Source organism: Bos mutus, chromosome 7 (genome assembly GCF_027580195.1).
Source record: "Bos mutus isolate GX-2022 chromosome 7, NWIPB_WYAK_1.1, whole genome shotgun sequence".
NCBI classification, from domain to species: domain Eukaryota; kingdom Metazoa; phylum Chordata; class Mammalia; order Artiodactyla; family Bovidae; genus Bos; species Bos mutus.
The window spans coordinates 51,087,581-51,370,238 of record NC_091623.1 but is presented as its reverse complement, the minus strand read 5'-3'; the positions used below and the strand labels follow the sequence as shown (position 1 = coordinate 51,370,238).

At 47.2% G+C, this 282,658-nt stretch overlaps 9 protein-coding genes, 1 long non-coding RNA gene and 3 pseudogenes across 34 annotated transcripts in view; 4 read left to right on the top strand and 9 right to left on the bottom strand.

Moving 5' to 3' along the window:
* PKN1 (protein kinase N1) overlaps positions 1–24,425 on the top strand; it is a 28,761-nt gene extending 4,336 nt beyond the window's left edge. Inside the window, exons 2-22 of the mRNA XM_070373522.1 lie at positions 521–824; positions 3,384–3,535; positions 5,656–5,791; positions 9,906–10,051; positions 10,240–10,453; positions 11,452–11,646; positions 13,970–14,079; positions 14,168–14,311; positions 18,170–18,245; positions 18,336–18,477; positions 18,571–18,664; positions 20,262–20,341; positions 20,417–20,492; positions 20,594–20,685; positions 22,078–22,254; positions 22,393–22,455; positions 22,599–22,675; positions 22,869–23,011; positions 23,498–23,605; positions 23,696–23,776; positions 24,153–24,425. Of these exons, the coding sequence (XP_070229623.1) occupies positions 521–824; positions 3,384–3,535; positions 5,656–5,791; positions 9,906–10,051; positions 10,240–10,453; positions 11,452–11,646; positions 13,970–14,079; positions 14,168–14,311; positions 18,170–18,245; positions 18,336–18,477; positions 18,571–18,664; positions 20,262–20,341; positions 20,417–20,492; positions 20,594–20,685; positions 22,078–22,254; positions 22,393–22,455; positions 22,599–22,675; positions 22,869–23,011; positions 23,498–23,605; positions 23,696–23,776; positions 24,153–24,356 (2,814 nt within the window). The 3' untranslated portion in view covers positions 24,357–24,425. The remainder of the gene's footprint in view (positions 1–520; positions 825–3,383; positions 3,536–5,655; positions 5,792–9,905; positions 10,052–10,239; positions 10,454–11,451; positions 11,647–13,969; positions 14,080–14,167; positions 14,312–18,169; positions 18,246–18,335; positions 18,478–18,570; positions 18,665–20,261; positions 20,342–20,416; positions 20,493–20,593; positions 20,686–22,077; positions 22,255–22,392; positions 22,456–22,598; positions 22,676–22,868; positions 23,012–23,497; positions 23,606–23,695; positions 23,777–24,152) is intronic.
* A 109-nt stretch (positions 24,426–24,534) lies between these two features.
* On the bottom strand, positions 24,535–29,424 carry PTGER1 (prostaglandin E receptor 1). Of its 2 annotated transcripts, XM_070373524.1 has the most exons (3): positions 28,213–29,424; positions 26,243–27,219; positions 24,535–25,344 (listed from the first exon to the last, which is right to left on the bottom strand). In XM_070373524.1, the coding sequence occupies exons 2-3, from the start codon at positions 27,197–27,199 to the stop codon at positions 25,078–25,080; spliced, it is 1,224 nt and encodes a 407-aa protein (XP_070229625.1). In that variant the 5' UTR covers positions 27,200–27,219; positions 28,213–29,424; the 3' UTR covers positions 24,535–25,077. The 2 variants fall into 2 exon arrangements, with proteins under 2 accessions (XP_070229625.1, XP_070229624.1); XM_070373523.1 differs by lacking the exon at positions 28,213–29,424 and having other exon boundaries at positions 26,243–27,317.
* A 1,590-nt stretch (positions 29,425–31,014) lies between these two features.
* On the bottom strand, positions 31,015–44,114 carry GIPC1 (GIPC PDZ domain containing family member 1). 7 transcript variants are annotated; one of them, XM_070373517.1, is made up of 11 exons: positions 43,967–44,114; positions 43,354–43,467; positions 40,954–41,087; positions 40,143–40,197; positions 38,516–38,600; positions 34,644–34,964; positions 33,609–33,794; positions 33,325–33,505; positions 32,445–32,557; positions 32,015–32,096; positions 31,015–31,871 (listed from the first exon to the last, which is right to left on the bottom strand). In XM_070373517.1, the coding sequence occupies exons 6-11, from the start codon at positions 34,929–34,931 to the stop codon at positions 31,720–31,722; spliced, it is 1,002 nt and encodes a 333-aa protein (XP_070229618.1). In that variant the 5' UTR covers positions 34,932–34,964; positions 38,516–38,600; positions 40,143–40,197; positions 40,954–41,087; positions 43,354–43,467; positions 43,967–44,114; the 3' UTR covers positions 31,015–31,719. The 7 variants fall into 7 exon arrangements, with proteins under 7 accessions (XP_070229618.1, XP_070229617.1, XP_070229622.1 ...); XM_070373516.1 differs by having other exon boundaries at positions 43,354–43,408; positions 43,967–44,076; XM_070373521.1 differs by lacking the exon at positions 40,954–41,087 and having other exon boundaries at positions 43,284–43,467.
* A 12,024-nt stretch (positions 44,115–56,138) lies between these two features.
* DNAJB1 (DnaJ heat shock protein family (Hsp40) member B1) lies at positions 56,139–59,845 on the bottom strand. The gene is made up of 3 exons (XM_005888000.2): positions 59,574–59,845; positions 57,848–58,428; positions 56,139–57,548 (listed from the first exon to the last, which is right to left on the bottom strand). Exons 1-3 carry the CDS (start codon positions 59,782–59,784, stop codon positions 57,318–57,320), a joined length of 1,023 nt encoding a protein of 340 aa, XP_005888062.1. The 5' UTR covers positions 59,785–59,845; the 3' UTR covers positions 56,139–57,317.
* A 787-nt stretch (positions 59,846–60,632) lies between these two features.
* Positions 60,633–62,191, bottom strand: LOC138988464 (small EDRK-rich factor 1 pseudogene; annotated as a pseudogene).
* A 4,949-nt stretch (positions 62,192–67,140) lies between these two features.
* Positions 67,141–93,546, bottom strand: LOC138988500 (uncharacterized). Of its 11 annotated transcripts, XR_011464752.1 has the most exons (7): positions 91,378–93,546; positions 84,279–84,436; positions 82,641–82,702; positions 81,665–81,747; positions 76,642–76,836; positions 71,010–71,271; positions 68,124–69,432 (listed from the first exon to the last, which is right to left on the bottom strand). It is a non-coding gene; the product is annotated as an uncharacterized lncRNA (long non-coding RNA). The 11 variants fall into 11 exon arrangements; XR_011464754.1 differs by lacking the exon at positions 82,641–82,702; XR_011464757.1 differs by lacking the exon at positions 76,642–76,836 and having other exon boundaries at positions 91,378–93,544.
* TECR (trans-2,3-enoyl-CoA reductase) lies at positions 69,302–96,831 on the top strand. Of its 2 annotated transcripts, XM_070373515.1 has the most exons (13): positions 69,302–69,439; positions 93,784–93,834; positions 94,523–94,574; positions 94,878–94,922; positions 95,017–95,120; positions 95,195–95,310; positions 95,392–95,497; positions 95,607–95,679; positions 95,783–95,826; positions 95,922–95,979; positions 96,059–96,147; positions 96,446–96,491; positions 96,582–96,831. In XM_070373515.1, the coding sequence occupies exons 1-13, from the start codon at positions 69,425–69,427 to the stop codon at positions 96,707–96,709; spliced, it is 927 nt and encodes a 308-aa protein (XP_070229616.1). In that variant the 5' UTR covers positions 69,302–69,424; the 3' UTR covers positions 96,710–96,831. The 2 variants fall into 2 exon arrangements, with proteins under 2 accessions (XP_070229616.1, XP_070229614.1); XM_070373513.1 differs by lacking the exon at positions 69,302–69,439 and having other exon boundaries at positions 93,587–93,834.
* A 66-nt stretch (positions 96,832–96,897) lies between these two features.
* NDUFB7 (NADH:ubiquinone oxidoreductase subunit B7) lies at positions 96,898–101,345 on the bottom strand. Its single transcript, XM_005887999.3, has 3 exons — positions 101,157–101,345; positions 97,450–97,618; positions 96,898–97,093 (listed from the first exon to the last, which is right to left on the bottom strand). Exons 1-3 carry the CDS (start codon positions 101,266–101,268, stop codon positions 96,961–96,963), a joined length of 414 nt encoding a protein of 137 aa, XP_005888061.1. The 5' UTR covers positions 101,269–101,345; the 3' UTR covers positions 96,898–96,960.
* An 11,668-nt stretch (positions 101,346–113,013) lies between these two features.
* On the top strand, positions 113,014–135,337 carry CLEC17A (C-type lectin domain containing 17A). Its single transcript, XM_070374709.1, has 13 exons — positions 113,014–113,132; positions 113,257–113,334; positions 116,237–116,269; positions 116,352–116,402; positions 116,486–116,527; positions 117,081–117,169; positions 117,242–117,305; positions 118,335–118,472; positions 118,654–118,716; positions 120,952–121,047; positions 121,273–121,424; positions 127,425–127,534; positions 132,790–135,337. Exons 1-13 carry the CDS (start codon positions 113,090–113,092, stop codon positions 132,923–132,925), a joined length of 1,095 nt encoding a protein of 364 aa, XP_070230810.1. The 5' UTR covers positions 113,014–113,089; the 3' UTR covers positions 132,926–135,337.
* Positions 135,338–143,333: 7,996 nt separating this feature from the next.
* Positions 143,334–144,958, bottom strand: LOC102285384 (thyroid receptor-interacting protein 6 pseudogene; annotated as a pseudogene).
* A 2,877-nt stretch (positions 144,959–147,835) lies between these two features.
* Positions 147,836–209,969, bottom strand: ADGRE3 (adhesion G protein-coupled receptor E3). Of its 2 annotated transcripts, XM_070374807.1 has the most exons (16): positions 209,778–209,968; positions 200,810–200,860; positions 198,658–198,780; positions 195,267–195,422; positions 191,177–191,214; positions 182,560–182,737; positions 177,548–177,664; positions 166,163–166,347; positions 161,255–161,422; positions 159,646–159,843; positions 159,142–159,377; positions 158,364–158,430; positions 157,857–157,948; positions 155,074–155,242; positions 152,948–153,043; positions 147,836–148,029 (listed from the first exon to the last, which is right to left on the bottom strand). In XM_070374807.1, exons 1-16 carry the CDS (start codon positions 209,800–209,802, stop codon positions 148,021–148,023), a joined length of 1,908 nt encoding a protein of 635 aa, XP_070230908.1. In that variant the 5' UTR covers positions 209,803–209,968; the 3' UTR covers positions 147,836–148,020. The 2 variants fall into 2 exon arrangements, with proteins under 2 accessions (XP_070230908.1, XP_070230909.1); XM_070374808.1 differs by lacking the exon at positions 195,267–195,422 and having other exon boundaries at positions 209,778–209,969.
* A 17,835-nt stretch (positions 209,970–227,804) lies between these two features.
* Positions 227,805–259,573, top strand: ZNF333 (zinc finger protein 333). Of its 6 annotated transcripts, none has more exons than XM_070373508.1 (12): positions 227,805–227,860; positions 236,263–236,306; positions 237,341–237,464; positions 238,436–238,537; positions 243,899–243,981; positions 245,139–245,318; positions 246,744–246,831; positions 251,549–251,637; positions 252,386–252,512; positions 252,934–253,029; positions 253,728–253,804; positions 254,955–259,573. In XM_070373508.1, exons 2-12 carry the CDS (start codon positions 236,304–236,306, stop codon positions 256,071–256,073), a joined length of 2,088 nt encoding a protein of 695 aa, XP_070229609.1. In that variant the 5' UTR covers positions 227,805–227,860; positions 236,263–236,303; the 3' UTR covers positions 256,074–259,573. The 6 variants fall into 6 exon arrangements, with proteins under 6 accessions (XP_070229609.1, XP_070229611.1, XP_070229608.1 ...); XM_070373507.1 differs by lacking the exon at positions 227,805–227,860 and adding an exon at positions 228,343–229,003; XM_070373509.1 differs by lacking the exon at positions 227,805–227,860 and adding an exon at positions 228,344–229,003 and having other exon boundaries at positions 238,439–238,537.
* Positions 250,793–251,230, bottom strand: LOC102284555 (large ribosomal subunit protein uL15-like; annotated as a pseudogene).
* Positions 259,574–282,658: the final 23,085 nt, after the last annotated feature.

Genomic DNA, 282,658 nt, shown 5'->3' with positions numbered 1-282,658 from the left:
CATAAGGGAGCAGAGATGGGGCGTGCCTTTGGGACCTCCTAGTTTAGGGGGGCAGCAAAGGGGAGAGGGGGTCTCCCCTCAGGACCTGGTCATTTGCGGGCAACAAAGGGAGACAGAGCCTGTTCTTGGGCCCCCCTAATTTGGGAGGACAGTGGAAGGAGAGATAGGGCCTGACCTTGGGGACCCCGAGCGGTGGGGACCCAGTGATGGGGCAGTGCAATCTGCCCTGCAGGATCCCACTGCATGAGGACAGGGGGCGAGACTGAACTGTACCTATGGTCTTCTTGTCTGAGGGGACGGCAAGGAGAAGGCCCTGCCCTTGAGACCTCACAGTTTGGAGGTGTCAGGAAGCAGGCACAGGGCCTTGTCTCACCTCCCAGTTTTAGGGGACTGTCGGAGGCCATGGACCAGGCCCTGTGTCAGGAGTGCCCCCCAGGAGGAGGCCGGGCCAGGCCGGCTGAACGTGGTCTGCACCCCCAGAGCTGCCCTGGCCCCACTGACCCTGCTTCGTCCCCCGCAGAGTGAGCCGCGCAGCTGGTCCCTGCTGGAGCAGCTGGGCCTGGCGGGTGCTGACCTGGCAGCCCCTGGGGTACAGCAGCAGCTGGAGCTGGAGCGGGAGCGTCTGCGGCGGGAGATCCGCAAGGAGCTGAAGCTGAAAGAGGGTGCAGAGAACCTGCGGCGAGCCACCACCGACCTGGGCCGTAACCTGGGCCCTGTGGAGCTGGTGCTGCGCGGCTCCTCACGCAGGCTTGACCTGCTGCACCAGCAGCTGCAGGAGCTGCATGCCCACGTGGTGCTGCCCGACCCTGCGGTGGGCGTGCATGGTAAGCCAGGCTTCCCTGGGGTAGGGGGTGGGGGATGCGGGATTGGGGGCCTCCACTGCCCAGGGCTCACCCACTGTGTCCCAGAGTGAGGCCAGCCAGCCCATTGCCACTGACCCTCAGGGAGACACACTCGGTCACGGCAGCTTCCAACCTGAAAATGCAGGCGGCTGCTATTACTGCTGCAAGTGCTCAGTCGTGTCCAACTCTGTGTGACCCCATGGACTGTAGCCCGCCAGGCTCCTCTGTCCAGTGGAATTCCCCAGGCAAGAATACTGGAGTGGATTGCCATTTCCTTCTCCAGGGGATCTTCACCACCCAGGGATTGAACCTGCATCTCTTGCGTCTGCTGCATTGGCAGGCGGATTCTTTACAGTGGTGCCACCTGGGAGGCCCAAATACAGGCAGACCAAAGGCCAAAACCAACACCCAGAGAAGGGTACACATACTCACACCCACACCCGGACAACACCAAAGGGCTTACATGGTATCACACAAATATCCAGACTCACAGTCACACCCACACCTGGACAACACCAAAGGGCTTACATGGTATCACACAAATATCCAGACTCACAGTCACACCCACACCTGGACAACACCTAAAGGCTCCAGCTGATTAAAAAAAATGTTTAATTGTGATTAAAAAACACATAACAGCACCTGAAAGTATAACAGCATTGTTAGCTGGCTATTGTTATTGCTTCTGTTTAGACCCCATGTTTGTGACCCCATGGACTGCAGCCTGCTAGGCCCCGCTGTCCATGGGATTTTTCAGCAAGAATAGTGGAATAGGTTGCCATTTCTTTCTCCAGTGTATCTTCCCAACCCAGGGATTGAACCTGCATCTCCTGCTTAAGAGGCATATTCTTTACCACTGAGCCATCAGGGAAGTCCCTTAATCACCTATATTCTAATATAAAATAAAATGTTTTGGAAAAAAACATGTTACAGAAAATTTATCATTTTTGAGCATACAGCTCAGTGGTATTGAGTATTTTCACATTTTTGTGCAAGGAATATGCAGAACTTTTTCATCTTACAACTAAAAACAAAGATGTAACACACATCACATCAGTAGCCAGAGACCCTCACACACAGTTGCGCCAGCACCCAGACAACTCCAAGGGCCTACCCTGTGGCTCAGCGGTAAAGAATCTGCCTGCAGTGCAGGAGATGTGGGTTCGATCCCTGAGTCGAGAAGATCCCCTGGAGAAGGGAATGGCAACCCACTCCAGTATTCTTGGCCTGGGAAATCTCATGGACAGAGGAGCCTTGGCCGTCTACACTCCATGGGTTGCTAAAGAGTCAGACATGACTGAGTGACTAAATAGCAGCATTATTCTGTGAATACCCAGAGACTTCCATACTGCCAACCAGGACCCAGTTAAATGCACACTCCATCACACCAACACATACACAAAACCTAAGGACTCGCACATGCTCACACCAACCCCCAGATATTCAGACACACAGAGCTGCTGTCACAGGTGTTTACCAACCCATAAACAGCCTGAGACTTACACACACAACTGGACAAGACCTGAGACTCAGCACCACTTAGCCCAACACCCACACACCTCTTTGTTGTGTCAATAGCTGGAGGCTAACAGACGGAGAAGGCAATGGCACCCCACTTCAGTACTCTTGCCTGGAAAATCCCATGGACGGAGGAGCCTGGTGGGCTGCAGTCCATGGGGTTGCGAAGAGTTGGACACGACTTCACTTTTCACTTTTCACTTTCTACTTTCATGCATTGGAGAAGGAAATGGCAACCCACTCCAGTGTTCTTGCCTGGAGAATCCCAGGGACGGGGAAGCCTGGTGGGCTGCCATCTGTGGGGTCGCACAGAGTCGGACACGACTGAAGCGACTTAGCAGCAGCAGCAGCAGCAGCAACACTATCAGATCAACACTTGCAGATGATGAAAAAGAGTTCAGCCAATGCTCAAAAACCTCGTCCCGTCACAGCTGTACCTAGAGTCCCTCTGATGGTCATACCACTCTCTGGAGATTCACACAGAGCTGTGCCAACCTCCAGAGACACACATGTCCAGCTGTTCCAACACTCGGACGCTGTCACACCAGTGCCAGGAGATCTGATTGCACAGTTGTGCTGACAGTCGCAAACATGTGCACAGAGTCATCCCCATCACCCAGAATCTCACAAAGTCATTCTAACACCTCACATCTCGCAGTTAAACTAGCACCTGGGGAGACACACACTCAGTTATGCCAACACCCTGAAGGTCACAGACTTAACCACAGCCACACCCGCTGACGCCTACACAACCGTGTACATCGTTGGGGTGTATATACCTTCTCTACAAAGGTATATACGGTCACACCAAGGACTCATATACACCTGTGTTCATTCACACTGGTCCCGCCCCAGCCCTGAAAGGGTTTCCCTATGAGGGCTGGTGGGGAGTGGGCCCTGTGGCCCCTGGCCCCCAGCTCTTCCTCCTCCCAGGCCCAGGGGTGGATCCTCTCAGCTGGCGCAAAAGCACCTGGGCAGTTGGAGAGGAGGGCTGTGGTGACTCTGTCCCATCTACCCCTCCAGATGCCCCCCAGTCCCCTGGCACAGGCGACTCTGCCTGCTCAGCCACCAACCTGAGCCGCGTGGCCGGTCTGGAGAAGCAGCTGGCCATCGAGCTGAAGGTGAAGCAGGGGGCAGAGAACATGATCCAGACATACAGCAACGGCAGCACCAAGGTGGGAGCAGCGTGCGTGCACACCCCCCGTGTGCATGTACACCTGTGGGTGCATCACAGGCTGGAGCCTGCAGTGGGGCCAGGGTGGTACCTCCATCTGCCTCCCAGGAGGCTGGGGTGCTCTGGGTTGGGGACAGAGGGCTGTTGAGTGACTCTGCAGCAGGATTGGAGTGTGGGCAGCTTGGGTGGGGGCAGAGAGGAAACTGGATGACTGTGGGTGATGTCAGGTCGACACACGGCAGAGACTCCCCCCCATACTCAGTTACCCCCAGAGACGGGGCAACATGCAGCCTCTCACTGCTGGTGGCATCTCTGCCATGTACACACAGATCAACGCCTAGATGCACACGTGACTGTTTAGTGGCTCAGTCGTGTCCGACTCTTTGCACCCCTGTGGACTGTAGCCCACCAGGCTCCTCTGTCCATAGGGTTTTTTAGGCAAGAATACTGGAGTGGGTTGTCATTTCCTCCTCCAGGGGATCTTCCCAACCCAGGGATTGAACTCATGTCTCTTGCATTGATAGGCAGGTTCTTTACCACTGAGCCACCAGAGAAGCCCAGATGTATATAGTATCATCATAATATGTAGAGACACACCCATGGTCATAACAGCATCTAGAGACACACAGTGGCATATCACCACTGTGACACACACATATACCGTCATAACATCTAGATTCACAGCAGTAACAACTCTCAGAAGCACGTGGACAAAAACCACAACAGTCACCTCTAGACACACAGAGACACATACCATCATAGAACACCCAGGACACACAGCTCAGGCCAACAGGACACCTAGACGCACAGACACACACATCATCAGTTTTTCACACCCAGAGATCAGAGTTGTCACACAGACGTACCCCCCGTTGTACCAACATCAAGTACACAGTAACAGGTTGGCAGCAACACCCAGAGACAGTTACACCCACGGGCAGAGTTAGACCTACAGCTAGAGACCCAGAGAGCATCCATGCCTGTGAGTGCACACACAAACGTGAATATTGCACAGGAGGACACAGACTGTGCAGCATTTTTCTTAACCTTTTATTGAGGTGTAACAGATGGACGTCAAGTGCAGAAAACCTAAGTGTACAGCCAGTGAATCTTTATCTAGGTACCCACCGCCCTTACTGAACCTTTCCTGTCACCCAGAAGTGCCCTCCTGCCCCCTTCAGTCAATACCCAGTCTTCTTTCATCACAGATTGGCAGTGCCTGGCTTTTTAAAAATTTATTTTATTTATTTTTATTTTTGGCTGCTCTGGGACTTCATTGCTGTGCTCAGGCTTTCTGTAGTTGTGGAGCGTAGGGGGCCACTCTCTAGTTGCAGGGCATGGGCTTCTCTTGTCATGGAGCACAGGCTCTAGGGTGCGCATGCTCAGTAGTTGTGGCACATGGGCTTAGTTGCCCTGCTGCATGTGGAATCTTCCTGGACCAGGGATCGAACCTGTGTCCCTTGCATTGGCAGGTGGATTCTTAACCACTGGACCACTAGGGAAGTCTGTCAGTGCCTGGTTTTGAACATAGCACCAAGTCAATGGAAAAATCCACTACCAGTTCCTGGCACTTGTACCCACATAGGGTCCTTGGCTATGTCCAGTCAACCCTGTAGCTTGAATTGCACACACCACCATCAGGATCCTGCTCCCTGCAACTGTCTACAACTGTCTCACACCCAGTCACCCCTGGACTCACCCATGTGGCTACAGGCAAGGCTATGCCCACCATGGGGAACACACACACATACGCCATTCTAACAGCTGACACAAATAGAGTGCCTGCTGGTGCCAGGTACAGTTGTGAGCCCTACACACAGATTACCTCCTTTAATCCTCAGCCCAGTGGTGGTTGGTGCTGTTAGTACACTCCCCTTCCCGCAGATGAGCAGACAGACCCAGAGCGGTTGAGCAGCTTGTCCAAAGTCACACAGCTGTTAGGTGGCAGCTGTCAGGATTCACATGCCAAGGCTCCATCTCCCTTCAACACCCAGGAACACAGTCTTTCACACCCACACATGAATGCTCTGTCACCCAGAGCCTGCCTGGGGTAGACACCAGGACGGGTGGTCAGGCCCCCACCTGCCCAGTTTTCCCCTCACGGCCTGTCTCTGCCATCAGGACCGGAAGCTGCTGCTGACAGCCCAGCAGATGCTGCAAGACAGTAAGACCAAGATAGATATCATCCGCATGCAACTGCGCCGGGCACTGCAGGCCTGCCAGCTGGAGAGCCAGGCGGCCCCAGACGAGGCTCAAGGTGAGTCCATCACCCTGAGACAGCCTGCCCTGCATTCCACCTTGCAGAGTTCAGCTCCCAGCCCCACAAGGGGTCCCTTTCTAAGGCAGGGAGGTGGGTGCTGTGACTCACCATGCTAGAATGCGTTCCTGACCCTCTCTGGGCCCCAGTTTCCCATTCTGTCCCACTCGAGATTTGCACGTGATGTTATTGGCAAACTACAGCTCTTGGACCAAATCTGCTACTGCCTCTTTTTGTTTGTTTTGGAAATACTGAAGACCCAGCCATGCCTGTTGGTTTACTGTCGCCTACGACTGCTTGTGCACTGTGACAGTGGGGCCAAGTAGTGGCAACAGAGCTTGTGGTCCACAAAGACAAAAATATTTACCCTTTGGCTCTTTAAAAAAATAGTTAATTCAGTTTTGGCTGTGCTGGGTCTTCGTTGTTGTGTGAAGGCCTCTCATTGCAGTGGCTCCTTTTATTGTCGAGCATGGGCTCTTGGGCTTCGGTAGCTGCAGCTCACGGGCTCTGGATCGCAGGCTCAGTAGTTGTGCAGCAGGCGTGTAGTTTGCCCTGCGGCATATGGATTCTCCCTGGACCAGGGTTGAATCCACGTCCCCTGTATTGGCAGGCAGCCTCTTAACCACTAGACCACCAGGGAGGTCCTACCCTTTGGCTCTTGATGGAGAAAATGTGTGGACCCCTGGGCTCGGCAGTTGCCTTGCTGTGTTGGTCCCTGTAATATGAAACTGTGGGTGTCCACAGCGTGTGTGTGTGTTTCCTATGTATCTCAGTGTCTGAATGCCTGAGGCCGTCTCAACCCAATTGTCATCCTGAATTTGAGACGGACTGTACTGTACGCATCAGCTCTCCAGGTTTCACCTGCAGGGGTGACTGCACTAGTGACGTTCGTCAGTGTTAAGGTGGTATTTGCCCTGGGGACCAGAGTTTGTACACGTGCCCCATAACTATGAGAGTTCCTGTATCACCATGAGAGTGTGTCAGCTGTTGGTGGGTGTTAGTGTGTTCGGGCTGCTCCACCACAATACCACGGACTGGGGATGAGGGGGCATGTAAACAACAGACATTTATCTCTCACTGTGCTGGGGGCTGAAAGTCCAAGATCAAGGCGCTGGCGGATACAGCGTCTGGTGAGAGCCCTCTTCCAGATTCATAGATGGCTGCCTCCTTACTGTGTCCTCGCATTGTAACTTTTGGTGACAGCCTAATCTTGCCCCTGTAAGTGTAAAAGTCTTGACAACCACCTGGGCACATGTGACAAAAGTCTTGGTGGGTGCCACACAGCTGTGGGCGAGTGTGACTGTAGGAATGCTTGAGTGTGAGTCTAGGTCATCATGTGGGACAGCAAGACTGTCCTTGAAATCTACAGCCGTGGATAAGCACGACTGTGACCTTATGCCTGTGGGTGACAGGTTTCCTGCACCTAGGTGACAGTGTGTCCTTGCGCCTACTCCCTGTTCCATTGGGCGACTGTGGCTGTGTCCTCTGTTGGGCTGTGGCTGCATCCCTGGGACTTCATTCTGAGTGTGAAGCCAGCCTGTTTCCCTGTGACATTGGGTCTGTGTGTCTATGATTATTGCTCATGCTGCCCTGACTGTATGACATCATGACAGCATTTCTTTTAAAGATTTTTTTTCAATGTGGACCATTTTTTTTGTTCTTCAAAAAAAAAATATTTTTAATTGGAGGATAATTGCTTTACAATATTGTGTTGGTTTCTGCCATACATCAGCATGAATCAGCCATAAGTATATACATATGTCTTCTCCCTCTTGAACCTTCCCTCCTACCCCATCCCACCCCTCTAGGTTGTCATAGAGCACTGGTTTGAGCTGCCTGCGCCATACAGCAAATTCCCACTGGCTGGCTGTGCTACACGTGCTGGTGTATATACGTCAGTGCTACTCTCTCTATCCGTCCCACCCTCTCCTTCCCCCACTGTGTCCACAAGTCCTCACTGAATTTGCTACCACACTGCCTCCATTCCATGCCTTGATTCCCCGGCTGTGAGGCATGTGGGAACTTCACCCCCCAACCAGGGATCAAATCTGTACTGCCTGCACCGGAAGGCGAAGTCCTAACCACTGGACTGCCAGACAAGTCCCGTGCTGGCATTTCTTTGCCTGTCCCTGTGCCTTATCTGTGTGGCAGTGTGCCTGTATTGCCGTGATCCTCCCTGGGCTGGAGTTAGAGCCCTGGGAGTTTTGCCATTGTGTGACTCTGTCCCGACTCAGTGGACATGAGTTTGGGTGAACTCCAGGAGTTGGTGATGGACAGGGAGGCCTGGCACGCTGCGGTTCATGAGGTCGCAAAGAGTCGGACACGACTGAGTGACTGAACTGACTGATTCTGTCCCATTAGGGTGTTTATGTTTTGTGACTTTCCCTCTGTCCCTGTGACACTGTCCTTTTGCTGGGAGTTGACAAGGTGTATAGGGCTTCCCGGAGAAGGCAGGGGCACCCCACTCCAGTACTCTTGGCTGAAAAATCCCATGGATGGAGGAGCCTGGTAGGCTGCAGTCCATGGGGTCACTAAGAGTCGGACACGACTGAGTGACTTCACTTTTCACTTTCATGCATTGGAGAAGGAAATGGCAACCCACTCAAGTGTTCTTGCCTGGAGAATCCCAGGGACGGGGGAGTCTGGCTGCTGTCTATGGGGTCTCACAGAGTTGGACACAACTGAAGCGACTTAGCAGCAGCAGCAGCAGCATAGGGCTTCCCAGGTGGCGCTAGTGGTAAAGAACCCACCTGCCAGTGCGGGAGACATAAGAACTACAGGTTCGATTCCTAGGTTGGGAAGATCCCCTGGAGAAGGGAATGGCACCCCACTCTAGTATTCTTGCCTGGAGAATCCCATGGACAGAGGAACCTGGTGGGCTACAGTCCATGGGGTTGCAAAGAGTCAGACACGACTGAAATGGTAGCACGTAGCACAGCACAGACAAGGTATATATCTGTGTCTGTAATATCGGTCTTACCCATGTGTGGCAGTGTGATGGCATCTTTGTAAGAGTGTGTGGGTATGTGTGTGCTTAGGCCTACACTAGTGACAAAGTGACAATGCCATTGTCACCCTCTGACAGTCTGATGACATCTATCTGACACCATTCCTGTTCCTCCAACTACGTTATATTTCACGGTGTGGGTGGTCACCATTCATTTACTCAGACCCCTACTAGAGGAAATGAGGTATCTTCCAATCTTTTGCTCTTAAAAAAAAAGGCTATGAATAACCACGTATAATACATGTATCAAGGGAAATTTCCTGGCAGTCCAGTGGTTAGGATGCTGTACTTCCACTGCAGGGGAGAGAGGGTGCAATTCAATTCCTAGTCAGGGAGCTAAGATCCCACATGCTGCATGGTATGGCCAAACAAAAACAACATATATCAAGTGCAAAGTTGTTTCTATGGGATAAAGTACCTGAACTGGGATTGCTAAATCAAAAGGTAGATACATTTATAATTCTGACAGAAATCGCCAAACTGCCTCCATTGGAAAGCAACTTGTGTTCCCATCAGCAACGTATCTGTTCTGAAGTGTGTGTTTTATTTTTATTTATTTGGCTGCATCGAGTCTTAGTTGTGGCACCCAGGATCTTCATTGCATCATGCGGGATCTTTCCTTGCGGTGCACAGACTCTCCAGTTGTGGTGCGCAGGCTTGGTAGTTGCAGGGACATGGGCTTAGTTGCTCCGGAGCATGTGGGATCTTAGTTCCCTCACCAGGGATTGAACCTTCATCCACTGCAGTGGAAGGCAGATTCTTAACTGCTGGGCCACCAGGGAAGTTCTCTAAGTATGTGTTAATTGTGTGTCTGTATATAAGTCTGCCCCTGGGTGGCAGCTTAACTACATCCCTGGGACTGGCTCTGTGGGTGATGGTGTCTGGATAAAAGAGTGACAGTATCCGGGTCCATGTGTGGCTGTCTGCCCGTGGGTGACAGTGTGACTGTCCCCATGACCCCCTACCTTGGGAGGGAGTGATGCTTGTTGACGGCTATCTGTCCCTGGCCAGTGCCTGTTTCCTACAGATGGGTGCATGTCTCTAGAACCAGGATGGTTGGAGCCGGGGCTCAAGCTGGCCTCACTGCCTCGTGTCTCACGCCCACAGGGAGTCCGGACTTGGGGGCAGTGGAGCTGCGCATCGAGGAGCTGCGTCACCACTTCCGAGTGGAGCACGCGGTGGCCGAGGGCGCCAAGAATGTGCTGCGCCTGCTCAGCGCCGCCAAGGCTCCGGACCGCAAAGCCGTCAGCGAGGTGAGGGGCGGGGCATCGACCCGGAGAGGTGGGGCTTCAGCATGGGATGGGGACTCATGTGTCAAGTCGGACCCAGATGATTTGAGGGCTCGGGCTTCTGAGGAGGAGCTCCAGGTGGGACTTAGCCAGCCTGGGGGAGGGGCGTGCCGGATCCCGCCCCCAGCCCGGCCAGGCTTCTCCCACCTCAGGCCCAGGAAAAGCTGACCGAGTCCAACCAGAAGCTGGGGCTGCTTCGGGAGGCGCTGGAGCGGCGGCTTGGGGAGCTCCCCGCTGACCACCCGAAGGGGCGGCTGCTGCGCGAAGAGCTCGCCGCGGCTTCGTCCGCAGCCTTTAGCGCCCGCCTGGCCGGGCCGTTCCCCGCCACGCACTACAGCACCCTGAGCAAGCCTGCACCACTCACAGGTGGGTCCCGACACCTCTCCTGTCCTCCCCTGCTTCCGCCCCAAATCAGGACCCCACCCTCCTGGCTCTAGACTCCTGCCCCTCTGAGCCCCCAAGCCCCAAACCTGCAACTGGGATCTTCATTCTCCCCAGTCCTGGACTCCCATCCCACTGTCCTCTCCCTTCTCCATTCACCCCAACCCTGTAGCCCTGCGCCCCATTTCCCCACGCCAGACAGACCCATGGACCCTAGACTTCCCACCCCACCTTGCCCTCCCAGAGACTCTTGCCCTCGTCTCCCCATCCTTGATCCCTGGGTGGGGAAGATTCCCTGGAGATGGAAATGGCAACCCACTCTAGTATTCTTGCCTGGGAAATTCCATGGACAGAGGAGCCTGGTAGTCTGTAGTCCATGAGGTCGCAAAAAAGAGTCAGACACAACTGAGAGACTAAACAACAGCAGCAATAACAGTCTCATCCTCACTTTCCCCACCCCTCCCTGAAGGGCCCTGTCTTCTCTCTCCAGCCAGAGTCCCCGATTTCAGTCTCATAGTCCCTCACTCTCAGAATCCTCAGTCCTGAACCTCTGACCCTCCACCCCCAGACTAGCCAGCCCCTCCCTTCTTAGATCCGTCAGCCACTACCTCCCCAGACCAGTCCTACCATAGACCGCAGCCCCAGTGTCAGACCTCAGACTAGCCTACCAAATCCTACCCTGGACCCCCCCAGTCCTACCTGGCTCACCCCCGCCTGGACCTCTGGCCTGCACTCTGAACTGCTCTTCTGTCACTGAACCTCAGCATCTAGAGCCCTTCCCCAGACTGCCCCACCCTTCCACCTTGTCCCCTGTTTTCTCTCTTCTGGGCACAGCCATCTCTGCAGCAGACCCCCTGCCTCACCCCGATTGTCCCTCACCAACTCCCATTTGCACGCTGGCCACTTCTGCACATGCCCACTTCACCTGCAGCCCTTGTCCTGCCCCAGATGTAACCCACCCCATGAGCCTGACCCTCTCTCAGGGACCCTGGAGGTGCGTGTGGTGGGCTGCAGAGACCTTCCAGAGACCATCCCTTGGAACCCTTCACCTTCGGTGGGGGGACCTGGGACCCCTGACAGCCGCACCCCCTTCCTGAGCCGCCCAGCCCGAGGTCTTTACAGCCGAACTGGAAGTCTCAGTGGCAGGAGCAGCCTCAAAGCGGAAGCCGAGAACACCAGTGAGTGGCACTAATGTCCAGGAGGAATGAGGTGGGGTAGGCTGGGGGTGGTCCCTGATTTCCCACATTGGTAACATTCTGAAAAAGTCGTTCATCACACTCATTAGGATGGATACTGTAAAATAGAACAAGATAAACTGACAGGTGTTAGGGAGGATGTGGAGAAGCTGGAAGGCTTCTACACTGTTGGTGGGAATGTAAAATTGTGTGGCCACCATGGAAAGCAGCATGGCAGGTCCTCAAATAATGAAACATAGAACTACCATAGATCCAGTGTCCTGCTTCTGGATGAATACTCAAAAGAGTTGGAAGCCGGATCTCAAAGAAATTTTGGTATACACCCATGTTCATAGCAGCGTTATTCACAGTGATCAAAAGGCAGAAGCAGCCCAGTGTCTGTTGATGGATGAACGGATAAAAAAATTGTGGTCCATCCACACAGTGGATTCCAGAGAAGTCTATTCTATAGAAATGGATTCTATTCTGTACAAATACATCTATAACAAGGGTAAATTTTATGTTACGAGTTTTACCACAATGTGAAAAGAAGCGAATACACACATTTAAAAATATGAGTAGAAGAATAACACTAAAGTAACTGCCTATGTTACCACCACCAAGGTCAAGGAATAGAATTCTCTGGATTTTTCAGCCTTAAAAAAGGACATTCTGAAACATGCTACAACATGGATGAACTTGAGTACATAAGTGAAATAAACCAGTTGTAAAATGACAGGTGGGCTTCCCTGGTGGCTCAGTGGTAAAGAATCCGCCTGCCAGTGCAGGAGACACGAGTTTGATCCCGGAGTCGGGAAGATTCCCCTGAGAAGAAAATGACAACCCACTCCAGTATCCTTGGCTGGGAAATCCCATGGACAGAGAAGCCTGGTGGGCTACAGTCCATGGGGTCACAAGAGTCAGATATGACTTAGCAGCTGAACATGAGGGATACTTCTTGTCTTTTTGTTGTTTAGTCACTAAGTTGTGTCCGACTCTCTTGTGACCCCGTGAACTGTAACCCTCCAGACTCCTCGGTCCGTGGGATTTCCCAGGCAAGAAAACTGGAGCGAGTTGCTATTTCCTTCTCCGAGGGATCTTCCCCACCCAGGGATTGAATCCCTGTGTTCAACCCATGTGCCTGCGCCTCCTGCATTGGCAGGCAAATCCTTTACCACTGAGCCACCTGGGAAGCCAACAAGTAGTATAGGATTCTACTTATACGAAGTATCTACGTTGGTTACATTCATAGAGATGGAAAGAATAGTGGTTGCTAGTGGTTGGGGGCGCGGATGGAAATGGAGAGTTATTGTTTACCTGGGGGGACAGAGTTTCAGTTGGGAAAGATGAAGAGTTCTGGAGATGACGGTGGTGATGATTACACAACAGTATCAACGTACTTGGTACCACTGAGCTGTATACTTGAAAATTATAATGATGGTAAATTTTATGTGAATTTTGCCACAATGTGAAAAGAAACGAATGCACATGTATAAAAGTATGGATACAAGAAGAATATGACAATAGAGTAACCGCCTATGTTACCACCACCCAGGTCAAGAAATAGAATTCTCTGGAAGCCCTCTCATGCCCCCTCCTCAATTCCAGCCCCTTCCTCTGTCCTAGAGGTAGCTACTCTCCTCACTCTTACCGCTATCATTTCCTCGCTTTTCTTTGTAGTTTTAGCGCCCATGTACCATCTCAAAGCAATGCAGTTTAATTTGCCTGTGTTTGAACTGCACATATGTGGAATCATACAGAATGTATTCCATGGTAACGGCTTCTTTTCTTCAACATTGTGTGGGAGATTTATTCATACCGTTGCATGAAATTATACTTCATTCATTTTTAGCCTGGTTTAATTGTCTTAGACTGAGCCATATCAAATTGCTGTCTTTTTTTTTTTTTAGATAAAAAATAGTTGACTATAAGAGATTTCATGGTTTAGCTAATAACCCTATATTACCATGTATATGTTAATTCATAGGCAGATGTTTCTAGTTTCGAGCTGTTACGTAAGCATTATATTTATGCATCTCCCAATGTATACTTGCTGGCATTTTTTTAGATTGAATACTTAGGAATATATTGCTGGAATTTATATATATATAGAATAAAAGTGAATTTGGATCCCTGCCTCACACCACACACCAAAATCAACTGGAGATGGATTGAAGGGCTTAATGTGAAAGGCAGGACTGTAGAGCTTGGTCAGATAGCATAGCAGAATATTATAGGGGAAGAGAGGATTTCTTTATTAATAAGATATGAGAGATTACCCTCCTCCCCAGAATCTCCTGACACCCTCCCTCCACCCCTGTTCCAGATGAGGTGAGCACTGTGCTCAAGCTGGATAACACAGTGGTGGGACAGACATCCTGGAAGCCGTGTGGCCCCAACGCCTGGGACCAGAGCTTTACCCTGGAACTGGAGAGGGTGAGTTAGGTGGGCGAGTGAGAGGGCTGGGAGGAGGAGGGGCCTGGGGCCTCAGGCACCCCAAGTGACAGCCCTCTTCTTCCCTGAGGCACGGGAATTGGAGTTGGCTGTGTTCTGGCGGGACCAGCGGGGCCTGTGTGCCCTCAAATTCCTGAAGTTGGAGGATTTCTTGGACAACGAGAGGCATGAGGTGCAGCTGGACATGGAACCTCAGGGCTGCCTGGTGGCTGAGGTACATACAGCCTGACCCCCACCCTGAGAAAATGCTTTTTTTTTTTTGGATGTGCCCGGTCTTCGTTGCTGCTCAGGCTAGTCTTGCGTTGCGGCACGTGTGGATTTCTAATTGCGTTGGCTTTTCTTGTGGAACACGGGTTCTAGGGTGCATGGGCTTCAGTAATTGCGGGATATGGGCTCAATAGTTATAGCTCCTGGGCTCCAGAGCTCAGGCTTAGCAGTTGTGGCACATGGGCTTGGTTGCTCTGCAGCACGTGGGATCTTCCCGGACCAGGGATCAAACACCTGTCTCCTGCCTTGGCAGGCGGATTCTTCACCGCCAAGCCACCAGGAAAGCCCAGAAAAATGCTTTTTGTGTCTCTTTCTCCTGGTTTTCTAGAAGGGGAAGATGTGTTTTCCCCTTAGTCTCTGAACCTTGATAGGAAAGTACATTTAATTAGTCCCATGATGTATGACTAAAGCTGGGATTGGTTTCATTCTAAAACAAGATATTAAAAAAGAAGAAGAAATAGCAAAATGTTGTCAAGCCAGAAAAGAAAAGCAAAACCAAGCAACATATTATGGGGATTGCTATGAGAGCCACAGTTGAGCAGAGAGATTCCTTCCCCAGTGCTGTCGGGTGAGGGTCCTCATCAGGGGAGCCCACCCACGACCCTCGGCACTATGGACATTTGGGCTGGGCAAGTCTTGGTTGCAGGACTGTCCTATGTACTGTAGGGTGCTGAGTCACATCCCTGGCCCCCACCCACGGGATGCCAGTAGCAACCCCGCACCAGTTATGACAACTAAAAATGCCTCCAGACATGGCCAGCGGCCCCTGATTGAGAGCCCATAGTCTAAATGACATTCCTAGCTGACCCCTTGTCGCATGGCCAAGCCCTGTCCAAAGTGCTCTGCTGGCACTGACTTATAAATCCTCACAAGAACCCATGCAAGAGGGACCGTTACTAGTTACGTTTGACAGAGGAGGAAACTGAGACACAGAGAAAGTCACTGGCCCCCTCGTTTAGCCAGAATTATTCTCAGAAATTCTTTAAATTTGCCCCTAAAATACTAATGTACCCTGTTTTATGTATTGGGCTGAACAGGAAGTTCGTTTGGGTTTTGTCATAAGATCTTATAGAAACTCATAAAAACTTTTTGGCCAATCCAGTACACAGACACACACACACGTATATAAATTGCTTCCCTGGTAGCTCTGATGGTAAAGAATCCGCCTGCAATGCAGGAGACCTGGGTTCAATCCCTGGGTTGGAAAGATCCCCTGGGGGAAAAAATGGCAACCCATTCCAGTATTCTTGCCTGGAGAGTTCTATGGGCAGAGGAGCCTTGTGGGTTACAGTCCATGGGGTCACAAAGAGTTAGACACAACTGAGTGACTAACACTTTCATTTCACATGTGTGTGTGTGTATACATATATGTATGTATGTATGTATAGATATATCTCCCCATGTCCTTAACCCTAGGGGAAAATTCTTTTTTTTCATTTTGCTACTTGCTTAGATTTTTTTTTTTTTAATTTATTATTTATTTTGGCTGTGCTGGGTCTTCATTGCAGCTCTCGGGCTTCTCTAGTTGTGACGCCTGGGCTCTAGAGTGCTTGGGTTCAGTTGTAATTTGTAGACTTGATTGCTGTATGTGGGATCTTTGTTTCCTGACCAGGGCTCAAACCTGGGCCCCCTGCATTGAGAGTGTGGAGTCTTATCCACTGGACCACCAGGAAAGTCCCCACCACTTGCTTAGATTTTTAAATACCAGTTTTCTTTGCAAAAAGATCAGACCATGTGACAAAGATCAGAAATGTGAAAAAGAAACAGAATTCCCAGTGTATGCATGCTAAGTCACTTCAATCATATCCTACTCTTTGCAATGCTATGGACTCTAGCCCACCAGACTCCTCTGTCCATTGGATTCTCCAGGCAAGAATATTGGAGTGTATTGCCATGCCCTCCTCCAGAGAATCTTCCTGACCCAGGGATCAAACCTGCATCTCTTATGTCTCTGGCATTGGCAGACGGGTTCTTTACCACTAGCTCAACCTGGGAAACCCTAGTATAAAAAATTCCCAGTGCACAGTATTAAAAAAAAAAAACAAACAGCTGTATAATTAACTCTGTTTTCAGGAATGGGATAAATATCAAGAGAGTCATTGGGTTCAAGTGAGTTTAAAGATTAACCTGAAAGAAGCTTTTCCTTGGCTGTGAAAGTTGTTCACTTGTGTCTCTCTGCGACCCCATGGACTATGCAGTCCATGGAATTCTCCAGGCCAGAATACTGGAGTGGGTAGCCGATCCCTTCTCCAGTGACTCTTCCCCACCCAAGGTCTCCTGCATTACAGGTGGATTCTTTAGCAGCTGAGCTACCAGGGAAGCCTATACAGACCAAAAATCTATATTACTCTTAAGTTTTCACTAGAAAATGCTTTCAGAATTTCACAACATTAGTCACTTTTCACTAATTTCTAACTAATTTACTAATTCCTAAAAATATCTAGAAAAATTCTTGAAATAGTCAAGGGCTATCTTACTATCTGGGTAAAAATTCTTACATGATCTCGTAATCCAGGACCACAGAAGGAAAGGAGCAGAGAAGAGCTGACTTCACACGGCAGGGCCATGAAATTATTCTTCTGTTAGGAAGACTGTCCAAAACCCAAGTGGACAGTAGTGGTGGGTGGCCAGGGGTGAGAGTGCTGAGGCAGTCCTGCTTGTCTTCAAGATTTACTTACTATTTTCTTTTAAGAAAGATTGTTTCTTTTTTAAAAAATGTTACTTATTTTTATTTTTGTCTTGGCTGAGTCTTTGTTGCTGCTGGGGCTCTTCTCTAGTTGTGGTGGGCGGGCTTCTCATTGCTGTGGCTTCTCTAGTGATGGAGCATGGGCTCTGGAGCACAGGCTCAGAAGTTGTGGCTCACGGACTTAGCTGCTCGGCGGCATGTGGGATCTGCCTGGATCAGCTGTGTCTCCTGCATTGGCAGGCGGACTCTTTACCACCAGAGAAGTCCCCAGGGTTTACTTATAACATTCTATTTTGTTCTCCCCAAAGCACCATCCTGTAGAACCTTCTGCAGTTCTGTTGTCGATGAACCTACAATAGTTGAGTTCTATCGTAGATGGAATTGTTCCGTGTCTGCGTCCTCCTATATAGTAGCCGCTAGCCACTTGAAGTCTGGCTAGTGTGACTGGGGGACTGATGTTTTCAGTCAGCTTACATTTTACTTTATTTCAGTAGCCACACGTGGCTAGAGGTGACCAGATCGGGGACACCCATAAAGTCACACAGTTCTATGACTTCAGCACCTTCCAGAAGATGTGATGCAGTTGGGAGAATTCCACGAAACCAGTGATTTCCCCACATGAGTGGATACCAGCATCATCACCTGGAAGGCTTGCTGGAACACACACTGCTGGGCTCCACCCCCAGGGTTTCTTATTTAGTGGGTCCGGGGTGGGTGGAGGTGCTGAGAATCTCCCTTTCCAGCAGGTTCCCAGGTGATGCTGGTGATGCTGGTCTGTGAGCACAGGTGGGGAGGCAGGACACCAGAGGAAGGGTAGTTCCCATTTGTTGGAGTCGTCCGTAGGTCTTGTTGGATCAGAGCTGCTCCCCACCCCTAGAAGAGGGCCTGCTTGCCTGCCTGCTTCTTGCTTTTCCAGGGTGGCTTTCAAGAGGTGGTCCTGTCAAAGGATGGATTGGCTTTGTGACCCCTTAGTACGCTGCATGGTACTCTGTGGTTGGATGCGATGCCACAGTGACTGGAACCCTGGAAATGTACGGGTGTGCACACTATGACCCTGAGGCTTCCCCCAGCAAGATGCTAGAGGAGGGCCAGGGTCCTCACGCCAGCCCCTCCCCTCAGGTCACCTTCCGCAACCCTGTCATTGAGAGGATCCCCCGGCTCCGACGACAGAAGAAGATCTTCTCCAAGCAGCAAGGTGAGGAGGTGAACCGGGGCAGGGCAGAGACCAGGGGTGCCGCGCGTGTCATGGAGGCTAATGTCCACCCCCTCCCTCGCCCCTCCCCAGGGAAGGCATTTCAGCGCGCTAGGCAGATGAACATTGACGTCGCCACCTGGGTACGGCTGCTCCGCAGGCTCATCCCCAACGCCACAGCCACTGGTACCTTCAGCCCGGGGGCTTCACCAGGACCTGAGGCTCGGTCCACAGGGTAAGCGGGGGGCAGGGCCCTGGGAGGCCCGCTGCCCCTGGCTGCTTTCCCGGGTGCCAGGTCTTAGATGTGCCCTCCTTCTTTGTGCCGCAGTGACATATCTGTGGAGAAGCTGAACCTTGGGACTGAGACAGACAGCTCACCCCAGAAGAGCCCTCTGGGTCCTCCTTCCAGCCCATCCAGTCTGGTGAGCACCCCACCTTGGCCCAGCTCAAGTTCCAAGCTCTCACCAGGAACTTCCTTGGTCACACAGCTCATCTCTGCCAGAGCTGGGGTCTCATTTTCTATCCCAGACAAACGCATGAGCTCGGGAACCAGGCCACTTGGGCCCCACTCCTGCTCTGTTGCCTATCTGTGTGACCCACGCCAAGCCGCTTCACCTCTTGGCGGTTAGCACACCACCCTGTAAAATGATCAAGTTTAAAACTCATGTCGATGACAGGAGTCAAGTTAGTGGTTTCCTCCAGGCAGTTTATTGACAGGAGGGTGGACTCAGGAGAGCCTGCCAGCATGATGAAAATGTTCTGAAGCTTGATCTAGGTCAGAGGGCAAGTACACTTTTTCTGGAAAGGACTATATCGTCAGTATCTTCAGCTTTGTGGGTCAGACGGGTCACAGTGATGTCTCATCAATACCACTCTCATAGAAAGCAGCAAAATGTGATATAGACACCAAGGGGTGTGGCTATGCACTGGGAAAGCCTTACTGAGTGTCACATCCCTTTCAGGAATCATAAACTATTTTTCTTCTTTTGATTTTTCTCCTCAACCCTTTAAAAACATAAAAATGATTCTTAGCTTACAGACTGTACAAAATACGGAGTTTACCAACCCCTGGTATAGCTTACAGGCATCTGGGTAGACACATGTGTAAGAGCTGGTCCCATTACCCACCCCACTGAATGCATTTTATACCTTATTTTCTAAAAAATGGCAGCAATAATATTATATGCTTCATGGCATTAAATGATATCATTAAATAGATGAATTTGGCAAAAAAAAAAAAGAAAAAAATCCAGAAGTTGAATAACACTGAATGCTGGAGAGGATGCGGGAGAACAGGCAGGCAGTCAGTGGGAGGCATGTGAATCACTACATCTTCTTGGGAGGGCAAGCTGGTTGAGATAAAAATGGGTGTTATCTTGACCTAGATGTTCCACTCCTGGACATCTGTGATGGCCGTGCACACACATGCACACAAAAATGCTTGAATGAGTATAAAATACATCTAGAAAGGTACTCACGATATCATTAACAGCAGCTGGCTCTGGGGAGAGCAGCTGGGGCAGGAGAAACTGTATTTCCTATTGTTTACCTGTTTGCACTGGTTGAGCTTTTAAAACTATCTCTATAGTGGGAATGATGGACTAGTAGGTAAATTTTCTCCAACTTAAATTTTTAATTTTGATTCTTCATTATATATTCATATGGTGTAAAGAATTAGGTTGTTCCATAAGGCTGTTACCAATAAAGGCAATAGGTTAGAAGTATTAGAGCTTCAGCAACAGTCCTCCCAATGACTGTTCAGGGTTGGTTTCCTTTAGGATTGACTGGTTTGATCTCCTTGCTGTCCAAGGGACTCTCAAGAGTCTTTTCTAGCACCACAATTCAAAGGCATCAGTTATTCAGCGCTCAGCCTTCCTTATGGTCCAGCTCTCACATCTGTACATGACTCTTGGAAAACACATAGCTTTGACTTTACGGAGATGAGAGGTCAGACTGGAGATGGGTCATATCCATTGTGGTTATGGGTTATTGTACTCTGACCTCCTCTCTCTGTCACAGAGTTCTCCGATCCAGGCAACTACTACCACTCCCGAGCTGCCTTCGGAGACCCAGGAGACACCAGGCCCCACGCTGTGCAGGTGACACCCCTCCCTTGGCCACCACCCACCACCCCTGCCCACTGTCCCTTCCCCACCAGTCCTGTCTTTCTGCAGCCCTCTGAGGAAGTCACCCCTGACCCTCGAGGATTTCAAGTTCCTGGCAGTGCTGGGCCGGGGTCACTTTGGGAAGGTGAGGTATGGGGTGGGGTAAGGAGTTGGGGGGCTGGGGGTCCACACCCCAGGTCCTTAGACTGGCCACTAAGGCCACCCCTGTGACCACTGTGGTTTCAGGTGCTGCTCTCTGAATTCCGGCCCAGTGGGGAGCTGTTCGCCATCAAGGCTTTGAAGAAAGGGGACATTGTGGCCCGAGACGAGGTGGAGAGGTGGGGACCCTGCTCATGCCCTCTGAGAACGTCAGTCTTCTCTTCTGGGAAGTGGGAGACAGAGCACTCCCTTCCTGGGAGTTCTGTGAGAATGATTCATAACAATCATTCCTACTTACTAAGCTAGTTGTCATTGAGTTGCTAAGTTGTATCTGACTCTTTTGCAACCCCGTGTAGCCCACCAGGCTCCTCTGTCCATGGGATTTCCCAGGCAAGAATACTGGAGTGGGTTGCCACTTCCTTCTCCAGGGGATCTTCCCGACCCAGGGATCGAACCCGGGTCTCCTGCATTGCAGGTAGTCTCTTGCATTGCAGGCATATTCTTTTACCGACTGAGCCACCAGTATTTAATGACTCTTAGCAAGCACCCATCATGTCCTTTACATTCAGTAACTCCTTCCTCACAACAGCTCTAAGAGGTCAACACTGTTATGGTCCCAGTTCTGATGGCACAGAGAAATTGAGCCAGTTGCCCAAGGTCACATAGCCAGTAAGCAGTAGGTCTGGGATTTGAACTTAGGGACTTGGGTTCTGAAGCCTGTGCTATTAATGGTGCCATGTACTGACTCTGCTTTGGGGTCAGGACCCTGAGCTCAAATCCTGCCTCTGCTACAGATGTGCATAGAAACCTTAGAGTGTTCACTTTACCCTCTGAACCTCAGCCTCCCCATCTATAAAAGGGGAGTAATCCTTTCTTGCAGGGTTGCTGGGTGGATTGAATGGGAGGATGCCTCTAGATCATTCTGCAGAGTGCCTTGCGCCCTGTAAATGCCCAGTAGAGGCACTGAAATAGTCCCAGTCTTCTTGACATCCCTTTATTAACCAGGAATCCGACTTAGACAGGCTTAAGCAAATAGAGGAATTTATTGCTCTGGATCAGAAAAGTCCAGGGGTGGACTACCTTCAGGCATGGCTGTATCCAGGTGCTCAGTTGACGTCTCTCACGTCTGCTTTTATCTGTGTGGGCTTTGCTTGTACTCCCCTCATAGGGTCAGAGATACCTCCTGCTTTAGCACTTTAGGGCTCATCTGCCAGCTTTGGCTCTTCTCCCTTGTTCATTCCAGCAGAAATCTTGAGTTTGAACCCATTGGCTTGGCTTGCCCATTCATGAACCAATTCCTGGCCTGGGAGATGGGGTGCTCTGAAGGGAAGTAACAGTTCCCCTGGTGGTTTCCCAAAAGGAAGTTAGGGGACTGTTACTAGGACAATGGATGGATTCTGGGTGCCTCTTGAGCAGGTTCAGACGCATTAAGCAACTTGCCCAAGTGTGCACAGCCATTCAAGGCCCTTGAGCAAACATCTGATGATTGAAGACTAGGGAATGACGGGAGTCAGGGGTAGTGAACTGCTGTGTTCTCTGACCCCCATCCCCCTCCCCCCTGCCCTGCCCAGCCTGATGTGTGAGAAGCGGATCTTGGCAGCTGTGACCAATGCGGGACACCCCTTTCTGGTGAACCTGTTTGGCTGTTTCCAGACACCAGAGCATGTATGCTTCGTGATGGAGTACTCAGCTGGCGGGGACCTGATGCTGCACATCCACAGTGATGTGTTCTCGGAGCCCCGTGCTGTGTGAGCCTGGCACCCTGCCTCCCCACACCTCCTGGAGTTACGGGGGACTGCGGGGGGCTTTTGACGATGTGGGAGCCTTCTGTGACCCTCCTACCTTGCCTAGAGACCTGGGTCCCTCATACCAGCCTCTCTCTGCAGCTTTTATTCGGCCTGTGTGGTGCTGGGGCTGCAGTTTCTCCACGAACACAAGATTGTCTACAGGTGTGTGTGCGTGTGCAGGTTCACGCCTGTGGGCTCGTGCATACATGCACATACCCGCTTTGTCCACTGGGGGGCCCTCAGGCTTCAGGCAGAACCCACTTCCCCACTCATCCCTCTTTACATTCTTCCACCCCCTCTCACAGGGACCTGAAGTTGGACAATTTGCTTCTGGACACCGAGGGCTATGTCAAGATTGCAGACTTTGGCCTCTGCAAGGAGGGTGAGGGGCGGGGTTCGGATCTGCGGGGCTGACTTCTGGGGTTCAGACAGAGTGGGGAGGTAATGGAGCCCCCCAGCCCCACCTGGCTTACCTTACTGGGTTCCTAGGGCTGGCTGTCTAGACCACCCCATGCTGGGCTGGGCTAGAGCTGTGACCTCCCCCATAACCTCACGTGGCCTTGCCACCCCCCCAGGGATGGGCTATGGAGACCGGACCAGCACTTTCTGTGGGACCCCAGAGTTCCTGGCACCTGAGGTGCTGACGGACACGTCGTACACTCGTGCGGTGGACTGGTGGGGACTGGGCGTGTTGCTCTATGAAATGCTGGTTGGTGAGGTGAGATCCCATGCGCTCCACCCTGCCTGTCCCTGGTAACCTGCGTGTGTGCTGGTGAGGTGGGAGGGTTGTTTAATCACTAAGTCATGCCCAACTCTGTGACACTGTGGACTGTACCCTGCCAAGCTCCTCTGCCCATGGGATTTTCCAGGCAAGAACACCGGAGTGGGTTGCCATTTCCTTCTCCAGGGAATCTTCTGACCTAGAGATCAAAAACTTGCATCTCCTGCATTGGCAGGCGGGTTCTTTGCTGCTGATCCAGCAGGGGGGCCAGTAGGAGGAGGGTGTCAGATTCACCCTCCACTATGGGCTAGCTGATTGAGGACAAGTAGCTCTGCCTCCTTGGCCTCAGTTTCTGCATCTGTAAATTGGGGTCCTTCCCCTCTCAAGTGAGCCATGTCAAAGTACAGCTGGACCCCTGGGTGAATGGAACCAGGTGTGGTATGGTCAGAGGGGCCTAATTCATCCAAGCTCTCCTTGTCCCAGTCCCCATTCCCAGGGGATGATGAGGAGGAGGTATTTGACAGCATCGTCAACGATGAGGTTCGCTACCCCCGCTTCCTGTCAGCTGAAGCCATTGGCATCATGCGCAGGGTAAGGACCCCCGCCCAACTTGGGGTGAGCCAGGGGAAGTGACCCTGGGGCTGGGAAGGGAAACACTGACATGGAACTCCCTCCACCCAGCTCCTGCGGAGGAATCCAGAGCGGAGGTTGGGATCCAGCGAGAGGGATGCTGAGGATGTGAAAAAACAGCCTTTCTTCAGGGTGAAGTCTCCCACCCCCAGGACCCATTCCCCCATGCCCAAGACCTAGTGGCTTCACTTCCAGCCTTGTTACCTCCCCTCAACACCCACCTGCCTTTGCTTCCTCCCATTTACCTCCACTGACCTTCCTACACCCACCCAAGTTAACTGCAGGCTGGCCTGTTGGGAGCACTGCTGTGTAGGAGCCCAGCTGCCGGCCCTCCCCATTCACTCATGCTGTAACCCTTCCTGAGCTCCTAGCATGACCCCCGCCCCCACCTCTGTCGTGTGACTCTATGTTGATTCTCAAAGACCCAGACTTAGGTCGCAAGGAGCAGACCCTCCTGTGGTCTGCCCCGAGCCTCCCCTGGTGACCTTTCCCCCTCCTCGCCCCGCAGACCCTGGGCTGGGATGCCCTGCTGGCCCGGCGCCTGCCGCCGCCTTTCGTACCCACGCTGGCCGGCCGCACTGATGTCAGCAACTTTGACGAGGAATTCACAGGGGAGGCCCCCACGCTGAGCCCACCCCGCGACGCACGGCCCCTCACAGCCACCGAACAGGCGGCCTTCCGGGACTTCGACTTTGTGGCTGGGAGCTGCTAGCCCCCTCCCCCACCCCTGCCCGCACCGAGCTGTTAGTAGTTTTTAAAAAGGCCTTTGGGGTTTGCCCCATCCATGCATCCTGTTTTTTTGTGCACAGTGATGATGGGGGCGGGGAGGAGTGCTTGGAGGTGGGAAGAGTTGGGAAGGGAAGCAATGGGTGGCTGGCGGTGTAGGGAGTGATGGGGAGATGCACTGGTGGGGGGTCATATGAAGAGGGGTCAAGGGATGGTGGAGATTCAGGCCTGTAACTGGTGGAGAGCCTAGGTGGGCTGCGATGGGAGAAGCTTCAGAGTTGTGTAGAGAGTCCCGTGATGGGGCGTGGCTTGTGGCTAGGGACTTGGGGTGTGTTGGGGGACCTCAGGGCTACGATGAGCGAATGGTTGTGGGAGTCATTCCTGATGGCGACAGGGGCGACTAGCGTCCCCAGACCCTCTTGCTCTGCTCCCAGCGGAGCTCCCCCCAGGACTGCGACCATGGCGTTTCGCGCATGCTCCCGCGACTCCCGCTCTGCATCTCTATGCCCCCGCGTGGCAAGTTCAAGAACTGCACACCCGGAGACGTACACAGCGCCTCTGCCGCCTCCGCGCGGCCACCAGGGTGCCGCAGCCCAGACAGGACCCACCGCCCTGGGCTTGTCGGCAAAAAGATTTCATTCCCCGAAGTCTTTGCCCTGCGGACCTGAGGCCGGTCCCGGATGGTCTGGCTTAGACGCCGGGTGTGCCTAAAAAGAACTGAGGCCACTGTGCCGAGAACTGCGCAGCGAGCTGGCCTCCCAAGTGCTCTTGTTTAGGCCTAGCCCTCCATGGCTGCCCTTGGCGCCTGCCCTTGAAGGCAGCAGGCGAAGCAGTTGGCGAAGCACTGCTTGGCGCAGCAAGATGTACACCCAGGGGTCCAGAATCTGGTTCCACGAGGCGAGGCGCACGGCCAAAAACAGCGGCCGCTGCAGGGAGCTGGAGCCCCAGCCTGCTACAGCCAGCACCACCACCACCTGCGGGAAAAGGTGGTGTGAGCGGTGGGGCGGTGTAAGAAAAGGGGTCTGGGGAAGGGTAGGGTTGGGATGGGTGGGAGTGTGCCTGGGAAGTAAGGGGGCTGTGAGGAGGGACGCAATGTAAAAGTAAGTGGGAGTCTAATTGGGAAGGAGCTGTGGAGAGCGGGGGTGGTGGCAAGCAGGGCCTTACAGAGCATGGCAGAAGCAAAGGCCTTCATTGGGTGTGCGCTCAGGCGAGAAAGAAGTCCCAGATACCCCAAAGGACAGAGGATGGAAGAAAAGGCTTCCCTGGTGCCTCAGTGGTAAAGAATCTGCTTGCCAATGCAGGAGACACGGGTTCAATCCCTGGTCTGGAAAGATTTCCCACATGCCAGCTGGGAGGCTAAGCCAGAGCACCACAACCCCTGAGCCTGTGCTCTGGAGCCTGGAAGCTGCAACTGTTGAGCCCACATGCCTCTTCTACTGAAGCCCATGCATCCTAGAGCCCGCACCAGGCAATAAGACACTGGGCAAAAGAGAAGCCCGCGCACCACGAGAGAAAAAGCCCGAGAAGCAGCTAACAGCCAGCACGGCCAAAAATAAAATAGGGGAAAAAAAGGAAAGAGGTGGTGATGCTAGAAGGGAGCTAGGGAATGAAGGCACTTAGGAGGGTGGGGTTGGAAGGGGAGGCTTGCCTGGATCTGGTGACCTATACAGACCCCAGGAAGGAGAAAGACAAGGGGCCTGGAAAGAGTGGGACGTCAGAGGGAGAGAGCAAAGGGTGGACTCCGGCAGGTGGGGGCAAAAGGGCAGAGCCCTGGCTGGGTCAGGGAGAAAGGACACAGAATGGAAAAGGGTGGGAGGGGTCACGGAGGGCGTGGGAAGGAGCAGGGTTGGAGTGGACCTGTGCGCCCCTCACCAGCAAGGGACTCCAGCAGATGCACGACACCACCATGATGCCTACGAGCTGGCCGACCATTTCCACGTCGTGGGCGCGGGCTTTGCGTGAGGAGCCACGGCTCGGAGAGCCGCCCGGGGCGGCGGAGGCCGAAGCGACGGACGAGGCGGACGAAGCGGAGGCCGAGCGGGGTCCACGCCCTCCCCAGTGACGGCGGCTGTCGGGGCCTCCTCCGGCTGGGAAGTGTCGTCGAGAGCGGCGGCGCCGCCAACGGGCGCGCAGCAGGGCCAGGCCGCTGAGCGTGTTGCACAGGAGCGCGGCAAGCAAAGAAGCCAAGCCAAGGCCGGCGAAGAGGCCGGCGAGCAGCGCCTGGCGCCAGCCTCCCGCCGGGCCCAGTCCGATGAAGCACCACGTGCCGGGGTACTGCAGCTCATAGCGGCCTACGCGCGCCAGCGGCAGCAGCGCCACGGCCAAGGCCACGGCGGCCAGCGCTGCCAGAGCCAGCCGCGCACGGGCCACCGAAACGCGGGCTGCGTGCAACAGCGGCCGCGTGACGCCCACGCAGCGCTCCACGGCCATGCCGCAGCCCAGCAGCAGCGGGCACAGGCCGAAGAAGACCATGCAGCCGCCCAGGAAGTGGCAGGCGCCGCCGGCAGGCGCGCGCCCCGCCGCGTACAGGCGCAGCACCAGCGCACCCGGGATCACGTGGCCCGCCAGGTCGGTGGCCAGCAGGCTGGCGACGAACAGCAGGAAGGTGGCTGCTGAGCGGCGGCGCCGCAGACGGCCCGCGGCCTGCGCCAGAAGCCCCAGCGCCAGCACGTTGGACACGGCGCCCAGCGTCATGGAGAAGATGGGCAGCGCGGGCGATGCGCCCGCCAGGCCCAACGGTGGTCCGGCGGACGTGTTGGGGGCCCCGGGTGCCGTGCACGTGGTCGCCTCGCCCGCCAGGCTCAGGTTGAGGGGCCCGCAAGGGCTCATGTCAGGTGCTGGGGGTGGGGCTGGGAAGAGGAGAGGAGAAGAAGGTGAAGTCCTGCCGTTGGCCTGGACCAGCTGGTTTTCCCCTCCCAGATCATCCCGACCCATTTGACTTTATAAGAGTTCTCTTAGGGACCCTGTACCCATGGCAACTCTAAATGACTCTGGCTGCCCCACGCCTGATCCAGTTCTCCTCCGCTGCCCCGAATCGGCCGATCTCTCGCTCCCGGCCCCAGTCGGCCCCCACTGCACCCCTTCTCTGATCATCAGGGCTCACCTGGCTTCAATCCACCTGTCTCCAACCCCACTTCTGAGCCTTACCCACACACCTGACACCCACCTTCCATTCTGACACCACCACAAATTCCTGGGACCCCAGCCCTCTCTGGTAACCATTAACCCATTTCTGAACCCAGGGCCCCACCTGACCTCACTGCCCCATCTCTGACCATCACCCTTTACTCTGGCCCCACCCTACATGCTCACAGCCCACCTCTCCCACCATGGGCACATCGCTTCCCCCCACACTTCCCCCCGGGCCAATTCCCTGTCCCTTCAGCCCCCATCTTTGTCCCCATCGCTCCATCTCTGTCCTCAAGGCCCCATCTCTGTGCCCACAGACCTGCCCCTTCGGCACCTCTGGCCTGTCCTCAGAGCCCCAGCCCTGCGCCCCACACTCCCACCTCTGAGCTCCCCTGCTGTCTCCCACCCAGGCCCTACCTCTGACCACTGCTGCCACCCCTTGGCTGCCCAGTTTCCTCCTGCTGGCTCCCCACCCCCTGCCCCAGAGGCCTCAAGGCTGACCCATCACCATCCCTTCCTTGATACCCCCTGGTGAGGGCTGAGAGGGCAGAACTGCTAGGTCTTCTGGAAAGAGAGGCCGGACAGAGGATAAGATCAACTGGGACAGACAGATGGGCTGAGAGTCAAAGAACACAGGAAGCACAGGCTGGGGGTACCCCATCCTTCCATGCCTGCCTCCCCCACTAACGGTCCTCAGGCCCAAGCCTTCTTACCCAGTGCTGCCTCCGACGCAGGGTCCCCATCGCCTGCCGTTTGGCCCCTGCTGCCCCGCTGCTCTGCTGCCCAGCTGCACCCCAGCCTGCTGCGCCCGAGCTCTCCGGCAGGCCGCTCCCTCCCCCCTCCCTCCCTCCTGGGGCGGCTCCTCCGCTCCCTGCCTCCTCCCGCTGCCCACTCCAGCCTCCAGGGGCCGTTCCACTCGGTGTATGCCTTCAGGGGACCTGGGTTGGCAGGGACCACCACCCCCCCGCACTCCTGGCAATGGTCAGGGACCACTCCCAGACCTTAGCTCCCCTCCTGAGGAAGTGGGGGCCTCCAGGAAGTTGGCCTGTCCTCCCTGCCCCGTGACCCTCTTCCCCTGGTGGGACGGGAGCAGCCCCCTTCCCCGCCCCCCAGGCGTGGGCCTCTTGCCTGCCTCATTAATAAAGCGGATAAAATCTAAACACTGGAAAATGTGAGTGTCGCCCAGGGCAGGCGGGAGCGGCTTAGGGGGGCTGCCGCTACCCCCAGCAGGGCTGTGAGGTGGGAGAGCGAGCCCTGAGTGGGGCCAGTGGCAGCCCCTTGCCCTGCCAGAGCCTTCCTGGATGCTGGGTGGGTGGTGGTGGGCAGAGCCTTGGGTGGACCAGTTTGGATCAGGTCCAGCCAGCCTAGGAGATCCGCCCATTATTTACACAGGGGCTTAAAGCCCAGGCGTGCAGCCAGTCATCCCCCAGGAAGGGAGAGGGAGGAGGAGGCCGAAGCGGGGCAGGGGGACCAGGAGGTGTGGTGACTGGTAGGCGGTCTCCTAGATCCTGCTCTAGGACGTGGTCCCAAGTCACACACAGCCACACCTGTGGGCACACAGCTGCATCCTCACCTCCTGCCCCAAGAATTAGAATCACATCCTGCAGGGGCATGTGTGTGCATGCATGCGCGCGCGCACACACAATGGTCTCACACTCAAACATACACAATTGTATCCCTTAACATTCCAAGATCCCGCCACCATCATGGCCTGTTTCCAGCCCAGCAGCAGCCACATTCCTCAGACCCTTGGCGTCAGCCTCTGTCACCCTGAGACAGTGTCACCCCCAACACCAGATACACCCATAGTTACAGACTCCCAACAGCCTGAAATACAGGCCCCTGAGAAAGGGACCATTACACCCCTTGTTCCTGAGTCACTAAGTTGTGTCTGACTCTTTTGCAACCCTATGGACTGTAGCCCTCCAGGCTCCTCTGTCCATGGGATTTCCCAGGCAAGAATACTAGAGTGGGTTGCCATTTCTTTCTCCATGGCATCTTCTGGACCCAGGGATCGAACCCCCGACTCCTATATTGGAGGTGGTTTCTTTACTGAGCCACCTGGGAAGTCCAAGTCTGACCCAGCACCTTGAGCAGTGCTCACAACCGCTAACACTGACAGAGCCCCCCAGCCACACCCCAAATCATCCAGAGATGCCCCCTAACAGTCCAAGACAGGCCCCACAGGTTACACACTGTATATGCCTGAGACATAAGGATGGTAACCGCCTAGATACTCCGAGATCTAGCCGGTCACACCCCTAGTAACAGCAACACCCAGAGAAGCCTGCTTACGGCACTGGATACCCCAAGATGCAGTCACACAGCCACACTCCACACACAAGCCCTGCCAGTTACAAACACCCTGGAACGTAAAGACAGCTGTCACACCCTATTCCCTCAACGCAGTACAAACCACCACCACCGAGAGACAGTCCTACCCCTCTCAACACCCAGACTCAGAGCCTCACCCCTTCACAACCTGAGCAATTAACACAGACATGCAAAGTGCGCACAGGTGCCCGGGGAATCCTGGAGTAACCTCCGTCCCCGTGCCCCCCTCCCAGGACCCATTGCCTGCATGTTGGAAGTGGGGAGCAGGCAGGCTCACACCTTGCCTCTCAGCTCGCCTCCAGACATTCCTGTGGGGACCTCTGGCTGGGTTCCCTTTGCTTCAATCCTTGCTCTTCCCTCCAGGTCTGGTGAGGGTCCCACCCACCCCTGCCCTGGTCCCCCCTCAATCCTCAAGGATGAAGTAGGTTGTCAAAACAAGCACTCCAGGTTTATTACATCCAGCACAGAAGTATGGTGTGCCCTGGACGCTGGCAGACCCCACACATCCAGTCAGCCTAGGCGGAGCAGGGGGCGTGGGGTGAGTGAAGGTGCATCGTGACTGCTACCCTCCAACGCCGAGCCTTGGGGTGGGCTCCTCCCATCAGCACTGACTGGGGCAGGCTGAGACCCCATCTGAAGCCCACCTCATCTTTCTTTCTCCATACCTTCTGGCCCAGACAGCAAAGAATCTGCCTGCAATGCAGAAGACTGGGGTTCGATCCCTGGGTCGGCAACCCACTCCAGTATTCCTGCCCGGGAATTCCATGGACAGAGGAGTCTGGCGGGCTATACAGTCCACGGGGTCACAATGAGTCGGACAGGACTGAGCGAGTAACACTTTCACTTTCTGGCCTGGGGGCTCTCCGGGCCACTGGGTCGGAACAGACAAGGGCCCACTGCCTCTTGCCCACTGTTTACATCAGGCCAGAGGGTGGCGGGAAGCTTTGTCCAAAAGGGAGCAAGATTTGCACCCTGAGTAGGAGAAGAAGCTCCGGCCTTGCCTGGAAGCCTGGTGGCTTGCAGCCAAGAGCCTCATCAGGCGGAACGGGTGGGAGGGGGTGGGTGGCTGGGGCCAGCTCTTAATTCAATTTGGAGCCCGAAGAAGATGGATTTCAGCTGCTACATTCTTTCCCAGCCCCGACCCACCCTCCTCTCCCACCCCGAAGCCACCACACAGATCCAACAGCAGATAGATTCTTTATGTTCCAGACAGCAAATTCAGGTACAAAAGCCCACCACCATCATCCCTCCCTCCTGCCCCTTCAGTCTGGGGCTGAGCTGAGGGAGACATGAGGTGGGCTGGGGAGGGAGGGAGTTTGGGGGGGTTTCACAGCAGACTAGTGTTTCAAATGCGGAGGTAACAGACTCCACAGTGAGGGGGCTCCTCTGGGGAGATGGGGGTGGGGGGTGGGGAGTGGAAGAGGAGGGTATTATTGCATTTGCTGAGGGGGGACACACCCCCTCCTGCATTCCCTGCATCAGGAAACTAGGGAGGTCATGACCCCCAAACAGAACCCGAGGCCCCAGGGAGATAGGAGGGACCAGTTTGGCAGCTGAGGCGGAAAGTATTGGGGGCGGGGAGGTGGGGGTGGCCACCCAATCTGGCTGGTCCCTCTCCGCCGCTGTGCCTGACCCTGGCTGAGGTAGGTGGGGAGAAGGGCGGGGGCAGAGGGCTGGGCGCCCCAGCCAGGCTGGGAACTGACGAGGGGGTGGTACCGATTGGAGGAGAGGCAGAGGCCCGGCCCCACCTCCGCTCCGCATCATCTCCAGGCTACTGAGCTGGGCCCAAGCCAGACGCTGGGGTCCGGGCTATGGTGTCTCCGCCCCAGAGGCTCCCACCGGGCCTGGCCCACTGGCCCAAGTCATCTTGAGGTCCAGCGGAAGGCCTAGTAGCGGCCAACCTTGGCGTCCCCGATGGCCCCCCAGACGTCAAAGACAAACTCATCCGGGAAGGCGAAGTCACCCAGCCGTTCATCCAGGGCCTCAGCCAGCTCGTCCGGGTTCCTTTTGTCCTTTCCAAGCTCCACCATAGTGGCCGCTGGAGGGGGAAGGACGGGGGAGCAGAATGGAGGCACAGATGACAGAGGGGCTCAGGGCAGACTCGGCCCCACAGGACCTACAAGCCCCTTTCTTCCACACTCCCACCCATCCCCAGACCCTGATGACCCCCTCCTCACTTACCCAACTCTGTGTCCCTGATACCCATGTAACTCTCCAACAGGTCATCCACCTTCTCAATGGCCTTCTCCTCAAAGGCTGAAGGCTGGGGGTGGGAAGAGGGACGATGACATTATGATAATGTGAATATACCTGTAATTATACTGAGCGCTGGGCGCAGTTTTTTTTTTTTAACACCACTTTTGGTATAGAAACCCATGGTTCTTCCTCATGACAAACCCAAAAGTGGCAGTATAATTAGCCCCATTTCACAGATTAGGAAACTGAGGTCCACTTGCTCAAGGAAGGTCCCAGAGCTGGGAGGTGGCAGAGGTGGACGGACATCCAGTGCCCAGAGGCCCTCAGCTAAGAGTGATGCTGCCACCTATTTCACAGGAAAGTGGTGGTTGCGGGGGGGAGTGGGGAGGGACTCAGGCTCAGCTCGAACACTCACCAGATCCTCTACTGTGGCTGGACCCCGGGATCGGAGCCGGAGGGTCCCTCGGCCGGTGCCCAGCTGGGGACCGGAGCCAGGGCGGCCACCCCCTGAACGCACACTGATCATGTCTGTGGGAGATAGGGGGAAGGGGTGAGGACTGGAGGAGCCCAGTTCCAGCATGTTCTGGGCAGAAACCCAGACATCCCGGCCTCAGACCGCCCTCCACCTTCTCCAAGCTTCTGTAGGCTTTGGGGGCGCTGGGGACTGAGGTGACCCCAGGAGGCAGGTATCCTGACTCTGGCTTGGCCGGGGTGTAGGAGGCACAGCCAGGAGCTAGGAATGGAAAAGGGCTGGGAGGCTGGAGGGGACCACTCCTGTCCCCGAGGCCGGAGGGACGGGAAGGGAATGGGTCCTGTGTCTCTAGCTACTTTCCCCAAGGCCAAGGGGGTTTAGCTGCTGGGCAGCAGACCAACCCCATCTGCCTGGGGAAGTGTTTTAGAGTCCCCCACCCCCACGCCAGGGACCTTGAGCCCATTCCTGAGAGTTAATGAAGCTGGACAGAAAAGTAGAGGGGCAGGCATAGGGCAGCCAAGCCTGGCTTCTTGGGGCTAAGGGGTTGGCCAGGTTGGGGGCGCTTGGCTAGGCTAATGGTTCCTGGAAGCTAGGTGTGGGGGCAACTTCCTCCTTGCCTCCATCCTCCTCCTGAGCTGGGCAGAAAGCCAACACCCTCTCCCTGTCTCCCCACAGAAAGGGTGGGGCTGCCCCACCCCCTTTCTCACGGTTACCACCAGCTGGGCTTTGGGCACCACCTGCTGGTGGCCTTTGGTACTGCGTGCGGGAGCAGGCATGGGGTGGGGGGTGGCGGCTGGCAAGGGGGTAGGCAGCAGCCCCTCACCAAAGGCTTTTCGAGGCTCTGTGAGCTTCAGTGTGAAGGTGCGGCCTCGGGGTAGCTCCTTGAGCAGCCGGGCCACCTCGTAGTGCCGGCAGCCCAGCAGGCTCTGTCCGTTGATGGCCTCGATCATGTCACCCACACTGATGAGCTGGATGTGGTCGATCACGCTGCCCTCCTTAATGCGCTGTGGGGAAAGGAGCTGTCAGCCCCTGTGGCGCCACCCTTGGGTCCTACCATCATAGGCTAGGCCTTACCCTCCAGACTCTGGGTGCCCCACCCCCAGGTACCTTGATGAAGGCATAGCCAGCCCCATTGTCTGTGATGGTGAGCCCCAAGGCCTCCTCCGACTTGAACACCTCCACTTCCTTGCGCTGCCCCTTGACGTGGGCAAAGATGAAGTCCTCCAGCCCGATCTGCCCCCCCAGGAGCTTGTCCATGTCCACTTTGTGGGTGTTGAGGGTGCAGAACATCACCTGCAGGAGTGGGAAACGTTAAACCCTCACCTTTCTCCCATGCCCTTTGCCAACTGCTACCTGAGGGGGAAGGAAGGGGTGCTGAGAAGGGCTTGGAGGTATCCCCCCAGTGCCTGACCACCCCGAGCTCAGTCAAGGTCCCCACTAGGATGTCAGCTCTGCTAGGGCTGGGTTTCTGTCCTAGAAAAAACTCCCTACTGGTTCCAGGGCATAGAGCCTGGCATGCAGTGGGTGATCAGAAAATGCTTTTGGAATGAATGAAGGGGCACAGATACCCATCCTGCCTACTGAGACCCCTGGATCTACTTCCTGCAAGATCTCACTGTCACCTTCCTTGCTTCCTCCATTCCTTTGGCCCCTGAAATCCTCAGGGTCGGACCTCCCAAAGAATCACAGCAGGGTGAATCTTACATCTGACCTCCAGCTCCCACAATCCGCTGGGCTACAAACCCCTCAATGTAAGGTGGGAATGTAGCATCCACCCCTGGCTGTCCATTCCCACAATCCACTGGGGCTGAGGCCTCCCAGTGCTGACGGGAACTCAGCACCCAGTTCTGGTCTCCAGTTACCCACAATACATTGGGCTGCAGGTCTCCTAATGCATGCCTGACTGGAACTCAGTATCCAGCTGTGGCCACCAGCCCCCATAATCCACTGGGGCACAGGCCTCCCAATGCCTGATGAAACTCAGCATCCAGCCCTGCCTCCAGTTCCCCATAATTCACTGGGGTAAAGCCTCAGTATTTGCAGCTTCAGCACCTAAGCCACAGCTCACAAACAGGATGCACATTCCGGCCTCTCTCTAGCTCACCATCAGGGAACCCCAGTGCCCAGCTCCCCAGTAGGTACCTCAGCAGCTGGCAGCCGGAAGGCTTCAGCAATCTTGCCATACAACTCCTTGACGTTGGTGAATCCCTCGATGCGGCCAGTGGGACTGCCATGGGCCAGCTGGGTGTGGAAAACGAGGCGGGGCCGCAGGGCGGGGGGAGGGGGGGGCAAGCCCATTTGGGGGCCCCCCGCCCCACCTCCGCCCAGGGGCCCCGGCTCCCCCACGCCCAGCCCACCACGGCCTGGCTCAGCCTCCTCATTTTCCACCAGAGGTGGCGCCTTTTTCCGCCGCCCCAGTCCTAGTGGCATGAGCAGTGAGAGGAGGGGGCGTGCCCAGGAAATCTGCAGGACAGGAAAAGGTGTTCAGGGCCTGCGTTGAAGCCTCACGCCGCCTTGCCCCTACAGGCCCAATGAAATTATTCAGAGAACAGGCTGGCCTCAGTTCAAAATCGGGTGCCAGCTCAGAGCCAGGCAATCACCCAGCCAGATGACTGGCCAAAGGGAACCTGGGAAAAATGCCTCATATAAGTGATTCAAACTACCACGAGGGCATGACACTCTAAGTCCCTCATGTGTGCCTATTCACACTCTTTTCCCTCCTAATAAACACTTTGTTTCACTTAAAAAAAAAAACACAAAAAACCTGGTCCTAGCACTTACACAACTGCACAGAAATAATATCAGCTAATATCTACCATAACTGCTAACTGCTCTGTGATCTTACTTTATCCCTACATCAATCATGGGGACCATATTATTGTCCTGATGTGATTACATGATATACCATAATATGTGATTATGCCCATTTAATAGATGAGAAAATGGAGGCTCACGGCCTCCGTTTCTCTATTTTTCTATTGGTTGCAATCATTAGTGCTGTGCACAAAAAAATTTCTGACTCTTCCCTTTCCAAGCATGTAAGCAGATGGCATTCCTGGCCTCTTTATGACTGGGTAAGCATACGACCAGTTCTGGACAATGAGTTGTGAGAGGAAGTGACACGTGACATTTCTGGGCTGAAGCATTTAATTACTGGAGCAAGAACCTCCACAGATCTAATTTTCCCGGTAGGGTGACCAGCCACATTTGATGTGGTGGCAGCCCCACCAGGCCAGGCTCTGAGTGACTACAATGAATGAAACCCCCCTGCTAAGCTGCACTGGACATGTAGCAGGAACAAAAAATAAACCATTGTAGAGTATGACTGCTAAGATTCTGGGGGATGCTTGTTACTGCAGCAAAACTTATCCTGACTGATACACGTTTTTTCTTTCCTCTCCCTCCACTCTATTTTTCTATCTCTCTTCCTCCCTCCCTCCCTTCAAACAAATATGTTTTGGGCACTAACTATATTCCATGCACCACTGTAGATATTGCTTTCAATAAGATAAGCAAGGTCCCACATTTCCTGACCCAGAGTAAATAAGGAGCCTGTGATGAAGGGTTAATGGATGAAGAAAACAATCTTATATGGGTAAATTCTAAGAGTTTACAAATACACACACATATGTATGTGTGTGTGTGTGTGTGTATACACCATGGGTGTATGTGTTTAAGTGGATACATGCATGTGTGTGTGTGTGTGTGTGTGTGTTTTTAAAAGCTTTAGTTAGGGAATTCCCTGGCAGTCCAGTGGTTAAGACCCAGCATGGGTTCAATCCCTGGTTGGGTAACTAAGATCCCACAAGCATGTGGTGCAGTCAAAAAAAAAAATGCTTTATTTAATAATTCAAAGCTGTAATTAATAATTTCATAAAAGTTTGCTAAACAGTATACCTGTGAAGGTAAGAGAAAATCTCTGTGAATGACTCAAGCACATTACTGAACCACTGAGCAAAATGTATGCTGCAAATATTAAAATAACTTCAATTCTTTAAAAAAAAAAAGACAAGCAGTAAGGTCCCTGACTAGGGTCATCAAGAGCAGTTACACAGGTTGTTCACTGTGCCAAAGCACCAGACCCGGGGTTGCATTTTTCGAATTCACTCCTAGTTGCTGCAGAGGTGAGCTAGCTGGGGCTCCGTCCATGCTGTCCAGAAGCATACAGTTCAGAGAAGCTGTACAGTGAGCAAGCAAATGTGTAAATATTCAATATAATTTCTAAGAGTGCTATAAAGACAATAAAACAAGTTTTACAGACAAGGTCACAGAGGACCTGCCTCTCTGGGCAGGCGAAGCTGAGACTTGAAAGACAGCAGGAAATATCCATAGGAGGATATGAGGCAAGAACATCAGGCAGTGAGAACAGCTAGCGCAAAGGCCCTGAGGTGGGGATTTGCTTGACATGTTTGAGGATCAGCAAGGAGGCCTGTGTGGTTGGATCCCCAAGTAAGAGGGACAGTGGGAAAAGGTGAGGGCAGAGATGTAAAAAGAAAAGACATTACTTTGCTGACAAAGGTCCGTCTAGTCAAAGCTATGGTTTTTCCAGTAGTCATGTACGGATGTGAGAGTTGGATCATAAAGAAAGCTGAGCACCAAAAAACTGATGCTTTTGAACTGTGGTGTTGGTGAAGACTCTTGAGAGTCCGTTGGACTGCAAGGAGATCAAACCTGTCAATCCTAAAGGGAATCAGTCCTGAATATTCACTGGAAGGACTGATGCTTAAGCTGAAACTCCAATACTTTGGCCACCTGATGCAAAGAAATGACTCACTGGAAAAGACCCTGATGCTGGGAAAGACTGAAGGCAGGGGAAGAGGGGGACGACAGAGGATGAGATGGTTAGATGGCATCACCGACTCGATGGACATGCGTTTCAGTAAGCTCTGGGAGCTGGTGATGGACAGGGAAGCCTGCCATGCTGCAGTCCATGGGGTGGCAAAGAGTCAGATACAACTGAGCGACTGAACTGAACTGAACTGAGAGAGGTAACAGGCAGCCTGTGCAGGACCCTGTTGGCCAGAGGCTGAACTTGGGCTTTTTATCTGAGTGAAATGGCAGTCATGGGAGATTCTGAGCAGATTCACAATTAAGCGAGCGACCAGTGCGGCTAGAGTGGAGTGAGCCATGGAAGAACACGAAGAGGGCAGGCAAAAGAGGTGATGAAGAGGGGCTTCCCTGGTGGTCCAGTGGCTAAGACTTCACGCTCCCAACGCAGGGGCCCAGGTTCGATCCCCAGTCAGGCAAATAGATCCCACAGGCTGCAACTAAGAGTTTGCATGCCCAACTAAGACCTGGTGCAGCCAAATGAATAAATATTAAAAAAGAAAAAAAAAAAGAAGCAATGGAGGTCAACTGTATAGGCCTTTATAGACAAGCAAAGAGTTCATGTTTAAGTCCAAAGTCACAGAAACTGGCCCCAACCCTCAGGTCTGACTCCCAAGCCCAAGTTCATCACAGTGATGCTGTCCCCTAGATGATTCAGTCTCCCTGGGCCTCAGATGCCTCACCTGTAAATGGGGACATTCCATCCACCTGGCCAGGTTGTGGTAAGGATCAGATTATGCCAAATTATATTTTTCTATGTAAGGGGGACTTCTTGCTCCCTCCTTTCAGATCACCTCTTCCCTAGGGCTTTCCTGGATTCAGTAGAGCCCCTGAGCTGTACCCATTTTCATTCATCCATCTGTTCTCCAACACCTCCTCTAACATCACCTGGTCCAGTCCTATCAACACTCACCTAGAGCTTCTCAGGTGGCTCAGTGGTAAAGAAGTCCCCTGCCAATGCAGGATACATGGGTTTGATCCCTGGGCTCAGAAGATCCCACATGCCATGGAGCAACTCAGCCCATGCGTCACAACTACCGAAGCCCAAATGTCCTAGAGCCCATGCTCCACAACAGAAAACATTGCGATGAGAAGCCTGTACACTACAACTAGAGAAGGCCCCAGTGCAGCAACGAAGACCCAGAGCAACCATAAATAAATAAATCTTAAAAGCAAAAACAACTCACCTAGACCACTGCAGCTGCCTTCTCTGAGTCTCCCAGCTTCTGCCCTTGCCCTCAATGGTCTCTCAAGACAGCAGCCAGAGTGATCCTGTAAAACATAAGTCAGGTCACATTTGTCCTCGTTCCAACCCCTCCCAGGGCTTCTACCTCACTTGGAATAAAAGTCAATGTCCTCCCCTTGGCCTATGGGCCCCAAATGACCAGCCCACATCAGCCATATGCCCTCACTCCCTGCCTCTGTCCCCCCTTGCTCATTCCCTGCAGACACAAGGGCCTCCTCCCTGGTCTTTCAACACACTGGATGAAGTTCAACCTCAGGGCCTTTGCACTGGCTGTGCCCTCTGGTAGCCACCCAACTCACTCTCTTACCTCTTTCAGGTGGAAGCCATACTTCATTCATTTAGCTTGTTCATTGTCTGTTTTCCAAAAAGGGCAGGGAACTTTGCCTGTCTTACTCATTCCTCTATTAGCTCAGAGAACACAGGGCCTGGCACAGGGCAGCTGCTTACTAAATACTTGGGGAATTCATCAGTGGATGGATTAATGAATCTAATAGTCACCAGCCCACCGGTCTCTATGCCCAGTTCTGGGGAGACAAGAAAGCACAGGCCGTAGCATCTGCCCTCAGTAGGATCTTGTCTCCCCAGCAACAGCATAAGTCCTACCTCTGGGGTCCCTTATTCCTTGCTTCCCAGCATAATTCTGGACACAAAGTAGGTGCTTCATCTAACCATGAAGACAGTGAGATTTTGTTTTTTACTCCCCTTCTAATCAGTGATACTAAACAACCTTTAAAACATTTGAAACCATTTGGATTTGCCCTTTTGTAAACTACTTAAGTCTTTGCCCATTTTTAAAAACCACAATTTTTTTTCTTGCTATGCCATGTGGCTCATGGGATCTTAGTTCCCTGACCAGAGATTGAATCCTGGCCCTCAACAGTGAATGAGCAGAGTCCTAATCACTGAACCACCAGGGAATTCTCTAAAACTGCATAGTCTGTTTTTAACTGCAATGCCTAGTCTTTTTCCTTATTGATTTGTGGGAACTCTTTATATATTCTAGATACTAGAAATAAAATACATTCTGAATGAATAAACTGGTACTGCTCTGTCAAGTTATTTCACTTGACTCCCTTAATGATGCTACCAAAAACAACAAAACCCCCCACATCATCACCTCCCCTGGCTCCCCTCCTACCACTCCCTGTACATCTTAGCAGAATGCAAAGAACATAAATATTAAACCTGGATTCGCCACTTATTAGTTGTGCAACCTTGAGCAAATGTCTTAACCTTTCTGAGTTCCAAAGAAATCATACATGTGTTTGGAACAGTTCCTGGGACTCAGTAAGAGCTCCACAAATGCTGGTGACAATTACTACTATTTCTGTCTGTATCATCTTTAGTCAGCTGCCAAGATTCAAACCCCCTCTTTTTCTAGGGCCCCTACATCCTGCTCACCAACTCCCAACTTCCTTACTCTGCCTACACTTGATGCCCTGGTTCAGGCTGGCTTCATGTCTTACCCAGGACAGGGAAATAATGGTGGTAAGTGGGTGGTTTATGAATTTGTTTTCCAGGCCAGAAGAGGCAGAGTGGCCTGGGTTCAAATCCCACCCGTCACTTACCAGCTGAGTGGCTGTGGGCAAGTCACTTCACTTGATGGGGCTTCAGTTTCCTCATCTGAAAAATGGGCAGAATTACTGTCTCTCAGAGTGCTTATGGGAATCCAAAGAGTTTATGCAAGTAACTCAATTAGCACTTTGCCTGAAATTTGATTTAAGAAAATTATTACTCTCACTGTTATTACTGCCTCTTCCCTTGCCCTGCCCAGGAACATCCCAGTCCTCTCTGCCTGTCAAGGCTTACTCCTGGCCACCTCCTCCAAGCAGCCTCCTCCGCTTGTCCCTGCCTGTTACAACCACCCCTGTGGTCCAGACAACTCAGGACCATGGACTTAATTACATGCTGTTCTGGCAGAATTCTTGTCTTCCAGTCTTAGGCTGTTATTTAAATTCATGTCTCTATTTTAAAACATAAACCAGATTGTGCTGCTCCCCAGCCTCAAGTCTTACATCGGTTTCCCACATGATAGAAGAAAAGCTCTAAACTCCTTAATGTGACCCACAGATCCCCACAGAATCACATTCTGGGTTCTCTCCTGCCCCAGCCATACCATGCCAAGCTTGGCCCAGCCTCAGAGCCTTTGCCTTGGCTGTGCCCCCTACCTGATCCTTAGAAAGCTGGCTTCTTTTTGTCATTTAGATCTTGGCTCCAAAGTTACCTCTTCTGAGATCCCCCTTCTTACAGATTCTACCATGCCACTCCCTCATATTTTATTCATAGCATTTATCAACCTCTGTAAGTGTTTTCTTTATTTACTTGTTATTAACAATGCCAAAGAATGCTCAAACTACCGCACAATTGCACTCATCTCACATGCTAGTAAAGTAATGCTCAAAATTCTTCAAGCCAGGCTTCAGCAATATGTGAACCGTGAACTTCCTGATGTTCAAGCTGGTTTTAGAAAACGCAGAGGAACCAGAGATCAAATTGCCAACATCTGCTGGATCCTGGAAAAAGCAAGAGAGTTCCAAAAAAACATATATTTCTGCTTTATTGACTATGCCAAAGCCTTTGACTGTGTAGATCACAATAAACTGTGGAAAATTCTGAAAGAGATGGGAATACCAGAACACCTGACCTGCCTCTTGAGAAATTTGTATGCAGGTCAGGAAGCAACAGTTAGAACTGGACATGGAGCAACAGACTGGCTCCAAATAGGAAAAGGAGTACGTCAAGGCTGTATATTGTCACCCTGCTTATTTAACTTCTATGCAGAGTACATCATGAGAAATGCTGGACTGGAAGAAACATAAGCTGGAATCAAGATTGCCGGGAGAAATATCAATAACCTCAGATATGCAGATGACACCACCCTTATGACAGAAAGTGAAGAGGAACTAAAAAGCCTCTTGATGAAAGTGAAAGTGCAGAGTGAAAAGGTTGGCTTAAAGCTCAATACTCAGAAAACGAAGATCATGACATCTGGTCCCATCACTTCATGGGAAATAGATGGGGAAACAGTGTCAGACTTTATTTTTTGGGGCTCCAAAATCACTGCAGTTGGTGACTGCAGCCATGAAATTAAAAGACGCTTACTTCTTGGAAGGAAAGTTATGACCAACCTAGATAGCATATTCAAAAGCAGAGACATTACTTTGCTGACAAAGGTCCGTCTAGTCAAGGCTATGGTTTTTCCTGTGGTCATGTATGGATGTGAGAGTTGGACTGTGAAGAAGGCTGAGCGCCAAAGAATTGATGCTTTTGAACTGCAGTGCTGGAGAAGACTCTTGAGAGTCCCTTGGACTGCAAGGAGATCCAACCAGTCCATTCTGAAGGAGATCAGCCCTGGGATTTCTTTGGAGGGAATGATGCTGAAGCTGAAACTCCAGTACTTTGGCCACCTCATACTCATTGGAAAAGACTCTGATGCTGGGAGGGATTGGGGGCAGGAGGAGAAGAGGACGACAGAGGATGAGATGGCTGGATGGCATCACTGACTCGATGGACTTGAGTCTGAGTGAACTCCAGGAGTTTGTGATGGACAGGGAGGCCTGGTGGGCTGCGATTCATGGGGTCAGAAAGAGTCGGACACGACTGAGCGACTGAACTGAACTGAACTGAACAACTTGTTTGTTGCCTGTTCACCCCCCAATAGAATGGCAGCTGCCCAAGAGCAGGGATTTCTCTTGTGGTCACTACTGTACCCTCTATGCCAGGAACAGTACCTGGCCTGTGGTGGTGGTGGTGGTGGTGGTGGTGGTTTAGTTGCTAAGTTGTGTCCAACTCTTGCGACGGCCACCAGGCTCCTCTGTCCATGGGATTTCCAGGCAAGAATACTGGAGTGGGTTGCCATTTCCTTCTCCAGGGGATCTTCTCGACCCAGGGATCAAACCTGTGTCTCCTGCACTGGCGGGAGGATTCTTTACCACTGAACCACCAGGGAAGCCCACCTGGCACATAGTAGATACTTAATAAATATGTACAGAACGAATGAATAATGTGTCTTATGCCCTCATTCTGACTACTCTCTGAGCCCCTCATCCTCAGAACATGCCTACTGTACAGTTTCAAACTGCCACCTCCCTACCACACTTCCAGTCTCCTCTTAAACTTGAACATAGGTATGGAGGAAATGAGCTTCAAGTCAGCTAGTGGCACTGAGCAGGTTGGCTGGAATCCCACATCCCTACCCTCTCTTCACTGGGAAGGGCCTGGAACTTAACAAGCCTACAGCCACACAGAGTTGCAATGGGAGGAGCAGGAAATGGAGAAGGGGGTTCCTGAGAGCTCACGCAAGATAGGGAAGGGGACACCACGCCCATGCTCCCCTTTTCGGCAGTGTATTGCTTGGAAGAGGAGGGCGGGAGGCCTCTGAATCAGTCTTGAAAAACCGGCTCATGGGTGTTTCCAAGGAGAACGCCTACTGTCCGGGGCCCAGGCCTCCCCAGGGGCCCAGCAGCCACAGGACCCCAGTGGTCCCCACCACCCACCTATCTCTCCCACAGATGTCACTCTCTTCTCAGGACCCAGTATTCTGGTCTTGCTTTTCCAGCTTTGGGGAAAAGGGACATGGGGGCAGCTTCCTGTCTGAGCAGCTGGTGAAAGCAAAGACCAGCAGGTGTGCCCCAGATGGCTGTCTGGTTGGAGGGAATGGAGTGGGAGGAGCTGGTCAGAAACACCTGAGCCCTGAAGCCACTGGATACCTAGTCTAGTGGCGGAGATTCCAGTTCTGGACTCTGAGGCATGGGTTTGAGTCCCAGATCTGCCACTTACTCGCTGTGTGACCTTAGGCAAGACACTCCACCTCTCTGGGTCTGCTGCTTCACCTCTGAAAGAAGTAACAGCAACTTCCATGAGGGGTGATTCAATGATCCGCATGGTAAATACCTGACACGGAAGTGTTCAATGAATGCTAGCCCGGGTGATTTTTTTCATTATTACAATCGGGACCTCGATCCTCCCAAGGCGCACCTCACCCCCTCCCCAGGCCCTGGACGACTGGGACAAGGCCAGCTTCTGGGACAAGGCCAGCTTCGGGGACTTGCCCGAAATACCGACTCTGCGCCTGTCCCCACCGGGACGGGTACTCTCCAGAGGTGCAGGGGGCTGGGGTGCGGCTGGAGACGCCATCCCGGCGCCGGGAGGCGTTCACCCCTGACCCTAGAGGGAAGGCAGGCGGCCCTCCCGGAATGGGACTCGGACGTTTCCCCGCGTCCCGCCCCTCCACCCCACTCAGCCTAGACCTCCAGCTGCGTCCATGGGGCCGGCCCCACCCCGCAGGATAGGCCGAATCCCCGCGGGTCCGCGATCTCGCGGGTCTGCTCCGGGGTCCCCGCGAGCGGCCGCGATGGACTCTCCTCCCCGCCGCCTTGCAGGGTATACTCACCTGAGCTTCCTTAGCCGCCGCCCAGCTCGCCCAGCTCTTCTCTCCGCAAACTCTGGCCCGGGCCTCTCCCGCAGCCACCGCCAGCGGGCGGGGCTGGCGCCCACATCTGGCCAATCAGAAGCGGCCGCCCGGCGCTCGCGGCCAATCCACTCCACGCCGCCCCCTTCGGGTGGAACCCGAAGGAAACATTCCAGAGGGATCCCTGCGCTTCACTCGATTCTTCACGACACCTCCCCCGCGCCGCGAAGCGTTGGACCTTCCCGCCCCTCCTAAGCCGCGGCGGGCTGTACCACCGCGAGGCTGCGGAAGGGGGAGCTGAGGCCGAGCCCGAGCCAATCTCTGGGAGGAAGGAGACCAGCGGCCAATGGGAAGCTGGGGGCCCCGGACCACGTGTTCTTGGCTAAGTGTCCGTGTGGGGTGCTGTGGGTGCTAAGAGGCGGGGGACCAGTCGTGGAAGTCAGGTGACCGATACTGAGTTTGGGGGTGGGCGGGGGGGGGGGGGAGGATACAAACTTCCAAAGTCCAGAAAATGGAACCCTTTCGGATACCCGGAGGAAGCCAAGGGCTGTCCCTAATCCAATCCTCCACTCGGCCTGCCCATGCCCCAGCTCGGCCATCCTCAGGGCGGATAAAAAGATGTATTCATTCTGGGCGGGAGGGCGGGGGACTGAGATGAATAGGGAGGGTCCCGCGTGTCCGGCGTCCTGGATGGACAATGGACAAGGGCATTCATTCATTCATTCATTTACTCATCAAATATTTAAGGCGCTCCTGCTCCGTGCCAGGCTCTGTCCTATCTCAACAGATACGTCTACGAGTAAGCTGAATGAATGTGCTCTTGGTAAAGGAAACAGGGCATGCAAAGGCTTGGAGGGCGGACAGAGAGATACAGCACACTTTAGAAGAGGGCAATAGCGAAGGAGCTTGCAAAGCAGCTACCAAAGCATCTTTAGGTTGCAGTGGTACGAAAGACAAGGGCAAAACGGTCTGTTCGCTTGCTGGTTGACCAGCGAATATTTATTGAGCACATATTTTGTGCTAGATTGCAAAGGATAGCCAGCCAACCCAAGTCTCAGCCCTCAGGGAGCTGACATTCACGAGTCTGTCTCCTTCATCTCTGTTGGCCCTCCGTCCCCCACCCTCCAGTCCTGAGAATGGCACAGAGCGGGATTTCAGTATACATATGTGGATGAAAGAACTAGGTAATCTCACCATCTCCAGGTTTGGCTTGTAACTGGAATTTCTTAGGCAGAAGCAGGTACAAGAAACAAAGACACAAATGCACCCTTCCCAGGCCAGGACAAACCTAGACAGCATATTTAAAAAAAGCAAGGACATCACTTTGCCAACAAAGGTCTGTATAGTCAAAGCTGTGGTTTTTCCAGTTGTCATGTAGAGATGTGAAAGTTGGGCCATAAAGAAGGCTGAGCACCGAATAAGTGATGCTTTCGAACTGTGGTCCTGGAGAAGACTCTTGAGAGTCCATTGGACAGCAAGGAGATTGAACCAGTCAATTCTAAAGGAAATCAACCCTGAATACTCATTGCAAGGACTGATACTGAAGCTCCACCTTTGGCCACCTGATGCAAACAGCCGATTCACTGGAAAAGACCCTGATGCTGGGGAAGACTGAGGGCAGGAGGAGAAGGGAGCAACAGAACATGAGATGGTTAGATGGCATCACCGACTTAGTGGACATGATTTTGAGCAAATCATGATTTTGATTATCTCACTATTGGGAGAGAGTGAAGGACAGGGAAGCCTGGCGTGCTGCAGTTCATGGGGTTGCAAGGAGTCAGCTACTATTTAGTGACTGAACAACAATAGGCCAGGACTGTCAGTTCCCAGGACAGATGACATTTCCTTGTTCTAGGAACAACAGCCACTCGGACAGCTGGGGCCAGATCAAGGATTCACTGTGTGTTCTGGGAGTTGTAGTTCTTGGAGACTTCAACTGTTCAAGCCTCATGGAATGAGTCTTTGCAGTTCCCTGGGTGAGCTGCTGCACATTCCAGCTGGGCTAGGGCCTGCAGAGTGGTAAAATGAAGGGGAGAGTGGGCCCTGGGCTGTTGCTGAGGGCTGCCTGGCCAGCCCCACCCAGCTGGCAAATACTGAAACTGCTGTGGCAGCGGGCACAGCTATTGTCCTTCTCTTCCTGTTCTGCTGACCTCTGCCACCCCCACTGAGCTATCAATTGCCTCTGGCTAGGCCAGTGCCCTCTGTGGGACTGTCTCCATTGTGCTGCTTGTGCCTGACATCTGAGCTGCTTCCTTCTACACATCTGGAGAGACGGTATGTGAGACATGGGGATAACAGAGTCCTGAGCAGAATCCACCTGAAGCCACCTGTTGACTGATGAGGAAGTGCCCAGGGGAGGGGTGAGCAGGTTGCCCAAGGGCACAGAGCAATACTGGGTATCTCCTTCCTTCTTGATTTTATAGCTCAAGAGGTTGGGAGGCCCAGCTGGCGAGGAGCTCAGATTTTTTTTTTTTAATATTTATTTTTAAATTGGAAGATAATTGCTTTACAATGTTGTGTTGGTTTCTGCTGTCCAACAATCAGCTGTAAGTATACATATATTATCCCCCTCTGAGCCTCCCTCCCACCCACCCCCATCCCACCCATCGAGGTCATCACAGAGCACTGAGCTGAGCTCCCTGTACTATATAGCTGCTTCCCACTGGCCATCTGTTTTACACATGATACTGTATATGTTTCCGTGTTTCTCTCTCAATTCGTCCCCCAGACCCTTGTCAGGAGCTCAGATTTGAATGCTACCTCTACCCTTGTGTGTGGGGAGTTGGGGGTGGAGTTCTGGAATGCCAACTAATAGATGCAGAAGGAAAGATCAGGTTAGAAAAACACCATTTTTCATCTACCAGAGGAATGATTGATTCAGACAGTTCTTTGTTAAATGGGGCAGTAGATATTCACTGTCAAAGAACCAGCCCGCATATCACTTGTTAATTTCAGTGGTGAAAAAGTTACGTTGGAAAAGGTGCAGTGGAGAAAGCTGGCAGTCACCACTGTAACCAAGTGATAAAAAGATATGACCTCTGATAGAATAGGCTGTCTCACTATTACTGCTGTGATGTATTACTCAGAAAGACACATCACCTTCGAAGAACTTGGTCCTGCCCAAAGTGTTTAATCTGAATCTGATTGTTGTTCAGTCACTCAGTTGTGTCCGACTCTTTGCAACTCCCTGGATTGCAGCATGCCAGGCTTCCCTGTCCTTCACCTTCTCCCGGAGTTTGCTCAAATTAATTACTAGGGAAAAAAACAACAACAACAGACACAACCTGATGGAGGGACATTCTTTAAAAAACAAAAACAAAATGGTCTGGACTCTTCAAACAGATTCATGTCATGAAAGGCAAAATCAATCCATTAATTAAATGAATAAATGACTGGTAAATGGTTCTAGATTGAAGGAGATAAAAGATAGAAGACAACAAAAATCAGTCTTTGATTCTTGATTGGATCCTTGATAAGAATTTCAAAGAATGGTAAAAGAGTTATGATGGATATTCTTGGGATAATCCAGGATATTTGAATGTTGCCTGAATATCAGACAATAATACCATATCCACGTTATATTTCCTAAGTGTGAGTGTTGTGTTGTGGTTGCACAAGCTGCTGCTGCTGCTAAGTCGCTTCAGTCGTGTCCGACTCTGTGCGACCCCATAGACGGCAGCCCACCAGGCTCCGCCATCCTTGGGATTCTCCAGGCAAGAACACTGGAGTGGGTTGCCATTTCCTTCTCCAATGCATGAAAGTGAAAAGTGAAAGTGAAGTTGCTCAGTCGTGTCCGACTCTTAGTGACCACATGGACTGCAGCCCACCAGGCTCCTCCATCCATGGGATTTTCCAGGCAAGAGTACTGCAGTGGGGTCCCATTGCCTTCTCTGGGTTACACAAGAGAATATTCTTACTCTTAGGACATACACACTGATTTGCTTGTGTGCTAAGTCGCTTCAGTCGTGTCCAACTCTTTGCAACCCCATGAACTGTGGCCCGCCAGGCTGCTCTGTCCATGGGATTCTCCAGGCAAGAATAGTAGAGTGAATTTCCATGCCCTCCTCCAGGGGATCTTCCCAACCCAGGGATTGAAACTGGGACTCTTACATCTCCTTCATCGGCAGGCAGATTTTGTACTGCTAGCACCACCTGGGAAGTCCAAACACTGAATTACTAAGTGTTAAAGTCACGATGCCCGCAACTGTCACGTGGTTCAGAAAAAATTATACACGTATAAAACATTTTATATACCATATTATAATATTGTATACATCCCTATGAACATATAGGGAGATAGAGAAAACAAATGTAACAAAATAATAACAATTGCTGCTGAATCCAGGAGAGTGGAATATGGGTATCACTTTACTATTCCTGTAAGTTTTCTAAGCTTTGAAATAAAAAAAAATATATATATATATATATATTTATTTTTGGCTGCACTGGGTCTTGTTGCTGTGCACGGGCTTTCTCTAGTTGTGGCAAGTGGGGGCTACTCTATTTGTGATACTCAGGCTTCAGTCCATGGGGTTGCAAAGAGTCAGACACGACTGAGTGAATAAGCACAGCACAGGCTTCTCATTGCAGTGGCCTCTCTTGTTGCGGAGCATCGGCTGTAGGGCACGTGGGCTTCAGTAATTGTGGCTCGAGGGCTCTAGAGTGCAGGCTTAGTAGTTATGGTCCACGAGCTTAGTTTCCCGTCAGCATTTGGGATCTTTCTGGATCAGGGATCAAACTGTGTCATCCCTTGCGTTGCAAGGCAGATTCTTAACCACTAGACCACTGGGAAGCCCTAGCTTTGAAATTTTAAAAATAAATACCTGAAACGAATACTTCTACTCCCCTCCCATCCCCAAAGGCAAACTTCCAATGGGTTTATAAATAAATAAATATTTTAGAAATAAACGACAACTCCTAAAACAGTAGGGCTACTTTCTGGAGGGACAACGAGCAGGTCTCCTTTCAAAATACATATTCAGTCACTACCCATCTCTTCCTTGACCCCCACCTGGTCCAGCCCCAACCAATTTCTCCCTGATCTCCCAGCTCCACCCTGGATCACCGCCGCCCTGCCCCCTGCCCCCCGCCCCAATCTATTCCCCCCACTGGCAGCCAGGGGGCACCTGTGAGCACCCAAGTCTGCTCCCATTCTTTCGCTGCTGATGACCCCCACACCAAGAGGCCATGTGCCCTTGAAATACTTCAGTGAAATATTTCATCTGGAGTCAGGCCCAGCCACACTGATGTCCAGCATTATTTTCCCAAGGAAAGTTGGGCCCGCATTGAGACAAACCACCCAGACCTCAACTCAAATTTCTGGGTAAAAGCAGATCATGTCATGTCCCTCCTGACTCAAACTCTTTCAACTGGCTTCTCTTCTGCCTCAGGCATGTGGGCCTGTCTCAGCAGGGCCCTGACTCTGGGCCTGTCTCATTCCTGGGCACACCCCACGTTACTCTCTTCTGCTGTCTCTGCTCCACCCACACCAGGCCTCCAGGGCCTCATGTTCTTCAGCTCAGAACTGCTTTATGCATGCCCCTGGTCTTCCTTGGAGCTTTATCCATGGGGCTGCTGCTCCAATGGCCTGTCTCTGAGCCCTGACAAGTTCCTGTACCTTGGATGGTATGCCCAGGACCTGCCACGTATGCGTCCTCTCTCCAAGCTCTCTGGTGATGGGAAGTACCATACTTTGCCCACTACAGGTTGCATAGTGGACCCTTAGAAGACATGCCCGTGTGCCTGAATCTGCGACTATAACCTTATTTGGCATCAGGGTCTTGCAGAAGTAATTAAATAAATTGAGGATCTCAAGATGAGATCATCCTGGATTTAAATGGGCCCTGAATGCAATGTGTCCTTTTAAAGAGACAGAAAAGAAGATACAGAGGACTTTCCTGGTGGTCCAGTGGTTAGGAGTCTGCCTGCCAATGCAGGGGACACGGGTTCGATCCCTCGTTTGGGAAGATTCCACATACCAAGGAGCAACTAAGCCTGCATGTCCCAAAGTTTGAGCTCCACAACAAGAGAAGCCACTGCAATGGAAAGCCCATGCTTGCTGCAACTAGAGAGTAGCCCCCTCTTGCTGCAACTAGAGAAAGCCCATGAGCAGCAATGAAGACTCAGAGCAGCCATAAATAAATAAATAAAATTAAAAAAAAAAAGAAAACACAGAGACAGGAAGGGGAGATGGCTTCTTGTGAAGATAGAGGCAGAGATTGGAGTGAGGTAGCTACAAGCTAAGGAAGGCCAAGGATTGTTGGCAGCCCCCAGAAACTGGGAGAGGTGTGTGGAACTCACTTTAGGCTCTGAAGGAGCCTACCTACTGAGCCTACAGAAGCCAACCCTACTGAGACCTTAGTTTTGGCCCTGTGGTTGCCTGAACTGCAAGAGAATAAATCCTGTTGATTTAGGCCTCCCAGTTCGTTGTACTTTGTCACAGCAGCCGCAGGAAACTAAAACAGAAGTCTCTGTTTCCTGGAAGACTATGAGCTCCACGAGTTCCTCCCCAACTGCTTTGTTTGCCTCTAGCTGGATCTCCTGGGGCTAGTGAGCTGGCCCTCAGGAACTGTGCCCAATGACTGATGCATGAATTGTGTTGTAGGAACAGAATCCTAGGAAAGAGGGCCTTTCCTGGAGCCAGACAGAATATCCATTTCTCCCAGGTGGGAGTTGGAGGCAGTGGGGTGTGGGGGACCCCTTTCTTGGGGGAACCACCAGCAGACCTCAAGGCTGGGTTGTTCTTCCTTGGCACACTCCCTGACATGAGCGGTGACAGGGCAAATGTTGCAGGTCCTCTTGTCTGAATCACTTTGTCACTCAATTACTCTTTCAACAAACATTCAGAGGGGCAGCTCTGGGTCAAGTGCTACCCTGGATGCCAGTGATGCGACAATTATTAGGGCATGGTAGGTGACCTTGGACTCTCCAGGTGGCTCAGTGGTAAAGAATCCACCTGTAAATGCAGGAGACATGGGTTCGATCCCTGCGTAGGGATGATGTTCTGGAGAAGGAAATGGCAACCCACTTCAGTATTCTTTCCTAGAAAACCCCTAGAGGAGCCTGGCAGTCACAAAGAGTGACCTCTTTGGGGTCACAAAGAGTCAGACCCAGTAACCTCAAGGAAACTGGGGTTGCTCAGGAGGAGAATCTTCTGAAGTGTTCCTGAGGCTCTCTCCTCTCTTCATGACAAAGAGGAAATCATCTGAGTAATCAAGAGAGTTTCAGAACTCAGAAGAAATCAGACACCACCACACTCCTCTCCGCCACCAAGCATGGAATCAGCAGACTGTGAAAGAATTCTCAGGTTGTGTGGGGGGAACATGTACTTTAAGGAGTAGATTTTAATAGAAAATAGATGCTTATTGCTTGTGTTATGCTAGTTGGAAATAGGTTGGTGCATTGAAATTTCAAGAGACTGATCATATATATAGCTCAGGTACTTTTAGTTGTTATATAATCAAATGACTCTCTCCCCTTCCCACCCCCACCTCCGGAAAGAATATTAAGACAGAACAAAACCCCAAATCTTTGCAAGCTCCTGCCTCACTCAGGGAAAGTCAAAAGTCTCCAGTGGCCCATGGGCCCTGTACTGTCTGCTTTTGCCTCCCACTTGAAGGCAATGGCACCCCACTCCAGTACTCTTGCCTGGAAAATCCCATGGACAGAGGAGTCTGGTGGGCTTCAGTCCATGGGGTTGCAAAGAGTCAGACTTGACTGAGCGACTTCCCTTTCACTTTTCACTTTTTACTTTCATGCATTGGAGAAGGAAATGGCAACCCACTCCAGTGTTCTTGCCTGGAGAATCCCAGGGACAGGGGAGCCTGGTGGGCTGCCGTCTATGGGGTCACACAGAGTCGGACACGACTGAAGTGACTTAGCAGCAGCAGCAGCACCCCTCATTTACTCTGGTCCAGCCTCATTGGACTCCCAGCTGTTCCTTAAAAAAAAATTATTTGGCTGTGCAGGATCTTAGTTGCAGCATGTGGGATCTTTTGTTGCTGTTATCGTGGTATGTGGGATCTAATTCCCTCACCAGGGGTGGAACCCAGACCCCCTGCATTAGAAGTCCCCTGGCTGTTCCTTAAACTCAGGCTCCTGCTTCAGCGCCTTTGCACAGGCTGTTTCCTCTGCCTGAAAAGTCCTTCCCTCAGTATTCACGTGGCTCTCCTCTTATTTCCTTCAACTCTTTGTTCAAATGTTGCCTTGAGGGTGAGGCATTCACTGACCGTGTCACTTAAAACTGCACCCAATACCCATGGACAGAGGAGCCTAGTGGGCTGCAGTCCATGGGGTCACAAAGAGTCGGACACAACTGAGCAACTAAGCACACAGCACAACACTCTCTACCTACTTGTTCCATATTTCTCCATCACTCTCTGCCGCTGCTGCTGCTGCTCAGTCATGTCCAACTCTTCGAGACCCCATGGATAGCCCACTAGGCTCCTCTGTCCATGGGATTACCCAGGCAAGAATACTGGAGTATGTTGCCGTTTCCTCCTAGAGGGGATCTTCCTGACCCAGTGATCGAACCCCGGTCTCCCACACTGCAGGCGCATTCTTTACTGTCTGAGCCACCAGGGAAGCCCTCTTTACCACTAGCACCACCATTTATTTTTGGTTTTATTCTTTCTCACCCCACATGACTGTCAGCTCTGCAAAGGCAGGAATTTTTGCCAGTTTTGTCTAATACTGTCTCCTCAGCATCAGGAGCAGTACTGAACAGGGGACTTCCCTAAGTGGTCCAGTGGTTGGGAATCCACCTCCCATTTCAGGGGGTGCAGGTTCAATCCCCAGTCGGGGTAATAAAGTCCCACATGCCTCAGGGTATGGCCAAAAAAGAAAAAAATAATAAAAAAAGAACAGGACTGGACACACTGGAGGCATTCAATAAATGTTTATTGAATGGACAATGCTTATCAGGCATTATACTGTGTTTTTCAATAATTAACAGCTAATGAGAATAACCAATATTTAAGGAGACCTGGGGCAAATTTTTCCCCAAGTTCCTTAGTATTTCTTTCCTCATGTTAATTCACAATTGTCCTGTGCTGGGCCTGTGTCAAATTCTCAGGCAGGGGTTAGCTTTCTGAGTTGTGGCCCTGGGGTTGTGAGAAGGTGGGAGTGGCTATGCTTAGTCTTGTTTCACATAAGAGGAAACAGTGGCTGAGAGGTTTCTCATTTGTCCAGGGGAATGCAGTGAGCAGAACTTGAACTCAGCACGGTCACTGTTCAGAAGCCAAGTTCTTTGTTTAAATATTTGTCTGCACCTGGTCTTGTCACATATGGGATCTAGTTCCCTGACCAGGGATGGAACCCAGGCCCCCTCAGTTGGGAGTTCAGAGTCTTAGCCACTGGACTACCAGGAAGTCTTGGGAAACCAAGTTCTTAATGCCATGTTCTTTTGCCTCCTCAGTGCCCTACCTTGCCCAGTTTTCACAATACCTCTATGAAGTCTGTAACTTCAGTCCCCCTGTTTTCAAAGGTGGCCACTGAGACTCACAGAAGCGAAGTCACTTGCCCGAGAACACACACAGCAGCTGAGTGACAGAGCTGGGACTCCACTGCTGGTGTCAAGTGAGCAGGTTGTGACCAAACAGCATGGGAGTGAGCCTGCTTTTTCTTTTTGGCTGCATTGCATGGCTTGTGGGATTTTAGTTCCGACCAGGTATTGAACCCAGGTCCTTGGCAGTGAGAGCACAGAGCCCAAACCACTGGACCAGCAGAGAATTCCCGGAGTGAGCCTTCTCAAGTGGGGTGAAGGCCAGGGTGGAGTTGTGGGTCTCAGGGGCTTGCCTGGGGGTTTGGTTCCTGGAGCTTAGCCAGGAACACAGACCCGAAAGACCGTGGACACAACTCAGAGGTTTCTTTGGAGTGGGCTGAGGGATGTTTTCACATTAGGGTACAGTAACTGACACACAGCACTTGTTCTGTGTCAGGCTCTGCTGTGTGCCTCTATGTATCTATACCTGAAAATCCTCACGACCGTAGAAGTACAATTTTTGTGCTTATTCTACAGTTGAAAAAACTGAGGTACAGATTAGTCAAGTCACTTGCTCAAGATCACACAGCTACAAAGTGGTTGAGATTCAAACCTGGAAGCAGGAGCAATGATAGAGGAGAGATAGAAGCCACCAAACATGAAACTAGATTTTCACATCCACCTGCACGTGTCTGGTAGAATCAACATATGGAAAAACAGAAGAGGAGAAGCTATTTCCATATGTGAGAAGAGAAAAAGGGGGCGGGCAGAGCATACAGTATGTACCACTTGTGTAAAAAAAGAAAAATGTCTTCATGCAACATCGCAGAAGGAAAGGCACAGGAGAAAACTGGGAAAATTTTCCTGGCGGTGGACCCAAAAGCAGCATGGGAAGGAGAATTTTTAACTCTATATGCCCTTACAAATTCAGTACTGTGATAATATAGCCAAAAATCGAAACTGAAAATTTAGAAATTATGTTTATGCTTATATAAGCAGATTGTCTCTAGGAGGCTGCACAAAAAAACATTTTTAAAAGAGGAAAAAAAAATTTCTAATGCCATGGCTTGTCTACAGTGGTCCTGAGGAAACTACTCACCACAGGCTGAATGTGAATTTTTGTTTTCTATTGTTTGAATCAGGGAAAAATGCAGCGCTCCTGGTGTGATGGATAAAGATACTGTGCTTAGTTGCTCAGTCGTGTCCAACTCTTTGCGACCCCATGAGGTGGGTGCTAAACAGAGGCAGCTCCCCTCACACTGTTGTGGAAGGAGCAAACTACGAAATGTGCTCAGATAGGCATCGTGGGAAAATAAATTCATTAAGAGGGGAGCTAAGGGAGCGAGGGGAGAAGCCAGCTTGCAGACAAACCAAACACGTGACACCCATGTGCAGCAAAGTTGTGTCGGCAAAGGCTGTGCATCCGAGGGACAGGCCTCTGTTTACTAGGGTCCTTGTCATTTTCCTCAAGAGTGACACTGTCCCATCCACCACCACAGGAAGGTTATTTCTCCAACTTACCAGGATTGCGTGTGACACACTGAAGCTTTGTGCTCATCTGTGCCCACAGCCCTTGGATAAGAACCCCATACAGACCAGCTATGTTAATGAGGGAGGCTGGGGCAGGCGGATCGCAGCTCAAGGAGGTCTGTGACCCCAGTTGAGGCCAGGGCCAATTCTGCAGTAAATATCATTCCTCATCCTGGAAGTGGTGATAGGGTCCCTTTTGGCTCTAATACTCCAGGGGTCACCTCCGAACGAGGATGGCCTCTCTGGGCTTGAAGCAGCTACTCCTCTAAGAGACCCATGGCTTAGGTTTGGGTGAAAAGCCGTCTAAGATCTGTGCTGTCCAATAGTCACTGCTAGCCACCAGGGGTGGGTGCTGAGCACTTGAAATGTGCCTGTAGCTACTAAGCAACTTGTGTTCTGTTGAATCTTAAAGAATTTGTTTTAAAAAGAACATTTCCATCCCTGAAGAAGGTTCTCTGGGACAGCACTGGACTTAGATTGCTTCCAGTGGTTAAACTGTTTCAGTGGGAAGGGAAAGCCCTCCAAGGTTATGTTAAATATAGTTATTTAAGTTTCTACACCCAGATTATCTTGTAGCAAAATAGCAATGCGGTTTTTGGCCTGTGTAATTACTTACCTTATAATAAAACCAGTTCCTTAAAAAAAAGTTACAAAGTAAAAGCAGTTTCAGTGGCCTGTAAATAAAGGGAGGGCAGGAAATAGGTCCTAACCAGGGTGGGGTGGCCCTGGGCTGGAATTCTAATCTGGTTTGGCCAGGGCCTGCCTGACACCAGCTTGTTCTAGCAAGAAAGCAGGGTTGGGGGGTGGGTGGAGATTAAGAGAGTAGGGCACACACATTTCCTTGGCCCTAGCAACCAGATCTTACAAGACTGGGAAGGGATCTGTTTAACTTTGGCCCCAACCTTCACCAAAAAACAAGCTCTGAATCCACTGGGCTCTTCTGATGCCCAGATCCAGTCCGGCGGGTTTCTCTTGTTCACCCCACATTTAGCTCAGGAGGGCAACTTCTCTTTCCATTGCAGAGGACTCCTACCTCCTGCCTGCCCCTCCCTCCCACCCACCCTGGCAGCCTCTGGAGGGCTGCCCGGACCCCACCCCATCCCGTCAGCAGAACCCTCAAACAGAGTCGCAGGACTGCTCCCCTGAGGTTTAGCATCAGTCTTTAATGCTGTCACGCTGCACATTGACAAGTCACACACTTTGGTCTTGTGTTGGCAGTGGCAACTTACAATGAGTCTAAAAGTCTGAGCACCAGACTGACTTGCAAGGAACAAACACTTGTTCCAACATCCCCCGCCACCCCCCCGCCCCCAGGTTCTTTCTCAGTTCCATCATGGCCCTATACAGAGAGCAGCAGCTGCTGTGGACCGGTTTCGTCTGACTGCACACCAACTTTACACAGAATTATAAAAACATATTTACAGACGTTCCACAGTGCTCCTGTAATCAGAAGCAAAGACCCTTTTATCAAAAGGGATTATAGCTAGGGCTGTGCAAAATTCAAAAGGATCAGATCCTTTTGAGAGTCCAGAGTCCATTGAACAAAAAAAAAATGACCTGGGTCATGGGGAAATCCCAGGTGTGCCAAAAGATTGCCTCACAGCAAAGGAAGGCGAAGATCTCTGTCTGGGAGCCCGGGGTCAGGACTCCAGCCAAGGTCCCCGACCCTTGAGGGAGAGGCAGTTGCACAAGTTACTCACTCACTGAAGGCCGGCTCCCTTGGTCCTGCTGGAACAAGGGAGGTATTGCTTGTGGGAGCTGGCCAGGCAGTTCAGCAACCAGAGTTGAGATTCTCAATTTGAGATGGCAAAAGAGAAGACAGGGTTTCTTAGGAGAAGGGCAAGATGGGGGAGACAAATACAAAATAAAACACAAACTGATCACACAATAGAAACTGAGGAGTGTACAGGGTCTGGTAACCATGAAGGCAGGTCCACACCACAGGACGTCTACAAGCGGAGGGACTACAACACGGGGATCAAGTCCAACTGTGGGTCTGCGGTCTGCCTCTCCCTCTGGGCAGGGCCTGGAGAGGGAGGAGGCGGGTGCTGCCCACCCAGGAGGGCTGCAAGGACCCAGTGGGGCAGACTGCATTGCCTTTGCTTGCTGTCCCCACCACCTGCCGCCCTACCGCTCGAAAAACAACTTTAGTCTAGTGCACGACTTTGAAAGATTGTAATATATTCTCTGGAAAACATTCAGCAGTATGAAAGCCCTCCCTGGGCCCTCCCGCCCTCTCGCGGGTCCACAGTTGGTGGAACGGTCCGGAAATCCTTGAGCTCTGGAAAGGTCCCTGGTCAGTCCTTGGGGAACACGGGTTGACTATATTGGAAGAACCTGCTCAAGAACGGTTCTTGACGTCTGGGGAATCCTTTCAGGGAAGATCACTTCAAACTCAATAATGAGGTCCCCGCGTTTCTCGGGTGTTTTGGGGAGAGGAAGGCCTTCTCCAGGAACTTTTCGCCGCATGCCAGGCCTGATGACATCTTTGAACACAACGGGTATGGTCCTGCCGTCCAGAGTGGGGACATTCACTGTACAGCCACACAGAGCCTTGGAAAGCAAAGGGACAGCATTAGAAAGAGTAGCTTAGGAAGCTCACATCTTGCCCAGAGGCTGCTGACTGGAGGGTAAGCGCCATCAGGCCTCTGCAGCTAAGACCCTGCCTTAAGATCTACCCAGGTCACCAGCACAGAAGCTCCGTAAAAACAGAGCCCTGGACGGTCTTGTCGCCATTGCACTGTCCAAGCCTGGCCGCACCAAGTGCCCAGAAACATCTGTCAAGCAAACACTGAACGGCCATCACAAAACAGCTTCTCCCTCCCCAGACGCTGCCCTGCCTAGTGCCTTACCTCCCGAAGGCTGATCCTGGCTGGATAAATGACATCAGAGCCATCTCTCTTAAAGATATTGTGTGGCTTGTCCTTTAAAACAAAGACAATATCGGCTGGAATGTTGTTGGAAGTCTGGTCTCCTTCCTTGGGGAAGGTGATTTTGGTCCCTTCTTTCCACCCCCGCTTCACTTCGATGGTCAAGATTTTGTCTTCATTGCGAATGCTCTTTCCGTCAGGGTTCAGCCGCTTATGAGAGATTTTCATCTTCTTGGTACAGCCGCTGTAGATCTCTTCAAGTGAGACCCTAAGGTCATGGGTGACGGGGGGATCTTGTTTCTTTCGGGTGGGCTCTTGGGCAGGGCGGGAGCGGCCAAAGTTCATGTTGGTGAAGCCACCCATGCCCATGGGGAAGCCAGAGAACGGGTCATCGATGTCCATGCCTTCCTCCCCGTTGCGCTGCCCAAAAAAGTTGTCAAAGGGATTTCGGCCACCGAAGAACTCAGCAAACATGGCATGAGGGTCTCCATGGAATGTGTAGCTGAAGGAGGTACCGTTAGTACCGCCGCTGCTCCCACCGCTGGGGCCACTGCCCTTCAGGCCTGAAGAGCAAAAGCAGAAGAAATCAGATGGCGGGCTGGGAACTTAACTCTCCAGGAACTTTCCTTCAAGGAAAAAAGCTCAGGAGCCATTGGGGGAGAAACTTTTTTTAGCCTGTCAGGGAAGAACAAGGAAGAACTCCAAGCTTTTACCTCCCACTTGCAGCAGCACAAACAGAACCCCCAGCCACTTATGGCAGGTAGTCCACTGTGGCAAGACAGCGGTGAAGGGTTCAAGCTCTGAGACGGGCACCTCTTGGGGCCACTCAGGTCCTCACATCTGAGTAACTCATTCCCCTTGCACTGTTACAATGAGTACGAAAAACTCACTAAGAGATCCAATGAAAAAAATGCTTAACCCCCGATCAGTTTTCACTAAATGCTTACTCTTAAATCCCCTACTGCTAGAGACGTGTGGGAGAGTAAAAGGAACGTTAAACTGCAAAATGCAGCCTTTCAAATTCTCGCACCCTGGCACTAACTGCCCCCATTCTCATATAAAAAGCCGCTTCTTCCTGAGGACTAAGCCCAGCAACCTGCCTGAGTCATCAATGGGAGACAGGACAAGAAAGCTTCTTTCTTTTACCCTGAAGAGGGCTGGCCCCACTGTTCCTTGCACCTGGACAGCCGACTAGGTAAGCACTTTACAAGGATTACCTCACTCCACCCTCGGAGAGGCGCGGAAGGTCGCTCGGCGCTAATTGGCACCTCATTTGCAGGCTCACTACTCGCAGCCTGTGCCCAGGGTTCAGCCAGAGGCCCTGCCCTGAACCCCGGGGTGGCAGAGCCTCCCACCTCGCCCAGGTGAGCCCAGGCCCGCAACGCCAGCTTCAAGCTAGGCCTCCGAATCCTCTCCTTCCGCACCCGCACCCCCGGACCGATCTCGGACGTGGGTGGAGGCGAGCGCCCAGGGAGGGGCAGCCCCAGACATACTAGAAGCTTCTGAACAAGCAGCGCGGCCAGGGCCCCTCCTCCCATCGGGCGGCCGCCAATCCGAGGGCGGAGGCCCTTGTGGCCAGAGGCCGGGGGCTGCTTCAACCCCTGCGACCGAAGCGCCCCCCGGAGATGCTGCAGCGAGGCCGCCCTGCCTCGGTTTCTCCGCCTGTCAAACGGCGAGGGCGCGCCCCCGGCTGCGCGCGCGCACGCACCTTCCTCCCCGTAGCGGTCGAAGATCTCGCGCTTGCGCGGGTCGCTGAGCACGTCGTAGGCCTCGGCGATCTCCTTGAACTTCTCCTCAGCGCCGGGCTCCTTGTTCTTGTCCGGGTGGTAACGCAGCGCCTGACGGCGGTAGGCCCTCTTGATCTCCTCGTCCGACGCACCGCGGGCCAGGCCCAGCGTCTGGTAATAGTCCTTTCCCATTGCCCCCGCCTGCGGCCCGCCACCCAGCTGTCGCCGTCCCCCGGCTCCGCCACCGCCCCGTCCCGGACTCTATATACCCGTCCGGCGGAAGCTTCCAGAGCCCGCCAGCCCCCTCCAGAACCTTCCGCCCCGCCCCCCACGCGGCTTTGGCCAATCCCCGTCGTCCAGGCTGCGACGCGCGACATCCGGGGCGGGGTCGTGCCGCCAACGGCCGCCTGCGCGCGGCCCCGCCCCCTCCCGGGCAACGCTTCTCAGCGGCGCGCACCCCGGGCGACGGAGGCCCCGCCCACCCTCAGCGGGCACCAATAGCGACCATGTTTTATTGCTTCCTGCAACCAGGCCGGCCTTGCGGCCCGCCTCCTGTTTGGGTCAATAGGTTACGACGCGCTACTCCAGGAAGGGGCGGGTCTGGGGAAGACACCGCCCCTTCACTGTTCAGTTCAGCCGCTCATTCGTGTCCCATTCTGTGCGACCTCACTGCAGCGCGCCAGGCTTCCCTGTCCATCACCAACTCCCGAAGCTTGCTCTGACTCATGTCCCATCGAGTGGTTGATGCCATCCAACCATCTCATTCTCCGTTGTCCCCTTCTCCTCCTGCCTTCAATCGTTCCCAGCATCAGGGTCTTTTCCAGTGGTCAGTTCTTCGCATCAGGTGGCCAAAGTATTGGAGCCTCAGCTTCAGCATCAGTCCTTCCAATGAATATTCAGGACCAATTTTCTTTAGGATTGACTGGTTTGATCTTCTTGCACTCCAAGGGACTCTCGAGTTTTCTCCAACACGACAGTTCAAAAGCATCAGTTCTTCCGTGCTCAACTTCTTTATGGTCCAACTCTCACATCCATACATGACTACTGGAAAAACCATAGTTTTGACTAGATGCACGTTTGTGTGCAAAGTAATGTGTCTGCTTTTTAATGTGCTGTCTAGGTAGGTAATAGCTCTTCTTCCAAGGAGCAAGCATCTTTTAATTTCATGGCTGCAGTCACCATTTGTAGTGATTTTTAGAGCCCAAGAAAATAAAGTCTCTCACTGTTTCCATTGTTTCCCCATCTATTAGCCCCTTCACTAGCAGATGCAAATATGCCCGCCCCTATCTCACAGGGCCAGGAATGAGTTATTGCCAGGTGTCTCCAGGAGTTGCCTAATTTTCCCCAGCCCCAGATACCCGCTTCCTTCTGGAAATAAAAATAGTCACCCGCCCTGTTCTACCAGCTGTGTGTGTATGCTCAGTCATATCCAACTCTTTGCGAGCAGAATGCAGGTGGGAGCTCCAGTATTATCTGCGTCCTCAGTCATAAAGGACCCTGCAAAGTGAGGTGAGCACCGGGAGCCAAAGCTCACCTCCCTGCAGAGGTCTTCTCAGTCCAGCCCTTCAAGCCTCTCACTTTACCGTTTTCTCAAGAACACCTGCCACTGAAATCTGAAATTGTTCCTTGGTTTTCATGTTAAATGTCTCCCCCACTCCTAGCCTGGAATCACCATAAGGTCAGGGACTGGGTCCTGTCACTGCTGAGTCTCCAGTGCCAGGAAGTGTCTGGAACCAAAGCTTCATAAATATTCCTGGCTGTTTTTATTTTTTTTCAAATGTATGGTTAGTGTTTTATTCTTTGAAGAATGGTTCTGAAACATCAGACTAAGTCAGGTTGAAAGGAAAAGTTTAAAATAGTTTTATAAGGTATAACATCGGAGAAGGCAATGGCACCCCACTCCAGTACTCTTGCTTGGAAAATCCCATGGACGGAGGAGCCTGTTAGGCTGAAATCCATGGGGTCGCTAAGAGTCAGTCACGACTGAGCGACTTCACTTTCACTTTTCACTTTCATGCATTGAAGAAGGAAATGGCAACCCACTCCAGTGATCTTGCCTGGAGAGTCCCAGGGATGGGGGAGCCTGGTGGGCTGCCGTCTATGGGGTCGCACAGAGTCGGACACGACTGAAGTGACTTAGCATAGCAAGTACTGACTGTTCACTCTACAAAATCTTGATCATAGAGCTTATGATACAACTAGTTTGCAGTAGCACCCAGGTTTTCCACATAGTCATTATTTCTCTCTTGTTTGCATAGACTTCTTATCATTGGCTGCCTTCTGCTTTTCTTGCATGATCTCAGAGTCCCGCTGCTTCCTCTGAGAGGTAGTCAGGCTATCCTCTTTTCTTTTTCCCTTACTAATTTCCTGGGATTTCTTCATGTTTTTCTGGCAGGCAAGTTCTCGTTGATTTCCACCTGCCCGACCTTTCAGGCCAGGCCAGACTCAATTGCCCCTCTCCCTCCGCAGACTAAAAAGTCCTGGCTGTTTTTAATGCACCTGGTTCTTTACCCCCGCCCCACTATGTTCATGATGTGGGGGAGACATGGGCATGCAATACACCTCTCAGGGCCTCAGTATCTTCATCTCTGGGCAACATGATCCCTTTTGGCTCCTATAGTCTGGTGTGTCTGTGGTCAAGGACAGGGCTGACGTGGAAAGGAGGCTCAGAAAGAGGTACCATCTGAGAAGGGAAGAGGGGAGTAGGTGGTGGCGGCCTACAGTGGGGAAAGGTTCTTGGAAGAACTGCTTGGGAAGTCTGGGCGGTGTGACACTGGTGCTGGAGCCAAATAGTCACGTTTCATTCTTGGTTCTAGCACTTTGTGGCTGTGTGATCTTGGGCTGGTTACTGAGCCTTCTAGGGCCTTTAGCGTCCTCATCTGTACAATGGGGGTAGTAGTTGTACCAGCCTCATAGGGCTTTGAAGTTGGCATTGAGTCAACATTTGTAAAGTGCCTGGGACAGACCTAGCTTAGAGGAAGTTCTGTCAAAGGGGTGACTAACCATCCAGTTGAATGGTGGGCTGCTGAGGATCCCCCTTCCTGGCAGGACACAGCAAAACATTTCTGGTAACCACTGTCCTTGTGCAAACTGGAACTCTTGAGAAAGACACCATGGCCTTCCGGCCATCCCTGGCCACTCCCTGACCCCAGTGTAACCGTGTCAGGAAGGGATTCCGTGGTAGCTCAGTTGGAAAGAATCTGCCTGCAGTGTAGGAGAACCGGGTTCGATCCTTGGGTCAGGAAGATCTCCTGGAGAAGGGAATGGCAACCCACTCCAGTACTCTTGCCTGGAAAATCCTATGGACAGAGGATCCTGGTGGGCTACAGTCCATGGGGTCAAAAAGAGTCAGACAGAACTTAGTGACTAAACCACCACCATCAAAGGACTCTGGACTAAGCCACACACACCAGCCAACCTGGGAGGATGAGTCTAGGCTGGATACCCAGGGGCACAGCACTGAAGGGGTCCTGAACTAATCATGGAGGGGAGGGAGTTTGATTTTTTTTTTTTATATAAAGTTACATAAAGAGATAGTGGGGGAGTCATAATGGGGGAAAAAACCCAGAGCTTGTGGATTTCTTCACACTTATAAATTTAAGGGTTACAGATGTGGGGACTTCCTTGGCAGTCCAGTGGTTAGGATTCTGCTTCTAATGCAGGGGGTATGGGTTCAGTACTTGGTCAGGGAACTAAGATCCCACATGCTGTGTGGCCAAAAATTTAAAAAAAAAAAAAAAAAAAAGGGAGTTACAGATGTGGGGACTTTTCTGGTGGTCCAGTGGTTAAGGCTCCCTGCTTCCACTTCAGGGGGCGTGGGTTTGATCCCTAGTCGGGGAACTAAGATCCCACATGCCACTAATAAACCCACCCTAAAAAAAAAAGTTAACAGATGTGGAGGCCTCTAAAGGTCTTCACATAGCTCTGGTGGACCAAAAACATCATGCAAGGGGTGTCCTTGTATTTGGGGGCAACCTTAGGGCTGGGAAATCTCTCTTCCTTGAGTAAGCCTGGATCATACTCAGAAGTTTTAATTGTTTAACCCCCAACCCCCACCAAAAAAAAAGAAAAAAAAAGAGCCCAAACTCAACTTCTCTTATTATGCTCTTTGACCTGGACACATACTCACTGGGCACTGTTGTTTTACTTTTTCCAGCCAGGCTGAGTGGCTTGTGGAATCTTAGTTCCCTGACCAGGGATTGCGCCTGAGCAATGGAAGTGCAGAGTCCTAGCCACTGGACTTCCAGGGAATTCCCTCACCAGGCACGTTGGAATGTTACTGGAAAAGTGACTTTCACAGAAACTTGGCAGAGGTTTGAGCTATCAACTCAGAGAAGAGGAGACGATGTGATGGGTAGTTGTATGCACAGACTTGGCTAGGCAATAGTACCCAGTTATTCAATTAAACACTAATCTAACTGCTGCTGTGAAGGTGTTTTGCAGATGTGGTTAGGTTAACATCTATAATCAGTTGGGTTTAAGTACAGGAGATGACCCTTGATTTTGTGGGTAGACCTCATTCAGTCACTTGAAAGGCTTTAAAAGCAAACACTGAAAGACCTTAAAAGCAAATATGGAGGTCTGCCTGAGAATGAAGCATTAGTTCCTGGCCAAGACCTGCTGGTCTGCCCTACAGATTTCACACTTGTCTTGCCAGCCCTCACAACTGTGAGAGCCAATGCCTGAAACAAGTCTCTTAATACACAGACACACTCACAAACACATATATCCTATTGCTTCCGTTTCATTGGTAGAACTAAGAACTAAGAATATAAGAATATAAGAACTAAGCAGGTCAGTCTGGAGTCAGTCAGCCTTAGTTGAAAACCTGGACCTGCTGTTTGCTTATTTACTGCCCATGTGCTCTTGCACAACTTGTTCTCTGTAATTGCTAAGTATGTCTTCCATAAAATTGGGATAAGAGTAGATCTTACCTCCCAGGGTTGCTATGTGAATTTGAGAGGGCCCAGGCAATAAACCTTATAATAATAGCTAACACTGATAAGGTCCTACTCTGTGTCAAATCGGTTCCAGACATTCAATGTGTATGAACTCATTTAATCCTGACAATAATTCTGTGACGGGCTTCACTGGTAGTCCAGTGGTTAAGAATCTGCTTGCCAGTGCAGGGAATATGGGTTCCATCCTTGGTCCGGGAAGATCTCACGTGCATGGGGCAACTAAGCCTGAGAGCCATAACTACTGAAGCCTTTGTGCCTAAAGCCCATGCTTTGCAACAAGAAAAGCCACCACAATGAGAAGCCAAAGCTCTGCAACTAGAGACAGCCCAAGTGCAGCAATGAAGACCCAGCATAGCCAAAAAGAACTTCATTTAAAAAAATAATCCTATGAGGTTGGCCTGTCATTACCTCGTTTTACAGGTAGGGAAACCAAGGCTCTGAGAGGTTATGTGACTTGCCTGAGGCCACTTAGTGAAAAAAATGCTGAGGTGTAAACTGTTTAGCATATTGAGTGTTTATGGTAATCTTGTGTAAGATGTGATTCAGATGATGATAAAGCCTTAATTTTTTTTTTTTTAAAGCATCACCACTCTTTTCAACTCTTCTTCTCTTCATCAAAAAGAACTTCAAAAGCATTACAGTCATATAAGCTAACAATCTGCCCTGGTAGAATGCCCATGTGAAATAAAAACCTATGTTCACATAAAAACCAGTGAGCAAATACTTATCAAGGCTTTATTTGTCATTACCAACAGCCATTAAAACCTGAATGTCCCTCCATGGGTGAAATGTAAACAAACTGAATACTATTCAGTCATAAAAAAGGATTGAGCTATTGACATAGGAAGCAATGCAGAGGAACCTCAAATGCATTATATTAAGAAGCCAGTTTCAAAAGTCTGTGCACTGTGTGATTCCATTTTAAGGTACTTCTGGGAAAGGTAAAAGTATTGATGCAGAAACTGGATCAGTGGTTGCCAGGGGCTGGGATCTTTGACAAAGGGAGACAGGGGAATTTGGGGGGATGATAGAAATGTTCCATATCTTGACTGCGATGGTGGTTACATGTCTGTATTTATTCAGAATTGTATAGCAGAAAAGGTGATTTTTACTGGATGTAAACTATATCTTAATAAAAAGAAAGAAAATCCATCCCATGAATTTAAAAATTCAAAAGGCAGAAAGGTTGGGAAACTTCTCTCCGGGGCTCCTGACACAGGGGAAAGTTGCAAATCAGCCCTGGCTTGTCTACTGTAGGCTCTACCTTCCCTCACACAGCTCTGAACCAGTTTGATCACAAACCCCAAAACAAGCCAAGCCAGGTTTCTGGAAGAATCAAGATCCTATCTTACTTGCACCTGGGAAATAGAAAAAAGAGCTTGTCTTGGTGCTCTGTGATGACTTAGAGGGCTGGGATGGGGGTTATGGGGAAGGTTCAAGAGGGAGGAGATACATGTATACTTTTAGCTGATTCACATTGTTGTACAGTAGAAACCTGCACAACATTGTAAAGCAGTTACTCTGGAATTAAAAAAAAGAAAAAGAATTTGTGAGACTGACACAACCAAACACACCAGATCTTCCAGCTCCAAACGATCATGGGTTCGCCTGAATCTGAGACCTAAGGAGGCCCTGCTCACTCTTCAACAGTGCCACAGCATAAGACCTTTCTGGAATTCCCCCTTTGGAAACTGCTTTAAGGGGCCTGTTACATTTGGCTCAGCAAATACCAAACGTATTTACTTGTCACCATTAGGAATCAGCCAGTGTGCTGGGGAAACTAGCTGTCCCTATCAACAGGTACAGACAGAGCCATGGTATGGTGTCAACAAAGTGGTCAGGCTTTGTTCCGAGGATGAATTCTGTTCGTGCTGGCAGCCTGATTACTGGAAGCCAGATGAGGCCAACAAGGGGTCCTCACACTTGTGTGTGTTCAGTAACTCAGTCATGTCTGACTCTTTATGACGCCATGGACTGTAGCCCACCAGGCTCCTCTGTCCATGGGATTTCCCAGGTAAGAATACTGGAGTGGGTTGCAATTTCCTCCTCTGGGGATTTTCCCAACCCAAGGATTGAACCTGAGTCTCCTACGTCTCCTGCACTGACAGGCAGATTCTTTACCACTGAGCCACCTGGGAAATCCACCCCTCCACCTGTAATACCCATCAAAACCAAAGAGGACTTCCCCTCTGCAGGCTGGATCATGCCTTTCCATCAGTTTCTTGTAGGTGAGGAGGCGGGTGGAAACTACTCATATGCCCCAGCTGGCACACAGTTCACAAAATTATTTGGTGCCTGTTGAGTGAGTTCAGGGCTCAGGAAAGCAGCCTCCAAAGGGAAATTCCAGAATGTCCCAAGCCTGTAGGAATGTGTGTGGAATCTCCAAAAATGACGTCCTTTTGGACACCATATGCCTTACCTAGCTGGAACCCAGCCGTAGGGAAGACATACCTACTCAGACCACACTAGAGAACCTGGAAATTGCTAGCAAAACGTGGCTAGATTTTAGGGGTTCAACCCTCCCCCCTCAACATCTCAGAAGTAGATGCTTCAAGTAACTCAACCTGGTAGGATTTTAACTTGTGGCTTGTTCTTTTTTTTTTTTTTTTTTTAACATTTATTTATTTGGCTTCACTGGGCCTCAGTTGCAGTATGTAAGATCTAGTTTCCTGACCAGGGATTGGAACCCAGGTCCCCTGCATTGGAAGCATGGAGTCTTAGCCACTGGACCACCAGGGAAGTCGCTAAACTTGTGGCTTCTGAGTGAGTAATCTCCTACCCTTCTCCATGAAGCCAGGAAACAAGGCCTGTTGGTACACAAAGGCTCTCCTGATACTATGAGCTCCACAATTGCCAACAGGAAAAGATCTGTGCTTTGGAAAGTACATGTATAAAACACTTCCCGCAGTGGATAAGAATCCAACTGCCAATGCAGGGGACACGGATTTGATCCCTGATCAGGGAAGATCCTACATGCTTCAGGGCAACTAAGTCCGTGCATCACAACTACTGAGCCTGTGTGCCACAACTACTGAAGCCCATGCACCTAGAGCCCATGCCCCACAACAAGAGAAGCCATCACAGTGAGAAGCCTGAGCACTACAACAAAGAGTAGCCCCGACTCACTGCAACTGGAGAGAGCCCGCACAAAGCAACGAAGACCCACGCAGCCAAGACAAAAAAAATCCTTCTGTTTTGCCCAGATAGGCCCGAGGAAAAAGGTAATTAATTTCTTGGGGTCTTATTTCAGTAACCAGGGATTGAACCCTGGGCCTGCTGCAGTGGAAGCAGAGTGTCTTAATTACTGGACCACCAAGGAAGTCCAGAAAAAGGTAATGACCTAGCTTCCTTTATTCTGAGACAGGGGTCCCCAAAAGTTGTAGCTTCAGAAATTTCTAGAGCCTAACCTGGATGAGTAAGTGCTGAGCACTGACTCACCTTCTCCCCGCCCTGCTCTCCTGTGAACCAACAATCTGTCTTTGAGGACTTCTCACCATGTCTCTGATGCCAGGCCTCTGAGTTCTGGAGCGCTCAACAGTTGAAGAAGGCTCAGGGGTGGGGTCTGGAACCAGGAGAAAGGAGATAAGATAAGGAGGGGTGCCAAGTCCTGTTTTAAGTGTCTGCTTGAGTCTGTATGTGTGTAGTGGCAACCAACCTCCCCAGCCTGCTTATAACAATCAATGGAACAAAAGCACGACATGACCCCAAACCAGCACTGTCCAGTGTGAGACACACAACTGCCAGGCCAGCCACATCCAAGCTGTGTCTGATTTTAAATGTTCCAATAGGCATATCAAAGAAGTAAAAAGAAACAGGAATTTAATTTTAATAATGTATTTTTACCTAATATATGCAAAATAATATTTCAGCATACCATTAGTTACATAACTAATAATATTATTGTTGATAATATCATCAGTAATAATAGCACTAATCAACATAAAAGTTGATTAATGAGGTTTTTTTTTTTTACATCTTCCTTTTTATACTAAGTCTCTGTGTGTTTCACCTTTACAGCACATCTCAATTTTGATCAGCCACGTTTCAAGGACTCAGTAGCCACATGTGGCCAGAGGTGACCATACCGGGCAGTACAGGTAGAGACAAAAGTGGGCTCCCTGCCTATGGGGTCTAGCAAGGTGGGGCGGGGGCGTGCATTAGAAAGGGCAGTGAAGACACCCCCAGAATAATGAGAGCTCAGGTTACATGTAAGTCGCGGGGTGTGTGCCTGAGAGCTTTCCCCACCTCTTTCCCCTTTACTTTCCTCCCATTCGTGACAGGGGTTCCCTCGTCGGAGCAGCCTCTCCATCCAGGTGCCCCAGCCCATGCCCCCAACCCCTTGCTATCTCCGGTTGCTCCCCGGTACTCCCCGGGGGCCGCCCACCTCCGAATTCACCCAGTCGAGCTGCGGGCCCTGTTGATGTTGCCTTCCCTGTCACTCAACTGCTAGCTCCCTCCCCCAGTCTTGCAATAACCGTCGCTTCCCTTGGTTTCCACAGAGACGCCACTAAGGGGCGGGGCAACGGGCTCGTGCGACCGGAGGCCCTCTTTGATTGGTGGATAGCCAAGACCCTTCTTTTTCCTCTATCCTCCTCCCTCTTGCCCGTGCTCCGCCCCCAACGGTGGGTCCCGGAAGCTGATTGGCTAGCCCCGTGGCGAGAGCGGCTAGTTCCTGCGCAGACCGGCTCTGCGGGGCGGGGACGAAGGTGGGCGCCTTGCGCACTGATTGGCTGGAGGGGCGCGAGCGGCAGGGAGGGGCGGGGCGGATGCGGGTCCGCGGTTAGTCTCGCGCGGCGGTCGTCACCGCGTGAGGTACTCTGTGGTGTAGCGTGCGCAGGTAGCAGGAGAAGCAGCTGCCGTGCGGGGGAGCCATGAAGCACTATGAGGTAAGAAAAGAGAAAACGGGGATTGAGCGACTGCCGCAGACCTTATTTTTCGATTTCGTGAGACAATCGGCTCCCTGTTTTACGTCCTGTGCCCAGAAAAGGAGCCGGACGGCGCAGGCGCAGTAGGCACGCGTTGTGCCCAGGACCACTCGTAAATTTCAGTGCGCATGTGCGGGGGAGGTATTTATAATTCTGCAACCCTGGCTGTTTTGGGGGTGCCTTTTCTTGGGGTCTCTGCAGGACCTGGGAAGCTTGCAGGTTCCTCGCAGCTCCCCATGCAGGATGAATTGTAGGTAGGGGAGGAACGAGGGTGTGGAACCCTTGCTCTCACTCTTGAGGGTGTCTTGCACAAACCTTGCACCGTGCCTCCGCCTCGGGCTTAGAAAGGGGCTTTGCAGTCTGTCCTCTCTGGCATGACCTTTGGACCCCTTCCCTCGCCCGGGACGGCTCCCTGAGCGGCTTAGGCGGTGAAGGAGGTGTAGCTGCAATGCTGGCTCCTGCTGAACAGCAAAGCTGATCTTTGCTTTCTGTTAATCTAAGAGATCATCTCCGTCAAGTCCTGCGTGTCACCGAGGAGGAATCTCACACCCACAGCCACTTTTGAGGTTCAGGGCTTCTGACTCCTAACTGGGGCCTCTTTTACCCTTAAAACGAAGTGTTCTGATGAACTTATCAACCTAGCTGATAATATAATATTAATAATTTCATTATTGCTGGCTTATAAGTAGCATTAAATGATTAATTTATTATTAAAGTTCATAATAATAATTTAGAGAGTGTTACGTTTCTGCCAGTGAGTGTCTGTTACCTTGTTTTCTTAGCCTCACAGCCTTGTGAGATAGGAGACTTATTATTGTTTCTGTATATGAAGAAACAGTCTCAGAGATGTCAAATGACTTGCTCAAAGGTCCCCAGCTAGTTAGTAAATGCAGGACAGAGAAAAACTCAGGACTCCAGAGTGTCAGTTGCTAACCACTTTGCCATACTGGTCCCCAAATGAAAATTAGCCAGGTGAGAAACTTTTTTTTCCCCTTCCCGGGTTTAAAAAAGTGTGTTAAAATACACATAAAATTTACCGTCTTAATCATTTTAAAGGGTGCAGTTCAATGGCATTAAGTACATTCACACTGTTGTGCCACCATAACCACCATCCACATCCACCTCCAGAACTCTGTTGTTTTCATCTTGCGTAACAGAAATCCTACCCATTAAACACTAACCCCCTTCTCTCCTCTGCCCAGCCCCTGGCAACTGTCATCCTACTTTCTGTCTCTTTGAATTTAATCATGTTAGGTGGTTCATATAAGTGTAAGGAGACAGTCTGATTTTTGTTTGCTAGTGAAATACCACTGCTTCTGCCCACTCCCTTTACTACTGCTACTATTACTGTTATTACTTTCTGTGGTAATTTACCCAGAATCTTTTGAAACCTTTAACCCAGAAGTTGTTAATGATTTTTTGACGTGGCACAAAAATGAGGAGGTAGAATTTAGTAATCTCTTATGCCTCTTTCAACTTTATGATTGTAGAGTGAAATTCTTCTAATACAGTTCTTCTAATACAGTTTTACCTTTCAAAGCCTCTCTGTAACCCTGGAGAAAAAACCACATTCAGTTTGAAAGACGGAGGATGGGAGATACATGTGGCCTTTGACAAAATGGAGTTAGTTTTAGTAGTTGGCAGGCAGATAAGGTAGGCCCCTAAGGATCCTTGGGGTGGACACTTTTGTTCTGCAAGCTTGTCACAGCCTTAGGGTCATGGCTTGATCAGGAGGACACTCAAACCCTGTCCCTCCTGGAAGTAGAAGCTTCAAACCCACTGTTCAAAGTGACCTTGGAGGAAAAAAATAAAGTTGTTATATTTCCATGTTCTGTGTTATCATTCTCTGCTGACATTTGACACATAAGCACTGAGGTGGTAGCTCCAGGGTTGCTGTACAAGGGTAAAATATCTCTCAGCCCAGTTTGCACAGCAGGCTGATCAACTCTATTACAGGTGTTGGTTGCAGATCAATAAAAATAGCAGAGATTCTTTCCTTCACATTTAACACCTTGAGAAAGACTGTATTTCTATTTGGGACTAAGTGTGTTCTTCCACATCCCTCCACCTGCCCAACGCCCCCCCAACAAAGCAACCCCTAAACCACTGGGTGATTAACACCCACCAGAAAGACCTTTTTGACTGGGATAGAGACCTTGGAGACTATGGAGTGTAATTTACAAGAGAGAGAGTTGATGCTCAGAAAGGTTCGGGACTCGCTCAGTGACACAGTGAAGTGAATGAGGGTTGATATCTGATGTTTGAGGCAGCTAGGATTCCGGCTGGAGGGGCGATTTTTGCCACTCACTAAATAACTAGCCTAGGGCAGATTACTTAATCTCTCTGAGCTCTTCGGAGCAAAATAATTGTGACAGAAAAGGCCAATAATAACATTATGAAATTGCTGGAACTATATCATAAGGGGTGTTTATAAAAGAGGAGTGCTGCACACAGCACTGGTTCATTTATTTTAACTGTTGTGCATGATTTCTTCACATGAAAAGCAATTTAGTTTGATTTACTTGGTCCTTTAAGCTTCCCTGATGGCTCAGGTGGTAAAGTGTCTGCCTGCAATGTGGGAGACCTGGGTTCTATCCCTGGGTTGGGAAGATCTCCTGGAGAAGGAAATGGCAACCCACTCCAGTACTCCTGCCTGGAGAATCCCACGGACTCAGGAGCCTGGTGGGCCACAGTCCATGGGGTCGAAAAGAGTCGGACACTACTGAGCGACTTCACTTCACTTTTAATAAATCTCCAGACATCATGTTGAGTAGAAAAAAGCAAATAGCAAAAGGTTTTTTAAATTTAAAAAAACATACCAAATGAGATTTATATGTGTTTTTTTTGTGGATAGACACCTAATTAAAGGATAAATTGTAATATGAGGTTAGAAATGTATGGGAATTACACAGTAAGAGGAACCATTGCTTGGGGAGGGATGGAACGGGAGGAAAAGGCATAGTGAGGGCTTCAGATATGTCTTTTTCTTTTTTTAAGGAATTTGTTGTAATAAATAGAGTGAAATATAAATCTGTTTAACCTGGGAGGTGGGATCTTAAGTGTCTGCTGTCTCATGTACTTTTTTCCTTCTGAATCCTTGGGTCCCTTTGAAGTAGAAGGTGAGGGATAATTTGGGTTTTTGTAGCCATCAAGCGCTGTGTTAACATGCAGGTTTCTGACTTCTGCACATTAAATTTGGTGCCTGTTTGTAGGAAGGTATTGTGTTTTGACGGAGAAGGCAGTGGCGACCCACTCCAGTACTCTTGCCTGGAGAATCCCACGGACGGAGGAGCCTGGTGGGCTGCCGTCTATGGGACACAACTGAAGCGACTTAGCAGCAGCAGCAGCAGCATTGTGTTCTGAGATGGGGCCTGCTTGATCTCTTCACTCACACCCTGCTGTGTGCTGCATCCAGCAGGCCTTCCGAAAACGCTTTTGGGATTGATTGTTTAATTACAGACGGGGTGGGAGCCTGGTTATGATCCGCCTCTTTCTGGGTCACTTTTTTTTTTCCTTTTTATTTGGCTGTGCTGGGTCTTCATTGCTGCTCACAGACTTTCTCAAGTTGTGGCACACAGGCTTCTCATTGCAGTGGCTTCTCTTGTGGCAGACCAGAGGCTCTGCCTGTGCTTAAGTAGTTGCAGCATGCGGGCTCAATGGGTGCTCCAGCGCATGTGAAATCTTCGCAGATCAGGGATCAAACTTGTGTTCCCTGCGTTGGCAGGTGGATTCTTTACCACGGAGCCACCAGGGAAGCCCCTGGGCTCCTTTTTGTTGCTGGATACCAGGGGCAGGTCACATTTCTTGTGTCCTTGCAAAAACCCTGAGAGTTGGATACTCCTCCTTCCTCCGTTTTGTGGATAAAGAACCTGAGGCTTGGAAAGGTGAAGGAGCTTGTCCAAGGTCACATCGTGGTGGAGACAGGATCCAGACCTAGGTTTGTCTGTAGAAGAGCCAGAGCCATGGTAATGTTGGGGATGCTGGCAGTGCTGGTAGTAAGAGCCACCGGTGGTTGCTGAGGCCTGTGAGCACCTGATCAGGTGGGCATTAGTGTTACTTCTACTTAACAGGGAAGGAAACTGAGGTCCAGAGAAGTCAGTTAAGTTGCTCAAGGTCACGGAACCAGCAAGCAGTGGTGCTGGGCCTTGGTCTCTTGTTTGCCTGACTCCAGTTTCTGTCCCTGTGACGATTCCCTGCTGATGCTAGTTGGGTTGGTGGCTGTGCTGTGCTGTTCTGAGTACCCAGCATCCCTGGAGGGCGGATGGGAGGGCCCCTGTGGGGTCCTCTGACAGACAGAGCCCCTCTGCCCTCACGTTGGATGGGCTGCCCCTTGGAGTTCCGGAGGTGAATTAGATTCAGATGGGGTAGCTTCAGATCATGGTGAGCTTTTGGGACCTTTCTTGTGTTAGCGTGTGTCAGACCAGGAGCCTGTGGGGTTGGGGTGGTTTTTAGGCTTTTCTATGCCCTGCAGGCTCTGAGCAGGTGGAGGCTTACACTGGCGATTCTCCTGGTGAGCCCCTTTCTCTGACCATTAGAATTGTGGCTCTACACTTCAGCTACTCACCCCCTTGCTTCTTGGAATCTCATTGCCCCCAGGCCTCAGTGAGTTCTAGAACTCTCAGATAAGGGGTGCTTTCCCAGAGCCACACAGTCGGGGCCGCTTTGGGTGGGGTGGTATCCTCCCTGGGAAGACAGAAAAGCCTACCAAGCTTTGGGTCAGGGCTAGGTTCAGATCCATAACTGCCCGGCACGAAGTATGGAGCCTGTAGGTTCTGTAGCCTCTCGAGCCAATTTTCTCATCTATAAAATGGGGATCCTGGTGGTGGTGTGCCCTCAGTGGCTGACTTTGGCTCCATTCTTCCCAACCTTGCCTTCAGGGACATCAGGTTGCTAAGCTTGAAATCAGCAGAGGGCGTGGGTAGGGGTTGTATTTACACCATGGACTGAGGCAGATGCTACAGGCAGACCCTCCCTCTTCTCCAGTCCCAAGTTACTCATGACCTGCACACCGCGGGGCACCATGGGCCCTACCTCACAGGTTATCCCTTCAAGGAATTACTGCTCTGGTGAGCATTAGATGGGTGCAGCGCAGCAGCTAACATTTAACTAGTTCTACTGAACTACACCGGAGAAGGCAATGGCACCCCACTCGCAGTACTCTTGTCTGGAAAATCCCATGGATGGAGGAGCCTAGTAGGCTGCAGTCCATGGGGCCGCTAAGAGTCGGACACGACTGAGCGACTTCACTTTCACTTTTCACTTTCGTGCATTGGAGAAGGAAATGGCAACCTGCTCCAGTGTTCTTGCCTGGAGAATCCCAGGGACGGGGAAGCCTGGTGGGCTGCTGTCTATGGGGTCGCACAGAGTCAGACATGACTGAAGCAACTTAGCAGCAGCTGAACTACACCGTGGTCCTAAGGCCTGAGAGAGGGAGAGGACGCGCGGCCTGGGGGAAGGAGGCGGGGCCTGGGGAAGGAGGCGGGGCTGAGGTGAGGAGGTGGGTGGGAAGAACCAAAGTGGTAAGGGTGGCAGTACGGGTGGCAGGTGGTGGTGGGTGGGCAGCTGGGCGCAGGGTGGGACAGCTGTTGGAGAGAATGGTGAGGGGCTCGAGTGGGGATGGGGAACCCTGAGCCTGGCAGAGCCTCTTGAGTAACTGGTTCCTGAGCAGTGAGAAAGGTGGAGAGTTGACAGCTGTGCGTGTGGTAACATTGTTAATGCAATTGAGTTTGGTGGGGAGCCCTGTACTTTGATTGACAGGCTTGGCCAGATGAGAAAGGCCCGGAGACCTTGGGCTGGTTGGTCAAGTTCAAGCTAGATCTTAACACCCTCCTGCTGATATTGACAGTGGCAGCTGAGAATGTTTTAATACCTGGCCACAGCCAGAGCATTGTGAGGAAAGTCACTACTGATACAGTGCTTACTCTAAGTGCTTTTTATCTATCGACTCCTCAAAATGAACCTGTGAAGCTGGTACTCTTACCCTTATTTGAGAGATGGGGAAACTGGGACCCAGAGTAGGGAAGCAGTGTGAATTCACAGCTGGTGAATGGCAGGGCCTGGATTCTACTAGACCCAAAGTGGGCTTTGCTGTGGGTGGGCCCAAGCGACCACGCGTTGCGGAAGGAATGAAGTGTGGCTCAGTGGCCGTGCCCTTTAAAGGCAGGCCACCAGCTCTACCCTCAGGACAGTTACTTGACTGTCTTGGAACATTTCAGTTGTCTCATCCGTGAAGCCAGGGTAAAGACACCTGTCTTGGGACATCCCTGGTGGTCCAGTGGGTAAGACTCTATGCTTCCAATGCAGGGGGCCCGGGTTCCATCCCTGGTCTGGAACTAGATCCTACCTGCTATAACCAAAGATCCTGCATGCCGCAACAAAGATCATCAATCCCGTGTACTGCAGCTAAGACCCAGAATGGCTAAATAAATAAATATTTTTTTTCCCCCACTAAAAAGACACCTGTCTCATGGAGCCCCTGGGCCATCTGAAGTGTCAGCACACTGGTCCGGGGTCAAGGTCCAGATCATTAGGTGGTCAAGGACAGAGCTGTATCAGTGAGGCTTCCTGGAATACTTTCTGCATGCGTTCTTTCTAGAACATCTCCAGATGTGTTAATGAACAAGACCCAGCGGGCTCCTGGAGATGGAGTTGTGCCAAACAGTATGCCCAGAGATGGAGGAAGAAGCCCAGAAGCCCATGATGGTTCTGATGTCACACACCTTGAAGCCACGTTTTGGAATGAGCTGTTCTGTCCTTCTCTGTGGGAGGACTGTCAGTGAAGTCACAGCACAGTCAGAACCCACTTTCTAACATCGAGAGAAAGAACCATTCCAGGAAACAGGTGCCCAGAGTGGGCCTGGTCCCCTCTGATGCCTGTCACAACCTCCTTCCTTACAGGCGCACCACTGTGTCTGTTCTTGGCCCTCGCCCAGCAGCAGCCAGAGGGTCTCTGGGGCAGGGAGGATCGTAGCACTCTGCACCTCAGAACACCACCCTCAGAGCTTCTTGTCCTCTGCCCTCTGCTGACCTCACTCATTGCTGGGCTGGTTTCATCTCGAACATATACCGCCACATTCCTGCCTTGCACATAAGCCCTTCTCCCGGCCAGAAATGCTCTTCCCTCTGTTTTTCCTGTGCCTGCTTTCTTCTCATTGAGAGCTTACCTTCATTGTCATCATAGAGGCCTTCCTTGACTGTCCTGCTGGAGAGGGACCGCTGCAGCCTGTTCCTCTCCTCTGGCCCTCCCTGGGCTGTGGTTGTGGTTTCATTTGGGAACTTGATGGCCTTCCTACCTGGACAGAGTGAGCTCCGTGAGGGGAGGGGCTGTTGGTGTCTTGTTCCTGCAGCTTCCCTGGCACCTGGACGATTGAGGGAGGTTTGTGAACGGGTGGGTGAATGTATCTTCTGCCTGGGGTCAGGCCCACCGGGTGTAGAAGGGCGAGTGGGTTCTTGCTGCACTGGATGAGTCCAGTGTCGTGTGTGTTGGGCTGAGGTGGCCCCGTGTGACCCATTCTTAATGGTTCCTACCAAGGGAAGTTGGCTTTACAGGTGGTTTTAAGCCCTGGGTCCACCCTGGCCACTGTTTCCTGTTGTCCCCCTCCTCCTGGAACCTGGGCATGACGAGCCCAGGACCTGCCAAGCCGGCCTGTGGGCCTGCTCCTCGTCTTGGCACAGGTTGCTAGCAGCTCCTGCTGGTCTGGACACTTTGCCGTGCAGGCTCCAATCACCTGTTCTCCAGCCCATCTCCCTTTTCTTTCCCCCTTGGCTGTCCTGGGTCTTTGTTGTGTCACCCGGGCTCTGTAGATGCAGTGAGTGGGCTTGGTTGCCCCGAGCCATGTGGGGCTTATTTTCTGAACCCAGGTCCCCGGCATTGGAAAGTGGATTCTTAACCACTGGACCACAAGAGAAGTCCTCCATTGTCTATTTACTAGTTCATTCCTTCTGACATTTTTTTTTTTTTCTCTCTGTACGTATTGTATGCCAGGAAAGTGGACTCTACCTTCAGGGTCTCTTCGTCTAAGCCGAAGCCTGAAAGAAGTCTTCCGGGAAGGGAGGAGCTCAGCTTGGGCAGAGGTCTGGAGGCCAGGCTAAGTGGTTGTATGATGAGTGATGGGGCTGATCAGGCCAGGCTTTGCAACGATATCTGTGGACTCACTGGTGATGGAGGTCCTTTTTCCTGTTGATGTTGCCCAAAAGCTTAACTTTCAGAGAGCAGTTTATTGAGTCCTTGGAGAGTGCTCCCACTGTGGTGTGTGTTATATAAACGTGTGAGAGTAGTTGTTCCTTATTACTGACAACTGTGTTGTGGGTGGTATTCAGCACTCCCTGCTCCCACCCCCAGTCCAGTGGTTAGAGATGGGCCACGAGCCTCTCAGTCCTCTGGGGGATAAAGGGCCTCTCAGTAGCCTGTGGTGACTGGCAGGCTGGCATAGCCCTCTCCCTGCCCTGTCCCTGCTCGAACCAGTCTCTTATGTAAGCAGAGCTCATGGGCCATTCAGGTACCCCGGGAGACTGCAGAGTTCTTGGTCTCAGGGCCTTCTGAATTCTTGTTTTCCTCTTTAAAAGGACCAGGGAGCAATGGCTGGGGACCATGCCCATTGTGTGAGGGGCCTGAGGGAACGTTACCTGGCCTTTGGGTGTGAGTGGGCCTTTCAAGCTGGTGGGGAGGGCAGTGGTAAACAATCTGCTTGCCAATCACACGGGAGACGCAGATTTGATCCCTGAATTGGGAAGATCTCCTGGAGGAGGAAATGGCAACCCCCTCTGGTGTTCTTGCCTGGAAAATCTCATGGACTGAGGAGCCTGGCAGGCTGCAGTCCATGGGGTTGAAGAGTCAGACTGAGCACACACACAGTTTAACACTAGCATCTGGGGCTTCATAGAGTAACCGGAGGCAGGCTGAACTGGAGCGGGTCCGAGAGCTGTAGCTTCTGGTCTTCTTGTTAGGAGAAGCTGTCTCCCAGGACACCTCAGGAAGCTAATCTAGAAGAAGAGGGGTGGGTTGGGGGAGTTGCCGAATTGATGCTTCTCAGGAGGTGCGGTTGGCAGAGCGTGTCTCTGGTGGGGGGTGGTGAGGGTAACAGCAGAATTCTCGGGAAGATACGTATAGCCTGGAACAGTGTGTTGTTGAGTCCACTCTGGAGAATCAGATCTCCTGCAGTCTCCTGGCTGGAGGTGGCATCCACAGAGGGACAGGCTGGGGTTGAGCCGGGAAATCCCAGTGCTGGGCCAGATTCCAGAGAGGTAGCTCTGCTCGTCCCATCCTCGCATCCCATCATTCAGGTCTCAACTTGAATGTCACTTCCTCCGAAAGGCTCCCTCTGAGCCACCCAGGCCACACTTGTCACCTTCTCACCGCTCCTGTTTTGGTTCTCCGAGTGGCACTTAGCACCTTCAGAGAGCTGTTAGTGTGAGGCTGTCCTCTGTCACACCCGCTGTGGATCAAGTGATTGTGTCCCTGCCTATTAGAGACCCACGGGAACAGGCTGGGCGGGCTCAGGCAGTTAGCTGCATCGTCCATGCCTCCCCCCAAACTGTCCCACATCCAGCGATCAGGAGGACCCTCCAGCTTTCGGGGTGCCTGGCAGTTCCCTGGAACTGGTGGATTTAACTGAGGGCACTTGTAGCTCCGGTGCGTTAGCGTGGGCGCCTGCTTATCTTTTGGTACTTTGGAACTTGGCCATTTCTGCCCCCCTGTTTTTGACTCCAAGTTGCTTGAACTCTGAATGTTCATGTAGGGATGACATGGAAATTCTACAGGAAGCACTAACCATGACGGGCAGGCCCCAGTAATGTTTCCTGCCAGGCTCCTCCAGGCGCCATCTGAGAAGTGGGCCCCGAGACTACGCATTCTGAGCACTGCATCCGGCTCCCCGGGGGCCTCGGTGGATGGCAGCATTTCCCGTCTCTCCAGCTGGGCCTGCGAACCTGCACCATCTGGGGAGAAAGCGTGGGGAGCGGTGTCTGAAGACTCTGGGGCTCATTTCCTCTTGCTTCATTTCACTCTCTCTGCTGGAGCCGAGCTGGCCGAGCCCTGTGGGGTTGGGGGAGGCTCTGAGGGTCTTGACCTGTGACGCTGCTCAGAGGCAGCACTGGACGGGGGCAGGCAACCAAGGGCAGCTTCCAGCGCCCCTCCTGCAATAGCTGTAGCTGAGTATTTTCTGTTAAACTACCTTTCCCTTTATGGACGTGGCTAGGCCTGTTCAGTATTCCAGAAACCCTGCCCTCCTCCGTCAGAGTCTTCTTTCACTTGGTAGTTACTCTCCTCTCTTTGTCCCACGATGTACATCTTTCCCCTCAGCATTTTCATGTTCCTGAAGTTGGGATGCATCTTATGATTTGTATCTGTCCACCCATTTATCTAATGTTGGCATATGTGTCCCCCCTCAAAAAAAAAAAAAAAGCAGCTTGTTTTGAGTCAGTGACACTTAAGGATCCAGGAATTAGGGCGTTTTTCTCAGTGCTTGCCACCTTCATGCTCTCATCAAAGCCGCCAGGGTCTCTGGCCTGGGTTGTCTGCAAGATGGTCACTGCTTCCACGCTTGTCCCGAGCAGCAAGAGGGTTCCTTCTCAAACCAAACCGGGTTGTGGCACTTGAGCCACTGCCGCTCCCGGGACTCACACCTGGAGGACTCGTCTCGGCCTCCACTCCAAGGCTGCTCCGCAGCTGCGTGCCTTTGAGCACACTGGGCTGCATCCAGTCTTTGGATGTTCCCGAGCCTTGCCGACCTGTGTGCTGCCCCAGGGCCTTTGCAGTTTCCTCCGGGAGCCTCATGCTGGCCATCACTTTGGCTCAAGTCTCACATCCTTAGAGAAGCCTTTCCTGACCGCCTCCTGTGGTCCTCTGGGCTCCCTGCCCAGCTCTTTTCTTCCCAGCAGCTGGTTCATCCTGACCTCGTGTTATGTAATAGATTCTTTGCCCATATTCCCCTTGAGCCTGAGCAGACCCAGTGGGCTGGGGCGGGGGGTGGGGGGGCACTTGGCCATGGTATCCGAGCATCTGGGCCAGTGCCTGGCATGCTGCACACAGGTCTTTCTGTTCATCATCGAGCTTAGCACCCTGCACAGGCCTGGCGCAGTGAGGGTCTCAGTCAGTGTTGCCTGAGCAGATGAAGAACGGGAACTTCTCAGCCAGCAGAAGGGGTTCTTGGGGGTTTGAGATGCCCTCCATATGTGGCTGAGCCCTTCGCAGGTCTCTGTGTAGGAACCCCTTCCTGCTCTGCTTGGGCACTGGACACAGGGTCCAGGGCTCTGTGGGCTCCCTGGCCTGGGCCAGGCGTCTGCAAGGAGCACAGGGAGCGGGATCGCTGTGGGGCAGAGCCCTCTGGCTTATGTATGGGAAGGTTTGATGGGCTTGCTCGGAGCTCCTCTGGGCCACGTGTTGCCTGGGAGCTGGGCAGCCCCTGGGGCTGAGACTGGACTGGGATACGGACTCTTTCTTTCACACCCTGACTGGGCAGTGGCTGCCGTACTGTGTGTTCTTGGGGACCTGCGCGGGGCTGAGAAAGTGAGCAACGCCAGGCCCTGGGACCAGGTCACGAGTCACTGCTTTCAGAAAAACAGTGGAGTGGTGCCTAACGGTAGCTGGAAGACCTTACAGATATTTCTGAGACTAGGTCACCGTGAGACTTTGGGCCAGTAACTCAGAAGGAGTTCACAGAATTGGGGACTTTTTTGCTTTAACAAGACCCTGTCTATACTCATCTGCTTATTTATGTGAATATGGCTTCTTAGTGTTTACTTGAATAAAGAAATGTCAGAATAAAAGCTCTATCTCATTCTAGCAATAAGAAATAGTCACCTTGGCTACATGACCTGATTGGGAAAATGGTACATCCATGCCATCTAGAGATGCAGTGCTGATAACCTGCTGTTTATGGTTAATGTTTAGTGATGGTTGTTGATTCATAGTTTATGTTTAGCTGATAATGTAATGATAACTCATCCTGAAGGATTTTCTCTTTACACTTAGAACCTTAGGTCATGAAAATGTTTTTAAGAAATTTCAATTTGAGCAGTAGATATGATGCTCAGTAATAACCTTCAATCAGGGACTTCCCTGGTGGTCCAGTGGTTAAGAATCAGCCTGCCATGCAGGGGACACAGATTCCATCGCTGGTCTGGGAATATCCCACATGCCTTGGGGGCAAGGAAGCGCATGTGCTGCAACTCCTGAAGCCCACGTACTTTAGAGCCCGTGCTCCGAAACAGGAGAAGCCGCTGCAGTGAGAAGCCCGAGCACCACGAAGCGTAGCTGCTGTGCTCTGCAACTGGAGATAACTAGTGAGTCACAATGAAGACCCAGCACAGCCAAAAAAAAAACACCCCACAAACCTTCAATCACGATCCTGTATTTGAATAAAATTCAATGCAGGAGGGTAGCGAATAGAATTCAACTTCAAGGCAAAAAAGGAGCAAATATTAAGGAGCTTGTTTATAGCCTTTTTTTTTTAAGTGGAATGATGGTAGATAGGAAGCTACTTAGGTATTTAGACCCTGGTGAGATTTAACAGAGCCCCATAAATTTTATATAGAATTTGCAATATCTGCAGTAGGCCAGAAATGACATCTTTTGCAACTGTTCAAGCTCAGGTGAAAAAGTATTGTCAACTTAAATATGTGTTGGGGGATACATTCAATCAGCAAAATTATTTTAGGGATATGTGTGCGTGCTCATTTACTCAGTCATAGTCTCTTTTTCGACCCCATGAACTGTAGCCTGCCAGGCTCCTCTGTCCATGAAATTTTCCCAGGCAAGAATACTGGAATGGGTTGCCATTTCCTCCTTCAGGGGATCTTCCCAACCCAGTGATTCACCCACGTCTCCTGGGACTCCTGCATTGGCAGGCGGGTTCCTTACCACTGAGCTACCTGGGAAGCCACATACATGACCCGTGTTCATAGAGCACCCAGATTGCTCACAGATGCTTCCATGTGATTACAGGAAGGAGGAGTGGTGTTTCTCAGTGAGCTGAATCTCTTTGGGGTGTTCAGTGAGCATTTCAGACTTAACATGTCCAAAACTGAGCCTGGATTCCCCCCCACCCCCCACCCCAACCTCAGCCTGCATGATCTGCGTGACTCCCACTTCCCCACACCCACGCCTGCCAGTTAATGGCAGTTCCAGTCTTCTCATCACCAGGCCCCAGGCTGTTTGACTCACCTCTTTCCCTCACGCCTCATGTCCAGGAATTGGCAAATCATGTACCTCTGCCTTGGGAATACCTGTGGAATATAACTGCTTCTCATCAACCCTGCTGCCATCATGAGGCCCAGGCCAGGGATTGGCAGACTCTACCTGGGAAGGGCCAGATGGTAAAGCCCAAGGCTTTTCTGGCCATACAGCCTCTTGACGGCTTCTCAACCCTGCGGCTGTCACAGAAGCAGCCCTGGACGATCTGTCAACCCGGGAGCATGGCTGCGTTCCAGTGAACTTTGTGGATACTGAAATTTGAATTTCATATAATTCCCATGTGCCATGCAATAGGCTTCTGATTTTTTTCTTAACCACTTAAAAGTGTAGAAATCATCTTAGCTTGTACAAAAACAGGTGGTGGGCCAGAATTAACCTGTGGGCCATAGTTTGCTGGCCTCTTGGTTTAAGCCATCCTTTATCTTGATTTTTTTTTTAATCTTGATAACTTCTTATTGGTCTTCCGGGTTCCATCCTTATTCTCCCATATATAGTCCAGAGGGGTCCTTTAAGAACTCGTCATGTCACATCCCTCTGGTGCCCAGAACCCCCATGGCTCCCACTTCAGTCAGAGTAGAAGCCATAGTCCTCACCGGGCTTGGGAGACCCTGCATGACCCATCAGCTCCCTGTCCTCACCTCCTCTCCTCCCCCGACTACCCTGATCCCCAGCCACAGAAGCCTTGGCTCTGTTGCTTAAGCACACCGAGCAGGCGGCACCTCAGGACCCTTGCACAGGGCATTCCTCTGCGTGGATGCTCTCCTCCGATCTCTCAACTGCCCTTTCCTTAATCACCTTCAGGGCTTGGCTCAACATCCTTTCGGGGGAGATCTTTCTTGACCACTTTATGTGAAACTGCCGGCTCCCTTCACCTGCCACTCCCTGTCCCGTTTTATTTATTTATTGACATGCTACAGAGCATGTAGGATCTTAGTTCCCTTGCTGCTGCTGCTGCTAAGTCGCGTCAGTCGTGTCCGACTCTGTGCGACCCCATAGACAGCAGCCCACCAGGCTCCCCCATCCCTGGGATTCTCCAGGCAAGAACACTGGAGTGGGTTGCCCTTTCCTTCTCCAATGCATGAGAGTGAAAAGTGAAAGTGAAGTTGCTCTGTCGTGTCTGACTCCCAGTGACCCCGTGGGCTGCGTCCGTCCATGGGATTTTCCAGGCAAGAGTACTGGAGTGGGATGCCATTGCCTTACCAGGGATCAAGCCCATGTCTCCTACAGTGTATGCATGGAGTCTAAACCTCTGGAGGTCAAGGAAGTCCCTATAACTATTTTATGGTCTGTGTTCCCTGCTAAAGTGGCAGTTCCACACGGGCAAGGATTCCGGGCTGTCCTTCCAGGGCTGAACTCCCCAGAGTCCCTAACAGTGCCTGGCGTGTAGTAGGTATTTAGTCACTATTCAGTCACTGCTTTTACAGTGGAATGAGTCTCAGTGTCCTCACCTGGAAGAGGGGAGTAATAGTAAAGGAGATAATGTGTGTCAGGACCTGCCTCCCCGCCTGCACGTTGGGAGTATACAGGAGGTGTTAGCTGTTGTTGCTGCTGTGGGCATTAAGGCCGGCCACATGGGTCTCAGACTGGGCTGTCGCGCGCAAAACTGACCTTCCTGCTGCACGTGGAGCTGGGCGTGCTGTGCGCGGGTCGGGAGTCAGCCTGGACGAGCGCCCCCTGCTGGTCAGCCTGTTGTCAGCGTGTTGTCAGCCTGTGTCCACAGGGCTCCAGCGTCCCTTCTTCCAGCTCCCTGGCCCGACAGCGCTTTCCTGCCAGAGATGCAGAGAGACCAGATGTGATCACCAACCTTGACCTGGCCAGGGTGTGCAGGGTTGCAGGTCTGGGCCGTCCTCCCAGAGTCTGGGGTCAGGGACGGTTCTGGAGGACGAGCATTCAGTTCTACGGAGCAAAAACAGGTGGGGCCCTGCCCCTGGAGCCTGTGACTCCTGAGCCTCCGCTGCCTTGTTTGTAAAGTGGGGTGACAAGGCCAGCTCGAGCTGGTGGAGGCTGGGTGCTGGCACCCTGCTTGACGGCTGAGGGAGGGGGCAGGGACTGGGTAGGGAGCGACTGGGGCAGGGGGGTTGGCTGAGAGTTTCAACGAGGGCATGTCAGTCAGTCAGGCAGTCTGTCTGTCATGATAAGGATTTGGAGCATTGTCCAAAGGGCAAGAGCCTATTTGAGGACGGCAGCCCAGGGTGAGTTGGCCACCTCCATCTGTCGCTGGGAACTTCGAAGCTGTGGGTGCCTGACTCCATCAGAGGTCCCTATTTTCTCATCTGCATTGTCCAGGTCAGGGCTCTTGAGGTGGGCTTTGTAGGTGGGCAGGATTCAGGGTCATTGGGCGGGGCCCTTTGCCACACCTCCCACGGGGATGCGCTCTGTCAGGCCCTCTTGCGAGCATTCCCGTGTCAGGGCGCAGGCAGGAACAGAGGCTGGTCTGGCTGTGGTCTCTGCAGCTCTCTGCCCCCATGGCACTGGTTTTCCAAGCTCATTGGTGGCTTTAGCCTGTGGCAGAAAACAGCAAAACAGCTGCTGACCCTGCCTGCGCCCCTCTGGGTGGTGTTGGGGTGACAGGCCCTTTGCCCTTGGCATGGCCTGGTTCAACGGGGGCCCGGAGTTGAACAGATAAGCCTCCCAAGGACACTCCCTGGGGAGGTGACTTGTTATGCAGAATCCAAACCTCTGGAACTTAACATCAGCAAGGAGCAAGGTGCTTTCCAGATAATCAGGTCCAGGCTTTGTTCCCCCTTTCTTTATTTAGCGTTTAGTCCTGTTCTCCAGAATGCAAGTGGTTTTTGTGTGTGTGTGTGAGGGTGGGCAGTGGGATTCTTTCGGCCCAAGTTGGCTGGCTCTGACCTAGTTCTGTGCCTCAGGCAAGAGCAACCTCTTTTCCCAGCCCTGGTTTTCTGGGCTGCTTAGCTGGGGTTGCAGTCTTTAGTGTACAGGCCCAGGTGACTGTGCAGGTAAAGATCTCAGCACAAGGTAAGCATGCATTTGATAAACCATACTAGAGGCGGCACTGCCAATGAAATGGGCCTTCACGGTGCAGCTGTGTCCAGGACAGCGCCCTCTGGAGGCCCCGGAGGCCTGTAACTGCCCAGGGAGGGGTCTGAGCCATGGGAACCAGTGGGCTGCTGGTCAAAGAGTGTGGTGGCCCTCTTGGGCCCCAGACCCAGAGTCTTGCTGTGTTGCTCCAGCTCCTTCATCTTGGGCCTTCCGTGGTCATAGCAACCAGCCAGGGCACCTGGGTGCCCAGAGAATGCCCTGCAAGGCTGGCTACTACTGGCCTGTGGGGGGGCTCCACCAGCTTCTGGCCTTGGATCCCAGAGCCCAGGGACATTGGCATTCAGACCCTGCCATTAATCGTCTGGCCAGCAGGGGTGGGACATCTGGCCGCTTGAGGCCCTAGGAGTGGGTGGTCAGTCTCTGCCTTTCCTACCCTGGGTGACATTCCCCGCCTCCCCACTGCAGCACTTCAGGGAGGCTGTGCAGTGCCCCCAGGCACCTTGGAGAAATGGGGTCAAGAGCTGAAGCCACCGGGGAAGGAGGTATTTCTGGCCCAGCAGGTGCGGCCTGTGCTGGCTTCCTGGCAGCTGAGCCCAAGGTTTTCTCAGCTGCCCTGGCAGGAGTAGTGTGACTTCGACATTTCTGGAAAGTGGAAGGGAGAGGGAGCCGAAAGCGCTGAGCTGCCGAGTCTAGGTGAACGTGCTGAAGACTCTGCATTAGTGAATGGGGTGAGCTGGTTGGGCCCGCACTGCTCAGGGCCAGGCCTCCATCCATCCTGTGAGTGTGGCTGCCCTTGTGCCCTGTGTGGGGCCTGTAGGGGCCGGGAGAGCCCAGGTCAGTGGCTGAGGGACCCATGGGGCCCTCTGCCCCTTTATCCGGAGTTGAGGTTGCACTGAGCAGGGCTTGCGCCCACCACAGGCCTCTTGCACCCCAGCCTCAGGAGCCCTCCACCGCCAACCCCGACAGTCCTGCCTGGTGCAGGCACTGGCACCGGCTGCGATGTGCCAGGCTGCCCAGCACAAGGCAGCCTGGTCGAAGGGCCCTTCTCTGGCAGGCAGCCCCTGTGGGGTCCCCGAGAGCCTGCTCTAGACAGGGGGCCTGTGCCATTGCTGCCTGGGGGTCTCCCCAGGGCATGTGCCTGCTGGGGGCACAGCTCTAGAAGTCTGTGTGGTGGGCAGTCTGGGGTCAGTTTACTGCTGCATGAGCTGGGAGCACCCCTCGGAACTCGGCTTCCCCATCTGTGAGATGGAGTTAATGGCGCCTGCTCCCTCGGCCGCCTTGGGGACTATAAAGGGGGGTGAGGAGAGGTGTCTGGGTAACAGCTGCAGTTCTTACCCTCTCCTGTTGGGAGGGTTCCCTTGTAGGACACACAGAACTGGGTGGTGATAAAGGTGACCTGGAGTCCACGCTGACTCTCAGGCCTGGGCCTGGGATGTAGACTGCCCTGGGGCCCCTGGGTCTTGTTTACATCCAGGAGGGGCCAGAGGGACACTGGGCCCGGCTGTGTGAGTGAAAATGGGGAAATGGAAGCTGGAGTGGGGTCTGGCTTCTGGCTCGGGAGCCCTCCTGGGAACTGGCGCCTGGGCCCTGTGTGGCAGCTCCCACGGGGTAAAGCAGCAGTTGCAGACTCGTCCAGCCCGGGCTTAGGTGGTGCCTCCCCTTCCTGCCACCCTCCTGCTTGGTGCTTCTCCCTTCTGAGGCCCAGGTCAGAACCTCAGAGTCCCTCCCTTCTCACCTCCACATCCAGACCCTCAGCACATCTGGTCACTTCCGTCTTCGCAGTCTGTCCACTTCTTACTCCCTCCATGGTCACCTCCCTGCTCCTGCCCCCACTGGTGCCTCTGCCCTGGTCTTTCACTTTGCAGGGGGTGCCTCTGAACAACTGAATCAGGTCACACCCCTCCCCTGCTCAAGAACCCTCCGTGGCTCCCACCTGCATCAGTAATAGCCAGAGTCCCTCCTGTGGCACACAGTGCCTGCGCCTTCCCTCCCCCGCTGTGATCAGCCCCCTCACTCCCCATTTGTGCCTTCCTGCTCTCCCCCTCCACACACTGCTTCCGCCACACCGGGTCTGCTGCTTGCATTATATTGGTCAGGGACATATTAATACGGCTTTTGTTGCCTGTTATTGATCAGACACAGATGAGTATCACTTACATAACAGGTCACCAGCCACAGGCGTTAGTTTCTGCAAAACCCCCTCGGTCAGCAATGAGTTAAACATGCTGGTGCAGTCTCAGGGCCTTTGCACTTGCTGCTCCCGCTGCCTGGAACGCTTGTCTACGTGGCCATGTGCATGGTGTGTTCCCACTTCCACTGGCCGGCCTCCTGACAACTCTGAAGTGGCCATCCTCCCCGCTCCTGACTCCCTCACCCCGCCTCCTTTCTGTTTTTCTCCACAACTCTTGGTTTAAAACATGCCACTATTGACCATCTGTCTCCCTGTCCCCTGCCCTCGCCAGAACGCATGCAGGTCATGGCAGTGCCCGCGGGAAGTGGGGAGGCGGGAAAGAATACGCAAATGAAGGAATGAGCGTGAGATAGTGGCTCCCCAAGGCCGCCTGGCTGGTGAGTGGAACAGTTAGTGCACATTCTCCTGATCTCATCCTGCCGTGGACGGAGGTACGCTGGTCATTCACCTGGAGCGCCGGCCGCTGTGCGCACCCTTCGGGCCGTGGCCGCAAGGGGGCAGTGGAGAGCGCGGCAGCGTCCGCGGCTGCTGACTCGAGCGCTGGTGCTGAGCTAGAGCAGGGACGCTTGGTGCCGCCCCGCCTCCGCCATCAGCACGTGTCTTGCTATTGTTAGGTTCGGGCTCAATGTCACCAGCTCCTCGCACCACCCCTCTGACCTTGGTGTGGTCGGGCCCCTTCAGGGTCATCGTCAGGTTTTGCAGGAAAGAGACCTGGCACCTCGTGTGTCTGCCACTTGTATTTTGGTAGTATCGGTCTGATAACATTTACTTTTCTGTGAGAGTTATTCTAGACCGGACATGTTTGTGTGCTTTCTCAGGGAGGCCTTCCCTGACCGCTCTGTCTAAAATGGCTGTCCTCCCCACTCCTGATCCCCGGTTCTCTGTTTTCCCCTTATCTCTTGTTATAAACTTTGCCACTGTTGTCCGTCCCCCCCCCCCCTCACCGCCCCCCCCACAAGCACATACAGACTAGAATGGTGGTGCTGATTATCTGTAAGTCTTAAAGTAATCCTGTGAGATAGCAGGTGAGGGCGGCCCACTTGGTAGCTGAGAAAATGGAGGCTCAGAGAGGTTGGGTAACTTGCCCAGCGCCACACAGCCCGAAAATAGGTGAGTCTTTTTGACCTCAGCGCCTCCTTGTCAGGGGCTGCTGGGCCTGTGGTGCTGCCTGCAGGCAGGGTGTGTGGAGCCTGTCAGCGGGGAACCCCTTCTGTGTTGGGGGTGCTGGTGAAGAAAAATAGAGGGTTCCCTTGGAGCCAAAGCAGGCTCATTGCTGACCCTTTGCTTCAGTCAGTGGTGCCCCAGGGCCTGGGAGGAGGGTCTGGCGGCCAGAATGCTGGGCCCCGCAGGGTTGCCGGAGCTGGGCCGTGGCCTGCAGGCCTCACAGAGGCCTCCTTGGAACGAGGCTGGGGAAAGCTCCCCGCAGCAGCTCCTGCTCTGGGGTCTGGCGTGGTGGGCAGGCCCCCCCGCCCCCCAGTATGGTGACGGAGGGGTGAGGGAAAGGCCTTGGCTCAGAGGCTGGTGGGGAAGGGGCTTTATGCCCCAGCTCCGTGGCCTTGGGCAGGGGGCCTCCCGCAGGTGTTTCTGGAGCACGGCTCTTCCCGGGCTGTGTTCTAGGTGCCAGGGAAGGGCCGAGGACAGGACAGTCTCCGCCCCCTGGAGCTGACCATCCAGTGGGAGGCAGACGGTAAATGTCTGCGTTGCTATTTTAAGGTGATGGTCAGGAGGGACCTTGCTGAGGTGGCGACGGAGAGCCCTGTGGGGTCTGGGGGAGAGCAGCGCTGGTACTGAGAGCTGCATGTGCAAAGGCCCCGAGTCTGTCCTGCTCTCAAGCCCGGTTCCCTCATCTGCCACGTGGGGATCACCCCGGGAGCCTTGCCTCCCTGAGGCTATGGTCCTCGAGCTAGCTTGAAACAGGTGCTCAAGGAGTGGGTGCCCCTTTCTACAATGGAGCCTTGATCAGCGGCATCTGCCCATTTCCACGAAGGCGGGGAAAATGGCGGGCCCCACTGCCTGGCAGTGTCTCTGGGTACTCCCCTGGGGTGGGGCAAGTCTGCAGCCTGCCCCCCCCACCCCTCCTGCAGGGTGGGCAGCACCCTGCCCCTTGTCCGACCCTGCCCTCCCACCAGCCCTGACCTTGTGCTCCCATGAGTTGCTGTTGGCTGGAGCCCAGAGCCTGGGGCCTCCGAGTGAGAAATCCTCCTGGGCTGGGTGACGCCATCGCTGAGCTGTCCCCTGTGCCCCAGGCCAGACTCCTGCCCTGCCCTTGTCCTCTGCCTGGCCATGGTGCCCGAGGCTTTGGGGCCACACCCTCCGCCTCACCAGTGCCCAGACTTCAGGTCAGCCTGATGGGCTTTGTTTCATTCATCCTCCAAGCTCTTGCCCTGCTCCACGTCCCCCCAGTCCCTTCCCTCCATGGGGACAGAAGGAGACGCCACCCCTTCAGGAACTTCTGCCACTCACTCCTCCCTGTCCCTAGCCTGCCTTCTCCCTTGGCGGGGAACGTCCTGAGCCTGCAGCCTTCTCTTCCGTGCTCAGGATCTCTGCTCGGCAGCCGCCCGGGTCACCTCACCCCAGTCCTGGGCCCCCACCCAGGCTGGCTTCAGGCCCGGGCACTGGGGTGTGTATGTGACAAGCATGGGGGTGAGTGCGTGCTTGGCACAGAGCAGAGGGTGGGGAGGGGTGCAGTGGGGGGTAACTCAGGGGCTGAAGATTGGAAGTGCATGGTGGGGTTCACCACATTTAGGCCCTCAGTCTGGGTGAGGCGGGGTCGTGGGGAGCCTTTGCTGCTCCTTGTCTCTTACCTTTTCTTTTTCTGGGTAATTAGAACTGGTTTATACACCCACCCCCCAAAAAAACCCTACTTTATTGAGGTGAATTTCGCATAATATGCAGTAAACCATTAAAAAGTAAGTGGTTTGGCAGCATTCAGTACATTCACAGTGTTGGGCAGCCTCTGTCTCATTCCACAGCTTTCTCGTCACCCGAGAAAGAGACAGGTCCCCATCAGCTGACGTTCCCCTCCCCCTCCCACCGTTCTGTTGTGTGTCTGCTTCCGTTTACCTGTTCTGGACATTTCCCAGGACAGGCGACCCCTTTGTATCTGGCTTTTTTCACCTGGCGTGTGTGTGTGTGTATTCTACCTGGCACACGTGTGTGTGCGTGTGTGTGTGCGCATGCGTGTGTGTATGTGTCTGTATTCTACCTGGCATACGTGTGTGTGCATGTGTGTGTGTGTGTATTCTCCTACCTGGCTTTTAAACTTTAAAAATTTACCTATCTTGAAGTAATTGCAGAGGCACAGACAGTTGCAAAATAGGTACCCACCCCTCCAGCCCCCGCCCACCCTCCCAGAGCCTTGCAGACCTCTCTGGGGTGGAGGTTTGGGGACAGGACATGAGAAAGGAGGACACAACCAGCCACAGTGGCCCTGAGCTGGGGCCACCCCCTCCCCAGCAGGCCGGGGGCCTTGCTTGCTGCCCCCCCGCCACCCCCCGTCCCGGGCGGGCTTACCTCCGCGAGGGCGCCGCTGCTCCTTGCAGCCCGGGTGCGGTCGCTGCGGTGGCAGTGGTGGCGGCAGCTGCAGCGGCGGCCGCTGGGAGGGGTGGCCCCTGTCCCCGCTGCCCCCTCCTGCTGCCCTGCTTCCTTTCCCAGCAGCCAGTTGGGGCTTCTACAGCCCACTGTCTCCTCCTGGGTCCTGGTCTGGTGCCCGGGTTTGGGGAGAGGGTAGGATTTCAGCCCTCCCCCAGCAGCTGGCCGGCCGGGAGAGGGGCTGGTTGTATTTTAAGCTGTTGAGTGGTTCAGCAGGAACTTGGAGGCCTGCTCTCCCAGGAGACGTGGTGCAGCCGTCCTGCAGACCACACGGGTCCCGAAGACATGTGGGTGTTGCCCGCCGGGGACCCGGCAACTATTAATATGCCTGCAGCCCCGGGGCTGCGGGCCCTCTGCCCGCCCGGGGACCTGCTGTCAGTGCCCTTTCTGGCACATTTCGCCTGTGCCCCTCCCCTTTGCCGGGAGTCCCCTGGGTGGGGCTAGATGCTTGGGGGGCACAACCAGCCCCCTCCTCCTGGCCCTTCTGTCTGATTGTGTCATCTGTGTGACTCCAAGGCATTCAGTAATGTGCCCCAGGTGATGGCAGGCTCCTGCTCTAGCATGGTAACAAGAATGTTGGCCAGCACTTCTTGGGCTCTGATCTGGACTCTCCTGCCCTGGCTCCGTGACGAGGGACAGGTGGAGCATGGATGGCTCACAGGCCTACAGCCACCCCTGGCTGGCACGGGGAGCTGGGACCTGAACCCAGGCCCATCCCCTTTCCCTCTTTGCAGGCCCTCGGGGTCTCCTCACGTCCTGAGGTTCTGGGGTATGTCTGGTCTGTCAGGCACCACGCCAGCCCCTCAAGGCACACACCTTCCTACCAGCCCCCAGGCTGGGACCGAGAGAGAAGCCTGGGATCAGCCCTGTGTGCCGCCTGCTGTGCCCCCTGCCTCTCCTACTGGCAGTGGGGGGTGTCAGAGAGAAACCCTTTCCCTGGGTGGGGGTCTCTGGGTGGGTGAGTGTGCCCTCAGAGAGCCTCGTCCAGGGCCCTGCCCTGGGTTCCACGTCCTACTCCTTTTCTCCATGCTGCCTCCGACGAGGGCCTACCAGGTGGGAAGGGCTGACGGGGTCAGACCCAGTCCTGCCTGCCGCATCCGGTGCCTGATGAAGATCCGCACCAAGCCCTGCCCTGGGGCCCTCAGACCTTTCATGACGGGCTGGGGCCACTAGGCCTCACTCCAGCTCCCCCAAGTTTGCACCCTTCACTGCTGGCTGGCATGCCTTCTCCTGCCTGCCTGCTTAGGATGGCTGGGTCAGACCCCCTCGGAGCCCTGCCCCTCCCAGCATTGCCCCCATGCACCCCTGCCTGGGGCTCAGAGACTGGGGGGTGCCTGGGATGTCTGCTCTGGGCTCTGGGGGCTCAGAGCCTGGACAAAGATGCCGTGTTGGGCTGGCGTGGTGGAAGGACTGCCCTGGTGGTGGCTTTGAATGAGGCCTGGGTGGACCTAATGAGAAGTAGGTGGAGAGGGGGGCCAGGGAGGTGGGGGTCAAGGTCTCAGTATTGGCTGGGGGTGCTTGCTGGAAGCTTCTGCATTTCCAGACCCTTGCCACACTTAGAGCGAGGCTCTCTGCACCGGGAACCCTGGAATCTGTCACCTTCCCTGGGAACACGAACGCACGAGGAAACTAATCCATAGTGTCCCTTGCAGCTCAGAAGGGGAAATGGATGATCTATCTCACAGATTCTCAGAATAGCTGGGATTTCTCCAAGCCCAGGGAGCGCTGAGGGCTGTGCTGGGCCCTGGGCTGCCCGCTGACCTCTCCCCCTCCTCCTGGTGGACTGGCCCTTGCTCTGCACTGGGCTGGGACCCGCCTTGGTGCCCATCCTGGGCATCTCCCCACCGTGCTGTTGGGGGTCCATGTCCACTGGGAAGTCTTACAGTTGGAGCCCCCCAGGCCTGGGGGGGGGGCTGCTCCCAGGTCCCTCCTCCCCAGGAGGTCTGCGGCGTGGCTCCTGGGGGACTCCGTGTGGGGCAGTTTTATATTTAGCTGGGCCGTGGCTGCTGGGCCACTCAGGTTACATCTGCACAGAAGCTGGCAGTGCCAGGGCAGGCACGGGCTTCCTTCCAGCACCGCGGCAGAATTTGATCGCGCTAGCCCGGCCCAGAGCGCCTCGCGTGGGGAGGTCTGTGGTGGGGGCTGACGGCCGGCAGCTGGGGACTCTGGCTGCTGCGGGCAGAGCGGGGCAGCATGGACCTGAGCGTGAGCCTGGCGGCCAGGGACAGCAGCCAGGGCCTCAGCCCCGGCTTTGGCCTCAACGGCCTCCCCCGGCCTGCGCCCCCCAAAGCGACCAAGAAACCTAAAAAGGCCGTTCTCTTCTTTGAGGTGGAGATTCTGGACGCCAAGACCCGGGAGAAGCTGTGCTTCCTGGACAAGGTAGGACCAGCCATGGCGCCAGCTTCGTGGGCCCGAGGGTGCTGGGCCTGGGACCCCTCCTTTCCTGAGCTCTTGGCCCCCAGGGAGATGGATATGCCCCTCCATCTGTGTCCTGACACCCACCCCCTGCCCTTCAGGGTGTGCAGGACGGGTGTGTCCCTGTGCCTGGGCCTGCCCCTGCCGCCTGGCCCTTGGGGGCAGGAGCGCCCTGTTCCCTGGGTGTGGTCTGGAGCTCATGGTGCATGAGGAGGCCGTGCAGCTTCAGTGGACCCTGCAGGGCTCTGGGGCCTGGGAAGGAGGTGGGGTCCTGAGACCTGCCCCTTTCTGAGGCCAGGCCAGGGGAGGGGGGTGGTCCCATCCCAGGGAGGGCTGGAACAGACTGAGGGCCTTCACTCTGGGAGGAGCTGTGGGTGGGGTGGAGAGGAGGGGCAAAGCAGGCTTGGCTTCCATGCTCACACCATCCCCCGGCTGGTCCAGAGGCATCCTGGCTGCCTGGTTAAAATGGCCTTCCGGCCCATGGCTGTGGTGTCCGCTGGATGGGTTGGGGGGCCTGGTCTCCAACCCTCCCCCTCCCATAGCAGTTGCCTAGGACCCCAGTCCATCCCACCTCACCAAGAGAGATCCTGGGCCCCTGGCCCTCCAAACTCCCTGCCACAGCTGACTTGTCTCCGGCCTGTGCTTCCCCCAGGTGGAGCCCCAAGCCACCATTGCCGAGATCAAGAACCTTTTCACCAAGACCCGTAAGTCCAGGGCCCAGACACACGGCCCCCTGTGACCCCTCTGGGCAGGGGCCTCCAGGTGGGACCCCATCCTGCCTGCCTCTCCCTCAAGGCCCTGCAGAGATGCCCCTGGTGTGGCCCAAGCCTCTCGGGGCTGGCCTGGGGCCGCCGCCCCCCTGTGGCCACCCGCAGGAACGCCCTTGCAGGGCTTCCGGAAGGACAACATCCCGCTATTCCTGCGCTTCCGGTCCGTGTCCCGGAGCCACACCAGGGCCCAGAGGAGCCCACCAGGCTGTGTGCCATGACACCCCACTCTCCCTACAGACCCACAGTGGTACCCCGCCCGCCAGTCCCTCCGCCTGGACCCCAGTGAGTACAGCTGTCTGCTGGGCTGCCCCCGGGCTCCAGGGTGGCTGTGGGTGAAGGCCCAGCAGCCCCTGAGCTCTGGCCCAACTCTCCTCAGAGGGCAAGTCCCTGAAGGATGAGGATGTCCTGCAGAAGCTGCCCGTGGGCACCACGGCCACACTCTACTTCCGGGACCTGGGGGCCCAGATCAGCTGGGTGACGGTGAGTGCCGAGCCCTCCTCCCCTGCAGTCTTGCCTCCCGGTGCCCCGCGGGTGACTCGCCCTCCCCTCTCCAGGTCTTCCTGACAGAGTACGCCGGGCCCCTCTTTATCTACCTGCTCTTCTACTTCCGGGTGCCCTTCATCTACGGCCGCAAATACGACTTCACGTCCAGTCGGCACACGGTGGTGCAGTGAGTGGGGCCGGCTGGGAGGAGGTGTGGGGTGGGGGGCCCGCCGGACCCGCCTGCGCTGAGCTGGCTCCCCGCCCCCAGCCTCGCCTGCATCTGCCACTCATTCCACTACATCAAGCGCCTGCTGGAGACGCTCTTCGTGCACCGCTTCTCCCACGGCACCATGCCCTTGCGAAACATCTTCAAGGTGAGCCCCCAGCTGCACATCGGCCCAGGCCCTTCCGCCCCGCCCTCCCTGGTGCCCCTCGCCTGGGTCCTGCCCTCCACGGGGCCTCCATCCCGCCCCACTTTTTCAGAACTGCACCTACTACTGGGGCTTCGCTGCGTGGATGGCCTATTACATCAACCACCCTCTCTACACACCCCCCAGTAAGTGGCCGGGGACCCTGCTCCCGCTGTGAACACCGCCCCCCCCCCACACCCCCCCCCAGGCTCTCCCCTCACGGGCCTCTCCTCTCGGCTTCCTCTTCAGCGTACGGAGCTCAGCAGGTTAAACTGGCGCTCGCCATCTTTGTGGTAAGTAGGCCAGGATGGACAGCGGGGTTGGGGGGAGTCGCGGGGCAGGGGGGCAGGGTGGGGGGTGCTCTGAGCTGACCCGGTCTCTCTCTCAGATCTGCCAGCTTGGCAACTTCTCCATCCACATGGCTCTGCGGGACCTTCGGCCGGCTGGTGAGTGGCCGGCGCGGGCAGGGGTGTGGCCCCCGGAGCAGGCCCTCGGGGGCTCATTGCTCCTGCCTTGTCTTCCCAGGGTCTAAGACCAGGAAGATCCCGTACCCCACCAGGAACCCCTTCACCTGGCTCTTCCTGCTGGTGTCCTGCCCCAACTACACCTATGAGGTGAGGGTCTGTGCTGGGCTTGGGGTCCCCTGGGGAGGGCTAGCTTTGGTGGGGGGCACGCTGCCTGGCTCTGTAGCTGCTTTTGCAGTTTGAACTTTAACATTTGGCGAGGGAGACTGTGGCCTTTTGGGGCCTAGGGTGGGCGGCTGTCAGGCTGGGCAGCTTCACCGTGCAGCCCCCACTTCACTGCTGGCTGCTCCAGCACTGGAGGTCGGTTGCCATCCCCAGTGGCCCCGAGGGTGGGCGAGGCCTCAACAGAACACCCTTGCCCGCCCTCACCTGGCCGTTCTGCCCACAGGTGGGGTCCTGGATTGGCTTTGCCATCATGACCCAGTGTCTCCCAGGTGAGCCCCTGGCCCCGTCCTTCTCTGGGGTCCCCCTGGTCCCTTCCGTGTGCAGCCCGCTCTTCCTGACTTCCCGGTTCCGCCCCACAGTGGCCCTCTTCTCCCTGGTGGGCTTCACCCAGATGACCATCTGGGCTAAAGGCAAGCACCGCAGCTACCTGAAGGAGTTCCGGGACTACCCGCCCCTGCGCATGCCCATTATCCCCTTCCTGCTCTGAACAGCGGCTCCCCACACCTGGGCCCAGCCAGGTCCGGCTCCCGTCCCACCCCCCACTCCTGGAGGAAGAGTGGGGACCACTGCTCTCCAGGGTCTGGAATAAAAGCTGCCTGCCCGGCTGGACTCGGACTCGGCCGTGTTTCTTTGGGGGGTTGGTTCAGGGACCAGCACACCACAGGCAGGCGGAACTTGGGCCGAGGGGCCTGGAGGCTTTTATTTCTTGACTGGTCCACAGAGTGGTGGGCAGGTTCGCTACAGGGCCACCTCGGGGGCCACCTCGCCGGGCCCCAGGCCTTTGGCCATGTCCGCCTCCCTCTGCTCGCGTCTCTTCTTCCGCTGGAGCAGCCGCCGCTCGCGCTCAAACTCCTTCATGCGCTTCACATAGCTGCAGGCACAGCACAAGGAGGGATGTCAGGACACAACCGTCCTGTGGTCCGGGAGCTGATGGGCCTGGCCGGGGGCGGGTACTCTCCCAAGTAGGGAAGACCCATGTGCCTGCGGTTTAGGTCTGGGGTTCACCCCCCACCTTGACACCACTGAGCCAAGAGCAAGGACTGGGCTCCCACCTGGAACCGGGCTGGGCCACTCCTCCAGGCCCGCCCACCCAACAGCCCCCTCCGCCTCCTCTTTCTACTAAGGGGGGCATGGCTAGAAACTCAGTGTGAGCTCATGGTCCTCTGCCTCCGGAGTCGTGGGCCCAGGGCCCCGCCGGGTGGGGGTGTGGGGCTGGCTGGGGCTCACTCGAGGTGCTCGCAGTAGTCCCAGTCGTGCCGCTCGTGCTTGCAGGCCAGGAAGTTGGGGAAGCTGTCGCGCTTGCACTTGAGAAACCGGATGAGGTAGTGGGCGCAGTAGTCGCGTTGCTGGAGCACCAGCTGGGCGTCGTTCATCTCCTGCTGAGTGGCCACCATCTCTGCGGGTGGAGGGGGAACCAGGGAGGCTCAGCCAGGGTGGGAGGATCCTTCTGATGTGCACAAAAGCAACAAGGGCAGAGTCCCTCTCCTGCCCTCAACACCCACACGAGATTCTTGCTGCTCCACCCCCAGGGTCACTCTGCAGACAGTCCTACCAGCAAAGCCTGCACTCCCCTCTGCTGGGCACAACCCGGTGTGTGTGGGGAGGGTGGCGGGCAGGCTGCCTGTGGGACTGGAATCCCAGCTCTGCCCTTGTTGGAGCTGTAACTTCTCAGAGCCTCAGCTTCTTCCCCTACTGCATAGACTTGGCTCCGAAGTGAGCTGAGCAACTACATGTAAAGTGCTGAAGTGCCCGCCTCTTGGAGAGCTGAACTAATAACCCTCAGGTCCTGCTGCCCCACCCACCCGGAAAACCTGACCTGGATGAAATAAACCTTCATTCAACTGGGGCTGGTTTGGGCCCTAAGAAACAGTAGGCGCACACCCCTGCCTGTGCCCGCTGTGCGGGTGATCCTGAGCTGCGCCCTCTGGCAGGGGGCGCTCAGGACCAGCCTTCCTGCATCAAGGGAACCACTCTCCCAGCTTACACCAGCATCTTTCTTGTCTCAGAAGGTCTCCTCACAAGTAGCATCACTACAAGCTGTAGTGTCCACTGCTTACCTGCAATCCACTTCCACTGGCTCCTCTCCCCTCTGCTTCCCAGCCGAGTTTCTGTCTCACTCTGGCCCAGAGTCTGTAACCCACCAGCGTCCACACTCTACCCCAGCAATGCCCACACGCTGGTTCTTTCCAGAGCCACTCGGGACCCCAGGGCACCGTGCTTCCTCAGCCTCTTGCTTCTTTCTCGAACATTCTTTTCCCGTGGCCCTCATCTCCACCATATTCTCCCCAGGTTTCCTCCCATCTCTATGGCTGTCCATACATTTTATGCCCAAACCTGAAGCGATGGCTTCTGGTGGTTCCTGCTAAGATCTCTCTGCTCATTCTAATTCATGGCTTTGGTCTCCAATCTGTAACCTAGACCCCATCTTGGGCCCTCCACCCTCAACTTGTCTGAGCCCCAGGCCTCGTGTCCATCTGCAGCCCTGGATGGTTTCCACGTCAGTGTGCTGGCACTCATACCAGATGCTTCAGCATAATCGGTCAGCAGCCAGAATTTCTGGGGCACCCACTGGGTGCTAGGTGCTGGGGACCCACAGGGGAACATGCTATGCAAGAATGGATCCTGCTCTGGGAGGGAGACACTGAACAAACAGGTAGAAATGCTGTAAGATGCTTGGCAATGCTCAGTACTGCACGTGGGCATGCATGCTCAGCTGTGCCTGACTGTGACCCCAAGGACTCCTCTGTCCGTGGGATTCTCCACGCAAGAACACCAGATTCGGCTGCCATGTCCTTTTCCAGGGGATCTTCCCAGGGATTGGGAATAACCCATTTCTCATGTCTCCTGCGTCGGCAGGCAGGTTCTTTACCACCAGTGCCACCTGGGTAGCCTGGACATATGTACGCTTATGGCCGATTCACGTTGTACAGCAGAAACCAACACTGTACAGCAATTATCCTCCAATTAAAAACAAAGCAAAAACTCCAGCCCTCACAAAAGCCCTTTGAAACCAGGGGATGAGCAGAGACCCCCAGGGAGGGGTGAGAGTGAGTGGAGACAGAAGGCAGTGTGGATTTATATTGGGCATTTACAAGGCAGGGAGTTGGGACGGAGTTGTTGGGTCTTGGAACCATGTGAAGAGAGCCCCCAGGAAGGGCTGTGTCTGCTGCCGCTGTAATGGAGTTAAAACTAAGAATCTGACAATGGGTTTTGGCAATACAGTAGAGTGGTGGTGGGGAGGAAGCCTGACCAGAGCCCGGTCATTGAAGTGGGGGGAGACAGCTGGATGGGGAGGCGGGGCAGGAGAATATTTTAAAAACAGCAGAAATAACAGTGTATTTGCATGCTGATGGGAAAACCAATGTCCAATGAGGAGAGACTGGTTGGGACAGTGCTTGGGTGGGTGAGAGGACGGGATGAAGGGCATCAGAGTTCAACTGGAGCAGAGGTTTAGCTGAAGCTGGGGCAGACTGAGTAACGGGAGAGAAGGTGGAGTCCAGCAGGAAGCAGGGATGAAGGGAGCCCAAGAGAGTTTTGGCTGCATCTGTTTTCTTAAAATTTTTAGATCCCCAACCAGGGATTGAACCTTTGTTCCCTGCATTAGAAGTGCAGAGTCTTAACTGCTGGCATGTCAGAGAAGTCCCTGCATCTGTTTTCTTAAGAGGATGCCAAGTGACAAGCTGAAAGGAGATGCTGGAGTCTGAGAGAGACGGCCTGACACTGTGGTCGAGGGGGGAGCAAGAGAGAACAGAGGCCAGGGAATGTGACAAGAAAACCAGTAGCATTAGGGAACAAGTAGGGGAGCAATCAGGAGACGTCAGGGAGGCTGAGTGTTTTTCTCCCGTGATGTTCAGCTGCAGAGGGACAGGAGCCAAGGAGGAGAGCTGGCCTTAACCAGGGCTCTTGTTAAGCCAGAGAGAGCAGAGTGGGGGTGGCTCTGGGTGTCTGCAAAACATCAAAGGAAAGAAGGGTGTATGGAGCAGTGGGAAAGACTGACATGGAGGTGGGCGTACTGATGGACTACAGGTTCTGGTGGGGCTGAAGGGACTACCAGGAATCGAGAGGAGTGTACCCTTCAACGTTGTCCTAAATCCCAACTTCTCTGCACCACGCACGTTCCCTTAGGGGTCTCCCTGTCTCCAAGTCATCATCGCCCACCAGGCAGCCAACAACGTGACCTTTTGACAAAACAAATCAGGTCTCATGGCTCCTCAGCTTAGAAGCACGAAGCACTAAGGGGAGAGCCTCTCTCCTTAGTCTCGGTGTGGTCAGCTCTTTTGCAACTCCCTCACGTCTAGCTTCCAGTTATAGCTCCCCACCCTGGAAGCCCGCCATGATACTCCCAGGCACCATCATGAAGACCCCCCAGGTTCCACGGTCTCCCCTACAGAACAGTGAGTTCTCTTCAGTCGGTGCCTGCTGTGTCTTCTGTGCCCAAACTGGCTTGGTCCAGGATTGGCGCCCGATATGTCTGTGATATTAACTCATTAAAAAAAAGCAAAGTGCAGGACAGCTTGTGCGACCTGAGTACCCCCGCCGCTCGCCCGCCACCCCCCTTCTGTTTTCCCGGGCATACCTAAAAAGAGCAGTGACATCTACCCAGAGGTACAGTGAGCACATCTCTTCCGTGTTAAATTCTCCCATGGCTCCCCACTCACTCCAGGACTAAGCCCAGGTTCGATCGCCTCATTAGCCCCGCATCTCTGCTCTCTTGCCCCCTAGGCTTTTTGTTCAAACAAAAAGCCCCCTCTGCTTGCAATGCCTCCACACTCCGGCAAGGTCACGAACGTCCTCTGAATTTCTCCGGGCCGAAGTCAGGGCTGAACCCAGACACAGCGCACGATGCTCGAGCCCAGCAGTGGAGACTCCGAGTTTCAGGGGTTCCCACACCCGTGCCCCACTCCCGCCGGCCGCTTCTGCGCACTGGGCCTCACCGCGTTCCTTGCGCTCGGGGAAGCCGTAGTCGGGCGGGAAAGTGGGCATCCGCAGGGGATCGGGCTCCACCGATGCATCGCCCAGGTATCTCCGGGCCAGGTGAGCCCCCATGGCTGCTGTCACCGCAGGTTCCAGCGGCAGCCGGGGTCACCTAATTCCTACCCGGAAGCATTCCCCCTAGGCCAGCTACGGCTTCCGGGTTGCTTGCGCCGCCGCAGGGATAATAGAGATGAATGACTCCAGAGGGGTTCATGTAACTCTGACGCCGCCTAGCGGCCAGGAGAGGACAGCAAGGCGCGTACCCCCTACTCTGGCTACCGCCAGAGGGAGCCTCCCTGCCTCGGAAAATATATCTTGGCTCGGGAAGGGTGGACGACAGGAGCCTGGGGTCTCCTCTCACCCTCCCTGGGCTCCACTGGTCTACTGAAGCTAGAGTACGAAGGAAAAATATATTTTATATCATAATTTTAAAAAGTTTTATTCTAAAACATTCAAAGTTTTCATAAGCGCTTGCACAGTTGCTGATATTAGTGAATATAAAAGGTTTAAATAAAATTACTTAAATATTTTAATTTAAATAAGCAAATAAAAGTTATTTATCAATACACTATTTATAAACTGAGTTTTTTTTTTAATACTTTTATTTATTTGGCTGTGCCAGGTCCTAATTGCAGCATGTGGGATCTAGTTCCCTGACCAGGAAACAAACCCAGGGCCCCTGCATTGGGAACACAGAATCTTAGCCACTGGATCATCAGGGAAGTTCCTATTAAACTGAGCTTTTAAATAAATCCTACTGAATACTTTGTAAAAATGAAGCAAGTTGTGATTCTAGGATTCCTCTACTTGCCACTGTAAAGAATTGGTATTACATTTCACATCTGTTACGTTAGCACATATAGAAGTGTTAACCTAACAGATTAAAAGTACTTTAAATATACACACATATATTTTTTGTATATATATATATATATATGCTGCTGCTGCTAAGTCGCTTCAGTCGTGTCCGACTCTGTGCGACCCCAGAGACGGCAGCCCACCAGGCTTCCCCGTCCCTGGGATTCTCCAGGCAAGAACACTGGAGTGGGTTGCCATTTCCTTCTCCAATATACACACACACATATATATTGCTTAATACTTCTCGGCCAAATCCTGCCTCCATGTGCAGCAGTAACAAATGCAAATGATGTGTTAATTTGTTACTATCTCTGGAATCTCAGCACAGGATTGGAACACAAAAGAAAAAATTTTCACTGGATGCTTGTCAGTGTTGGGAAATGATACTTGGCTGTGCAAGATTAGATTTCATTTGACAAGGTGCTGTGGGTTGAACTATCTTCCACCCTCTGATCCCCCACCTCCTGTCAAATACACGTTGAAGTCTTAACCACCAAGAAGCTGCGAATGTGATCTTACTTGAAAACAGGGTTTTGCAGATGTAATCAAGTTAAGATGTGGTCATGGCAGACTCGGGTGGGTCCCAATCTAATGACTGTTGCCCTTCTTATAAGAGGGAAATATTTTAAATTGTAATTTTGTGTATTTATTTCTGGCTGTGCAGGGTCTTCCTTGCTGTGGGCTTTTTCTCTAGTTGCAGCAGTTGTGGTGCACCGACTTCTCATTGCAGTGGCTTCTCTTGTTTCAGAGCACAGGCTGTAGGGGGCACGGGCTTCAATAGTTGCAGCCCTAAGCCTCTAGAGCACAGGTTCAGTAGTTGTGGCATATGGGCTTAGTTGTTCCTCAGCATGTGGGATCTTCCTGGACCAGGGATCGAACCCACGTCTCCTGCTTGACAGGGGGATTCTTTACTACTGAGCCACCAGGGAAGCCCTGAAAGTGAAATGTGGAAGCAGACATACACCCAGAACATCATGTGACGCTGGAGGCAGAGGCTGGAGTGATGCATCTACAAGCCTAGGACACCAAGGATCCCACGCCAGGAAGGCTCTTCCCCCAGAGCCTTGGGAGTGAGCACGGCCCTGCTCACACCTTGTTTTGGACTTTCAGCCTCCAGAACTGTGAGACTGTAATTTTTTCTTGTTTTAAGTCACCTGCTTTGTGGTACCCTGTTATGGCAGCCTTAGAACATGGAGACACACAATCATTTGTCTTTTCTCTTACCTAAACTTGGTTTGTTGGTTTAGTTGCTAAATCATATCTGACTCTTGCGACCCCATGGACTGTAGCCCACCAGGTGCCTCTGGTCCTGGGATTCTCCAGGCAAGAATACTAGAGTGGGTTGCCATTTCCTTCGCCAGGGGATCTTCCTGACCTGGGGATCGAACCCACGGCTCTTGCATTGCAGGCAGATTCTCTACCAACTGAGCCATCAGAGAAACTTAACACCTAAACTTGTCTAGTGCCTAAATCCTCCTCACATTCCTAAGCAGCCTGTTTCCAGCATTGGCAGATGCAGAACCACACTCACACCCAGGAGGGCCCTCCTGGGGCCTGAGTGACATTGATACCAAGACACGTCATGTGTTTTTTATTTGTTTGTTTTGTTTTTTGGCCACACCGAGGCATGCAGGGTCTTAGTTCCCTGACCAGGGATCAAACCTGTGTCCCATGCAGTGGAAGCACAGAGTCTTAACTACTGGACCATCAGGGAATTCCCATAGATGTCATGTTTAGACTTATGGTTGTTCTATGCAGGTTCCTTTGCAAGATCTCAGGTGACAGCAGCATCATGCATCCTTCAGTAAGTTTACTTTGTGTTTGTAATATGTGTGGTTCTCTAACGCAAGCCAGATCCCTCCACTTGGCCAAGGGGCTTTCCTCTATTTGAGAGAACAGGTGTCCTGGATTAGAATGCTAGTTGTGTGGCCTGGTTGAGTTTATTTAGCTTTTTTGTAAGATGAAATATCAATTTTTATGTTGCAACATTGAATGTTAATTATGTGAAGTACTTACAGCAGTTCTTGGCATGTTGTTTAGTCACTCAGTTGTGTCCGACTCTTTTTCAATCCCACGGACTGTAGCCTGCCAGACTCCTCTGTCCATGGGATTTCCCAGGCAAGAATACTGGAGTGGGTTGCCTTTCCTTCTCCAGGGGATCTTCCCCTCCCAGGGATCAAACCTGTGTCTCCTGCATTGGCAGGCAGATTCTTTACCATTGAGCCATGAGGGAAGCCCAGTTCTTGGCAAAGCATTAGATAAGTGTTACTTATTACTACTACATCTTTCTTTTATGAACAGCTGCATCAGACCTTGAGGACACAGAGGTGAACAAGAAGATCAGAGTGGGGCTGGATGGCGTCTATCTCCATGCACACTCAGTCCTATGTGGGGCTTTAAATACGACCTTCAGCAGGTTGAATCATGGTGCCCCAAAAGGTATGTCCATACCCTAATCTTGGAAACCTGTGAATGTGATCTTATCTGGAAAACATTCCTTTGCAAATGTAATTAAGGATCTTGAGATGAGATTGTCTTGGATTAATTTAATTTAATTCTTTGGCTCCAGGGACTTCCCTGGTGGTCCAGTGGCTAAGAGTCTGTGCTCCCAATGCAGGGGGCCTGGGTTCCATCTCTGGTCAAGCAACTAGATCCCACATGCCACAAGTAAGGATTCACATGGTCTCAACTAAGACCAAGTGCAACCAAATAAATAAATAAATATGAAAAAAATCTCAGATCACTTTTCCCTCGCTCCCCAAGCCTCAGCTGTTTCTTATAAATATCCTGAGCCCCTCACCTTCAGGGAGGTGGGTTTGAGATTTGCTCCCCCTTCTCCTTGCTTAGCTGCCTTGTGAGCAAACCCTTTCTCTGCTACAGATCTTGGTGTTTCAGGCTTGGCTTGCTGTGTGTCAGGCCGACAAACCTAGTACAGAACACAAACTATAGAGGACAGTCCAGTGGGTGACTGAGACTTCCTTTCCAGGGCCACCTGTGCCCTGTCTTCAGAACATGGCATAGATTTGTGATTCCGTGCACTTCCTGACGCCAGGGGGCAGCATTCCCACTCCGGTCTTCGTGAATGGCACTCCTGGAGTTGTGCAGTGCACAGCCTCCACAGCTGTACCAGGCCGTCCGGTTCCATGTGTCTCCTCTGACTCCCTTTCTCTGCTCATTCAGCGGCCAGAGCAGGAAGGAGACCCAGAGGGGCAAATCACATGCCCAGCTCACTCTCCCTGTGTGATCTTGGGAAGTGACTTCCCTTTCAAAGATGCAGTTTACTCTCCTGAAAAATGGGTCCCTACTAAACAGCTCCTCCCCACTTCATGATTATTTTCCTTGTTAGCACTTAGCACCCTCTAACCTGAGATCCATTTGACTTATTTATCTCGTTTCCTGTTGTTCTCTTCTCTTGAATATCGGCTCTGAGGAGCAGGGAATTTCATCTGATTTGTTCACTGCTATATTCCTGGAACACAGGAATGGAACAGACACACAGTAGGTGCTTAGTAAGTAGTTGTCAAAACCAACACAGGAATACATGAACAGGGTCGTATGGAGGAGTCAGTTTGATGGCCGTGTGGAAAGTTTCCTGTCAGGCATCTAGGATGTGCCCCAAACACGCTCACTACTATTATCTATCAAAGTGTTTATTAACTTTTTCTATTTAAAACATTTTTTTTTTTTTTGGTTGTTCTAAGCGCACCCCCCGCCTCCCCGCGTTGGAAGTGCGGAGTCTTAACCACTGGACCTCCAGGGAAGTTCTGTCATTCTTATTATTTTAATTTGGCGCTCACTCTCTAACTAAGCCACTAGGCTTCCCTGGTGGCTCAGAGGTTAAAGCGTCTGCCTGCAATGCGGGAGACCCGGGTTTGATCCCTGAATCGGGACGATCCCCTGGAGAAGGAAATGGCAACCCATTCCAGTACTCTTGCCTGGAGAATCCCACGGACGGAGGAGCCTGGTAGGCTACAGTCCACGGAGTCGCAAAGAGTCGGACACGACTGAGAGACTTCACACGACCAGTCGTCTCACTAGAGAATGAGGAGGTCCTAGTGAGGCGGTGGGGGAGGTGGGGGGGCGGTGACTCTGGACCATTCTGTCCTGCAGGCCCAGGACTCAAATGTTTCAGCCCGGTCTGTCTATACGCAGAGTTGGAGACCTGGGGGGGATCATATTAGAGTGACTGCGGTATTAAGGGGTGAGGGAGGGGCCGAGCCTCAGTCACCCGTGCCTTCCTGTTATTTTTTCTCTACCAGCCATCTGACGAGGAGAGTTTCCGGTGTTCCTCGCCCGTGTTCCCTGCATCAGAGCGCACAGCTTCCCCGCCCCTCCTGCCTCCTCCCCGGCGGCGCTAGCCACCCCGCCCACTCGGCACCAGGCAGGGCTGCATTAGAACTGTGGGCAGGTCGGCCTCAGAGGCCCCAGGTGGGGCCAAGGATGGGGAGAAAATTCTGGGTGGAGTCTGAGCCTCGCCTCGGTCCGCTGGATGGGAGTTCGGAAGCTCTGGGTAATTCAGTTCCGGAGGAGGAGGAGAAATAAGTCAGCGTGTCCCAGACAGTCCCTGGGGAAGACCTCGCCTCAGTTTGATGGGTGCGTGAAAAGCGCTTCCTGCCAGTCACCGAGGAGACGCCCAAGACCGACCAGATGGGCGCCTGTAATTGTAGCCAAATAAGGGCAGAGCATCCGGTCCCATCGCTCCCCATCACTTCATGGCAAATAGACGGGGGAAAAGTGGAAACAGTGACAGATTTTACTTTCTTGGGCTCCAAAATCACTGTGGATGGTGACTGCAACCACAAAATTAAAAGACACTTGCTCCTTGGAAGAAAAGCTATGACAAACCTAGACAGCGTATTTAATGCAGGGACATCACTTTGTTGACAAAAATCCGTGTAGTCAAAGCTATTGTTTTTCCAGTAGTCATGTATGGATGTGAGAATTGGACAATAAAGAAGGCTGAATGCTGAAAAATTGATGCTTTCGAACTGTGGTGCTGGAGAAGACTCTTGAGGGTAACTTGGACAGCAAGGAAATCCAACCAGCCAGTCCTAAAGGAAATTAACCCTGAATATTCATTGGAAGGACTCATGCTGAAGCTGAAACTCCAATACTTAGGCCACCTGATTAGAAGAGCCAACTCAGTGGAAAAGACCCTGATGCTGGGAAAGATTGAGGGAAGGAGGAGAAGAGGGCGATGGAGGATGAGATGGTTGGATGGCATCACTGACTCAATGAGCATGGATTTGAGCAAACTCCGGAAGACAGTGGAGGGACAGAGGAGCCTGGCGTGCTACAGTGCATGGGGTTGTAAAGAGTCAGACCCGACTTAGGGACTGAACATCAACAACAGTTGTAGCATGAGCTGCCCTGGAATTCTGTTGCCTACGTGGAAGGAGGCTGGCTGGTAGTGGAGGAATCAGTGAGCCCGGAGGGGCCTGACTTTAGTCAGGGTTTGGTAGGCTGGACGGTCACTCATTCATTCAACAGTCATCTTATTGGACACCTAATGTGTGACAAGATGGTGATACCTGTTGAGGAAAAACATAATGAGTGGAGTGTATGGAAAAGGGCAGTCTTGCAACTTGAGTTTTATAAAGTCTCACTGAGAGGGAGACATTGGATCTCAGACTTCCAGTTTCTGCAGGACACCAGAAGCTTGCTGTCCTCAGGGCCTTTGCACAGACTTGAATGCTTTTTCTCCACATATTTACAGGGCCTTCCCCCCACCTCCTTCTGTGGATTTCAATTGTCAGGTGTTTCCTGATCAGCTTCTCTTCCCCTCCTTCTCACCACTTCCTCCTCCTCTTTCTCCTCCCCTCCTCCCTTCTTCTTCTTTATAAACTGAGATATAATTGACATGGGCTTCCCAGGTGGTGAAGTGGTGAAGAATCTGCCTGCCATTGCTGGAGACACAGGAGACAGGGATTCGATCCCTGGCTTGGGAAGCTCACCTATAGAAGGAAATGGCAACCCACTCCAGTATTCTTGCCTGGGATAATCCCATGGACAGAGGAGCCTGGTGGGCTATAGTCCGTAGGGTCTTAAAGAGTCCAACACAAATGAGCCATTGAGCATGCACATGTAATTGACATATGATAGTATATTAGTTTTTTGTATAAACATAATGATGTGATATACGTATATACTGTGAAATGATCACTGCATAAAGTCTAATTAACATCCATCCATAACAGCACATAGCTACACTTCTTATTTTCTTGTAATGAGAACTTTCTTGTTCTCAATACTTGTACATTTCTTGTAATAAGAACTGCTTACTCAATGAAAGTGATATTATTTCAAGGCATGGATGTGCTATACTGTAATACACATATAGACACGTAAAAAATGTGGTTCTTAGAGTGCTAATTGTTCAGCAAGATTAGAAGGGCGTTACATCAGTAAATGATGTGCTGACCATTTTTTATTGCATGGAGAAATACAGTGAAAAAAAAAAGTCACTCATCATGCTTGACTCTTTGAGACCCCATGGACTGTAGCCCACCAGGCTCCTCTGTCCATGGAATTTTCCAGGCAAGAATACTGGAGTGGGTAGCCATTCCCTTCTGCAGTGGATCTTCCTGTCACAGGAATCAAACCCAGGTCTCCTGCATTGCAGATGGATTCTTTATCTTCTGAGCCACCAGGGAAGCCCATTGCTTGTAGAAGTATATTTAAAAACTCATGTATAAAAATGTATTTGGGGGGGACTTTCCTGGTGGACCAGTGGTTAAGACTGCAAACTTCCAATGCGGGAGGCACAAGTTCGATCCCTGATGAGGGAACTAAGATCCCACATGCCATATGGTGTGTCCAAAAACAAAGAATCAAAAACCATGTTTTTTTGAGTGTTCCTTGCTCATCCAGTTGTGAACAGTTTTACTTTAGTGAATGGATATGTAGATAATTCTGTAACGCATGTAGAGAAATGTCTAGAAATGCAGGTGAAAAAAAAAGATGTTCCTATGAGTGTTACTTGAGGAAAAAAAGAAAAGAAAAAACATCTACTCTTTTACCAACTTTCAGATATACCCAGTCACCACCTTCTACTTCTTTCTTCTTCTCCTTTTTTCTGTGCCATGCACCTGTGCCATGGCAGTTGGAGTCCTAACCACTGGACTGCCAGGGAACGCCCCTGATTAAGAAGGAACACCTTAAACGTGTATAATTCCCTACCTTTCCCTTAGCACTGCTTTCGTTACACCCCACATATTTTTGTATGGTATGTTTTCACTTTTATTTAATTAAAGATATTTTCAAGTTTTGACTTTCTGTTTGACTCTGTGGGTGAGATTTAATTTCCACCTACTTGTGGATTTTCCAGTTCTTGTTCTGTGATTTCTAGTGTAGTTTGGTTGTGGTCCAAGACCATGTTTTGTGTGATCTATATTCTGTGATCTTCCTTACTATTGCCATGCACGCCACCACTATGCACACTCGATTCCTCTTGCGTGCTTTATTTTTCTTCTTTTTTCTGCTTATGCCTATCTAACAACATTTCTAAGATATATTTTTTATTGAAGTATAGATGGTTCACAATATTATACTAACTTCAAGTGTGCAACATAGTGACTCAACATTTTTATAGATTATACTCCATTTAAACTTATAACGAACTTCCCTGGTGGTCCAGTGGCCAAGAATTCGCCTACCAATGCCGGGGACATAGGTTCGATCCCTGGTCTGGTAAGATCTCACATGCCTCGGGGCCACTAAGCCCGTGTGCCACACTACTGAGCCTGAGCTCTAGAGCCCTTGAGCTGCCGCTCCTGAGCCCAGGCTCCGCAGCTACTGAAGTCCGTGCGTCTAGAGCCTGTGCGTCACAAGAGAAGTCACCGCAATGAGAAGCCTGCGAACCACAAGGAAGAGTAGCCCCTGCTCGCTGTCATTAGAGAAAAGTTCAAGCAACAACAAAGATTCAGTGCAGCCAAAAAAAAAAAAAAAAAAAAAGGCAAAATACTGGCTGTATTTCCTGTTGCTGTACAATATATACTTGTTGCTTATTTATTTTATTCATAGTAGTTTCTATTTCTTAATCGCCTATCCCTATCTTGACCCTCTTCTCTTCCTTCTCCCTGCTGGTGACCACTAGTTTGTTCTTGATACAAGATATCTTATTAATTTATTTTATTCATTATCTCTACTCCCAAGACTCTTGAGAGTCCCTTGGACTGCAAGGAGATCAAACCAATCAGTCCCCTAAGAAATCAACCCTGAATATTCATTGGAAGGACTGATGCTGAAGCTGAAACTCCAATACTTTGGCCACATGATTCGAAGAGATGACTCACTGATTTATGACTCCCAGCTTAAGTCAGTGAGCTGACTCACTGACATGCTGGGAAAGGTTGAAGGCAGGAAGAGAAGGGGGTGGCAGAGGATGAGATGGTTGGATGGCATCACTGAAGGGAAGTTACATGGCTCGAAATAGCCTGGAGCTGAAACTCCCCTCCAGGTCCTCCCCACCATTCTAAGCAAAACAAAGACCTCTCTCACCCGAAGGAAGAAAAAAAAAAAGGACTTTAAGGTTGATTACACCCAGCTCCCAGCCAGTCCAGCCTCTGGCCGGTGTCCAGAATTCCTTGCCCCAGCCCTTTAAGAGATAACTACTCCGAACAACCTTGGAGAAGAACAGGCTCCCTTAAGACAGTAGCTTTCCACGTATATGCCTATATATACTTACTCTTTTCTTGGGTTAGTGCAACAGCTCACTAATCTGACTGCTGCCCCTTCTCGCCTCATTAAAGGTGATCTGTTCCTGTAAAGTGCCGGTCTCGTTCTTTTTCCGAACCTTGTCTTCTCTAACTCCCTTACCCTACATTTACCAACTCAATGGACATGAGTTTGAGCAAACTCTGGGAGATAGAGAAGGACAGGGAAGCCTGGCGTCCCACAGTCCATGGGGTCACAAAGAGTCAGAACAACAACAACTACTCCCAAGCGTAGGGATTTTTGTTGTTATTGTTGTTCACCAATGTCTCCCTAGTTCCTAGAACAGAGCCTAACATGTAGTCGGTGGTCAATACACATCTGTTGAACGGATAAATGAATGGATAAAAGCTGAATGGATAAATGTTCCCAATTTCCATTGGACATATCAGGAGACCTTTGCTCAGAGATGTTGTTCTACTCCCCTGAAGTCACACAGCAAGAGGGACAGAGCTGGGTCAGCCTGAGCCCATGGCTTTATATTATACCCAGTTGATAGGACTGGATTTCACTACCAGTTCCTGCATATCTGCTGTGTGTCAAGTCTCAAGGTAGGACCTTGGCTGTGTGGACATCACCCTCGCATAGTGAGACCATCTGGCCTTCACCTTATTTACCTTCCCCAGGCTCACACTCCTTAAAGGATGCTCTTGATGGCCAGAGATCCTCGCTGTCCTCTTGGCTGGTGCCTCCAGCCCATCCCTTCCTTACCCCTCCACCCTGACCCCCCATATCCATCTGGAATCTGATACTCATTGCTCAGTGGGTATTTGCTGGGCAGACAGGGTCTTCCTTCTCAGGTGAACCTCCATTTCCCCATCCGTAGAATGGGAACAGCCCACCTACACCTCAGGTAGATGGGAGAGGTTCTGTGTGTGACATCATGGAAACGGGAAAGTCCAGCCCCTGGGGTGAGCTTTCTTTGGAGAGGGGGTCCGGTCGGCTGCCGCCTTCCCACCTCAAGTAGGGCTGGGGCCATCCCCCTGGGCATGTGCCGGTGAAGAGTTTCCGCTGGCGGAGACTGTGAATTGCTTATTCTGAGACCGTGAGGTGAGAAGTAAATTCCACCTCATTTAAGTCACCTTTTTGTTCTGAATCTCTGTTATGACCACCCAGCCCAATATCCTAACATGTACAAGGATGTGACTGACGGGGTTTCCTTATTGTTTAAGCCAATCTGAGTTGCATTTCCTTTAACTTTTAGTGGAAAGCCCCTCAAAAGAGGAATTGGGGTCTTGCCCTCTGGGGTATGTAATATGCTATGCCTACTGAAACAAATCATCACAAATGTAGTGGTTTAAAACAATGAAAATGAATTCTTTTATAGTTCTGGAGGTCAGAAGTTCAAAATTGGTTCATGTGGCTGAGACCAAGGGCTCAGCAGGACCACTGTCTGTCTGAGGCTTCAGTGGGGACATCTTTTTCTTTTTCTTTTTTTTTGCTTTTCAAAAAAAATTATTTATTTTTGGCTGTGTTGGGTCTTCATTGCTGAGCTGGGCTTTCTCTAGTTGTGGCAAATGGGGGGTACCCTAGTTGCTGTTTAAGGGTTTCTCTTGTTGCGGAGCATGGGCTCTAGGGCATGCGGGCTCAGTAGCTGTGGTACATGGGCTTAGTTGCTCCACATCATGTAGGATCTTCTCAGACCAGGGATCGAACCTGTGTCTCCTGCATTGGCAGGTGGATTCCATTGAGTCACCAGGGAAGCCCAGTCATGAAGTTTTGGGGTTATGTCTTTTGTAGCAATAGGGAGCCTAGAACTTCACTGTGGAATGTGGGAGTACTTAGCACCGATCACTTTAACATCTTGTTGCAAATGTCACTGCTTCCGGGAGGCCTTCCCTGATCACCTCTCTACTTTAGCCCCCATCCCATCCCTTAACCCTATTTTATCTTATGTTAAAATAATACTTTATTACTACTGGAAATAAAATGAAAAAACAAACTGTATCGCTTATTTCTGTATTTCTTTACAGGTGTATCGTCTTTCCTGTCTCAACTGATGGTTCCATGTAGAAAGGAGCGTCTCCATCTTTTTCACCCAGGGCTTGGTGCTCTGTGGGAACTCAAATGCAGGGGCTGTTGTCGTTGTTACTTCTATGCATGAATTCAAACTGGGGGGAAATACAAGTGTGTGTGTGTGTGTGTGTGTGTGTGTGTGTGTGGTCTGGGGTGTTTCCCTCCAGATGGATTTGCATGTTCTTGACTATTAAAGAAAAAGAAAAAAGGAACTGAGAAAAGCCCCAGACACCTGATCTGGGGACACAAGGAGCAGAAGCTGTCAGGCTTTGCCTGCTCCGTCAGGCTCCTGGCGCTAGCTGCAGCCATGTGCGCCCTGTATACTAACGCCGGGTGCCGGGACCTGCCGGGTAGGGCCCTGGCCAGGCGTGGAGTGGGGGCCGGGGGTGGTCAGGACACAGGCTTGGGGCTGGAGACCAGGGTGTGAGGGACAGAGGAGAGGGTGGGCTGGGCTCTCACGTGCCTTTCCTCTAGAAGGGTCCAGGGAAGAAGATGATGACGATGACTATGAGAACATGACGCCACCCTACAAGGACCTTCCTCCCAAGCCAGGTAAGAGGACCTCTCTGAGGCCGGCTGAAGAGATTTGCAGCCTGAGGGATGAAGCGCGGGGAGCAGACTCTCCAGGGGAAGTTAGCTGGGCATAGCAGACACACACAGTCAGCCTGTTCACGCTGGGCACCGCAATGGTGGGAGCGTCCATGCCTCCATCTTGAGGGTCTCTCAGTCTGACAGGGGAAGCAGTTCTGTGCACAGGGGTCTCCCTGGTGGCTCAGATGGTAAAGAATCTGCCTGCAGTGCGGGAGACCTGGGTTCTATGCCTGGGCGAGGAAGATCCCCTGAAGAAGGGAATGGCAACCCTCTCCAGTATTCTTGCCTGGAGAATTCCATGGACAGAGGAGCCTGGTGGGCTACAGTCCATGGGGTCGCTGAGAGTCAGACACGACTGAGCAACTAACACACACACACTCAGTTCTGTGTACAGTCTTCGGTGAGCAAGTCAGAGAGGGGAGGGAGTAGGAAATTGGGGGAATCCTGAGGGTAACTGAGGGCTCTGCCTGCATTAGTGGGAGGATTGGGGGTCAGACGAGGGTCACTGGAGTGAGACTTGAGGAGTGAATAGGAGTTTGTTAAGGAAAGAAGCTCCCAAAAGAACTGGTGGATGCAAAGCCCTGAGACATGAGTGCCAGGGTTTTAGAAGCTGTGCAGGGACCAGTATTTTTCCAATCTCTTTGCATTCACACCCAGGACCCAAATTAGACTTGAGTGATCCACGCCCGGCTGGGGATTCAACAAGAGTCTGATAAGTGTATATAAAAGTGGAGGCTTTAGGCCCTGGCAGTGTGGTGGTAAGGACTTGGTGCTTTGGCCTGGGTTCAATTCCTGGTTGGGAAACTAAGATCCTGAAAGCTACGCGTACGTGTGCTCAGTCGCTTAGTCGTGTCTGACTCTGTGTGACCCCACAGACTGTAGCCTGCCAGGCTCCTCTGTCCATGTATTTTCCCAGGCAAGAATACTGAGGAGGGTTGCCATTTCCTTCTCTAAGGTATCTTCTCAACTCAGGGATTGAACCTGCATCTCCTGCATTGGCAGATGAATTCTTTACCGATGAGCCACCAGGGAAGCCCTGAAGGCTACGTGGTGCAGTCAAAAAAAAAAAAAAAAATGAAGTGGAGGCTTTGAGGTTTCCCTGAAGCAACTCCCACCAGGGCCCCTGAATGTTCTTGGATGGGGTGGGGGTCGGCTGGCATTCCAGGTGGATCCACGTCCCCCACTTATGAGTCCAGAGGGCAGTCAGCCTGGGAGGTCCCAGAGCACCATGGGCTCAGTAGGAGTTGGGAGGTGCCCTGGGCTTGGCTCTTTACTGTCCGTCTTCAACTCCAGCCTGGTCCCAAGATGATCTCCAAGCCCAACTCCATGCCCCCCAACCCATACCTGTCTTTTTTTTAATTAAAAAATGCATTTATTTGTTTTGGCTGTGCCATGTGGCATAGGGGGGTCTTAGTTCCCTGACCAGGGATTGAACCCTCACCCCCTGCAGTGGAAGTGCAGAATCACAGTCAATGGACTGCCAGGGAAGTCCCCCATCCTTGTCTTCAGGGTCACCTCTTCCCCAGATTTAGACCCCATCATCTCCAAAATCAGGCCTGGCTCCGTCCCATCTCTATGTCCAGATCCAAAGCTGTCACCAGGCCCCACACAACTACAAACCAGCTTCAGCTTCTCCCCTACCCAAATGCAGCTACAACTGCATTCTTCCCCCCAACCACATCCTGAATCATCATCACCCTACTCCCATGAGCCTTCTTTCAGCCCCATCCTCATTTCAATCCAAACCCTCATCTCAATCCTAACCTTTTTTTTTTTTTAATTAATTTATTTGGCCAAGTTGGGTCTTAGTTGAGGCATGCGGGTCTCTTCCTTGTGGTGCTCAGGCTCTAGAGTCTGTGGGCTTAGCTGCCCCATGTGGGATCTCAGTTCCCTGACCAGGGATCTAACCTGTATCCCCTGCATTGGGAGGCAGATTCTCAATCACTGGACCTCCAGGGAAGTCCCCTAACCTTAAAAAAAAATTATTTATCTATTTGGCTGCAGTAGGTCTTAGTTGCAGCACATGGGATCTTTAGTTCCGGCATGTGACAGTTAGCTGTGGCATGCAGGATCTAGTTCCCGGACCAAGGATTGAACCTTGGCCCCCTGCATTGGCAGCATGGAGTCTTAGCTGTTGGACCACCAAGGAAGACCCCCAACCTTAACCTTACTCTATTCCCATATTCAACCTCACCTGTGTCTTTAACTTAGAGTAATCAACTGTCCCAGTTTATCCAGGGATGAAAGATTTCCTGGAATCTGGGACTTCCAGCTTTAAAATTAGGAACATCCTAGTAATTCAGAATGGCTGGTCATTGTATCTTTTTCTTTTTTTTTGGCTCCACCAGGTGTTAATTGTGGCACAGGGGATCTTTCTTTAGTTTCATCAAGCCAAATCTTTGTGGGTTCCCCTGGTGCCTCAGACAGTAAAGAATTCGCCTTCAATGTAGGAGACTCGAGTTCAATCCCTTGGTCAGGAAGATCCCCTGGGGAAGGGGATGGCTACCCACTCCAGTATTCTTGCCTGGAGAATTCCATGGATAGAAGAGCCTGGTGGGCTACAGTCCATGGGGTCTCAAGAGTCAGACATGACTGATCAACTAACACTTTCACCTTTTTCTTTCTTTTATGGGATCTAGTTTCCTGACCAGGAATCGAACCCGGGCCCCCTGCATTGGGAGGACCACAAAGGAAGTCCCTGGTCACTGCATCTTAACCCTGTCCCCATCCCTAAGTCCAGAGCCATTCTCATGCACAACCCCATCCCTAACCCTCCACTGCAATCTCACTCCTGTTTGCATCACTGACTTCCACCCCATTCCCATCCTTGGACCAGCCCTGACTCTGAGCTTCTCTTCTCCAGGTTGGATGGCTCCACCAAGACCTCCCAGGGCAGGTGAGCTGGGGCTGGGGGTATCAGAGACCCAGTGCTGGCTTGGTCCTGCTCTGAGCCTGAGCAACCGTTCCTCCCTCCTCAGGAAAGAAATCGGAGAGACCCCCACTTCCCTGTAAGCTCCCGAAGAACACGGGTGAGGATCCAGGGCCGGGAGCATCCTGTTCCCTTGGCTGAGGTCCTGATATGCCTGACTGCTGTCTTTCTGATCCCTTCCAGGCCTGAACGTCACCCCTGTCACCAGCTTGACTCCTCATCTGGGTAAGCCATAGGAATACCCATTACGATGTCCTAGAGGGGCACTTGGAAGTCCTTACTCCAGCCCCCAATTCTGACCAGAGAACAGATCAGAGGGCTTGGGGGAGGCTGTTGATCTTGGAAGACAAAGTCTTTCAGCTGGGTCTTCTTTGCTGCCCAGGCTTTTCTCTAGTTGTGGCGAGCGGGCGCTACTCTCTAGTTGAGATGGGTGGGCTTCCCTTGTTGCCCTGGAGCATGGGCTCCAGGGTGCGTGGGCTTCAGGAGCTGGCACACTCGGACTCAATAGTTGTGGCTCCTGGGCTCTAGAGATGGGCTCAGTAGTTGTGGTGCACGGGCTTAGTTGTTCCGAGGCATGTGGGATCTTCCCAGACCAGGGATAGAACCGATGTCCCCTGCGTTGGCAGCCGGATTCTCAACCACTGTGCCACCAGGGAAGTCCCCTCCATTCCCCAATTCTAACCAAAGAGCAAATCAGAGGGCTTGGGGGAGGTTGTTAATCTTGGAAGACAAAGTCTTTCAGTAACTTCTGAATAAACATCTCTTGCCTTTCTCCTAGGCACTGATCTGATGCATCCTGCATCCCAGCCGCCCGTAGCCAGTAAGTCCTTTGGGTGTGCCTCTGTCTCCCCTCCCACGGTGGCCAGTGTGTGTGAGCTCTGGAGTTAGACCCTGGGAGAGAAACATTTCCTCTCTGAAGCTCCGCCTTTTTAAGTCTAGACCAGACCCATAGGGACCCAGGATGGCTACCAGTTACTCCTCGAGCCCTACCTCCTGTTTGCATGTAAGTTAGGGGATGCAAGTGTCCATAGTTTGGGCCCCTGCAGAGCAACTTGGGTGGGGGGCTGCTGGAGCATAAAAGACGATACATCCTAAATGTTAAAGAGAAGAGCTGGGTACTATTTACAATAGCCAGGACATGGAAACAACCTAAATGTCCATCAACAGATGAATGGATAATGCAGGTGTGGTACATATATATCCTGGAATATTACTTAGCCATAAAAAGGAATGAAACTGGGTCATCTGTAGTGATGTGGGTGGAGCTAGGGTCTGTCATACAGAGTGAAGTAAATCAGAAAGAGAAGGACAAATACTGCATATTAACACATATACATGGAATCTAGAAAAATGGTACAGATATATGCAGGGCAGGAATAAAGATGCAGGCGTAGAAGATGGACACGTGGACACAGTGGAGGAAGGAGAGGGTGGGATGAATTGAGCGATAGCACTGCCGTGTATACACTACCCTGTGTAAATAGACAGCTAGTGGGAAGCTGCTGTATAGCACTGGATTCTCGGCCCGGTGCTCTGTGATGACCTAGAGGGGTGGGGATGGGGGGTGGGGGTGCTCAAGAGAAGGGAGATGTATATACTGTACATATACTGATCTGTGTGTATAGCCGATTCACTTCACTGTACAGCAGAAAACTAACACAACATTGTAAAGCAGTTATACCCCAATTTAAAAAAAGGATGAAAAAGAGAACTGGGTCCAGGTTATGCACAACCTCTCTAAGCCTTCAGTTTACTGGGAGCAATTAAAGCTCTGTCATAAGGGTGAGGATTCAAGAAGATAGTAAGGGTGTGACAGAATGCTGGGCCCATAGACTGTATTCCACAAACGTTCCGGGCTTCTTCAGGGTTTGCTGTGTTTGACATTCTCTTGCTGACCCCACCTGATGATATAGCCACGACCCTAATCTTTTGCCCCCTTCCACCCCATCCCCACTCTTGGAGAAAAGTTCAAGGGTCCTTTCCTCACTGAAGTATCAGCGTCAGTGTCCCTGTCCCCGTCTCCACCCCACAGCAACTCCAGTGCCCTGGATCAGTCAGAAGTTCGGAGGTCTTAGGTGTTACCAGGAGAGACTGATGGTGTGCCTGTGTCTGCTGGTGGTGGTGTCACTGCTCATGGGCTGCACCGGTCTGGTTGTGACCCTGATCAAGTGTGAGTAAGGCGAGAAAGGGGCTTGCAGAGAAACCGGGAAAGGGGTATGGGAGGACCTGGGGGCCACAGTCCATGGGGTCGCAAAAGAGTCGGACATGATTTAGTGACTAAACAAGAACAACAACAACAAACGGGAGGATATGTAGTCCAACTTGGGCTCAAGCTGGACTCCTTCTCATAGACCAGGAGGTGGTGGAAGAGCTGAGGATGTTGACCTTTCAGCAGATGGCATGGCGAGCGAATGGTGAGTGGTGTCAATCATCCCTTCAAGCCACGTTGAGCACCAACATGACTGTCAAATCCAGCTTCATCACCAACCCCAACCCCATGTTTGCCAGGCACTGTGCTAGGTCCCAGGGTGGGGGATGGGTACATAGGGGGGTGAACACAACAGACAGAGTCCCTGTCCCTGTGGAGTGTGTGTGTGTGCGTGTACATGCGTGTATCTAGACCTCCATTGTTTTCCAATATGGTGGCCAGGAGTCACTGTGGTTGTCAAGTGCTGGAAATGTGGTCATTTTTCTGGGGGGTGGTTGCAAAGAAACTTGGATTTTATTTCCTCCCAGCGTTGTCACTTATAGTCCCAGCAAATCTACAAGGAAGGAATTCAGAACAGCTCAGCATGGTACATCCACTCTTTGTGGGGTGAGCTGGGGTCACTGGGTAGCTGGGCTGGGCTGGAAGGTCCCAGAAAGCTTAACTCATGTGGCTGGTGCCTGGGTGTGCCTCTACCCACATGTGTAACTTGAGCTTCCTTATAGCATGGTGGTGTTAGGGCTCAGCTTCAGAAATTACACAGCCACAGGTCCACTGCACTCTGTTGGTCAGAATTAGTCACAGGACCAGCCTAGATTCAGAAGGAGGGTAGGTAATCCTGTCACTCCTTGGGGGAAGGGCAAAGAATTTGCAGCCGTCTTTAACCTACCATAGCGAGGGCAGCCTTTCCACACCTCCAGTTGAGGCTCAGACCCTGTTACGGTCTCTCCTTCCTCTTGAATTTCTGTTTCATGACATTTATCATAAGTCAGTTATGTGATGAACTGTCTGCTTCATCAGGAACCTTATGGCCAATGAGGGCAGGGAATGCAGTGAATCCGTTAGACTCAGGAAATACGGAATTAACTAGGTAAGGAGTTGAGAATCTCAGGCATATGCAGAGGTCCTGTAGTAGGAGGCAACATTTAAGTACAGGGAGGAGGGTGGGTAGTTGAGAGAGAATGGTTGCTTAGCTGAGGGTTGTGGTTGTGGGGTTGAAGAGAAGTAGGTAGAGTAGAAAGGTTTAGGAGGTAAAATTGACTGACCCTGGGGATGGGTGAGTGGGAATGGTGGTGGGTGCGAGGAAAGAGTGTCAAGGATAACATATATGTTATCTGTCTGTCTGTCTACTATTATCTATCTGTCAATCATCTATCTATTATCTATTTATCAATTGTCTATCATCTACTTATCTAGTTTTCTATTGTCAATTATCTATTTCTTCATCAATCATCTATCTATTGATGATGAAGAAATAGATAATTGATGATAGAAAACTAGATAAGTAGATGATAGACAATTGATAAATAGATAATAGATAGGTGATTGACAGATAGATTATTGGAGAAGGAAATGGCACCCCACTCCAGTGTTCCTGCCTGGAGAATCCCAGGGACGGGGAAGCCTGGTGGGCTGCCGTCTATTGGGTCGCACAGAGTCGGACACGACTGAAGCGACTTAGCAGCAGCAGCAGCATCTATCTATTACCTATCAATCAATCATCTATAGATCATCTATCTACCTACCTATTGAGTTATCTATCTAATATTTCTATTTTGTCTAATTGAAGCATTATCTGTTGATGGCCCTGGGGAGTATTGGCGGAGGGCCAATTTGTTGAGAGTAGTGGGAACACAGTAGTTGTAGAAGAGGCCTTCACTATGATTGGTGATGTCTGAAAATTGCTCCATTCCACACTCCCTCACCCCACACTTCAGACCAAGCCACTCTTACACTCAGAAACCATCAGCTTCTCACTGCCCAGAGTCCAATGCAAAACTTTTGGCTTGGCATTAAAGGACCCAGATGCCAGACCTCGTTGCACTTGGAGCTCAAGCTCCTGTGAGATTCTCCTTGACTTTTACTGTACGAGCCTGTCTCAACATGCTTGCCTCTGGATCTTTGCTTCCAAGGTGGCAAGGTGACCCCTGACTATTGAGCCTCCTCACTAATACAGAACCACCATTTCCCTTTAAAACCCATCTGCTCCAGGAAGTCCACCATCTCTACTCTCCCTCAAGCCTCAGGAATTAATCTCTCCTCTGAGTAACTCTAGGACTCCTCTTGGGCACTGACCATGTTGTTTTTGAGTTTCACCCACTAGAACATGGGTGTGGTGGGGAGCACAACTCTTGCCTCTGTCTGGTGTGTCTGCAGTCAGTGATTGGTAGGTGGGTAGATGGGGGTTTGGGTCTCTAACCGTTCAGCCCGTTCCTGCTAACAGTGACTGGCATGATGGGGTTAGCTGGCCTGAAGAAGGACATTGAGCGCATAAGAGCTGACACCAACCAGTCCCTGCTAGAACTTCGGGGCTTATTAGGTAAGTGGGACTTGGGGAACTTCCCTGAGTTGGGGGGGGGAGCATGGTGGAGCCGGTACAGAGCACAAATCCTTGGGAGTGATTCTCAGTGCAATCTATGTGAATGGTTCCTTCCCAACCCCCGCTAGAGTTGAGCAGTGCCCAGCCTGAACACCTGTACATGGCGTACCATGTACATTACTCTGGTTCTGGGGCCACTCTGACAGAATCCTATCCTGTCCCCAGACTGTACCAGGGTCACCTGTCCTGAAGGCTGGCTCCCTTTTCAGGGTAAGTGTTACTACTTCTCTCCAAGCACCAAGTCATGGGATGAAGCCCGGAAGTTCTGCCAGGAGAATTACTCTCACTTGGTCATCATCAGTAACTCTGATGAACAGGTGAGCTGTCCCCTCCACACCCTTGAGAACCAGCAGGGCCAGCCTGCCTCTCTCCTAGGATTTACACATCCTTCCCTGGCCTGAATGTAAAGAAACTGGAATTGCTTTTGAATCACTAGAACTTTTAGTATTGAGGTTACTGCTTGAGTTCAAATCCCGATTGTATTGACTTATCCAATCTGAGCCTCAGTTTCCTCTCTTACATGGAGGTATAATAATGGCTATCTCTTTGGTAGCACTTTCTATTCTCTAGGCTGTATTCCAGATATTTTACACGCATTAACATAATTCTAACAACAGACCTATAAATTAGGTGAGGGTCAGGAGAGGCTATGTTACGTTAAAATGACAGCCAGTCCCTATAGCTCAATGGTGGAAGTGTATGAGGCAAAATTTCTACCTACATGCACTCACAAAGAAAGTCAGATGGGCACTGTTATGTTTTAAAGTTATAGAAAGAGACAGTTTCATCTGTGTGTATGTACGAGGAGAATTGAAATAAGTGTAGATAACTTTAATGACTTAATACTACCAAAGCTGTGCATATCATTACCTATCAGCACTTCACAGAGAACAAAGCTGAGGCTTGTTTCACTCAAGCAGCTTGCTTGTTACAACTAGTAAATGTCAGAGCTGGGGTTGGAGCCCAGGAAGCTAGTTTTGTTCTTTACCATAAAACTCACAGCACTATTTGATTATTAGTGTTTGCCAGGTTTATTTTCCCCTATCCTTTTATTTCAACCTATGTCATTATTTTAAGATTTCTTGTTGACAGCATATAGTGGGGTCTTTTTTTTTTTAATTCAATCTTTGAATCTCTGGCTTTTAATTGGTATTATAAGATCATTTACAGATATTAAAAAATTTGTTAATTAGAAGATAATTGCCTTACAATGTTGTGTTGGTTCTGTTAGGGACTGAACCCAGGTCTCCGGCATTGCAGGCGTATTCTTTACCGACTGAGCTATCAGGGCAGCCCAGATCAGTCATAACTATGTGAATATATCCCTCCCTCTTGGGCCTCGATCTCCCTTCCCATCCTACCCCTCTCGGTTGTCACAGAGCTCTAGGTTGGGCTCCCTGTGTTACACAGCAACTTCTCACTGTCTTACGTGCGATAGTGTATATATGTCAATGCTACCTTCTCTGTTTGTCCTACCCTCTGCTCCCCAGCTGTGTCCACAGTCCATTCTCTACATTTATGTCTCCATTCCTTCCTTGCAAATACATTCATCAGTACCATTTTTCTAGAGTCCATATATATGCATTAATATATGATATTTGTTTTTCTCTTTCTGACTTACTTCACTCTTTGTTCATCCACCTCACTGCAACTGACTCAAATTCATTCTTTTTATGGCTGAGTAATATTCTATTGTACATATGTACCACATTGTCTTTATCCATTTATCTACAATATTGATGCGAGTGTAAACTGATACAACCACTATGGAGAATAGTATGGCAATTCCCAGGTGGCTCAGTGGGAATTTTAAATTAACATTTAAATTAAATTTAAATTAATTTAATTTAATTTAAATTAAATTTAAATTAAAAAAAAATCCGCCTGCCAATGCAGGAGGCATAGGAGACGCAGGTTTGATCCATGGGTCGGGAAGATCCCCTGGAGTAGGAAACGGCAACCTGTTCCAATATTCTTGCCTGGGAAATCCCATGGGCAGAGGAGCCTGGCAGTCTATAGTCCATGGGGTTGCAAAGAGTTGGACATGCCTGAGCATTCACACACGTGGCAATTCCTTAAAAAACTAGGACTAAAACTACCATATGAGAACTTCTACCCACTCCAGTATTCTTGGGCTTCCCAGGTGGCTCAGCTGGTAAAGAATCTGACTGCAAAGAGGGAGACCTGGGTTTGATCTCTGGGTTGGGAAGATCCCCTGGAGAAGGGAAAGGCTACCACTCCAGTATTCTGGCCTGGAGAATTCCACGGACTGTATAGTCCATGGGGTCGCAAAGAGTCAGACATGACTGAGCGACTTTCACTTTCCTGGTGGTACCTCCATGCTATCAATGCAACGGGCCTGGGTTCAAGCCCTGGTTTGGGAACTGAATCCTACATGCTGCAACTGGAGATTCCCACATGCCACAACTGTGATCTGGCACAGCCAAATAAATAAATAAAAATATTAAATATTAAAAAAAGAGAAAAAAAGGAAAAACTGCCATCAGTCAGTTCAGTTCAGTCGCTCAGTCGTGTCCGACTCTTTGCGACCCCATGAATCGCAGCATGCCAGGCCTACCTGTCCATCACCAACTCCTGGAGTTCACTCAGACTCACGTCCATGGAGTCACTGATGCCATCCAGCCATCTCATCCTCTGTCATCCCCTTCTCCTCCTACCCCCAATCCCTCCCAGTATCAGAGTCTTTTCCAATGAGTCAACTCTTCGCATGAGGTGGCCAAAGTACTGGAGCTTCAGCTTTAGCATCATTCCTTCCAAAGAAATCCCAGGGCTGATCTCCTTCAGAATGGACTGGTTGGATCTCCTTGCAGTCCAAGGGACTCTCAAGAGTCTTCTCCAACACCACAGTTCAAAAGCATCAATTCTTCGGCACTCAGCCTTCTTCACAGTCCAACTCTCTATGACCCAGCAAAAGATCATTTACATTTAATGTAATTATTGATTTGGTTGGATTTAGGCTACCATCTTATTTTTTCCCTCTGTATCTTCTCTGTTTTAAAAAAATCCTTCTGTTTCATAGCATCATTTGTATTGAATAAATACAGGGTTTTTTTTTGGAGATTAGATTAGATGATGTGAATGGGGCAGGTGTAAGTCATATTCCAACTAAACAACAACTAAACTCAGGTAGTTAAGAAATATAACTTTGCTTTAAATAACTCATTTCCTTCCTCTTTGAGCTCCTATTATACCAAGGTGGTGGAGATTTCATCTCAATCAGTTGGGATTATCTGTTTTTCTTCTGAGTAGGGATGGCTTATATGGGGTCAAGGTGGAGGGGAGTGCATATCTGGTCCTCAACATCTTTGTTCCAAGCTGGTATCCACTGGGACATCCACTGGGTGAATGATCCTGGACAAATTACTTAACTGCTCTGTGCCTCAATTTTCCCATCTGTAAAATGGGGTTAACAATCCTTGCTTCAGTGGGTTACCATGAAGATCAAATGAGATGACCTGTACAAAGTGTGTAGCTCATTTTTTAGTCATTAAGTCATGTCCGACTCTTTTGTGACCCCATGGATTGTAGCCCACCAGGTTCCTTTGTCTATGGGATTTTCCAGGCAAGAATACTGGAGAGAGTTGCCATTTCCTTTTCCAGGGTATCTTCTTGACTTAGGGATTGAATCTGTGTTTCCTGCATTTGCAGGTGGATTCTTTACTGCTGAGCCACCTGGGGAGCCTGTGTAGGTCACTTATTAACTTGTTATTTCAATCAACATTTCTTGAACACCTCCTATGTGCTAGTTGTCATTGTTATCTTGTCACTAAGTCACGTCCGACTCTTTGTGACCTCATGGACTGCAGCACGCCAGGCTCCTCTGTCCTCCACTACCTCCCGGAGTTTACTCAAACTCATGTGCATTGAGTCAGTGATGCCATCCAACCATCTCATCTCCTGCTGCCTGCTTCTCCCCTTGCCCTCAATCCTTCCTAGCATCAGGGTCTTTTTCAAAGAGCTGGCTCTTCACATCAGGTGGCCAAAGTATTGGAGTTTCAGCTTCAGGGCACTATGATGACTTGATGGGCTGAGCAGCACTTTGCTCTTTCTGATTTCCTGATACTTCTCTGGGGTTTTACCCAAGAAACAAGGTCCAGAGTCCCTCTACTTTTTAGAGTTTTCATATCCATCTGGGGTTTTGGCCATCACCTCGGGCTCTACCAGAGAATGAAATGCAGAGCCCTCTTCCTGGCACCCACCACGTCTACATCTCCATAGCTTCTTTCCCATTGCCATCTTTTGTCTTTACCTTTTAGGAAATCTTGGTCTTGAATAAGATTGAGTGAGTGAGATATGATTTGCATGGAGTAAAATGCACAGATCTTAAGTGTCCATTCACTGAGTTTTGGCATATGTAGGCATCTGTGTAACTGTCAACCCAGCCAAGATTTAGAATGTTTCCACAGCCCAGGGAGTTCTCTCATGCCATCTTCCAGTCACCCCCGCCTATCCCAGGAAACGACACATCTGGTTTCCTTACCATAGATCAGTTTGCCTGGAGAGGAGTTGCTTTATTTTTCAACTTTTATTTATCTATTTTTGGCTATGTTGGTTCTTTTCAAAAAATTTATGGATTTATTTCAAACTTTTAATTTTTTATTTTGTATTGGGGTATAACCGATTAGCAATGGCATGATAATTTCAGGTGCAGGGAACAGTGAGAGGACTCAGCCATACGTATACATGTGTCCATTCTCCCCCAAGCCCCTCTTCCATCCAGGCTGGCACATGACATCGAGTAGAGTTCCCTGTGCTATACAGTAGGTCCTTGTTGATTATCCACTTTAAATATAGCAGGGTATACATCACCTTCCGAAACTCCTGAACTGTCACTTCCCTTTGGCAGCCATAAGTTCCTTTTCTAAGTCTGTGAGTCTCTAGTTTTGTAAGTTCATTTGTATCATTTCTTTACGGATTCCATGTATAAGAGATGTCATACGATCTTGCTCCTTTTCTGTCTGACTTCACTCAGTATGACACTCTCTAGGTCCATTCATGTTCCTGCAAATGGCAGCATGTGGGGTTTCTCTGGTTTCAGCGAGCAGGGGCCACTCTTCGTTGTGACGTTTGGGCTTCTCATCGCGGGAGCGTCTAGTTGTGGAGCACCGGCTCTGTGTGCGCGGGGGCTTCTCATCGCGGGAGCTTCTCTTGTTGTGGAGCACGGGCTCTGTGTGCGCGGGTTTCTGTAGTTGCAGTATGCAGGCTCAGTAGTTGTGGCACATGGACTTTAGCTGCTCTGCGGCAGGTGGGGGTCTTCCTGGACCGGGGATCGAACTATGTCCCTTATGTTGGCAGGCGGGTTCTTACCCACTGTACCATCAGGGAACTCCAGGAGTTGCTTTAAATCATGATGTTTTCTTCTCGTCTTTGATCCAAGTCCTTTCTTTCTTCCCAAAGGCCTGGGCTTATGAAATACAAAAGCTGGGAATCTCCTATTTCTCCCCTCCTCCACGTTCTTTTTCTGAAGCAATGAATTCCTTTTCTGCCTGGATGTCGCTTAGGACTGCAGGGGTTGGGAGTGTGAAAGTACCAGGAAATCCAAGATATCAGTTATTATTATTAGAATTGTTCCTTAAATATATGTTAAATGTTAAGATGTTGCAGTACTGTATGGAATACAGAAAAATAGTAGTGACAAACCTATTTGCAGGGCAAGAATAGAGATGCAGACATAGAGAACGGACTTGCGGTCACAGGGTGGGGAGGAGAGGGTGCAATGAACTGAGAACGTAGCATTGACATATATACACCCCCGTGTGTAAAACAGCTAGCTAGTGGGAAGCTGCTGTACAGCACAGGGAGCCCAGGGGGCTCAGCTCACTGCTCTGTGAAGGGTGGGATGGAGGTGGTGGGAGGGAGGCTCAAGAGGGAAGGGATATATGTATACATATAGCTGATTCACTGTTGTACAGGAGAAACTAACACAACGTTGAAAATCTACTATACTCCTATGAAATAAGATGTCACAGGACTTGCAGCATGTCAGACACTGTTTTGAATTCTTTATGCATATTAATCCATTCAATCCTCTCAATAACTCTATAAGGAGGTAGCTACTATTATCCCATTTTACCGAGGCGGAAACTGAGGCACAGAGTGGCTCATAGGTTTTTCAAGAAAGCAGCATGATTATTCCCACTGCAGGTGCTCAAGTGGGAGGAAGGTTTTGATCTTGTTCTGTATGCCATGGGGATTTGGGATGGGTACTGGGGTGGCATTCACAAGCCCTGAATATATGTGAGACAAGCAGGGTATACGTAGAAGAACTGATGGCTGAATGATATTTGTACTTGCAGGACTTTGTGGCCAAGGCTCACGGATCTCCACGGGTGTACTGGCTGGGGCTGAATGACAGAAATGTCGAAGGGGACTGGAGGTGGCTGGATGGGTCACCTGTCACACTGAGGCAAGTATCCAGGGCTTATTGGGTCTCTCTTCCTTGTAGGTCTTTGTGAAGTCTAAACCAGCAGATTCTTTAGAATCCCAGGTTGAATAAAAAGGAACGAAATTGGGTCATTTGTAGAGATGTGGATGGACCTAGAGACTGTCATACAGAGTGAAGTAAATCAGAAAGAGAAAAACAAATTCATATGTTAACGCATTTATGTGGAATCTGAAAAACTTAATATAGATGATCTTATTTTACAGGGCAGAAATAGAGACACAAATGTAGAGAACAAATGTACAGATACCAAGGGGGAAAGGGGTCGTGGGATGAACTGGGAGATTGGGATTGATATTATGTATAACATCGATAACTAATGAGAACCTACTTCATAGTACAGGGAACTCAGTGCTCTGTGGTGACCTCATGGGAAAGAAATCCAAAAAAGTGGGGATATATGTATATGTATAGCTGATTTATTTTGCTGTACAGTAGAAATTAACACATTGTAAAGTAACTACACTCAATAAAAATTGTGGTACATATACACAGTGGAATATTACTCAGCCATAAGAAAGGACACATCTGAGCCAGTCCTAATGAGGTGGATGAACCTAGAGTCTGTTATACCTAGTGAAGTAAGTCAGAAAGAGAAAACCAAATTTCATGTATCAATGCATATATATGGAATCTAGAGAGATGGAACTGATGAACCTATCTGCAGGGCGGCAATGGAGATGCAGACATAGGGAACAGACTTGAGGAGGCAGTGGGGGATGGAGAGGGTGGGATGAACTGAGAGAGCAGCGTAGAAACATATACATTACCGTATGTAAGATAGCTAGCCAGTGGGAATTTGCTCTGTGACTCAGGGAACTCAGACCTGGTGCCCTGTGACAACCTAGAGGAGTGGGATGGGGCGGGAGGTGGGAGGGAGGTTCAAGAGGGAGGGGACATATGTATGCTTGTGGCTTATTCATGCTGATATATGGCAGAGACCAACACAATATTGTAAAGCAATTATCCTCCAATTAAAAATAAATTTAAAAATTAAAACAGTAAACAAAAGCAATCACACACACACACACACACACACACAAATCTCAGGCACAGCTGGACAAGGGAAGCACAAGGGTGCTTTTTTTCTGATAGGGTTTCTGGTGCCTGAACATTTTTTCCTCCTTAAAACATCTCAGCCTTTTGGCACAACTGCTCAAACATATCGAGTCCCCAGACCAATGGTTGAGGGGAAAAAAAGAGAGAAAAGATGCCATGGCTATAGGACAAGAGGAAGAGGAAGATTATTTTTTTTAAAGATGCATGCTTTTTAATTTTATTTTAAAGATCTTTCATTTATTTATTTTTGGCTATGCCACATGGCATTTGGAGTCTTAGTTCCCTGGCCAAGGACCAAACCCATGCTCCCTGCAGTGGAAGCTCAGAGTCTTGACCACTGGAGAAGTCCCAAGAGGAAGATTTTTGATTTGCCAAAAGAATGAGCAGGATCTCATTTGTGGAAGCATTCTTTATATTAACTGATTTATTTAATTTTCTTAGTAATTCTATAAGGAAAGTACTGTTATCCTCTCCATTTAAAGACATGGAAACAGAGGCACAGACAGGTTACGTGATCGTCCCAAGGTCAGACACCTGGCAGGTGGTAGTGCCACGCACCCGGGCTTCAGAGTCCATGCTGTCAGCCATCATGCTTTATCTTCTTAAGGAGAATATGTATTTGTACTTAATTTTATTTATTAAAATAATTTAATTGATTAACAAATTAATTTTTGGCTGTGCTGGGTCTTTGTTGCTGCCTGCGGGATTTCTCTAGTTGTGGCAAGTGGGGGCTATTCTCTAGTTGCAGTCCGCCTGCTTCTTATTGTGCTGGCTTCTTTCGTTTCGGAGCACAGGCTCTGGGGGTGAGGGCTTCAGTAGTTGTGGCTCCTGGGCTCTAGAACACAGGCTCAGTAGGCGTGGTGCACGGGCTTAGCTGCTCCCCAACATATGGGATCTTTCTAGACCAGGGACCGAACCCATGTGTCCTTCACTGGCAAGCAGATTCTTTACCACTGAGCCACCAGGGAAAATTTGTATTTATTTATACTGTATGTATTAAATTTGTATTTATTTAAAATATAAATACAGCCATGTCTGTATTTGTATTTTAAGTAAATATTAACAAATTGTCCCCCATATGATTATACCAATTTATTCTCTCACCAGCTTGACTTACATTTTTTTTTTTTCCCCACACGCTCATCAAACTTTTGGAATTTTGTTGTTTTAATCATAGGTGAAAAATGGAATACTAATGCAGTATTTTTTAAAATTAATTTTTATTGGAGTATAGTTGATTTACAATGTTGTGTTAGTTTCTGCTGTACAGCAAGTGAATCAGTTATACATTTATGTATATTAACTCTTTTTAAGATTCTTTTCCCATATTGGTCATTACAGGGTACTGAGAGGCCAATGTAGTATTAATTTGCATTTCTGTTATGCTTGAGGTTGAGTGTCTTTTCATATGTTTGATAGCCATATGTATTAACTTTTCTGTGAATTATCTATTCATATCTTTTGTGTATTTTAAATAAATATTTATTTATTGGTCTTTGTTGAGTCTTAGTTGTGGCACATGGGATCTTTCCTTGCAGCACATGGAAAGATTTTTGTGTGTTTTTTATATTGGAGTTTTGGTCTTTTTCTTATTGATTTCGGGGAACTCTTTATATATTAGAGATATTAGTGTTTTGTCTGCGGGTTTTATTTTTTTATTGAAGATTCCTGGAGCGGGGTAGAATTCTGTAAATAGAGATGGCATGGGATGGTGTGTCACTGCAGGTCCTCAGCTCAGATCCCTTTTGGGGGCTGGTACAGGCACCCCCCAGCAGGGGGCATTGGCTGCTAAAGGCTCACAGTTACACTTTCTCCAGAGAGGTGACCTCAGCTGAATGGAAGCCTGTTCAGCTAGAAGGTTACTCCACTCCCACTGAAGTCATGCCACAGACAATGACAGGCTAAGAGCTGCCTGGACCCCTTGTTTCAAGTTGGAAAAACTCTGTTGTGCTATTTAAATTCCAGAGCTCCCTGTGGGTTCAGGCGGAGTCTAGACCAGGCTAAACCCATACCCTTGCTCACTTCTATCCCCTGCCTCATCCTTCTTCTTTCCATCCCCCTCTCCTGAGAACACCCTTTAATAAATCCCATGCACCTGAATTGCCAAATTTGGCTCTGTGGACACAGTGGTGGTTGAGGGGAAGGGGAGGGTGGAACAAATTGTGAGATAAAAGCAGAACAAAACAAACCAAACAAATGACATGTATACACTGGCACGTGTAAAACAGATAGCTAGTGGGAACTTGCTATAAAGCACAGGAAGCTCTGCTGTGTGCCCTCTGATGACCTGAACGAGTGGGACGGGGGATAGGGTGGGAGGAAGGTCCAAGAGGGAGGGGATATATGTGTACATATAACTGATTGACTTCACTGTACAGCAGAAACAACACAGCACTGTAAAGCAATCATACTCCAATTAAAAAAAAAAAAGGGAACATGACCTAAAACACTACATTACTTGGAAGGTTGAGAGGGACGTGGTTTAACAAAAATGTTTTTTGGAAGAGAACAGAAACTGACCAGATGCAGGAAACTGATTCAGGAACCTGGAGAATTCCTGGTGAACAGGGAGATGGGGCTGAGTTAGCACAGATAAGCTGCTGGGGTGACGGGGACAACACAGCATTTTCATGTAATTCTGAAAGGCTGAAGGAATGATTCGGGTGGAAGAAAGAGCCCTGAGCCATTAAGGCTTTTCTTGTTCTTTTTTCTGATATATTTTTTTAAATTAATAGACTTTATTTTTCCTTTTATCGTTATTTTTAAGTTGAAGTATAGTTGATAAACAGTATTATATGTCACAGGCGTACAACATAGTGATTTGCAATTATTAAAGTTATACTCCATTTAAAGTTATAAAATATTGGATATATTCCTATGTTGTACAATATATCCTTAAAGCTATTTTTAAATTTTATTATTTTAAAAATTGTTTACTTTTAAAAAGTAATTATTATTTAATTTTAAAGATTTTTTTTTTTTGGTGTGGATCATTTTTGAAGTCTTTATTGAACTTGTTACAATATTGCTTCTGATTTGTGTTTTGGCCACTGAGGCATGTGGTGTCTTAGCTTCCTGACCAGGGATCGAACCCACACTCCCTGAATTGGAAGGTGAAGTCTTAACCACTGGACTGCCAGGGAAGTCCCCAATAACTTTTATTTTATATTGGAGTATAGTTGCTTTACATTTGCTTTCCAGGTGTATCACAAAGTGGTTCAGTTATACATATAAGTATACCTATTCTTTTTTAAATTCTTTTCTCATTTAGATTATGACAGAATATTGAGGAGAGGTCCCTGTGCTACCAACAAGGACCTTGTACCTTATTTTATACTTAATACTTTCTACCACTTTCTCGCCTAATCCTATATCGCCCTCTCTCCTTTCCTCTCCCCACTGGTAACCGCTAGTTTGTGCTTTACAGCTGTGAGTCTGCCTCTTTGTTGCTGTAGTCACTATTTTGTTGTATTTTTCAGATTCCACATTAAGTGATATCGTATAGTCTTTGTCTTTCTCTGACTTACTTCACTTAGCATAATATCCTCCAAGTCCACCTGTGTGGTTGCCAATGGCAAAATTTCATTCTTTTTATGGCTGAGTAGTGCGTTATTTTTTAGAAAAATTGAGCAGAAGGTGCAGAGCGCTGTTTCCCACATCCCTTTTCTCCTGCACACATTTTCCCCCCATTATTAACATCTTGCATTAGCATAGTTTTGTTACAATTGGTGAACCAATATAGACACATTATTATGAACCTAAGTCCATAGGTCAGATTAAGGTTCACACTTAGTGCTGTAAAATGCTATGCTTGCTTAGTAGTGTCCGACTCTTTGGAACCCTCTGGACTGTAGCCCACCAGTCCCCTCTGTCCATGGCATTTTTCAGGCAAGAATACTGGAGTGGGTTGCCCATACCCCTCCAAGGAATTTTCCTGACTCAGGGATCGAACCCATGTCTCCTGCAGCTCCTGCACTGCAGGTGGATTCTTTACCTGCTGAGCCATCGGACCTTCCCAAAATTCTATGGGTTTTGACAAACTCATGATGTCATGTATCTACCATCACAGTATTATATAGAACTGTAGTTTCACTGCCTTGAAAAATCCGCTGTGCTCCATTTATTCACCTCACCCTATATCCACTTTCTCCTTTATCCAGCTTTTGGGACCCACAGGAACCCAACAACCTCTATAATAATGAGAACTGTGCCAGCATGAACAAAGGTGGCACCTGGAATGACCTCTCCTGTGACAAAACTACGTATTGGATTTGTGAGCGGAAATGTTCCTGTTGAACCCCAGAGTTGAGGCTGGGTGGAGGTCCATCCGTACCCCATGCCCCTCGGCTCTTGGAGGTGAGAACCTCCTGCCCTTCTGATGCGAACAGTGGGAACTGACAGCACCAAAGGTGGAACCAGCAGCCTGGATGCAGCAAGGTCTCTGGGGTGCAAGTCAGATCATTTCTGGGGTGAGGACTTGGGGGCGTGTTCAGTCACATTGTGTTAGTCTGTTCAGGCTGCTGTTACAAAATATTGTACACTGGAGGGCTTATACATAACAGATATTTTTTTTCTCAAAGTTTTGGAAGCTGACAAGCCCAGGATCAAGGCTCAGGGAGATACAGTGTTTAGTGATGACCTGCTTCCTGGCTCATGGATGTCATCTTCTCACTGTGTCCTCACATGCTGGGAGGGGTGAGAACTCTCTGGGGTCCATTTTTATTTTTTAAAGACTTTTTACTTTGTATTGGGGTATAGCCGATTAACAATGCTGTGATAGTTTCAGGTGAACAGCGAAGGGACTCAGCCATACATACACTTGTATCCATTCTCCCCCAAACTCCCCTCCCATCCAGGCTGCCACATAACATTGAGCAGAGTTCCCTGTGCTCTACAGTAGGTCCTTGTTGGTTATCCATTTTAAATAGAGCAGAGTGTACACATCCATCCCAAACTCCCTAACTCTCCCTCCCCTGCATCCTTCTCCCGGGCAGCCTTAAGGTCATTCTCTAAGTCTGTGAGTCTCTTCCTGTTCTGTAAGTTCATTTGCATCATTTCTTATTAGATTCTGCATACAAGGGCTGTCATAATCATATTGAGGTCCCTTTTTTAAAGACACTAATCCCTTTCATGAAGGCTCCACCCACCCCAAGACCTAATCACCCCTAAGGCCCTACCTCCTAATAGCATCACATTGGGGTTTGGGATTTAACATGGAAGTTTTTTTTTGGGGGGGGCGGGGTTGGTGGGACACAACTCAGTCCAGAGTAGATGAGCAGGAGCGACGCCAGGTCTTAGTAATGGTCTCTCAGTTCTGGGGTCTGGAGGGAACTCACTGGGTCCCTGATCATGGCTCTTAGGAAACCGTATGGACTTCAGGAGCTCCAGGTCTGACATTATTTGAGCTGGGACTGAAAGCACTATGGCTCCTTTGGACCATGATCATAATGTGATGGGACTCGGACCCTTTGCTGTCTACCTGATGTGAACCAACTTCTGGGAAGCTGTGCCGTGCTCAATGCTCAGTCGTGTTTGACTCTGCAGAATCCCCTGTCCATGGGATTCTCCAGGCAAGAGTACTGGACTGGTTTACCATTTCCCTCTAGGAAGCATAAGGGCAATAATTCCTGACATGCAGCTGTTTCCATGTCCTGAGTGAGGTTTGCCCAACCTAGTTGGTGGAATCAGACCTCTGCCAAGACTTGAGCTGTGGAACTTCTAGAAAGGCAGACCAGCTGAAAGTCAAAATTCCTCACCCAGGCCAGGCCATGACTTTGTGAGATCCTCAGGACAATAATGGAGACATCTTCCTACCCTCTTGTGCCTTTAGGTGGTTTGTGAAGCTCTTTGATGAAGTAATTCATTTTACTATGGATGGATCTTCTTGGACTATTATCTCTTTAAAAAAATTATTTATTTTTAATTGAAGGATAATTGCTTTATAATATTGTATTGGTTTCTGCCATATATCAACATGAATCAGCCATAGGCATATATATTTCCCCTCCTTCATGGCCCTCCCTTCCACCTCCTACCTCATCCCACCCCTCTGTCGTCACAGAGCACCAGCATCATACAGCAAATTTCCGCTGACATATTTTACATATGGGAATATATATGTTTCCATGCTACTGTCTCCAATAGCTCTTGCAAAGTTTTTGTTTAGTTGCTAAGTCATCTCTGACTCTTTGTGACCCTATGGATTGTAGGCCGCCAGGCTCCTCTGTCCGTGGAATTTCCCAGGCAAGAATACTGGAGTGGGTTGCCATTTCCTTCTCCAGGGAATCTTCCCTATCCAGGGATTGAACCCGAATCTTCTGCATTGGCAGGTGGACTCTTTCCCACTGAGTCACCAGGGAAGCCCTCTTGCAGTGTTAGATCTTTTCAAACTATCAGTTCATTGTGAGGTCCTTGCCTACTGTGTCAGTTTGCTGGGACTGTCATAATAAAGTGTCATAAACTGACTTAAACAACAGAAATGTATTTTTATTTTTAAAAATCTTTGGCTGCACTGGGTCTTCGTTGCTGAACGTGGGCATCTCTCTTGTTGCAATGTACCAGCTCTAGAGTGTGCAGGCTCTGTAGCTGCAGTCAGACTTAGTAGCCCAGAGGCACGTGGGATCTTAGTTCCCTGACCAGGGACTGAACCCGAGTCTCCTGCATTGGAAGGTGGATTCTTAACCACTGGACCACCAGGGAAGTTCCACAGTTGTGGAGGCTGGAAGTCTGAGATCAAGGTGTTGGCATGGTTGATTTCTGGTGAGCCCTCTCTCCATGGCTGGTCTGTGGCTGTCTTTTATGTCTTCAGGAGTTCTTCCCTTTATAAATTCTGTGTCATAATCTCTTCTTCCTTTAAGGACCCCAGTCATACTGGATTAGAACACACCCTGATGACTTCTTTTAATTTAATTATCTCTTTGAACACTATCTCCAATGTCTTAACATTCTGAGATGTCGGGGGTTGGGACTTTAACAAGTGAATTCGGGGTGACCCAATTCAGCCTGTGACACCCATTAAATTCCAGAAGTGCCCCTCCTAGTCACTGTGGCAATCAGCCCCCCTCCCCCAGAGAGCTGGTACTACCCCTAGCTGAGCACAGCTCAATACATCAATCTCTTCAGATAGTCCCTGTATCGGGGTGGGTATAAACCAATCAATGTATTGATCAACAAGTGCCCTGAGTTAGCACAATCATTCCTGTTATGACTCAGAGCAAGTGATTAAGGCAAGCAGATTCTGAGCAGGGGAAGTAGCGGGTAGGGGACTGGCATTCACTTCGCTTCCTATTCCCTCTGTACTTGTCTCCTCCCATTTCCACACCTGCCCCTAGCTCATCAGTATCAAAATTAATGCTCTACACGGCCCTTAGAGTTGGACCATTAAAAAGGCTGAGCGCCAAAGAATTGATACTTTCGAACTCTGATGCTGGAGAAGACTCTTGAGAGTCCCTTGGACTGCAAGGAGATCAAACCAGTCAATCCTAAAGGAAATCAACCCTGAATATTCTTTGGAAGGACTGTTGCTGAAGCTGAAGCTCCAATACGTTGGCCACCTGATACGAAAAGTGACTTATTGGAAAAGACCCCGATGTAGGGAAAGACTGAAGACAAAAGGAAAAGAGGGTGGGAGAGGATGAGATGGTTAGATAGCATCACCAACTCAGTGGACATGAACTTGAACTCCAGGAGACAGTGGAGGACAGGGAAGGCTGGCGTGCTGTAGTCCATGGGGTTGTAAAGAGTCGGACACACCTTAGCGACTGAACAACAACAGCCCAGAGACTTCAGAGTGGGTGGGCATCCTGTTCTAAGCTCTCCACCCAGGGGACCATTGGCCCAAGCAACTGTTTACCTGGGGTCAGGGAAAGTTCGCCCATCTCAGAAGAGGAAGGTCCAGTTTCTTCCAAAACGTGTGTTGAGAAATGGGGAAACAAGGGGGCTGTGGTCACTTTTCTGAGTCACACTGTTGGGGAGTGGTTCACAGTGGAACTATCTCCCTTCTGCATCTCTCACCATTGTCCAATTTCAGGTAGTGAGGACAACATGAAGGAGGTCTTCTTTAACACTTTGGGTCCAGGGGACCAAAGGTTGGGCATTCTTGGTGGTTAAAAAAAAGCCACAATTAAAATAAAATTATTTATTTTAAAATTGAAGGATAATTGCTTTACAGAATTTTGTTGTTTTCTGCCAAACATCAACATGAATAAGCCATAGGTTTTAATTGGAGGCAAATTGCTTCATAGTATTGTGTTGGTTTCTGCCACACAAAAATGCAAACCAGCCATAAAAAAGCAAACCAGCCATAAAAAAGCCATGATTTATCAAGCATATATTGTGCACTAGATAGATGGAGTAGCTTTCATTTAATCTTCATGATGGTTCTTTGAGTTTGGAATAATCACCAGCCCTATTTTATAGCTGGGAAAACTGAGGCTCAGAGGGGGCTCATGGCTTGTCAATCGTCATTTAGTGGATAAGGAGCAGAGCTGGGATTTGGATTCTGCATTTCTTGTTGTTGTTCAGTCACTCAGTCATGTCCGACTCTTTACAACCCCATATACTGCAGCATGCCAGGCTTTCTGTCCTTCAACTATCTCCCAGAGTTTGATCAAATTCATGTTCATTGAGTCTGTGATGCCATCTAACCGTCTCATCCTCTGTTGTCTCCTTCTCCTCCCGCCTTCAATCTTTCCCAGCATCAGGGTCTTTTCCAGTGAGTCATATCTTCGAATCAGGTGGCCAAAGTATTGGAGCTTCAGCTTCAGCGTCAGTCCTTCCAATGAATATCCAGGGTTGATTTCTTTTAGGATTGACTGGTTTGATCTCCGTGTAGTCAAAGAGACTCTCATGAGTCTTCTCTAGCACCACAGTTCGAAAGCATCAATTTTTCAGTGCTTAGCTTTCTTTACGGTCCAACTCTCATATCCATACATGACTACTGGAAAAACTATACCTTTGACTAGATGGACCTTTGTTGGCAAAGCAATGTGCCTTGCATGGTTGATTTTTTTCTATATCACTTTCTGCCTTTCAAAGGGCTATCTACAAACCTGAATTATCCCTGAAAACTCTAACCTTGTAGCTCTTGCCTCAGACTGCAGTTCTAGGAAAGGAACAATGTGATGTGGTAGAACAGACATCCTGGATTGGGGTAGGAGAAAAGGAACTGGGCTCTGGCTCTGTTGATGGTCCTCTGTGGCCCTCCTGGGGCTGTTATAATAATGCGGGTGAGGGGTGATGGGGACCCGGGAGCTAATGGCAAAGGCAGGAAGAACTCTACATCTGCTAGTGGGATTGCTGATGAACTGTATGCTCGGTGTGAGAGAAAGAGCAGGGTGAAGAATGACTCCAAGGTTTTCCGCTCAAATCATGGAAAAGAAGGAGTTATTGTTACTAGAGATGGGGAAGAAAAAATGCTCATGCAAACAACACATTTACATTTAGGTGGTTTGTGAACTTCTGCCAGATTCTAAGAACCTCTCTTGGGTCAAGGGTAGAATTTAAAAAAATTTTTTTAATTTAGATATTTATTTATGTGGCTGTGCTGGATCTTTGTTGCTGTGAGGGCTCTTCTCTAGTTGCAGAGAGCAGGGGTTACTCTCTAACTGGCGTGTGCTTTTCTCGTGGTGGTTTTTCTTGTTGTGGAGCATGGACTTTAGGGGGCTCAGGCTTCAGTAGTTGTGGCACATGGGCTCAGCAGTTTCAGCTCCCTGGATCTAGAGCACAGGCTGAGCTGCTCCAGGGCTTGTGGGACCTTCGGGGACCAGGGATGGAGCCTACATCTCCTGCATCAGTGGGGGGATTCTCTACCACTGAGACACCAGGGAAACCCCAAGGATACAATCCTGTGTGTAGCAGATGTGGTCACATCCAACTTACATCCTTGGTCCTCACATTTTCAGTGACTTCCGATGGCCAGCAGCTGCCACTGGAGTCCTCCTTATTTGGCAGATGGCAGGTGAGAAGTGTTGGGGGAAAATGCTTCCTGGAACAACCCTCAACCAAAACCTTGAACTTGGTGTACACATGTCCCAGCTCCCTCACCTCTCAGGTGAGATGACTCGGAGATCCTTGTCCCAGTTATTGCCCAGCGGTCCCTGCTGGGATTAAGCCCCCACCTTGTACCTGCTGTCTTTTTTCCCCTGATCCACTTCTTTGCACCCCTGCTGGTATTTCCCAGGATCACCTCCAAAATAAATTACTTGCACTCGAATCCTCGTCTCAGAGTTTTCTCTTGGGAGAGCCCAAACTAAGACACCATGGGAAAGGAGAAAGATGAGTTTGCAACATGTTTCTGGTTTTCCTGGAACTGAGTGCTTCGTGGGATGCAGGACTTTCTGTGCCAGAGGTGGCGAAGTCCTGGGCAAGCTGGGATAGGTTGACCACCGTCGTGTTCAGGAAGCCAAGAGAAGAGAGTGCTTCCAGAAGGAAAGGGGGGACTTCCCTGGTGGTCCAGTGGTCAGGAATCTGCCTGCCAATGCAGGGGACATGGGTTTGATCCCTGGTCTGGGAAGTAGGATCCCACAAGCTGTGGGGCAACTAAATCGGTGTGTCACAACTACTGAGCCCAAGCTCTACAGCTCAAGAGGCACAATTAATTACTGAAGCCTGTGCACCTAGAGCCTGTGACCTGTACCAAGGGAAGCCACTGAAATGAGAAGCTCATGCACCGCAACGAGAGAGTAGCCCACACTCGTTGCAACTAGAGAAAGCCTGTGGGCAGCAACAACGATCCGGCACAGCCACAAACAAAAGCAAAAACAAAAAACAAAAAAAAAAGAAAGGGGATAATGCATATATAGATAAAACATCATATTGTACATCTTAAATATATACAAATTTTATTTGTTAATTAAATCTCAATAAAGCTGGAAAAAACCCCTAAAATATTTGGTTGTCAAAAAAGAAAGTAGAAATGAGGGTGAACAGAGTGAGATGTGACCAAAAGGTCAAGTTAGAAAAATTGAGAAGCAGTCAGTGGACTTGGTACTGAAGGAGCATTCGGGACACTGAGCCATTCTTGGATGTATTGGGGACAGAAATCCGACTACAGTGGGCTGAGCAGTGAGGGGGTAGGAGGAAGTGGGGACAGCAGTGTGTAAACAGTTTTTCTACAATTTTGGCTATGAAGAGAACTAGAATGTTATTGTAGCAGAGAGAACTTCTGGGGTAGAAGAGACCTGAACATGGGTGCTCCATACTCTTCCAGCCCCTACCCCCACTTATTCCCATAGCAGATCTCCTGGGTCTTCAAGGCTGATTTTTTCCCTTCATGGTTTTCATCTTTTGGAATTGTGCTCTGTTTTTTTTTTTTTTGAAATGCTTCTTCCACATGGTCTTTTAACTCATTAATTTGTCTCTTAACAGTGATCATCTTCTTTGATTCATCCAGTAAAATGACTCTTTTTTTTTTTTTTTTTTTATTTTGCTCGAGCAGCAATGTAGATTCCACAACCAGAATCTTTAATTACCAGTGGTGTAAGGTGCTGGAAAGATGCATTGGTCCTGGGGCTCCGGGCAGGGAGAAGGTCTCACAAACTCTTTCAACAAATGCCACCACTCCTCAAGCTTTATCACTAGAACATCCTGAAAGTAACTTGCTTTATAAAACTTCGGCACAGAGAAGCAAGGGCTGACCTTAGATTATTAGCTTTTCTACTTCAACCTCAGGTACCACCAATGGAAACGACAGGGCTGCAGGAGCACTGCCAGCCTCTAAAATGACTCTTTTTATTTATTCTATTTATTTCCATAGAACATTTGGTGCTGAACTTGAATCTCTTTGCATCCTTCTTTTTTATCATTCTTTTAAAAAAAATAATTTGATTCACTTATATATTTTATTTTTGCCTGTGCTGGGTCTTTGTTGCTGCTCAGACTTTTCTCTAGTTGTGGGGAGTGGGGGCTTCTCCTCTGTGGAGTATGGGCCTAGGCTCTAGGGCACAGGCTTAGGAGTTGTGGCGCTCCGGCTTAGTTGCTCTGCGGCACATGGGCCTCCCGGGTCAGGTATCAAACCTGTGTCTCCCTAATTGGCAGGTGGATTCTTTACCACTGAACTACTGCTGCTGCTAAGTCACTTCGGTCGTGTCCGACTCTGTGTGACCCATAGACGGCAGCCCACCAGGCTCCCCCATTCCTGGGATTCTCCAGGCAAGAACACTGGAGTGGGTTGCCATTTCCTTCTCCAATGCATGAAAGTGAAAAGTCAAAGTGAAGTCGCTCAGTCGTGTCTGACCCTCAGCGACCCCATGGACTGCAGCCTTCCAGGCTCCTCCATCCATGGGATTTTCCAGGCAAGAGTACTGGAGTGGGGTGCCGTTGCCTTCTCCACTGAACTACTAGGGAAGCCCTATTATTATTTTTTAAAGTTGTTGTCTGTCTACTCCAGCAGCTCAACTTTGCTGGGTGACAATTATGTTGACCATACTCTTTCCACCTGTTGAGTCTTTTCAAGGGCTGTCATTTTTCTTAGGGACTCAGACTTGGGAATTGAGAACTCTGAGTGGTGACAGTTTCCCAAGTGATGAAAGAAGATGGATTCTTCACCCAAGGGGGTCCATATGTATACTAGGCAGGTGTGCAGAGGCGCCTCCATGCTCCCCAATCTCCTTGCTTGCTTCTAGATTCAGGAGCAGAGCTCCTCTTGAAGTTCTTGGGATCCAGATGGATCAGAGATACACACACACACACACACACACACACACACACACACGAATGATGCTGACCTTATCCAGGAGGTTCATGGACCCTGAGGAGTCAAACTCTTCATAGGATGAACTATGTCTAATTTTCACCCAGAGTTCTCTTCAGTTTACCTTGAAACTTTCCACCTGGTGCATGGGGAAGACATTTCAACCCCAGATTTCCCTTTGGGGCTTCCCCCCGAGATATCTCTCTCATGCCCACCCATCCGCTATGGGTCCCAGCAGATTTTGGGTTCAAAGAGGCAGATATATTAAGGTAGAGAGTGAAGGGGAACTGAGACAGGTGCAGGTGGCCATTTTCCTATAATTTGCCATCTTTCTCTCTTTATCATGGGGTCCAGCAAGCTATAGCCTGGGAAAGTGTGAAAGTGAAAACATTAATCACTCAGTCATGTCTGATTCTTTGTGACCCCATGGACTGTAGCCTCTGTCCATGGGATTCTCCAGGCAAGAGTACTGAAATTGGTTGCCATTCCCTTCTCCAGCAGAGAAGGCGATGGCACCCCACTCCAGTACTCTTGCCTGGAAAATCCCATGGATGGAGAAGCCTGGTAGGCTGGGGTCCATGGGGTCACTAAGAGTCAGGCACGACTGAAGTGACTTAGCAGCAGCAGCCCTTCTTCAGGGATCTTTCCGACTCAGGGATTGAACCCAGGTCTCCTGCATTTCAGGCAGATTCTTTACCGTCTGAGCCACCAGGGAAGCCCATAGCTTGGGATGGGGCTGTCAAATCCTTCCCGCAACCTGTTTTTATATGGTCGTTGAGCTAGAGAAAGTCTTTGCGTTTCTAAAGAGATGTACACATATAACCCTTTACACACACATCACACAAATGGGTCTGTGACTGTCTATGCTATCATCTGGGCTCCCCCAGTGGCAGTGGTAAAGAACCCGCCTGCAATGCAGGAGATGCAAGAGACACAGGTCTCTTCCCTGGGTCGAGAAGATCTCCTGGAGGAGGGCATGGCAACCCTCTCCAGTATTCTTGTCTAGAAAATCCCATGGACAGAGGAGCCTGGCGGGCTACAGTCCATAGGGTTGCAAAGAGTCAGACAAGACTGAAGCAACAGAGCACAAGTATATCTTCTATCGATCACTGGATTTAGCCTGAAAAATCTAGAAAAAGTTTGCTCATCCGTCTTTAGCATGAGCAAAGAGCATCTTTCCTCACCCGAGGAAGGTGAGGATGTGAGAAAGGTGAAAGACTCAGGAGAGAGGGGAGATAATCGGTGGAGAGAGGTTCCCAAAGAGGCATCAGGGGAACAAGATCCAAAGCACAGAGGGGGAGGTTAGTTTTAAACAAGAGGAGGGACCCCTCTGCCATTGTGGAAGAAGAGAGGAGATGATGAGCATCAATGGGGGAAGGAATCAAAGATGAGTATGGATGTAGGTATATCTGTAAGAGATGTCAGAAGGCTGAGGGAATTTCCATCAGCTGTTGTTTATTTTCTCTGAGAAGTAGGAAATGAGGTCTCTAACCTTATATAGAGAAAGGGGATGCAGATTGAAGAAAGAACTGAAAAACTGGAACTCCACACATGGGGAAGTTGACTAGGGATAGGAAGAGTGAGTTCCAGGTAGCCTGAGAGGTCTCGTTTAGCCCAGAAAGCACACATTTGTAATGGCTCCTAGATGAATGATTCTGGGATCTCACTGCTTTGATGGAGTGTGGAGAAGAAAAATGGTTGGTTCATAAGGAAAAATGCTTTAGGCTACAAGTAACAGATTGCCTGACCCAAAGTGACTTAACAAAAGGAGTTCATTAGTCTTACATATTGAAAAGTTCAAGGGTTGGTTACAGTCATAACCTAACAACATCATAAGGCCCAACTTAATTCTGACTTTCCACTCTTCCATCCTTAGTATTTCCATGCTATCTCCTTTGTAAGCATCATATTATTATATGATAGCAGCTAAAACTAGGTAGTAATTGGCAAGCTCTCCTTGAATTTGTCTTTTTTTTTGTAAACTCTGGCAGGGTTGTTATTTCATGACTGGAGGACGAGGAGACAACATTTGGTGACAAAGTTATAAAGGTAGTTGTTGGGGAAGGTGGTGGATGGGAAGGGAGGGCACAGCAGGTGCTCCTGGGGAGACTCAGCAGTCGGTGGTGACGGTGGCCGAGAGCTCCTGGATCTGCCAGGCAGTGCAGGTCTTGCACAAGATGTGCCCATCCAGTGGGTAGCAGCCCTGACACTCACCCTCAGAGGACAGCAGCAGCCCACCCTCCTCACACTTGTAACAGCCAATGTGAAAACCGAGATCCAGAGCTACCATTCGCAGGGTCTCCTCCTGACCCGGCTGAGGCATGATGGCCCCACCACATACTGAGCATCTTGGGGCAAACTTCCTGTGGAAGTCCTCGATGCAGTGGATCTGGCTCGTGGCATCCACAGTGAAAGGAATGCCGTCCAAGCCGCGGTGTCACACCACACAGGTGAAGCAGCCCGGGTGGTAGGCCTTCCCCATAGCCCGCAGAATCTGGTCCAGGATGGGCTGGGAGCAAGTGGAGCACTTCTCCAGGGTGGCCACATAGCAGCTCTCACAATACGCCCTCCTCTCCACGGCGTAGAAATGCTGGCCCCGGAGCTGGGCCCCGCACGCAGAACACACAAAGCAGCCCACGTGGAAGACGCGATCCAGGGCCACGGCCCCGGCCCCGTCCCTGACCACGTCTTCTCCGCAGCCACCACAGCGGCCGAAGTACTCCCAGCTGGGCGGGTGGTTCATGTCGTGCACCAGCTTCTTGGTCAGCCTCTCAAGCTCCTTCTCGGGAGGCTGGCTCAGAGGGACCTGGGACCCATACCCGCCTCCTCTTTCGCCTGCAGGGCAGGAGACCCCCGGGGCCTCCTCCTTAACCCCCCGCCCTGGCTCGCGGTGGCTCCTGTAGCCAGCCCCCCAGACTTCACCTCGGCCTGGGAGAGGAAAATGGGGGCCTGGGGAGGGCCCGGAGGCCTGAGAGGCCCCCCGCCTGGGAGGGCCGCAGCCTCTCAGGGGTTGTGCCACTTTGACTTGCACAGGGACGGCAGGGCCGGCGGGGGTGCTGGCCGTAGCATAGGAGGCCGGAGTGGGGCCCCCATAGGGGGACCCTGGGAGCGGCGGGGGAGGAAGCGCCCCTCCATTCGGCCTCAAGGGGCCTGACCCTGAGCGGTAGGCAGGGGGCTCAGGGGGCTCGTAAGCCTGCCGTTCAGGCTGCCGCGGGCGTGACCTCGACCCCCGTCCAACTCAGCCAGCATGCTGGTCAGGGAGTCTATCTCAGCATCCAGACTTCCCGGGCGCAAGCCTCCCCTGTCTGGGAGGAGGCCCTGCGAGTGCTGGGGTGCTCCGTGGCACCCCACCCAGGCCAGCCCCCGGTCCTCCGGTCCCCCGGGGGTCTGGTAACACTGCTCAGATGGGAGGGGGCAAAAACTGACCGGGGTGGGGCTGGAGCGCTGCTCGGTGGGCGGGGGAGGCCCCTCGGCCCCTCGAGGGAGCGCTCTCCCAGAGGGGCTCGAGCTGGCTCCGGCTGCTTCGGGGGGAGCCAGGTGGGCCCGGACATGGTCTGGAAAGGGGGACTCCAGACAGCGGGTCGGGCCCCACGGAGCCCCGGGGCTCTGACTTGGATCCCTTCTTCCTTCCCACACCTTGCTTGGGACTCCAGGAAAGTGTCTGTTTTTTATCAAGGAGAAAAAGTATGTTCCAGTAGGTGTCTCTTACATTTCAGTGGCTAGAACTGGTCCAAATGGTCCTAAACCAATTTCTAGCAAATGGGAAGGACATCACTATGGCTAGTTTATACTAGGGTTTCTCAACCTCATCACTACTGATATTTAGGGATGGATAACTCTGCTGTGTATGTGACTGCTGTCTAGCAGCTGTTTAGCAGCATCCCTGACATCTATTGCTTAGATGCCGGTATCATCCCCCCTTGCCCAAGTTACTGCAATCAAAAATGTCTCCAGACATTGCCATATGTCGCTAATGGTGGGGATAAATCATCTCCAGTTCAGAATCACTGGGCTGAAATCAATCTCTACTGACCCTTGGGACCAGGTATGTTGCTGTCCTAAATATTAAAATAATCAAGGTTCTATTAAAAAGGAACATGTAATGATGGCAATGACTGCTGAATAGATAATCCACAGTGCCTCCTATGATTGGATCAGTCCTGGGTGCAGATGACACCATCCTTATGGCAGAAAGTGAAGAGAAAATCGTCTCTTGATGAGGGTGAAAGAGGAGAGTGAAAAAGCTGACTTGAAACTCAACACTAAAAAACTAAGATCATAGCATCTGGTCCCATTACTTCATGGCAAATAGAAGGGAAAAAAGTGGCAGTAGTGACAGATTTTATTTTCTTGTGCTCCAAAATCACTGCAGATGGTGACTGCACCCACGAAATTAAAAGATGTTTGCTCCTTGGAAGGAAAGCTATGACAAAACTAGTTGTTGTTTAGTTGCCAAGGCGTATCCAACTCTTTGTGACCCCACGGACTGCAGCACACCAGGCCTCCCTGTCCCTCACTATCTCCCAGAGTTTGCCCAAGTTCATGTCCATTGAATAGGTGATGCCATCCAACCATCTCACCCTCTGTTGCTCTCTTCTCCTTCTGCCTTCAATCTTTCCCAGCTTCAGGGTCTTTTATAATGAGTTGACTGTTTGCATCGGGTAGCCAAAGTATTAGGGTTTCAGCTTCAACGACAGTCCTTTGAAAAAGTATTCAGGGTTGATTTCCTTTTAGATGGACAGGTTTGATCTTGCTGTCCAAGGAGCTCTCAATAGTTTTCTCCAGCACCACAGTTTGAAAACATCAATTCTTCAGTACTCTGCCTCCTTTATGGTCCAACTCTCACATCCGTACATGACTACTGGAAAGACCATAGACTTGACTATGTGGACCTTTGTCGGTAAAGTGAAGTCTTTGCTTTTTAGCACAGTCTAGGTTTGTCATAGCTTTCCTTCCAAGAAGCAATTGTCTTCTAATTTCAAGGCTGCAGTCACTATCTGCAGTGATTTTAGAGCCCCAGAAGAGGAAATCTGTCACTTCCACCTTTCCCCCTTCTATTTGCCATGAAGTTATGGGACAGGATGCCATGATTTAAGTTTTTAATATTGAGTTTTAAGTCAGCTTTCTCACTCTCCTTTTTCATCCTCATCAAGAGGCTCTTTAGTTCCTCTTTGCTTTCCACCATTAGTGTGGTATCATCTGCATATCTAAGGTTGTTGATATTTATCCTGGCAATCTTGATTCCAGCTTGTAGCTCATCCAGCCTAGCATTTTGCATGATGTGTTCCTTGTATAAGTTTAAATAAACAAAATGACAGCATACAGCCTTGTCATACTCCTTTCTCAATTTTGAACCAGTCAGTTGTCCCATATAAGATTCTAACTGTTGCTTCTTGACTAGCATACAGGTTTCTCAGGAGACAGGTAAGATGGTCTGGTATTCCCATCTCTTTAACAGTTTTCCACAGTTTATTATGAGCCACACAGTCAAAGGCTTTTGCACAGAGGTAGATGTTTTTCTGGAATTCCCTTGCTTTCTCTATGATTCAGCAAATATTGGTAATTTGGTTACTCTGCCTTTTCTAAACCCAGCTTGTATATCTGAAAGTTCTTGGTTCATCTACTGCTGAGACCTAGCTAGAAGGATTTTGACCATAACTTTACCATCATGGGAAGTGAGTGCAATTGTCTGGTAGTTTGAACATTCTTTAGACAGTGTGTTAAAAAGCAGAGACATCACTTTACTGACAAAGGTACATATAGTCAAAGCTATGGTTTTTCCAGTAGTCATGTATGGATATGAGAGTTGGACTATAAAGAAAGCTGAGTGCTGAAAAATTGGTGCTTTCGAACTGTGGTGCTAGAGAAGACTCATGAGAGTCTCTTCGACTACATGGAGATCGAACCAGTCAATCCTAAAAGAAATCAACCCAATATTGAATTACAATATTCATTGTAAGGACTGATGATGAAGCTCCAATACTTTGGCCACTTGATGTGAAGAGCTGACTCATTGGAAAAGACCCTGGTGCTGGGAAAGATTGAAGACAAATGGAGAAGGTGGTGACAGAGAATGAGATGGTTCAATAGCATCACCAACTCAATGGACATGAATTTGAGCAAACTCCAGGAGACAGTGGAGGACAGAGGAGCCTGGAGTGCTGCAGTCATGGGGTTGCAAAAAGTCAGACACCACTTGGGGACTGAATAGCAAAACTAAGTAAGGAATCAGAATGAGGAAGCAAAGGTGTTGAAAGTATGAGGGAGAATCATTCGACTTGGGTGATCGTGAGATTTAGCCTGGATAAGAAAGGAGGTACAGGTGATGGTTCAGAAGAAGCTGATGGTTTGAGTTTAAAAAGCACGTTTAGGGTAAGAGAAAGAACTTGAGAAAAAGGCCTTGACAAGGGCTCCCTCATTCACAAAAAGTCCATGGAGTATTTGCAATGGTCATGATTTGGGTATCCAGGAATAAGCATTGATTGAAAACATAGTAGTGAAGAGAAATCCAATTGAATGCACATTTATTGAGATTCCATTATGCAGAACAAACACTTCAGGAAGTAAAGGTCAAACTTTTCCTCTCCAGGAATGACATGTATAATGATTCTCCTTGTCTGCACCTTCATTCTTCATGATACCAACCAGATCCACATGCATGACGTGTAGAGCTGAATGTTCTACTTATAGTATTTTCTCTTCACTTGGCCTAGAAAACATCCCACCCCAAAGATGTTTAGATTAAAGCTAGGTGTCAGGATAAAAAACAAAGAAATGAACAACAAAACAGACAGGAACAGTTGGAGTGGGTTAAAGCCAGAAAGCTCCATTCAGCAGGCAAGGATGGCTTGAAATCCTAGCATTTTGCACGTCTTTAGATTATAGTGGGAGGACTTCTCAAAAATCCAGGGTGAAGAATTCTTTTTTAAAATCTTTTACCCAGAGTCACTTACTATTTTTTTTTTAATTTTAACTTTTCATTTTGTATTGGGGTATAGCTGATTAAAAATGTTGTGATAGTTTCCAGAGAACAGTGAAGAGATTCAGCCACACATATACATGTATCCATTGTCCCCTAGATTCCCCTTCTACAGGATGAAGAATTCTTTTTTTGGAAAAAAGTGTGGCTATAGTATCCCACTCTAGAATTTCAACCCCTGGGATGTTGGTTTTTTTGTCCATAAAGAAGGGCTAGACTCTAAGTTCCTTGAAGGCAGCTACTGTGTTGGTATTGTTGAATTTTGTATGTTCCTGGCTTACCATCAGATCAGATCAGTCGCTCAGTCGTGTCCGACTCTTTGCGACCCCATGAATCACAGCACACCAGGCCTCCCTGTCCATCACCAACTCCCGGAGTTCACTCAGACTCAGGTCCATCGAGTCAATGATGCCATCCAGCCATCTCATCCTCTGTCGTCCTCTTCTCTTCTTGCCCCCAATCCCTCCCAGCATCAGAGTCTTTTCCCATGAGTCAGCTCTTCGCATGAGGTGGCCAAAGTACTGGAGTTTCAGCTTTAGCATCATTCCTTCCAAAGAAATCCCAGGGCTGATCTCCTTCAGAATGGACTGGTTGGATCTCCTTGCAGTCCAAGGGACTCTCAAGAGTCTTCTCCAACACCACAGTTCAAAAGCATCAATTCTTCGGTGCTCAGCCTTCTTCACAGTCCAACTCTCACATCCATACATGACCACAGGAAAAACCATAGCCTTGACTAGATGAACCTTTGTTGGCAAAGTAATGTCTCTGCTTTTCAATATGCTATCTAGGTTGGTCATAACTTTCCTTCCAAGGAGTAAGCGTCTTTTAATTTCATGGCTGCAGTCACTAACCGCAGTGATTTTGGAGCCCCCCAAAATAAAGTCTGACACTGTTTCCCCATCTATTTCCCATGAAGTGATGGGACCGGATGCCATGATCTTCATTTTCTGAATGTTGAGCTTTAAGCCAACTTGTTCACTCTCCACTTTCACTTTCATCAAGAGGCTTTTTAGTTCCTCTTCACTTTCTGCCATAAGAGTGGTGTCATCTGCATATCTGAGGTTATTGATATTTCTCCTGGCAATCTTGATTCCAGCTTGTGTTTCTTCCAGTCCAGCGTTTCTCATGATGTACTCTGCATATAAGTTAAATAAACAGGGTGACAATATACATCCTTGACGAACTCCTTTTCCTATTTGGAACCAGTCTGTTGCTCCATGGCCAATTCTAACTGTTGCTTCCTGACCTGCATACAAATTTCTCAAGAGGCAGATCAGGTGGTCTGGTATTCCCATCTCTTTCAGAATTTTCCACAGTTTATTGTGATCCACATAGTCAAAGGCTTTGGCTTAGTCAATAAAGCAGAAATAGATGTTTTTCTGGAACTCTCTTGCTTTTTCGATGATTCAGCGGATGTTGGCAATTTGATCTCTGGTTCCTCTGCCTTTTCTAAAACCAACTTGAACATCAGGTAGTTCACAGTTCACATATTGCTGAAGCCTGGCTTGGAGAATTTTAAGCATTACTTTACTAGCGTGTGAGATGAGTGCAATTGTACGGTAGTTTGAGCATTCTTTGGCATTGCCTTTCTTTGGGATTGGAATGAAAACTGACCTTTTCCAGTCCTGTGGCCACTGCTGAGTTTTCCAAATTTGCTGGCATATTCACAGCATCATCTTTCAGGATTTGGAATAGCTCAACTGGACTTCTGTCATCTCCACTAGCTTTGTTCGTAGTGATGCTTTCTAAGGCCCACTTGACTTCACATTCCAGGATGTCTGGCTTTAGGTCAGTGATCACACCATCGTGATTATCTGGGTCGTGAAGATCTTTTTTGTACAGTTCTTCTGTGTATTCTTGCCATCTCTTCTTAATATCTTCTGCTTCTGTCAGGTCCATACCATTTCTGTCCTTTATCGAGCCCATCTTTGCATGAAATGTTCCTTTGGTATATCTGATTTTCTTGAAGAGATCTCTAGTCTTTCCCATTCTGTTGTTTTCCTCTATTTCTTTGCATTGATCGCTGAAGAAGGCTTTCTTATCTCTTCTTGCTGTTCTTTGGAACTCTGCATTCAGATGTTTATATCTTTCCTTTTCTCCTTTACTGTTGGACATATTCTAGAACTCAATAAATATTCTCTTTGCCGCCTACAAGTTGTAGCTTGGTTTAGAAGTTTCAGGCTCCACAGAGGAACAAGTATCTCCCTACAGCTGCCCACGGAGATAGGATTCCTGATTGTTATTACAGGAAGTCCAAAGCTATGCCTTCCCTCCTGGTATTTATTGTTCATTTGCAGAATTTCTTGTGCTCGAGCAAGACTTTCCCATAAGCAGTATTCCCTGGTTATACAACCGACCTTCCAATGCTATCAAGTTTGTGAGGAGCAGAGCTAGAAAGTTAACCCAAGATCAAGTTTGTCTATAAAGGACAAAGGGTTTTGTTAGCTTTTTACTCATACTCTCTGCATAAAAAAGGAAAAACTTCAGAAATTCTTCTAATTAAAGCAATTATATTTCTTAAATGTAGCTACATATAAAATATATCATAAATATACAATATGTAAATGTATCATGTATCCTTTCTTTTTTAAAGATACACTCATTCAATTTCCATAGTGTTAAGCAATAATAGTAATAATAACAACGTATCCTTATTCATTGTGGGAAACTAGTAGTTGGAGTGCTGGCAGCTTTGGGAATTCTTTTGGGTTATCTGGGAAACATTTCAAAGGTCACAGCCAGTGGTTAGCAGCTATAACAATTTTACTCTTATTGAGAATATTAAACTTAATATTTTTTCTTATGACTTGATTGGCTCTATTCTCTGTAAGCTTAATATTTATAAAAAATTTTTCCAAAAAGAAATGTTCTGATCATTTGACATGCCTGCCCTAACACTTTTTCCTGGTTCCATTTTCTTCTTGGTCCTTTTGGAAAGGTTTAGAATGAATTCCCCTTCCCTTCCCCCAGGAAAGAATTTGGAGGTCACTGTTTCTTCAGTGACCTCAATATTTCCACTGCTGAAGAAAATTCCATATTTTCTCAAGAAATGTAGAAACAGTGTTTCAGAAATTTCTCAATTTTGGTTCGCTTAAAAGTAACACATTCTAAGGCTTTTTGGTTAGCAGATGTGGTAGGCATGTACATGGAAGACATAAAGCCAAATGAGATTGGGAGAATTTTTATGGATTAGAATCTTTGGAGCCTGTCTAGTGACATACCTTCTTACAAGTATGTCCTCTCATTTCTTTAAAAGATCAGTTAGGGTACAACTGTGGAGAGAAGTCTCAGGTAGTACTTGGAGCGCATTCCTTGATGCCATCAATCCTGAGTTAGCTCAATGAAAGAACAAACAAAACCAACAACCAAGTTCCAGAGAGGTTCTCTTTCTAACAGGACCATTTCCTCTCCCAGGAAGGTCCCATTATTACATGCACTCCTCCTCTATAATTATGTAGAACATTTGGGGTGGGCCTCCTCTTCTGGATCCTTTCTGTAGTATCCACTACCTCCATGGGGCTCAAGTCCACCTCTTTTTGAAACAGCCATATTTCGAGGGATGATGACCACTCTGCTATGTCTGTGATTGTAAGTCTCCCCCTAAAGGAGTCTACTTTAGATGGTAGTGGTGCTGGTGATATGTTTTACCCATACTTTAAAAAAAATTAATTTTTATTGGACTATAGTTCATTTACAATGTTGTGTTTATTTCTCCTGTTCAGCATATCCACTTAAAAAAAAAATTTTGGCCACGCCATGCGGCATGCAGGATCTTAGTTCTTTGACCAGGGATCGAATCTATGGCCCCTGCATTGGAAACATGGAGTCTTAACCACTGGACCGCCAGGGAAGTCCCTGTATCCACTGTTTTAGATTCTATTCCCATAAATCATTACAGAGTATTGGGTAGAGTTCCTTGTGCTATACAGCAGGTTCTTATTAGTTATCTATTTTATTTATTTTTTAAAAAGCTTTTATTTTTATATTGGGGCTTCCCAGGCAGCTCAGTGGTAAAGAATTCACCTGCCAAGCAGGAGACACAGGTTCAATCCTTGGGTTGGGAAGATCAACTGGAGAAGGAAAGGGCAATCCACTCCAGTATTCTTGCCTAGGAAATCCCATGGACAGGGGAGCCTGGCAGTCTAGAGTTCAAGGGGCCACAAAGGGTCAGACATGACTTAGCCCCTAAACCACCACCACTACCATAGTTGATTGGCAATGCTGTGTTAGTTTCGGGGGCACAGCAAAGTGATTCAGTTACATATATGAATGTATCTATTCTTTTTCAAATCATTTTCCCATTTAGGTTATTACATAACATCGATCAGAGTTCCCTGTATAATAAGTAGATCCTTGTTAGTTATCCATTTTAAATACAGCAGTGTGTACATGTCAGTCTCAAATTCCCTAACTATCCCCTACTTGGAATGATGAGAATATATATTAATACAACAGCCAGGTTAGGCACTATTAGTGAGCAAGAAAGAAACAGTGAGAAACAATATGATGGGAATGAGGAATGCAAACCAAGTCATCAGGAAAAGGACTCCTCCCCACACTCGGCATGAAAGGGAGCTTGTTCTAAGACAAGGGAAAGGAAGTTTGGTGTGTCAAGGCGTGGCACATTAGAATAAACCCCAAGTCTTACCTCACTGGGTTTTGAGTCAGCACCAAACCTGCTGGAAAGTGTGTAAGCCTCAGACTCAGATTTAGATTTGATGATCTCACCAAACCACTTTTGGACCTGGAACATCGAAGAAAATACCAGGATTATTTTTGTTAATGTTGGAGAAGAGAAAAGTCAGTGAGTTAGGAAGAGGATGGGAACATTATGAAAAACCTTTTCCTACAAAATGTGATATATGCATACAATGGAATGTAATTTAGCCTTAAAAAGGAATAAAATTCTGAAACAGCCTACAACATGGATAAACCTTGGAGACATTACACTGAGTGAAATATATGTGTTAAAAAAACTGTTAGTCACTCAGTTGTGTCTGACTCTTTGAGACCGCATGGACTGTAGCTCGCCAGTCTCCTCTGTCCACGGGATTTTCCAGGCAAGAATACTGGAGTAGGTAGCCATTTCCTTCTCCAGGGGATCTTCCCAACTCACGGGTTGAACCCAGGTCTTCTGCACTGAGGGCAGATTCTTTATCATTTGAGCCATCAGGAAATATATAAGCCAGACACCAAAGGACAACTACTGTATGATTCCACATGTTGAGAACCTGTAATAGTCAAATTAACTGGGACAGAAAGTAGAGTAGTGGTCACCAGGAGCTTGGCAGGGGAGAATACAGCATTATTGTTTAAGGGATACGAGGTTTCAGTTTGGGATGATCAAAAAGTTCTAGAATGGATGGTGGTGATGGTTGCATGACAATGTCAATGTACCTAATGCTACTGATCTGTACAATTAACAAGGTTAAAATGACAAATTTTGTTATGTATAATTTACCACAATAATTTTTTTCATATTACAGGATACACATTTGTCATAGAAAATTAACAAAATGTGCATATGCAAAGGAATAAGATAGAAGAAAATTGAGGAAGAAAATTCCTCAATCTAGCTCTCAGGGCTTCTCAGATGGCACTAGTGGTAAAGAATCTACCTGCCGATGCAGGAGACACTAGAGTCACGGGTTTGATTCCTGGATTGGGAAGATCCCCTGGAGTAGGAAATGGCAACATGCTCTAGTATTCTTGCCTGGAAAATCCTATGGACAGAAGAGCCTGGTAGGCTACAGTCCATAGGGTTCCAAAGAGTCAGACACAGCTGAACAACTGAACATGAACACGAACACCCAGAGGAGCTTCCCAGGTGGCTAAGTGGTAAAGAATCCACCTGTCAATGCAGGTTTGATACCTGGGTTGGGAGATCTGCTGGAGGAATAGATAGCAACCCACTCCAGTATTCTTGCTGGGATAATCCCATGGACAGAGGAACCTGATGGGCTACTGTCCATGGGGTTGCAAAGAGTCAGACACAACTGAACAACTGAGCACACAGGTACACCCAAGAAACACCAGTAGATCTGTGCAAAAGTGAGACAGGGAAAGAAAGACAGCTAATAAAAGATGTATAACCCTTCATTCTGTGTTTCCACTGTGGACAGCTGGGGTTCAGTGTCACGGGGCGGGTGGGGTTCTGGAGAGAGCATAGGACATACTTCAGGGTTATTCACCTCAGAGACAAGGGAGCTGGGGCATCCGTCTACTAGCACCCATCAGTCATTGGTGAGGCTGCTTTCAAGGGTCACTATTCTCTGAAAATACCAGTTTTCCCTGCACATGAACCAGGCATGTCTTGTGGGCAGTAAGAAGCCCACTGGCACTGGCACAGGTATTTATAATAAACAATCATGGGCATGTAGAATAGAATGCCAAAGGGCTATGAGGGGGCCATCAGCAGCATCTGCTGGACTTCCCTGGTGGTACAGTGGATGGGAATCCACCTGCCCATACAGGGGACATCAGTTCAATTCCTGGTCTGGGAAGATTCCACGTGCCATGGAGCGACTGAGCCGATGTACTGCAACTACTGAAGCCCGAGCACCCTAGAGCCTGTGCTCCACAATGAGAGACGCCACCGTGATGAGGAACTCCTCCAGTGTAGAGTGTGCCCAGCTCTCTGCAACTAGAGAAAGCCCGCACACACCCATACACACAAAGCAGTGAAGACCCAATGCAGCCAAAAATAAATAGACTTAGAAAAATGAACAGACAGAACTAATTTATATATATACAAAGAAAGAGGCCACTGTTTACCTGCTGGCTGAGGAGGCAGTACACCAGGAAGATGAAGACGCCCTGCAGGCTGTTGATGACGGTGAAGAGGTAGGCCATGACGCGGGCAGCCGGTCCCACCTGCAGAATTCCCAGAAACCACGTGCATCCCAAGATGAAGAGCTGAGCTGTGGCTTTGAGTGTCAGCATCCTGGGTAGGAATAATTGATAATGTAAAGAAACCTGATAATGATTGTGACCATTCCTACAGCATAGTTGTTAATGGTGAGCAACTCTGGAGCTAAAATGCCTGTGTTTTAAATCCAAGCCAGCACTAACTAACTTTGTGACCTTGGGAAAGTTACTTTCTGGCTTTCTTTCCACCCCTCCCACCTTTTTTTGGGCCATATCATGCAGCTTGGGAGATCTTAGTTCCCTGATCAGGGGTCAAAGCTGGGCCATCGCAGTGAAAGCGATGAATCCTAATCCCTGCACTGCGGGGGAATTTTCCTACTTTCCTGTAACTCAGTTCTCTAATATTTGTAATAGTCCTATTTCATAGGGTTGCTGAAAATATTGAGACTTAACATATGGGACATATTTAGGACAGCACGTAGAACAAAATTGTGCATGCAAAGTTGCTTCAGTCATGTCCGACTCTTTGTAACCCCATGGACTGTAGCCCATCAGGCTCCTCTGTCCATGGGATTCTCTAGGCAAGAATATTGGAGTGGGTTACCATTTCCTATTCCAGGGGATCTTCCTGACACAGGGATCGAATCCGCATCACCTGTGTCTCCTGCATTGGCAGGTGGGTTCTTTACCACTAGCGCCACCCAAATTAGTACCATACACATGCAGAACATTCTAAAACTATAAAGTTCTTTGTCTCATTCTGTCTATATCACTTATAGATGGGGAGGTCTTATAGTTTGTTATTCAAGCAGGAAGGCTTTTGAGATCAAAAGGGGTGCAATTCAGGGGAACTATATTCATTATCTTGTAACAAGCTATAATAGAAAAGAATCTGAAAAAGAATATATAATATATATGTGTGTGTGTGTAACCAAATCATTTTGTGGTACACATGAAACTAACAGAACATTTTAAATTAACTATGCTTCAATAAAAAAGGGATGTTATTAAAACATAATGCATCAGCAAACATAAACTGGGACCATTCCAGGAAAACTGAGATGCAAGGTCACCTTATTTATATATCTATATATCTCTAATTTTAAAATATAGTATGTAACTGAGAAAAGCTAGTTGAGGAACAATTTGTGTAGTGTGATGCTATTGTATGTATGCTCTGTTCTATAGAAAATGCACAGAAAAAGGCCTGGGAAAATATCAGATACATCATATCATACAGTTTCTTACCTCTGGATTTCCTGGTAGGTAAAGTAGTAGGAAAACTGGGAGCAAGGGGCTGTCACTTTTAACTTTATATATTTTGAAAACTTTTGACAAATAATAAACAAGTAACAAATGTGCTGTTTTTGTGATTACAATGAAAACCTCAGCAAACTACAAGTTCAAATTAAGATGGATGGTGCACACTATTTACAATAGCCAGGACATGGAAGCAACCTGTTGACAGATGGATAGATAAACAATTTGTGGTACATACATAACAAAGGTACAATGAAATATTACTCAGCAAGAAAAAGGAACAAATGAGAGTCAGCTGAACTGAAGTGGATGAACCTAGAGCCTGTTATACAGAGTGAAGTAAGTCAGAAAGGGAAAACAAATAAATAAATAAATATCATATATTAAGGCATATATATAGAATCTAGAAAAATGGTGCTGATGAACCTATTTGCTAGGCAGGAATAGAGATAGAGACATAGAGAATAGATCTGTGGACACAGCAGGGGAAGGAGAGGGTGGGACAAATGAGAGAGTAGCATTGAAACATATACATTACCATGGGTAAGATAGTTAATGGGAAGCTGTTGTATAGCACAGGGAGATCAGCTCAATGTGATGACCTAGAGGGGTGGGATGGGGGGGGGTTGAGGGAGGTTCAAGAGGGAGGGATATATGTATATTCATGGCCGATTCACATTGTTGTATGGAAGAAAGCAACACAACACTGAAGAGCAATTGTCTCCACTTAAAAATAAATTAAAAAAAAGATGGATGCTGCAAAATAAAAAAAATACTCATAGTCCCCAATTTTTGGAAACAGTATTATACAAAATATATTTTAACCTAAATCTTTCCTGAACTATTGCCTCTTGTGTTTTGCAGCAGGGAAGTCCCTCCTCTTGTTTTTAGTGTTAGATCTCTTTCCTTTCTGAGATTCATCAAGGACACATGCATGCCCAGTTAGAAACTACATTTCCCAGCCTCCTTTGCAGCTAGGTGTCACCACATGACCAAAGTCTAACCAATGGGGTATGAGTAAATATGGAACTTGGGCAAATTGCATGTCACTTCCTTCCCATGGATGGGATATAACATCCTACGGGCTGGCGGAGCAACAAAAATAGAAAGAGCTTGAGTCCTGGATCACTCTGTGGAGCTCTGTTCTGTGGCATGAGAGTAATATAAACTTCTATCTCACTTTTTTTTTTAATTAACTTTTTTTAAATTTTATAACATGTATAATATCTATCTCACTTTCTTTTTTTGAGTCCCGGTAATTGAATATAGCTTCTCATTGTGGCAGTGGAAGGCGGCAGTGATCTTGCTAGTTCCTAGAGGCTGACTGTGCATCTGTGTCTCTGTGGATATGTAGGAGGGACCAGTAAGAAGTGAGTAGAAGAAAAGGGGGTTAGAAAATACCATTTTATTTAGAAAATACCTTAACTTACTTTACGTTCCGGATGGTTGACACTTCACTGTTGAGAGAGGAAAGTTTTCTTTTCAAAATCCAAAAAACCATGACAAAAAATACAAAATTCACCTGCAAGAGTGACACAGACCATGGAGAATACAAGTTAAAATGTACTGTGTCTATTCAATTTGTGGTAACATACTGTAGAGCACAATGTGGTCTTCTAAATGGGAGGGAAACCCAAAATGGAAGGGACATATATACATATATGTATTGCTGATTCCTTTTGCTGTGCAGTAGAAGTTAACAAAACATTGTAAAACAACTATACTGAAAAAAAATTGAAAAGCCATTAAACAAAATGTACCATGTCTGCTGTAGATTGCACACGACCCCTACCTCCCAGCACATGGATTTGAATTGGTAGCAGGTGGAAAAATCAAACCATATAATTGAGAAAATGCGTGTCCCTGTTCTATTCTGCACCCAGCATGTCTGGTGCTTCTGCTTAGGTCAGGAACACTGGAGTCACATATTCACTCACACAGATAATGGCACAGACAGGTCCAAGGAAAGCCCAGATGAATTTCTGGTCCAGGTGAAGCCAGCATCTGGGAACAATGGGAAAAGGAACACGAAGGGAGATCAAAGAAAGCACATGAAATGGACACGAAATGACATCTTTTTATAACAGAGAACTTTCCCAATGTTTCTTGAAAATGTCAGCTGATGACAATGCAGGCTTTGATTGTTTGCTTCCATGTGTTACTGCTACATGAAACAGTTTACAAGCACAGACCTGTTGAATTTTAATACCAGTATTTCGAGGGTGGTGAACCATGGAGATGACTATTATCCCCGTTTCAGTAACGAGGGCACTGAGACTCGAGGGGGCTTTCCAGGTGGCCCAGGGGTAAAGAATCCGCCTGCAATGCAGGATACACGGCAGAAGCCATGGGTTTGATCCCCGGGTTGGGAAGATCCCCTGAAGGAGAAAATGCCAACCCACTCCAGTATTGCTGCTTGGGAAATGCCATGGACAGAGGAGCCTGGCAGGCTACAGTTCATGGGATCACAGAGTTGGACATGACTTAGCAACTGAGCATGAGACTTGAGGACTTGAGGTCACAAATTATGGGAAGGATAAAGCTGGGACCTAACTGCAAAATTTTCCACATCATCTTTCCCTGCCTCACTGGGAAAGAAGTTAAAGCCCTTACACTCAAAGGGAAAGTAGAGTGCATTTGTTGTGTTTATCCGAATCATTGCCAATAACACTGCCCTCAAATCTGTCCATGGCACAGGGTGAGAGTCAATCTTACCGATCAGGTGTTCCATAAAGATGAGGCCTGGAGGCTGCAGAAATGGCCACAATCACAGCTGGGACTCCATAGCCCACTGGGAACATAAGCCACTTCATGAGTCTGTTGATACTGGAGTAGTTGACCACCGTCAGGTTGCGTGCAGTGAGGAAGAGGTGCAGACCCTCCAGCAGCATCCAGGTGAAGGAGGCCAGGTAGAGATAGTGTAAGGCACCTGCGATGATGGCGCACAGCACCTGGGGAGGAGGAAGGTGTCACCAGGAGGGTCTGTTAGGGTGGAGCATGGCCCCAGGACCTCTCCTTAATACTGGCATTGAGTTCAGAAGCACTGCTATTAGATCATGGTCGTTGAAAGTAAAGATGGTTGATAATGCCAGCACTGCTCACCTCGCCATGCATCCTCCATCTAGGACCCTAGGCTATTTTATTGAGGGGTCCGAGGCAGCATGGCCCCATGAATTCAGGATCCCCTGAGGCAGGCACATTCTGGGACAGTATAAGTACCTTGTTCTCAGTTCTGTCGATGGCTGTGAGGAAGAGCAGGTGGGCCAGGAAGAGGCAGAGCGAGAGCTGCAGGTGGAGCGAGGTGCTGGTGTTCTGGATGGCTTTGCACAGCAGGAAGGTGAGGGCCGCCAGGAGGAGGCAGAGCAGAGAGAGGCTCAGCCCCACGTAGGTGATCACAGTCAGTGCGGGATCCTCCTCCTGGGACCCAGCAGAGAGGGGACCACAGTCATGCTTTCCTGCCCTGGGATTATATTCTCCCACCCCTTGGAATTTGGCATCCCAAAATAGGCAGACCACCTGTATCTCTGCAATGAGGGGAGGGGTGCAGACTTCCTGTGTGCTGTCACCCAGCCGATGTCATCAATAAGTCCTCTGAACCCACCTTTAGGATATATATATATAGGTGACCTTTTCCCACCAACTCTGCAGCTGCCATCCAAATCCTGAGCACCATCATCTCTCTGCCGGGCTACTTCTGCTGCACTGCTGACCATTCTTGACTCAGGAGCCAGAGATACTTTCTAATAACATAAATCTGTAGCATCCCTGATGCACGTCCTCTATTGTCTCTCCACTGCAATTTGAATGAAATCTAAACTCCTGACTATGGCATTTGTGGTCTGACACTTTTCCTCTGCTCCCTTCTTTCCAAACCTGACTTTTCCCACTTCCCTCTCATTCACTCTATTCTTTCTAGAACCCACTGGGTTTGTGTGCTCTGTCTTATGGATTTGCCTATTCCAAATATTTATTTTTAAAGTTTATTTTATATTTGGCTGTGCTAGGTCTTCATTGCTGCTTGTGGGCTTTCTCTAGTTGTGGCGGGTGGGGGCGACTCTCTTGTTGCTGTGTGAGGGCTTCTTACTGTGGCGGCTTCCCTTATTGCAGAGCACAGGCTCTAGGGCGAGTCGGCTTTAGTACTCGTGGCACGTGGGCTCAGTAGTTGCGGCTAGTAGGCTCCAGAGCACAAGCTCAGTTGCTCCTCAGCATGTGGGATCCTCCCAGACCAGGGATCAAACCCTGTATAAGAATGTCTTATACCCAAGGGTGTCCCTTGTATAAGGCAGATCCTTAACCACTGACCACCAGGGAAGGCCAGATTTGCCTATCCTAGACATTTCATGTAAGTGGAACCCTACAGTATATGGTCCTTTGTGTCTAACATCTTTCACTCAGCGTGGTATTTTTGAGATTCATCCACGTTGTAACACTGCTGACTTAATATTCAGATTTCAGCTTGAATAGCTCATTCTCCTCCGATCACTCTATCTAAAGCAGTATGCTTCTCCTATCACTCCAGACTTGATCTGTTAAACTTTTCTTTATAGCAGTGATGGCCACCCAGTAGTGTAGTAGTGTGAGTTGCTCAGCTGTGTCTGACTCTTTGTGATCCTGTGGACTGTAGCCCGCCAGGCTCCTCTGTCCATAGGGTTTTCCAGGCAAGAATTGGAGTGGGTTGCCATTTCCTTCTCTAGGGGATCTTCCCAACCCAGGGATCAAACCCACGTCTGTTACATCTCCTGCACTGGCAGGCAGGTTCTTTACCATAGGGCCACCTAGCAGGGCCTCAAAAGGGGTTAGCTAGAGGAATTCAATAGTTACATCCTACCTGGCCATGCAAGGCCATGAGAACAGCAAAACTGGACAGGTGAGTGGAGCTGCATATCGTGTGAGTCTTGTTCGCTTGTTTCAGAGCACAGCCATCCTTGGACCAGCGGCCGCCCTCCTTTGTGTCTTTCCAGTAGACGCAGAAGGTCTTCTTGACCCCGGGCTTCACCTGAAAATAGAACAGGCTCCTCATGTCGTTCCTTGGGAGGGACAACTCTACATGTCAGCCTTGGCTGGTGACACCATGGGTTAAAGAGGATCAGCTGATTTCTATTTTAAGTGAAGAAGATGACCACCATATACCTGCTCCCAGAATCCCAGGGATTCCACATAACAGAAAACAAGCTCATCTCTCTCTCTGGGAGTCAGAATTTTGCAAGATGTTACTGGTTTCAGGACTTTGTCCTCCACCATGGGGGTCAAATAGAAAAAAGAGTATAAGACCCACACAAATAGGAAAAGGAGTTCGTCAAGGCTGTATATTGTCACCCTGCTTATTTAACTTATATGCAGAGTACATCATGAGAAATGCTGGGCTGGAAGAAGCACAAGCTGGAATCAAGATTGCCAGGAGAAATATCAATAACCTCAGATATGCAGATGACACCACCCTTATGGCAGAAAGTGAAGAGGAACTAAAAAGCCTCTAGATGAAAGTGAAAGTGGAGAGTGAACAAGTTGGCTTAAAGCTCAACATTCAGAAAACTAAGATCATGGCATCCGGTCCCATCACTTCATGGAAAATAGATGGGGAAACAGTGGAAACAGTGTCAGACTTTATTTTTTTGGGCTCTAAAATCACTGCAGATGGTGACTGCAGCCATGAAATTAAAAGATGCTTACTCCTTGGAAGGAAAGTTATGACCAACCTAGATAGCATATTGAAAAGCAGAGACATTACTTTGCCAACAAAGGTTCATCTAGTCAAGGCTATGGTTTTTCCTGTGGTCATGTATGGATGTGAGAGTTGGACTGTGAAGAAGGCTGAGCGCCAAAGAATTGATGCTTTTGAACTGTGGTGTTGGAGAAGACTCTTGAGAGTCCCTTGGACTGCAAAGAGACCCAACCAATCCATTCTTAAGGAGATCAGCCCTGGGATTTCTTTGGAAGGAATGATGCTAAAGCTGAAACTCCAGTACTTTGGCCACCTCATGTGAAGAGTTGACTCACTGGAAAAGACTCTGATGCTGGGAGGGATTGGGGGCAGGAGGAGAAGGGGACGACAGAGGATGAGATGGCTGGATGGCATCACTGACTCAATGGACGTGAGTCTGAGTGAACTCCGGGAGTTGGTGATGGACAGGGAGGCCTGGCGTACTGCGATTCATAGGGTTGCAAAGAGTCGGACATGACTGAGCGGCTGAACTGAACTGAACTGAAAGTTTTCTTCCAAGTACTCTCTAAGTCAAATTTCCTTGATTTCTATATCAATTCTGCCTTGACCTCTTACAACACAGTAATTGCTCTTGCGATGACAGGGCTAGTGTAGGGAAGAGACATCACCAGGAGAGAGAAGAAAGTCAGCCTTAAGTTTCTCTCTCTCTTTTTTTGGTCTCAAGGATGTCCAGAGCATCATTTAATTGGGCCAAGGAGATGAGCTAGATGTTCTCCTGTTTGGGGGCCATATCTCCTTTGATAATCCGCCAGACCATCCCTAGATATCTCACTCCATGCCTGCTGTCCCATGCCCTACATCAAAAATTTCATACCTAGATTTCATGCATCAGATGGAGAAAACCTATGTTTCTTCATCTTCCCTCACTTCATTCTTGTTTTCTTAAAATGTAAAAAATATTATTTTTTCTAGTTTTATTGTGATTTGGTATATAGCATTGTATAAGTTTAGGTATACAATGTAATGACTGATATATGTATCTACTGCAAAATAATTATTGCAATAAGGTAGTTAATGTCCATCACTTCACATAATTACAATTTGCATTTTGTGGTGAGAACTTTTAAAAGCTACTCTGTCAGCAACTTTCAAATATACAATACAGTATTGTTAAATTGGAGTCATCCTTCTCTCCATCACATCCCCAGAACTCATTCATCTATAACTGGAAGCTGTAACCTTTGATCATTTTTACCTGTTTCTCCCACCTGCCATCCCTGGCAACCACCAATCTGTCCTTTGTTTCTGTGAGCTTGGTTTTCTCAGATTCCACGTATAGATGAGATCATTTGATATTTCTTTCTGTGTCTGACTTACTTCACTTAGCCATAATGCCCTCAAGGTTCATCTATGTTGTGAAACAATGGCAGGATTTCTTGCAACTCTTACTTTCTAAATGGAGGTGGCTATGTCTGGCTATTAACCCTCCTGCCTTTAAGAGTTTGGGCAGGGAATGCAAGAAGGCAATGGATTATATAAAAATTTTCCTTCTAATTGAATTATGTAGTCTTAGTAATTAATTCCATGTGTCTATGCAAGAATAAACACTATGTCTCAATTCAGATTTCACAGATGTAGGAGGTACCTGCAACTAAAATAATTCCATGTACTAAAATGACACTGCACAAGAGAAATATCATGTAAATCACTTATGTATTAATAACTTGAAAATTTCTACCACATTAAAAAAGGAAAAGAAACAGATCAAATCAATTTTAGGAACCTATTTTATTTAGCCCCCTATATTCAAAATAGGGCTTTCCAGGTTTCACTAGTAGTAAAGAACCTGCCTGCCAATGCAGGAGACAAAAGAGACATAGGTTCGATCCTGGGTCGGGAAGATCCCCTGAAGGAGAGCATGGCAACCCACTCCAGTATACTTGCCTGGAGAATCCCATTGACAGAGGAGCCTGGAGGGATACAGTCCATAGTGTCACAAACAGTCAGACATGACTGAAGTGACTTAGCATGCATGTATGCATATTCAAAATAATATCATTTAGGAAGCAACAGTTAGAACTGGACATGGAACAACAGACTGGTTCCAAATAGGAAAAGGAGTACGTCAAAGCTGTATATTGTCACCCTGCGTATTTAACTTATATGCAGAGTACATCATGAGAAACGCTGGACTGGAAGAAACACAAGCTGGAATCAAGATTGCTGGGAGAAATATCAGTAACCTCAGATATGCAGATGATAGCACCCTTATGGCAGAAAGTGAAGAGGAACTAAAAAGCCTCTAGATGAAAGTGAAAGTGGAGAGTGAACAAGTTGGCTTAAAGCTCAACATTCAGAAAACTAAGATCATGGCATCCGGTCCCATCACTTCATGGGAAATAGATGGGGAAACAGTGGAAACAGTGTCAGACTTTATTTTTTTGGGCTCTAAAATCACTGCAGATGGTGACTGCAGCCATGAAATTAAAAGACGCTTACTCCTTGGAAGGAAAGTTATGACCAACCTAGATAGCATATTGAAAAGCAGAGACATTACTTTGCCAACAAAGGTTCATCTAGTCAAGGCTATGGTTTTTCCTGTGGTCATGTATGGATGTGAGAGTTGGACTGTGAAGAAGGCTGAGCGCCAAAGAATTGATGCTTTTGAACTGTGGTGTTGGAGAAGACTCTTGAGAGTCCCTTGGACTGAAAGGAGATCCAATCAGTCCATCCTAAAGGTGATCAGTACTGGGTGTTCATTGGAGGGACTGATGTTAAAGCTGATACTCCAGTACTTTGGCCACCTCATGTGAAGAGTTGACTCACTGGAAAAGACTCTGATGCTGGGAGGGATTGGGGGCAGGAGGAGAAGGGGACAACAGAGGACGAGATGGCTGGATGGCATCACTGACTCGATGGACGTGAGTCTGAGTGAACTCCGGGAGTTGGTGATGGACAGGGAGGCCTGGTGTGCTGCGATTCATAGGGTCGCAAAGAGTCGGACACGACTGAGCGACTGAACTGAACTGAACTGAATGTGTCAGAACTAAAGAGCCTCTTGATGAAAGTGAAAGAGGAGAGTGAAAAAGTTGGCTTAAAGCTCAACATTCAGAAAACTAAGATCATGGCATCTGGTCCCATCAATTCATGGCAAATAGATGGGGAAACAGTGGAAACAGTGTCAGACTTTATTTTTTTGGGCTCTAAAATCACTGCAGATGGTGACTGCAGCCATGAAATTAAAAGATGCTTACTCCTTGGAAGCAAAGTTATGACCAACCTAGACAGCATATTAAAAAGCAGAAACATTACTTTGCCAACAAAGGTCCGTCTAGTCAGTGGTTTTTCCAGTGGTCATGTATGGATGTGAGAGTTGGACTGTGAAGAAGGCTGAGCGCCGAAAAATTGATGCTTTTGAACTGTGGTGTTGGAGAAGACTCTTGAGAGTCCCTTGGACTGAAAGGAGATCCAACCAGTCCATCCTAAAGGTGATCAGTCCTGGGTGTTCATTGGAAGGACTGATGTTGAAGCTGATACTCCAATACTTCTGCCACCTGATGCAAAGAGCTGACTCATTTGAAAAGACCCTGATGCTGGGAAAGATTGAGGGCAGGAGGAGAAGGGGACAACAGAGGATGAGATGGTTGGATGGCATCACTGACTCAATGGACATGGGTTTGGGTGGACTCCAGGAGTTAGTGATGGACAGGGAGGCCCGAGTGCTGCGGTTAATGGGGTCGTAAAGAGTCGGACACAACTGAGCGACTGAACTGAACTGAATGTGTCAATATAAATCAATATATGTAATCACTATAAAATTATTGAGATGCTTAACACATTGTTTTTCTTACAACGTCTTCAAAGTCTGGAAATACTAATTCTAAATCTGGAAATGCTAACCCTTCAAAAATCTCAATTCAGATTCACATACTTCAAATGCTCAATAACTCTAGTTGGCTCCTGGTTATGACACTGGACAGTGCAGGTCCAGAACCATCGACAGGGAGTATATGCAAATTGTTTGGCCTAACATCCATGAAACCCAAGCAAGTACAAATTGCAGCTTTGACTCACCTCCATGTGCTGAAAATTTAGAATCACAGGCTGGGAGAGAGGTGTGTTCTTTTTGGGTTCAATAGCAGCACTTACTACCTGTGAGTTCAGGTAAACTTGATCTTTCTCATTCATCTCTTCAAAAAAACTTGCATTTATGATGTTTCCAAGAGAAGAGTATGAAACGAAGGCAACTGCACTAGTACCTGAGGAAACAGAATAATAGAGATTGGGATTGACATATACACACTCGTGGTGCAGGCTCAGTCGCTCATCTGTGTCTGACTCTTTGTGACCCCATGGACCGTAGCCCATCAGGCTCCTTTGTCCATGGGATTTTCCAGGCAAGAATACTGGAGTGGGTTGCCATTTCCTTCTCCAGGGGATCTTCCTGACCTAGGGATTGAACCTGTGTCTCCTGCATTATAGGCAGGTTCTTTACCACTGAGCCACCAGGGAAGCCCTTAGTCATATTAATACATATATATTTAGTTTGTTGAATTCAATTAATGTGATGTCGAGCATCACATTATATGTTATGCTGAAGAGGAAAAGTTAAATTTTGACGTAACCTCCTGCTCCTTCTGCCTCTGTAACTCAGCTTGCCCCTTGCAAAGTCTAGGTCACGTAGGTCACATAGTCTCAGAAAGTGGGGACTGGCAATACTAGGAGCTGGAGTTTGTCTCACTCACCCTTGTCCTGCTCTTTGCAGTTGCCCAGCCCCTGCAAACCTGCTTAATCATGCCTGTCCAGGTCAGGCATCCCCCTCCCCATCGTGACCAATGTTCCTGAGTACACAAAACCCCTTGGTTTAAACCAGCCTATTAACAGCTAGTGTTTCCCACTATAGTCTGTCTATAAAAACTCTGTAATCCCTTTGTTCGGGGCTCAGAGCTTGGAGTGTTAACTCCTCTGGGCCCGCCAGCGTAATAAACCTGAGCTCTCCAACTCTCCGAGTGTGGTGCTTGGTTTCTCGAGTACTGGTTTCTGCAACAATGCCACAATTTATTTCTTGGAAACATAAATGATGCAATTTTGATGAGAAAAGGACAAAAAAGAAAGTGAAATTTTAATAAAAATACACACCTAGAGATAACTTCTGTTTAAGTTATGGATTTTTTTTCTAGGTATATATATATTGCATCCAAATACACCTCATGTCCAAGATTTGTTAATGGACAAAATGTTGCAAGGAAGAGCCCATTCTGACTCCAGGTTGGATCTGTTACTTTAACCTTTGTTTCCTGTTGCTTTTGTTCACTGCTTGTACATAATGGCCTGCCACAGGGAACCCTGCCCTACTGCCTGAATATTAAACTAAAGTGTCCTTTGTTCAAGACCTTGTCCACCTGTGGATGGCTACAGACATCCTCCAGGAGATATTTGTCAGAGTAATGGACTTTGTAGGGCTTCCCTGATGGCTCAGTGGTAAAAGACTCTGCCTGCATTGCAGGAGACATTGCTTTGATGCCTGGGTTGCGAAGATCCCCTGAAGGAGGAAATGGCAACCCACTCTGGTGTTCTTGCCTGGGAAATCCCATGGATAGAGGAGCCTGCACTGAGCAGACACACACGCAATGGGCTTTCTTCTTTGCTTCCTTACCCCCATCCGACATCTCTATTCTATAAAGGAACCTGGAATCTAGACCCTGATAGTTATTTTGAGACATCAGTGTGCCATTTTCTCAATAAACCAGCTTTCAAATAAAGTGATTTTCCTTGTCTCAACACCTCATCTCTCAAATTTATTGGCTGGTTGTGTGGTAAGCAGAGTGAGCCTGGACTCAGTAACAATGTGACCGAGTTTCCTTTTATGGAGAGCTGAGTATCAAGGATTATCTGATTCTATGGGGCGTTGCGATTCACCTTTTATGGATTTTCTATTGCCAAGCAATTTCACAACTCTGTAGGCATAGAAGATAACATGAAGAAACTTGATAGTAGTGGAAATGGCTCTTTCCCTAGACAAAGATGCATTTTGTCTGGTAGACATGTAGTTTTCTGTTATAGAAAATATAATTCTGAACATTGCATTGTAGTATCGTCCTATAGAATATTAACCAGCTTTTGCATGAGCTAGCATATCATTTCAGAATTTGTGACTGATTTATATAGCAATATGTTTGTGTACATGTGTATCTGCTCTTTGAATTGCCTCTGAGCATGTCTTAACATTTCATAGATTCCCTCATCAATTAATGAGCTGATGGAATTTTTTTCATGACTTTGAAAAAGTCTTTATTGAATTTGTTACAACATTGTTTCTGTTTTTTATGTTTTGGTCTTTTGGCCATCCCAAGGCATGTGGGATCTCAGCTCACAGACCAGGGATGGAATCTGCACCCCCTGCATTGGAAGGCGAAGTCTTAACCGCTGGACCACCAGGGATGTCCTAGGAGTTCATATGATCTTTGATGTACCTTCATTTATATTTGAAAATGGTATTTACCTTTTCATTATGTATCTCTTTGAAAATGGTATGTAGATGTATACACATACACACACAAAAACACAAACGTATATACACGCACATAGGCACACTTACTCGCATATATGAGGGTCAAAATAAAAGATTTCAGTGTCTCCTCTCATATTCTGAGGCATACAAAGTATTTCTGGACCTGAATCCTTTGTTGTATTGAATAGGGTAAGACTGGAGAGACAAGAGAAACTGGAAAAACTAAGAGAGGCTAAACTGATTTACATAAGAAGGGATATAAATCTACCCTTAGGAGAAAAAGATATAAAGGCTGGGCTGTCTATGGCTGATTCCTGTTGATATTTGGTAGAAACCAATGCAATACTGTAAAGCAATTATACTTAAAAAAAAAAATTGTGTTATTGTTGTTTTTCAGCCGCTAAGTGCTGTTTGACTCTCTGCGACCCCATGGACTACAGCACTCCAGGCTCCTCTGTCCTCCACTATCTCCACTATCTGGAGGAGGAAATGGCAATCCACTCCAGTATTCCTGCCCGGGGAACTCCATGAACAGTATAACAATTGGGAGGGAGGGGCAGAGAAGAGGCAGGTGGAATTTGGAAGGAGAGGAAAGAGACTGGGTCAGCCATAAAGAGGAAAAGGAAAGTAAAGTTAACCGTCTATATCTGCAGGTTCTGTATCCACAGATTCTATGAACCTTGGATTGAAAATATTTTTAAAAATCCCAGGGACTTCCCAGGGAATCCCAGGGTGCTTCAGTTGCTAAGACTCTGCGTTCTCAAGGCAGGGGGCCCAGGTTCAATCCCTGGTCAGGGAACTAGATCCCACGTGCCGCAACTAAGACCCAGTGCAGCCAAATAAATAAATAAACATAAAAAATTCGAGAAAGTCTCAGAAAGCAAAACTTGAATTTGCTTTGCATCCGCAACTATTTTCTTAGCTTTTGCATTGTATTAGGTATTATAAATAATCTAGAGATGATTTAAAATATAAGGGAGCATGTGCATAAGGTTATATGCACATCTATGTCAAATACTATTGATAAACCATTTTATATAGGGACTTGAGCGTTCGTGGATTTTCATGTCTGGAGGGTCCAGGAACCAATCCCTCTTGGAGACTAAAGGACAGCTATAAAAGGAAATTGGGTAAGTCTTGTGTGATATCATTCCACTTCCTCTGCTGTCTCTTGAAGACTTCAGTAATGACTAACTTGTTTTGCAAGACCTTTAGAACTGGTTTTGTGTTTCTTTTGCATGAAACAAAATGTTGAGGCTGGACCCAAGGAAATCCATTTGTAGTTGGTACAAGTATTTCAATCTCTTTAGATAGAAATCTAATTATTTCTTTTCCATATATATTATATATATATAATAAAGTTATAAGAGGAGAAGGGGACGGCAGAGAATGAGATGGTTGGATGGCATCATTGACTCAATGGACATGAATTTGAGCAAGCTCTGGGAGTTAGTGATGGATGGGGAAGCCTGGCATGCTCTGCAGTCCATGGGGTTTCAAAGAGTTGGACATGACTGAGCGACTGAACTGAACTGGTATATATTATATAGTATAAACCAGATATAGATAACATATACGGAAATCATTACCTATGTGCTTACTCGCTCTGTTGTGTCCAACTCTTGGCGACCCTATGGACTGTAACCCTCCAGGCTGCTCTGTCCATGGGATTTCCCAGGCAAGAATACTGGCGTGGGTTGCCATTTCCTCCTCCAGGGGCTCTTCCCCACCCTGGGATTGAACCTGTGTCCCCTGCATTGCAGGCAGATTCTTTACCTGCTGAGCCATCAGGGAAGCCCTCTATCTATCTATTTATCTACCTATCCGTCTTTTTCTTTTTCTAGTGCCTACTGTGTCCAGACATTATTCTGGGGATACAGTGGGGGACAAAATAGCCTGAATTTCTCTTCTTATTGATCTTACTTTCTGGTGCAGGAAACAAACATAAATAAGCAAATAAAGGTGTTAGATAATCGTCGACTGAAGCCGCCCACCTTGGCCAGGCATGATGATAACCACTTGGGTGAGTTGTCTCACAACAGGAGGTCCCAATGAGGAACTTGGTACTACCACCTGAAAACTAACCGGGAGAATTTGGGAGGGGCCAAAAGAGGGAGGAGACAACCATCCTCCCAGAATCCTTTGCACTGGAATCCGTCTTGGCTGAGAGATGCTCGGGCCACCAGGAAGGACCCTGACTCAGACTATGGGCCAAGGGTGATGACTGACCAGAGACAACCTAGAAACTAATCGCATTACCATAAAACCTGAGACAGTGAGCCATGTGGCAAAGCACTTTTCCTGCTGCTCTCTGCCTGGGGACCACTTTCCAATAAAGTCTCTTGCTGTCCAAGCACAGGTCTCCTTGGACAATTCATTTCCAAGTGTTGGGAGCCCACTCAACAAAGGTATATATCAAAGACACCTTGCTCTGATATAGGATTAGTGCTCAATTCTATGGAGAAAATTAAGTAAAGTAGGGGACAGTGGGGCTTCCCAGGTGGCCCTAGTGGTAAAGAAGCTGCCTGCCAGTGCAGGAGATGTGGGTTTGATCCCTGGGTCAGGAAGATCCCCTGGAGGAGGACATGGCAATCTGCTCCATTATTCTTGCCTGGAAAATCCCATGAACAGAGGAGCCTGGTGGGCTACAGTCTATGGGGTTGCAAAGAGTCAGACACGATTGAAGTGACTTAGCACTCATGCTAGGGGACAGCAAGAGGTGGAGGATGCTATTTTAGACAGTTTTCTGGCAGCAGGGTGAAAGGAAGGAGGATATCTGAGAGGAGAGTGCTCTAGGAAGAGAAAATAGCAGAGAAAACCCCCCCAGAGACATGACTGTGCCCATCAGCAAGGAGGCCAGTATGGCTGAAGCAGAGTGAGTGAGGGGGCAGTGGGAGGAAGTGAGGGCATGGTGGGGGTTGACCTTGTAGGGCCTGGGGAAGAATTTTGCTTTTATTTTAAGCCAGTGGGAAAACTGTTGGAGGGTTTTAAGCAAGGGAATGGCATAATTTAACAGTTTGATAGGCTAAAAATATATATGCACATGATATGTTTATATTATACATTTATAATTTTATTACATATTAAGGCATGCACATAACTTACAGTAAGTCCCTTACATATAAACAAGTTCTGTTCGGAGAGCATGTTTGCAAGTCCGATTTGTTCCTAAGTCCAACAAGATTAGCCTAGCTACCCAACTAACACGATCAGCTGCATCATACTGTAATAAGTTTCTAATACTTTTCACATGAATAATACATAAAAAACAAACAGAAAATAAAAGAAACATTTTAAATCTTACAGTATAGTACCTCGAAAAGTAGAGTAGCACAAGACAATAGCTGACATGCAGGGGCTGGCATCGAGTGAACAGGCAAGAAGAGTTACTGACTGGAGGAGGGAGAGGAAGTGAGATGATGGAGCTGAAGGATCTTCAGCAATAGGAGCTGGAGAACGAGCTGCAGTTTCACTCCTGCCTGATGCTGATGGAATGCAGGTTCCCACCTTGAAGATTTATATGTAGCAGACATTTTCTATATCAATAGTGTTAGGGGCTGAATTGTGTTCCTCCCCAAAATTCGTATGTTGAAGTCTTAATGGTACTTCCCAGTGTGACTGTATTCGAAGATAGAGCTTTCAAAGAGGTGATGAAGTTAAAATGAGAATGTTAGGGTGGGCCTTATCCAGCCTCCCTGGTGTCCATATAAGAGGAAATTTGGACGCATGAAAAGAGACTAGGGACCCATGCACACAGAGGAAAGGCCGTATGAGGACATAGTGTGAAGATGGCCATGTTCAAGCCAAGGAGAGAGGCCTCTGGAGAGACCAATCTGGCCAACATCTTCATCTTGTATCTCTAGCCTCTATAACTGTGGGAAAATAAATTTCTATTGTTTAAGCCACCAGTCTGGTATTTTATGACAGCCTAGCATATAACATGGGCTTCCCTGGTAGCTTAGCTGGTAAAGAATCCACCTGCAATGCAGGAGACCTGGGTTCGATCCCTGGGTTGGGAAGATTCCCTGGAGGAGGGCATGGCAACTCACTCCAGTATTCTTGCTTGGAGTATTCCCATGGACAGAGGAGTCTGGAGGGCTACAGTCCATGGGGGTCACAAAGAGCACAATTTAGCGACTGAACAACAATAAGAAACAAGCTGTGTGGTTCATCCTACTGGAATAAATCCCCTAGCAGGTGTCTCTAACCAGGTTTTTCTGGCTTCTCTCGAGGGATGAGAAGTAGGAGATTCACTTCTGCTTCTCTGAGTTGATGGCAGTTTCTGTTCATCAGAAAGAAACAAAGGTGGGTGGTTGGAAGGCATCAGCAGGTGATCAGCCTACCTGATCTGATGCTTGGAAATTGCTTGTTTTTGAGCTGAAATATTCTGGTGTAAGAGCAAATCACAAGTAGAAAAGAAAAGAATGGTTATTGAGGTTTCCAAGGTTGACCTCTGTGGCCAGGGTTTGCTCTCTGAGATAGTTTATAGGGAGAGGAATCATGTGATTCTATGTCTTGGGTTACCTGTGACAGTCCCAGTTCACACCTGGTGTCATGGTGTAACTTAATAGGATCCCTTCTGGTATTAAAATTATCCACCTTTTGGAGATAAATTATAAGGTTGCTTTAGACCAGAGGTTCTCAACTGCAGGCTATCCTGCTCTCTCACCTCAGCTGACACTGGGTGGTGTCCGGAGGAAGTTTTGGTTGTCACAACTGGGGAACTGCTATAGACGTCTAGTCTAAGGCCAGGGATGTTGTTCAACATCCTACTGGGCACAGGATGACTCCCTACAATGAAGAATGATCCAGTCCAAGACAGAACCTGAGGGACACAAAAATGTCCCTTTATGAGTTCGTCATGAATCCATCAATGTGTTCTTTTCTTTCTTTAGGAATGTTCAGTCCTCAACCTAGATGTGGATTTAATTTGATGACCATTTCTGTTCTCCAATTCTCTGCTGGTAAAGTACTAATTTACCTCCCTGGGGGAGGCGGGGTGGGGGAGGGGACATGTCGATGAACAGATGTTAACACATTAGATGCCAGGATAAGGTAAGTTCAAAGTGCTGGAGGAGCACAGGAGAGGGAAAGCCTGACTCTAGTGCTGTGATGGAAATAGGCAGTCCTGGGAGGCTTCATGGAGGAGGAAAAAGTTGAGCTGTGTTGAAAGAATAAAAGTCCACCCTGTGGAGTGTTGGTTAACATTACTGGCAGAGGGACAGCCAGTGCAATGCTTCAAGATGAAACCGCAAGGGTCATTAGGAAAGATAAATAGTCTGCTGCTGGGCATGTCTATGGTGCTTCCCTGGTGGCTCAGTGGTAAAGAATCTGCCTGCCAACGCAGGAGAAGCAGATTTTAACCCTGGGCCTGGAAGATCCCCTGGAGGAGGAAATGGCAACCCACTCCAGTATTCTTGCCTAGGAAATTCCATGGACAGAGGAGGCTTGTGGGCTATAGGGTCACAGAGTCAGACACCACTGAGCATGCACGAATGCATGGGCATGTCTATGCCAAGTGCTCCCGAGACACATGCATTTACATTATGAGGTGTGCAGTTCCTGTAGACAATTCAGCCTAGACAGTTGTTATGGACTGAGTTCTGTTCTCCTCAAATTCATATGTTCAGTTATGGTTTTCTCAGTGTGTATGTCCAGTCATGGAATTGCTGGGTCAGATGGCAGTTCTACGTTTAGTTTTTTTAAGGAACCTCCATACTGTTCTCCAGAGTGTCTGTACCAATGTACATTACCACAAACAGTGTAAGAGAGTTCCCTTTTCTCCACACCCTCTCCAGCATCTGTTGTTTGCAGATTTTTTGGTCATGGCCATTCTGGCCCGCATGAGGTCATACCTCTTTGTAGATGAAACTAGAGCCTGTCATACAGAGTGAGGCAAGTCAGAAAAAGAAAAACAGATATTGCATATTAAAGCATATATATGAAGTCTAGAAAAATGGTACAGATGAACCGTTTTGCAGGGCAGGAATAGAGGCACAGAAATAGAGAATAGATGTGTGAACACAGAGTGAAGGAGAGGATGGGACAAATTGAGAGAATAGCACTGAAGCATATACATCACCATATGTGTAACTAGTGGGAAGCTGCTGTATAGCACAGGGAGCTCAGCTCAGTGCTCTGTGATGACCAAGACGGGTGGGATGCGGGGTGGTGGGTGGGAGGCTTCAGAGGGAGGAGGCATATGTATACAGCTGGTTCATGATGTTGTACAGCAGAGACTAACACAACATTGTAAAGCAATTACATCCTGATAAAAAAATAAAAAAAAATTGTTGACTTCCTAATCCCTAGTACCCCAGAATGTGACCAAGGAACAAACTGGACTGCAGATATGTTTGGAAGCTTGCAGGCTCCCTCTCCACACTGTGAGTAATGGGGGAACCTGGTGAGCACGCAAGCATGAAATCACAGGGTTGGAATTTGGCTTCCATCCTCCTCCTGGCCCATCCTCCAGTGAAGGCAGATTCAAGTTCTCATCTTGGGGGAGGAGAGGAAGTGAGAAACTAATTGCCACATGAGACTTTCTCAGTTCAGCATGTGCTTAGTTGCCTGCATTTTATCATCTTTTCTTTGGAACTTTGGGTGATAGCACAGACCAGCTGTCTGTACAGACCCCACATTCATGTAATTGGATTTTAAGGCCCTCATTTATTGTGCTACAGCAATTGTAACATATGGCAGTTATAACAGAAGTCTTCCTGCCAAATGAAAAAAAATATTTGAGGTGTTCATGCAGGCAACCCAAAGTTTGGTTTCTCTTGAAAAATCAGACAGTCTGGCAATGCTGGGATAGTTAATAGTAACAATTTCTCTTTCTACACAGGCTGTAGCAGATGCTGTAGGCAGCATAGCTTTATTCCTTTGGCACTTCTGTTTTTTTTTTTTTTTTTTTAACATGCTGATGGATTCTACTGCAAGCAGCTGCGACTCTCTGTCTGGGAGCTTTCCCTGGAGTGAACATGTTTGATCTGTACACAGGGCAGGCTGTAAAAGCTTAGACATTCACTTCTGCCTGCAACTCCCAGAAGGGCTCTTAACCAGTGATGGATCAGAGCAGGTGGATAAAGAGCTCAGCTCAGCTCCCTCTCCCTGTTATTATTATTTTAGTTTTGGAATTCAGGATCTTCACTGCAGCATGTGAGATCTAGTTCCCTGACTAGGTATCGAACCCAGGTCTCCTGTATTAGTAGTGCAGAGTCGTAGCCACTGGGCCACAAGGGAAGCCCCCTTTATTATAAAAAAAGTTTTTTTTGGACCATGTCAAGTGGCATGTGGGATCTTAGTTCCCTGACCAGGGACTGAACCCCTGCCCCCTGCATTGGAAGTGCAGAATCTTAACCACTGGACCGCCAGGGAAGTCCTCTGGCTACTTCTCTTTGAATGGGGTAACTTAGTGGGATTGAACCCCAGTCACCACCAGCAGTAACCTGCTCACTAACATAATAATCCCTGTATGGGCTGCCTTCTCTTCCTTGTCTCACTTCCTGTTTTCCCTGTTGGGATGATTAATTTTATGTGTCAACTTGGATAGGCTTTAGGACCCAGATATTTGGTCAAAGACCAGTCTGGATATTGCTGTGAGGATATTTTTAGATGAGATTAAATTTAAATCAGTAGATTTTGAATAAAGCAGATTACAGTTCCTAATGTTGGTGGGCCTCATCTAATGAGTGGAAGGTGTTAAGAAAAAGACTGAGCTCCCCCTGAGGAAGAGACTGCCTTTGGACTCAGGCAGCAACAGCTTTTCCCTGGGTCTTTCAGCTTGCTGGCTAGATTTTAGATTTGCTGCCCTCCACAATCGCATGAGCAATATTCTTCTTAAATCTCTCTCTGTCCCTGCCCATCTGTCTCTATCTCTGTTTCTCTTTCTCTACATATACACAGCCTATTGGTTCTGTTTCTCTGGAGAATCCCGATTAATACACTTACTGATTCTTTCTGGGATCATCTCCCATATAAAATCATCACTCTTGTTCCCCTTACACTTATCCATGCACTACTTCTAAGGGAACCCAAACTGAGAACCAGATAGAACAACCCCTAAATTACAAAGAAGTCTCTCTTTCATGCTGAAGAACAAAAAACCTCCATTTTAGGTAGGAATATGTCTTTTTTGTAATTAAAAAAAATTTTTTTTTTTTTTAAGGAAAGACTCAAATGGCACAGTCTTAGTGAAATGGAGCAGAACCCTATAGTTCTTGTTTCCCAAGTCCTCAGCCCACCTTTTGTCTGTGGGAAAACTTTAGCCAAAAGTTAGTTCAATCAGAGAAGTGAGAACATAAAGAAACAAAGGAATATAGTTAAAGGAGATCAAATGATAATAGTTTAGTCAGTAAGCAAAGTCAAGGACCTTTAGTTCCTTCTCAAGGGCTGTAGGTAATATTCTGAGCCATATCCTTTGAGCTGTCTTATAGATAGAGACCCCCACCAGGTGGAAAAATTAACTACATGATTACCAGACTGTAGCCATGACGTAAACTGTCGTAGTTCCAAGAACTGGCCTCAAGGAAATGGGAACAAACCAACCCTGGAACCAAGACTAACTGTGCTTAGAACTGACCACCAGTGACCAATTTCAAGATGACTGTCTGAGCTACTGTGCTGTTTCTGCATGTAGCCCTCTCTCTCTGTCTATAAAAGCTCTAGCCCCCGGGTTGTTGCGGTGGGGGCTGTTGGCCTTTGGACAGGTTTGGATGCTAGTGACCCTCCTCCCTGGTCACTAGCATCCAAAATAAAGCAAACTTTCCTTTCCACTAACCTAGCCTCTTTAATGACTTTTGAGCAGCGAGTAGCTGGACCTGGGTTCAGTAACATTAGGGTAACAGACCCATTAGAGAGAAGCCTACTGGGGGACATTTTCCTCACTACTCACACAGTGATGCTGCTCTGCATGTCTTAGGGATTCTGAAAGCAGCCACCCCACGTACCTTTTATGTTTCTCTGGATGACATCACTGCAATGGATTTCCATGGAGTTCACTTGGGCGTTCAAGCTTAAGATGACTCTCTTGGAGCAGTTGTCTGTAACAACTTGAGTTTCAACAGCTGGTAAGAAAAACAAAGGGCAAACTTGCCATTATTATAAGTTTTAAAAATGTGCGTAGTTACATGAACAGCTTAACTTTACTGAGGGTCTAGAATGTGCCAGGCACTGGGCTAAGAGCCTTACATTGATACATTGCCATCTTATAGCAGCCTCATGTAACACAATGAAGGACCTGTCAGAAAAGCAAACTGAAATTCAGAATTTAAGTAGGACTCTAACTCCTGTATACTTGCTGAGAAAATCTCATGACAGAGGAGCCTGGCAGGCTCCATGGGGGTGGCAAAGAGTAGGAACTTACTGAACTCTGTGTTTTTTTTAAAGACTTCTTTTTTACTGTGGACCATTTTAAAATTCTTTATTGAATTTATTACAATATTGATTCTGTTTTTTATGTTTTTGTTTTTTGGCTGAGAGGCATGTGATATCTTAGTTTCCTGACCAGGGATTGAACCCACAGCCCCTGCATTGGAAGGTGAAGTCTTAACCACTGGACTGCCAAGAACATTCCCTGAAACTGTATTCTTAAGTAACATTCTTTAGCACATTGTCTTTGAAGCAACGATTCTGTTTCTAGGAATTTATTCTTGGAAAACAATAATGACTAAGAGGGCAGAATTGGCTACGAGAAAGTCCATGGCAGTAAAGATGATAAAGGTGAAGTGACCTAAAGTTTAAGAAGAAATTGGTTAAATGACTTATGGTTTATCTCTATAATGGGGAACCGTGCTTCCAGTAAAAATGAAGTCACAGAATAACAAACAATAAGTTCATGAAAATATTTATCTTAAAAATCAGAAGATATGAGACTGGTCATGAGTTGGAAATTATTGAAGGTAGGTGAGGGGTGCAGTAGTCTTATTATGTCTCCTTTTGAGTGTGTTAAAAAAATTAAAGAAAGCAGTTATAAAGAGCAGAAAGTTATGACAATTACCAGCCTTGGTTCTAAGTGCGTTGAGTGCAGCATTACGATCTCGTTTTACAGGTGAGGTGATGAAAGCTCACTGAAGAAAGGGCACTTTATATCATTGATTAAACAATGAGGGGGACTTCCCTGGTAGTCCAGTGGTTAAGACTGTGCCCTTCCAATGCAGGGGCTGCAGGTTTGACCCCTGGTCAGGGAACTAACATCCCACATGACTCCTGGCTTGGCCAAAAACCAAACCAAACCAAACCAAAAAATCAATTAGGAATTGGCCAAATCAGAAAATATAAGAATTACTTGTAATGTGGTTTAATTTTAAATAAAAGTGTCCAGATTCTGGTTTTCTGAGAAGTTTAGGCACTGGATTTTATCTTATTAAAGACTATAAAAAATGATTATTTTTATGAAGTATTTTATCATGAAAGTTGGTAAAATGAAATGATTAGTTAGGCACACACAAATACATTAGCATCTCTGAGCTGAATACTAATAAAAAGCACAGTAAACAGCATTTCTGGAGGCCAAAATAGTGATATGTATCAAAAGTTCATAGAATGCTTTCTTCCTTTTGATCTAACAATTCCTCTTCTATGAATTTATCCTAAGAAAACATTTAACGAATAGATACAGATAAAACTTTAATGGTCTTTGTCACAGGGTTGTTTTGTAACTACCCACATTTCTCAGAATAGGGAAATAAATTATCGTGTAAATAAATTATATGTACAAGGCAACTATATAAACCTTTGAAGACAATAACATAGCTGATGATATATATGACGTACATGAAAGATGTTAGTCACGTAATGAGTGAGAAAGCAATTTGGCATGCATATATAAGTGTAACATACATAACAAATATGTGTTTCTTCATCAGACATGTACCTACATGGGTATGGGATTGGAGCACTGAATTGTGGGCAGATTTTGCTGGACTCAGTTTAGTTTTGTGTATGTGTTTTTTCCTAATTAAAAATTTAATACTTGGCTTTGCTATGGCATTTTATTTTTTATTTTCAAAAACAAAAAGTAAATATATTTAAGGTGTCCAATATGAAGACTTGACACATGTGTGCATGTGTGTGTGTGCTCAGTTGCTCAGTTGTGTCTGACACACATATACATAGTTAAATGATTACTGCAGTCAAGCTAACTGACATATCTGCAGCACACGGATATATAATGACTATATATGACAGGTATAATAAAATTTTTTGGGGGGGATGGCTATGCCACGTGGCTTGTGAGATCTTAGTTCCCCAACCAGGAACTGAACCCAGACCCAAGGCAGTGAAAGTGCTGAGCATCAACCACTGGACAGCTAGGGGATTCCTTAATAAAATTATTTCTGTTTTAGAAAGAATTCAGCACGTTTGTTTCACTGTTGCCAGAGCTCTGCTAGCAAAAGTGAAAGTCACTCAGTCATGTCCAACTATTTGTGACCCCACAGCCTATAGTTCCCCAGGGTCCTCTGTCCATGGAATTCTCCACGCAAGAATGCTGAAATGGGTTGCCATTCCCTTCTCCATGGGGTCTTCTGGACCTAGGAATTGAACCTGAGTCTCGGGCAGATTCTTTACTATCTGAATCACCAGAGAGTTGAGCAGCAAATTGAGGCCATGAGTCCAAATGACCATGACCCGAAGAGGTCTTTAAATAAAAGTTTGCTTTCAGTTCCTTAAAAAAAAGTATTTCTATTTAAAAAATATGTAGTAAGATGTTCCTTCTGGGGTGGTTTAAGTCACATCACCGTGACATGTGCTGTTAGGTTCCGTGAGCACTGAATCATTTAAAAAAAAAGAAAAAAATAAAACTACCTTTAAGCCAGAATCCTAGACTCAGGATTAGAAACCATTGACAATTTTTGTTTATTCATGTATTTATTTGGGCTTTCCAGGTGGCACTGGTGGTAAAGAACCCACCTGCCATGAGAGATGTGGATTTGATCCCTGGGTTGGGAAATTCCCCTGGAGGAGGGCATGGCAACCCACTCCAGTATTCTTGCCTGGAGAATCCCATGGACAGAGAAGCCTGGAGGGCTACAGTCCATAGGGTGACAAAGAGTCAGACATGACTGAAGTGACTTAGCATGCAGGTATTTATTTAATTCTAAATATTATCACAACAAACTGTGGAAAACTCTCCAAGAGTTGGGAATACCAGACCACCTGACCTGCCCCCTGAGAAACCTGTATGCAGGTCAAGAAGCAACAGTTAGAACTGGACATGGAACAACTGACTGGTTCCAAATTGGGAAAGGAGTATGACAAGGCTGTATATTGTCACCCTGCTTATATAACTTTTATGCAGAGTACCTCATGAGAAATGCTGGGCTGGGTGAAGCACAAACTGGAATCATGATTGCCAGGAGAAATATCAATAACCTCAGATATGCAGATGACACCACCCTTATGTCAGAAAGTGAAGAGGAACTAAAGAGCCTCTTGATGAAAGTGAAAGAGGAGAGTGAAAACACTGGCTTAAAACTCAGCATTCAAAAAACTAAGATCATGGCATCCAGTCCCATCAGTTCAGTTCAGTTCAGTTGCTCAATTGTGTCTGACTCTTTGCGACCCCATGGATTGCAGCATGCCAGTTCCATCCCCTCATGGTAAATAGATGGGGAAACAATAGAAACAGTGACAGACTAATTTTCTTGGGCTCCAAAATCACTGCAGATGGTGACTTCACCCATGAAATTAGAAGACGCTTGCTCCTTGGAAGAAAAGCTATGACAAATCTAGACAGCATATTAAAAAGCAGAGACATTATTTTGCCAACAAAGGTCCACCTAGTCAAAGCTATGGCTTTTCCAGTAGTCATGTATAGATGTGAGTGTGGACCTTAAAGAAAGTTGATTGCCGAAGAACTGATGCTTTTGAACTGTGGTGTTGGAGAAGACTCTCGAGAGTCCCTTAGACTGCAAGAAGATCAAACCAATAAGTCCTAAAGGAAATCAATCCTGAATATTCATTGGAAGGACTGATGCTGAAGCTGAAGCTCAAATATTTTGGTCACCTGATTAAAAAAGCTGACTCATAAGAAAAGACCCAGAGACTGGGAAAGATTTGAAGGCAGGAGGAGAAGGGGATGACAGAGGATGAGATGGTTCAATGGATTTCATTACTGACTCAATGGACATGAGTTTGAGCAAGCTCTGGGAGATGGTGAAGGACAGGGAAGCCTGGCATGCTGCTGTCCATGGGGTTGCAAAGAGTGGGACATGACTGAGTGACTGAACAACAACAAAACGTCATTTTTATTAAAAAAAATTTTTGGTCACACCAGGAGGCTTGTGGAATATTATTAGTTCCTGGACACGATCAGACCTCAGCAGTGAAAATGCCAAGTCGTAACCACTGGACCACTAGGGAATTCCCCCATTGGCAATTTTTAAAAATAGCTCTATGCAGGTGTAATTGAGGTACAGCAAATCTCACATATTAAAGTGTACAACTGGATGGGTTTCATCGCGTGTGTACCTCTGTAAAACCACCATCACAGTCAAGGTAGACAACATTTCTGTCACCACCAACAATTTATCCAGATTTTCTTACATCCCTTTTCCATCCCTTCACTGACTCTACCCTGTGTCACTAGAAATTAGTTTGCATTTTCTAGAATTTTATATAAATGGATGTGTTCATGTGCGTTCAGTCATTTCGGTCATGTCCGACTCTTGGTGATCCTAAGGACTGTAGTCCCCCAGGCTCCTCTATCCATGGGGATTCTCCAGGCAAGAATATTGGAGTGGGTTGCCATGCCCGCCTCCAGGGGGTCTTCTCGACTCAGGGATTGAACCCACGTCTCTTATGTCTCCTGCATTGGCAGGCGGGTTCTTTACCACTAGTGCCACCTGGGAAGCCCTATAAATGGGACAAACACAGTCCTTATTTACTTCTCTCATTGCTTCACGTGGACCCCAGTTAGTAACCACCCCACTGTGTGTCTCAGGTTTTACTGTCTTCTTACCCACGGTGCTGTATTGGACTTTCTGGATTTTCTGGTCTGGGGCTTTCAAGGCAGTTTTTAGAACATCTGATTCCACTTTCTGGAGAAAGGCTGTGACCGTGGATGTGAAGTTTCTCTCCACTCCCAATATAGTCTTACCGGTGAGATGAGATTCGATATCCTCAACAACCCGTTGCATCTTTGAAGAGAGAAAGAATTAAGAAAAAATCCAATCAATAGGTCCCACATCCCAAGGGTCAGAAGAAAACCCAAGAAAGAAGGCGGTGGGGTCAGACGACTGGTTCAAATACTGACTCGACCTCTCACTGGCTGAGCAACCTTGGGAAAGTCACTCAGTCACTCTGTGCTTCAGGTTCTCCATTTAGGATGAGGATGGTACTAAGACCCCACAAAGTTTGGGGGAAGATTAAATGAATGAAGAGACATTTTATTTTTAGAACAGTGTTAGCCTGGTAAACACCACAGAAACGTTAGTCGCTCAGTTGTGTCTGACTCTTTGCGACCCATGAACTGTAGCCCACAAGGATCCTCTGTCCATGGGATTCTCCAAGCAAGAATACTGGAGTGGGTTGCCATTTCCTTCTTCAGGGGATCTTCCTGACCCAGGGATTGAACCTGGGTCTCTTGCATTGCAGGCAGATTCTTTACCACTGAGCCACCAGGGAAGCTCAAACATCATATAAGTGTTAGTTACTGTGAGCATCTTTTACCAACAGGAAAGTAGTAAGATTTCTAGAAATAGACCAGTGGTTCTCAGCTGGGGGCAATTTTCGTTCCCCAGATGGGAAGACATTTGGATTGTCACCACTGTGGATTGCTATTTCTACTGATAATTAGGCCAGATATGTTACTCAACATCGTATAATGCATGTGACAGCCCCCACAGCAGAGAATGACACAGTCTCAAATGTCAATAGGGCCAAAGTTGAGAAATCATTTAGTAGTATCATAGCTCAGAAGGAACTCTAACTGGCCTTTTTGTATCAAGAAATGTATGTTTTTTTAAAAGCTATATTAAACTCATTTTATCTATCTATCCATCTTACCGATTTACTAAAGTATAGTTGATTTACAATACTATGTTAGTTTCAGCCATACAATATAGTGGTTCTATGAAAAATAGCAAAAAAGATGGGCCAGTGGCTGAAGAAGACTGAAGGGTCAAGGTGAAGTTTTAAAACTGTTGTTATAGAAAACAAATTCTTGGTTACCATAGAGAGAAAGGGCAAGGAGGGATTAATTAGAAATATGGGATTAACAGATGCACATTACTATATATAAAATAGGTAAACAACAGAGACCTACGGTATAGCACAGGAATGTATATTCCCATATCTTGTAATAAATTATAATGGAAAAATCTGAAAAAGCTTATACATAACTGAATCACTTTGCCGTACACCTGAAACAGTAAAATAACTGTACGTCAAATTGCGAGAGTATCACTGACATATATACACTACCCGTGTAAAATAGATGGCTAGTGGGAAGCTGCTGTGTAGCACAGGGAGCTCAGCTTGGTGCCCCGTGATGACCTAGAGGGGTTGAATGGGGGCGGTATGAGGGAAGAAGCAGTAAGAGGGAGGGGGTATACGTATACTCATAGCTGATTCACGCTGTTGTACAGCAGAAACTAACACAACATTGTAAAGCAATTACACTCTAATTAAAAAAAACTATGCTTCAATAAAAATTGTAGTATATGTGATTTGAAAAATTATTATTTTGATCTCTACATGCTTTTACTCAAAGTATAGTCCTCAGACAAGCAGTATCAGCATCACATGGAGCTTATTAGGAATTTAGACTCTTAGGTCCCGGTCCACATATTCTGAATCCAAACTTGCACTTTAACAAGCTTCTAAGGGATTTGTGGTATGTTAAAGTACTAGGGTGGAGAAGGCAATGGCACCCACTCCAGTACTCTTGCCTGGAAAATCCCATGGATGGAGGAGCCTGGAGGGCTGCAGTCCATGGGGTCGCTAGGAGTCGGACATGACCGAGCGACTTCACTTTCAATTTTCCCTTTCATGCATTAGAGAAGGAAATGGCAACCCACTCCAGTGTTCTTGCCTTGAGAATCCCAGGGATGGGGGAGCCTGGTGGGCTGCCATCTATGGGGTCGCACAGAGTCGGACATGACTGAAGCGACTTAGCAGCAGCAGCAGCAAAGTACTAGGGGGCTTTCCTGGTAGCTCAGGTGGTAAAGAATCTGCCTGCAATGCAGGAGACCCCAATTTGATTCCTGGGTGGGGAAGATCCCCTTGAGAAGATTGACTACCCTTTCCTGTATTCATAGGCTTCCCTAGTGGTTCAGACGGTAAACAATCTGCCTGTAATGTGGGAGACCTGGGTTTGATCCCTGGGTTGGGAAGATCCCCTGGAGGAGGGCATGGCAACCCACTCCAGTATTCTTGCCTGGAGAATCCCCATGGACTGAGGAGCCTGGCAGGCTACAGTCCATGGGGTTGCAAAGAGTCAGACACGACTGAATGACTAAGCACAGCACACAAAGTACTAGACAGTAAGTCCCATTGGGATAGGAGTTTTGTCTTCACGGCTATTTCCTAGCACCTAGAACAGTCCTTGATGAATAGTGCTATGTGGCTTCAGTCGTTTCTGACTCTTTGCGACTCTATGGACTACAGTCCACCAGGCTCCTCTGTCCGTGGGATTCTCCAGGCAAGAATATTACAGTGGGTTGCCATGCCCTCCTCCAGGGGATTTTCCTGACCCAGGGATTGAACCAGCATCTCCTGTCTCTCCTGCATTGCAGGCGGATTCTTTACCACTGTGCCACCTGGGAAGCCCCTTTGGTGAATAGCAGGGGCTCAGTAAGTGTTCATGGGTTAAATGGATGTTTTTAATAGGAAAATATCATGCTAAAGAGTTATAAGCAGAGTAATATGCAAAGAAGGATTGGAGGGACTTTCAGAATCAGGTTCAAATAAGCCTTTTTAATGGTCTACTCTTTCAGTCTAACCAGTGTTAGTGGAAATTCTGAGCTGAGTTTTCTAGTGAAAGGGCAGCCCCCTCCTCAGCCACACCTGATGTAAAACGCCTCTCTCTCTTCTAAATGGCAGCAGAAGTCTTCTTGGTTTAAACTCATTTGTACAGAGTAGGTGCCAGAGTATTGGGTCGTCAGAATTGCTGTTTTAGTGTCTGATCTAACGTGATGACTTTGTACCTGTCTTTCTTTGGCAATGCATTTTGTTTTTTTGAAGTGAAATTCAAGTAAAATAAAATACATCCTTTTTTTAAAGTAGTTTTTTTTTTTTTGGCCACATAGGATGTGGGATCTTAGTTCTCCAACCAGGGATCAAACCCACACCCCCTGCAGTTGGAAGCATGGAGTCCTAACCACAGGGAAGTTCCTCATCCTTTTAAAGTATACAAGTCAGTAATAATTTAGAATGTCCATAATGTTGTATAACATTTCCATCATTTCCAAATAAAACCCATTAAACAGTTACTTCCCATTCTCCACTCCCCCAGCCTCTGGAAAGCACAAATCTGCTTTCTGTTTCCCTGGATTTGCCTATTTTGGACATTTTATGTAAGTGGAATCATATACAGTGTAATTTTTTGTGTCTGACGTCTTTCACTGAGCATAATGTTTTTGAGGTTCATCCATATTGTATTGGGAATCAGAACTTCATTTCTTATGGCTGAATAATATTCCACTGTATAGGTATGCCACATTTTATTCATCCTGTCATCAATTAGTGGACATTTGGGCTGTTTCTGTCTTTTGGCTATTGTGAATAGGACTGCCAAGAGCATAGTTGTACAAGTATATATTTGGGTCCCTGTTCTCTCTCTCTTTTTTTAAAAATTTATTTTACTGAAGTAGAGTTGATTTACAGTGTTGTATTGATTTCTGCTGTACAGCAAAGTGATTCAGTTTTATATACACATTTTCATATTTTTTTCATCATCACAGGATATTGAATGTAACTTCCTGTGCTATAAGTAGGACCTTGTTGTTTATCTAGTCTACATATAATAGTTCACATCTGCTAATCCCAAACTCCCAGTCTAATCCTCCCTGACCCCTGACCCCTTGGCAATTACAAGTCTGTTCTCTACGTCTGTGAGCCTGTTTCTGTTTTGTAACTAAGTTCACTTGTGTCATATTTTAGATTTCACATACACAACATCATATGGCACGTGTCTTTCACTTTCTGACTTACTTCACTTAGTATGATAATCTCGAGCTTCATCCATGTTGCTGCAAATGACATTATTTCAACATTTTTTATGCCTGAATAATATCTCATTGGGCTTCCCAGGTGGTGCTAGTGGTAAAGAACCTGCTTACTAATGCAGGAGACATAAAAAATGAGGGTTCAGTCCCTGGGTTGGGAAGATCCCCTGGAGGAAGGCATGGCAACCAATTCCAGTATTCTTGCCTGGAGAATCCCATGGACAGAGGAGCCTGGCAGGCTACAATCCACTGAGTCACACAGAGTCAGACACAACTAAAGTGACTTAGTAATAGTCCATCATATACATGTACCACATCTTCTTTATCTATTTATCTGTCAATGGACATTTAGGTTGTTACCATGTCTTGGCTATTGTGAAGAGTTCTGCTATGAATATAGGGATGCATGTATCTTTTTGAATTCTACTTTTGTCCAGGTATATGTTTGGGTCCCTGCTTTCAATTCACTTGGGTTTATTCCTAGAAGTAGAATTGTAGAAAGTGAAAGAAAGTGAAGTCGCTCAGTCGTGTCCGACTCTATGCGACCCCATGGACTGTAGCCCACCAGGTTCCTCCGTCCATGGGATTTTTCAGGTAAGACTACTGGAGTGGGCTGCCGTTTCCTTCTCCAGGGGATCTTCATAACCCAGGGATGGAACCCGGGTCTCCTGTATTGCAGATAGACGCTTTACCGTCTGAGCCACCAGGGAAGCTCAGATAATTGTAGAGTCACCTGATAATTTTATGTTTAATTTTTTGAGAACCCTGACAGTGACTTTTATAACGAAATAAATATTCCTTTTGATAACACGATTATTTGTTCATTACTGCAATGAACAGATGTTGAACTCCCAAGGCTTGCTTGGTCTGATTCCCCTCCTCAAGAAGCTCCCTGTCTAGCGAGTGACAGCACACCACTTAAATGTCATCAGTCTGGAGGAGATAACAATAGATAACATAGAGGGAGGAGGGAGGAGGGTTCAGGATGGGGAACACATGTATACCTGTGGCGGATTCATTTTGATATTTGGCAAAACTAATACAATTATGTAAAGTTTAAAAATAAAATAAAATTAAAAATAAATAAAGAAAGAAAAAAAAAAAAAAAAAAAACAATAGATAACATGGATGGAATGTGTACTCTGGAATCAGCACTGTGCTGAATACTATACATGTATTATCTCATTTAACCTGCTCATTATCCAAGGGTGCCATCACCACCCTCATCTTAAAGATGAGTAAATTGTTCTTAAAAAGTGTGATGGTTAATTTTATGTGTCAGCTAGACTGAGTCATGGGTTACCTAGATGTTTGGCCAAGCGTCATTCTGGGTCTGACATAAAATTAACATCTGAATGGATGGAGGAAGTAAAGCGGCTTGCCCTTCCTGATGAGGTTGGGGCTTATCCAGTCAGTTTGGGGGTCTGATTAGAACAAGAAGTCTGAGTAAGGGGGAATTTCCTCCTGCCTGACTGCCTGTGCCAGCCTTGAGCTGGGAGACTGCTTTTTAGCTTTATTTAAAAAAAATTATTTATTTTAATTGGACATTGTTTTTAAATTTTATTGGAGTGTGATTGCTTTACAATGTTGTTAGTTGCTGCTGTGCAATGAAGTGAATCAGCTATTTCTAACGTATATCCTTTCCCTTTTGAACCTCCCTCTGCCCACCCAACCTACCTGTAGGGTATCACAGAGCACCAAGCTGAGCTCCCTGTGCTGTACAGCAACTTCCCACTAGCTATCTATTTTACACATGGTAGTATATTTATGTCAAACCTAATCTCCCAATTCATCCCACCCACCCCTTACCCCACTATGTCTGAACATCTGTTCTCTACATTTATGTCTCTATTCCTGCCCTGCAAATAGATTCATCGGTATCATTTTTTTTTTAAGATTCCACATATAATACATGAATATTTGTTTTGCTCTTTCTGACTTACTTCACTCTGTATGACTCTTTAAGTCCATCTGCATCTCTACAAACGACCCAATTTTGGGACATTCTTGTTTTCCTTCAAACTCACACTGAAACATCAGCTCTTCCTGGGTTGGTCTCAGATCTCTGGATTCAAATTGGAACTATATCGTCAACTGTTCTGGGTCTCCAGCCTGGTGACTGCAGATTTTGGGACCTGTCAGCCAATTCTTTATAACAGCTCTCTTTATAGCTTATCTCCTATTGGTTCTGTTTCTCTGGAGAACCCTAATGCTGTGAGGTCATCATCTTGCCCAAGTCACTTGCCACTGCGGTATTAGGATTTGAAATTCCTACCATAAGAGCATAGTCTGGTGGGGACTTCCCTGGTGGTCCAGTGGCTAAGACTCTGCTCACCCAGTGCAGGGGGTCTGGGTTTGATCCTTGATTAGGGAACTAGATCGCACACGCTGCAACCAAGAGTTCTCTCAACTAAGACTTCACACACCACCACTAAAGATCCCAGCGGCCGCAACTAAGACCCGGTGTGTGTGTGCTCAGCTGCTCAGTTGTGTCTGACCCTTTGTGACCCCATGAACTGGCCCATTAGCCTCCTCTGTCCATGGAATTTTCCAGGCAAGAATACTGGAGTGGGTTGCCATTTCTTGCCAGTGCAGCCAAATAAATAAATAAATAAGAACATATTGGGGGAATATTAACTCAGATGGAGGGAGTGATGGAGGCCATCCAGAAGGAGGTGACACCTGAACTGGGTCTTGAGTAAAGAAGAGTGGAAGGAGGCAGCCAGGTGAGGAACTGGAAAGAGGAGTTTTAGGTAGAGAGAATGGTGTGTATCTGAGACGTGGAGCTTGGGAGGGCAAGGCATGAAGAGTCCCTTGGGAGTAGAGAAGGGTGAAGTTGGGGAGTGGCGAGAGGGAGGGATGAGCTCATTCTGTTAGACAATAGATCCTAAGAGACATGTATCATTCTCTTTGCTAAAGTTCAGAGTCAATTTACGGACACTAATGATTACTACCTATAATCATTTTCTTGGTCTCTCTTAATTATCCTACAATATCCATTTTCCCTTCCTGTGCTTTTTTTTTTTTTTTTGCTGCACTAGGTCTTCATTGCTGACCTGGATTTTCTCTAGTTGTAGCAAGTGGGGGGCTACACTCTAGTTTCAGTGTGCGGGCTTCTCATTGGGGGTCACTTCTCTTGCTGCTGAGAACGGGCTCTAAGGCATGCAAGCTTAGTTGTCCCACAGCATGTGGAATCTCCCCAGACCAGGGATAGAAGCCATGTTTCCTACATTGGCAGGTAGACTCTTAACCACTGGACCACCAGGGAAGTTCTATCCTCCTATTTTTAATAATTGAATAAATTTCTCAAATTTTATCTGGGCTGTGCCACCCAATCATAGATAGTATTGTCCCAGCTTCCTTTGCAGCTAGATTTTACTGTGATATATGCAACTTCTGGATTGTCACCGTGAGACATGTTTCCAAAGAAGTTCTCCTGACCTTATTAGCACTTTGTATAGTGACTAGATGAGGAGAGAGGCCCTCTCTCCACTCTCCCCCTTCACCTTGTACAACAGATAGCTTGCCCTGGATTCCCCCTCCCTTCTACCCACCAGTATGAATACAGCATGCAGCAACCCAGCTTTGACTATGCAGTTGAGGACAAGACGCCAGGGGATGCTGGAGCAGCAGTATGGAAAGAACGTGGGTACCCGAATGACCTTATGGAGCAGAATTCCTTCACCAGCCTGGATTGCTCACCTCTGGACTAATAACTCAGACAGTAATAAACATCCATATTTTTAAAGCCATTGGATATTTGGGTCTCTTTGTTGCAGCAGCTCAGCGAATCCTAATACAGTCTTACTTAGTCTCTTTCTTGGTCTGGGATAGATCCTGTCTTCAGGGGGTAGTACACACACACACACACACACACACACACACACACCCACAATCATACACACACCCCCATATATACATACACACTGTATTGATCTATCATTTATCTCTATAGTGAGATATATAGTGATAAACATAATGATATATATATATATCACAGTTATACAATACATATTATATATCAAAATATAATAGTTTAATACCTGGTGGCTCAGACGGTAAATTGTCTGCCTGCAATGCGGGAGACCCGGGTTTGATCCCTGGGTCGTGAAGATCCTCTGGAGAAGGAAATGGCAACCCACTCCAGTATTCTTGCCTGGAAAATCTCATGGATGGAGCCTGGTAGGCTACAGTCCATGGGGTCGCAAAGAGTAGGACACGACTGAGCGACTTCACTTCACTTCACTTCACTTCACAATATTTGTCATAATCATATCAAGTATTTTATATTATCAAGCATATGATATATGACATATAGCACACATATATAGTATTCACCTCCATTTGCTAGCTTTGAGATTTATAAATATTTGTTACCTGTCTAGGTTCCAGGACTCAGCTTCCACTCACCTCTTTTGTGCTGTTGGTTGTCTTTGAGGGGGTGATTTCTGAAAAAGACATAAAGAGAAGTTATTGTTGGAACCAAGAATGAAAGTGTGGAGAAGTCGGCAGGTAAGGTGGGTAACTTTGCATCTAGAAGGTCTGAAATCATACACTTCATGTTCTCTGATGAGTTCATTTGCTCTTTAGGGGCATCAGAGTCCAAATTCCTTGTTGTCATGGAGAGCAGTGTTTATCGACTTAGGGTGGTTTTGCCTCCTGGGGACATTGGCAATGGCTGGAGACATTTCTGGAGGTCACTCATGGCCTTGAGTGGGGATGCTACTGGGATCTAGTGGGTGGATGCTGCTCAATGCCTTTAATGCAGAGGACAGCTTCTGACCACAAATAATTTTGGGACCCCAAGTGTCAATATTGCTGGGATAGAGATACCATGGCATAGAAGAAGCAGAAAATTGTAAGCTCCAAGCTCTTTCATTCAGATCTGGCTCTGGCTGGGCATTATAACTGAAATGGCTGAGCAAACAGAAGACTAGATACTTTAGGTTTTAAAATTCAGTCTGGCTGGGAATTATAACTGAGACAGGAATGTCAGTTTATAACCATCAGCTGTTTTTTAAAATAAGTATTTATTTATGTATTTGGCTGCACTAGATCTTAGTTGTGGCATGCAGAATCTTCGAAATCCCTTGCAGCATGTGGGATCTTTTTAGTTGCAGCATGAGAACTTGTGGTTGTTGCACGTGGGATCTTAGTTCTCCAACCAGGGATTGAACCCATGTCCCCTGCATTGGCAGGAAGATTCTTAACCACTGGACTACCACGGAAGTCCACCTGGAAAGTATTCTTAACCATTCTGCTCTATTGTCTCTTGAAGATGTGGCTGCATCTGGCAGAAAAATGCACCATGCACAAAAATCACAGCTACCACTTGCTGAATGCCTCCTCATATGCATCATTTCATTTAATCCTTGAAATAATACCATGAGTCAGATTCTGTTATTTAAGCAGATGAGGAAATAGGCACAGGTTGTTAAGGAAATGTCTGTAGTCATGAGGGGGTAAGCAGTAGAGCCCAGATTTAAATCCATACTTGTCTAAGTGCAAGGCTCATTGTGGTGGCTGTTTTTTAGTTGCTAAGTTGTGTCCGACTCTTTGTGGTTCCATGGACTATAGTCCGCCAGGTTCCTCAGTCCATGGAATTCTCCAGGCAAGAATATGGAGTGCGTTGCCATTTCCTTCTCCAGGGGATCTTCCCGACCCAGGGATCAAATCTGCATTTCTTTCATTGCAGGTGGATTTTTAATGCTGAGGCAAGGGGGAAGCAAAGCTTGTACCACTTCACATGTGCAGAGACTGCACGCACAAGAATCGGAAGGAGGTGTAAGCAAGTTCAGTCATTCACAGGCACCCTTGATGAAGACGGCCTGTGGCCCCTTCGCTACCTAAGAACCCTGATGTGGAATAGCCAAGCCTCTGTAATTCAGTGCTGGTCTCTGGAAAAGTCATCTCTGTACCTGTGGGGGCCTTTGTACCACCGTTCCTTTCCAGTTTGATCTTGGAATCATGTTTTAATCTTTTTAAAGGGAGTTTGGGTCTTAGGTTCCTGAATAGTCCTGCTCCCCTTTTTAAAGAATTAATTAATTTATTTATTAGTGTTTGTCTGCGCCGGGTCTTTGTTGTTGCACGGGGGCTTTCTCTAGTCACGGCAGAGCGCAGTCTTCTCGTGGTGCTTCTCTTGTTGCGGAGCACAGGCTCTAGGGCGAGTGGGCTTCGGCAGTTGTAGCTTGCTTCCCTTTGGCATAATTGTTCCTTTTTGTTCTGAGACTCAGTTTTGTGGAAGGATCGTGGGGTCCCGGACCCTCCCATTGGAAGGAATCTCAGAACTGACCTGGTATGAATCCTATTGGTATAAAGATGACCTGATAATTCTGATATGAGATTTCCTGATATCAAAGCTGAAGGCTTGTGCTTCTCATGACCCCGAGCTCCTTAGGGGATCTTGTGGGGTGAGTGGGATACAATGACCCTGGTTAGTCTTCCACTAAGCTCCTTCTACTGTGGAGTCTGCAACCTCATGGCTTTAATGCTGGATGGGCAGGAGCACAAGTTACTTAAATCTTGGGTGCTTCGGTTTCTTTATCTGTAATAACAGTGCTTACCTCATGCAATTATTGTAAATGGAATAAAGAATGTAAAGTACTTAGTGCAGTACCTGGTACATGTGTGTTTGTGCTCAGTTGTGTCTGACCCTTTGTGACCCCATGGACTGTAGCCCGTCAGGCTCTTCCGTTCTGGCACATCGTACAGTTGAAATAAATATTGTCTATCAGTATTATTTGGAGAAGGCAATGGCACCCGACTACAGTACTCGTGCTTGGAGAATCCCACGGACGGAGGAGCCTGGTAGGCTGCAGTCCATGGGGTCGCTAAGAGTTGGACACGACTGAGCAACTTCACTTTCACCTTTCACTTTCATGCCTCAGAGAAGAAAATGGCAACCCACTCCACTGTTCTTGTCTGGAGAATCCCAGGGACGGGGGAGCCTGGTAGGCTGCCGTCTATGGGGTCGCACAGAGTCGGACATGACTGAAGTGACTTAGCAGCAGCATCAGTATTATTGCTTGGTGGATCAGTGGTAAAGAATCTGCCTGCAATGCAGGAGGCACAAGAGAGGCGGGTTCAATCCCTGGGTCAGAAAGATCCCCTGGAGTAGGAAATGGCAACTCACTCCAGTATTATTGGCTAGAAAATTCCAGGTACAGAGGAGCATGGTGGGCCATAGTCTATGGGGTTGCAAAGAGTCAGACACGCCTAAGCACCCATGTACCAGTGTATATATATATACACGTCAATCAGCATTATTGTTTCTCCATGAATCAGTTTCCTAGCATTCAGATTTAGAGACTCTCTCTCTTACGACTTCAACTGTAGCCGGTACCTCATGGATACTCTGCCAAGTCCTGTATTTCTTATGTATAGACTTTCTCTACCTATATGATTTCTATGACAGTTACCATGCTTATCCAAGATCACAGATCCAAGGGTGGGCATATGATTCAAACTGTGTCAATTTTTACATTTCCAAAGAATATGCAATTATATTTAAGAGAGAGAATCAGTTACCATTTTTTTGATGGTTGGATCAGTAGCAATGGTAAGGTTTGGATCTGTTGGTGGCCATATTTCCTATCCTGTGGACTAGGAAGCAGAGAAACCAGTTTGCAAGGGGAAGAGAAGAAGCGGATTCAGAGTATGAGAGACGGGGGTGCCATGACAGTGTTGGGTCCCCAACTTCAGTTCATTCCAGTACCCAGCTGTATTCTTACCCAAGACATATCCATGCATCTCATCACATGTGTGTGTGCGTGCTCAGTGGTCTGTCACATCCAATTTTTTGTGACACCCATGGACTGTAGTCTGTCAGGCTCCTCTGTCCATGGAATTCTCCAGGCAAGAATACTGGAGTGGGTTGCCATTTCCTCCTCCAGACGATCTTCCCGACCCAAGGACTGAACCCGTGTCTCCTGCACTGGCAGATGGATTCTTTACCACTGAGCCATTAGGAAAGCCCCTGAATCTTATCATAAACTCATATTTTCCCTTAGGTTAACCTGAGTGGGTTTCTCTATTTTGCAATTCAAAGAATCCTTTCTCAACCATCATCCTGTGACCTGTGACATCACCTCCAAAGTTCACTTGCATTCTTAACCCCATCATTTATCTAAATTTCCTACTTTTCTTTTTACCTCCTCTTTACATCATCCATTTCCTTCCAGAGAATAGATATTCACTGGCCCCACCACAAATATATATTTTCGGACTTCCCAGGTGGTACACTGGTAAAAAAAAAAATCCGGCTGCCAATGCAGGAAATGCAAAAGACTCGGGTTCGATCTCTGGGTTGGGAAGATCCCCTGGAGGAGGAAGTGGCAACTGTCTCTAGTATTCTTGTCTGGAAAATTCGATGGACAGAGGAGCCTGGTGGGCTATAATCCATGGGGTCACAAAAAATTAGAAATGACTGAGCACACACATGCTCGTGTTAGACTCACTTAAAAATTAGGAGGGGAGATAAGAAAACAAAAATTTTTCTTACTCTGACAAGTGTTCTCATTGGAATTGTTGAATTGTGCTTTCCCAGAGAGGAGTTTATATCCATCAATACAGTGACAGTAGAAACTTCCAATGATGTTCTGACACTCAGCATTCACTCCACAATATACACTAATGGGTGGTTTACATTCATCAACATCTGGAACACATAGGAGAAAGCTGGTAATTTGTTTGATAAAGATTTATTGAGCATCTAATATGTGTCAGAAGCTGTATCCTTTCCACCAGTCTATCCTGGCTTTTCAAAACAACTTGGTTAAGGTAATGCTTGTCTTTGTTCTTTCCTTTCTTTGCTGACTTTGGTTGGGTTCTCCAGGAAGTGGACTTTGAGACAAGGATTCTAGTGCAAGTATTTTATTTAGGAAATGATCCTAGAAATCACTGGAAGGGAAATGGTGAAATGAAACAGAGAGGGGAAGGCAGAAAATAAAGGGGGTATTATCTAGCAAATTTCTACTGTGGACAACTGAGGCTCAATTCCTCTGGGAACCTCTGGGAGGCAATGTAGAGCAGGCACTTCAAGTGACACCGAGAGGTGAGGGAGTTTAGTTCAGTTCAGTTCAGTGGCTCAGTTGTGTCCGACTCTTTGTGACCCCATGAATCGCAGCACACCAGGCCTCCTTCTCCATCACCAACTCCCAGAGTTCACTCAGACTCACGTCCATCGAGTCAGTGATGCCATTCAGCCATCTCATCCTCTGTCGTCCCCTTCTCCTCCTGCCCCCAATCCCTCCCAGCATCAGAGTCTTTTCCAATAAGTCAACTCTTCACATGAGGTGGCCAAAGTACTGGAGTTTCAACTTTATCATCATTCCTTCCAAAGAAATCCCAGGGCTGCTCTCCTTCAGAATGAAAGAGAGGTGAGGGAACCGGGGTATTTATCCACTTAATTTTATCACTTATTGGTGGAGGAATGTTTACAGGTGGTATAAACTCCCCATTACTTCTATTTGTCCTGAGTGTGGACTGAGTGGTCTCCAGGAGCCAGAGAAAGCCTCAGACTTCGTGTACAAAGGAATGGAAAATGCCAAGGACATTAAATGGGATACTGACTGTGTTTGCACCACCCAGCAGCCTGCCCTGGCCAGTTCATATGCTGAAGCCCTAACTCCAACTGTGGCTGTATTTGGACATGGGGCCTCTTGGGAGGACATGGAAACACAGAGGAATGGATAAAAAATGTGGTACATACATATAATGGAATATTAGTCATAAAAAAGAACAAAATAATGCCACTTGCAGAAACATGGATGGACCTAGAGATTGTCATACTGAGTTGAAGTAAATCAGACACAGAAAGACAAGTACCATATGATATTGTTTATATGTGGAATCTAAAAAATGGTATTTAAAATCTAAAAAAAATGTATTCTTATCTACAAAACAGAAGTAGAGTCATGAATGTAGAAAACAAGCTTATGGTTACCAGAGGATAGGGAGGGGAGGGGTAAATTGGGAGACTGGGATTGATATGTACGCATTCAGTTCAGTTCAGTTCAGTCACTCAGTCGTGTCCGACTCTTTGCGACCCCATGAATTGCAGCATGCCAGGCCTCCCTGTACATCACCAACTCCTGGAGTTCACTCAGACTCACGTCAGTGATGCCATCCAGCCATCTCATCCTCTGTCATCCCCTTCTCCTCCTGCCCGCAATCCCTCCCAGCATTAGAGTCTTTTCCAGTGAGTCAACTCTTCGCCTGAGGTGGCCAAAATATTGGAGTTTCAGCTTTAGCATCATTCCTTCCCAAGAAATCCCAGGACTGATCTCCTTCAGAATGGACTGGTTGGATCTCCTTGCAGTCCAAGGGACTCTCAAGAGTCTTCTTCAACACCACAGTTCAAAAGCATCAATTCTTTGGTGCTCAGCTTTCTTCACAGTCCAACTCTCACATCCATACATAACCACTGGAAAAACCATAGCCTTGACCAGACGGACCTTTGTTGGCAAAGTAATGTCTCTGCTTTTTAATATGCTATCTAGGTTGGTCATAATTTTTCTTCCAAGGAGTAAGCGTCTTTTAATACACAGCAGGTTTTTATTAGTTATCTAATTACTAGATATAAAGTAGATAACTAATAAAAACCTGCTGTGTAGCACAGGGACCTCTACTCAGTACTCTGTAATGACCTATATGGGAAAAGAATATAAAAAAGAGTGGCTATATGTATATGCGAGACTGATTCACTTTGCTGTACAACAGAAAGTAACACAACATTGTATCTTTTTGTGATACAACATTGTAAGTCAATAAAAATAAAAATTTTAAAATTAAGAATACATAATTAAAACATGTACGAAAAGTCTTAACTGTTTGGAAATTAGGAAGCACCTCCCAGATAATTCTTGGAGTGACAAAACATCAAAAGGAAATTACAAACTGTTCACAGATTAATAAAAATAATATTTCTTCCTGTAGAATATATCTGAACCTGTACCACAGGAAAAGTTATGGTCTTAAATGTCTTTATTTTGAAGAAAGATGAAAAATAAAGTGCCTAGGCATTTATTTTAAGAGCTTGGAAAAAAGAAATTAGGGAGATATTAGAGCTGAAATCAATAAAATAGAAAACAAGGGCTTTCCTGATGGCTCAGTGGTAAAAAAGCTGGGTGCAGGTTTGATCTCTGGTTGGGGAACTAATATCCCACATGCTGTGCTGGGCAGCCAAGAAAATATTTTAAAAATTGCACAAAAAATTGCACTGTGCTTTGTAATTCATGAAGTATGGTCACATTAAGTACCTTATTCAATTCCCCTTCCACCCTCATGAGGTCAGCATTATTATCCACACAATATGGAGGAAAAAAGTGAGACCTAGTTAAACTGTGGAAGGGGGCTTCTCTGGTGGCTCAGCAGTAAAGAATCCGCCTGCAATGCAGGAGCTACAGGAGAGACGAGGTTTGATCCCTGGGTCAAGAATATTCCCTGGAGGAAGAAATGGCAACTCACTCCAGTATTCTTGCTGGAAAATCCCGTGGACAGAGGAGCCTGGCAGGCTATAGTCCTTGAGGTCACAAAGAGTCAGACACATGCAAGTTCTGGAAAAGCCCACTTTTGACACCATGAAAGCATTTTTCTTGGTGAAGGTTGAGTTGGCAGAGTTTTCAGCATTGCGTATTATAGTTACTTTCTCACAGCCTTTATGCTTCCACATCCACCTCTGGATGATTTGAAAATTACCCTTGGGGTTCCCTGGTAGTCCAGTGACTAAGACTCTGAGCTCCCAGTGCAGGAGGTCTGGGTTTGACCCCTGGTCAGGGAACTAAGAGTTTGCATTCTGCAACTAAAAAGTTCTGCCTGTTGCAATTAAGGCCCAGCACAGGCAAAAAACAAACAAACAAAAAACAACAAAGAAAAGAAAATTACTCCTTTACCTTCACATCTCTCAAAGCGGTAGCTGAAGTATTTCTCCTTGGATTCAGAACTGTATCCATGGTTGCAGGTACAGTGAGTAGCATTGACACAGAAAGCATTCTGGGGGCAATGGGTACAGGTCCCTGCAAGGAAAAGAGAGTTAGGTCAGATGTCATTTGAGTCAAACCTGATGCTGGGAAAGATTGAAGGCAGGAGGAGAAGGAGACAACAGAGGATGAGATGGTTGGATGGCATCACCAACTTGATGGACATGAGTTTGAGCAAGCTCTGGAAGTTGGTGATGGACAGGGAGGCCTGGAGTGCTACAGTCCATGGGGTCGCAAAAGAGTTAGACATGACTGAGCAACTGAACTATGTTTTGAGTCAAAACCCCTCCTGTTATTATTTGGTTTTGTCTTTGAGCCAGGGCCTCTCAAGGGCGAGGAAGCTGCACCCTTTTCCTTTTGTGAAATGCTAGTACATTAAAGAATGAAAGACACCAAACGCAAACTATGCACATGCGATTCTTGTGCATGATAAAGGACTGGGGTTGGCATTAAACCAGTTAATTTTTGACACAAACGTTTCAGTGCAATATAACTATGCTATTCTCAAGATCATTGCAGAATATAGAAAAGGGAGATGAGCTGGTTAAGAGCTTGGACAATGGATTTGATTCTGGCTCCACCTCTTCCTACCTGTGTGTCTTTGCACAAGTGTCCTAACCTCTCTGTGCCTCAATTTCCTCATCTGTAAAATGGGTTATTGTGGGGATTAATCCATATAAAATGTTTTGGGCAGTGCCTGGCACATGACCGGTGTCAGCTGTGATTACAAAAATTTGAATTTGTAGGGTACCACAGAAGGTATATTCTGATAAGTTATGTTTGTAACGCTATGTATAACTTCATTTAGATGGAGATGGCTAAGGATCTTATTTGTGGCCCATTGAAAATGAGTGGAGGGGGCTTTCCTAGTGGCTCAGTGGTAAAGAATCCACCTGTCAATGCAGGAGATACCGGTTCAATCCCTGGTCTGGGAAGATCCCATATGCTGAGGAGCGACTAAGTCCTGTGACACAACTACTGAGCCTGGGCCCTAGAGCCTGTGAGCCACAACTACTGAAGGACTTAGAGCCCGTGCTCTGCAACAAGAGAAGCCACTGCAACGAGAAGCCCGCGTACCTACAACTTGACAGTAATCCCCACTGGCCGTAACTAGAGAAAAGCGTGTGCAGCAACAAAGACCCAGCACAGCCAAAAATGAATACAATAATTATTTTTAAAAAAGAAAAAGATCTTAAAAAAAGAAAATGAATGGGAATAATGGAGCTGAGGAAGCTGTAGGTCTAGTGGAGAAATCTGGGAGCTTGCCAGGGTTCATGGGGAGTGGAGGCTGGGAATATGACAGAGGACAACATGCAGAGTCTTTGCTCAGAATGCATCCTCTGTCTTTTGGCTAGAAATGCAGAATCTCAGGCCCCACCCTAGACTTGGTGACTCAGAATCTAGGGAGTCGGCCTAGGGATTAAAGTTAACCCGAAACGACCTTGCTCATTTTTTGTTGACTTGCTTATGAATGGGATGAAATGATTATTATCATGCTCTGTCTCTCCCCACCAGAATGTTCACTTCATGAGACTTGTGTGTTTGATTCACTGTTCTACTTCTACCTTGGGCACATAGTAGTAAAATAAAAAAGGTAACTGAGGACTTCCCTGGTGGTTTAGTGGTTAAGAATCCACTTGTCAACGCAGGGGACCCGGGTTTGATCCCTGGTCTGGGAAGCTTCCACATGCTACAGAGCAACGAAGCCCAAGTACTACAACTACCCTAGAGCTCAGGAGCCACATCTGCTGAAGCTCGTGCTCTGCAACAAGAGAAGCCACTACAATGAGAAGCCCACGCATCACAACTAGAGAGCAGCTCCTGCTCACCACGACTTGAGAAAGCTCTTGGGCAGCAATGAAGACCCAGTGCAGCCAAAAAAAGATACCTAAGTTTGATGAAATGTTGAATTAAAAAGAGTTACAGGAGTGAGCCTCCCAGTTCTGTTCCCAGAAGCAGCCCCCTTTCTCTATCCTGATGGAAGATGTGAGTGGCCTCGGGTGCATCATTGGTATGCACACTCAGTGGTCTCTGGCTATGGAAAAGTAAGACTTTGAGCACTCACCTTTGGTTTTCTGAGCCACGACTCCTGAAAGGCTTAGCAGAAAGCAGAGTCCTGGAGCAGTGAAACAGAAGGGAGACACGTGAAATGGTTGAGGAAAGATTCCAGGATATTCCCCAAGGGCTGGGTATCAGTTATCGATTGCTGAATAATGATAATTATTTCTTTAAAAAACAACATTCTCATCATCAAAAAACTATGAACATTAAATGATGGAGAGGATGTGGAGAAAGGGAACACTTTTGCACTGTTGGTGGGAATGTAAATGGATATAGTCAGTATGGAGAACAGTAGGGAGATTCCTTAGAAAACTAGGAATAAATTTACTGTATGACCCAGAAACCCCACCCTGAGCAAAACCATAATTCAAAAAGTCACATGTACATCAATGTTCATTGCAGTAGTGTTTACAAAAGCCAGGGCATGGAAGTAACCTAGAAGTCCATCAACAAATGAATGGATAAAGAAGTTGTGGTACATATATACAATGGAATATTACTCATCCATAAAAAGGAATGAAATTGGGTCTTTTGTAGTGATGTGGATGAACCTAGAGTCTGTTATACAGAGTGAAGTAAGACAAAAAGAGAAAAATATTGTATATTAACACATATATATGGAATCTTAAAAAATGGTACTGATGAACCTGTTTGCAGGGCAGGAATAGAGGTGCTGACTGACAGAATGGACTTGTGGACACAGCAGGGGAAAGAAAAGGGAGGATAAACTGAGAAAGTAGCATTGATATATATACACTACCATGTGTAAAATAGGTAGCGTGTGGGAAGATGCTGTGTACACAGAGAGCTCAGCTGGTGCTCCGTGATGACCTAGGAGGGTCAAATGCAAGGACTGAGAGGGAGGCTCAAGAGGGAAGGGATATATGTATACATATAGCTGATTCAGGTCTTCTCCAATGGCTTAGTGGTAAAGAATCTGCCTGCAATGCAGGGGCCATGCGTTCCATCTTTGGGTCAGGAAGATCCCCTGGAGGAGGGCATTGAAATTCCCTCTATTATTCTTGCCTGGAGAATCTCATGGACATAGGAACCTGGAGGGCTATAGTCCAAGGGTTGCAAAGAGTCGGACATAACTGAAGCAACTTAGCATGCTTGCATAGTTGAGTCACATTATTGTATGGCAGAAACTAACACAATAGGACAGTAAAGCAACTGTCCTCCAATTAAAAAAAATATCCTATGATAAACCATAATGGCAAAGAATATTAAGCAAAGAATGTATATAAAAGGCAACATTTATTCTATTATCTCTCATGATTTCTGTGATTTGGCAATCTGGGAAAGACTCAGCTGAGTGTTTGTAGCTTGAGGTTTTTTAGGCAGTTGCTGCTAGACTGTGAATGGGTTGAAGCAGCTGGGAACTGGCAGAGGATTGCTGTCCCTTCTTGTAATCTCAGGGCCTGGGATAGTTGGGCTTCCTCCCATTGTGGCAGCGTTGGTCGGGCAGCTCCCATGGTGCTTCAGCGCTCTAAGCATGAGAGCTCATATCCTCTCAAGATTCAGTCCAGAAAGTCATGCAGCTCCATTCCACCATATTCTCTTGGTTACAAGCAAGCCATATGCCCACCCAGATTCCTGTGGACCAGAACCAGAGTCTTCCTTTTGATGGAGGATTGGCAAGATTCCAGAACTGTATCTTGAAAGGGAAGTGTTGTTTCTGCCTGTTTGGAAAACAAAGGCTGCTTCTATGTGAAGTCTGCTTCTACTGTGGCTGCTAAAGTGCAGTTTTTTCTTCCCCAAACCTTCCCAGCATCTGGTGGTGTCATCAGTCATGTTCCTGCTTCTGCAAAGACCTGAAGGAACTGGATGGCTAGGCGGGTTTTTTCTTCCTTTCTTAATAAATCTTACACCATTCTCGTCATTAGTTCTCCCGTTACCTCCTTTTCATTCTCTTATCATATACTAATGTCTAGAATAATTTTCCATTTGCAAGTACAATATATTTAACAACTGGTATGACTGGAAAAGGTAAGTTTTCATTTCAATACCAAACAAAGGCAATGCCAAAGAATGTTCAAACTACCATTCAATTGCTCTCATTTCATATGCTAGCAAAGCAATACTCAAAATCCTTCAAGCTGGGCTTCAGTAGTATGTGAACCAAGAACTTCAAGATGTACAAGCTGGATATAGAAAAGGTAGAGATACCAGAGATCAAATTGTCAACATTTGTTAGATCATAGAAAAAGCAAGGGAATTCTAGAAAAGCATCTACTTCTGGTTCATTGACTATGCAAAAACCCTGGACTGTGTGGATCACAAAGAACTGTGGAAAATTCTTAAAGGGATGGGAATACCAGACCACCTTACCTGTCTCCTAAGAAACCTGTGTGCAGGTCAAGAAGCAGCAGTTAGAAATGGACATGAAAAAAAAAAAAACTTACTGTTTTTTTTTAACTGGGAATACATCAAGGCTTTATATTGTCACCTGCTTATTTAACTTACATGCAGAGTACATCATGCAAAATGCCAGGCTGGATGAATCACAAGTTGGAATAAAGATTGCCAGGAGAAATATCAACCTCAGATATGCAGATGATACCACTCTAATGGCAGAAATTAAAGAAGAACTAAAAACCCCTTTGATAAAGGTAAAAGAGGAGAGTGAAAAAACTGGCTTAAAACTCAACATTCAAAAAACTAAGATCATGGGATCCAGTCCCATCACTTCATGGCAAATAGAAGGGGGAAAAGTAGAAACAGTGACAGATTTTATTTTCTTAGTCTCCAAAATCACTGTGGACAGTGACTGTAGCCATGAAATTAAAAAATGCTTGCTCCTTGGGAGAAAAGCTGTGGCAAACCTAGACAGAATATTAAAAAGCAGAGACATCACTTTGCTGACAAAGGTCCGTATAGTCAAAGCTATGATTTTCCCCATAGTCATGTATGGATGTGAGAATTGGATCATAAAGAAGGCTGAGCACCGAAGAATTGATGCGTTTGAATTGTGGTGTTGGAGAAAACTCTTGAGAGTCCCTTGAATTTCAAGGAGATCAAACCAGTCAATCCTAAAAGAAATCAACCCTGAATTGGAAGGACTGATGCTGAAGCTGAAGCTCCCATAGTCTGGCTATCTGGTGGGAAGAGGTGACTCATTGGAAAAGACCCTCATGTTGAAAAAGATTGAGGGCAGGAGGAGAAGGGGATGACAGAGGATGAGATGGCTGGATGGTATTACCGACACAATGGACATGAGTTTGAGCAAACTCTGGGAGACAGTGATGGACAGGGAAGCCTGATGTGCTGCAGTCCATGGGATTGCAAAGACTTAGTGACTAAACAAAAATAACAACGGTTCAGAAACCAACCAAGTAGAATGGATATTGGAGACTCTCTCTGAGACAGCAGGTGTCAATCTTTCAGCTGCTGAACTATGAGGCATTTGATGGGTTCCCAGGGCATGTTCGGAGAGGACAATGGCACCCCACTCCAGTACTCTTGCCTGGAAAATCCCATGGATGGAGGAGCCTGGTAGGCTGCAGTCCATGGGGTCGCTGGGAGTCGGGCACGACTGAGCGACTTCACTTTCACTTTCATGCCCTGGAGAAGGAAATGGCAACCCACTCCAGTGTTCTTGCCTGGAGAATCCCAGGGACGGGGGAGCCTGGTGGGCTGCCGTCTATGGGGTCGCACAGAGTCGAACATGACTGAAGAGACTTAGCAGCAGCAGCAGGGTATGTTCTGGGCTGATAAGAGTGTCCTGGGAGTTGGTCTGGGGACATGATTATTTATAAATGATGTGGAGACATTTCAATATGAACAACCAGTGTGGCTCTTCTAGTGTGCACTTGCTAAAATTCAAGTCCCAGGACTTCCCTGGTGGTCTAAAAGTTAAGACTTCACTTTCCGATGCAGGAGGTGTAGGTTTGATCCTTGGTTGTGGAGCTAGGATCCCATACGCCTCATGACCAAGAAAACAAAAAAATAAAGCAGCAGCAATATTGCAACAAATTCAATAAAGACTTTAAAAATGGTTCACTTAAAAAATTTTTAAATAATAATAATAAAAAAATTCAGGTCCAGTGACTAGTAACTTTATTGGCAACTTTAATTATCCCCTAAGAAAGTGGGTCCTGCAGATTAATGGATAAAAGATGGTAAACACACACACAAACACGCATATATATACACAGACATGATATGCACACACTGGAATGTTATTCAACCTTAAAAATAAGGCAGTCCTGCCATTTGCCACAACATAGATGAACCTAGAGGATATCATGCTAAGTGAAATTAAGCATAATACATACTGTGTGATTTCACTTATATGAAGTATCTGAAGTAGTCAAATTCACAGAAGCAGATGATATAAAGGTGGTTATCAGGGAATTGTTTTTCTATAGGTACACTGCTTTTGCTATACAAGATGAACACGTTCTAGAGATATGCTGTAAAACATAACATTCCCAGTTTTGTACATTTTAAAATTCAGTGTGGTACACAGAATAACATATTTAAAATATGCTAAAAGGATAGATCTCATGTTAATCATTCTTAAAAAAAAGAAAGAAGAAAAGAAAAACATTTCCACCAAAGAACATAATGAACGTTTTAGGACTTCCTTGGTGGTTCAGTGGTTAAGAATCTGCCTGCCAATGCTGGGGACACAGGTTCGATCCCTGGTCTGGGAAGATCCCACATGCCGCAGAGCAACGAAGCCCATGCACCACAACTAGGAACTCATGCTCTGGAGCCCGTGAGCCGCAGCTACTGAAGCTCGCGTGCCTAGAGCCTGTGCTCTGCCACAAGAGAAGCCACCAGCAGTGAGAAGCCTGTGCGCTGTAACTAGAGAGTAGCTCCCATTCACAACAACAACAACAACACTAACGTCACATCTGCCCCGGTGGTGACTATAGCTTGCAGAGGCAGCTAGTCAAACACGTGGCTGGACAGTATTTCCTGGTTCCTCAAACGCAGGCAGTCTGGGCACCATCAAGTTTCCTCAAGACTAGTCTTCAAGGGTCTCCTTTCAGCCCCGCCCGCAATCCTATGCTCAATAATATGCCCACGAGACTTAGAGTTCTCAAAGAGCTGTTAGCATGTCAGAATCCCAGAATTCTAGGAGACTTAAGAAATCTTCAGCTGACTCTTTCTGTTCATGAAGAAACAGGTCCCCTAGGGGTCAAGTACTTCTGACACCAGTTGTGCAAATTTGAGCAAGTTGTTTAACTTCTCTAAGATTCCATATATGGAACAGGGTGACAGTGTTGCCTGTCTCCTGGGCTTGGGGTGAGGACATAAATGAGGGAATGTGTAAAGCTCAATGTTTGGCTGAAATCACTCCATAAAGGCTAGCTGCCTCCATTGCCATTTTATTTGCAATAGATTTCTATTTCTGACCTTTTTATTTTATATAGGAGCAGAGTTGATTAACAACATTGTGACAGTTTCAGGTGGACAGCAAAGGGACTCAGCCAAACATATACATGTGTCCATTCTCCCCAAACTCCGCTCCCATCCAGGCTGCCACATAACACTGAGCAGAGTTTCCTGTGTTGTACAGTAGGACCCTGTTATAACAGTGTGTACATGTCCATTCCAAACTCCCCAACTACCCAATTCCCCCCATCCTTCCCCCTGGTAACTGTAAATGCAGAATTCTATTTTAATTCTTCACTTGCTGCTCATTCTATTACCCTGCCTGTTTCATCTAAGGATGAGGGCAGAGAGTTCATGGATAACTGACATTCACAAATGATCCATCTCAGGAGTTTCCAGAACTCTGCCTGCAGTTGCTGCAAAGCAGGAAACACCTTGTTTGAACTTCTCTCATTAAAATAACTTTTAAACTTTTCTAGGCATAATTGATGGGCTTCCCAGGTGGTGCTAGTGGTAAAGGATCCTTCTGAAATACAAGAGCCTTAGGAGACTCGAGTTTGATATGTGGATTGGGATGAGCGCCTGGAGGAGGAAATGGCAACCCACTCTAGTATTCTTGTCTGGAGAATGCCATGAACAGAGGAGGTTCGCTGGCTACAGTCCATGGGGCCGCCAAGAGTCGGACGTGACTGAAACAACTTAGGAAGCATGCATGCAGGCATAATTGATATATAAAAAACTGCACACTCTTTCACTTAAATTTGACTCCACAGATATATACCAGATACCTCTTACATGGAAGATGGTGCAGAAGGGGCTGCAAGGGTAAGGAGGCCTGACATTTCCCTTCAAGTGGCTTATATTAATATTATACTATTTTGATAGACTCTATGGTCTGTTACCTGCCTCCGCAACTAAATAACTGAGATTTTGAGCAACCTCCCCGTGGTGCCACTTTGTATGTATAATATGGAGGTCCTGTCTGATAATGAATATAGAACAATGGTAGCCTGATACCAGCCTAAAGTAGGTGCTCAAATATATGTTAGTTTGGGCTGATATTGCAGCTATTGATATTTTTATTTGAAGTTGGAGAACCATCTGCAGAGGTGAAGTCAAGGAGTATTGAGATACCTCTAGAGAGAAGGAGTAGAAAACGAGAGAGAGAAAAAAAACAACCAAAGGCATAATAACAAAAATCTGGAGTGAGGTGGCTTGGGTTCAAAACCTAGTTCTGTCATTTACAAGCTGTGTGACATTGGACAATTACCATAACCTCTCTGTGCTCCAGTTTTCTTATCCACACGATGGAAATAATATTAGTATTCACCTAATAAGCCCATTAGGGGGGTTAATGGGTACATAGTGAGTACTTGAAAATGTTGGTTATTATTGTTAATATTCAGGAAAAGGGAAAAGGAGGAGGGAAAAAGAATACCAGGAGAGGCAGAGGAAATGTCAGGGCAGTGCTGGGTCACAGAAATTATCACGGAGGTGGTGGTTGTTGTTGTTTAGTTGCTAAGTCACGTCCAACTCTTTTGCAACCTCATGGACTATAGCCTGCCAGGCTCCTCTGTCCATGGGAATTCCCAGACAAGAATACTGGAGTGGGTTGTCATTTCCTGCTCCAGGGAATCTTCCTGACCCAGGGACTGAACTTGGGTATCCTGCATTGGCAGGAGGATTCTTTCCAATGAACCACCTGGAATGCCCTATCAAGGAGGCTATTGTTGTTCAGTTGCTCAGTTGTGTCCGACTCTTTGTGACCCCATGGACTGCAGCATGCCAGGCTTTCTTGTCCTTCACCATCCTCCAGAGTTCTCCAAAAGTAGGAAGTCAAGAGATACCTGGAGTAACAGGCAAGTTTGACCTTGGAGTACAAAATGAAGCAGGGCAAAGGCTAACAGAGTTTTGCCAAGAGAACGCACTGGTCATAGGAAACACCATTTTCCAGCAATACAAGAGACAACTCTATACATGAACATCACCAGATGGTCAATACCGAAATCAAATTGATTATTTTCTTTGCAGCCAAAGGTGGAGAAGCTCTATACAGTCAGCAAAAACAAGACCAGGAGCTGACTGTGGCTCAGATCATGAACTTCTTGTTGCCAAATTCAGACTTAAATTGAAGAAAGTAAGGAAAACTACTAGGCCTTTCAGATATGACCTAAATCAAATCCCTTACAATTATACAGTGCAAGTGACAAATAGATTCACGGGATTAGATCTGATAGAGTGCCTGAAGAACTATGGATGGAGGTTCGTGACATTGTACAGGGGGTGGTGATCAAAACCATCTCCAAGAAAAAGATGCAAAAAGACAAAATGGCTGTCTGGAGAGGCATTACAAATAGCTGAGAAAAGAAGAGAAGCAAAAGGCAAAGGAGAAAAGGAAAGATATACCCATTTGAATGCAGAGTTCCAAAGAATAGCAGGGAGAGATAAGAAAGCCTTCCTCAGTGGTCAGTGCAAAGAAATAGAGGAAAACAATAGAATGGGAAAGACTAGAGATCTCTTCAAGAAAATTAGAGATACCAAGGGAACATTTCATACAAAGATGGGCACAATAAAGGACAAAAATGGTATGGACCTAACAGAAGCAGAAGATATTAAGAAGAGGTGGCAAGAATACACAAAAGAACTACACACAAAAAGATTTTAAATGACCAGGATAACCACAATGGTGTGATCACTCACCTAGAGCCAGACATCCTAGAGTGTGAAGTCAAGTGGACCTTAGAATGCATCACTACGAACAAAGCTAGTGGAGGTGATGGAATTCCAGTTGAGCTATTTCAAATCCTGAAAGATGATGCTGTGAAAATGCTGCACTCAATATGCCAGCAAATTTGGAAAACTCAGCAGTGGCCACAGGACTGGAAGAGGTCAGTTTTCTTTCAATCCCAAAGAAAGGCAATGCCAAAGAATGTTCAAACTACTGCACAATTGCACTCATTTCACATGCTAGTAAGGTCACGTTGAATCCTTCAAACTAGATTTCAATAGTATGGGAACAGAGAACTTCCAGATGTACAAGCTGGATTTAGAAAAAGCAGAGGAACCAAGGATCAAATTGCCAGAATTCACTGGATCATAGAGAAAGCAAGAGAATTCCAGAAAAGCATCTACTTCTGCTTCATTGACTATACTAAAGCCTTTGACTGTGTGGATCACAAAAAACTGTGGAAAATTCTTAAAGAGATGGAAATACTAGACCACCTTACCTGCCTCCTGAGAAACCTCTATGCAGGTCAGGAAGCAACAGTTAGAACTGGACATGGAACAAGGGACTGGTTCCAAATTAGGAAAGCAGCATGTCAAGGCTGTATATTGTCACCTGTTTATTTAACTTATGAAGGAGGAGAGGATATCAGTTAGAAAGTAAGACCCATGAAGAGGAAGATGAGCAATTCACTGGACTGGACCATAAGGAAAATTTTAGGGATATTTGAGAGTACAGTTTGAATAGGGTGGTGAAGAAGAAAACCATAATCTAAGGGGGAAAGAAGAGTGTTCAAAGAGAACAGAAGATAAAGGAGAAGGAAAAGACAACTAATTATTCTACTAAAGAGCCCCTGATATGGGGCAGGTTAAGGTACGGTCATTGTCAAGGTTACATATACCTGGAAGAAGCGATGACCCTCGCATTCCTGCGTGCAGGTAACCCTCACCACGGCTCTCGAAGTTCCCTACTGGGCTCTCGATACTTTTCCTATTTCAAGGAAATTTCATGAGTCTTGACACATATTTCATGTCAGCTGACTTAGGAAACCACTATCAGAAAAGTGAACTTCTTCTGTCTTTCACCATCAGACTCATGGTTCTGCTTTTCATCTGTTTATTTTATATTCCTTTTCTTCACCTTTATATACATTTTCATATGCTCTCTGTGTAGTAGTTTTTCCTAGCTATTGTTAATCATCTTTGGGATTACAGAATCAACTGACCCTAGGAAAGGAATGCCCTTTAGTTACAGAGCATCATCTGAGGAGCAGGAAGTGACTTTGGTGTCAAAATAAACTTTAAATAACCCTGTGGTTTTGAGCTGGATAAACCAGAATTTAGAGTGTCTCTATTGTTATCTGAAGTTTCTGAGTCATTTTTTCCTAGCTTAATGCAGCTAAAGTGTATTTCTTTTTTTTTTTTTTTTTAAGTTGGAGGAATTGCTTTACAGTGTTGTCTTGGTTTCTGCTGTATAGCAATGTGAAATCAGCCATAAGTATACATATATCTCCTCCCTGTTAAACTTCCCTCCCATCCCCCGATCCCACCCTTCTGTTGCTGCTGCTGCTAAGTTGCTTCAGTTGTGTCCTACTCTGTGCGACCTCATAGACAGCAGCCCACCAGGCTCCCCCGTCCCTGGGATTCTCCAGGCAAGAACACTGGAGTGGGTTGCCATTTCCTTCTCCAATGCATGAAGGTGAAAAGTGAAAGTGAAGCTGCTCAGTTGTGTCCTACTCTTAGTCACCCCATGGACTGCAGCCTACCAGTCTCCTCCGTCCATGGGATTTTCCAGGCAAGAGTACTGGAGTGGTCCCACACCTCTAGGTCATCACAAAGCACCAGGTTGAGGTCCCTGTGTTACATAGTAACTCCCCACTGGCTATCTGTTTTACATATGGTAGTGTGTATGTTTGCACGCTACTCTCTCAGTTTGTCCCACCTCTTCTTCCCCCGTTGTATCCACAACTCTGTTCTCTCTCTGTATCTTTACTCCTGCCCTGCAAATAGGTTCATCAGTACCATTTTTCTAGATTTCATATATATATATGTATGCACATTAATATACCATATTTGTTGTTCTATTTCTGACTTACTTCATTCTGTATAATAGGCTCTAGGTTCATCTACTTCAGTTTAACTGACTCAGATTTGTTCCTTTTATGGTCGAGTAATATTTCATTGTATATATGTATCACAAATTCTTTGTCCATTCATCTGTTGATGGACAACTAGGTTGCATTGTAAGTAGTGCTGCGATGAGCATTGGGGTACATGCGTCTTTTTGAATTATGGTTAACTCAGGGTATATACCCAATAGTGGGATTGCTGGGTCATATGGTATTTTTATTCCTAGATTTTTAAGGAATCTCCAAGAACATCACCATGTTCTTGATAGTGGTTGTATCAATATGCAATCCCACCAATAGTGCAAGAGGGTTTTCTTTTTTTTCTACACCCTCTCCAGCACTAATTGTTTGCAGATGTTTCCATTTATTTACTTTTTATTGAATTTGTTAATGACAGAATTTGCACTGCCAAACCATGCCTAAGAATTCAAAGAAATAGTACAATGGACAGCCTCATCCACCCATCATACAGCACCTTGAAACTTGATTCGTATGCATTTTGATAATTCTACACTCTTTAAAAAAGTTATAACAAGGGTTGGAATTTTTAAGTCTCCTGCAGGTCTTCAGATTTTTATGCCATTAAATAACATATTCATCTCAGTTCTTTAATGAAATAATCCCTGACAAAATTTTGCTGGAAAAGAAATGCACTTTTCAGGGGAAATATGTGGCTCAAGATCCAAGAGATTATTTGTTAAAAGAGTTCTGGTTTCCAAATTAAGTCTTTAGATTAACCAAGAATCCTTTGTTTCTCAATCATCTGACTTCTCCTTGGCTTGACACGCTCTACTCACCCAAGCACATCAGAACGTAGACATCTGCCCGCCACCTCAAATAACCCCAACATTGTTGCTCAGATACAGTTTGCAGGTCCCATCAGGTGATTCCGTAAGCCTCCCAGGAGTAGGATTCCTGCATTGACACTTTTATCAAGACTCGACTCCTAGAGGGAGATACTCCCACATCAGGATAGTTTTACTCACCCATCTGCTTCATGCTTGCTAGTAGCCAGTTGGCAACTCCTACATTTAGCAAAGGGTTTCTTTAGAGAAACCCAGACTCTGCATCAAGTGGTCACATGCCAGTTTGAAATGTTTCTACTGAACTGAAGGTACGAAACCAGGAAATTACCAGATAGAAAGACTTTTCAGTAATCCTGGGCGGTGTCCTGGTGTCCCTTTTCAGGACTAAAAATTACTGGATAGTTGAAGCTGTAATTATTAAAGACAGAAGTGCTACATCACCTGCCTTTCACCCCTGATTCTCCAAATGAACTATGTAAAGACACCCCAGAAAGTTGATAACAAAGCTAGTCTGGGACAACCACTGCATCTACAGAATACCTAATACCGTAAATGTTTGGGTATAAATGCATCCGGAATTCTTGTCAAAGATCATTCAAGATCTGTGAAACTTAAGTGTGTTTTAAGTTGAGGTTCTGCTCTCACTGTTTTGAATTTGAACACAGGTCAGTGTGTTCCTTTGGCCTGAGCAGAAGCTATACAAACTCTTTGCACCAGTTTACTATGCAGTTTAGACCTGATTAGGGGAGCTTTAGCAGCACCTGAACTAGAGCCCCCTTCATTTACTGCCCTTTATGTTAAAGCCATTTGGTTCCTCTCTGCTGCTGCTGCTGCTGCTGCTGCTGCTATGTCGCTTCAGTCGTGTCCGACTCTGTGCAACCCCATAGACAGCAGCCCACCAGGCTCTGCCGTCCCTGGGGTTCTCCAGGCGAGAACACTGGAGTGGGCTGCCACTTCCTCTCTAGGGATCTGCAAATTCATGAGACATTTCATAATTCCAATGCATACTTCAGGTTATTTAGCTAAGCGATATGCTCTGTCAAAGAACTATTCCAAGTGACAGCCAAAACAAACAGACAAACAAAAAAAAAACACACAAAAACAAAACACTTTAATATGGAACACAGAAGAAGCACTACCCAAATAAAATATTACTAAAAGAAATAAGATTATTCCCTCCTATGCCTTTTGCCACTTGATGACCCCAGTTTGGTTGAATTCAATTTGTGGTTACCTCAGGATACAACTCAAAGTTTAAATTATAAGTCGGAACCCTCCACAGATTATCCAAGCACATCAGTTCTTTTGAGAGTGGAATGTTCCAGGACACACTAATCCAGCCACAACCTACTACAGAGAATTTCTTATGGATGGGGCACAGGACAGGTTAATTACGGTCACTTAAATCTTCATCTTTTATAGCAGATCAGAACCCAAATGGCATACTTTCTGCAAGATTTCTGATAGGAATTCAATAGAGCTGATTTCTAGTTTCACATTGACACTTAGTATCTGCAGTCTTTTTATCCAGAAGTTGTGATCCACATGAAACCCACGAGTGCAGCAAATCTGAGGTAGTCAGCCCTTACGAAGTCTCGGTATTTTCTGCTTTCTACATGCCTGGCAGTGGACTGCAGGGATGGGAACGCTGTATCCCTGTAGATTTCTGGTGGGCCTTGTGGTGCTTTCCTTGCTGTGGTCAACCTGGCCCCAGGAGGCCTAGACACACCACTAGTCATTGTCCGTTCCGTTTGCAGATGGTGGCTGTTCTGACTGCTGTGTCACGTTACTTCATTGTAGTTTTAATTTGCATTTCTCTAACAATCACTGATGTTTAGCATCTCTTCTTATATTTACTAGCCATCTGTATGTTTTCTTTGGAGAAATGTCTGTTTAGGTGTTCTGCCCATTTTTTGATTGGGTCTTTGTTTTTCTGATACTGAGCTGCATGAACTGCTTGTATATTTTGGAGATGAATCCTTTGTCAGTTACTTAGTTTGCAGTTGTTTTCTTCCATTCTGAGGGCTGTCTTTTCATCTTGTTTTAGTTTCCTTTTGCACCGTGAAAGCTTTTAAGCTTAATTAGGTCTCATTTGTCTATTTTTGTTTTTACTTCCATTAAAACAAATGACCCAGGAAGTAGGTCAAAGAGGATCTTACTGTGATTTATGTCCAAAATGTTCTACCTATGTTTTCCTCTAAGAATTTTTAGAGTTTCTGGTCTTATGTTTAGGTCTTTAATCCATTTGAACTTATCTATAAACATGATGTTAGGAAGTGTTCTAATTTCATTTTTTTACATGTAGCTGTCCAGATTTCCCAGCACCACTTACTGAAGAGGCTGTCTTTTCTCCATTGTATATTCTTTTCTCCTTTGTCAAAGATAAGGTGCCCAAAGGTGTGTGGGTTTATCTTTGTGCTTTCTGTCTTGTTCCACTGATCTATATTTCTATTTTTGTGCCAGTACTGTACTGTCTTGATTACTGTAGCTTTGCAGTATAGTCTTAAGTCAGGAAGGTTGATTCTTCCAGCTACATTCTTCTTTCTCAAGATTACTTTAGCTATTTGGCATCTTTTGGGTTTCAATACAAATTGTAAAATTTTTTGTTCTAGTTTTGTGAAAAATGTCTTCGGTAATTTTATAGAAACTGAATCTGTAGATTGGGTAGTATAGTCATTTTCATAATACTGATTTGGAAGAGTCATTTTTAAATTTTTTAATTATTTAAAAAAACTTTATATTGGAGTATAGCTGATTAACAGTGTTGTGATACTTTCATGTGGACAGCAAATGGACTCAGCAATACATGTACATGTATCCATTTCCTCTCAGCCTCCCCTTCCATCCAGGCTGCGACATAACACACAACAGAGTAGAACAGTATTTTTAAATGATGAAAGAAGAGACTGTCAACTCAGAATTTTATATCTGGTGAAAATATCATTGAGGAATGAAGGTTAAACAAAGATGTATCCTTATAAAGAAAAACTAAAATTAGTTGATCACAGAGATCCATAAAAAAAAATTAAAGAAGGAAGTTTCTTAGACAGACGTGAAATTGTGCCAGAGGGAAATCTGGTGGAAGAGTCTTTTTTTTTTTTTTTCTTTACAAATCTGAGGATTCCCCTTCTCCCTCAGATGACAGCACTCATCAGATCTGGCTGGAGTCTCAAAGTATAGTAGAAGGTGATGAATTATTTGGTCTTTTGGGGCTGTCTAGACCAATGTAGGATTTGGGAATCATTCCCTCTCTCAGCAAATGTTTATTAAGATGAATATTTTTATTATTTTTTATTTGTTTGTCTGCGCTGGGTCTTGGATCTTTAGTTGGGGCCTGGAGAATCTAGTTCCCTGATTAGGCATTGAACCCTGGCTCCCTGGCTCCCTGCAGGGAGAGAGTGGAGTCTTAGCCACTGGACCACCAAGGAAATGCCTAAGATGAATATTATTGAATGTCAGGATCTGTGCTACTTTCTAGGGATATAGCAGTGAACAAAATTAGCACAATAATTTCTATATAGAACTATAGAGAAAGGATACATTTGAGGAAAAGCAGGTTTGGGGGGAGAGGTAGAATTGAGCTTTGGATAAGTTGATTTTGAGGTGTTGTGATTTCAATATACATTGTATATGTAGTCTAGATCACAAAATGGAGAGTTTTCCCCTTCCACTCCTGGCCAATAGATAGTAATTATAACCATGAAAGTGAAAGTGTTAGTCGCTCAGTTGTGTTGGACTCTTTGCCACCTTATGGACTGTAGCCCTCCAGGCTCCTCTGTCCATGGATTCTCCAGGCAAGAATATTGAAGTGGTTTGCCAGGCTCTCCTCCAGGGGATCTTCCCAACCCAGGGATTGAACCCAGGTCTCCCACATTGCAGGCAGATTCTTTATTGACTGAGCCACCAGGGAAGCCCAATTATAGCCATGATAATAGATTAAATCATTGAGAGAGTGACTGTAGACTGAGAATAGAGTCCTGAGCATTTTAAAAATCAAGGAGTGAAGGGACTTCCCAGGTGGTTCAGTGGTTAAGAATCTGCCTGCCAAAGCGGGGGACCCAGGTTCAATCTCTGGCCGGGGAGGATCCCACATGCTGTAGAGCAACTAAGGCAATGTGTTTTAAGTACTGAAGCCCTTGTGCTCTGGAGGCTGTGCTCCATAACAAGAAAAGCCACCGCAGTGAGAACCCTGGGTGCTGAAATGAAGAATAGCCACTGCTCTCTGCAACTAGAGAAAGTCTGCAAGCAGTGATGAAGATCCAGCTCAGCCACAGCCCCCTCTCCCCAAAAATCAGGGAGTGGAGGAGCTGTTAATAGAGAAAACAGGGCAAGAATGGCCAGATAGATGGGGAGAGATGAGTAGAGTACAGTTTCATGGAGGACCAAAGAAAGAGACCAAATTGAATTGACTGAAAGCATTCACAGCACAGAACAGTAAGGAGGCTGTTCTATTCTTGGGAAGAGCAGCTCCGATGGTGAGGATGATAGTGGTGACGAGGATACTGGTGGAGAAAGATAGTACAGGTGGTGGCGGAGGTGATGGTGGCAGCGGGGACAGTTGTATTGTTGGTGCTGGTGGTGATAATGTTACTGAAAGGAGTGTGTGGGTCCGGCTGCTCGCTGCTCAAAAGCCAATAAACAGGCCAGGTTGGTGGAAAGGGAAGTTTGCTTTATTTCAGATGCTGGCCACTTGGGCTGGGGGGAGGATGGCCGACATCTCTCCAAAGGCCTGTCCCACCCATGCTGAGAAGCAGGGAGTGAGAGCATTATAGTGTCCAGGGGTGGTGGGGGGTGGTGGCGGGGGCTTCATGCAGAAACAGCATAGTAATCTCTAACAGTTATCTTTAAATTGGTCATCAATTGGTCTGACCAGCATCATCTTGGTTGTTTTAGATATAGTTATCTTCAGTTCCAGGGTACTTTGCAGTCAGTTCTCAGAATTGTGGCAGCTGAAGTCCTGGGTACAGTCTGGTCATCATGTAGTTAACTTCTCCACCTTGTGTTTCAGTATCTATAAGACACTGATATCACTCACAGGATATTGCTCAGAATATTATCTACAGCCCTTGAGAAAGAACAAAAGGTCATTGACTGTACTTAATGACTACATTATTATTATTTAGCCTCCTTTGACTGTTTTCCTTTGTTTCCACATTTCTCACTTCTCTAATTAAACATATTCTTTGACTAAAGTTTATCACAGACAAAAGGCAGGGAGAGGACATGTTGGGGGGAGGGTAAGGACCATGGGGTCCTGCTTCATTTCAGTAAAGGTGGTGGTTGTGATGGTGATGGTACTGATAACAGTGGAGGTTGGTGGCAGACATCATGGTGATGGAGGTGATGATGGAGGCCAGAATGGAGTAGATTGAGGAAAAAATGGAAGGTGAAGAAGTGGAGACACCAAGTACAGTCAACATTAACTCTAGAGAGAGTTGGAGACTAGTGTGTGAATGAGAGAAGATGAAGAGGGACTTCCTTGGGTGGTTGGAGCTTGGTGGAATTAGCCAGCTCTTGGGGTTGACTTCCCTGGTGGCTCGGATAATAAAGAATCTGCCTGCAATGCAGGAGACCTGGGTTCGATCCCTGGGTCAGGAAGATCCCCTGGAGAAGGGAAGGGCTACTGACTCCAGTATTCTTGCCTGAAGAATCCCATGGATGGAGGAGCCTGGCTGGTGGCAGTCCCTGGAGTGATAAAGAGTTGGACATGACTGAGTGACTAACACTTTCACTTTTTCACTTGGGGTCGACAAGGCCGTGAATCTTGCACAGTAAGACTGTTGGGTTCTCAATGTCTCACTGGCCCAGCAGCCATGAGGTGGGCCTTCTTGATCTTTCTCCTAGTGGCCCTCTGGAGGTGGAGAGAGAGTCGGAGGCAAGAGTTGATCAAGAAGGACAGACAGCGCCACCTAATGGTCAGACCAATGTTGTTGCAGAGTGGTAGTTCTAGAGTCAGACTGTCTAGTTTCAAATCTTGGCTTGGCCAGTTACTAGCTATGTGACTTCGGGAAAATTACTCCATTTTTCTGTCCCTCAGACATCTCTGATCTGGAATAACTTTAACAGTCTTCAGAATGGTTGTTCTTTCATCCCATTCTTTGTCCTGCAGCTGAGAGAGCTTTCAGAAACATGAATCTGAGCCCATCACAACCCTGTCTCACAGCCCCACAGATACTTTGCAGGCTAAATGTGCATCATAGGCATATAAGTCCCACTCAGTCTGGCCCCAGTTCACCTCTCCAGCCTCATTTCCCAGTCTTCTCCCTCAGGCTGCCCACCTTTCCTGAGCAACTTTGCTTAGGCACCCTCTGCACACAAGTTCGTGGTCCAGCCTCCGTGTGGTCACCCCCATCTGGAATTTCCCTTTTTCCTCCACTGCTCTGCCCTTGGACACAACTTCCATGTGTGCATTTTTTTTAATACATCCTTCCTTGACTCCCAAAGTAGATCCCCCAGAGCTCTACTCTGCCCTCTTCCCTACGCTAAGGTGGAGTTAACATTTCCCCTCTCTATGCATTCTATATGTAAGCAAACCCAAAGCATTATCAACTTTAAGGGGCACCATTATTTTGTCATTCGGTCACTAAGTCATGTCAGACTCTTTGTGACCCCATGGACTGTAGCCCACCAGGCTCCTCTGTTCATAGAATTCTCCAGGCAAGAATACTGGAGTGGGTTGCCATTCCCTTCTCCAGGGGATCTTCCTGACCCAGGGATTGAACCCAGGTTTCTAGCATTGCAGGTGTATTCTTTACCATCTGAACCACCAGGGAAGCCACCATTATTTTACACACCACCAAACATAATATTTAAACTATGACATGATGCCTTTCTCATTCTTTATAGTTTTCATTTTATTCTTATTGAACAAGCTATTATAGATTTATTCAGAAATAAGGTTTTATAATATATCATTTTTGCATATATGAAAAGGAACCCAAGTCTCCCGCTTTACAGCTGAGCCACAAGGGAAGCCCAACAATACTGGAGTGAGTAGCCTATCCCTTCTCCAGCAGATCTTCCTGACCCAGGAATTGAACTGGGGTCTCCTGCATTGCAAGTGGATTCTTTACCGACTGAGCTATCAGGAAAGCCTAATATACAGAGCAATCTGCTTATTTACTTTATTTATTTATGAATGAATAAGTAAATATTTATTTATTTGGCTGTGCCAGGTCTTAAGTTGTGGCATGTGGGATATTCAGTTGCAGCATGCAAACTCTTAATTGCTGCAAGTGGGATATAGTCCCCTGACCAGGAATCAAACCTGGGCTCCCTTCACTGGGAATGAAGAATCTTAGCCACTGGACCACCAGGGAAGTTTCTTACTTGATTTATTTTGTTTATTGTCTCTCTCCACTACTGGAATGCCAATTCCACAGTGCAAGGGTTTTTGTTTAGCTTATGCATTGCTATAATCTTTGCACCTCCCATGGGGTCTAGCACACAGTAGGTGTTCAATAAATATTTATTTAAATGAATGCATGAACATAAAGATTTGCAGAAAGTAGTTATCAGCTGCTTCAGAGAAGTCTAGCTCCTGAGAGGTCTCCTGGTGGTAGGGGCCAGTAACTCCCAACAATGTGGATCTCTGGGCATCTACATATCGTACAGTCTAGGCTCAACCTCCAGCCTCACCCTAGAGGACACTCTCCATTCTCAGGTCCAAGGGATAAAACTGAGCAGACAAAGTCCCCCATTCTCATGGAGTCTTTTTGTACATGATATTCCCACTATCTGAAATTCCGTTTCTCTCTCTTCCAACTCCCCTTCCAACTCTCAGACCCAGGAAAGATATTTCCTCTCAGGAAGCCTTCGTAATAGCTCCCAAAGTAGCCTCTGCTAATTGGTAGAAATCCTTTCATAAGGTGGTCATCTTAGGCCAGTTGCCTTTCAGCAGATCTTGATACAGGAATTAAGAGGCCCATGCTTTGTTGGGGGAGGGAGGTTAAGAGCTCGGATGTACATAGTTTGTCAGAGGTGCTAGGGTTGTGATCACATGACTTGTTGGGGTAGTAGGTACTTGTTGGGGTAGTTAGGACGACATAATTTGTTGGACGGTTAAGTGTTGGCATACAAATGATCTTTTTTTGTTGTTTTTGAGTAAGGATTAGAATGCATATGCTGTGTTGAGGGGAGTAATGGTTAGCATGCAAATAATTTGTTGAGGGTATTTTGGGATATATATGGTTTGTTCGGGGGAGGAGGGGTTGGGATGTACATTTTTTTTTTTAGGGAGGCTAGAGGTCACCGCAGCTAATTCTGTGGGGGAGCTCTGGAGTATGTACTGAATACCATGGAGATGATCTGTCTTGAGGTGGGGACTTTTTATCCCCCTGTGTCAGTCATTGACCGTGGACTGCCCCTGGGGTGGGGTGGGGACATAACCTGACAGGGAAAGTGATGGATGGGATCTGGGCAGAGCATCAAGGGGGTCCACTACTCTGATCAAACCTTTGTCTGGTTATGTTTGCCCACTGCCTCAAAAGTTGCTACACAGAATATGAATGTCATTTCCCCTTTCATTACATTTAAATTAAAAAAATTTTTTGGAAAAAATTGGTCTGTGTATTCATTTATTTATTTTTAGCTGTGCTCAGTCTCCATTGCTGCGCACGGGCTTTCTCTAATTGTGGTGTGCAGGCTTCTCACTGCAGTGACTTCTCTTGTGCAGAGCACAGGCTCAGTAGTTGTGGGTGCTCTGGCTTAGTTGCTCCACAGCATGTGGTATCTTCCAAGAAGAGGGATCAAATTTGTGTCTCCTGTGTTGACAGGTGGATTCTTTATCACCGAGCCACCAGGGAAGCCACAGGGTGATTTTGACTCTGGCTGAACCTACATCTTTGCTCCATTCCTTCATCCTGTTTTCCTTCTCTCCGTCTCCTGGTAGCATTCCCAACAAATCCCAACCACTCAGCCCCCCACTACAGGAACCTGACCTAATACAATCTCTCCCTTATTTGGTTATGTCATCAAAGCAGGAAAACAGAATTCAAAGTTTCCAGCTCTTTCTGGTTTTATTCTGAAACAAGATTTAGAAATACTGTACAGTTAAAGTTGCAGGATATAAAATCAACACACAGAAATCCCTTGCATTCCTATACACTAATAATGAGAAAACAGAAAGAGAAATTAAGGAAACAATTCCATTCACCATTGCAACGGGAAGAATAAAATACTTAGGAATATATCTACCTAAAGAAACTAAAGACCTATATATAGAAAAAACTATAAAACACTGGTGAAAGAAATCAAAGAGGACACTAATAGATGGAGAAATATACCATGTTCATGGATTGGAAGAATCAATATAGTGAAAATGAGTATACTACCCAAAGCAATTTATAGATTCAACGCAATCCCTATCAAGCTACCAACAGTATTCTTCACAGAGCTAGAACAAATAATTTCACAATTTGTATGGAAATACAAAAAACCTCGAATAGCCAAAGCAATCTCGAGAAAGAAGAATGGAACTGGAGGAATCAACCTACCTGACTTCAGGCTCTACTACAAAGCCACAGTTATCAAGACAGTATGGTACTGGCACAAAGACAGAAATATCGATCAATGGAATAAAATAGAAAGCCCAGAGATAAATCCACGCACATATGGACACCTTATCTTTGACAAAGGAGGCAAGAATATACAATGGATTAAAGACAATCTCTTTAACAAGTGGTGCTGGGAAATCTGGTCAACCACTTGTAAAAAGAATGAAACTGGACCACTTTCTAACACCATACACAAAAATAAACTCAAAATGGATTAAAGATCTAAACGTAAGACCAGAAACTATAAAACTCCTAGAGGAGAACATAGGCAAAACACTCTCCAACATACATCACAGCAGGATCCTCTATGACCCACCTCCCAGAATATTGGAAATAAAAGCAAAAATAAACAAATGGGACCTAATTAAACTTAAAAGCTTCTGCACATCAAAGGAAACTATTAGCAAGGTGAAAAGACAGCCTTCAGAATGGGAGAAAATAATAGCAAATGAAGCAACCGACAAACAACTAATCTCAAAAATATACAAGCAACTCCTACAGCTCAACTCCAGAAAAATAAACGACCCAATCAAAAAATGGGCCAAAGAACTAAATAGACATTTCTCCAAAAAAGACATACAGATGGCTAACAAACACATGAAAAGATGCTCAACATCACTCATTGTCAGAGAAATGCAAATCAAAACCACCATGAGGTACCATTTCACACCAGTCAGAATGGCTGCGATCCAAAAGTCTACAAATAATAAATGCTGGAGAGGGTGTGGAGAAAAGGGAACCCTCTTACACTGTTGGTGGGAATGCAAACTAGTACAGCCACTATGGAGAACAGTGTGGAGATTCCTTAAAAACTGGAAATAGAACTGCCTTATGATCCAGCAACCCCACTGCTGGGCATACACAATGAGGAAACCAGAAGGGAAAGAGACACGTGTACCCCAATGTTCATCGCAGCACTGTTTATAATAGCCAAGACATGGAAGCAACCTAGATGTCCATCAGCAGATGAATGGATAAGAAAGCAGTGGTACATATACACAATGGAGTATTACTCAGCCATTAAAAAGAATACATTTGAATCAGTTCTAATGAGGTGGATGAAACTGGAGCCTATTATACAGAGTGAAGTAAGCCAGAAGGAAAAACATAAATACAGTATACTAACGGCATATATGGAATTTAGAAAGATGGTAACAATAACCCGATTATGCGAGACAGCAAAAGAGACACTGATGTATAGAACAGTCTTATGGACTCTGTGGGAGAGGGAGAGGGTGGGAAGATTTGGGAGAATGGCAATGAAACATGTAAAATATCATGTAGGAAACGAGTTGCCAGTCCAGGTTCGATGCATGATGCTGGATGCTTGGGGCTGGTGCACTGGGACGGCCCAGAGGGATGGTATGGGGAGGGAGGAGGGAGGAGGGTTTGGGATGGGGAACACATGTATACCTGTGGCGGATTCATTTTGATATTTGGCAAAACTAATACAATTATGTAAAGTTTAAAAATAAAATAAAATTAGAGAAAAAATAATAATAAAATAAATAAATTTATATTAAAAAAAAAAAAAAAGAAATACTGTACAGTGAGATCGCCTCCCTGGTGGAAGCCCAGTGGAGGCGGTGAGGACCAGCCTCCAGCCAGGAAGGACACATGGATGTGGATCAAAGATCCTGCATGCCACTGCAGGAGACATAAGAGACCTGGGTTCGATCCCTGGTTCTGAAGATCTCCTGGAGAAGGGCATGGCAACCCACTCTAGCATTCATGCCTGGAGAATCTCCTGGACAAAGGAAACTGGCAGGCTATGATCCATAGGGTTGCAAACAGTCAGAAACGACTGAAGTGACTTGGCACGCATGCACAAGGTCATCGAACGCGGTTTGGGGCTGCTACTGAGGGCGGCCTGGGGGCTCCGGGGAGGGGCACCCACCTTGCAGGCTCTGGGGACCCGTGGGATTCCATGCTCCACCGATGGCCTTTGCCTCCCACCCTCCTCATCCCTCTCCTGACCACAGCTTTCAGGTGCCAGGAGCAGGCCCAGGCTACTGACTGGAGGGCTACCTTGCAGACTAACTAGAAGGGAATTCACAAGACAGACAAACGCCTGAACGCCATCTTGAACTTCCTGGGAGGTGAGCACCAGCTTTCCAAGTATAAATGAGGGGATGGATCTAAGCCTTTCCCATGTTATGATGATAAATCCTCCCCGCTAAATGGGTTTGGCTCTTCACTGTTTGGTGTCCATCTGAATATTAGCTTTCCTTCCCGGACAAAGTGCTGCAGCCAATGTGGCAGGTGCTATGGGATTTGTGGCAAAATTAAAAAGGACTGTGATGAGGAGTACCAGTATTTTTCCTTCAAGATCTGTTGAGATGTGCAGACAACACTGGGACCAACTCAGCATGTGCATGAAACCACAGTTGACCTCTTCACTGTCAGTGTTATACATTTAGGCTGCAAAGCATACCTGGATAGCCAAGGAGCCTCCATGTAGCTCTCCATACAAAAGAAAAAAAGATCTTTAAAGAAGATGCTAGGGACTTGCCTGTGGTTCAGTGGCTAAGACTCCCGGTGCTGGGGGCCTGGCTTTGATCCCTGGTAGGGGAACTCAATCCCACATGCTGCAACTAAGAGTTCACATGTGGGGGAAAAAAACCCCAAAAAACCCAAAACCCTATGTGCTGCAATTAAGACCAGGGTGGTCAAATAAATAAATAAATACATAAAAATTAAAGATGATGCTGACAGGTGGTGACAGCAGAACATACATGAAAACAGATGAACATAATCTTTGACAAAGAACTAATGTTTTTACAGCATAAACCTACCTTATTTTTTGTGAAAGGGTTATTTTAAGACTTTATTTTGACATTAAAATTTCAAACTCAAGAAAAAAAAAGGTTATCTTTCTGAATATTGCTGTCGTAATGTGTCTAACTGTCTTGACAAGCTTCAGAAAAGGTGCATGTTAAGGGAGGAATTTTTTTTTTTTTTTAAGACTGTAACTCAATTTTCACAACTGTTGTTACAAAAAAAAATAAGGTCAAATGTGAAATTCATTATAAGGTATCTTCAACATTATCTTATTTTGGAAGTATGGGGGAACCTTCACTTAGAAGTATGTGACTTCACTTAGAAGTCCAACAGGGGACTTCCCTGGTGGACCAGTGGAGACTCCATGCTTCCAATGCAGGGGGTGCAAGTTTGATCCTTGGTTGGGGAACTGAGATCCCACATGCCATGTAGCAAGGCCAAAAAAAAAAAAAAAAAAGAAAGAAAAAGAAAAACAGATCAAATAAAATAGAATTTAGTGAAAGTCACTCAGTTGTGTCCCACTCTTTGTGACCCCATGGACTATCAGTTCAGTTCAGTTCAGTCGCTCAGTAGTGTCTGACTCTTTGCGACCCCATGAATCGCAGCACACCAGGCCTCCCTGTCCATCACCAACTCCCGGAGTTCACCCAAACTCATGTCCATTGAGTCGGTGATGCCATCCAGCCATCTCATCCTCTGTTGTCCCCTTCTCCTCCTGCCCCCAATCCCTCCCAGCATCAGAGTCTTTCCCAATGAGTCAACTCTTCGCATGAGGTGGCCAAAGTACTGGAGTTTCAGCTTTAGCATCATTCCTTCCAAAGAAATCCCAGGACTGATCTCCTTTAGAATGGACTGGTTGGAACACCACAGTTCAAAAGCATCAATTCTTCAGCTCTCAGCTTTCTTCACAGTCCAACTCTCACATTCATACATGACCACAGGAAAAACCATAGCCTTGACTAGACGGACCTTTGTTGGCAAAGTAATGTCTCTGCTTTTGAAAATGCTATCTAGGTTGGTCATAACTTTCCATGGACTATACAATCCATGGAATTCTCCAGGCCAGAATACTGGAGAGGGTAGCCTTTCCCTTCTCCAGGAAATCTTCCCAACCCTGGGATCGAACCCAGGTCTCCCACATTGCAGGCGGATTCTTTACCAGCTGAGCCACAAGGGAAGCCAAGAACACTGGAGTGGGTAGCCTATCGCTTCTCCAGGGGATCTTCCTGACCCAGGAATCGAACTGGAGTCTCCTGCATTGCAGGTGGATTCTTTACCAAATGAGCTATCAGGGAACTCCAAAAATAGAATTTGACTGCCTTCCAAAAAAGGAAGTCAGTTTATTTACTGTAAAAATTTTAATATACATTTATGCCTGGAAAAAAGAAATACTGTACTTGGATTACGGCAGGGTGCAAATAAGATCCCTTGTTATCTGTGTATGTGTTCAGTCGCTAAGTCATATCAGACTCTTTGCCACCACCATGGAGTCTGCCAGGCTCCTCTGTCTGTGGGATTTTCCAGGCAAGAATACTGGAGTGGGTTGCCATTTTCTCCTCTAAGGGATCTTCCCAACCCAGGGGTTGAACCCATGTCTCTTGCATTGGCAGACAGATTATTTACCACTGAGCCACCTGGGAAAACCCTCCCTTGTTATTAATATTATTTTATTGATAAGAATGATGGTTGAATCCTATTTGGACATTAATACTTAAGATTCTTTAGTCTGAGCCACTAGAGAAGCCCACTTAGTCTTTACACCCTACTGCCATCTTCTGGGGAAACTAAGGAATAAGAAATTCAAAGCAGCTGGGTTTATGAAGCAGGATTGAGGTATGAAAGATCTAAATCTTGGGGTATAAGGAACTGAAGAAAATCCTACAGATATATTAACTGGTTCCTTTGGGTTTCCCTGGTAGCTCAGATGGCAAAGAATGCTCCTGCAATGCGGGAGACCTGGGTTCAATCCTTGGATTGGGAAGATCCCTTGGCGAAGGAAATGGCTACCAACTCCAGTATTTTGGCCTGGAGAATCCCAAGGACAGAGGAGCCTGGTGGGCTACAGTCCTTGGGGCTGTAAAGAGTCAGATATGACTGAGCGACTTTCACATCATTTAAAATCTGCTAATATATTCTTATTGCCCTTGAAAATCCAGGTCTAAGGATACTCATTAATAAGCTAATTTTTGTAACAAGTGCATTAAAATGGGATTTAGGAATCTGGTCATCACATTAATTTATCCCTCCATGATGATCCCTCATCATCCATCCATCCATCCATCCATGCATCATCCACTCATCCATAACCCACCCACCTATCTGTCCATGCATCATTTACCCACCTGCCCATCCATTCACCCATCTTCTTCTTATCCATCCAACAAATGGTTAAGAAATACCTTCTCTGTGCTCAGTGATTTTATGTCAAGGTGGTTGATTTTATTCACTCTCAATTTTATCACATTTCAAGTGAGGTTAATCTTGCCAAATCATTTACTCTTTAGCGGAAAGAAATGTTTATGGCACTAACAAAATTTGATTTTGTTAAAAAATATTTTTTTCATGCAAACAATTCTAGGCAATAAAATCAGATGGTGCAGATTAAATTTGGGAATAGATAAACACCAGGGGATTAAAATAAAGATGTTGTTGTGTAGTTAACTCATAACACTGACATATTTTGAGTAGCTATTGTAAACTATATACTACTTAAACTTTAATGACTTCACCACATTGCACTGTATGGAATTATTTATTCAATGTGCAATAACATGAACAAAGATTACAAACATGTTGAGCCAAAGAAATCAAAGAAAAAAGAATTCATACAGTGTGAGTTTATTTATATAAAATATTAAAATAGACAAAGCCAACCTATAGTAGTAGAAATCAGGATAGTGATTTTCCTTTGAGGAAGCAGACAGTAAATGAAACAGACATGAGGGAACTTTCTGAGTGTGTTCACTTTGTGAAAATTCTTTGAGCTATGTCGATTTCTGTATATTCCTGTATGTTTCTGTATGTACACTGCAAAGCAATTTTCTATATGTATGTTACAGATCAATAAAAAGGTTAAAAAAAACTAAAAGAATTGAAGTTAAGAAAAACAATAAACGATTTTTGCTAGTAAGCCAAAATTGCTTTGGAAGAAATGATACAATTCAAAACAGGTATTAAGTGATTATAATACATAGTTTGGTTTTTTTTTTCACAAGTTTTTTTCAGTTAGTCTGTTTTTCTTTTGTAATGTGGAGGGGAAAAAAAGGCAAATATATATATTTAGATACCAAATTCTAGTGATGAGACTCAATAAAACTTGCTCAACTAAAAAACAAATATGTGTTTGTGCTTCTGTATCAAAGGAATATTTGCTTCATTGGTTGATAACCTTGGAGGAAATAATGAGAAGTGTACACATAATATTAATTGTGCTGCTACTGCTGCTAAGTCACTTCAGTCCTGTCTGACTCTGTGCGACCCCATAGAGGGCAGCCCATCAGGCTCCACCTTCCCTGGGATTCTCCAGGCAAGAACACTGGAGCGGGTTGCCATTTCCTTCTCCAATGCATTAAAGTGAAAAGTGAAAGTGAAATCGCTCAGTCGTGTCCGACTCTTAGCGACCCCATGGACTGCAGCCTACCAAGCTCTTCCGTCCATGGGATTTTCCAGGCAAGAGTACTGGAGTGGGGTGCCACTGCCTTCTCCTATATTAACTGTGAGTTACACACAATAATTGACTTCAAAATGCTTGTTCTGTATATTTTATTTTGAACATGGTGTTAAGTTTCTTATGATTTGTCATACTGGTTAATGTGAAAGCGTGTCATTATAAAGTTCCCTTTTCCTTTGAGACATATTAAGAAATGTTTTTGATTTTACAGGCTAATGTTGCAACTGACTAGTTTGTAAAATATATCATTCCTGTGTATAAGGCATCAAAACATAAAAAAACCCAACCCCAAACAATTGGCTACTATCCAGCGAAAAAGGTCGGCTCTCCCTTCTTACATCCTCTCCTGGTCTAAAAAACTCTATTCTCTTCTAAAAAAGCCAAAAAGAAAACAACAACCGCCCCCCGTCGAACCCCTAAACCCAACCAAAAACAAAGGAGAAAGGCAGGGCGGGGCAGGCGAGGGGTGGGGGGCGGAAGGAAAGAGGAGAGGAAAGTCAAACACTGAGCATCCCAAAGTGCCAGCGAAGCGCCGCCCCACCCACCAAGTCTAGGTCCCGCCCCAATCCCCACTCCACAGGCTTAAGTTCATCCGAGAACAGACATTGGAAGGACTGTTGTTGAAGCGTCAATACTTGGGCCACCGGATGCGAAGAGCCGACTCATTGGAAAAAGACCCCGATGCTGGAAAAGACTGAGGGCAAAAGAAGAAGGAAGGCCGGCAGAGGATGAAATGGTTAGATACCATCACCGACTCAATGGAAGTGGATTTGTGCAAACTCTGGAAAATAGCGAAGGACAAGAAACCTGGCGCGCTGCAGTCCACGGGGTCACAGAGTCGGATACGACTTAGCAACTGAACAAACAATAACAACTAGCCCGGACCATGTGGCATACGCCCCGCCCCTAACTCCACCCTCTAGGTCCGGTCAGACCCCACCCCAGACCTTGACCTTACCCCCAACCGGGGGAAAGAACCTAGAATTTCTCCTCCAAAGTCATATAAAGAGGAGTTAGCCTTCCCGCCACAGTCCGCAGCTCCTTCGGCCCTGAAAGCCAGTGTCTCGGCCACTTCCGCTGCTGGGGTCCCTGACACCGGAAGCGGAAGTGCGCCGCGGCCGCGGACGGAGGTGGCTGTGCTGGACCGCGCGGCGCCTTGCGGTGGGAGTGTCTCCGGCCAGTCTGCAGGTGCGGCCCATCCCCTCGGGAATGCTCGGCGGGAGCGGGGAGGGGTCTGAGGGCCTAGAATGGATTAGCTGGCCAAGGGACTTCCTCCCCGCTGTCCGCCTGGGTCTGGGGCGGCTACCGCACAGCTTGGCTGTGCAGCTGAGCTCCCCCTCTCCAGTCTGTCGCGCTCAGGTACTCCTTGTTTGGGGAGACAGGACTGTCATCCACTTATTGCGCGGGAAATCACGAAGTATAGTCCAGGTCCCGCAGCGAAGGAGTGGTGCACCAGCTGGCTCCAGCATTCACTTGTCCTTCCGGATTTGTAGGCCTACTGTATCTCTTTTATGCAGGATAATTTTTTTATTAATAAATCACGTTTTGTTGCATATTGCGTTTCAGATTATCCAGCTCTGCTCAAGGAAATTTGGGGCTGAGTCTACGTGTGCAGATTCGTTTGAGTGACTTGGCATGTGGATTTGAAAAATGGAATGTACTTTCTATCGAGGGATGAATTAGATGATTTTTTTTTTTTTTTTTGCGGCTGACAATTTGCAGTTCCTTAGCTTAGGACCTGTTAGTTTTCCTTTCCCTTTGGTTTTCTTTCTCCTTCTTCCTTCTTTCCTTTCTTTCCTTAAAAAGCGCTTTAAATTTGTGACTTTTACTTTGTATCAATTTTACTTACTGCAAGGGAAGCCAGTCTTAATAAAAGCTATTTTTCACTTATGTCACAAGTCTTACTAACATCAATGAAAAATAAGGTTATTTAGTTCTTTTCAAGTTGGCTCCAGCCTGTAAATCACCAGAAGGCTTCAAAACTTGCGACTCCAGGAAAAAGAACATAAGTTTGTTAGTACTGGGAACTGAAGTTGAGTTGGCAGTAAATTGAATGTCTTTTTAAAATAATAGGGTTAAGACTCACTTCTTTTTTTTTTTTTATTAATTTATTTTAACTGGAGGCTAATTACAATATTGTGGTGGTTTTTGCCATACATTGACATGAATCAGCCACAGGTGTACATGTTTCCCCTGTCCCACCCCCCACCCCCCCACCTCCCTCTCCATCCCATCCCTCTGGGTTGTCCCAGTGCACCAGTTTTAAGCGCCCTGTTTCATGCATTGAACTTGAACTGGTCATCTGTTTCACATATGGTAATATACATGTTTCAATGCCATTCTCTCAAATCATCCCACCCTCGTCTTCTCCCACAGAGTCCTAAAGTCTGTTTTTTATATCCGTGTCTCTTTTGCTGTCTTGCACATGGGATCATCGCTATCATCTTTCTAAATTCCATATATATGTGTTAATATACTGTATTGGTGTTTTTCTTTCTGATTTACTTCACTCTGTATAATAGGCTGTAGTTTCATCCACTTCATTAGAACTGACTCAAATGTGCTCTTTTTAATGGCTAATCCATTGTGCATATGTACCACAGCTTTCTTATCCATTTATCTGCCGATGGACATCTAGGTTGCTTCCATGTCCTGGCTATTGTAAACAGTGCTGGGATGAACATTGGGGTACATGTGTCTGTTTCATTCTGGTTTCCTTGGTGTGTATGCCCAGCAGTGGGATTGCTGGGTTGTATGGCAGTTCTGTTTTCAGTTTTTTAGAGAATCCATGCTGTTCTCCATACTGGCTGTACTAGTTTGCATTCCCACCAACAGTGTAAGAGGGTTCCCTTTTCTTCACACCCTCTCCAGCATTTGTTTGTAGACTTTTGTTTGTAGATGGCAGCCGTTCTGACCTGCGTGAGATGGTACCTCATTGTGGTTTTGATTTGCATTTAAGACTCACTTCTAATAAGAAATGAGGAAGAAACTAATACTGGAGGAAAGTTAAATGTCAGATTTTGATTTAATGAGTGAGGTATTTCTTTTCAGAGAATTCATGTCCCACTGTGTCTTTTTAGAAAGAATCAATGTTTCTTAAAGATACCTGAAATCTGGTGTTGTGATTTTATATCAGACATTTAAAATTATTTTTATTTTTGACTTTTGTGGTGGTGGTGGTGTTATGTGTGTGTGTGTGTGTGTGTGTGTATTTATGTAGGCATGTGCCTTTTTAATCTAGCTGTGCTGATTTATTCTTGAGTTGATTTTTTGGGCACATTTTCATTGGAGGGGGGCCGATGTTTAATGAACTGGACCTGAACAGGGGAAAAAATGTGACTAAAATAGATTTAGCGCTTGCCCCTGTGGAGGTTTTAGTCTAGCTGGGAAGACAGATTTTAAATTAACAATAAGGGTGATATGTGTGGCAACTTAAAAATATTGCACAATGTGAAAAATTGCACAACTTGAGAGTTGTGCGTTGTTTTATTTGGGGCAAAATGAGGACCGCAGCCCAGGAGACAGCACCTCAGATAGTTCTGAGAAACTGTTCCCAAGAGGTAGGGGAGGAAGGTCAATATATAAGATTTTGGTGAAGGGGAAGTTCAATGCAACCAGGTACTTACTTTACAGAAAGTTGTCTGCTAGTCATGAGAAGCTGATGTCACCATGAAGGGAGTTAGTGCTTTTCTAGATATGAGGAGATGAAAAGATTGGGTTCATAACCAGTTCCTAAAAATATCTATCTGAAGACCTGTTCCACCAGTTTCCCTGAGGCATATTTCCTCATTCGTATTCTCCACCCTGAACTCTCTTCAGGGCCCGTCAAAGGTCAGTGGCAGCCCCAGCAGCATCAGAGGATACAGTCCCAGGAGAGGCAGATGGCTGATGCCCTTGACAAGTGCCAGTTGTAGTTGACACACCTGTAAGATGTCACACAAAATTCCATTTGAACTTTTTGGCCAAACCAATAGAAAACACAGAGGAGGAGAACGTAAGAAAGTCAGGAAAAGTATCTTAAAAGGGACAAACGTTTGAACCTGAAAGATGCGTTGTATATAGCTAGACAAAGAGTCAGGCTATGGAATCGGAGTAGGGAGGAGATTTGAAAGAACCATAGAAGCATAATCTCTTAGGCAGTACAAAGCCTGGTGTGTTCCAGGAGCTGAGAAAAGATGGGGATAGTTAAAACAGAAAACCAAGTGTGGAGTGAAAGAGTTGGGTGGAGAGGAGGGAGGGCATGGAAGATCATGGTAAGCTTTGGACCTTGTTCTAAGGCCATTTGGAAGCCATTGAATCAGAGTTTTAAATACAGAGTAATATGATTTTGTTGATGATTTAAACAAAACACTAGCTTCTGGATTCAGCATGGAGTTTAGGATGAATAAAAATGAATGCAGAGTCCACACATATAGAAGTTTGGGTAAGTTCAGAACTCAGATGATTTTGGAGCTGAAAAAGTTGGGGTTTGGTGATGATGGTGAAATTGGAAAAGCTTGGATGTTTAAGATGTGTAGGAGGTAGAATTAGAGTATTTGGTGTTTGGTGTATTCTCTCTACCACATGATGTAGAGTAAGTGTATAAGTTAGTTGCTCAGTCGTGTCTGACTCTTTGTGACCCATGGACTGGAGCCCGCCAGGCTCCTCTGTCCATGGAATTCTTCAGGCAAGAATACTGGAGTGAGTTGCCATTCCCTTCTCCAGGGGATCTTGCCAACTCAGGTTTTGAACCTGGGTCTCCCGCATTGCAGGCAGATTCTTTACCATCTGAACCACTAGGGAAGCCCATGATACAGAGTAGGGATTGGCAAACTGTGACCTGTGAGCCAAAACTGCTCCAGTGCTAGTTTCTATTAATAAAGTTTTATTTGAACAGGATAAAACACAATATTCTTGCCTGGAGAATTCTGTGGACAGAGGAGCCTGGCAAGCTACAGTCCACGGGGTCACAAAGAGTTGGACACGACTGAGTGACTCACTCATTCACTCATTGGAACACATGTGTTTATATGCTCCCTATGGCTGTTTCTGTGCTACAATCACAATTAAATAGTTGCCATACATGTGGCTCACAGACTTTTTCCCCTCAATTTCCTGATTTCATTATTTATTTATTATTTTTAACTGTGCTGGGTCTTTGTTGCTGCACAGACTTTCCTCTAGTTGTGGCAAGTAGGGGCTACTCTCTAGTTGCGGTGCATGGGCTTCTCATTGTGGTGGCTTCTCTTGTTGCAGAGCACAGGCTCTAGGCATGTGAGCTTCAGAGTTGTAGCACGTGGGCTTAGTAGTTGCAGTTCCCAGGCTCTAGAGCATAGGCTCAGTAGTTGTGGTGCACAGGCTTAGTTGCTGTGAGCCAAGTGGGACCTTCCCTGATCACGGATCGAATCTGTGTCTCCTGCATTGGCAGGTGTATTCTTTACCATGAGCCCCCAGGGAAGCCCACCAGGTGAACTCTTAGTTGTGGCATGTAGGATATAGTTCCCTGACCAGGATCAGACCTGGGCCCCCTGAGTGCAGAGTCTTAGCCACTGGACCACCAGGGAAGTCCTGTGGCCCACAAATCCTAAGCTATTTACTATCTAGCTGTCTATACAAAAAGTTTGCCAACCTCTAACACATAAAGTACACATCAAGTGCCTTGCTGGTGGCAGGATTTGGAGTCCTGAAGAAAGTGGTTGTTGATCAGTCACTAAGTCATGACCGACTCTTTGTGACCCTATGCACTGCAGCACCCCAGGCTTCCCTGTCGTTCACCGTATCCTGGAGTTTGTTCAAACTCATGTCCATTGATTGAGTCAGTGATGCCATCCAGTCATCTCATTCTCTGTCACCCCCTTCTCCTCCTGCCCTCAATCTTTCCCAGGATCAGGGTCTTTTCCAGTGAGGCAGCTCTTCACATCAGGTGGCCAAAGTATTAGAGAATCAGCTTCAGTATCAGTCCTTCCAATGATTATTCAGAGTTGAATTTTTTTAGAATTGACTGGTTTGATCTCTTTGCTGTCCAAGGGACTCTCAATAGTCTTCTACAACACCACAGCTCGAAAGCATCAATTCTTCAGTGCGCAGCCTTCCTTATGGTCCCGCTCTCACATCTGTACATGACTACTGGAAAAACCGTAGCTTTGACTGCACGGGCCTTTGTCAGCAAAGTGATGTCTGTGCTTTTTAGGTCACTGTCTAGGTTTGTAACAGCTTTTCTTTCAAGGAGCAAGTGTCTTTTAATTTTAGGGACACAGTTCTTTTTTTTTTAATTTAATTTTATTTTTAAACTTTACAATATTGTATTGGTTTTGCCAAATATCAAAATGAATCTGCCACAGGTATACATATGTTCCCCATCCTGAACCCTCTTCCCTCCTCCCTCCCCATACCATCCCTCTGGGTCGTCCCAGTGCACCAGCCCCAAGCATCCAGTATTGTGCATCGAACCTGGTCTGGCGACTCGTTCCATATATGATATTATACGTATTTCAATGCCATTCTCCCAAATCATCCCACCCTCTCCCTCTCCCACAGAGTCCGAAAGACTGTTCTATACATCAGTGTCTCTTTTGCTGTCTCGTATACAGGGTTATTGTTACCATCTTTCTAAATTCCATATATATGCCTTAGTATACTGTATTGGTGTTTTTCTTTCTGGCTTACTTCACTCTGTATAATAGGCTCCAGTTTCATGCACCTCATTAGAACTGATTCAAATGTATTCTTTTTAATGGCTGAGTAATACTCCATTGTGTATATGTACCACAGCTTTCTTATCCATTCATCTGCTGATGGACATCTAGGTTGCTTCCATGTCCTGGCTATTATAAACAGTGCTGCGATGAACATTGGGGTACACGTGTCTCTTTCAATTCTGGTTTCCTCAGTATGTATGCCCAGCAGTGGGATTGCTGGATCATAAGGCAGTTCTATTTCCAGTTTTTTAAGGGATCTCCACATTGTTCTCCATAGTGGCTGTACTAGTTTGCATTCCCACCAACAGTATAAGAGGGTTCCCTTTTCTCCACACCCTCTCCAGCATTTATTGCTTGTAGACTTATGGATCGCAGCCATTCTGACTGGCGTGAAATGGTACCTCATAGTGGTTTTGATTTGCATTTCTCTGATAATGAGTGATGTTGAGCATCTTTTCATGTGTTTGTTAGCCATCTGTATGTCTTCTTTGGAGAAATGTCTATTTAGTTTTTTGGCCCATTTTTTTGATTGGGTCATTTATTTTTCTGGAATTGAGCTGTAGGAGTTGCCTGTATATTTCTGAGATTAGTTGTTTGTCAGTTGCTTCATTTGCTATTATTTTCTCCCATTCTGAAGGCTGTCTTTTCACCTTGCTTATAGTTTCCTTTGTTGTGCAGAAGCTTTTAAGTTTAATTAGGTCCCATTTGTTTATTTTTGCTTTTATTTCCAGTATTCTGGGAGGTGGGTCATAGAGGATCCTGCTGTGATGTATGTCGGAGAGTGTTTTGCCTGTTCTTCTCTAGAAGTTTTATAGTTTCTGGTCTTACTTTTAGATCTTTAATCCATTTTGAGTTTATTTTTGTGTATGGTGTTAGAAAGTGTTCTAGTTTCATTCTTTTACAAGTGGTTGACCAGTTTTCCCAGCACCACTTGTTAAAGAGATTGTCTTTTCTCCACTGTATATTCTTGCCTCCTTTGTCAAAGATAAGGTGAGGGACACAGTTCTGTACTTGGAGGGTTTATGTCGTGGTTGGAGAGAGAGAGGCAAACTCACCTAAACAAATACATATAAAAATCCCAACTTGATAAAAGTAATGGAGGAAAAGTAGAAAGTGTTAGAGGTTTTTTTGTTTAAAAAATTTTGTTGTTGTTGTTGATGTGGACTTTTTATAATCATTTAATCTGTTACAATGATGTTTCTGTTTTGTTTTGGTTTCTTGGCCATGAGGCATGTGGGATCTTAGCTGCCTGACCAGAGATAGAACTCAAACCCCCTGCATTGAAGGGCGAAGTCTTAATTACCAGACTGCCAGGGAAGTCCCTTGTGTTTTAAGGGAGCTTCCTAGGTGGCTCAGTGGTAAAGAATCTGCCTGTTAATGCAGGAGACTCAAGTTTGAAGGAAATGGTAACCCATTCCAGTATTCTTGCCTGGGAAATCCCATGGACAAGAGGAGCCTGGTGGGCCACAGTCCATGGTGTCACAGAGTCGGACATAACTTAGTGACCGCACAACAACAACAACAAAGAGGAGATGTGGTCCTTTTATTACGTGAGAGGAGTCAGTGGAAATGGTGAGGGCCTGTGGTGTGAAAGACGATGAGGAGCCCAATATGTTGCATATTGAAGTAAATTTCCGAGTAATTTGGCTGTTTGGATTGGCGCCCTGCTCATGGTCCACAGAAATGGAATTAATTACCCAGGCCAAACCCCGGCTTGGTGTTCTGCTTCCACTCTCGTTTCTCCTCTTACCTCCGTCTTTCTTATTGCAGGAAGGACACACACTGAAACTTTAAACCCTGGCGCTGGTATCATGGTGAGGGGGAAGACTGAGTCTGGATGGTTGTGGGGGTGGGATAATCTTGTACTCGGGACCCTGTCTGCTCTCTCGGAAACAGGAGGGAAGTGTGGAGCATCTTTAGCCCCGTCCCTGGGACTTTTTAGCCTCTTTCAGTGCATGACCTACAGTTCTGGAGGAAACTGGCTTGGATGGAGGGTTCCCAAAGCAACCCTGGGGTTTGGTACCTAATTCCGGAGTCTAATGGCAGTGAGGGGGCTCAGATTGAGCCGGCAGCCACAGAACTCCTCCACGGCCATCCCTGCCATCGCTTGTGAGACCTACCGAAAACACACGTGGCTCTAAAAATTAAGGTTAATTAAAATCCAACAAAATTTAAACCTCAGCTTCTCAGTTACCAAACCACATTTCTCAAGTGCTCAGGAGCCACACGTGCTGGTGGCTGCCTTTTTTTGGAAAGTACAGGCATAGAACATTCCATTCATGACAGAGAGCTTTACCAGTCAGTGCTGTTCTAGAGAATTCCGAGATTAAAAGGCCATCACGTTTCTCAGATGCAGTGGAAGTCCAGTTTTAACAGGCATAAAACAATGACTCATCCTAGGGACTTCATGAAAATGAAAAGAGCAAGCTCAAACTTCTGATGCCTTGAATAAGGAGTTCAGGAAAAACTCAGTAAAGCTGAGAACAGTCTCTGTCATCACTGGATACTGGAGCAGCAGAGAGCCAATGCTTATACTTTCAGATTTGTTCAAATGTTAAAAGAAAGTAATTATTTTTGGTTGGGTACGCCATATGAGCTCTGTCCCAGCAACTCTTCAGTTCTGCCCTAGTAGCACAGTGACAACCACAGAGATGAACAGATGGGTGTGGCCATGTGCCAATAAAACTTTATTTAGACAAACAGGAGGCAGGCCAGGTTTGCTGAGCCCAGCTTTGCAGAGAACACTGAATATTCTCGCACTGGGTCTGCCTTCCCCAAGGGATAAACCCTCATTCTGTAGAATGGTGGGGGTGGTCCTTGCTGAGCCACAATACATGCACTGCCTTAGGAATCAGTCACCTTAGAGGATGTGGCGATGGAGCTCATCCAGGAGTGGACGTTGCTGGACGATGCTGGGAGGAACCTGTGCAGACACGTGCTGCAGGACAACTGCAGGACCCCGGCGCCCAGGGGTAAGGCTTTTGCTACTCTGGTTCTTCCTGTATGCAGATGCTCTTTTTTTCTTTTTTTTAAAATTACTTATTTATTTATTTATGGCTGTGCTGGGTCTTTCTTTACTTGGGGCGAGGGGGACCTACTCTCTGGTTGTGGTGCGCGGGTTTCTCACTGCAGCGACTTCTCTTGTTATGGAGTACAAGCTCTGGGATGCGCAGGCTTCAGTAGTTGTGGCTCCCTGGCTCTAGAGCACTGGCTTGGTGGTTGTGGTGCATGGGCTTAGTGGCCCCACAGCATGAGTGATCTTCCTGGACCGGAGATTGAACACACCACGTCTCCTGCATTGGTAGGTGGGGAAGCCCTGCAAATGCCCTTTAAGTGCTTGCCACATGGCCACAGTGATGCAGTGTGGGTTTCAGAAGGTTTGTCATTCATGGGCTTTCATAGGATAACAGCTGCATGCATTGAGTGGACTTCATTCTCTCTATAGTCAGGGCTTCCCTGGTGGCTCAGATGGTAAAGAATCTGCCTGCATTGTGGGAGACTCAGGGTCAGTCACTGGGTCAGGAAGATCCTCTGGAGGAGGGAATGGCTACCCACTCAGTATTCTTGCCTGGAGAATTCCATGGACATAGAAACTACAGAGGAGCCTAGCGGGCTACAGTTCATAGAGGTTGCAAAGAGTTGGACACGACTGAGTGACTAATACTTTCTCCATGGTCAGGACCTGCATAGGTCTCCTTGAGTTTGGCCTTGGAACTTAGAGAACCTCAGTTCAGAAGGACAGAGAGGAGAGTGTTTGTGGTTTGGGCCCTTGTAAAGGAACCTCATTGAATTCATTAAAAAAAAAATTGAATGTGATTGCTTAGGTCCCCGCCTACTTGCTTGGCTTCAGGAGCTAAGGCCCAGGTGGAGAGTGGGCAGGCTGGGGAAGCATTTATTTTCCTCTGCAAGCCCTTCCTCCCTCGGCCCATATGTCCTTCTCCAGCAGCAGGGACTCCACCATGCAAAGCCAGTCTCGTCTCCCAGGTGGAGCCAAGAGAAGAGCTGAAAGCAGCAGAGCACGATGTTCTCTGTGCCACGGGTGTGGGTAAGTACCCGGGGGCAGAGGGTGTCGTGACCCACCCAGACTGACGTTGAGGGGTGGGTGCTGCTGGGAAGTGTCCATTTGAGAGTATTTGTAAGATTCTGTATTCTGAGGGGAAATAAGACTGTTTGCGTGAGTTCCTTTAACTTCTCTTTTTCACTTTCTAACTCTCCTCTAATTGTTGGTTTCAGATTCACGTTGATGTATGGCAGAAACCAGCACAACATTGTAAAGCCGTTATCCTCCAATTAAAAATAAATTAAAAAAATTTAAAAAAGATCTGTTTCAGTTTCTTTTTTTTAAGGTTTTTTTTTTTTTTTTTTAAAGTGTATACTGTTTTTAAAATTGGAGGATAATCGCTTTAGTGTTGTGTTGGCTTCTGCTCTTCCACAAATGAATCAGCCACAAGTATACACACACCTGCTCTCTCTTGAAGCTCCCTCCCACCCCCCGACCCCATCCCACCACTCTAGGTTGTCGCAGAGCACTGGTTGAGCTCCCTGTGTTACACAGAACTTCCCAGTAGCTATCTGTTTTACATACGGTAGTGTATATGTTTCAGTGCTCCTCTCTCAATTCATCCCACCCTCTCCTTCCCCTGCTGTGTACACAAGTCTGTTCTCTATATCTGTGTCTCTATTCCTGCCCTGCAAATCAACTTGTCTTTTTTTTTTTTTTTAATTGAGATATTCACACACTGTAAACTTCACCCTTTTAAAGTGTACAGTTCACCGGTTTTTAGTATGTTCACAAAGTTGTGCAACCATCACCACTATCCAGCTCTGGAACACTTCCATCACCTCAAAAAGAAACCCTGTACTGATTAGCGGTCACTTCCCATCCCTCCTCCCGCAGCCCCCAGCAACCGCTAATCCACCTTCTGTCTCTGTGGATTTGCCTGTCCTGGACATTTCATACAGATGGACTCATACATCCGTATCTGTCTTCTTTCACTCAGCATCGTGTTTTTTGAGGCTCCTTCATGTCATAGCATGAGAGGCTTCATTGCATTTTAAGGCCGAATGGCCGTCCTCCTTGTGGAAGGACCACATTCTGTTGATCCATTCATCAGGTGGTGGGTGTTGGTTTTTACTTTTGGTGACTGTGAGTAGTGCTACTCTGAATATTTGTGTGCAAGAAGTTTTGTGGATGTGTTTTCGTTTGCCTTGAGTGTGAGAATTCCACTTAGGTGTGGAATTGCTGGGTCATTTTGTTAAACTTTCTGAAGAACTGCCAAATTGCTTTAAAAAATTTATTTTTTCTTTTTAATTTATTTTTTTATTGAAGGATAATTGCTTTACAGAATTTTGTTGTTTTCTGTCAAACCTCAGCATGAATCAGCCATAGGTATACATGTATCCCCTCCCTTTTGAACCTCCCTCCCATCTCCCTCCCCAACCCACCCCTCTAGGTTGATACAGAGCCCCTGTTTGAGTTTCCTGAGCCATACAGCAAATTCCTGTTGGCTATCTATTTTACATATGGTAATGTAAGTTTCCATGTTACTCTTTCCATGCATCTCACCCGCTCCTTCCCTCTCCCCATGTCCATAAGATTGTTCTCTATGTCTGTTTCTCCATTGCTGCCCTGTAAATAAATTATTCAGTACCATTTTCTAGATTGCATATATGTGCATTAGAATATGATATTTATCTTTCTCTTTCTGACCTACTTCACTCTGTATAATAGATTCTAGGTCCATCCACCTCATCAGAACTGACTCAAATGAGTTCCTTTTTATGGCTGAGTAATTTTCCATTGTGTATATGTACCACAAGTTCTTTATCCATTCATCTGTCGATGGACATCTAGGTTGCTTCATGTTCTAGCTATTGTAAATAGTGCTGCAATGAACAGTGGGATACATGTGTCTTTTTCGATTTTGGTTTCCTCAGGGTATATGCCTAAGAGTGGGATTGCTGGATCATATGGTGGTTTTATTCCTAGTTTTTTAAGGAATCTCCTTACCATCTTTCATAGAGGCTGTATCAATTTACATTCCCACCAGCAGTACAGAGTGTTCCCTTTTTTCCACACCTTCTCCAGCATTTATTGTTTGTAGACTTTTTGATGGCCATTCTGACTGGTGTGAGGTGATATCTCATTGTGGTTTGGTTTGCATTTCTCTAATAATGAGTGATGTTGAGCATCTTTTCATGTGTTTGTTAGCCATCTGTATGTCTTCTTTGGAGAAATGTCTGTTTAGGTATTTTTCCCACTTTTTGATTGGATTGTTTGTTTTTCTGGTATTGAGTTGTATGAGCTGCTTATATATTTTGGAAATTAATCCTTTGTCAGTTCTTTCATTTGCTATTATTTTCCCCATTCTGAGGGTTGTCTTTTCACCTTGCTTATAAGTTCTTTTGCTGTGCAAAAGCTTTTAAGTTTAATCAAGTCCTACTTGTTTATTCTTGTTTTTATTTCCGTTACTCTCGGAGGTGGGTCATGGAGGATCTTACTTTATGTCAGAGAGTGTTCTGCCTATGTTTTCCTCTAAGGGTTTTATACTTTCTGGTCTTACTTAGGTCTTTCATCCATTTTGAGTTTATCTTTGTGTGTGGTGTTAGGAAGTGTTCTAATTTCATTCTTTTACATGTAGCTGTCCAGTTTTCCCAGCACTGTTTATTGAAGAGGCTATCTTTGCCCCATTGTATATTCTTGCCTCCTTTGTCAAAAATAAGGTACCAGTAGGCGCATGGGTTTATTTTTGGGCTTTCTATCTCATTCCATTGGTCTATATTTCTGTTTTTGTGCCAGTAGCACACTGTCTTGATGACTGTAGCTTTATAGTATAATCTGAAGTCAGGAAGGTTGATTTCTCCAGCTCCATTCTTCTTTCTCAAGACTGCTTTGGCTGTTTGGTGTCTTTTGTGTTTCCATATGAATTGTGAAATTTTTTGTTCTAGTTCTGTGAAAAAGGCCATTGGTAGTTTGATAGGGATCACATTGAATCTGTAGATTGCATGTGGTAATAGAGTCATTTTCACAATATTGATTCTTCCTACCCAGGAACATAGAATATCTCTCCATCTGTTTATGTTGTCTTTGATTTCTTTCATCAGTGTCTTATAATTTTCTGTGTACAGTTCTTTTGTTTCCTTAGGTAAGTTTATTCCTAGATTTTTAATTCTTCTTGTTGCAATGGTAAATGGGATTGATTCCTTAATTTCTCTGATTTTTCATTGTTAGTATATAGAAATGCAAGTGATTTCTGTACATTGATTTTGTATCCTCCAACTTTGCTAAATTCACTGATTAGCTCTAGTAATTTTCTGATACTATCTTTAGGGTTTTCTGCGTACAGTATCATGTCATCTGCAAACAGTGAGAGCTTTACTTCTTCTTTTCTGATCTGGATTCCTCTTATTTCTTTTTCTTTTCTGATTGCTGTAGCTGGGACTTCCAGAACTATGTTGAATAATAGTGGTGAAAGTGGACACCCTTGTTTTGTTCCTGATCTTAGAGTAAATGCTTTCAGTTTTTCACCATGGAGAATAATGTTTGCTGTAGGCTTATCATATATGACCTTTACTATGTTGAAGTAGGTTCCTTCTGTGCCCATTTTTTGAAGAGTTTTAATCATAAATGGGTGCTGAATTTTGTCAAAGGCTTTTTCTGCATCTATTGAGATGATCATATGGTTTTATCTTTCAATTTGTTAATATGGTGTATCACATTGATTGGTTTGCATATATTGAAGAATCCTTGCATTCTTGGAATAAACCCAACTTGACCAGGGAAGTCACAAGTTTGTCTTTTTGATGTGTTGCTGAATTCCGTTTGCTAAAATTTTGTTGAGGATTTTTGCATCTATGTTCATCAGTGACATTGGCCTGTAGTTTTCTTTTTTTTATGTTGTCTTTGTCTAGTTTTGGTATCAGGGTGATGGTGGCCTCGTAGAATGAGTTTGGAAATGTTCTTTCCTCTGTAGTTTTTTGAAAGAGTTTTAGAAGGACAGCCATTATCTCTTCTCTAAATGTTTGATAGAATTCTGTGAAGCCATCTGGTCATGGGCTTTTGTTTTTTGGGAGATTTTTGATCACAGCTTCAATTTCAGTCAAACTGCTTTTGAGATTTGTTGTTCTTGTTTAGTCGCCAAGTTATGTCTGACTCTTTGTGACCCCATGGACTGTAGCATGCCAGGCTTCTCTGTCCTTCACCATCTCCCAGAGTTTGCCCAAGTCCATGTCTGTGGTTTTGGTGATGCCATCCAACTGTCTGATCCTCTGTTGCCCTCTTTTGAGATTAAGGACACTAATTTACCTTTCCCCCAGTGGTGGGTGAGGATTCTGATTTCTCCATGTCGTATACACACTTTTTGTTTAGTTTTTTTTTTTTTTTTAATTTGAAAATATTTATTTATTTATTTGGTTGTGGCAGGTCTTAGTTGCAGCACAAAGGGTCTTTACTTGCAGTGGTGTATGGGATCTTAGTTCCTTCACCAGGGATTGAACCCGGGTCCCTTGCATTGGGTGTGTGGAGGCTTAACCACTGGACCACCAGGGAAGTCACAAGTTTGTCTTTTTTTTTTCCTCTTCTTCAAACTTTTTATTTTGTATTGGGGTATAACCAAGTTAATCTTTATATTGAACATTTCTATGTATATTTCTTGTTTGATTGCTTCTTGTTTCTCTGATAACACACTTTTTGGCAATATCAGTCTAAATCTCCATGGAGGGGACTTCCAGTGGTTAAGAATCCACCTTCCAGTGCATGAGACTCGGGCTCCATACATGGTCAGGGACCTGAGATCCCACATAGCTAGGGCAACTAAGCCCCAGTGCCATAACTGGAGAGCCCTTGAGCTGCAACTACAGAGCCCATGTGCCTGTGGACCACAACCAGAGAGGCACACGCACTGCAGCGAAAGATCCCACATGCCGCAGTGAAGACCCAGCACAGCCAAAAATAAATAAATATTAAAAGAAGTCTGCATGAATTCTTTTACCAGGAAAGGCCTCTGGTTTCCACCTCATCCCATCACTGCCCAACTCTACACACAGCCCTAATCTTTAGAATCTCCCTTTGCTCACTGCAGTGGTAAAGAATCCGCCTGCCAATGCAGGAGACACAAGAGACTCTCAAGGATCGGGAAGATCCCCTGGAGGAGGAAATGGCAACCCACTCCAGTATTCTTGCCTGAGGAATCCCATGGACAGAGCAACCTGGCGGGGTCCATGGGGTCACAAAGAGTTGGACATGACTGAGCACACAGCACATTGATACCTTGCTCATTGATACCTTCTACCTTTCAGTATTGTCCCAAGTTTAGGGTCAGTATTAAAAAAAAAAAGGTGTGTGTCAGTTTCATACTATGACTTCTTTCTGAAATAAGGTAATTTTTTTTTTCCCCATTCATTTTAGACTGGGAATCTCAGTTTACACCCAAAGAGCCTACTTCTCTGCAGGATATTTCAGAAGAAAACTCATCCTATAATTTGCAGATGGTAAGATTCATGTGGGACGATTCTTCATTCCCTTTCATAGGAGAAGGTGAGGAGTAGCTGAGTTGGATGCACACACCAGGGCCAGGCAGACACTTGAGCCAAGGTGTTTCCTCCAGGACATGAAGTATCTAGAGGGAGCACCCATTTTGGGTGATTTAGGGTGGGGGGAGTATTGGCTTGGTGTGTGAGAACTCCATAAAGGAGGCGGTTCAGAGTGTGGGCTGTGGGTCACGGGAGATGTGGATAACTAACTGTGGCCCTGTGATTGACAGATACCAGGTAGGCAGATACAGAACCTAGGAAAACACAGAACAGTGTGTTCATATTCAGAACTAAATGCTCCCAACTTTTCTATAAAAACCTTTTTAGGGACTCCCCTGGCAGGCTAGTGGTTAGGACTCTGCAGTTTCACTGCCAGGGTCTCAAGTTTAATCCCTGGTCGGATTAAGAAGATCTCACAAGCTGTGCAGTGCTGCCTGGAACAAAGCAAAAACCTTTCTAGTAAAATATCTCGCAGTGCCTCTGAGGGTTGGTGGTCTACCCTCCAGCCACGGGCCCCCCAGAACCAGAAAAGGGTCAGGTGTGTGCGTCCAAGTCCCTGGTTCAGTCGGTCCTCAGAGACCCTTGGTAGTTGGTGCCCACAGTGAAGTAGGGGAGTTTCCAGGTCTGAAACTGCCAGACCCGCATTGCCCAAATTCTTTTCTTAATTAATTAATTTGGCTGGGTCTTAGTTGTGACATGGGCTTCCCTGTCGCTCAGACAGTAAAGAATCTGCCTGCAATGTGGGACCGACCTAGGTTCAATTCCTGGGTCAGGAAGATCCCCCTGGAGCAGAGAATGGCAACCCATTTCAGCGTTCTTGCCTAGAGAATCACGGGTAGAGGAACCTGGCGTACTACAGTCTGTGGGGTCTCAAAGAGTCAGACATGACTGAGCAATTAACACTTTAGTTGTGACAAGTGGGATCTAGTTCCCTGACCAGGGATAGAACCCAGGCCTACTGCATTGGGAGTGCAGAGTCTTAGCCACTGGACCGCCAAGGAAGTCCCATGGACCCCAAATTCTGATGGTACTACCCCCAAACTTTGGGTCTCTTAGGGTGAGGACAGCCTCCATACCACCTCTTCCTGCTTAGCACCCTCTACTCCTTTTCCCAGGGGCCAGAGCTGGACCTGAAGATAGAGATCAAGTCTGAGATGGAAGAGGAGGTGATGCCTCCAGCTCCAGAGGACTGGTCAGCTCTCCAGCAGTCTTCTGAATATGCGGTAGACCTGGGAAGTGGTCTGCCAGGAGGGCCCCAGCCCCTGCCAAGAAGGCCCAAGGTTCAGGATATGTCTGTAAGTGGGGAGGCAGGAGGGAGGGAGGAATGGAAGGCCAACTAGATAGGAAATTGGGAACATGCTGGAGACCCAGGCTTAGCTCCTGGTGAGAACTACTGAACAGGCCTTGGTGTTTCTGCACTGAGTGTAAATATCCCCAGCGTGATGTCATGCCCAGGGCAGTCCTAGGGGAGGGGGTGGCACCCAGGATCCAGGTCTTGCCTCTCTGGGTCCAGATTTCCTTCTTCAATCCTTCCATCCTTTCCATGGCCAGGAAACCTGCAGGAATGAGCAGGTCCTGTGACCCAAGGGCTGTGTGGAGAGTGTTCAGGCTGGTAATCATGCTCTGGGCTCAGGGCCTTATGTTTTGGTTCTGAGGTGGAGAGAGTTACAGAGAAGGATACTTTAAGGTGTGCTTGGAGCCCTGCCCTGAGGAGAAGGGGCCTATTCTCCCCTGTCTCCCACCCATCACCTGCCCTGAGGAACCAGCCACATTTGCTTCCCAACCTTCACCAAGTCCTGCCAGCTTTTCCTCCAAAATATAAACTTGCCTCTGACTGCTCCTCCTGGCCCTGGTGCCACCACCTTACCCAGAGCCACTGTTAGTTCTCCTGGACCCAGCCTTCTGCTGAACATGGAGGCCAGAGACATCCTATAGAAAGCAAGTCAGGGGCTTTCCTGGTGGCCCAGTGGTTTAAGAATCCACTTGCCAATGCAGGGCACATGGGTTCGATCCCTGGTCCAGAAAGATTCCATGTGCCACGGGGCAACTAAGACCGTGTACTACAACTATTGAGCCCGAGCTCTAGAGCCTAAGAGCCACAACTATTGAGCCTGTTTTCTGCAAAAAGAGAAGCCACTATAGTGAGAATCCCGTCACCACAACTAGAGAGTGCTGCACACCAGAACTAGAGAAAGCCCAGGCACAGCAACGAAGACCCAGCACAGCCAAACATAAATAGAAATTAAAAAAAAATATATACAGCTTGGTTCAAACACCTTTCCTGAGGGAGTGGCCGTTGGTATAGGAGGGTTCCCGTCCCTTCTCCCACAGCAGGGATTTTCCCCTTGGGAATAGTTTACTAACACCCCCTCATTTGCAGGGCTCCACCCATGCCTCCTGCCTCACCCCTCAGTCTACTGGCCATCCACTGGTTCTCTGTGCCCCAGAATCAACCCCCCACCCTGCCCAGAGGCTGCTTAGATGAGGCCTTCCCTACCTGGGCCCCCTCTGTCTGTCCTGTCTTGGACTTGAAATTCCATGACACTGATTAGCTTTGTGTTGAGGAGTTGTAAACCTGGACGTGGTGAACGAGCCTTGTCCCTCCTCTTAGCATGTTTCCCAAAGCAGGGCCAGTCACACCAGTTCAGTCTGGGTGAACAGGTGTGAGCGGATCCCACCCACGCTGTGACTCTACAATCTGTTCCTGTCACTTTGTCCAGGGGTTGAAGGTGGCTGTGCAGATGCAGAGGGTGGCCACGCCGGAGCCTGCGCTGGGCCTCCCCAGACTGTGGAGGGCTGGGGGTGCTGGTGAGTAAGAGCCTGGTGGAATTACAGCCCGAGGGCCCTCCTGTGTTGTGTTCTGTTGTGTCTGGGAACTTGGATCCACCTTCCTTTCTTCTGACTGCAGTCGTTGTCTTAGGGAGAGAATATATAAAGTCATCTTATTTTTTATGGGCTCCCCAGGTGGCACTTGTGGTAAAGAACCTGCCTGCCAATGCAGGAGACAAAAGAGATGTGGGTTTGATCCCTGGATTGGGAAGATCCCCTGGAGGAGGGCATGACAACCCACTCTAGTATTCTAGCCTAGAGTATCCCATGGACAGAGGAGCCTGGCATGCCACAGGCTGTGGAGTTGCAAAAGTTGGACACGTCTGAAAATGTAGCACAAACAGTATTCCATCGTATATATGTCTTCTTTATCCGTTTCTCTCTCAATGGACATTTAGGTTGGTTCGGTATGCTGGCTATTGTAAATAAGTGCTGCAGTGAACGTTGGAGTGCATGTATCTTTTTGAATTATGATTTTCTCCATGTATATGTCCAGGAGAGGGATTGCTGAGCCATATGGTAGTTCTATTTTTAGTTTCTTAAGGCACCTCCATACTGTTCTCCGTAGTGACTGTATCAATTTGCGTTCCCACCAACAGTGAAGGAGGGTCCCCTTTTCTCCACACCCTGTCCAGCATTTATTGTTTGTAGATTTTTTGATGATGGCCATTCTGACAGGTACAAGGTGATAACTTCACTGTAGTTTTGATCTGCACGTCTCTAATGACCAGCGATGCTGAGCATCTTTTTACGTGCTTTTTGGCCATCTGTGCTATAAAGTACTTGTGGAGTACTTGGAGTACTCTTTGCTCTTAAATTACCCTGGAAGGGCTCTAGACTGTCATCCTGTGGTGAGAAGGACACTGGGAAGCAATTGCAGACAAACCCCTGACACCTTCCCCCTGGGGCCTTGCAGTCTGGGGAGTGAGTATGGGGTAGGCGTGTCAGGGGTCCCTAAGGCCACGCCCCAAACTCAGCTTACAGTTGTACTCATGGCTCTGATTTAGTCCAGTGAAGGAATGCAAAGCAAAACCAGCAAAGGGAAAAAGGTTTTGGGGTGATGCCTGGAGGAACCCAGGCACAAGCTTTCAGAATCCTCTCCCAGTGGAGTCACACAGGACACGCTTAATTCCTTCAGCAGCAAGTTGTGACAACACGTGCACAGTGAAATTTACACCGAGGTTCATTATAGACTCAGAGCCCAGGGTTTTCCCTGGGGGCTGGTCATGTAGGCACCATCTGCCCAGCACATATCTAAACTCCAGGCTTCTGGAAAGAAAGCAGGCATCCAACATGGACTGCATTATTTGTACAGACGGTTTAAGCAGAGTGAGCCCCTCTTATCAGTTAGGGTCAGGGGAACTGTCTCGAAATCCAAGTTCTGGGACTTCCCTGGTGGTCCAGTGGTTAAGACCCCATGCTTCCAATGTAGGGGGCATGGGTTCAATCCCTGGTTGGGGAACTAAGATCCCACATGCTGTGCGGCCAGCTAAGGGCCAGCCTTGCCAGCTGGCCTTGCTAAGGAGAGCAGTCAGGAGGGCTATGTTAACTTTTGTCTGCACAGTAGGGAAGCATGGAACTATGTAAAATGTATTCAGGAGGTCAAGTTGAGATAGTTTGGTGGGTTATGTATACATTCATTTACCAATTTGGGGCACTTATGGGAGGGGAACTGGGGGCTTCCCTGGTGGCTCAGCATTAAAGAACCCACCTGCCAATGCAGGAGAAGCATGCTGGCATCCCTATGGGACACCAGCAAGTGATGGGGCAGGAACTTGAACAGGAGTGGAGGAGGAGGCTGGGAGTTAGGTGCCGAAGCCTGGCAAAGTGGAAGTGTTTAGTTACTCATTCAGGTCCGACTCTTTGTGACCCCAGGGACTATAGCCTGCCAGGCTCTGTACATGGGATTTTTCAGGCAAGAATACTAGAGTGGGTTGCCATTTTCTTCTCCAGGGAGATCTTCCTGACTCAGGTCTCCCCCATTGCAGGCATATTCTTTACCAATTGAGCCACCAGGGAAGCCCTCCGAAGCCCAGGGTGGTGGGTTTTAAGATAGAGGGATTGGATGACTGAACATTTCTACTAGATCCTCCCTGTAGATGGAGGTCACAGGGGACCCTAGTGAGGTGCTGGTTGTTGAATGGTAGTGTTTTGGAACTGAATACGAGGTGAGGGAATGAGTACAAAGATTGCCCATGATGGGGAACAAAGAGATAAAACAGTAGCCAGAGGGAAAGGTGGAGTATTAGAGCTGTATTGTGGGCCCCCCTCCCACCAGACTATATTGAAGTTCTAACCCTTGTTACCTGTGAACGTGACCTTGTTTGGAAATAGGGTCTTTGCAGATGACATCAGGTTAAGATGAGGTCTTGACCCTAATCCCATATGAATTGTGCCATTTTAAGAAGGGGAAGATGCCTTGTGAAAACAGAGACACGTGGGGGAGAAGGTCACATGACAACAGAGGCAGTGATTTGAGGGACACAGTTATAAGCCCAGGATTGACCTTCACTACCAGAAGCCAAAGTTTTTCCAGTGGTCATGTATGGATGTGAGAGTTGGACCATAAAGAAAGTTGAGTGCCAAAGAATTGATGCTTTTGAATTGTGGTGCTGGAGGAGACTCTTGAGAGTCCCTTCAACTGCACGGAGATCAAACCAGTCAACCCTAAAGGAAATCAGTCCTGAATATTCACTGGAAGGACTGATGCTGAAGCTGTTGCTCCAATACTTTGGCCACCTGATGCAAAGAGCTGACTCACTGGAAAAGACCCTGATGCCGGGAACGATTGAGAGCAGGAGGAGAAGGGGATGACAGAAGATGAGATGGTTGGATGGCATCACCAACTCAATGGACATGAGTCTGAGCAAACTCCGGGAGGTAGTGAAGGACAGGGGAACTTGGTATGCTGCAGTCCATGGGGTTGCAAAGAGTCAGATACGACTTAAGGATAACGACAACAACCTTAAGCCAAGAAAAGGCAAGGAATGACTCAGCCGGAGTTTCAGAGGGAGTTTGGCCCCGCTGACGGCTCGATCCTGGACTTCCGGCTGCCAGAACCCTGAGAGAATACAATTCTGTTGTTCTAAGCCACCCAGTTGTGGTATTATTATTATTTTTTTAATAGCTGCCCTGGGAAACTGATAACATGGGATCAGGATTGGACATGGTTCAGATTTAATGACTGAGGGAAAAGTCCCACTGAGAGAGGAAGTGGGGGTATAGGGAGATGGGATGGCGGGCATCACTTCTCCTCTGTGGCAGGCCAGAGTGAGGAGCCTGGTGTGGGGGAGGAATGTTATCGATCTGAAGACAGGAAGGGAAGGACACTTCCTTCTCAGGCAGGCTCCCAGGGAAGTGGTGGTTTCTCTGTGCTCCGCTTGTGGTAAGTCCTGGGCGGTACCAACCCTGCAGAGTCAGGACAGAGGAAGGGGCCCTGCAGTCAGGGAGGAACGGCTGACCCAGGGCTGAGTCAAGGGGGAGAAAGGAGCGCTTTAGAAACTTCAGAGTCTGTTGGTGAATCAAGACCGTGGCTTCAGAAATTTGGAATGGAGGAAATGTGTGTGTGTTTCTTTTCTTTTTTTTAAAGTACTCGTTAACATTAAAAATAAAAATGTTTTAGTTTTTATTGGGGTATAGACAGTTAATGATGTTGTGATAGTTTCAGGTGAACAGTGAAGCTGAGTCATATACATATAGGACTCAGCCATACGTATACATGTATCTATTCTCCCCCAAACTCCCCTCCCATCTGGGCTGCCACATAACATTGAACAGAGTTCCATGCGGAAGCATTTGATGACATTTAATGAATTTCCCACCATGTGGCTTCAAGCTGGTGTGGTGGTGTTCAGTTGCTAAGTCATGTCCAACCCCTTTTGACCTTACGGACTGTAGCCCGCCAGGCTCCTCTGTCCCTGGGATTTCCCGGGCAAGAATACTAAAGTGAGTTGCCATTTCCTTCTCTGCAAGCCCCTCCCACACCCATAGTCTTCTTCTCAGCTCTTCTGCTGTAGAATTTGGCCTTCATGATGACAGGCTGCTTTGGGAGTTTTTTTTCCCCCAGATCTTTCTGATCACACCACATCAGTGATAGGGACAGCTTCAGTCTTGTTCTCAACAGTACTTATCTGGATCGTCTCACCGACCAAGGTTAACAGTTTATCAAGTTTGACAGTTGGACAGAGGCTCTAGTTCCTCTTTAAGTGGTAATGCCTTGTACCGACTTTCCCAAAGTCTCCTGCATGATATTCATCCAAGTTGATCCTGTGGTGAAGCAGGCCACCAGTGTTAGCTCAGCTTCCTGGGTGTTTCCCATGATGCGGGCGTGGCTCATGTGGCCCCTAAGTTTTCGGGTCTTCTTTAGTCTGGATGGCATATTGGTGTCTGAGATGAAAGAGCTGTGTGTTTCTGTATATTTCTGTGTGTTTGTATGTGTGCTTGTGTATGTGTGGTGCGTCTCTGTGTATGTGTCTCTGCACGTAGTGTATGCATGTGTGTGTACTGGTGTGGGTGAGTGTGCCCACGTGCCCAAGTAGCTGTGGGTGTTTGCAAGCGTATGTGCATGCTTGTCTCAGTGTACAGTACGTGTGTGTGTTTGTCCAAGGGAGTGTGTGCACCTGTGGTCACTCACAGTCAAGGTGGGCAGCCTCAGCCCTGCTGCTGAGACCCTCATGGCTCTCCTATTCTCCTGCAGCTCTGTCCGCTCAAGGCCCTGCCTGGCTCCAGAAGGGGAGCATAGAAGAAGAAGCCATGACTCCTGGGGGACTGACCACCTATCCACAGGTAAGCAAGAAGTCCTTGCTCCTCTTGCTGCTTTGCCTCCTTGTCCCCTCCCCGTGTCTGGGAGCTTCTCAACCCCACAGGGCTGGTGTCTAGGCTTCCAGGCACTGGGCCTCTAGTGGTGGGTGAGCAGTGACTTCACTTGCTGGACCCTGGGGTTAGGGGCAAGGATTTCCAGGCTAGTTGTTGTTTTATTTTAAATCATTTATTTATTTTTGCCTGCACTGGGTCTTTGTAGCTGCGCTCAGGCTTTCTCTAGTCGCAGCGAGCAAGGGCCACTCTTCGTTGCAGTGCACGGGCTTCTCATTGCACTGGCTTCTCTTCTTGTGGCGCATGGGCTCTGGGTGCACGGGCTTCAGTAGTTGTGGCACGTGGGCTTAGTCTGTGGCATGTGGGATCTTCTCGGACCAGGAATTGAACCTGTGTCCCCTGCATTGGCAGGCAGATTTTTACCCACTATGCCACCAGGGAAGTCCTGGCTAGTTGTTAGTAGCTAAGTCATGTCATGAAGTTGAGGTCCTTGGCTGCCACACTTCGGGATGCTCTCATTTTTGGAGGGAAGAATAGATGGAGAAAAGTTCCAGTTCTGAGGCCTGAGCTGAGGGACCTTAGAACCATATCTGAACATCCTGTGTGTGGGAGTCTCCCTTCCCCAGGCCTGCAAGCCCCTCACTGTCCTCTCGAGTCCTGGGGGCGCTGGCCTCTGGCTGAACCCCTGGCCTCTGGCTGAAGCCCTGGATGTACATTTTAGGAGCCAGTCACCTTCGCGGATGTGGCTGTGCTGTTCACACCGGAAGAATGGCTGTTTCTAGACTCTGCCCAGAAAAGCCTCTACAGAGACGTCATGCTGGAGAACTACAGGAACCTGGCCTCTGTGGGTAAGGCCAGCCTTGCTGCTTCATGCACACATTCTTGCAGCCACTGGGGGTTCCCAGAACTGTGCTGGTCTGGGGAATCCAGAGGTGAAGAGACAGACCGGTGAAGACATAGCACCTCATGGTGCTCATTATGGTCTTGTGGCTTCCTTATGGAAATGAAGGCCTGTCTGCTCTCCCTGGGCTCCTTAAGTGCCTCCTTGAGCCAGGCCCTGGGTTGTGGGGATTAGAGAGCCCTACTGTTCTTCGGGACCCATTGAGGGAGCTTGCACTTTAGTTCCTTTGTGAAGGAAGCCTACATCAGAATGTAGGCATGCCCTTTTTGCTGTTCCCATCTGCATTGACCCTGAAGACTTTAGAGTATCAGCCCCAGTTGCGTGGCAGGCACAGTCTGCTCATACCCTGTATCTTTTCCCATGAGCAGGTGATCAACTCTGTAAAACCAGGATGTCTTCCCATTTGGAGCAAAGAGAAGAGCTGTGCGTCACCGAGAGAGGGATCTTCCCAGGAGCCCACTTAGGTGAGCACCAGGCAGGCGAGGGGAGCAGCTGCTCTGGTCGCTAAGATGAGTGTGTTAGATTTAGAAACATTTTCAGAATCCTTGATGGGGAAGGCTATTGGGTTGAGCTTCCTCAGTAAATTTCACTTTCTTTCCTCTTTCCCTTGCCTTTTTACCTCTAATACTTTACTCTGGTTTCATAGAACATAGTAAATTATCCTACCTCCTATTTACATTTAGCACTTTCATGTATATATTTCATCCAGTTCCTCCCCACTCTGTTTTTAACTAAGACTTTCTCTCAACATCAGGCTCAGTCTTCATGGAATCTTTTCTTAGAAAATTATCTACGATTTCCACTCCTTGTTCCTGTGATTACTTCTTAACTCTTCACATAGCCAAACACCTTAAAAATTGTTTTTGCTCCTTAATATTTTCCTTTTTTTTTAAAAAAAATTTTTTATTTTTTGGCTACATCATGTGGCATGTGAGATCTTAGTTCCCCAACCAGATATCAAACCTGGACCCCTTGCATTGGAAGTGTGGTGTCTTAACCACTGGACCAGGGAAGTCCTGATATGTTCCTCTTATTCAGTTTCTTCACATATTTAGGATTAATATTTTAAAAAAATGTGCATGTATCTAGCTTACTGGTCCTTTTTATCCCAGAGTTTCCTTCCCTGTGCACTTGATATTTCCTCCCCCTTAATTCATTCCAGGTCCTCACTTTCAACACCAAGACTCAATTCCTAATCAAGATATTTTGGCGGCAGTTCCATCCATTGGCATGAAAAGGGTAAGGCATAAAGGGATTACTCTTGGTCCTCTACAGTAGGAAAAGCCTGGGAGTGCTGGAGGCTAGAAACTCAGGAAGCTCAGAGAGAGACTCAAGGCCAGTGGTACTCACCTAGGAGAAAGCAGTTTGTTGGGAGAGAGTCTATGAATGTCATGAATTGGGGGAAAAAACTCTAAATGTAGATCAAGATGTATCTTAACAGAGTCCCCAAAGCTAGCCGTTTTAAAACCTTAGTATGTTGTGTTGGGGTATAGCCGGTTAACAGTATTGTGTTTCAGGAGAATGTTGAGTTTCAGGTGAACAGTGAAGGGACTCAGCCATACATATGCATGTCTCCATTCTCCCCCACACTCCCCTCCCATCCAGGCTGCCACATAACATTGAGCAGAGTTTCCTGTGCTATACAGTAGGTCCTTTTGTTATCCATTTTAGATATAGCAGTGTGTACATGTCCATCATGTCCATCGCAACCCAAATTCCCTACTCCCTAACTGTCCCTTCCTGTCCCCACCCCCTGCTTCCTCCCCCTCCGCCCACCCCCCCCACCCCCCACCCGCCCTGGGCCAGCAACCATCCAAAGTTTGTACTGTTAAGTCTGTGAGTCTGTTTCTGTTTTGCAAGTGAGGTCATTTATATCATTTCTTTTTAGATTCCATTTACAATGGACGTCATACGATAGTTCTCCTTCTCTGACTCAGATGTGACCATCTCTAGGTCCATCCGTGTTGCTGCAAATGGCATTATTTCATTCTTTTTAATGGCTGAGTAGTAGTCCGTTACTTTATCTAATTTATCCATCCCTCTGTCGATGTACATTTAGGTTGCTTCCATGTCTTGGCTGTTGTAAACAGTGCAAAGTTTACCATTTTTGTAAATCTGACATAGATGTAGAACATTCAAGACTTAATTTAGCCTTTAACAATTAAAAAAAAAATCTTCTTCTCAGAAGTCCCATGAAGGTAATGAAAATGATGGCTCTTTGTGGCAAAGTATCCTCTTGAAGGAACTCAGGGTAGCAATGGCAGAGATACACTAGGTCGGTAAAAGTTTGAGCTATAGGACCGCCTCTCTCCTACACACGGTTTGCTTGTGGGAGAATACCTGTGACTGCAGTAAAGCCTCTGGTCTTCCCATTTTCCTCAATTGACAGGAGCCACCTCAGGTCGGAGAAAACCTCTATAAATACGATGAGCTTGGGAAGCCCTTTGACAGCATCAAACCGCTTTTTCAGTACCCGGGATTTCCTACTGAAGGAAACCCCTTTGAAGGCCGAGAGAGCCGAAAATCCTTCCTCCGGACCACCCGCCTCATCATGCCCGAGAAAGTCCCCAGCGGGGATAAAACCTACACGTGCGACAAATGTGCAAGATCCTTCAGGTACAGCTCCGAGCTCATCCGTCACGAGAAGACGCACACCGCGGAGAAGTGCTTCGAGTGTCAGGAGTGCCGGCAGGCCTTCAAGTACTTCTCCAACTTGCGGCGCCACCTGAAGACCCACGGCGGCGAGAAGCCCTTCGAGTGCAGCCAGTGCGGGAAGACCTTCACGAGGAACTTCAACCTGATCCTGCACCAGAGGAACCACATGGGCGAGAAGCCCTACTCATGCAAGGACTGTGGGAAGGCTTTCACCCAGCCATCCTCCCTGAGGAGCCACATGAGGACCCACACCGGAGAGAAGCCCTTCGAATGCGGCCACTGTGGGAAGACCTTCCGGGAGCACTCGTCGCTGAAGACGCACGTGCGCACCCACACCAGAGAGAAGCCCTACCAGTGCAACCACTGCGGGAAGCCCTTCCGCACGAGCACCAACCTGAACGTGCACAAGAGGATCCACACTGGTGAGAAGCTGTACGAGTGCGCCACCTGCGGGCAGGTCCTGAGTCGGCTCTCCACCCTCAAGAGTCACATGCGGATCCACACCGGAGAGAAGCCCTACCCGTGCCCAGAGTGCGGACGAGCCTTCGGGGAGCCCTCATCCCTCAGGAAACACGCGAGGACCCACACCGGCAAGAAGCCCTACGTCTGTCCGCAGTGCGGGCGAGCCTTCGGCCAGTCCTCGCACCTTATCGTCCATGTGAGAACCCACACCACGGGGAGACCCTACGAATGCACTCAGTGTGACAAAGCCTTCCGACACAGCTCTTCACTCAGCGTGCACAAGAGGATTCACGCCAGGGGAGAAAACGTCAGGACCGACAACCTTCCTTTATCTGTGTCTCTTCCCATGGAAGGGCCCCTTGCTGATGAACTTCCTGTTTCTACAGACTAAACATCTGGGGCCGTAATCATCTCCCATAGTACTCCTTTAGTGACATCCTATATGGTGGCTCAGTGGTGAAGAATCGCCTGCCAATGTAGGAGAGGAGGGGTGTATCCCTGGGTTGGGAAGATCCCCTGGAGAAGGAAATGGCAACCCACTTCAGTATTCTTGCCTGGGAAATCCCATGGATCCTGGTAGGCTGCAGTCCCTGGGGTCACAAAGACTCAGACACCACTGAGCACGTGTACACACACACATAACACACCACAAGCAGAGTGTGTGATCTTTATGTTGTTGAATGTTAAGTATTTGTGGAGATTTGCTTTTAGGGCTAGGGCTTCCCTGATGGCTCAGGCGGTAAAGTGTCTGCCTGCAATGCGGGAGACCTGGGTTTGATCCCTGGGTTGGGAAGATCCCCTGGAGAAGGAAAAAGCAACCCACTCCAGTACTCTTGCCTGGAAAATGGCATGTCTTGGTAGTTGCCTGCCAAAACTGCCCCTTCTTACTTGCAAAAGCACCTAGGTTTTATTTGTTCAGTTTGAGACTATGCAATGTATATATATATATTTTGTGGCTTAAAGCAAGAGAATTTTATTCTCTCACACTTGTGGAGGGCACAAGTTGAATCAAGGTGTCTGCAGGGCCACGTCCCCTCTAAAGTCTCTAGGAGAGGAGGCTTCTTTGCCTCTTCCCACTTTTGGTGGCCGCAGGTGTGCCTTGCCTTGTAGCAGCGTCGTCCCCGTCGCTGCCTCCATCTTCATACGGCCTTCTCCTCTGTGTGTCAGTGTCCTCTCCTGTGTCTCCTAAGTGTCTCTTATAAGGACACATCATCGGATTTAGGGTCTACCCAGATACCCAGGATGGCCTCATCTCAAGATCTTGTAATTTAATGACATCTACAAAGACTCTTTTCCAACTGAGTTCACCACCAGAGTTTCTGGGTGGGCATGTCTTTTGGTGATGGTGGTGGTCGGGGCCACATTCAAACCACTACACCATCAGGGAATGTGCATGACTAAAATACTTCCACCTCCCTGTCCTTCTTGCTGGCAGGGGAGGCCACTTCTCCAGTCCTGGCCAGCAGGAGACATCATTGAGTGTGAGTCCTGGGGAAGATGTCACAAAGGAATGGTTTCATTTAGCCAGATCCCTCTCCTCCTTTCCTGGTGGCTCGGACGGTGAAAAATCTGCCCACAATGCGGGAGACCCAGCTTCAATCCCTGGGTCAGGAAGATCCCCTGGAGAAGGGTGGCTACCTACTCCAGTATTCTTGCCTGGAGAATTCCATGAACAGAGGAGTCTGGCGGACTACAGTCCATGGGGTCACAAAGAGTCTTCAGACACGACTGAGCGACTAACGCTTTCACTTTCTCTCCTTCTTGCCTTTTGTACAAGCGGGCACCATATCTGGTGCTAGAGGAGGCATCCTGTGACCACAAGGGCGAAAGCCACAGTCTAGAGTGTGGGGGACTTCCCTAGTGGTCCAGTGGTTAGGACTTTGAGCTTCCAATACAGGGCTGAGGGTTTGACCCTGGTCAGGGAACTAAGATCCCACAACTGTATGGTGCTGCCAAATTAAACATATAAAAATAATAGATTAAAAAATAATAGATTGTGGCCAGAGCTACAACCACCCTGGTTCCCCGGTTGGTACCCTTGTGAGTGTGTACCAGCCCTGGGTTGTTTGTTTCTGGACATCTTGTTTACACGAAAAAGATGCACTTCTTACTGGTACATGACATTGTCTTTTTTTGGGGGGAGGGGAATCTGGGGGAGGGCAGGGATGGGTTTATTGTGGCTGAATGCAGTCTCTAACTGATGCACTTAATATATGATTCATTTTTAGAAATGCTTCTTGAACAGTGGAAATCAATGTATTGTATCCTACAGATGTCCACTAGATGGAGCATGCTCTTTGTGTATAAAAGTCTTTTACACATTTTAAAATACTGGTTTCTGTCTTAGCTCAGGCTGCTATAACAAAAATACTGGGTGGCTTACAAACAACAGAAATTTATTTCTCACAGTTCCTAGAGATAGGAAGTCCAAGATCACGGCTGGCAGATTTGATGTCTGGGGAGGCCCCACTTCCTGGTTCATAAATGGCCATCTTCTTGCCATGTCTCACATGGCAGAAGGAGAGCAAGAGAGCTCCCTGGGGTCTCTTTTGTAAGGGCACTGATCCCATTCATGAGGGCTCCATCCCTATGACCTAATCACCTCCCAAGGGCCTCACCTCCTAACACCATCCCCTTGGGAGTTAGGCTTCAGCATGTCAACTCCTGGGAGCACCAACATTTAGTCCTTAGCAGTTTCCAGTCTGTCATTTACTGAGAAGGTTAAACTCTCCCACCATACATATGAATTGCTGAATGAGTCTTTTAATTCTGTTCATTTTAAATTTCATATATTTTGAAGCAATGGAATTAAAAGATTTTTGACATCTTGTAAGCTTTCAGTTAATTGTTCCTTTTATTCTTATAGTGGCCATCTTTCTCCCTAGCAATGAATATTTAGCCATTCGTCATCATAATAGCAAATGATTATTTGTGCTTATTATTGCTAGATAGTATTATAGCTACTACCCTAAACTTTGTATCTTTTAAGTTATTTAGTCCTTACAATGACACTTTGAGGAAGGTACTGTTATTATACCCAATTCACAGATGAGGAAACTGAGGCCTGATAAGTTGAGTTAACTGAGGTCCTGCAGGTGGTAAGTGACAGTTTGGCTGTCTCTACAGAACTTCACTGCAGGGAGCTGTTCTCCATTTTCCCCTGTACTCAAAGTTCTGTTTTTGTGTTTCAAAGTTTTTTTTTCCCCCCCCCCCCCACACTGAAAGGCTTTGTGGGATCTCAGTTCCCTGACAAAGGATTGAACCCACACCCTTGGCAGTGAAAGTGCAGAGTCCTAACCACTGGACTGCCAGGGAATTCCCTTAAAGTTCTTTAATTGAGACATAACTTATGTAAAAGTCCATAAGTCTCAGTGTTCACCTCAGTGAATTTTATATCTATATCTATACCACTCTAGAGAAGGGAGTGGCTACCCACTGCAGTATTCTTGCCTGGAGAAGTCCATGGACAGAGAGCCTGGTAGCCTACAGTTCATAGGGTCACAAAGTTGGACACGATTGAGTGACACTTTCATACCACCCACATCAAAAAGAAAATATTCTATCTTTCCAGAAAGTCCTCTTGGGCCCAGCCCAGGTCGATAAGCCCCATCTCCAGAGTTAACCAGTATTCTGACTTCTAGCACCATAGATTTGTTTTTCTTGTTCAGAAAAATAGAACCACACAGTACGCCTTCTTGTGTCTGATGTTTTCACTTAATATAGTGCCTATGAACTTTCTTTGTCACATTATCAGTAGAGCTCTTTTAAAATTGCTGTGTAATATTCCATTGTCTGAATACACTACAGTTAAAAAATTTCACTCTGTTCATGGACATCTGGGTTCTTTCCCAATGCTGTTATGAATAAAGCTGCTATGAGTATTCTTGTGTACATCTTATTGTGAACATATCTTCTTATTTCTCTTGGGTATAAAACCTAGACGTGGAATTTCTGGGTCATTGCATAGGCATATTTTTAGCTTCAGTAGATATTGCTAAACAGTTTTCCAGAGTGGTTGAAACAGTTCGTACTTCCATCAACAATTGGGAATCCCTGGTGACTCAGTGGTTAAATGGTAAAGGAGCAAACCACCTTCAATGGGAAAGAGAAAGAAAGAAAGAAAAAGAAAGAAAAGTGAAGTCGCTCAGTCATGTCTGACTCTTTGCAACCCCGTGGACTGTAGCCTACCAGGCTTCTCCGTCCATGGGATTCTCCAGGCAAGAACACTGGAGTGGGTTGCCATTTCCTTCTCCAGGGGATCTTCCCCACCCAGAGATCAAACCCGGGTCTCCCGCATTGGAGGCAGACGCTTTAACCTCTGAGCCACCAGGAGGAGATGGCAGTTCAGTTCCTGGGCTGGGAAGATCCCCTGGTGAAGGGAATGGCAACTCACTCCAGTATTCTTGCCTGGGAGATCCCATAGACAGAGGAGTCTGGCAGGGTATAGTCCGTGGGGTTGAGAAAGTGTTGGATATGACTCAGCAAGTAAACAACAAACCACCACATCAGTAAAGTTTCATTTGCTTCATATCCTGGACAGCACATGCTACTGTCAATTTGCTTATAGCTGTATTAGTGGGTGAGTAATTTCTTATGTTTTGTCTTGCTTTATTTTGTGTGTGTGAATAGCGATGTTGTAGATTGCTACATGGTAATTTCATCCATTCTCTTATGCACACCTCTCTTCAGTGTGACTTTGATGCTCCTCGTATCAAGAGGTGGAGTTTATTTCTCTACCCTTTGAAGATGAACTTGATCACATGACTTTCTTTGGTCAGTGAAACATTATCAAACGTGATAGAAATAGAAACTAGAAAAACACATTGGGGGACTTCCCTGGTGGTCCAATGGTTGAGAATCCACCTGCCAGTGTAGGGGACACTGGTTTGATCCCTGGTCCAGAAAGATCCCACAGGCCATGGGGCAACTGTGTGAGCTACAACTATTGAGTCTGTGCTCTAGAGCCTGGGAGCTGCAGTTAACTGAAAACTGCCCATCCTATAGAGCCTGTGCTCTGCAACAAAGAGAACCCACTGCAATGAGAAGCCTGTGCACTGCACTAGAGAGGAGCCCCTGCTTACTGCAATGAGAGTAAGCAACGAAGACCCAGTGCAGCCAAATGTAAATGATTAAAAAAAGAAGAAAAACACATTAGCCTTTGCCATCTTTTAGCTCAAGATTAGATTCTTGGCAGCATGATGAAGCCTGGGCCAGCCTCCTCTAGGAGTAGACTCCACATAGAGAGAGAGGATTTGCTGATGGTCAGCAACAATCCTCAGACAGGTGAGTGAGGCCTTCTTAGACCATCTGACTCCAGACAAGCCATCAGGTGACTTAAGTCTCATGAATGACCCTGGGTATCAGAACTGCCCAGCTGAGTTCATCTCAAATGCTGACTCAAAGAATTGTGAGCATATAAGCTGGTTAGGCAGCAATACATAACTGACGCAGATGTTTGTATCAGAAATAGGATGTGGCTGAAACAAAAGCTTAAAGTGTGGCATTGACTTTAGAACTTTGCAGCAAGTAAGCAGATGAGAAGGGTGAGGAAACTTAATGGCTATAAATATGGTGAGAAAACTGCCGCTAGAGGTTAGGAAAAGGCTTTGTGGTTATGTGGTAGGGAAACCACTGGTGGTAATGTTGTCTGTAGTAACTTAGAAGATAGAACATGTCCTAGTGATTCTGTGGATCTGGCTGAGGAGGGACACTTTCTCCCCATCTCTGGCCCTCTCCATAATCTTCCTTATGAGTGCCTGGTGGTGCAAGAAGAATCTTGAGTGGGTTAGAACTTGCCTTGTGTGTGAAGCTTCCAGAGTCTCTATCAGACACATGTCTGGCATTTAGCACTTGATTACAAATTCTAGCACGCATCTTACTCTCTTGTCTTCATCCTGTGCTATGGGTGAGCCAGTGCTCATATCCATATCTCTGTCCATATCTCATCCCCTAGATTTCAGGTTAGTTGGTTACACTTTCTGGGTTCAAGAAAGTTATGTGGGGTTTTTTTTGTGTGTGTGTGTGTTTCTTTTTATGTTTTATTTACACTTTTAATTTTATATTGGGGTATAGAAAATGAACAATATTGTGATAGTTTCAGGTGAACAGGGAAGGGACTCAGCCATATGTATACGTGTATCCATTCTCCCTCTAACTCTCCTCCCATCCAGGCTGCCACATAACATTGAGCAGAGTTCCCTGTGCTATACAGTAGGTCCTTGGTTATCCACCTCATTTTTTATTTATTCTAACAAAATTTTTATTTAGTTTTGGCTGAGGCAGTCCTTTGTTGCTGCATGTGGGCTTTCTCTAATTGCGATGAGCAGGGGCACGGGCGTCGCATTGTGGTGGCTTCTCGTTGCAGAGCACTGGCTTTAGAGCGCAGGCTCAGTAGTTGTGGCTCATGGTCTTAGTTGCCCCGTGACGTGTGGACTCTTCCTGGACCAGGGATTGAACCCATGTTCCCTATGTTGGCAGGCAGATTCTTAACCCATGGACCACCAGGGAAGTCCTATCTATTTAAAATATAGCAATGTGTACATGTCTGTCCTAAACTCCCTAACAATCCCTTCCCTCCAAGAAATTTATGTTTCTGCCAATTATTCAGGCTTTTCTTGTTGCTGTGGTAGCAGCAAAGTGTACCAGTTTTCTCTATCCACGATGGAAGCCAGAAACGAGGTTCTTTACTTCCTAAATCACACTGCTTTTGGGAATTGTTTACTGGACTTTATCTTCCTCCTTTCTGTAAGGTCCCTGAGATTAGAGATCACGTGGAGCCTGTTTAGTATCACTTCCTTTAAGTCTAGCACTGTGCCTGACAGAAAATAAACTTTAAACATACTCATTAAGTCTACATGAATTCACATAGACTAATGCTCCTAAATGGAGGATGTATGTGCAATGCTGTGACTCCTTGGAAGAGGGCAAGTAGAGACTGTGTTTCTCCTACATCAGCTTGCTGCTTGACAACTGTACCTAGTAACTGGAGAGATGCAAATGATGCTGTCATGACCACCCCAATGTTGGTAGCTTAACAAAGAAGCCCCCCCTTTTTTGGCATTTGGGTGCCTGTTTGATTTCTATGTAGGAATAGACTTGCCTAGGGAGTTTCCTAATTTAGGGTGAATGCCAACTAGACTCTTGTACTTCATCCTAGAGCATTCTGGTGCTTGTGCTGACTCCAACTGACTGTCCCACTGCTTCCCATAGATTCTGGGCTTTCAAACATCTGTCCCCTAAGATTCTTTTATAGATCTCTACTGCTCTCAGAAAGAGGTTCACATTTCCTAGCCTAGCCCTGAAGAATCGTAGTTCCATGATCCCAGTTACTTATCTGGAAAACAATCCACCCCTGAGATGCTCCATCCTGTTATCCCTCAGCCTGCAGTGCCTACTGCCTATCCACCCCTCAGGCCTCATTTACAAATAATGCCGTAAAGCTCACATGTGATGACCATTCCTGTGCATTGCCAGGCACCAAGCTAGGTTCTCTATCCCAGTCGTTTTCATTTTCATTTTTTTGTTTTTCTTTGCATCCACTCCAGTTACGTTAGTTAGACAAGAGAGCAATTTAGTAAAAAGAGCACAAGCTTTGCCATTAAACAGAATCTGATGCTTGGCCCTGCCAGTCACTAGTTTTGTGATATCAGACCCGTCTCCTCATTGAATGACCAGTAGATTGATGTCAGTTTCAGAGTTGAGGGAATCCTTTAGTGAGATATTCACAAAACTTTCTTTTGCGGGTGAGCTGGGGGCAGTTGCATCCTTTGCTCCCTTATTAGTAGGAAACTTGAACCACCACCAAGTAGGCAGGCTGTACTTTTGCTGGTAATACCAGAAATAAAAAAAGCAGAACTGTGGGTCTCATAATAAACCATGAGGAAGAAAGCATGTATGCTAGATATTTCCTGTCAGTTCATCTACAGACACATACATGTAAATTCTCATGTGATTTATTTTAATAAGAAGTATTTTTATCACTTAAAATCAAAAGCAGAAATTTCTCCACAGCTGAGCTTGAGAGCTCGTGCACCGTGCTGCTGCTGCTAAGTCACGTCAGTCGTGTCCGACTCTGTGCGACTCCATAGACGGCAGCCCACCAGGCTCCCCCGTCCCTGGGATTCTCCAGGCAAGAACACTGGAGTGGGTTGCCATTTCCTTCTCCAATTCATGCACCCTAAGGAGTGGCTATTTACCATTTCTCCCAGGAAGCTTGGGCCTCCCTGCTAGCTCAGCTGGTAAAGAATCCGTAGGATTATAATCACATGTATGGTCCATTTCAAACTACTTGGGAATGTTTAAGAACAGGAAAAAGTAATCAATGGTGAGAGTGAAACAATTTACCTCAGATTGGGACTTGAAACTGTGTGTTGGGACTCAAACCCAGCCAAAACGCTGTTTGGGACTCTCACCCACGTGGCTGGGATTCAAACCCAGCTAAAACCCATGGTCTTCCAACTGAGATCACAGACCTAGTTTAAGTTTAGTTTTTTTTTTTTTTTTCCAATTTTGATTTTTATTTTTTTTTAAAAATATTTATTTATTTTAATTAGAGGCTAATTACTTTACAATATTGTAGTGGTTTTTGTCATACATTGATATGAATCTGCCATGGGTGTACATGTGTTCCCCACCCTGAATCCCCCTTCCATCTCCCTCCCCATCCCATCCCTCAGGGTCATCCCAGTGCACCAGCCCTGAGCACCCTGTCTCACGCATCGAACCTGGACTGGTGATCTGTTTCACATATGGTAATATTCATGTCTCAGTGCTATTCTCTCAAATCATCCCACCCTTGCCTGCTCCCACAGAGTCCGAAAGTCTGTTCTTTACATCTGTGTCTCTTTTGCTGTCTTGCATATAGGGTCATCATTACTATCTTTCTAAATTCCATATATATGCGTTAATATATTTGCCACTTCATGGCAAATAGATGGGGAAACAGGGGAAACAGTGGCTGACTTTATTTTTTTTTTGGGCTCCAAGATCACTGCAGATGGTGACTGCAGCCATGAAATTAAAAGACGTTTACTCCTTGGAAGGAAAGTTATGACCAACCTAGACAGCATATTGAAAAGCAGAGACATTACTTTGTCAACAAAAGTCCATCTAGTCAAGGCTATGGTTTTTCCAGTGGTCATGTACGGATGTGAGAGTTGGACTATAAAGAAAGCTGAGCGCTGAAGAATTGATGCTTTTGAACTGTGGTGTTGGAGAAGACTCTTGAGAGTCCCTGGGACTGCAAGGAGATCCAACCAGTCCATCCTAAAGGAGATCAGTCCTGGGTGTTCATTGGAAGGACTGATGTTGAAGCTGAAACTCCAATATTTTGGCCACCTGATGCAAAGAGCTGACTCATTTGAAAAGACCCTGATGCTGGGGAAGATTGAGGGCAAGGGGAGAAAGTGATGACAGAGGATGAGATGGTTGGATGGCATCACCGACTCAATGGACATGGGTTTGGGTAGACTCTGGTAGTTGGTGATGGACAGGGAGGCCTGGTGTGCTGCGGTTCATGGGGTTACAAAGAGTTGGATACAACTGAGCGACTGAACTGAACTGAACCGACTGACATGTAGGCTTTGGTTAGAAAGGATTTTTTTTTTGTTGTTGTTCAATGCAAAGCATATTTCTATCATTGAGTTATGAACTCCAAAAATAGAGGCTTGTCATGGAAGTGCAGACAGATACCTCACTGCAGCTGAGGTCCTGGGCACCACTATGTTCATCAGTTAAAAAAATTAAAAAAATCAGATTCACTTTGCTGTATACCGAAACGAACATAACATTGTAAGTCAACTATTGTTGTTGTTTATTCACTTAGTCATGTCTGACTACTTCATGACCCCTTGCACTGTAGCCCACCTGGCTCTGTCTATTCATGGGATTTCCCAGGCAAGAATACTGGCTGCTGCTGCTGCTGCTAAGTTGCTTCAGTCACGTCCAACTCTATGCGACCCCATAGACAGCAGCCCACCAGGCTCCTCTGTCCTTGGGATTTTCCAGGCAAGAATACTGGAGTGGGTTGCCATTTCCTTCTCCAATGCATGCATGCATGCTAAGTTGCTTCAGTCATGTCTGACTCTGTGCGACCCTATGGACAGCAGCCCACCAGGCTCCTCTGTCCATGGGATTCTCTAGGAAAGAATACTGGAGTGAGTTGCTATTTCCTTCTCAAGGGGATCTTCCTGACACAGGGATCAAACCCACATCTCCTACACTGACAAGTGGGGTTCTTTTTTTTAACCTCTGAGCCACCAGGGAAACACAATCAACTATAACCCCCCCAAAATTATAAAAGATAAAAACCAAACTTAACAAATGTACCCAAGGGGAAACATGGGGAGAAGTAATAAATTAGGAGATTTGGATTGACATATACACTACTATACATAAAATAGATAGCTAATAAGGACATAGTGTTTAGCACAGGAATTCTACTCAATATTCTGTAGTAACCTATATGGGAGAATAATCTGAAAAAGAATGAATATATATCTATATTTATACACATAACTGAATAACTGATTCACTTTGCCTTACACCTGAAACTAACACAGCATTATAAATCTATTCAATCCATAAGTCTATATAATTTTTAATTCATAAAAATGTAAAACATTTAATACAATTTTAAAGGTTACAGTCCATTTACAGTTATTACAGAATATTAGCTATATTACCTATTTGTACAATACATAGAAAGGATCATTTCTTAGATGGAGTTGGAGGCTCCTTGAGACAGGAACAGTGTAAGATAAAACCTGGCCTTCCAACATTCAGGTGTCAGAGGAGCACTGTCTAGTGTGGAGGGGAAGATAAGGCTGAGAAGATAATGTCAAGCCTCATCAAGGAGAATTCTCTTATGGGGTGTATTAGTTTTTAATGGCTTTATCACAAATTACCCCCCAAACTTACCAGCTTAAGACAACACAAATTCATTATATGACTTTCTCTGTGTCAGGGATCTGGTAAGCTGGCTTAGCTGGGTTGGAAAAAAAGGTGGAAACAGTGACAGATTTTATTTTCTTGGGCTCCAAAGTCACTGTGAATGGTGACTGCAACCATGAAATTAAAGACGTTGCTCGTTGGAGGAAAAGCTATGACAAAACTAGACAGTGTATTAAAAAGCAGAGACATTACTTTGCCAACAAAGGTCTGTATAGTTAAAGCTATCGTTTTTCCAATAGTCATGTCCAGATGTGAGAGTTGGACCATAAAGAAGGCTGAGTGCCAAAGAATTGATACTTTTGAATTGTGGTGCTGGAGAAGACTCTTGAGAGTCCCTTGGACTGCAAGGAGAGCAAGCCAGTCAATCCTAAAGGAGATCAACCCTGAATAGTCATTGGAAGGACTGAAGCTGAAGCTCCAATATTTTGGCCACCTGATGTAAAGAGCTGACTCACTGGAAAAGGCTGTGATGCTGGGAAAGACTGAAGGCAGGAGAAGAAGGGGGCGACAGAGAATAAGATGGTTAGATAACACCACCGACTCAATGGACATGAGTTTGAGCAGACTCTGGGAGATAGTGAAGGAAGGGAAGCCAGGCATGCTGCAGTCCATGGGGTTGCAAAGAGCAGAATGTGACTTAGTGAATGAACAACAAATATGTGTGTGTGTGTGTGTGTATATAAAAAACATTTATATTATATATATAATATCCATATTTTAGAAAACTTACAAATTTTTGCTTAGTTAAAAAATATGACATTTTGGCTTCACACTTTGACTAAATATGAATAGAATGCTAGTTTTCTAACTTATATTCATCCAAAACTGTGTATAGTTCCATTTGTTCTGGCATCTAGTATTACTGCTAAAAATCTAGAAAGCTTATTATTTTAGTGATTTTTTAAAAATAAATTTGATGAGGCTTGCAATTTCTGATCCACTTCTGAGAATATAAAGAGAAGCTAGGCTGTAAAAAAAAAAACCCAGGATATTAACATGTGAAACAGTATTATTGACTAAAGTACAGATTTTGATCAAATTTCACTATTTTTTGCTAGTGTTGCATCCATTATTTGTTTTCATACCTTATTCAAGATTTTCATATTGCATTGTGTTGCACTGAGTAACTTCAGTTCAGTTCAGTTTAGTTCAGTCGCTCAGTTGTGTCCGACTCTTTGTGACCCCATGAATTGCAGCATGCCTGGCCTCCCTGACCATCACCAACTCCCAGAGTTTACCCAAACTCATGTCCATCAATTGGTGATGCCATCCAGCCATCTCTTCCTCTGTCGTCCCCTTCTCCTCCTGCCCCCAATCCCTCCCAGTATCAGAGTCTTTTCCAATGAGTCAACTATGCCCACGAGGTGGCCAAAGTATTGGAGTTTCAGCTTCAGCATCATTCCTTCCAATGAACACCTAGGACTGATCTCCTTAAGGACGGACTGGTTGGCTCTGCTTGCAGTCCAAGGGACTCTCAAGAGTCTTCTCCAACACCACAGTTCAAAAGCATCAATTCTTCAGCGCTCAGCTTTCTTTATAGTCCCACTCTCACATCCATGCATGACCACAGGTAAAACCATAGCCCTGACTAGATGGACCTTTGTTGGCAAAGTAATGTCTCTGCTTTTCAATATGCTATCTAGGTTGGTCATAACTTTCCTTCCAAGGAGTAAGCGTCTTTTAATTTCATGGCTGCAATTACCATCTGCAATGATTTTGGAGCCCCCCAAAATAAAGTCTGACACTGTTTCCACTGTTTCCCCATCTATTTGCCATGAAGTGATGGGACCAGATGCCATGATCTTCGTTTTCTGAATGTTGAATTTAAGCCAACTTTTTAACTCTCCACTTTCACTTTAATCAAGAGGCTTTTTAGTTTCTCTTCACTTTCTTCCATAAGGGTGGTATCATCTGCATATCTGAGGTTATTGATATTTCTCCTGGCAATCTTGATTCCAGCTTGTGCTTCTTCCAGCCCAGTGTTTCTCACGATGTACTCTGCATATAAGTTAAATAAGCAGGGTGACAATGTACAACCTCGACGTACTCCTTTTCCTATTTGGAACCAGTCTGTCGTTCCATGTCCAGTTCTAACTGTTGCTTCCTGACCTGCATATAGGTTTCTCAAGAGGCAGGTCAGGTGGTCTGGTATTCCTATCTCTTTCAGAATTTTCCACAGGTTATTGTGATCCACACAGTCAAAGGCTTTGGCATAGTCAATAAAGCAGAAATAGATGTTTTTCTGGAACTCTCTTGCTTTTTCCATGATCCAGCGGATGTTGGCAATTTGATCTCTGGTTCCTCTGCCTTTCCTAAAAGCAGCTTGAACATCTGGAAGTACATGGTTCATGTATTGCTGAAGCCTGGCTCCGAGAATTTTGAGCATTACTTTACTAGCATGTGAGATGAGTGCAATTGTGCAGTAGTGTGAGCATTCTTTGGCATTGCCTTTCTTTGGGATTGGAATGAAAACTGACCTTTTCCAGTCCTGTGGCCACTGCTGAGTTTTCCAAATTTGCTGGCATATTGAGTGCAGCACTTTCACAGCATCATCTTTCAGGATTTGAAATAGCTCAACTGGAAATCCATCACCTCCACTAGCTTTGTTTGTAGTGATGCTTCCTAAAGCCCTCTTGACTTCACATTCCAGGATGTCTGGCTCTAGGTGAGTGATCACACCATCGTGATTATCTTGGTCATAAAGATCTTTTTTGTTCAGTTCTTCTGTGTATTCTTGCCACCTCTTCTTAATATCTTCTGCTTCTCTTAGGTCCATACCATTTCTGTCCTTATCGAGTCCATCTTTGCATGAAATGTTCCCTTGCTAGCTCTAATTTTCTTGAAGAGATCTCTAGTCTTCCCTATTCTGTTGTTTTCCTTCATTTCTTTGCATTGATCACTGAGGAAGGTTTTCTTATCTCTCCTTGCTATTCTTTGGAAGTCTGCATTCAGATGCTTATATCTTTCTTTTTCTCCTTTGCTTTTTACTTCCATTCTTTCACAGCTGTTTGTAAGGCCTCCTCAGACAGCCATTTTGCTTTTTTGCATTTCTTTTCCATGGGGATGGTCTTGATCCCTGTCTCCAGTACAATGTCATGAACCTCCTTCCATAGTTCATCAGGCACTCTCTATCAGATCTAGTCCCTTAAATCTATTTCTCACTTCCATTGTATAATCATAAGGGATTTGATTTAGGTCATACGGAATGGTCTAGTGGTTTTCCCCACTTTCTTCAATTGAAGTCTATATTCTTTTCATTTTTATTCTGTTATAAATATTTTCTAATTTTCCTTGTTATGGCTTCTTAGATATACCTATCATTTAAAAGTGGACATTTAATTTCCAAATACATGTGGTTTTTAAAGTAGCTGTGATATTAATTTTCTCATTTATATACTTTCTTCTCTGCAATCATCCTCGGTTTTTTTTCAGTCTTTTAATTTTATTGAGGGTATCAATCATTAAAATCAAATTCAAATTCAAATAAAATATCTCTCTTGGTAAATGTCACATAGCACTTGAAAATATGTGCATTATTTTCAAATATATTTTGATATTGATTTCTAACATTATTCCTATGATAAAAGAACAGACTCTGTATGATTTTAATACCTTTGGACCATGAAAATTTTACACCTTGTTTTATGTCCCTGGAAATGTTCTATTGTCTACTGGCTTATAGTCTATGGGAACTTGAATAGAATTTGTACCCTGCTGTTGTGTGAAAATTGTATAAATATTAATTATGTTGAATTGGCTCATAGTGGTAAAAATCTAATTTATCTACTTAAGAAACAATTGTAATATATAGTGGAACTATATGTATGTTTGTTTTGTATTTTCCAAATCTCCTGTAAATGTGTTATCATAATTTCAAAAATTGAAGAAGTAAAAAAAGGGTGGCAAAAAGGGCATTTTCTCTCTTGAGGACTCTTAATAATTGCTTGGACTTCAAGGAGATCCAACCAGTCCATCCTAAAGGAGATCAGTCCTGGGTGTTCATTGGAAGGACTGATGTTGAAGCTGAAACTCCAATACTTTGGCCACCTGATGCAAAGAGCTGACTCATTTGAAAAGACCCTGATGCTGGTGGAGATTGAGGGCAGGAGGAGAAGGGGACGACAGAGGATGAGATGGTTGGATGGCATCACCGACTCAATGGACATGGGTTTGGGTGGATTTCGGGGGTTGGTGATGGACAAGGAGGCCTGGTGTGCTGCAGGTCATGGTGTTGCAAAGACTCGGACATGACTGAGCGACTGAACTGAACTGAACTGAATAATTGCTTAATATACTTTGGTGCTCCTTTATTAGGTCTATAAATATTAATATTAATAACAATCATTTCTTCTTGATGAATTGTCCTTTTTATCATTATATACTGTCTGTATTTACCTCCTGTTACTTTTTGGCTTGAAGTATATTTTGTGTGATATAAGTATAGCTACACACACATTTTTTTGGCTATCATTTGCTTGAAGTATCATCTCCTGTCCCTTGACTTTGAGCCTATATTGTCCTTTGGAACTGAAGTGAGTCTCCCACAGGCAGCATATAGTTGGGTCTTGTTTTTATTTTTTTATTATAAATTAATTTATTTTAATTGGAGGCTAATTACTTTACAATATTGTAGTGGTTTTGCCATACATTGACATGGATCCACCATGGGTGTACATGTGTTCCCCATCCTGACCCCCCTCCCACCTCCCATCCCATCCCATCCCATCCCTCTGGGTCATCCCAGTGCACCAGCCCCAAGCACCCTGTATCATGCATCAAACCTGGACTGGCGATCCGTTTCATATATGATAATATACATGTTTCAATGCCATTCTCCAAAATCATCCCACCTTCGCCCTTTCCCACAGAGTCCAAAAGACTGTTCTATACATCTGTGTCTCTTTTTCTGTCTTGCATGTAGCGTTATTGTTACCATCTTTCTAAATTCCATATATATGCATTAGTATACTGTATTGGTGTTTTTCTTTCTGGCTTACTTCACTCTGTATAATAGGCTCTAGTTTCATCCACCTCATTAGAACTGATTCAAATGTTTTCTTTTTAATGGCTGAGTAACATTCCATTGTGTACATGTACCACAGCTTTCTTATCCATTTGTCTGCTGATGGACATCTAGGTTGCTTCCATGTCCTGGCTATTGTAAACAGTGCTGTGATGAACATTGGGGTACATGTGTCTCTTTCAATTCTGGTTTCCTCAGTGCGTATGCCCAGCAGTGGGATTGCTGGGTCATATGGCATTTCTATTTCTAGTTTTTAAAGGAATCTCCACATTGTTCTCCATAGTGGCTGTACTAGTTTACATTCCCACCAACAGTGTAAGAGGGTTCCCTTTCCTCCACACCCTCTCCAGCATTCATTGCTTGTAGACTTTCGGATCGCAGCCATTCTGACTGGCGTGAAATGGTACCTCATTGTGGTTTTGATTTGCATTTCTCTGATAATGAGTGATGTTGAGCGTCTTTTCATGTGTTTGTTAGCCATCTGTATGTCTTCTTTGGAGAAATGTCTGTTTAGTTCTTTGGCCCATTTTTTCACTGGGTCGTTTATTTTTCTGGAATTGAGCTGCAGGAGTTGCTTGTATATTTTTGAGATTAATTCTTTCTCAGAAAGAATAATTAATTATTTTCTCCCATTCTGAAGGCTATCTTTTCACCTTGCTTATAATTTCCTTTGTTGTGCAAAAGCTTTTAAGTTTAATTAGGTCCCATTTGTTTATTTTTGCTTTTATTTCCAATATTCTGGGAGGTGGGTCATAGAGGATCCTGCTGTGATGTATGTCGGAGTGTTTTGCCTATGTTTTCCTCTAGGAGTTTTATATTTTCTGGTCTTACATTTAGATCTTTAATCCATTTTGAGTTTATTTTTGTGTATGGTGTTAGAAAGTGTTCTAGTTTCATTCTTTTACAAGTGGTTGACCAGTTTTCCCAGCACCACTTGTTAAAGAGATTGTCTTTTCTCCATTGTGTACTTTTGCCTCCTTTGTTGAAGATAAGTTGTCCATAGGTGTGTGGATTTATCTCTGGGCTTTCTATTTTGTTCCATTGATCTATATTTCTGTGTTTGTGCCAGTACCATACTTTCTTGATGACTGTAGCTTTGTATTAGAGCCTGAAGTCAGGCAGGTTGATTCCTCCAGTTCCATTCTTCTTTCTCAAGATTGCTTTGGCTATTCGAGGTTTTTTTGTATTTCCATACAAATTGTGAAATTATTTGTTCTAGTTCTGTGGAAAATACCATTGGTAGCTTGATAGGGTTTGCATTGAATCTAGATTGCTTTGGGTAGTATACTCATTTTCACTATATTGATTCTTCCGATCCATGAACATGCTATATTTCTCCATCTATTTGTGTCCTCTTTGATTTCTTTCACCAGTGTTTTATAGTTTTCTATACATAGGTCTTTCGTTTCTTTAGGTAAATATATTCCTAAGTATTTTATTCTTTTTTCGTTGCAATGGTGAATGGAATTGTTTCCTTAATTTCTCTTTCTGTTTTCTCATTGGTAGTGTATAGGAATGCAAGGGATTTCTCTGTGTTAATTTCATATCCTGCAACTTTACTATATTCATTGATTAGCTCTAGTAATTTTATGGTGGAGTCTTTAGGGTTTTCTATGTAGAGGATCATGTCATCTGTGAACAGTGAGAGTTTTACTTCTTCTTTTCCAATCTGGATTCCTTTTATTTCTTTTTCTGCTCTGATTGCTGTGGCCAAAACTTCCAAAACTATGTTGAATAGTAGTGGTGAGAGTGGGCACCCTTGTCGTGTTCCTGACTTCAGGGGAAATGCTTTCCATTTTTCACCCTTGAGGATAATGTTTGTTGTGGGTTTGTCATATATAGCTTTTATTATGTTGAGGTATGTTCCTTATATTCCTGCTTTCTGGAGGGTTTTTTTTTTTTATCATAAATGGATGTTGAATTTTGTCAAAGGCTTTCTCTGCATCTATTGAGATAATCATATGGTTTTTATCTTTCAATTTGTTAATGTGGTATATAGCATCAATTGATTTGCAGATATTGAAGAATCCTTGCATCCCTGCGATAAAGTCCACTTGGTTATGATGTATGATCTTTTAAATATGTTGTTGGATTCTGTTTGCTAGAATTTGGTTAAGGATTTTTGTATCTATGTTCATCAGTGATATTGGCCTGTAGTTTTGTTTTTTTTTGTGGCATCTTTGTCAGGTTTTGGTATTAGGGTCATGGTGGCCTCATAGAGTGAGTTTGGAAGTTTACCTTCCTCTACAATTTTTTGGAAGAGTTTGAGTAGGATAGGTGTTAGCTTTTCTCTAAATTTTTGGTAGAATTCAGCTGTGAAGCCATCTGGTCCTGGGTTTTTGTTTGCTGGAAGATTTCTGATTACAGTTTCAATTTCCCTGCTTGTGATGGGTCTGTTAAGATTTTCTATTTCTTCCTGGTTCAGTTTGGAAAGTTGTACTATTCTAAGAATTTGTCCATTTCTTCCAAGTTGTCCATTTTATTGGCATATAGTTGCTGACAGTAGTCTCTTATGATCCTTTGTATTTCTATGTTGTCTGTTGTGATTTTTCCATTTTCATTTCTAATTTTGTTGATTTGGTTCTTCTCCCTTTGTTTCTTGATGAGCCTGGCTAATGGTTTCTCAATTTTATTTATCTTCTCAAAGAACCAGCTTTGGCTTTGCTGATTTTTGCTATGGTCTCTTTTGTTTCTTTTACATTTATTTCTGCCCTAATTTTTAAGATTTCTTTCCTTCTACTAACTCTGGGGTTCTTCATTTATTCCTTTTCTAGTTGCTTTAGGTGTAGAGTTAGGTTATTTATTTGACTTTTTTCTTGTTTCTTGAGGTAAGCCTGTATTGCTATGAACCTTCCCCTTAGCACTGCTTTTACAGTGTCCCATAGGTTTTGCAGGTCAGGAAGCAACAGTTAGAACTGGACATGGAACAACAGACTGGTTCCAAATAGGAAAAGGAGTTCGTCAAGGCTGTATATTGTCACCCTGTTTATTTAACTTATATGCAGAGTACATCATGAGAAATGCTGGGCTTGAAGAAACACAAACTGGAATCAAGATCGCTGGGAGAAGTATCAATAACCTCAGATATGCAAATGACACCACCCTTATGGCAGAAAGTGAAGAGGAACTAAAAAGACTCTTGATGAAAGTGAAAGTGGAGAGTGAAAAAGTTGGCTTAAAGCTCAACACTAAGAAAACGAAGATCATGGCATCCGGTCCCACCACTTCATGGGAAATAGATGGGGAAACAGTGGAAACAGTGTCAGACTTTATTTTTTTGGGCTCCAAAATCACTGCAGATGGTGACTGCAGCCATGAAATTAAAAGACGCTTACTCCTTGGGAGGAAAGTTATAACCAACCTAGATAGCATATTCAAAAGCAGAGACATTACTTTGCCAACAAAGGTTCATCTAGTCAAGGCTATGGTTTTTCCTGTGGTCATGTATGGATGTGAGAGTTGGACTGTGAAGAAAGCTGAGCACCAAAGAATTGATGCTTTTGAACTGTGGTGTTGGAGAAGACTCTTGAGAGTCCCTTGGACTGCAAGGAGATCCAACCAGTCCATTCTGAAGGAGATCAGCCCTGGGATATCTTTGGAAGGAATGATGCTAAAGCTGAAACTCCAGTACTTTGGCCACCTCATGCGAAGAGTTGACTCATTGGAAAAGACCCTGATGCTGGGAGGGATTAGAGGCAGGAGAAGGGGACGACAAAGGAGGAGATGGCTGGATGGCATCACTGACTCGATGGACGTGAGTCTCAGTGAACTCCGGGAGTTGGTGTTGGACAGGGAGGCCTGGTGTGCTGCGATTCATGGGGTCGCAAAAAGTCGGACACGACTGAACGACTGATCTGATCTGATCTGATAGGTTTTGGGTTGTTGTGTTTTCATTTTCATTCATTTCTATGCATATTTTGATTTCTTCTGTGATTTGTTGGTTATTCAGCAGCGTGTTGTTAAGCCTCCATATTTTGGAATTTTTAATAGTTTTTCTCCTGTAATTGACATCTAATCTTACTGCATTGTGATCAGAAAAGATTCTTGGAGTGATTTCAATTTTTTTGAATTTACCAAGTGTAAGTTTATGGCCCAGGATGTCATCTGTCCTGGAGAAGGTTCCATGTGCACTTGAGAAAAAGGTGAAATTCATTGTTTTGGGGTGAAATGTCCTATAGACATCAATTAGGTCTAACAGGTCTACTGTATCATTTAAAGTTTGTGTTTCCTTGTCAGTTTTCTGTTTAGTTGATCTATCTATAGGTGTGAGTGGGGTATTAAAGTCTCCCACTATTATTGTGTTATTGTTAATTTCCGCTTTCATACTTGTTAGCATTTGCCTTACATATCGCGGTGCTCCTATGTTGAGTGCATATATATTTATAATTGTTATATCTTCTTCTTGGATTGATCCTTTGATCATTATGTAGTGTCCTTCTTGTCTCTTTTCACAGCCTTTATTTTAAAGTCTATTTTATCTGATATGAGTATTGCTACTCCTGCTTTCGTTTGGTCTCTATTTGTGTGGAATACCTTTCCCCAGTCCTTCACTTTCTTCAGTATGTGTCCCTTGTTTCAAGGTGGGTCTTTTGTAGACAACATATGTAGGGGTCTTGTTTTTGTATCCATCCAGCCAGTCTTTGTCTTTTGGTTGGGGCATTCAACCCATTTACATTTAAAATAATTATTGATAAATATGATCCCATTGCCATTTACTTTGTTGTTTTGGGTTCGAGTTTATACACCCTTTCTGTGTTTCCTGTCTAGAGAAGATCCTTTAGCATTCATTGGAGAGCTGGTTTGGTGGTGCAGAATTCTCTCAGCTTTTACTTTTCTGTTAAGCTTTTAATTTCTCCTCCATATTTGAATGAGATCCTTGCTGGGTACAGTAATCTGGGTTGTAGTTTTTTCTTTATTATCACTTTAAGTATGTCCTGCCATTCCCTTCTGGTGTGAAGGGTTTCTATTGAAAGATCAGCTGTTATCCTTATGGGAATCTCATTGCCTGTTATTTGTTGTTTTTCCCTTGCTGCTTTTAATATTTGTTCTTTGTGTTTGATCTTTGTTAATTTGATTAATATGTGTCTTGGGGTGTTTCGCCTTGGGTTTATCCTGTTTGGGATTCTCTGGGTTTCTTGGACTTGGGTGACTATTTCCTTCCCCATTTTAGGGAAATTTTCAATTATTATCTCCTCCAGTATTTTCTCATAGTCTTTCTTTCTGTCTTCATCTTCTGGGACTCCTATGATTCGAATGTTGGGGCATTTAACATCATCCCAATGGCACCCCACTCCAGTACTCTTGCCTGGAAAATCCCATGGACGGAGGAGCCTGGTAGGCTGCAGTCCGTGGGGTCGCTAAGAGTCAGACATGACTGAGCGACTTGACTTTCACTTTTCACTTTCATGCATTGGCGAAGGAAATGGCAACCCACTCCAGCGTTCTTGCCTGGAAAATCCCAGGGACGGGGGAGCCTGGTGGGCTGCCATCTATGGGGTCGCACAGAGTCGGACATGACTGAAGTGACTTAGCAACAGCAGCAGCAGCAGCAGCAGCGGTCTCTAAGGTTGTCCTCATTTCTTTTAATTCTTTTTTCTTTTTTCCTCTCTGCTTCATTTATTTTTACCATTCTATCTTCTGCCTCACTTATCCTATCTGCTGCCTCTATTATTCTACTGTTGATTCCCCCCAGAGTGTTCCTAATCTCATTTATTGCATTATTCATTATATATTGACTCTTCTAAAATTTCATCTAGATCCTTTTAAAACATTTGCTGCATCTTCTCAATCCTTGTTTCCAGGCTATTTATCTGTAACTCCATTTTGTTTTCAAGCTTTTGGATAATTTTTACTATCATTATTCTGAATTCTTTATCAGGTAGATACCCTATCTCTTCCTCTTTTGTTTGGTTTGATGGTTAATTATTGTGTTTCTTTACCTGCTGAATATTTCTCTGCCTTTTTGTCTTGCTTATATTGCTGTGTTTGGGGTGACCTTTCCATATTCTGGCAGTTTGTGGAGTTCTCTTTATTGTGGAGGTTCCTTGCTGTGGGTGGGGTTGGACGAGTGGCTTGTCTAGGTTTGCTGGTTAGGGAAGCTTGCGTCGGTGTTCTGGTGGGTGGAGCTGGATTTCTTCTCCTTGGAGTGCAATGAAGTGTCCAGTAGTGAGTTTTGAGATGTCAGTGGGTTTAGTGTGACTTTGGGCAGCCTGTATGTTCAAACTCAGGACTATGTCCCTGTGTTGCTGGAGAGTTTGTGTGGTATGTCTTGCTCTGGAGCTGGTTGGCTTTTGGGTGGTTCTTGGTTTCAGTGTAGGTATGGAGGCTTTTGATGAGCTCTTACCGATTAATGTTCCCTGGAGTCAGGAGTTCTCTGGTGTTCTCAGGTTTTGGACTTAAGCTGCCTGCCTCTGGTTTTCAGTCTTATTCTTACAGTAGCCTCAAGACTTCTCCATCTATACAGCACCGATGATCAAACATCTAGGTTAATAATGAAAAGTTTCTCCACAGTGAGGGACACCCGGAGAGGTTCACAGAGTTACATGGAGAAGAGAAGAGGGAGGAGGGAAGATAGAGGTGACCAGGAGGAGAAGAGGGGAATCAAAAGGAGAGAGACAGATCCAGCCAGTAATGACTTCCCTAAGTGCTATCCACAGTCTGGAACAGACAAAGAGATTCAGAGTTGGGTAGAGAAGAAAAGGGGGAGAGGGGAGATGGAAGCGACCTGGTGGAGAAAAAGGAGAATCAAAAGGGGGAGAGAGCAGTCAAGCCAGTAATCTCACTCCCAAGTAAAAATGGGTACTGAAGACTGGGTTCTTAAAGGTACAAAATTGATAAATACCAAAAAGCAAAGATTAAAAATCTAGAGTAGAGGTTAGATTCTCAAAAATACAATATTCAAAAAACAAAACAAAGTCACAAAAATTATAAAAAATATATATGAAGTTTGCTTTAAAATGGGGTCTTTTTTTTTTTTTTTTGCAAGGTAATAGTAGGTTATACAAATGAAAATTAAAGGAGTAATGACTTAAAAATAAAAATAAAATTTTTTTTTAAATTTAAAGAATGATAATAGTAAATATATATCTAAGACTTTCTCTGGTGTTTTTGTGGACAGTGTGGGGTCAGTTCATTTTCAGATAGTTCCTTGATCTGGCTTATACCTCTCAAGATCTATAGGTCCCTTCCTATGTAGTCGGTGCTAACTACAGGGTTTTAATCTATTGCACCTGTCATTTCCAAAGCGGTTCCCTGTGTTTATTTTAGCTTCTTCTGTTTGCTGGTCTTTTTGGTGTCTAATTTCTGCCCTGACACAAGGGGGCGATGGTGGTCACTTTTTTTAGGCTCACTTGTTCAGTCGTGCTATGGGGAGCGAAGAACACTGCAAACAAATATCAGTGGCGTGTGTGGGGAGTGCTCACAGTGTTTCAGCCGCACTGGGTTTGCCCCCGCTCGGTGTGTGTGCTTTCACAGTCTACACTTCTCAGGCTCTAGGTTACTCTGCTGGGAACTGTCTGAGGCGGGCCCTGGGTTGCATGCACTTCCCAGGTCTAAGCCGCTCAGGTTCAGGTTCTTGGGTATTCTACAAAGGCGCAGACTTGGTTGGGCCTGCGTTTTGTGCCCTTCCCAGGTCCAAGCAGCTCAGGTGACCAGGTGCTTGGCGAGTGTAGTCACCTGCAGTTGGGGGGTACGTCTTATTGCCTCCCCCATCCCAGGCACTTGGTTTTCTGGGTGTACAATGGGCATGCCTTCTCAGGTGTGCCGTGTGTCCCTTCTGGGGAGCTGATCTCTGGCTGCGACCCTCCCGGCGGATGTCAACCGTTCAGAATCCCAAGAAATCTTGATTAGCAAGGAAGTGTCCTTGCAGTTTGGTAGATGATGCCTCTCTGGGGCCGTGATTGCCCCCTTCTGGCTTTCGCTGCCCTCGCATGCCTGTCTCCGGTGGGGGATGGGCCGGTCCGCAGCTGGCTAACTCTGCTCAGTCCTTTGTTCTGTGAGCGGGCCGGGTGGTGTCTTAGGTTAGGGCTTTTCGCAGGATAGTTTCCTCTCTCTCTTTTTTTTCCTCTTTCTGTGCTATCCCCCAGTCTGGGTTGATATCTCATGTTAGTTCACTCAGATTGTCCTCGGGCATTCAGGCCTGGTCCTTACCCTAAGCAATGCAGCCTTTCCCTCCCTGTCCAGCCCCTGCTTGCTGGTGGCAAAAGCGAGTGTCTGCACTGCTTCTCTGCTGGGAGTTGCTGTTAGGCACGTAATCTGTAGGTTTTATTTATTTATTTATCTTTCCTCCCGGTTATGTTGTCCTCTGAGATTCCAAGACTCACCACAGACCCTCTGGTGAGAGTGTTTGCTGGTGTTTGGAAACTTTTCTCTTTTTTAAGACCCCCTTCCCAGGACAGATCTCCATCCCTACCTCTTTTGCCTCTCTTTTTATCTTTTATATTTTTGAAGACAATGGGCTGCCTTTCTGGGTGCCTGATGTCCTCTGCCAGGATTCAGAAGTTGTTTTGTGGAATTTGCTCAGATTTAAAATGTTCTTTTGAAGAATTTGTGGGGGAGAAAGTCGTCTCCCCGTCCTATTCCTCCGCCATCTTAGGACCATGCCCCACCCCCCACCTCCCCACCGCCCCACCGCCTCTTGTTTCTAATCAGTCTAGCTACTCTCTGTTTTTTGGATGAATTCAATCTGTTTACATTTAGGATGATTATTGGTAGATAAAAGAATTAGTAGTGCCATTTTATCTTTTGTTTTCTGGTTGTTCTATATATTCATTGTTCCTTTTTCCAAGTATTTTTGTCTGCCAATTTTGGTTTGGTGGTTTTCTTAGATGTTTTTCTCAGTTTCCTCTTTTTTTAATGTTTTGCTTCTCTGACTTAGATTTATGTTTTGTGGTTGCCATGAGGTTTGTATACAGTGTCTCAGATTAAATAGTCCTTTTTTTCTGTTGATAACATCTTATCTACACCTACCTACATGGATTCCATCTTTTTTATTTTGTGTTCTGGTTGTCTCAAATTATCTGATTTTATATTGTGAATTTGTTACCAAGTTGAGGTAACTATAGTTATTTTCCTGCTTTATTTCCCCCTTTAGCCTTTATGCTGTATTAAATTGTTATAAACCTATACTGATAAAGAGTTGCAGTTTCCTGATTCTGTGTTTATCACCTTGCTCAATCTCCAATGCTGTCTAGTGCATTCTTTACCTTGTTTATTGAGTTCCTAAGCTCCAAAATTTATGTTTGGTTCTTTTTTAGAGGTTCAATCTTTTTTTTTTTTGAAGTATTCCTTTTGTTCATTAATTTTATTTCTGAGCTCATTAAACTACCTTTCTGAATTTTCTCATAGCTGGTTGAGTTTCTTCATGGCAGCTGTTTGAATCCTCTGTCAGTTCAGTCTCTATACTCTGTGACTTTAAGCTTGGTTTCTAGAGGATTATAATTTTCTTTCTGTGATAACATTATTCTGGTTCTTCATAGTGCTTGATGAGTTGTCAGTTCAGTTCAGTTCAGTCTCTTGGTTGTGTCCAACTCTTTGTGACCCCATGAACCGCAGCATGCCAGGCCTCCCTGTCCATCACCAACTCCCGGAGTCCACCCAAATCCACGTCCATTGAGTCGGTGATGCCATCCAGCCATCTCACCCTCTGTCATCCCCTTTTCCTCCTGCCCTCAAATTTTCCCAGCATCAGGGTCTTTTCAAATGAGTCAGCTCTTTGCATCAGGTGGCCAAAGTATTGGAGTTTCAGCTTCAATATCAGTCCTTCCAATGAACACCCAGGACTGATCTCCTTTATGATGGACTGGTTGGATCTCCTTGCAGTCCTAGGGACTCTCAAGAGTCTTCTCCAACACCACAGTTCAAAAGCATCAATTCTTCAATGCTCAGCTTTCTTTATAGTCCAACTCTCACATCCATACATGACCACTGGAAAAACCATAGCCTTGACTAAACGGACCTTTGTTGACAAAGTAATGTCTTTGCTTTTGAATATGCTATCTAGGTTGGTCATAACTTTCCTTCCAAGGAGTAAGTGTCTTTTAATTTCATGGCTGCAATCACCGTCTGCAATGATTTTGGAGCCCAGAAAAATAAAGTCTAACACTGTTTCCACTGTTTCCCCATCTATTTCCCATGAAGTGATGGGGACCGGATGCCATGATCTTCATATTCTGAATGTTGAGCTTTAAGCCAACTTTTTCACTCTCCACTTTCACTTTCATCAAGAGTCTTTTTAGTTCCTCTTCACTTTCTGCCATAAGGGTGGTGATGAGTTGTGCTTCTGCACATTTGAAGTATGAAACACCTTTCTGTTTGTTTCTAATGATTCAATGCATCAGACTTTGAAGACCTCTCTTTTGTTTCCAGTAGGTGGCAATATAGCATTTTGTTTGTTTATTTCTTTTACCTGAGCTGCCTGTGGTTATTTGAGAAACTGCACTTTCCATCCTGCACTGCTTCTGTCAAGGAGTTAGATGTATTAAAAATAAGACCCAACTATATGCTGCCTGCAAGGTGTGGCTCTGTGCCTTCATTATCATTTGTTGTGTCTCTGAGGTTGCTGGTACCTTGCTGCTACCATTTATTGCTGCCTGGTTCACTCTGATGTTGAGTTCATCCTTCATATCCAGGATGGCATGATTTGCAGGTACTACTACCCCAGGGGAACTGGGGTCATGCAGGTGCCCTTGCTGTGCCTAGTGTTTTAAGGTTCATGAGCTCCACTGTTGCAAGGTGGGGATGGGGGTCCACAGTCATGGGCACCTCACTGGTTGGAAGAACAGGATCCAAGGGCCCACTGCCACTGTTACTCAGTTATCAATGGCCACAAGTGTCCTTGTGGCTGAGAGGCCAGAGTCTTGTGTTCCTTGTCCCCTAAATCCTACCAGGTTCTCTGGGGCTGCAGGTTCAGCTATCACAGACAGGTGCTTGGGTTGCAGGCAGTGCCTCCATCATTCCCTCAGTTTCACCTCCTCTATATATTTCAGTCTATCCACCTCTAAATG

What these genes read in the sequence shown, in the direction of transcription:
- ADGRE3 (XM_070374807.1), bottom strand. Translation starts at nt 209,802, where the DNA reads ATGCGAGGGTCATCGCTTCTTCCAG. An exon ending in CGTGGCTCAGAAAACCAAAG is followed by an intron (nt 198,781 to 200,809) that starts GTGAGTGCTCAA and finishes TTTTCCTTGCAG; the next exon opens with GGACCTGTACCCATTGCCCC. An exon ending in CAATGAGAACACTTGTCAGA is followed by an intron (nt 191,215 to 195,266) that starts GTAAGAAAAATT and finishes TGTCTTTTTCAG; the next exon opens with AAATCACCCCCTCAAAGACA.
- CLEC17A (XM_070374709.1), top strand. Translation starts at nt 113,090, where the DNA reads ATGTGCGCCCTGTATACTAACGCCGGGTGCCGGGACCTGCCGG. An exon ending in GGACCTTCCTCCCAAGCCAG is followed by an intron (nt 113,335 to 116,236) that starts GTAAGAGGACCT and finishes TCTCTTCTCCAG; the next exon opens with GTTGGATGGCTCCACCAAGA. An exon ending in GGGTCACCTGTCACACTGAG is followed by an intron (nt 127,535 to 132,789) that starts GCAAGTATCCAG and finishes TCCTTTATCCAG; the next exon opens with CTTTTGGGACCCACAGGAAC.
- DNAJB1 (XM_005888000.2), bottom strand. Translation starts at nt 59,784, where the DNA reads ATGGGAAAGGACTATTACCAGACGCTGGGCCTGGCCCGCGGTGCGTCG. An exon ending in CGACCGCTACGGGGAGGAAG is followed by an intron (nt 58,429 to 59,573) that starts GTGCGTGCGCGC and finishes TTTGCTCTTCAG; the next exon opens with GCCTGAAGGGCAGTGGCCCC. An exon ending in CCAGGATCAGCCTTCGGGAG is followed by an intron (nt 57,549 to 57,847) that starts GTAAGGCACTAG and finishes TTGCTTTCCAAG; the next exon opens with GCTCTGTGTGGCTGTACAGT.
- GIPC1 (XM_070373521.1), bottom strand. Translation starts at nt 34,931, where the DNA reads ATGCCACTAGGACTGGGGCGGCGGAAAAAGGCGCCACCTCTGGTGGAA. An exon ending in TCCGGCTGCCAGCTGCTGAG is followed by an intron (nt 33,795 to 34,643) that starts GTACCTACTGGG and finishes CCACTCCTGCAG; the next exon opens with GTGATGTTCTGCACCCTCAA. An exon ending in CTGGCTATGCCTTCATCAAG is followed by an intron (nt 33,506 to 33,608) that starts GTACCTGGGGGT and finishes CTTTCCCCACAG; the next exon opens with CGCATTAAGGAGGGCAGCGT.
- PTGER1 (XM_070373523.1), bottom strand. Translation starts at nt 27,304, where the DNA reads ATGGGTCGGGATGATCTGGGAGGGGAAAACCAGCTGGTCCAGGCCAAC. An exon ending in TCTGCTGGAGTCCCTTGCTG is followed by an intron (nt 25,345 to 26,242) that starts GTGAGGGGCGCA and finishes CTTTTCCCGCAG; the next exon opens with GTGGTGGTGGTGCTGGCTGT.
- NDUFB7 (XM_005887999.3), bottom strand. Translation starts at nt 101,268, where the DNA reads ATGGGGGCTCACCTGGCCCGGAGATACCTGGGCGATGCATCGGTGGAG. An exon ending in CCCCGAGCGCAAGGAACGCG is followed by an intron (nt 97,619 to 101,156) that starts GTGAGGCCCAGT and finishes CTCCACCCGCAG; the next exon opens with AGATGGTGGCCACTCAGCAG. An exon ending in GACTACTGCGAGCACCTCGA is followed by an intron (nt 97,094 to 97,449) that starts GTGAGCCCCAGC and finishes CTGTGCCTGCAG; the next exon opens with CTATGTGAAGCGCATGAAGG.
- TECR (XM_070373513.1), top strand. Translation starts at nt 93,649, where the DNA reads ATGGACCTGAGCGTGAGCCTGGCGGCCAGGGACAGCAGCCAGGGCCTC. An exon ending in GCCCCAACTACACCTATGAG is followed by an intron (nt 96,148 to 96,445) that starts GTGAGGGTCTGT and finishes TTCTGCCCACAG; the next exon opens with GTGGGGTCCTGGATTGGCTT. An exon ending in CATGACCCAGTGTCTCCCAG is followed by an intron (nt 96,492 to 96,581) that starts GTGAGCCCCTGG and finishes TCCGCCCCACAG; the next exon opens with TGGCCCTCTTCTCCCTGGTG.
- ZNF333 (XM_070373508.1), top strand. An exon ending in CAGGACCCCGGCGCCCAGGG is followed by an intron (nt 237,465 to 238,435) that starts GTAAGGCTTTTG and finishes GTCCTTCTCCAG; the next exon opens with CAGCAGGGACTCCACCATGC. An exon ending in CTTCCCAGGAGCCCACTTAG is followed by an intron (nt 253,030 to 253,727) that starts GTGAGCACCAGG and finishes AATTCATTCCAG; the next exon opens with GTCCTCACTTTCAACACCAA.